This window comes from Candoia aspera, chromosome 1, assembly GCF_035149785.1.
Source record: "Candoia aspera isolate rCanAsp1 chromosome 1, rCanAsp1.hap2, whole genome shotgun sequence".
Taxonomy (NCBI): Eukaryota; Metazoa; Chordata; class Lepidosauria; order Squamata; family Boidae; genus Candoia; species Candoia aspera.
This window is the reverse complement of record NC_086153.1, coordinates 197,208,125-197,496,482: the sequence shown is the minus strand read 5'-3', so window position 1 is coordinate 197,496,482 and position 288,358 is coordinate 197,208,125. Positions and strand designations below refer to the sequence as shown.

The window sequence follows — 288,358 nt, the reverse complement described above, 5'->3', positions numbered from 1 at the left end:
ATCTCTGAAATAGATGTGTTTCCTGATGAAACCAAGCAAACTGAGATTCCAACAGAAGTGAAACTGTCTCAGAGCAGCCTGAATTTATCTATCTATATCTATCTATCTATCTATCTATCTATCTATCTATCTATCTATCTATCTATCTATCTATCTATCTTTCAAGTTTATATGGCCACTCATCTCAAAAGAAGTGACTCTGGGTGGTGTATACACACACACACACACACACGATTCGATCAGCAGCAGAACCACCTCAAGATCTCACTGGTCCCCTGAGAACCCCCAGGCCCGATTACAGTGCCAGGTCTTGAGGGACTTCTGGAAAATAAGGAGTGGGGGAGAATGTCCTATAAGGTGGGCATCCCAGCAAAGGGGGTATTCGATCTAGCCTTACCCTGGGATCATTAGTTGTTATGCCCAAGTGATACACATGAAACTGGAGGGTCCTTGCAATGACTTTGCAAGACCCCTATAATTAATGGCAAGCCAAAGAGGGAAGGAGGATGACTTGTGTCCTGGTGGAAACTTTTCCCCCAAGGCTGAAGTTATCATCTGGAGATGTTAGCCAATGTTAACTAGATGACCATTTCTGCAGGGCCCAGGAAAAAAGCCGCCCTGCTCAGGGGCCTCCTAATGCTGGGGATCTTAGGATATGAGATGTCCACCATTTACCTTTCATTGTAGCTAAGATTTGGAAAGTTTCAGACCAGAGAGGCACCTTAATTCTCTCTCATTCATTTGCTTCCCTGATTCTCTTGGCTGGGGATAACTCGTGAATGATACTGAACCAGGGAAGAGACAGTTTATTCCTTCACTTTTGAATGTGTTTGGCATGGATTGAAAGCTTTCTGTGAATCTTGTGAAAGGAAAAAATCCACATCTTATTAGTACTGATTGCATGAAGTTGCTAGAGTTGGAGTTATCAGGGGTCAACTCAGCATTGTCTCATAAGCATAAGGGGGTCTTTCTAGTAAACACATCTCTATTGTGCTTGTGGGATGTCACATGGGTCACCTGATTTCTACTTCCTCCTCCTTCTTGGGTTTCGGGATTAACAATCTCCATCTTACCTCTTGGGCACACCTGCAAGCAGGAGGTGCTGCAGAATGCAGCTCTCGTCCTCTCATCTCGCTTGCACACAGACTTTCTATTTCCATAGAAAGTGTCTACAAAGAACCAGTGATGAATAAGTGCTTTCTACTGTGAAGCTACTTGTATCCAGATCTACTGAATAAATGTAAGCTACCTTTTTTTTTTCTTCATCTAACTGTAAGGAATGCCTATTCTAAAACATTCTCAGACTCATAAGCAGGAATGCAAAGATATCTGATTTATTAAAGAATAGTATGCAGGATCACAAAGAAAGCTGAGAATGATAAAAGCGTGCCAAATGCAAACTAAAAACCCTCGGTACAAACGAGATCCCTCCCCCCGTAGAATCTTCCCAAGTTCACAATCCCAGGTGCTCCTAACGGCTTCTGATGGTCTGCGGGAAAAGGCCTTGAACAGAGCACATAACCCAAACACATTGAAATGAACATAGATACAGAGCTTGGTACAAGGTTTCACAGCAGCTCCCTCCCAAACAGAAATGCGCGTCAGCGCCATGGCATGTGAAACGTTACTATGTACCATGCACATTGAAACAGTGAACATGACATACTGCCCCCCCAAAAGAAAGAAAACACTAAGCAGCAGGCTTTAAAGGGTACACCAGGTGGAAACAGCAAATTAAATCAGGAGCATTAACATGGCGAGCAGACACCCATTCAGGATGAGGAAAGTGTTTCCATCGGACCAGATACTGGAGGGTGCCGCAAAGCTTGCGAGAATCAACGACCTCCTTGACCTCAAAGTGCTGTTGGCCGTCAATCATGATGGAGCAGGAGGAGGAGGTTGGGGATTCCAGCGGGAAGAGTGGTGGACAGGCTTGAGCAAGCTGCAATGGAAAACAGGGTGCAAGTGTTTCAAATTGTGAGGCAGATCCAGCTTAACAGTAACTGGATTGATAAGACCAACAATAGGGAAAGGACCAATGAACGCCATGGCATGTGAAATGTTAATGAGCGCCATGGCATGTAAAACGTTATGATGTACAGTGCACATTGAAACAGTGAACATGACACTAACTACCATGTGAAGACTGAATTTATTTTCTGAACGTAATCAAGCTTAATGTGCAAGTTTTGGTTCACGCTTCTACTTTGCAAGATTGTTGTTAGCTGCTTGGAGTTCTTTTATTAACCTTTAAAAACTCCATTACCTAGGAGAAGGAGAAGGAGAAGGAGAAGGAGAAATCCTCTTGTGTTTTTTAACTATTGCATACTATGAGATGCCTGCACCAACAAGAAAAGCTGGGCTCTGTGTGTACCATACACTGTGTGACCCAGAATGCTGGCCAGTTTTCAAGTTTGCAATTCAAGATAATCAAAACAGCATCTTTTGATTTATATCTATCATTAACGCTGGCAACAAAGACGTCATGTTGCCTTCTCCCCCCAGACGTGGTTGTTTTCTGCACTTTTATAACTTGCCAAGCCTTTATCCATCCCCACTCACCAGGTAACCACCCACTTAGCATAACTGCATGCCCTCTTGAATATAGGGTCTAATTTTATTTGGACCTCTTCATTAACCATTTAAGCCAAGTCCTACATGGAATAGGAAATGTGGAGCTGGGGCATATAAACCATGGCTTGTGAGCAGTTTTTATATCTCATGTTGCTGCAGGAGAACTTTCAGTACTGACAAAAATACCAATAGACAAATGGAGGAAAAAGTAGTCTGTCATAGAAAAAACCATAGGATGCTATTTACTGGTGTCTGTCTGAAAAGGGATTTGGGGATCCCAGATGGGTCTCCCTGTTGTGCTGACAAATTAATGCATTTCTTTGCAATGAACAAACAAAAAATACCCAATGTTCTTTTGTTTGTTTTCACCTGTTCAGTGCTTTGTTTTCCTCTTTATAAATCCATGTTAACAACAAAAATCACTAATATGGATTGTGGGAGATTAGCTGGCAGAAGCATAGACCCCAGTCAAGAGACTAAATGCACATGTTACAGACTAGTATTCATGATAAACTCAAATATCCCATTAGCTGAGGAAACCCTTAAGGCTCTTTCTTGCACTCCACAACAGCACACCGATGACAACAAGAGCAGAAGGCACTTCCACTGCCTAATTTTATAATCAATCCTCTTTCCCTACTCCATCCCAATATATATCACATTCCTAGCTGCTCTGGAGCACCTCTTAGTGAGTTCAAAGGCCATGAGTTCAAAGGCCACGGGCTGTGTGAAAGACAGCTACATGTTCTTCTTTGGACAAGGGTGGGAGAAATTTTACCTGGCCTCCTGGGGTACCTCTCCAATTTCTAAACTGAGCTGGTCTGTCACTAAAAATCAATCTGCTCCCCAAAATTCCTTGCTCCACGTGTATAGAAATACACAGCGATTGAGCCTGATTGCCCCATGTCTTGCAGTTCATGGGAACACCAAGTGAGAAGCCCATGAAGAGTCTCTGCTTGGACCTTGGTGAACTGGACAGGAAGGCATCCTGGTTTGCATCTGGCCCATGGTTCAGAGATTCGCCATCTTTTCCATAGGACAAGGGCTATAGCTTTATGGCAGCAAAGATGCTCTGAATGCAGAAGATTCCCAGTTCAGTCCCCATGTTAGTGAAATAAAGGAACTTCCTTCATCTTTCAAAGTCAGCACTAGTGACCTTGTTGATGTAGAGTCTTCTCTTCCCAATCATTCCCACTCTTGTTTTCCCCAGGCTAGAGCACTATATAGCTCTCAGTGTGGAGTTGCTCCTGAAAACTGGTTCTTTGCTCCAGTTGGCTTAGAGTACAACTGCAAAGGATTTCGATTTTATGGAGTAATGTGACACCAGTAGCAGTTTTCCAAGATGGTTCTAGGCTCCATTGAGTGGACTGTTGCATTCATACTTCAAATATCCTGAACATCACCTCCTACCATATAGATCTGCCCCCCAGCTGTCCTTCTGATTCTCTCCTTAAAGATCTAACAAGAGGACCTTTTCAACTATGGCAAAGAATATGGAATGGCCTAGATTTTTAGAGAGGTTTACTTGGCCACACTGCAAACAGTTTTGAGAGGAGCCATTTACCGAAGTAGGCTTGAACAGTGTCTACAGGATAGGGGCTGGGAGAGGAGCACAAATTGATGTTGTCTCTTCATTTGGCTGCTCTTTCAGGTCTGTTCTAGTTCTTTTCTGTTGTGAATGTTCCTTTTTTTTTCCTGTGGAATTTCTACCTCTCTGAAATTATTAAACTTATAGAGCTCGTTTTTAAAAAAAAAATAAAAAGGAGTGGCAACCCTTTGCTGCTGCCACTGCTTTGGATTATGGTTTCATAATGTGAATAGTTTATGTTAAAAGACCCATGGCTCCATGTGAGCCTCTCCAGCTAAAGAGTCCTTTTGTGGAATTAACAGCTGGAAACTGAGCACCAAACTGAGTTAAAAGAAGCCTTGGCTTTTATTTTACTTTTGTCCTTTTGAGGGTGAACGACTACCTTGCAGGCCCAGTCTGAATTGCTATTAAGCTCATGAAATGAAAGAAAGGAAGCTTCCAGTGCTCTCAAGTGCTTAGCTCTCATGTCTCCCCAAATTCTGGAGGGGACAGTTCGTTAGCCTCTTGCAGAAAACAGAGCAGGAGAGTCCAGTGTGTAGTTTAAAAACAAGTAAGTTTCCTTGCTTTGTGAATAGTTGGGCTCTGGAGTCTCTAGGCCAGGAGTGGGCAGCCTGGGGCCCAGCAGATATGTTGGACAGCAACATAATATCTCGCTATTAGCCAGGATGGCTGTGGCTTATGAGAGATGTAGTACAAGACATCTGGAAAGCGCAAAATTGTGTTTGCGGCTACTACCATAGCATATTATTCCTCAGTGTTCATTAGACCTTGCAAAGCAATGCTAAACAGTGAAGCCTTAATTTAATGAAGAAATGGAGGAAAGAGGTGTCCATTAAAGCTGAATGTCCATTAACTGTTGCATGGGATTTTTGAGCCCTCCCAGAATATCTTTTGAATATTTGCATTCAGTGGGGTAAAATTGGATTGAAGCCATAGTATTGAAGTAGAGACAATTAACCTTCCCCTTTTAGCATCACAACCTTAAGCTTTAAAGTGGAATGTGTAATTTCTGGTCTCCCAGAACATTGGGTTTGTCTTCTAGCATCCTTCCAGAAGTTGCCCCGTCTGCCTGTGTGTATGTCAAAAACATCAAAATGGTGGCCACAACCACATGACCAAAGCCCCATCCCTTATTTACATAGTGTTGTCCCACCCATCCTTTTACATAAAAGAGGCAGAGCTTTGGTTGTTGACTTTTTTGAACCCCTTGCAGACATCTCTGCCCTGAGATATATATTTTTAATTGTGAGAAAAATCATTAAATAAGTGGAAAAAATTGTATTAACTGTACTTCACTCGTTTAATTGAGATGTAATTATATTTAAAAATTAAAATAGCATGAGTTTTTAATCATATCTCTGCTTGCTTCTTTGTCCTGCCATGGCCTTGTACACCAAAAGCCAAAGATAGCCCTCAATCTGAACAACATTGAACACCATCTGTGTTTTGAAGTTTTAACCCAGGACTGGTAACCTGTGCCACTCCAGGCTCTGTTGAAATGTTGCCTGTGTCTTTATGCAACCTACTGAGCACCTTTCTGCCCATATGACACTTCCAGAAAATACCCCCATTGGCCATGGTGGTTAGGACTGCCAGGAATTGGCAATGTTTGGAGAGCTACAGGCTCTTAAATGAGTTTTGGATGTGCAGGCATCTGCAAAGGGGTTGCAGGTGGGGCAACTGATGGCATGGCATCAGGATGCCTTAGTGCAAATTATATAGCTGATGTACTCGCCTCAGACATTACAACATGACTCTTGCACATTATGCACTCACACCCATTGCAAGATGACATCATGACATCATTTGGACATCATCATGGCTTGTAATGGATGCCTGTGCCAAATTACTTGGGCCACCACTTTCCCCATTCCAGTTTGCTCATACTTTAAGGCCTGCAACAAAGTCCCTTTCTTTGCCCACCTCTGAGGGAAATCAGGGTAAAGGACGTGAGGGAGAAGGCCTTTTCTGCACGGCCAGAGAAAGTCACCACAGTTTAATGGCCCTAGAACAGTTTCTGCTGTTCCACCTTCTATGAAGAGACATTAGTTTTATCATTACTCCTGTGTTTTATTATTTGTATCATCTTTACATTATTGAAAGGATTACAACTATAACAAAGAAATCAATAAATGTGCCTGTTACCTGTTTTTGGCAGGATTTGCACACCCTGAGGTAATAAGAAACATATAAAGACATGTGCTAAGGTGCCATAGGCTGAGGCAGGTTTCCACATACATAGCTATTTTCAAGTCTGTATTTCTAGCGCCTTAGAAAGACTCACATGTGTTCACTGTTCCATTCTTGTGCTGTTAAAAAAAAGGAGATTCCTTCTGATCGAGGTGCAATCCTTATTAGGTTGGGCCTCTCCAGTGGCATAGACTGAATTGTCCAGTGCCTCTTTATATGAACAGGGCTGATCAGTTTTGGCCTCCTTTTCATTTCAGGGCTCGTTCCCCTTCCACCACAATGCCACTTTCCTAGGATTTTCCTGGCATTTCCATCATTATCTAACTGCCAGCTGTTTTCAGCGCTTCGGCGGCTTTAAGCTCATTATTTTCTCTCTCTAGTCAATGGAAGAAGGATCCTTCGGCAACACGCAGTAAGTCAACGTGAAGGGTGTATGAGTGTGTGTGTGTGTGTGTGTTTTCTCCATCTTCCTTCTCCTGAAAGCAATGTTTCTGCCCCTACTGCAGCTTCTAATGAGCAGCAAATACATGTGGAGTTAAAAATAACAAGTTTTCTTAAAGTTAAAATAATAAGTAACTCCTGATGTAAACGTGTGCACACTTACTTTTCCCCTTGGTGGATCAGCAAGAGAATGGGTCTGGCGTCTCAAATATTTTTCTGTGAAGGTAGCTGGCGCCAGGCCTTTGATTGCAGAGCGAAGGCTGAGACACAAAAGGCTCGATTGGGGTGAAGCATTTCTTTTGTCTTCCCATTTATTTTTTCCATGTGCCGTTTAATCAACAGTGAAATGGGACCGAGGAAAGGAGAGTTCAAGAGACTGACTCCTGCAATCTCTACTCTTTTATTTCCGGTCTGTTGATTGAACTTCAGCACCCTGGAACAAGCCTCCTGGTTCTGAAAAATGGCAGATAGGGCGGACTTACAGAAAAATCTGCCTGGCTGGAAGGTTTACGCTTCCTCAGCAGTGGCTGAGTTTATGGCCAGAGATGAAAAGGATGGTTTTGCCTGCTCTGTATTAAGAATATGACCTGGACAGACCTTCTTGGCCTGGGTTTCAGCAAGATGGCTGCAACAAGTATAGGCATCATTTCTGATTTTAGGAGAAAGCAGGGAAATGAACTTGTGTCAAGAGGGCATTGTTCTCAGCAAGGTTTAAGTAGCTGCCTATGGTTCTACTGGAGTATATATTTCAAGAAGGTGAGAAGGAATGTGTTCCAACTCAGTGGATATGGTTATTTTTTAGTACTTCATACTATTTTTGTGCCAGAGTTATTGGCAAATATGAAACATATAATTGTTTATAATGCAGGCCACTCTGACCCTGTTCGGAGATCATATCAACCTGCTAGGAAACTACTTTGTTGGCTCCAGCAATCTAGTTTATCAGAGAGTTACCGGCGGGGCTTGAGAAGAGACTTCCTAGTTGGGTATATCATACTCTCCTTGGGTCAAACCAAGAAACATACCAACAGTAGCAATGTATAATTCCCAAAGGAGGATCAGACTTCAGGGCTTGAAACTGAAATTTCTGATGAAAGACTGTATGTACAACTGTGTCTAGTTTTGAGAATCACCTATGAGTAACTTGATTACCAAACAAACTCCATTTTGTCTGGTAGAATATAATTAATATGTCCTTAGAGAGCTTAGTGTTGCTTTCAACAGTCCTACTAAGAGACTGATGGAAGATGACAGAGTTATCTCAATTGCTTTTCCTCAGCTTTAAAGGTCCAAAGATAAAGCTGGAGAAGATAGGAGAGCAGCCAGAAGCATGGCTCCTGCACCTGGCAAGGCAGGTGCTTGCTCTGGAAAATGCTCTCAGTCAGGCTAATTGACACTGGCAGGAGAAGAGGGTCTGGAGCAATCTTGTGACTAAGGTGGCTAAGGCTGACAATGATTGGAAAGAATGGGCCACTTTCAAAACTAATAGTGAATCTATTGGCTCTTGGGATTTTATTTGTTGTGACTGTGCCAGTTAAACCAAATTAAGAAGACTGGGCTCCATCTTGAAGGTACCACTGAGACGATGCATGTGTTCAGAGGAATGCTTTACTGCAGTGGAAATCTTGGCAAGGCAGCTTCATGAAGTGCTTTCAAACCCAGGAGTGGAGTGGACTTCACTGGAGAAAATGGGCTTTTGCCAATTTGGAGGGCATGTGCAGAAGCCAATGCCCAAATAAAGGAAGCACTAGAAAAGCTGTTTTGTATTAACTGAAACACCTGAGCGGAGAAAAGTATGCCAGCTTTGAGCCTTGACAAGATGGAGCACGTCACCCCTTCAGCCCAAAGCACCTCACTGAGGTGACCTCCCCCTCCTTGCTGAGCTGTAGTCACCACTGTTGTTGTAGAACCAGAAAACTATTCTTTGACTCCATAGCAGTACAAATCCTTTTTACAGAAGTAGAGCAGGAGACCCACTGCTCCCTCCCATTCCATGGCCTTGCTACATCAGCAGGCCGTGTGACTGAAGATAAACATAGAAGTTTCACAGCTTGCTCCAGCACATTGCCCAGAATAAAGAAACGTCCTGTCATCTTGAGCAAGTCTCCTGTCCTGTCAGTGTAAATGTAATTGAAGCAACGACAGCATTTTTCGACATCAACCTTAATAGATAACAGCTCAGGCTTTTAATAAACGTGAACAAATGCTCTTTGGTTATTAAAGGCAGAGAAATGATTGAACTTATGACAACTATTTAAGCTTGATGATTAAACAAGGTGAATAAAAGACAAAAGTTTACATCCCATAAGTTGATCAGCCCCAGAGCTTCAGGGGGCATTAAATTGTTCCCTGTGGAAATTGAGAAGCAACATCTCCCCTTGGGGTTAAATGCTGCAAGTCTAGCCAGGAACATTTATGAATGATTTCCACTTATCTCCAATGCATCAAGAATAAAGATAGTTGCTGTATGGGAGAGGGGTCAGTTGCCCATCTGCCTACGTTAGCACATCTCCTCCCCTGCCCCCGCCCCCATTATCTTGCAGGAAGGGGGCAAAGGCCAGTTATTTCATTCAAAGGTAATGCTTAAAAAGATGCATCAGGAGCCTTTTAACATATGCTCTGATCTTCAACTCACACTCATTACTGGGGAGTTGGAAGAAAAGCACTACAGTAAGTCTTTCGAGAGAATGATGAGCTTTTCGCTTGCATTTCAACCCGCAGAAAATAGCACCAGAGATGGTGATAAAAAAGGAAGGCATGTATTAGAGTAATCATTAGTCAGAAATGAAAGAATTAAGGGCTTAAAATAGAAATGATTCCATTTACATATGTGATGGAATGTTCCCTTGGATCTAATGGACATCTATGCCTTTTTTAATAAACCACAAACAGCTGCTTTTGAAAAAAATAATAAAAAGGATTGTGTTTGGAAGTAGCAACATACACTCCAACACTTTTAAGTACTGCTGATTTTATTGCAGGATCGATCGTTAAAACCATGCTCTATAAGCTACTGTTCTGCAGATCGGTGGGAATAAGCTGACGGGGCCATCATCCTTCCAGCATGCATAAGATTGCATGAAGCCAACATGCGCCTAACAAAGGAGAGCTATAATTAGGTCTTGCAGTGTGTCTTTTCCTTCGGCCAAACGCAGCTACTGAAGCCTCATTTGGGATTAGGTTCACATTATGGGGAGAGAAATGGCCTTCTCCTCTAGGATTATCTTGACTCAGAATAGGCACAAGTAACTCTTGTCTTTCCTTCTCCACATGGCAAGGAGCCAGCTTGGCTTCCAGCAGCACAGATAATGACAACTGTATATGGACTGCTTTTATAGAATAATTCTTATTAGCAGGGAGACAGTGGGTAGTAGAAGCACATTTTAATACTGAGGGTAAGGAGTGGTGGCGAGAAATGAACGAGAATTTATAGACTCTCCTATTAGTTATGTCACTACATATAAGGCCGAAATCTTGCCAAGAAAACTGCAGGGACTTCTCCAGGCAGTCGTCAGGAGTCCAGGAGTCAACACTGACTTGAAGGCACCAAAAAAACGAAACAAAACATATAGGGTAGTAGAGATACTTCAAAATGCCCACACTTGTATGTATAAAGTAGAAAATAGGGCTTCAGGAAGTGTTCAGTGTCCCAAACAATGCCTCTTTTCCCTGGCAGCTTGGAAAAAGGAAAGGGAAAGGGAGAAAAAAATAAACAACCTGATGATAAATCTCTTTGGGCCTGAGTAATTTGACCAATCAGCATGCAACATAGAATTGGACTATTTAATTATCCCTTTCAGTACCTATTTTAACATGCTTCCAAGTAGTCCCATGGATATCAACAGCATTTCAGACAGCTGCACCGTCAACAGGTCTATTCTAACCATGACTAAGACTGGATCTGGACCTACCATCAGTACCCACTCCCTGCCCCCGGTCACATTTTTTTAATTTGAAAGGTTGTATCCCAGCAATCCAGCTAAATAGAGATGCTTTCAAAAGGCATGCGGAAATAGAGATGTGAAGTGGAGAGAAAAGCAGCTCATGCGGTTTCCACAGGGTCTTCTGTCCTCAAAAGCTTCCTGAATCTTTAAATCATGCACAAATCTACCCATCAGAGTGTGGTAGAGCCTCCAGAGGGATTATTGCAGAAACCCTGTAAATCAGAAGGAGCCCATTGCCTCCCCACAGTCCTGTTAGCATCTGTTATTTTCCATTATGGAAGTAGGCAAGTAGCCTCCTGTCAGACTCACAGCGAGGGCTGTCTGGAACATAAAATACGTAAAGGAAGGAGTCTATGCAGTGTGGGATGTTTGATGAGAGGCTGGTCAGAACCTGCTGGTGTGTATGCCCATGGTATGGACAGATAGATGGAGATGAGGGGCCTGGCCAAGATAGTGACTTGTTAATCAACAGTGTTGATTTAAGCAACTTCTTGTCCCCTGCCAAAGCTTTGGGCTATAAAAGTGCAGTCATCTGAAAGCTTGCTGGATCTGTTAATTTAACTTGACAAACTCTCATGAAAGATGCCAGAGTTGAAAAATTGGGGGAAGGATTTCCATTCCTATCCACTCTTCTCTTTTGCAAATGCCTCCCACCAAAATAACACAACTAGAGCTGGTTGGTCAACAAAAAACTGGATAAACACCAATGACAGCAAAGAGCTACAAAATAACCCTTTGCTTCCATTTAGTTGTCTGGATTTTTGTAGCCCAGTATATGGTGGGACTTCACCATTTAGTAGAATGTCACTCAGATCCAAGGGGTGGGTTCTTAGGATGCTGTTATCAGCAAACAGCATATTCCATAGTACACTAGGATTCTCAATCTAGACAACCATCCTAGAGAAACATAAACCAGCTATTGTGCTTTGCAACTAAAAGACTTCCATTCAGACTTGATCTCCCTCTCTGCTAGTGCTGCTTAGTATCTTCAGTATAGGTTCACATCACTACAGTAGTACCATTCACTGCTTTGAAGCAGTTTTGTGACAGCAGTTGCCCTTTCTAGGTTGGTTCATTGGAACCAAGTCAAACCAACATTCCGCCTGGTAGCAATGTGGAACCCTTCTTCCAAAGCTATGGAGGTAGGATGTACTCTTATCTGGCTGGATAACACTATGACCCATTTGGAAAGCTTATAGAACAGCATGCACTTACATAACCCCTTTCTTAAAAAAAAGAAAAGTCAACAAGCTCTCTGGTGATTTGGTTTGACTTTCTAAACCATGGTGCTGCCTTAGAAGCTCACCATCCAAACTTGTTTCCTTCTAAATCTCCTACTCTGCATCATGAGCTTTCAAATGGCTTACATTAGAGGCTGTGCTGAAGCATTTGATCCTAAAGATCAAGGATGAAATCAACCAGACCAAGAATAACAGCTGACTTGCTTTATTTTTTTTTTAATATAGACATTAACATATAAGATCAAGAAATACAACTGGTGAACAGTTTTTCCATTTATTGTTACTGACATCTTGAAGACCCAGTCAACAGAAATAGCTAGCCCACAAGCAGCCCACAAGTAGCCCACAAGCAGCTGAAGCAGCAAACCAAAGACTCCAGCTTCATAAAACTTTGTTGTTTATTCGTTTAGTCGCTTCCAACTCTTTGTGACTTCATGGACCAGCCCACGCCAGAACTTCCTGTCGGTCGTCAACACCCCCAGCTCCCCCAGGGACAAGTCCGTCACCTCTAGAATATCATCCATCCACCTTGCCCGTGGTGGGCCCCTCTTCCTTTTGCCTTCCACTCTCCCTAGCATCAGCATCTTCTCCAGTCCTGTCTTCTCATTATGTGGCCAAAGTATTTCAGTTTTGCCTTTAATATCATTCCCTCAAGTGAGCAATCTGGCTTTATTTCCTGGAGGATGGACTGGTTGGATCTTCTTGCAGTCCAAGGCACTCTCAGCATTTTCCTCCAACACCACAGGGCCAAAGCATCTATCTTCCTTCGCTCAGCCTTCCTTATGGTCCAGCTCTCGCAGCCATATGTTACTACTAGGAATACCATTGCTTTAACTATGCGGACCTTTGTTGTCAGTGTGATGTCTCTGCTCTTAACTATTTGATCGAGATTTGTCATTGCTCTTCTCCCAAGGATTAAGCGTCTTCTGATTTCCTGACTGCAGTCAGCATCTGCAGTAATCTTCGCACCTAGAAATACAAAGTCTTTCACTGCCTCTACATTTTCTCCCTCTATTTGCCAGTTATCAATCAAGCTGGTTGCCATAATCTTGGTTTTTTTGAGGTTTAGCTGCAAGCCAGCTTTTGCACTTTCTTCTTTCACCTTCATCATAAGGCTCCTCAGTTCCTCTTCGCTTTCAGCCATCAAAGTGGTATCATCTGCATATCTGAGATTGTTAATGTTTCTTCCAGCGATTTTAACTCCAGCCTTGGATTCCTCAAGCCCAGCATGTTGCATGATGTGTTCTGCATACAAGTTGAATAGGTAGGGTGAGAGTATACAGCCCTGCCGTACTCCTTTCCCAATCTTAAACCAGTCCGTTGTTCCATAGTCTGTTCTTACTGTTGCTACTTGGTCGTTATACAGATTCTTCAGGAGGCATACAAGATGACTTGGTATCCCCATACCACTAAGAACTTGCCACAATTTGTTATGGTCCACACAGTCAAAGGCTTTAGAATAGTCAATATTCATAAAACTAAGTGGATCCATACTGGTTACTCCTGTCATGCAATCCCTACTAATTTGTTAGCTAAGGCCACAGCAGGCAGGAGGCTAACAACTGCTTCCTACAGAAAATGGTCTAGGTGGCACACAGAGTAATGCAGCTGGACATCATTGATAAAGCTTCTGGTTCTGGACTTCTGACAGTTTATAAGGGGGCCATAGTTACCCTGTTTTACCCATAAGATTGCATCGTTTAGCAGCCTATGGGAAGACCGACGCAAATGTGAATCTTCTCAGATGCAAAGCACTGCTGTGTCTTAGAAGAATTCAGCCTAAGACTTGCCTTATCTTTCAAAGTGAACGAGCAAGCTGGAGGTTGGAAATGCACCCAGCGGAGCAGACAAACCATGGGGGGCAGTGTTCCATAGCATGTACACGTGGGGGGAAGAAGAATGTAGGAGCTGCTAAGAAGTGGGGACAGATAATGTCTGCTGTTGAAATCCGCTACAGAGGCTGCTGCCTCTCGGGAGACGCATCTCATCGCTGCCCATAGTGTTCCACAGCATCCAAGCGACTTGTTTTTCAATATGAAACCCAGTATACATTAGTGGGCAATATAAGAAAATCCTCTTAGTTGAAGGAAAAAAGCAAAAGGACGGGGGGAGAGAACACGTAAATGAAATGTTGCGCCCATAAGGTTCAACAGATAGAACACCTCCAGAGATAAAAACAAGGCTCCTCTAATGAATCATAGCAGCAGCTTAGTAGTAATAATACACACCTTCATTTAATTTGTTGCTTTGTGTTATGGAAAGCACTACTTTTTTACAGTGAAGTTCTCTCCCTTGATTTTTATTGCCATGGACAGATGGCTTCTCTCCGTCGATGGGGAGGCAATATTGTTTGGTGGCTCTGGATTTGTTTTTATTGTTAGATTACTAGCTTGTAGGATTTGTCCAGGATTTTGCTGTACTTAAGCTTTAATAGACTGGGATTTGGTTTATTGCTAGATTACTTTATTAGTTATTAGTCGACAGGCCTGAGACGACATTTGTGGTTTGTCTCGAAACAGCATCACAAAGAGCCATTGCAGCAAGAAAACCAGCAGGGATCTTTTTATCAAAACAGGGTCACCAGAGACTATCTAGTACTTCCTGATATTTTAGCCCATTTCCCAGCTAATCATGCCCCCTGAAGCAAACTTACCAAATCCATAAAACACATCAATACACAATACAGTTTAAAGCAACAGGACGCAACAGGGGCACCCTGATACAGAAAATGATGAGGACAACTACACAATTTAAGCAATAAAGAAAGCACTTTATTACGTCATCCTGCCGGGGATGTGGGGGTTGCCTTTGTGTTCAAGTGAAGGGGCTGCACCCACCTCGGGTGAAATTTCAGTTTCAAGGACCATCCTTCTTAGGCAAGAGGCAAGAGTATTTGATGGTTGGGAGTCTCTCTGAAAATGTCGCTCCGGAAAGGCATGATGTAAAGAAGATAAAATCCCCCCTCCCTTTCAGCTATCAAAAAAATATGCCACAAGAAGGAAGCAAAGATGCTTCCTCTGTGGGGAGCCCAGGGAAAGAATTCCTGTATGTGCATCTTATTGGATACATCACCCCATCCACCAAATTGTTCTCTTTACGGTACAAAATAAAGGAGGGATCACCTGGTGTCCCACTTTCCATCTCTATCCTGCTGCTGTTATGTACATTAAAGGGTTAGTGCTGGAACAGCTAAAGGCCACTCCCTTTGGGACTGTCCCTGCTAATTACCCATCATATTGCTGGGCATTTCTGTGCCTTTTGATAGATACAGATAGATAGAGATAATGTAAATTCTTACCTGATGTTCATGTCTCTCTCCCTGTTTTTGCCTGCCTTTTGTCCCATTTTTGCCAGTTAGCTATTTCTGATGTTTGCCAATGCTTAATAAATAAACATCAAACTATATATTTTTTTGTTAGCTGATCTGAGTGGCATGTGTGGATATAGGGACTATATCTGGATATAGGGGCTGACTGGGTGCAAACTAAATTGGAAATTATCCACAGCCAAGAAAACTGCAGGGATTTGTCTAGGCAGTCTCTAGGAGTCAACACTGACAAGAAGGCACAAATAAAATAAAATAAAATAATAAAATAATCCAAAACTTCTTAGTTCCAACAAAGCTCTGAATTAGAAAACCTACATCCACTTTTTCAGGAAGTAGGAATATAAAAGAAGTAACTTATCTCTGCTGGCAAATCAGACTTTTTGTTTCCTTTAATTGTTGATACTGTAAATCAGTCTTCCCCCAGTTTACTATAACTCCCAGAATCCTCAGCTTTTTGCCTGTATTTGCAGGGCATTCTGGGAGGTGTAGTAGTTCCAAATTGGAGAAGGCTGCAAAAGCACAGCTCATGCTATTTTCCTTCCATCTTAAACCTTTCCTGCCAATTGGTCACTGTGCTGGACACGGATAGCCCATCTTTTAAGAAGCCATCAGCAGCACTGCTGACTCTGATCGGAATGTTTCATATTCCATGAATTGTTCCTACACAACAAAGGAACTAAATTATGGAGGCTTTATAAAAGACTTGGTTCCCTTTTGTGTCTTTCCTATATCCTCCTCCTCCTCCTCCTCCTCCTCATTATTATTATTATTAGGACAAAAGAATGGTTGAACAGGTCCATCCAGGGCTGAACATCAAGGCTCAGCAGAGTAATTCAACATCCCAAAATGCAAAGAAGAATGAAAGGCAGCCTTTCTTGGGGCAGTGGCCCGTTTTGTGTTGAGAGCTTTCACAAAATGTTTGCCCTGCTTGCGGCTGCCCATTTGCCAAATATGTGCCCTGGTGGACAGGATCAGTAACATCAGTTCTGGTCCAACAGTTACCAGGAAAGAAAGTGATGAAGATTTTCATTACCTGTCGCTGTATCCCAGTAGGTATTCTCTAGCCTCTCACCTTCCCTTTGTCTTTCAGGAGGAGGGCATAGGGGCAGACATCCAGACCAAGCACTGGGCTGCAACCCCCCCCTTTTTTTTTTTGCTTTTCTAAGAAGGGCTTTGGGGTTATGTGGGGTCAAAAATGATGCTATAGCCTGGAGCTTTGTTTTGGTGGCATGCCACTTTTTAGAGGTTTAATAATTAATTAAATTAATCAATCAATCAACCATTTATCATTAATCAATTAATTAAAAACAAAGGAGGGGCAGGGACCTTGGCAGCCATCAAGAGAGTGTACCAATTGGCATCTCATGGCACTGATCTCCTGGAGAAGCACTCCCCAGTTCCCCAGTCTATTGGGGTTCCCACTCTCAAAATGGCCAGCTGGTCTAATGGAAGCATTGGCTGACTGTGGATTTTCAGTTATGTAAGGAGGGAGTCTTTCTAGCAGGGGAGTAGAAAAATGATGTGAGCAGATTGCTTGGGGTTACCATGACTGTAAAGCCAACAGAATGATCATAAAAGAGAATGTTGAGCCTGGGGTAGGAGGAGGACCAAAGGAAGGGAAGTGGAACAAACAGACGCCAAGGCTATTGAAAGAGAAGCTAATCCAGAAGTGGGTGAGAGAATCTTGTCTATCAGCACTGGGGAACCTGTGAATGTCACTGCTGAACTACAGCACTCATTTGCTTAACCTCTGGCCATGCTGGCTTGGGCTGCTGGGAGTTGTAGTTCATCTATTGGTATGTGGTCCCCCCACGCACCATTTGAGTCTTTAGTGGGCGTACCTAGTTGTACTGTTAAGCCCCTTGTGTTGCATTTCACTGATGTGACATTTGCACGTATCTGTATTATTTATATTTCTCTTACCTCAGAGGGAAGGTTAGAATCTTATGTGGCCTGAGTGGGTTTACAAGGTCATTTATTCCCCCTCCCCGGTACCACCCACTTCAGTAGCATCTGCCTTAATTGCTCAGAACATCCCCCTCCCTTGATTTTCCCCCTTCTCTGCTCAATATGCATTTCACAATCTCAATAGCTCAGTAGTTGCATTTGCACTCTTATGTGGCAGGACGGGATTGCTTGGAAAACTAAGACTGCTGCTCAAAAATCTAACTGTGCCTTTATCTATATTTTAACTGTCACCAGTGAGGAGGACAAAACCCCCTACCTGTGTCGTTTCTAGCCCATTTATTGGTTTACAGCTCAGAAGTCCTAACAAGGAGTGTCGCAAATCCCCATGGTGTCACTGAATGCCTTTTACATTAGGATTTCCGATTTAGCTGAAAGATACATAAAAATCACATTCAGCCAGACGGCTCCCTACTGGCGATACATCTGAGAAGGCTCGGGAGCAGAAGGTTGGCGCTCAGCAACTTATGTTCACAAAAGGAACGGGAGAACCACCTGTTTCTGATGTCAGGATGCAAACGATTTTCCAGAGCTTGGAGCTCTGGCCCTCGCCACATCACTCAGAGGGATCCATCCTCTCCCTTTCCAATGCCCTTCTTTTTCAAACTGCATGCACACATTCTGCTCAGAGAGATTTCTCTGCCAGAGACAAGAAGGGTATTTGGAGAGACACAATATTGCTTGGACTGCCATTATTCAAAAGCCTTATTTATCCCAGGAGCCCTGCAGGAATTTGCAAGGAAGGGGAAAAAATGCACCAACCCTATGCAGTAAAAAGCAAAGTAACAGCAGAACGCACATTTAATTTTCCAATTATTAAGTGCCATCGCATCCAGGTACACACCTCTTTTGGGGATGAGGCATCTCCCTAGGCCTGCTGGAAGCTATACTCCCAAAAGGGGAAGGGGGCCAGGACAAAACCTAGATTTGATTTGATTTAATTTTAAATGACACATTATTAAACAAATACAGTAAATTTGATTCCTTCCCATATATATAATTATTTCCTTTTCTTATTCCATTCAAAGTACTGAGGGGAGCTTGACTTAAAAAACTTAGGCAGAGTCAGTTTTGGAAGGTTATGAGAAAATAGCAGGGCTACAAGCTAGGACTAAGACTTCGAAGTTGAAAAGCATCCTAGAAGTAGGCAGTGACAAGCTATTTCCATGTATTGCTGACAAGAAAAAAAAAGGGCATATCCTTGAAGTTGGCAGTTTTTTGGAAGGGGGTGGGACTGGAAGGTTAGTCAAGGTTTTAGGGGCTGCATGTCATCCTGGGGTCTCAGGATGGAAAGCTCTGCATCACACCATTAAATAATAATCCAGTTCTACCACACCCTTCTATTTGATTCACCTCCACTGGGTGAAAAAAAGATCTGTAACCAGCTGGGTGACCTTGGGCCAGTCACTCTCTCTCAGCCCTAGGAAGGAGGCAAGGGCAAACCACTTCCGAAAAACTTGCCAAGAACACTGCAGGGACCTGTCCATGCAGTCTCCAAGGATTAGACATGATTGAACGGATTAAAAAAAAAAGATTTAAATCAATGATCTTAGCTTTTTTTTTTTAAGTGCCTCCCATAGTCTGAGATGAAAGAAGACAGTGATACCAAGTCATGGGACTTTATAATGTAATGGGACAGGATCTCAATAGGGATTATTAGGGATGGCAGTGTCCCGAAAGAATAAAGAAAACAAAATCAAGAAAATACATTCTCCCCCCCTCCATCTCTTTTTGCTATTGAAAGCATTCAAGCTTTGAGGAAGATCAGAATAACAAGTCTTATGTTTTCCTTTTTCAATAAAATAAGTGGGCTTTCCCACCCAAATTGTGTTTTAAAACAATATTGATTAAATGCTAGACCAAAATTCAAAGGTAGTAACTGAGGTCTAGCAGGTGGCCCTGAAACTGAAGGTTGCTTCATTATTTTAAATGGTAAATTATTCTGAGAACCATTTCTGGGCTGAAATAATTTATTAAATGAATTAATAAACAAGACAGATGCTTAGACCCCTTCTGTCAACAATGGGGTGACAGGATAGATCCAGAGGGAGAGAAGAGACACTGACCTTTGGATGACTAAGCAATAATAAAATGGCAGATGAGATTCAAGTGCAAAGTGACAACTGCAGAGATTTGAAGGGTACAATTCAACCAAGGTAAATTCTACCACATTCAAAGAGGCACATTCCAAGCCTGGAAATGCTGGGTTCATACATATATGAGGTCCAGTTGGATTGCAGCAAGTCAGGAGAGAAATACTACTACTATTACTACTACTACTACTAATAATAATAATAATTGGAAAAAGAAATCTGCTGTTACACCAATCGTGATTGGAGCCCTTGGAGCAATACCTAAAGGATTCCCTTGATATTTGGAAATTTTGAATTTATTGGGCCTAAACACCCTACTATTACAAAAAACTTCTAGGAACTGCCTATATTCTCAGATGCTACCTTAATAATTCTTAGGTCCTTGGTTAGGACTTGAACTATTAGGCTTTCACCAGTCTCAGACTGTGAATTTAATTGTAGATTTATTATTATTATTATTATTATTATTATTATTATTATTATTATTATTATTTAAACTTGTATACCACCCAACCCTCAATGACTCTGGATCTTGGAGTGACAGAAGAAATTCACTGAAAGCAGCATTCCCCAGCATACTGCAGCAATGCCTAAGTCAGACTTAGTTATAGGAATTATTAGAACATAGGCTGAAAATAAAACAGGAAGTATCCTGTAGTGAAAATTACTACAGTCACATTGAGAAGGACATACAACTGTTTTGTCACATGAAGTCACTTTTCTGCAATTGTGTTTCAAGAGATCTCCTGTTAAGGGAGTTAACTGAGTGATTATTAGACATTTATCATAAAATAATTATTTAAGTACCAATCTTTATATAGCTCCAAATACCACCAAACCAACCCAAATTAGAAGTAGCAACAGACTGTAGAAAAACTCTCAGTTTTTAGAGGTACAAAAATTATATTAAAGGGGGGGTGGGGAGCTTATAGCAAAAATCAGTGCCATGACTATCTCCTCACTTCCATAAAATGCTTGGGAAATTTATTTTATTTATCTTAAACAAATTAAGGAGAAATTAAAACTGGTGGCCAGGTGAACATCAAAGAGAAGAACTTAACAGAGTTAAGACACACAGAGGGTGTCTTGTGTGTTTAGCGCAGGGTGTTTACCAATGAGAACCAACTGCATTCAGCGACTACAGTATTCAGATTTAAAAAGAAAATACTTTTACCTGGTTCAGCATCATTACATAGGATACATAGAAGATTATTTCAATTTATATCCTCAGTGGAGCTGGATTGTAGAGAACTGTGAGGGGGAATCTTCCATTGTGTTGGAATCCACCTGTATATCTGAGAGTAGCCTACACTTTTCCTGGTGTGCCTGTCACCAATTAGACTGGCTAGTTTTCCTGGTGTGCCCTTTCAGAAGACTAAAAGGTGACGGATGTGGGGGTGAAGGATCATGCTCAATCTCTGTTTACAAACATCCTGACAGGCTTATGAGGGACTTGGGCAGGATGGTGGGAGGGAGCATGGCTACTTGATCTCCCCTTGGCAGCCCTTTTCGTGAAGAAGCCTATGACACAGTCTCCAAAACCAAATCTGCCTACTGTCATGAGTTGGGTAGAGATCCCAAGTCTATGGTAGCCCACGAAATGCTGCCTGACTGTGAGGTCAGGGGGAATGTAATGGAGTATGGTGGGCCAGCAGGCTGAAACTTCAGTTGGAGTATTCCAAGCTGCAACGTTTTGGTGCAGGCTAATTATTTTTCATCATTTCTCAGAACAATGAAACAGGAGCTGGAGAATGGAAGATGATTTAGGAAGGCATTAGCTGGTAGAAGATCCGTATGCAGTGCCATGTTCAAGGCACGTACAAAATTCTCCCACTTGTATTTCTTCCCAGATATTGAGTTCCTGAGGTATCTCATCTTATTTGCAGAGCAGCACCAAAAGGTTAGCAAGCTGACCCTCTTTTGCTATGTGATGTCTGATTTGGTTCAGAGAGTGATGCCATCATTTTCTACAAATTTCAGTATGCATCTTTTTTTCCCTCTCTCTCTCTCTCTCTCCCTTTATGGGCTACTACTGCATCAAGGAATGGTTGTGGCCCAAAACTGCATCAACTTTCCATTTATGAGGCATATCTATCAATGTATATATAAAGACGCAAGTGACTGTAGCTGAAATGGATGGCTACTGGTGCACTGGCCCATTGCAAGTTAGTTTCAAAAGTGATCCACCAAAAAGAAAACGCAGTGGAGTATAGCCAAAGGTCTGCAAATGTTCTTGGGGCTGGGAGCTTCTGTGTGCTAGCAGAAGGGGCTTCTCTAGTTGTAGGGAAACTGGCCACCAACATTTAACTCGGAGGCTGAACATAAGCTTATAATAAAGATAAAGGCATGCATAGAACTCTTATATCCATTAAGAAAATTATGAAGATCCCTATGTATCCCCAAATCTCTTTTTTCTTGGCCACAATGACTGCATTATCGCAGGTTACTCTTGTGAATGATAATAGCACTTACTCTGGTACATTGTCAGTACTGAGTTGTCACAATTTTTCATTTCATTGCCAGCTATTCCCTCCCTTAACATTTTTTTCTTCCTATGCATATACTGATATATAGATATAAATATCAATGTATTGTATAAATATCCATCTGTCTATCAATTAAGGATGCACATTACTGTCAATTGAGACAAAATAATGATGCCGCAGGATCCAGTCTAGACAAACGTATGTGTGCATCGGTGAAGAAACAGCGATAGCTAATTATCATACAATCAGATGTCACCCAGTTAGATAAGAACTAGAATCCATATGTTTAAATGAGACCGCAGCATAAAATAGAATTATTTTATGAATCCAATAAGCCTGGATATTTTAGTTAGGTTACTTTGCCTTGCAAATTTAGATGCCATCCATTCTGAACAGCTCTTGGCCAGTAACGTCTAAGAGGAGAGAGATTGATGAAATGGTGTGCGTTTGCCATGACATTACATATACATACATACTTACAGGGCGGAGCTTGCAGCGTGGCACTGCAACGTTGCTTTCGTCATTCCAAGGAAAGCCACACGCTCCTGCGGGCACCTATTATCTGGGTGACTTACAAATATATAATGCATAAATATATGTACAGGGGCCTCTGGAGGAAAGACCAAAGGTATCAAATGGCAGGTGCAACTGGGCACTCACAGCTGTGCCCCTTTTTATATGTTTGCATATTAAAAAGAGATGGGGTTTGGATTGCCCAGTTTTGCTTGCCATTTTGATGCTGCTGTCCCTCCCCTGTGGATGCTCTGAAACGGTCAATCCTACACTGTAAAAGGTCTTGGTGAAAAAAATATGATTTGAGCTCCATCCTATGTTATAAAAAGGTGGGGGGTTGCTTCAACACTCAGGGCAATTTGCTGCTAACTCTAGGACCTGCCGCAGAAAAGGCAGCGTTAATTTTGTGTTCGTGTGTCTGTGTGTGTGTGTGTGTGTAAGGTGCTTTAGGTGCTTTTTAAAACACATCTTCTAGTTAGGGAAATGCAGAGTGTAACATTAAAGATAAAGAGAAAAGTGTCACCCTTTGCATCATGTTAAAGTATTTTTTATCTACGAATAATAAACATTTTGAGCTCAAATTAATGCCAACATCTTTCCCAGGCGTTGCCCCAGTAAAATAATAGATTTTTCTTTTTTTAAAAAATAAAAGCTCTCTTCCTTTCCCCATTAATGTTGTGTGTGTATAAATAAGCCAGGTTATCTTCTCCTTGTGCAAAATGCTTTATCTAACAGCTGCTCCCTGGTAGTTCACTACTCCACTTCTCTAAATTAGGACACTTTATCTTAAGGCTTCATAATCTTACGAGACTATAATTGGAAAGTTTATAAAAAAGAGGGGGGAAGGACAGGGGGAAAAAAGCCCACCCTGCTTTGTAAAGCTTGGCAGCTGAGATAGGAAGAGGGAATGAGAAGGGCTCCAGCAGAATTACCCCATCGCTGCGAGGCTGACTCCGCTTGACAGAGCCGTTTAATATTTTGACAAGACAAAATATAAAGCAGCATTTTATTCTGTAGAGACTTCACTAGACACAAGCATGGAAGTGCTTGTGATCAATAAAGTTTGCGGTAGAGAGTGATTTATTTACAGCAGGGTATTATGTAGAGAAAGAAGTGTGATATTTCCACCCGCTTTGACGGCATAATGGGCCCCTCTCAATCCTTACATGGAAGGGTTAGATTGTCATGGCTGCTCAGGCAGTATTCAAAACGTTATCTGATCAGCCTTAAAGACTTCAGAACGAGACAGATGATTAGTTACCCTAAACGATCCTCATCATGCAGAAATTGATGATTTAATATAGTCAATGACAGATGATTCCATTTGTACTAGATAAAGTGTCTGCGGTTTGTATCAATCATAATAGAGTTATTATTGAGCATAAAAGAAAAGCATGTTTAATATCATTAATTCCAGATATGTCGCTTTGCACATCTGGCATTCATCCATAGAGCAGAAGCACTCCAGGCGATTATTCCTGCTGGTACGTTAGTGACTCCAGTGTTTTTTTGTAATTTCAAAATGTTTTTCAGCACCTCCAGCTAGGTGCAATAACAGTTTACAGATTACCTATGTCATCACATTTTGACAAACTTCTCAATCTGGTGTGACCTTCATCTTTAGCCATCTGCTTGCCTTTGTTTCTGCATCATCATCTTCTCTCTCTCTCTCTCTCTCTCTCTCTCTCTCCCTTTGCTTTTTAAAATAAACCTCCACAGTTTAAAGCTATAGTAATTCATTCTGTATTCTTTTAGGTCAGCCCTTCCTAACCTGACACCCTCCAAGTGTGTCAGGATAGCAACTCCTGATTTCCCTGCCAAGGGGTAGCTGGGAATTCTTGGGATTGTAGTCTCCACACATCTGGAGAGCATCTGGTTAAGCAAGCTACAGTTTGGGACAAAGATTAACACCTCCTAAACCAGTGTTTTCGCTTTTGTAAAAACTAAGCTGCAGTTAAAAAGCAGGAGCCTGGCTGAAGTTCCAACATGATTGGTACTTGGTGACCTCTTGGCTATATGATTTTCAGCCCTCTTGCCAAATACACCTTAACTGGGGCCTGGGAAAGGGTGGGATGGCCATAGGATGACTTCCTCTGAAAATGAACCCCCTCATTTTGATGGTTCACTTACAAAACCCACCAGACATCTGGGACTTCTGATAAACAGATACAGACTTGAACAGTGCAAGGATGCTGAAAAAGACAATCAGGTTTCAATAGCCTTAATGATTTCTAAATCAATGAATTTCTCTTTAGCATTTGCTATCCCCCTCAAGAAATACAGACCTGAAATCAAATGACAATGTAAAAAATCTCAGACAAACCATCTGCAGACATCCATGTATTTGCTATTGGTGAAAGGGAGGCCAAATTTGGTCACCACATATGGTGCCAAAGTCCTCCTCAAACAAAAAGGATTTATCCAGTTTGGTTGCAACTATACCGGTCTGGATTTAACTTTAGTTGCTCTCCTTCATCTATTATCAAGTTCAGGCAATATTGAAGGGTAACTCCACTTCCTTGGAGTTAGATGGTACAGAGTAGTAGAACAGGGTGTCATCAGGAGACATGACATGGGAGTCTATTGTTATCTCAGTACTCAACCAAGTAGAAGGAAGGGAGAACTATCCTACTCACTGTTCATTTCCTCTCTGATAGAAATGGGTATCTTCCACTGAAACCAATTGATGGACATTTATCTAGATCACAGACCAGTTGGCAGTAATATTGGAAACTCAGGAGGACTTTGGACCCAAGGGCTGATTATTTGTTTATGTAGGTAGGTAGGCCAGTAGGTCAGTCCTTTGGATCATGGGACTTCTAGCATTGGAAAAAACCAGCTTGGAAAGCTCTGATGGTAGAGGTTTATGAAGATGGTTCTGATGGAAGATTTTTCTCTTCAGGGTCAGAGTGTTATTCAGTGTTATTTTTATATATTTATTCATTTACTATCCAATTTCAAGGCCACACAAATCCTTAACAACTCTGGATAGCTGACAAATAAAAGGAAAACAGTACACATAAAAAGAAATCATAGCTGACTGGAAACCTAATACAACCAACTATAAAACCAAACTTAACTCCACAGTCATCCTGTCTCAAGACTTGGGAGAAGTTATGTAATGATTGCCCTAGCCCCAAATACTCAGACTCACAAGAGGATGCTAAATGAAATCTGATTTATTAGAGGACTAAAGACAAATACAGAGAAAGCTGAGAATGAGCAAAAGCGCGCCAAATACAAACTTAAACCCTTGCTTCAAACGTATCCCGCCTCCCTCGTAACAGCCCCGCCCGGCACAGGTGCTAGCAATCGTCAGAGTTGCTAGCCTGGGAAAGTAACCTTGAGCGCAGTAGATAACACAAATACATTCCAAAGCGAAGCCAAAAGATAATTGTTCCCATCCTCCCTAGACAAATGAAACACGCATCCAATTAATGACATGCGAAACGTTACGATGCATCAAATACATTGAAACGGCGCACATGACATACCGCCCCCCTAAAATACCCCTAGGGACCTGGTTTCGAGGGATAAGCAGAGTGGAAACGGGCCACCAGCACCGGGGAAGCCACATCTGGTGCAGCGACCCACTCAGGATGAGGGAAATGCTTCCAACGAACTAAATATTGCAAAGTATTGCGAAGGCGTCTAGAGTCCAAAATTTCTTTAACTTCAAAGTGTTGCTGACCATCAATCATGATGGGGGTGGGAGGTGGAGGTTGCCGATGCCAGCGATCAGAAGGAATAGTCGGTTTGAGTAAGCTGCAATGAAAAACAGGGTGTAAGCGTTTAAGGTTATGAGGCAAGTCCAGTTTAAAAGTCACAGGGTTAATTTGAGCGACAATTGGGAAAGGACCCACAAATTTAGGCGCTAGTTTCTTTGAAGGTTGTGGAGACTTGATAAACTTGGTAGAAAGGTATACCGAGTCCCCAACTTGGAATGCAGGTTGTGGGGCTCGCTTCCGATCAGCATACAATTTATAATCTGCTTGAGCATCAGCCAATGCCTTTTGAATCATTGGCCAAGAGTCAGCCAGTTGTGTTGACCAATCATCTGTAGTGACTGCACCTGCAGGAGGTTGAGGCAGATCAGTGATAGGTACAAAGTCTTTACCCTGAGCTACCCGAAACGGGGTTTGCCCAGTGCTTTGATGCACTGCATTGTTGTAAGCTACTTCAGCAAATGGTAGGAGGTCTACCCAATTGTCCTGCTGATAATTCACAAAAGCGCGAAGGTACTGCTCTAGAGTAGAGTTAACCGCCTCAGTGGCCCCGTCCGTCTGAGGATGCCAAGCCGTGGATAGGGCTTGCTTCGTGCCTAACAGCTTGAGAAACGCCCGCCAAAACTGCGAGGTAAATTGTGTACCTCTGTCCGAAATCAAGCGGGAGGGACATCCGTGTAGCCTGTACACGTGTACAAGGAACAGGCGGGCCAATTGACGTGCTGACGGAATAGACACGCAAGGGATAAAGTGAGCTTGTTTGGAAAAATAATCTTTGACCACCCAAATGACCGTTTTGCGTTGGCTGGGTGGTAGCTCTACAATAAAATCCATGGAGATTTCTTCCCAAGGGGAAGAGGGGGCTGCTACCGGCTGCAGCAGCCCTTGAGGCTTGCCCACCTTGCGCTTGGACATTGCACAGACAGTGCAGGAAGCAATGTAGTCTTTGACATCTTTACGTAATGTGGGCCACCAGAATTGCCTCCGCACGAGGTGCAAGGTTTTTACAAACCCGAAGTGACCTGCGAGTTTGTCATCGTGTGAACGTGTTAACACATCTTTCCTGAGGTTTTCAGGAACGTAGAGGCGGTCGGATTTCCAAGCGAAGCCTCTGTCAAAAGTAACATTGTCTTTATTCGCAAGCAACCAAGTATCCGTTTTTAGTTCTTTTAGAAACTTTTGTTGCAACTGGGAGGGAATTGACAAAGTGCTTGGCTGAACCGCGCTTGTGGTGGGCGGTTGCTGCGCGCGCGTTTGACTTCGCGTCACAGCCTGCATGCCCAATTGGGGCGCCGTCCATAGGGTGCTTACCACATCTGGCGCCGCCCCAGAGTCTTGAGGTTGCCTTGATAAGGCATCAGCCAAGAAGTTCTTTTTCCCTGGAATGAATTTGAACTGAAAATTGAATCGATTGAAAAATTGAGCCCAACGAACCTGTTTAGGGCTCAGTTTTCGAGGGGTACTAAGCGCCTCCAAGTGTTTATGATCAGTCCATACCTCAAAGGGATGATTTGCCCCTTCCAACAGATGCCGCCAAGCTTCTAATGCAGCTTTTACTGCAAATGCCTCCTTTTCCCAAACATGCCAACGCCTCTCAGTCTCAGAGAATTTGCGGGATAGATAGGCACAGGGCTTGAGGCATCCTGCCTCGTCTTTTTGCATCAACAATGCGCCAATAGAATAATCGGAGGCATCTGCCTGTACAACGAAAGGCTTTGAGGGATCAGGGTGTTGTAAAATGGGCTCTTTGACGAAAGCTGCTTTCAGCCGCTCAACCGCCGTTTGACAAGCAGGCGTCCACCTCAACAGCGCTCCGGGATTCTTGACTCTCCTAGTATCCCCCACCCCTTTTGTTCGAAGCAGTTCCGTTAGGGGCAAGGCAATCTCAGCGAACCCCCTTATGAACAATCTGTAGTAGTTGCTGAACCCCAGGAAACTTTGAAGTTGCCTGCGGGTGCGGGGACTCTCCCAGTCCATGATAGCCTGCACCTTGGCAGGGTCCATTTCTATACCTTTATCAGAAATCCTATACCCCAAGTAGTCAATTTGGGTCTGATGAAAGGCACATTTCGATAGCTTTGCATACAATTCAGCCGATCTGAGTTTACACAAGACTTTCTTTACCAGAGCTACATGCTCTTTCATGGTTTCCGTATAAATCAACACATCATCCAAATACACCAGTACACCTTTAAACAGATGTTCATGCAAAACTTCATTGATCAATTGCATAAATACCCCAGGGGCCCCAGCCAACCCAAACGGCAACACCTTATACTGGAAGGCTCCCAACGGGCAATTGAATGCAGTTTTCCACTCATCACCCTCCTTGATTCGTACACGATAGTAGGCTTCTCTTAAATCCAGTTTAGAGAAGATCTTGCCTTTGGCCAGATGTGATAACATGTCTTTTATCAATGGCAAGGGATATTTGTTGGAAATTGAGACGGCATTTAATCCGCGGAAATCCGTACAAAGTCTCAATGTCCCGTCCTTTTTTGGGCGGAAAAGGACCGGCGCCCCCACGGGTGAATTCGCCGGCTCAATGAATCCGCGCGCCAAATTTTTGTCCACAAATTCCCTCAACAGAGTCAGTTCCTTTTGCGTCATGGAATAAATTTTTGGTTTAGGCAATTGAGTGTTGGGCAGCAGTTCTATGGCACAGTCCGTTTTTCGATGGGGGGGCAACTGGTCAGCTTCCTTTTCACCGAATACATCAGCGAACATCCTGTACTCGGCCGGCAAGCCTTCCAGAGGAGAGGCCGGGTAAGGCGGAGTCGCAGCTGCCGCAACCCCCACCATCTCCTCTGGGGCACCCTTCCCCTCTGCCGCTTGATAAAACCCATCCCTAAATGTGATGGTCCGGTAAACCCAGTTTATTTGGGGGTTTTGCTGCACCAACCATGGTACCCCCAACACCACCAATGGCCCCCCTACGGGAGCCACGACAAAAGACAACCCCTCTTGGTGACTGCCCAGTTGCAAGGCTACCCGCCCTGTAAAATGGGTGACCGGTTTGCCCCCTGCCATGGACCCATCCAATTGAGTAAATGCGATGGGTCGTTGTAAAGGGAAAGTAGGGAGCTCCAAAGCTGCCACCACGTCGGGGTGCATCAAACACCGGGAACACCCCGAATCAATCATGGCCCATACTTCCACCGTCTTGGATTGGGAACCCAATTTCAATTTCACCATGAGTATGCGGTAAGTGCCACTCACCGATGGAGGCTCGCGCCCGTCCTCTACCACCTGCCCAGCGGCGCCCTTTAGAGCAGGTGGCTGGCGTTTCCCGCCGGCTGCGGGATTTCGGTCTCCCCTTCAATTTCGTAGAACATCACATCGTCTCCCTCGGTCTCGGCCACCGCAGCTTTCTGTTTCCTCGGCAACGCAGGGGACTTCGCCGGCGGTTTTCCGGGCCGTTCCTCTACCTTTGCCTTCGGGCATGCTGCCACTCGATGCCCCTCCTTTCCACATCTCAGACACAAGCCTTTTGCGTACCGCTTCTCCCGCTCCTCGTCCCAGGGTCGTTGTCCCGGTTTCCCCCCGGTGGGCGATGGGCGGCTGGGCTTCACCTCCCGCCCCGACTTGGCGGTCTTCCGCTGGGCAAAGATCTCCTGGGCATGTTCAGCCCTTCCTGCCAGCAGGATCCACTCATACAGCGTGTATGGGTCGTCCCTCCCCAGGGACCAGCGCAGCACCTCTGTATTCAAGCCATCCTTGAAGAGCTCGATAATGGTTGCTTGGGACCAGTCATCCACCTTCCCAGCTAGCGCTTTAAATTCCAAAGCATAATCAGCCACTGATCTGGACCCCTGCTTGAGTTCCTTCAGGGCTCGCTTTGCTCTCTCCTTTGCTAAGGGGTCCTCGAAGTGTTGCTTCAACGCCCAGAGGAACTCCTCGAGATTTTCCAGTTCAGGCGCTTCCGACTGGCACATCTGGACATACCAGTCTGCCGCCCTCCCCTTCAGTTTAGTGGCAATGGTGATGATTCTTGCCTTCTCCGATTGGAAAACCGCCCCCCATTCCTCCATATAGGCTTTCGCATTCGTCAGGAAGAACGAGAGTTTGGTCGGGTCCCCATCAAACTTGACAGGGAAGTCTCGCATGCCGCCTCCCGCCGGGCTGCGCCCCACCACCGGGGCTGCGGCGGCTTGTGCTTCCCTGGCTCGGGGCGGCACGGGGCCCCGGGGCGATCTCCCGGGCGATGCTGCGATTTCCATCTGGACCGACTGGTCCCCTTCGCGCCTCCGCACCACCCGTCGCCGTTCCGGGGTCAGCCCCTGGGAAGAAGGGGTTGAATGCCTCTGGCTTGATTCTTCCCGGACCTCTCGCAACGAGGTTACATCCAAGCTCAGCTGTTTCAGGATAGCCTCCAACGAGTCCATTTTAGACTCCAGCACTCGGATCCGATCCGGAGTGGGTGAGCCCTCCATTGGCTGCACCTGCACCACGTTGGGGGATAAGGGGTATCTCTGCCTCCAGGATGGGCCCCCCGCCGCTGTGGCATCTCCTCGGGTCTCATCCCAGGTGAGCAGCTCGCCCGGAGAATTCACGGTGGTCTCCGGGGCCGTTTTCAGCCCCCCGGCTTCGCTCTCCGACTCGGAGCTCGCCTCCTCTCTGATGGCGGACAGCTCCCCACCTTGGGACGGTCGGCCGGACGGCCTCACGGTCGAGTCCGGTTCCCCTTCCTCCATCATCACGATGTCGGGTTCGGTCATCGCGGGCTCTCTCCCTCACAGGCTAGACGCGTGTCTTTCCTGGACAGGGGCCAGCGGAGTTAGGAACTGAGATTCTCAGCTTTATGTAATGATTGCCCTAGCCCCAAATACTCAGACTCACAAGAGGATGCTAAATGAAATCTGATTTATTAGAGGACTAAAGACAAATACAGAGAAAGCTGAGAATGAGCAAAAGCGCGCCAAATACAAACTTAAACCCTTGCTTCAAACGTATCCCGCCTCCCTCGTAACAGCCCCGCCCGGCACAGGTGCTAGCAATCGTCAGAGTTGCTAGCCTGGGAAAGTAACCTTGAGCGCAGTAGATAACACAAATACATTCCAAAGCGAAGCCAAAAGATAATTGTTCCCATCCTCCCTAGACAAATGAAACACGCATCCAATTAATGACATGCGAAACGTTACGATGCATCAAATACATTGAAACGGCGCACATGACAAGTTCTTTCTCTAATATTGGAATTCCAAAGAAAACCCAATGTTCCTCTGGGTGCCTGTGATTTCAACCTTAGATAAAGATTGTCAAGTGACTGTCATATCCATTAGGCTGGAGGAAGGCTACTTTTATGGTCTTACTGGATCAATCAGTGTGGTGTAGTGATTAAGCTGTTAAGTAGAACTGGGAGCTTCAGGTTCAAGTCATCTCCTGCCATGGAAGCTTTCAGAGATTTGGGGCCAGTTGTTATCTCTTAGCCAACCAACTTCACAGGACAGCTACTGCAGGGAAAAATGGAGGAGTGAATGGAAGAAACTCCTGGAAGAAAGGCAAGATATAAATCTAGCAAATAAATACTAACCAATAGGCTGCTTGTCCTGGCTATTCTGTATCAAGGGCAGGCAAGTTAGATGGGGATATGCTGAGATTTCCAGAAGCTGGCAGAAGATCACCAATGTTTTTCAGCTCCCAAATGTTCAATAATAAGGACAGCAAAACTCTTTTTTTCCCTTCCTTTTACGGTAAGACTGTTAAAATGTGTAATAATCTTTAAAAATTGAGAAGTGAAATAGGAACTTATGTACCTAGAAGGATTTATGTTTGAATGTTAATTGCAGTACTGAAAACAAATGTCAGTTTGTCAATTCAGTGAGTGTTCTTCTAATCCATGGGTTGCATTTGAAGTAGAGACTGGTGGAACTCAAGGTTCTAGCAGAAGACAAAGTATATCCCATGAGCCATCTCAGTTCTAGAGAGGATCAATGAGTGACCAACCAATTCCCCTAAGAGAATTCCAAACACTGCATCTTATTAAATGTTCTAGTTGATATTCTCTCCCAATTTTCAATAGTAGGCTTGGTGGGTACAAGATATTGTTCCACATAAGTTGACTACTAGCTCAAATGAAAGACAATTTAGTGATGATTTTATTTACTGAGTTTACTAATCATGCTTGAAAAAAGAACAAAAGCAAAATAACACTTCAGAGACAAAACTGTTAAAATAGGACAGGGTTTCTCAACCAGGGTTCCATGGAAACCTAGGGTTCCATAAGAGGTCACTAAGGGTTCCTGGGAGATCATGATTTATTTAAAAAATTATTTCAAATTCAGGCAACTTCACATTAAAGAGGTTTCATTCTTTATTTTTAGTTTAAGAACACTATTAAGGCATATATACAGGCCTACACATAAAATGAATATAATAATTTTGTAACTTCTGGCCTATATCTGAACCCGAATGTGCAGGGGTTCCCTGAGGCCTGAAACATATTTCAAGGGTTCCTCCCGGGTCAAAAAGTTGAGAAAGGCTGTGGTAGGATATCAACTGAGCATTGCAACATCTCATGTATTGTGAAGCTTATTTTAAAGTCCATTCCCACAGTTTCTCTCTCATTGGAAAGGGAGCCCAACTAAAATAATGAATGTTACTCGCCCTAAAATCAGGCAATGTTATTAGAGAGCTTTCATTTAATGTTTTCAGTCACCTGATGCACGGGACTCAAGAAATTGGACTTTTAATTTTTTTTTACCTCATGTCCCTAGTTTTTATTTATTTAGTTAGTTTTTATTTGAAGCCCCTAAAAAAGTTAGTTATTTTTTAAAAATGGATAATGATTTGAATAATATAACATTTCATAGACAGCTTAAAGTCCCTTTTAAGAGCAAAGTAACATTACTCAACTGCAAATGGTTCAGCAGTGGAACAAAATGCATGAGTTAAAACGTTAACCCCAAAGCCATTTGTTTACTGTTGTTGCCACTACTATCATTAGCATCTTCTGTCTTTTATCTTTTCCTTCAAGGAACTCAGGATTGCATAGATACTCCCAGCCCATTTTGTCCTCACAACAATGTCTTAAGATAGGTTAACCTGACAAAAATGAAGGGCCTAAGGTTACCCATTGAGTTTCATGGATTTGAATCAGGGCATCTGGGCCTTGTCTTACATTTCAACTACTTCACCACATTGGCTGGTACACACATGTCTTTTAATGACTTGTTATTGTTGTTTATTCGTTCAGTCGCTTCCGACTCTTTGGGACTTCATGGACCAGCCCATGCCAGAACTTCCTGTCGGTCGTCAACACCCCCAGCTCCCCCAGGGACGAGTCCGTCACCTCTAGAATATCATCCATCCACCTTGCCCTTGGTTGGCCCCTCTTCCTTTTGCCCTCCACTATCCCTAGCATCAGCATCTTCTCCAGGGTGTCCTGTCTTCTCATTGTGTGGCCAAAGTATTTCAGTTTTGCCTTTAATAACATTCCCTCAAGTGAGCAGTCTGGCTTGATTTCCTGGAGGATGGACTGGTTTGATCTTCTTGCAGTCCAAGGCACTCTCAGAATTTTCCTCCAACACCACAGTTCCAAAGCACCTATCTTCCTTCTCTCAGCCTTCCTTATGGTCCAGCTCTTGCAGCTATTCATTACTACTGGGAATACCATTGCTTTAACTATGTGGACCTTTGTTGTCAGTGTGATGTCTCTGCTCTTAACTATTTTATCAAGATTTGTCATTGCTCTTTTCGCAAGGATTAAACATCTTCTGATTTCCTGACTGCAGTCAGCATCTGCAGTAATCTTTGCACCTAGAAATACAAAGTCTTTCACTGCTTCTACATTTTCTCCCTCTATTTGCCAGTCATCAATCAAGCTGGTTGCCATAATCTTGGGGTTTTTTTGAGGTTTAGCTGCAAGCCAGCTTTTGCACTTTCTTTTTTCACCTTCATCATAAGGCTCCTCAGTTCCTCTTCACTTTCAGCCATCAAAGTGGTATCATCTGCATATCTGAGATTATTAATGTTTCTTCCAGCGATTTTAACTCCAGCCTTGGATTCCTCAAGCCCAGCATGTTGCATGATGTGTTCTGTGTACAAGTTGAATAGGTAGGGTGAGAGTATACAGCCCTGCCGTACTCCTTTCCCAATCTTAAACCAGTCCGTTGTTCCGTGGTCTGTTCTTACTGTTGCTATTTGGTCGTTATACAGATTCTACAGGAGGCAGACAAGATGACTTGGTATCCCCATACCGCTAAGAACTTGCCACAATTTGTTATGGTCCACAGAGTCAAAGGCTTTAGAATAGTCAATAAAACAGAAATAGATGTTTTTTCTGAAACTCCCTGGCTTTTCCATTATCCAGCGGATATTGGCAATTTGGTCCCTAGTTCCTCTGCCTTTTCTAAACCCAGCTTGTACATCTGGCAATTCTCGCTCCATGAACTGCTGAAGTCTACCTTGCAGGATCTTGAGCATTACCTTACTGGCATGTGAAATGAGTGCCACTGTTCGATAGTTTGAACATTCTTTCGTGTTTCCCTTTTTCGGTATGGGGATATAAGTTGATTTTTTCCAGTCTGATGGCCATTCTTGTGTTTTCCAAATTTGCTAGCATATAGCATGCATTACCTTGACAGCATCATCTTGCAAGATTCTGAACAGTTCAGCTGGGATGCCGTCGTCTCCTGCTGCCTTGTTATTAGCAATGCTTCTTAAGGCCTGTTCAACCTCACTCTTCAGGATGTCTGGCTCTAGCTCACTGACCACACCGTCAAATCTATCCCCAATATTGTTATCCTTCCTATACACGTCTTCCATATATTCTTGCCACCTTTTCTTGATCTCTTCTTCTTCTGTTAGGTCCTTGCCATCTTTGTTTTTGATCATACCCATTTTGGCCTGGAATTTACCTCCGATGTTTCTAATTTTCTGGAAGAGGTCTCTTGTCCTTCCTATTCTATTGTCTTCTTCCACTTCCACACATTGCTAGTTTAAAAATAATTCCTTATCTCTTCTGGCTAGCCTCTGGAATTTTGCATTTAATTGGGCATATCTCCCCCTATCACTGTTCCCTTTTGCTTTCCTTCTTTCTTGGGCTACTTCTAGTGTCTCAGCAGACAGCCATTTTGCCTTCTTGGTTTTCTCTTTCTTTGGGATGTATTTTGTTGCCGCCTCCTGAACAATGTTGCGAACTTCTGTCCAGAGTTCTTCCGGGATCCTATCTACTAAGTCCAGTCCCTTAAATCTATTCTTCACCTCCACTGCATATTCCTTAGGAATATTGGTGAGCTCATATCTAGCTGATCTGTGGGTCTTCCCTAATCTCTTTAGTCTGATCCTAAATTGTGCAAGAAGAAGTTCGTGATCTGAACTACAGTCAGCTCCAGGTCTTGTTTTTACCCACTGTATAGATGTCCGCCACCTTTGGCTGCAAAGGATGTAGTCAATCTGATTTCGGTGTTGTCCATCTGGGGAAGTCCATGTATAAAGCCTTCTCTTAGGTTGTTGGAAGGGAGTGTTTGTTATGCAGAGTGAGTTGTCTTGGCAAAATTCTATCAGCCTATGTCCTGCTTTGTTTTGTTCTCCCAGGCCATGCTTACCTGTAATTCCAGGTGTCATCTGACTGCCCACCTTAGCATTCCAGTCTCCCATGATGAAAATAACATCTCTTTTAGGTGTGTTGTCCAGTAGGTGCTGCAGATCCTCATAGTACTTCAGCTTCTTCAGCATTTGTGGTTGGGGCGTATATTTGGATCACTGTGATGTTAGATGGCTTGCCCTGTATTCGAATTGAGATCATTCTGTCGTTTTTTGGATTGTATCCAAGCACTGCTTTAGCCACTTGACTATTCATTATGAAGGCTACTCCATTTCTTCTGTGGTCCTCTTGTCCACAGAAGTAGATCTGGTGGTCATTTGATGTGAAGTGGCCCATTCCGGTCCATTTCAGTTCACTGACACCCAAAATGTCTATCTTTAATCTTGACATCTCACCAATAACCACATCCAATTTGCCCTGGCTCATAGATCTTACATTCCAGGTTCCAATGGCGTGTTGATCCTTAGAACATCGGATTCGCCGTTCACCACCAGCACCGTCGGCCACTAGCCGTCCTTTCGGCTTTGAGCTAGCTGCGTCATCACATCTGGGGCTAGTTGAGCTCATCCTCTGTTCCTCCCCAGTAGCATTTTGACCATCTTCCGACCTGGGAGTCTCATCTTCCGATGGTATACTGACATATCTCTGGTTGTACTGATCCATTTAGTTTTCACGGCAAGAATACTGGGGTGGGTTGCCATTACCTTCCCCAGGGATCGCATTTAGTCTGACCTCTCTGTCATGACCTTCCCGTCTTGGGTGGCCCTTCACGGTTTAGTTCATGGCATCATTGAGGTGCTCAAGCTCCAGCACCACGACAAGGTAATGATCCTTTGCTGAAGCTTTTAATGACTACGATGCCTAATAATGTCTTGCAGCTATCTTCCTCAACCTCATGCCCAGCAGTTGGGTTGGGATTAAGACTTCCAGAAGCCCCAGCCAGATATTCAGATGGCATGAACAGGTTGGAGAGTGAAACGTTACCAGTAGAACATTCATAATTATGATTTCAAGTCCTGGGTTCTTCTGTGGAGTTTCTTGACAGATTCTATTGCCAGATATCAAGTACTATTTAAAAATCCATTGGTTTCTGTGCACTTGTGGCTGAGTACCCAGGCCACAACTTGTTCTTTATCATTCCAGATGAAGACATGGAAGAAGCTTCCAAAGGCAGATTCTGTCTGAATGTTAGGAAAGGCCTTCTGACAGTAAGAGATCTTTAAAGGATGTATTCAAGCAGAGGATAGCTAGCTATCTGGCCCTGCTGCTGTAATTTAGATTCTGCTTGGAGAAAAAGGCCTAAATGGCCCCTTCCAGCTTGTGATTTTTTAAGTCTTGTCCAATGATTCACTGTAGAGATATAACATCCAATGTATACATTTTAAAGCTGATCTTGCTCACCGTGGCAATCACCTCAACCTATTTGTTTATTCATTTATACAAGGCATAATCCCACTGATATTATCCAAGCACTTCTGAATCTAGTCAAGTCGCCCTATTGATCAAAACAAGGTTTCAGCATCCCCTCTGATCATAAAAAACTGAGTGACGATGTCATACCTTTCTGTATGTGAATTGTCCCACCTCTATGCTCAGTTTCCAACGTTTACAGCAGGTCTGTGATGCATTTGGTGTTCCTACTTAAAAGAAAAAGTCCATATTGTAAACCTTGAGTGCACAATGCTCATGCTAGCACAGTCTGTGCATAAAACCTGAAATAACGGCTATCTTTTGTGCATAGTGCACAAGACAAGTAAGCAGACAACCCTCCTCTGACTAATACCATTTAACATGTGGTGTGCAGCAAAGTGATCAATCATTCTGATAACCAAAGTCCTCCAGGCAGCTGAAACTGCCAGAGCAAAGAAGCAGATGACTGCTTCCTAGGTATCATTAAACTTTTTAAGAGAGGTCATTTCTTCCTCTATATAAGTGCGTATATGTGTCCGAGTGTATACTCCCCACTCCCACCCCCACCAACAAGAAATAATACCAAGGAAATCAACAGTTTAAGCACGGCAAACATTTCTATCCATCAGGATAACCTTAGGAGCCAATTATATCAAATAAGCAGTTTTAAATAGTTATTGGCGCTTTTGATATTCCTCAGTATTCCCAACTTTGGGAGTCTGATTCTAGCATAAAAACATGGTTTTGAGGCACCCTGTGACATGTTTACCGGACATTTTGAGAGTTCATTTATTCACTCCTGCCACTGTTTAGATCCCACGGTTAATGCAGATCTATCTGTAGAGATGTCCTCAGCACTGTCTGGACAAATTTGTTGGATGTGTTGCAATCATTGTGGCTTGGAGATGTGTGCGTGTTCTCATTTGATCCCTGCCCAGCTTGACTGACTGTGTTAAATAGGAGGATGACAGCTGTTTGGTTCCAGGAAGTATCTCTTAAAGATATTTAAGAGAGGGAGTGATTTCAAACTCAGAATAAGTATGGGCCATGGTAGATGTTCCTTTGATAGGTAATGTATTTGAATTGATGATCAATCAGGACCATGCAATCTTGGATTATTCAGACCTGATTTTGGTCCTGGAACTGCATTGAGTTCTCTGTGGGAATTTTGACAGAAAAGATACAGAGTACAACCCTGTTGGTACCTCTTGATTTTTTTTATCATAATAATGGTATCCTACCGAACAGGTTTTGGTATGAATATTACAGCGTTGCAGTAGGAAGAGTTGGATACAAATGTTTTAAATAAAGGGATAAAGTAGGATGTTGACTTCCTGGCTCCCTGGTTACAATTGGATTTTGCATGACTTCGCAGCTAGCATTTTTCTTTTCTTTTAACCATAAAGTGACAATTATCAGATATTTTACCATTGGGAGCTCCTTGCTGCCAAAGACATGTGCTGACTTTGGCATAAACTGGTTTTCCTACCTGATTGTTTCACACCTAACTGAAATTAAAAATAACTTTGGTGAACTGTGAATCAAATGCAACCACAGAGGTTCTCTTAAAGCAGACTGTAAAATTAAATGTACAATTAAACCCATCATTTTAAAATTCACGTTCAGCATGACTGAAAAACATATTGGTGACCTGTTTAGCTTCTTTTCAAGTTGTTCAGAAAAGTTAATTAGACCAAAAACCAACATTGAAATTTCAGGTTCCTGTAAGTGTTATATCTGTAAATCGTAACTGGTCGCTATCTGGTAACGTCTGGGTCAGTCAAGTTGGGATGGTATCGTCAAAATTAGTCACTATGCCAGTGTGGAGGACTCTGGTCAAAATCCAGCCTTAGCCATGGAAGTTCATGGACTGACTTGGGGCCAATAACTCTCTCTCAGACCTATATATCTCACAGGGTTGCTGTTGTAGGTATAAATCAAAGGGAAATGTACAGTAAGCATGTTAAGTGGCCTTGAGCTTCTGGAAAAGAGGTGAGATATAAATCCAACCAACAAAATCCACAGGAATAAGATTGTATTTATGAGATATAGCCTTGGGCAAAGAATTTGCAGCAGAGTCAGCCAAAGAATGTATCTTCACATTCTCAGTGAAAACTACAGCAGATCTGGCTGCAGCTTCACTGTTTGGGCCACTTCTAGAGTCTACTCTTCCATTTCCCTTCTAATTTTATTTTGCTTGCTCTTCATTTAGTGAATATTGGCAAGCTAGAAGCAGCTCCAGATGGACTTGGATGGTGTACACGTGACTGGGGATTAAACCTGTGAGAGAAAGTTCCCATTTGCCCATATACCTAACCTCATAAAAGTGCCCTTGGTTGAATCAGGGGCGCAATAAAATTGGGGAAACTAGAAGACGTTTCCTTGAGCAGCTGCAAAGCATGACCCTCCAAGAGAAGATGTCTTAATGATGCATCTTCATGCTGTGAAGAAAGCATATCAAATGTGTGAATCAACGGAAAGTAAAAGCTAAGTGCTGATACTTGCAAGTGCTATAATATTTTATTTCAACATCGAAGACAATTATTTTATTAAGAATGTGATATGATATGATAATTAATATCCTTGATTTACTTCTTATCTGGGCATACAAATTACAATATAATGTAGATGTCACGCTTCTAGAAATTCTGACATTGTAACCAAGGTTTTTTGCTCTTTGTTAATCCATGTATGTTCTGAGTATGTGTCAGTACACTGCATAGTGGGATGCAGGCAACAATATTTTTGCTTGCAAGATAATCTGTGGCTTAGAGTCCCTAGCCTGCATAAAATGGCATGAGCATGTTTGGAGTTCTGTTTGTGGCATACTAGCTACAATGTGCCAAAGCTGACCAGTATTATCCTTAGTTTAGCAGGAATGGTACACATGGTACAAATAAAGCTGGTAACCACACCTCTTGTATATTACTTTAAAGTATGTGAAAGCTTTGTTTGACCAAAATCATGATGGGCAGCAGAGGTCATCATCTAAGGGCCCATTTGGGGACAACCATGGTATTTAGAAGATTGCAACACAGAATGTAAGAAGAATAAATGCTAAAAAGCATGATGAATGAAATGAATGGAAAAAAAATAGATATTTGTGCTTCTGTGATACTAAGCAAAAGGGGGAGGCCTTGGCAAATCTGAATGAAGGTAGTGGATTTCATAAATACATGCAAGGGAATAAAGATGTAGGTTTAATTATGAATGAAAGGGCTATGAATTGTTATTACAGGTAGTCCTTGACTTACGACCACAACTGGGACCAGACTTTTGATAGCTAAGCAGTGCGATTGTTAACTAAGATATCACATGACCATGCCCAATTTTACAACCTTTTTTGCCATGGTTGTTAAGCAAATCATGTGGTTGGTAAGTGGATCACATGGTCATTAAGCGAATCCGGCTTCCCTCATTGATTTTGCTTGTTGGAAGCTGGCTGGGAAACTTGAAAATGGTGATCACATGACCCTGAGATGCTGCAACCACCATAAATACATGCCAGTTGCCAAGCACCCGAATTTGGATCACAGGACCATGGGGATGCTGTGATGATCATAAGTGTGAGGACCAGAAAAAAGTCATCACTTTTTTCAGTGCCATCATAACTTTGAATGGTTGCTAAACGAACGGTTGTAAGTCAAGGACTACCTGTATATAGATAGTTATGGGTGTGTGTCAGACTAAGAACCCAAAAGTTGGTGACAGTTGCCTGTTAGCCTCTAGTGTATTGGGAAAGCGGAAGAACCAAAGATGAATTTTTGGAAACACTATGCAGCTTTCTGAATGAATGTGTTCCAGGGGAGAAAATGATTCTGCTGGTGCCATAACTGAATGAGTTGGAGCAAGACAAGATAAGGCAAGACAAGAGACATCTAGGAACAGTGATGACTGGGGAGTATGAAACCCCTTTGTTTCAAAGATGTGATTTAGGCATTAGCCTGTTCGTATGTACACAGAGCAAAGGCATTAATGCAAACTGAAAATAATAATTGAGCTGGTTGTTTATGATGAAGCACTGAGAATTAATGACGGATACTGTACAATGATGATGAGAGATTACTTGGTAGTATGAAAAGTGGGTCTTAGGAAAAAATAGAAATGGGGAAAAAAGAAGCAGGAGTGAATGTAGCATGACTACCAGAAGAGGCAAGTATAAGTCAGAAGGCAGATTAATCTCCCAGCATATTATGGCAAGAGGACATAAAGAAAGAGAACGTGGGAGCTGCTTGGAACAGAGTGAAAAGAGTGCTGCAGAATTATTCCCTACTTATGCTAATAGGTAGTATAGAAAGAATGTTTGGTAAAATGAGGACATGAAAGAAACTACAAATTAGGGGAAAATGTAAAGAATGATTACTGAAAAAATGATGAGAGAAAAGTATTGTATAATATAATATGTAAATGGAGCGAAATATAGTGGCAAAGACATAATTAAAGAGAGCAACGAACACTTAGGATTAAGAAGCAAAGAAAATACAGAGCGGTTTTAATGGGAATAAAAAATTGCTTTGGAAATGTGAAAAGAGCCTCTAATACAGTGAATGGAATTAAAAATAAAAGTGATGAAATTATTTGAGATTAAACTGAACTGAGGGAATGCTGACTCTAGGATCTTAGAAATTTGTATTGGAGAGAGAGTGATATGTAAAAGAGTAGAATTGAAACAAATGCTATAAATGTTAGTATGCAAGAAGAATGATGAAAAAGAAGTCATAAATACTGTGAACGTTGAAAAAGGATAAGGCTGCAGGTATAGAGAGAGTGACTGGAAAAATTTTAAAATATGAAAATGGCTTGCTGTGTGATTGTGTACCTGACTGAAAGAACACAGTTGTTGTTCCTCTATACAACGGAAAAAGTAGTATGGGTGGATGAAAAAACTATAGGAGGATTAAGTGTGCCTGGGAAGATGTTTTGCAGAATTCTGATCAAAAAAGTGACAATGAGCACATTCATGGCAGGCAGGGAATATGGTGACCAGATGCTTACTCTTCAGCAGCTCCAGATGTATCAATACATGAAATAAAGTTTATTTTACAATTATCAAGAAAAAACATATGATAAAACAAACAAGCTTAAATTATGGAATGCGTTTTTTTAAAAAATAGTGAAGTAGGACAAACAGAAAAAGAAAATAGTGATAGTTCAATAAAAGTGATTAGAATAAACTATTATTTAAGAAAAATTAAGAAAAATAGCTCAACATAATATTAATATAAAATTAATTCAAATCTTAAGCTTATTATTAAATGTAGAACATTTAGAAACATATTATAAAAGTTTTTGTTAGAATAAGGAGTTGAACATTGGTTAATAAATGCTATAAGAGTGGTATGTGATGGAAACGTCTACCTGAGAATTGTCTGTATCTAGACAATGCCATATTGCTAGCTGAGAACTGTTCTGGTTAGACTATGAGGGGACCAGAGGAAAGTAAAATGGAATTCTTTATTTATAATACAACTATATACAATTGGTAAATGTCCTAACAGCCAGGAACCACGCTAAGACAAGGAATAGGTCTCTAGTGTTTATTTACTGCTACATAACAGAGAATCCTAACAAACTGAAGAAGCGTGGGAAAACCCAGACATATAAACCCCAAAGACTAAGGCGGGCCCGATCTGTGTCTCTTTGAATGGTCACCTAATTCCTCAGTACTACGCATGCGCTTTACAGCCTGGATGGGAGCCTCCTGCTCGCCATCCTCACTCATGACAGTAAATGTCCTTTGAATAATAGTTCAGTTCAATTCAAGCCCAACCGGGCAATGGCAGAGTGCTTGGCAAGACAGCAACGCCAGGTTCAGCTGGAGAACACAACAACATGGATGAACTGGAACCTACTGGGAATTGTGGCAAGGCCGTAAAGCAAGACTCGACTGAGGACTGTGGCAAGGAGGCAAGACCGGACTCGGCAGGAACTGGCAGCAAGGCGACTGGACTGGACTCAACCGAAGATGATGGGAAGGTGACTGAACCAGCTCAGCTGGAGAACAAGGTAAGATGGCAAGGCAGAACTCGGCTAGGGATCTCAACGAGGCAACAAGGCTAGGCTTGACTGGACTGCATGGCAAGGCGGCAAGACTCGATTTGACTGAGCTTTGGAGCAAGGCGGCAGGACTTGGCTGGGCTTCATGGCAAGGAGGCAAAGCAAGACTCAACTGGATCTCTTGGTGAGGTGACAAGGCAAGGCTCAGCTGGGGCTCGCTGCAAGGTAGCAAGACAAGGTTCAGGAGGCTGGGAAGGGTCTGGTCCCGTAGCAGCTACAGGGCAGGGCTCTGAGAACGGTTCCGGCTTTTCTTCTCCGTTGGAAGCTGTTAGCACAGTGGAACATTTGTCTCCAGCAGCCTGGTCCTTGCTCTTTTTTATTTTCTTCCCTTCATGCTGTTTTTCCTCCGGAGCCAACTGAGCTTCCTTTTGCTTGGTGCGCTTTTTGGCTTGCCTTTCCCTTGCGCTGATTGGTGGCTTTGAATCCGGCTCTTGGTTTTGCCCAATCGGCTGCTCAGGACTTTCCCGCTCTGCTGAGTCCCTCCGAGTTTCGATTTCCCCCATTTGCCTAGTATAGGTTTCAATTTCCCCTTCCTCAGCCTCAGAGTCAGACTCAACCCTTAGAAGAACCTGAATGATTTCTGGCAAATGTTGTATAGATTGTAACATGCAACAAGAACTATCTGAAGTCTATCAAAGACCAAGGTAGTTATATATGACACAGAAAATGAAGTTAGGCAAGTTATACATACATAATAAAAAACTAGGCCAAGTAGATGTGCACTTTATTTTGTGTATTTTGTTAGAACATAAACTGAAGGTGAATGTCAAAGGAAGCAAAACTATATATATATATGAGCATCCTTCTGTCTTCTTTAATATGGGAGTGAGTAGGAGAAATATGAAATAACTTGAATTCAGTGGGAATGGGATACTTAAGGAGTTGTAGGTGGTCAAATAAGAGGGTCAAGAATTAGTGCGTACTGAATGCATCTGGACTGAATACCTAAGTGAATGACCAGTGAGAAAGAAATATTTTGAGGTGCTTCTTGATCCCACACTAGCACTGGACTTTTACATTATACTGGAGGCCAGGGGATCTTCATCATCTTCAGGTGATCAAGCAGATGCACCCCTTTTGGGCATCATTAAGGAATAGTTTGGTAACTTCTGGGTTGAACAACTGCAATGCAATCTTTAGGAGGTAGCCCTTGATGATGAATGCAGCAGTGTGGGTAGTAAGTGGTGTTTTTTCCCACTGGTTACTGATTGCTTTGGAGGCCTATTGTCCAGCTTCCTAGATTTATACAGACTGCCACCCCCTCCCCATATTTAAATCTTCAAGGGCACATAGTAGCAAGTCCCCATCTAACATTGACAGTAAGCTCTGGCATAGCCTATACCAGTGTTTCTCAACCTTGGCAACTTGAAGATGTGTGGCCTTCAACTCCCAGAATTCCCCAGCCAGCATGACTGGCTGGGGAATTCTGGGAGTTGAAGGCCACACATCTTCAAGCTGCCAAAGTTGAGAAACACTGGCCTATACTATGGAACAAAATGTAATTAGACTTAAGGGGAAATTTATCCTTGTTACAGTTTAAAAGGGGCTTAAAACTTATCTTTTGTTTTAGTTTCATGTTTTTCGTGATGATGATTTTAACTGTTACACTGTTGAATATTAGATATTGTAGAAGCAGAAAATGGAGACCATAGCTTGTCAAGCTTTAAAGGATGAAATAAACAAAGTGGGGCATTTTTTGTTTGTTTGTGGGGGGTGATTATTTTGGGGGCAAAGTTGCAAGACTGAACTGTCCTGCCACACTGAGAGCCTCCCCTGTTTGTGGGATGCTCCAGGGAAACAGAGTTGGAGGCACCACTGCTATTATGTTTTTGGCAACCAAAAAGTCTGTTTTTATTTCCTCCCTTTTAATCTGGATGAAATGCAGCTGAAGCTGCTGCTTTTTTTGGTGTTATCTTGTTGTTTTATTAATTTGTCCATTTCAGATTTGTATTGTAAGCATTTATGGGAATCTATTTATACTGAAGCCTGGAAAGTTAACAGCTCAAATTAAATTAGATTAAATTACATGAAATTGAAAGATACAGGCTGTCATCTGGGCAAACTACAATTGGCCTGAAACTGTTCCATGTTTGGGCCTAATGCTGAAGAAGAAATATTATTGACATTAATTGGAATTTGACTTCATTCAAATGTAAGATTTGTTTTCTTTGAGTATTTCCCTTATGGATGATCACTGGTAACTGAGCTCTACAATTATTACAATGTAATTGCCCATTAAGGCTGCTTGAATGCCTTCTCACTCTGAGCCCCGATTACCGTCACTGGCTGAATTCGTACATTGCACTCAGCCATAACAGGGTTTGTTTTGCCTGAGTGAATCCAGCCATTATAGTTTTTCAGCCATGGTGTCATGATGCATGAACCAGGACACTATGGCTTGTTCAACAAGCCATGCTTGAAGCAAACCAGAGTTTAGTGCAATGTCTTAAGATAGGTTCTGAGTAGCTCTCTGCAAAATTTAGGATATAACCCTAAAACCAGACATTTCTGACCTCAATGGGAGGGGAGAAAACAAGCACACAAGGTCATGAGGAAAAGGTCCTTGACAACAATAGATGAGATTTTGGGGTGAGAAACCTATAGGCCTCCAGATGTTGCTGCATCACAATTCCCAGTTGCCTCAGCCAGATTGGCCAATGGTGAGGAATACTAGGAGTTGCAGCTAATCAATATCTGGAGTCTACAGGTTCTTAGCCTTTTCCTTCTGGGAGATTTTGCCATAGACCTAGAACCAGCAACATAACAAATGCAGACAAGTCCAAGGGCATGTGCTGACACCTTTTCTACTGGCAGTTTTGACTGTTTCCAAGATTAGTATTCATAAAGCTGCTCAACCCTCTTTCCGGGACTGTTTAAAAAGTTATGGTTGGAGTTGAAATGAATGTTCCTCTGAGGTCAAGCCCACATTCTAACCTGCTTATTTTACTTAGAGACTGCAGCTTGTGCCAGGTTCAACAGCTTTCATCCCATTTATTTAATATTCTTGAAGTGTGAAATTTAAACACAAAAATAAATATTATGCTTCTGGAAATGTGTGCCGTGCTTTGCTCTGTACAATGTAAGAAGCATACAGTTTGGTGTTTATTTTCACAGCAGCATACTGAGAGTTTCACAGAGGGTCTGCTTATTAATTCCCAGAGGTTGTAGACATCCACTTTGCAATATCTTCTCTTCAAGGTGCGCTCTTTCTCTTTCTCTCTCTCTCTCTCACACACACATGCACACACACTTTTTTTCTTTCTTTTAAAAATGCTAGGTTGAAATTGCTTTAGAGAGAAGCCTCTTCTCTTGTTTCAATCTAGGTGCCAAGTATTAGTAACTCCCATGAAATGTCAAATCCAAATAAAAAAGGTATTATGCAGGAGAGGTTGGTGACTACATAATTGACCTAATCCTTCTACCAGATAGGAAAGTCTGCATTTATTAATTGGCATTCAGTCTGGGGATAGTTTATCGATGTGCATTGAGTAAGTTAGGTGGAGACATGATTCAAAACAGAATAAGCTCAGAGCCTGCTGCCATATCCGGGGTTTTCACAGACTTATCAGGATTAGAAAACCAAATCTGGTCATAGTCCTCCATAAGGTTTTGGGAAGTTTGTGGAAGTTGAAGAAATGGCTTTGGCTTGTAGATCAGTTTCCAGAGCAACACAGGAAGCAAAGTGAATTCCTCTATCCATAGCTCAGCACCACCAGATTCTGGAAAAGCTGCCCTTGACTTTATTTACTTATTTATTTATTCATTTATTTTTAGAACTTACATGGCTGCTCATCTTATATAATGATTCTAGGCAGCTCACAACAATCAGTAAAAACAGAGATAAAAACAAAACCATCCTTCCTCTCCCCCAGCCGAAAGAGTGCACAGCTCTGGTGGATAACACTTCATAGTAGATTTAAAAAACAGTCTGGCACTGGGACCTCTGTCTTACAGCTACTGATGAGTACACCAATTTAAACCTGCCCATCTGGAGGGCACATTTTCAACCTGGTAAATTCAATTATAAAGAGTGTTCAGGTGGTAGAAGAGGCTGTACTAATGTTTTAAACAGACGGGGTGAGTGAGGGCCTTCCATTTGTTGTCATGAAACTGTCAAATTTTTCTTTCTTTTTCATTCAGACTGTGAGGCCCTTTGTTGAATGGCTCCGCCTTCTCAATCATTTCCTGAAATGAGCAGGTAATCATAGGAATTCCACAATCATTCCAGGAAGTACTGGAAAAGAGAAGCATGTTGGTGAAGAATCCTTTGACACTGTGAGTACTTATTGAATATGTACAGGTAAATAACATGATGTAAAAGATCCTCAGCCTCTTTAGGGATCCCTCTGATCTTAGGTGGGAGGCTATTCCAAAGGGCTGGGCCGGCCACTGAGAAGGTGTGCCTCCGAGGTCCCAACAGATGACAACTTTTAAGAGAGTGGACCTGGAGCACACCCACTCTATCTAATCTAATAGAATGGGTAGTTACCCTCAGGGAGGGAATGGTCCTACAGATAACTGGCCTCTGCCATGTAGGGCTTTAAAGGTGATAACCAGCATCTTGAATTGCACCTGGAAAGCAAGTGGGAGCCAATGCAGCTCACACAGCTGTGACGTAACTTGGGTGAACCATGGGGCACCCAAAACTGCATGTGTCACTGCATTCTGGATGAGTTGCAGATTCTAGATGGTCCTCAAGGGCAGCCCTATTTAGAGTGCATTGCAGTAATCTGAATGGGAGGTGACTAAGGCATGAGTGACTGTGAGCAAGGCTTCCCGGTCCAGGAATGGGTGCATACAAGATGGATTTGTGCAAAGGCACCCATGGCCACAGCTGCCAGGTGCTTTTCCAGCAGGAGCTGCAAGTCCAGGAGGACCCCAAATTGCATACCAGATCTGTCCAAGAGTGTTACCCCATCCAGAGTCAGAGATGTCATCTCTCCTGACCCCAGAGGACCAAAGGCCCACAACCACTCCATCTTGCTAGGATTGAGTTGCAGCCAGTTTCTCCCCATCCAGGCCCTTATAGCCTCTAGGTACTGAGAAAGCACCTAACTGCATCACAAGCCCAGCACAGAGTAAAGATGTATAACAGTATCTTCATACTGAACCCCATGCCATTGGATGACCTCTCCCAGCAGCTTCATATAGATTTTATATAGGAGGAGAGAGAGCCCTGACCCCTGAGGTACCCCACATAATAGAGGCCTAGGGCTGGACTTCTCTTCCCCCACCATAACTGACTATACTAGCCATGGTGAAAGGAAGAGAACCACCGCAAAATGGTGTTTCCCACTCCCAGTGTCCAGAGCTTGATTCACTGAGAGATCCAGGAGGGCCAGGATGGACACACCACCCCCATCCTGAACCCCCCAAATGTCATCCACAAGTGTAACCCATGATGTCTTGGTACTATAGCTCAGCCTGAATCTTGACTGAAAAGGGTCTAGATAATCTGCCTCATCCAGGGCCCTCTGCAGCTGGGAGGCCACCACCCTCTCATCAACCTTCCCTAAAATGGGAAGGTTGGAGACTGGACAGAAATCATCAAAAACTACAGGGTCCAAGGATGGCATCTTGAGGAGGGGATGAACCACCCCCTCCTGCAAAGGCCAGCAGAACCACCTCCTCCTGCGAAGAGGCAATTACCACAACTTGGACGTAACCACATGCCACCTCCTGGGAGGCCTTCATGACCCAGAAGGGGCATGGGTCCAAACTACAGGTGGCAGAGCTCACTGATGCAAGGATCCTGTCCACTTCCTCAGGATTCTGGACTTCTGAAAACAAAGAGTTTAGCAATCTCTTCTGAGAATGACTTGTGTGAGAGTTTTTCTTTTGGCATTCAGGCCAATGTGCAAAACCCTACAAGGTGTCCTGGGAAATGGAATATGTTGCCAACGTGCCGTACTCTAGTTCATTACTTCCTACTCTGATTGACAGTGTCTTTACAGAATTTCAGCAAGGAGTGTCTTTCCCAGACTTTTCTGGAGGTGCCTGGAAAGCATGCACTTTACCACTAAGGCACTTGTGGTAAAGGAAAGAGAAAGGGTGGCTCTCTGGCAAAAGGTTAACTTTATACAAAATCCAAGTACAACTATATTTGGGATCTATGAAAATTAAATAGAAAAGAAGGATAGAAGCAACTTAAACCCATGTCTGTCAGACCTTCACAAAGAAAAAAAAGACTGCTTAAATTCCTTTTGCCTTAAGATAGTCTTACTACCTTTGATTTCCACTGTTCTTTAAGAGGCATGACAAAGTGTCTACTGCATTACCAGCAATCTGTATTCAAGGGTATCAAATTTGTGTAAATTTCATAGCACTGTACTGTGCTCCATTTAACCTGTGAGAAATTCAAGTGCAAATGAGGCAATTCATGAACAGAACCCTTGATGCAGAGACGGGGCTTTGGGGGTGAATTTAATGGTTGGCCAAAGGTACAACACTGATGACCCTGGAATTGAAGGATCTGGTTAATGGAATGAGCTGTTCCTGCTCTCATACAAAGCTATGGCCATGCACGTCAATTCAGACAGTGAAGGTGGTATCGAGGATGTCTTATAGCAGGGATGGGCAATCTTTGGTAGACAAGAACCACCCTTAACATTGGGAGGAGGGCCCAAGGCTGCAAAGCACATGGGGCTACAACACACAAAATGCTAGGGCTACCTTCTGTGAAAGTTTTGAGGATTTGCCTGTCTCAGTGCTTATACTACAAAACTCCTTTGTTTTCTACTGCTGTCAGCTTTCAGAAATCACAGTCTTCCAATCCTAGGGCTCTGTGTTGTTGGTCCTGGATCAATAGCAACAGTTATATACCCGTGACGTAGCCATAAAAAATGGCAGAGGAAGTGGAAATATTTTACACAACCTATTAGGAAGTGTGGAGGCCAGTAGATCTGGCTAATGTATAGTGCCAGGATTGTACCCCAGTTTGCTTCTGTTTTTTTCTTGAAATTTTCTCTTTGGCTCATGAGGCAAAACTGCAGATAAGCATAGAAAAAAGATGTCACACATACTGGACCCAATTTGGAACTGACTGTGACATATTTTCCCCCAATTATTCTAAGTTATAGACCTCTACATGGGGGACAAAGGGGCCGTGCATATAAAATGCATGCCATGATACTAACACTGTAACTTAGGTACATGTGTTCACCGCTGAAACACCCAATGCAAAGGTGAGGTTTACATTGTGACACCTCTGCATATGTTGTTATTTGTTGTCATGATGGTTATTTGTGGGTGTCGATGTTCTAGGTTGATGTTCTATGGGAGAGGGGTATGTGTATATCCAGTATCTCTCTGCATGCAATCCTCAATAAATGGATTACTTTCTTTTATTTGAAATAGGGATGTTCTTTGATTAATATAACCTCTTGTAAACATCAAGAGACTTCAGTTACCAGGCAGACAGACAGACAGACAGACAATGGAACCTGCAACAAACTATATAGAATGATCCCACTGTGGGGCTCTAATCATTTAGCCAGACATACCCTCTTCCAGGATACTTCATCCATCACCATCATTCCATGCACATACTATACACTTTCCCAAACACCATTCTATGATTACGTAACATGCTTAGCTCTCATTTGGTTATTTTTGGACTTTTCTTTCCCCTCTGGTTTATTACCCTTTTTTTCTGTTTTTGCAAGAATCATGGATAAGGTCATTTGTGCTATTGAAGAAGAACTAAGTTCATTTTTAATATATAAAGGAAAGATCAGTGACATCATGTCTGAAGGCCTCTGGATGCCCATGGTTTCCCTAAATGGCTCACCAAAATAAATTATAATATTTTTTAAAAAAAATTAGAAATTAAATCTCGTCAGAGATTTGAAAGCCTTTGTGATTTTAGCTTTTCCACCCAAGATCTTGTGATGTCACTGAAACCACACAAGATTGGGCATGGCCATGAGATTTAGGATGATTGTGTGTGGAGGATGCTGCTGCACACTGGGTGAGAATAGAAAAGACGTCCTGTTATGTAGGTTTGAAGACTAATCAATAGCCATTTGGAGGTAATGGAGCTAAGACACTATAACGCTAAGCGATTCTGCTCAGTTTGTGTTGCAGGAACCTCAGCAGTTACCTGAGAATGCCTCTCGGTAATGTCACATTGGTTGCTCTTCTGCCACCATGGCTGAACTACCATACTGAAGTTCCCCCTCCGAAGTATCACCACCTCATTCATCTGAACCATTTATGCTTTAGCTCTGTCTTTGTTTTGTTTTTTAAATCTGTGTAGATAGAATCTTCATTTCTCTCTCTTTGAGATCTTAACACATTGCTCTATGACTGTTTCTGGAAGGAGAGAGGGAATGAGTTAACAGAGAGAAAGAGAGAGAGAGTGCTCAATATCATATCTGCCTGTTAGATGATACCAGCTTCAGTTGCCAGCTGCAAGGGCCAACTCAGGCTGCATCCAGTCCACAGCTAACCTGTTCTTCAGTATGTGCCATTTCCAAGCTGTGAAATAATCCTTGCCTTGCGTTTCATCCTTCCCTTTGGGTGTACCTGCTCCAGTGAATGACCCCCATCTTGCTTTGTGCATCTGAGATTTGAAACTGGCTGCTAACTACGGTGCTTGCATTTCTGACCCTGACTGGTGGGAATTGAACCAAAGTCTCTCAAGTGCTGTAGGATCTAATTAAAATGCATCTTATTCCAGGAAAGACTCATTACCTTTTTTGATATTTATATAAGGGAATGTCCACCATAATGGTTAGTAACTATTAATAAAAGTTTCCTTTCAGGAGGAAAAAATAATCTGATAGGGCTCTTATTTAGATATGGATTTTTAGCCTTATGAAAGTGTGCAACAGATGATCATATTAATGAGCTTCATCTGGCTTTGTGCAGTTTGTTTCTTTTAGTTAGCTGAACTCTCCTTCCCCTGTCCCCATCTTCTCTACTTAGAGAAATTTGAAAGCTTGTTCCCATAGGTGCAGTCTTCTGAGGGAGATGGGCAGTGATGAAATTTGAAATATAAATAAATAAATAAATCCATATCTTGCCTAAGTATGTGGAGAAGCATGCTCAACTTTCCACAGGAGCAGATGAGCTCTTTGGTGGTGATCATCATACCTGTTGAAGAGGCAATGTTTCTATAGGGCTGGCCATTGATCCTTGCCTCCACTCCTTGCTCATCACTCCTTACTCTTCCTGAAGTAAAAGGCTATTTCCTTTTGTGAATCATGAGCTTCTCAGAGCAACTATACCATCACCCTACAGTAATACAGATTGGCCATTGCTGGGAATGACAGGGACTGAAGTCCACAGCTCTGGAAGATCACCAGCATAGGAAAGGTTGCTCTAGAAAAAGCAGAAGCAGAGAAAAATTCCACTTCCAACTTGCTGGAAAACTGGAGGAGATATGATTTTTGTGACCAACTCTGCTGCATCAGGCAATTAACGTTTCTGATCAGCTTGGCTGGACTGATTCCATCATCTTTCCAGTATTCAAATGGGACAGGTTTAATTTGAATTTGAAGAAAAGGAGTAAGGAAATTTAATGTGAGTTGGAAGGAGGGGACCCTAAGTGAAGTGCTGCACTGACAAAGGATGGGGTATGTTAATTAACCAATCTCTCTTAAGGCCAACTAATTCATCGAGGATCTAAGGTTACAGAGCCAACCCTTGGGTACTGATGGTTTGGTTGACCTCAGTACTAAAAGATGCCCTACTTCATCCAGCGTTCAGAGCTAGAATAGTCTGTTGAAGGTAAGCTTTGGAATACTGCATATAGTTATTAAGGTGAAGAGGAAATGTGATCCTCCCTGAACCTAGCACCACTATTTTTCTCCTTGTCCTTCAGGAGAAGCCACAATGAAAATATGGCAAAGTTATACAGGTACACAATTCACGTCATTTGCCATCCTGTGCACACTCTATGGATGTCCATCTCCTTCAGTACCTTTTAGGAATGGGATGCAAAGAGTTTTCCATAGTTACCAGTGGAAAAGGGGATGCCCACAGGACAACATTCTGTGCTTCAAAGCAGGGCGCCCAGCCTAGTTCCGGTACTCTTTTTCACAAGATGTAGCACAACACACAGTGCAATGACTTCCATGGCAAGTTAATATTGGAATGATTTCAATGAGTTCAAGATACAGTTCTAACAAATGATCTGTTTTATGGTGATTAACCTCCGTTAATCAAGCCAGGTTTAAGAGTGAGCAAGGGTTCTCAGACACTGCTTTGCTGTTGCATATGTCCATATAAAAGATAACTTCTCTTCCTAAATATATCTACCTTTCAATAAAAATGAAAGACCATCCCTTCCCTAATCTAATAATTATTGATTGGAGTTCTAGTCTCAGGTGGAAAGTCACAAGGAAGATTTCCAATGTCCAGCAGCAGTTGTGACATTTCTAAAATTCTGTTTAGGCCTCTATAGATTAGGGAAGATATTTTTTAACATACTTTCTCTAGTTTCCTACCGTATCTTTTAAAATGTCATGGCTACGTGTTGCAGAATTGTCCAACTCAATAATAAAAGCCATGGCTACCACAATGGAAAGGACTTATATGGTTCATTTCAATGTAATTTTTCCTACTTTCTTTTCCAATCTCATATTCTGCTATCACTCAGGAAAGGAACACATGCATGGAGTGACATTATATGAGGTATGACTGGCTTCTGGAAGAAAGGAGAATGGAAACACAAATGTCCAAGTCAGATACTTTAAAGCAAAGAAAATGTGGGTTGAACTAGACATCAGAAGAGGGTTGAACTAAACAATGTTTGTGAGGACCCTTCTGGGTCTATCAGTCACCAATATCCAGCATCTTTGGAGGTTAGCATGTGTGCACACGTATAGATACATATAGAGACTATTTACTGTAGATCAGATATAGTCTTAAGCATCCTGAAGTACTCTCAAGTTACAACTATATCCCAATCAACTAATCTTTCAAGGCTGGCTGACTTACATCACTGGGCCAATAAACAGTTCAGCTGAGCTCAATGTCAACTGGTGGAAGACGTCAGGAAAGGTATATCTCCTTATCAACTTTGACTGTAGGCCATAAATAGGAAGTAATTTAAGATGGATATAGAATGTTTCACTATTTAAGTGTGAAAACGCCCTAAATTCCGATCCCAAATGCCATCAAAAACATCAGGGATGTTGGGCATCTTCCAGAATGCCTGTTTGGAAAAAAATATTCTTTGTAAACTGCTTTCAGATGTTTTAAAATGGAAAGTAGTATACAAATGCTAGAAATAAATGTTTCCAATCTGCGCTGACAGCTTAATCATACGTCCTACAACAGCCCATTGTTTAACCACTCCTAAAAAAGTAGAACTATCCTCTAAGTAATTTTTTCATTGGCTGATCCTCCCCACTTATAAAATAACTTATAAGATAGATCTTATTTTAGCATTGGTTGATATCATATTCCATCATAGACAGGGACCCAGGTTTACCCTTATTAAAATGTTAACAATACATAGACTAAGTACCCTTTGCACAACTTTCCTTAGAAATCATTGTATACTGGGGAGACAATGCTCTCAGTCTGACGGAGACTTAACTCAAGGCTTAAGCCAATTCCAAACATACGTCCTAGATGCTGGACTGGTCCTGGGTTATGACCTAAGTCTTACGTTTAGATTTGTAAGGGAAGCAATCTATTGTGCTCAAGCGGAGGAGGAATACTAACATCAGTTAGGGCTGTGCAAGGCTTTGGATTAAATTCTGAAAAGATACTTCCGTGTGTGCACAGGTATGAAAGTAATAGAGGAGCTGTGTCTTTTCCAGGGATCACATAGCAGCTGCAGAGAATATGGGAAGTTGTACGAGGAATAGTCTTCTGCAAAAATAGGAAGGAGAAACCAAGTTAATGCTTTTCTGAGCCCAGGAATGTGAAGGCAGAGTGAGGCGGGAGTTGCCCCCCAAAAGAATACAAGCCATCCACAGCCTCTCTTTAGCCCCAGTTTTGCACTACAAACTCAACTTTACTTTGGTGGTAAATAAATGTATGCAGATCCATAAATAGGCCAGTTCTGTTTTCCAAATGGGCCAGTGTTATGCACACAGATCAGTCCACAGTCAGCTCCAGACTGACTTGAAGTAATCACAGGAAGGTGTCCTTACTGCTAGTCAGCACTTTGCCTGCTTCTGCAGGCACTTGTATACATATTATATTTCATCACCCCATTTACCCTCTCTGGCTCGCACACCTCTAGGAGAAGATCTGGAGCAGTTGGTGGAATCGCTCCATCTTTGGCCTGTGTTTCAAAACACTATCAGAGACACAGAATTGCTTGCAAATTCACTGCCTGAGCTGGCTTGCAACTTACTTAACTTTCAAACTACATTATTTTGAAGGTCAGAAGCATCTAACAGGTAGCCAATCAGCAGGGCAGGGAACAAAAAGTAGCTAAATAAAAAAAATCTTAGAGGAAAGAAAATCCAAGCAAAGAGAAAATCTTGGCAAACAACTGCACATAATACTGGGGCTACACCCTTACAACATAATAACAAAATAATCATAAATAAAATAAGAACATGAAACAAGAGCAGCACAAACAACATTGAAGCTGGAAACTAAACAAGCTGGAGATGAAATCATATATGTTGTCGAACACATTTTTATATCTAATATTCAAGTTTTTTAAATGCAAGTTACTTCAGCTTGAATGGGTATTTATAGTAAAGGAAATCATAGAGGAGGCATGGAAAGAGAATGTAGTGTTTTCCTCCTCTTTCCAGAAGTGATATTTGCTGTGAGGGAAAATCCCACAAGGAATTTCTTCCCAAACTGCAAATACTACATACTCAGAAAATGACCAAAGGAGGAAAGTGTTCCATCCACTCTGCAGCTAGAGGCCTCCTCCATTTCTGGCACATATAATTGCATTTAAAGAAATGTTTACTAAACATAAAGACATGCTTAACCTCTTAGGTAAATAGGTAAATAAAAAAAGACCTCACATAGTGCCAACTATCTCTTCAGGTAAATTACTTGGCTTGTCAAAAAGAACAGGCAAATGCAGCAATGGAGGAACTACTGGTCGTCCTTGCTTAATGACAGCCCTGTTTAGTGACTTTTTGAAGTTACAATGGCACTGAAAAAGGAACTTTACGACCAGCTCTTGCACTTACAACCATCGCAGCATCCCTGTGGTCATGTGATCACCATTTGCATGCTTCACAGCGAGCTTCTGACATTCTGACAAGCAGAGTCATGGAGAAGCTGGCAGTAAAATCGCAAGTCACGGTCACGTGATGTCTCGCTTGACTGCATCACTTAGCGATGGAGTTGCCGGTCCCAATTGTGGTCATTAAGTGAGGACTTCCTGTAACAGCATTTATACATAACAGAAGTTTAACTAAATTTAAGCAAGAATGGCTTCCGTATATATTTTATATTATGTATTATGCAGCAAGATGAATACAAACCCTTAGGGTATGGTTTCTAAAGTTTATACCAAGAGGTACTGCAAATTGGTTGGAGCACAAATAAGGGGGAAGTCAGAAATTAAATACTTATCTATATTATTTTAGGGATATTGTTCTTTTCTTTTTTCTTTTTCTCTTTCTTTTAACATTTATATATATTTATAAATAATAATATAGTGGAGATTTTGGCATGAAGCTCAAAAAATCCATATTCTTTCTCATACCGTAAAAACCACTGTGTATTTTGCCTGGCATCGGTTTATCTTTTATTAATTCTACACTGAGCATTAATTATATAACTTCAGTAATTCTCGGCAAACCACTTATTGATATTATCTTTTCTGAAAATATCTTTTTTTTTAAATAAACAAAACAAAACAATAATAATAATAATAAACAGGCAAACCACTGTTTTATGCCACAGATTCCTCCTTAACTTCAGCAAAGGATCGTTACCTTGTCGTGGTGCTGCTGCTTGAGCACCTCAGTGATGCCATGAGCTAAACCGTGAAGGGCCACCCAAGACGGGAAGGTCATGACAGAGAGGTCAGACTAAATGCAATCCCTGGGGAAGGTAATGGCAACCCACCCCAGTATTCTTGCTGTGAAAACTAAATGGATCAGTACAACCAGAGATATGTCGGTATACCATCGGAAGATGAGACCCCCAGGTCGGAAGGTGGTCAAAATGCTACTGAGGAGAAACAGAGGATGAGTTCAACTAGCCCCAGACGTGATGACGCAGCTAGCTCAAAGCCGAAAGGACGGCTAGCGGCCGACGGTGCTGATGGTGAAAGGCAAATCCGATGTTCTAAGGATCAACACACCATTGGAACCTGGAATGTAAGATCTATGAGCCAGGGCAAATTGGATGTGGTTATTGGTGAGATATCAAGATTAAAGATAGACATTTTGGGCATCAGTGAACTGAAATGGACTGGAATGGGCCACTTCACATCAGATGACCACCAGATCTACTACTGTGGACAAGAGGACCACAGAAGAAATGGAGTAGCCTTCATAATTAATAGTCAAGTGGCTAAAGCAGTGCTTAGATACAATCCAAAAAATGACAGAATGATCTCAATTTGAATTCAGGGCAAGCCATCTAACATCACAATGATCCAAATATACGCCCCAACCACAAATGCTGAAGAAGCTGAAGTACTATGAGGATCTGCAGCACCTACTGGACAACACACCTAAAAGAGATGTTATTTTCATCACGGGAGACTGGAATGCTAAGGTGGGCAGTCAAATGACACCTGGAATTACAGGTAAGCATGGCCTGGGAGAACAAAACAAAGCAGGACATAGGCTGATAGAATTTTGCCAAGACAACTCACTCTGCATAACAAACACTCTCTTCCAACAACCTAAGAGACAGCTTTATACATGGACTTCACCAGATGGACAACGTCGAAATCAGATTGACTACATCCTTTGCAGCCAAAGGTGGCAGACATCTATACAGTGGGTAAAAACAAGACCTGGAGCTGACTGTAGTTCAGATCATGAACTTCTTCTTGCACAATTTAGGATCAGACTAAAGAGATTAGGGAAGACCCACAGATCAGCTAGATATGAGCTCACTAATATTCCTAAGGAATATGCAGTGGAGGTGAAGAATCGATTTAAGGGACTGGACTTAGTAGATAGGGCCCCGGAATAACTATGGACAGAAGTTCGCAACATTGTTCAGGAGGCGGCAACAATATACATCCCAAAGAAAGAGAAAACCAAGAAGGCAAAATGGCTGTCTGCTGAGACACTAGAAGTAGCCCAAGAAAGAAGGAAAGCAAAAGGCAACAGTGATAGGGGGAGATATGCCCAATTAAATGCAAAATTCCAGAGGTTAGCCAGAAGAGATAAGGAATTATTTTTAAACAAGCAATGCGCGGAAGTGGAAGAAGACAATAGAATAGGAAGGACAAGAGACCTATTCCAGAAACTTAGAAACATCGGAGGTAAATTCCAGGCCAAAATGGGCATGATCAAAAACAAAGATGGCAAGGACCTAACAGAAGAAGAAGAGATCAAGAAAAGGTAGCAAGAATATACAGAAGACCTGTAGAGAAAGGATAACAATATCGGGGATAGCTTTGACGGTGTGGTCAGGGAGCTAGAGCCAGACATCCTGAAGAGTGAGGTTGAATGGGCCTTAAGAAGCATTGCTAATAACAAGGCAGCAGGAGACGACGGCATCCCAGCTGAACTGTTCAAAATCCTGCAAGATGATGCTGTCAAGGTAATGCATGCTATATGCCAGCAAATTTGGAAAACACAGGATGGCCATCAGATTGGAAAAAATCAACTTATATCCCCATACCAAAAAAGGGAAACACTAAAGAATGTTCAAACTATCGAACAGTGGCACTCATTTCACATGCCAGTAAGGTAATGCTCAAGATTCTGCAAGGTAGACTTCAGCAATTCATGGAGTGAGAATTGCCAGATGTACAAGCTGGGTTTAGAAAAGGCAGAGGAACTAGGGACCAAATTGCCAATATCCGCTGGATAATGGAAAAGCCAGGGAGTTTCAGAAAAAACATCTATTTCTGTTTTATTGACTATTCTAAAGCCTTTGACTCTGTGGACCATAACAAATTGTGGCAAGCTCTTAGTGATATGGGGATACCAAGTCATCTTGTCTGCCTCCTGAAGAATCTGTATAACGACCAAGTAGCAACAGTAAGAACAGACCACGGAACAATGGACTGGTTTAAGATTGGGAAAGGAGTATGGCAGGGCTGTATACTCTCACCCTACCTATTCAACTTGTATGCAGAACACATCATGCAACATGCTGGGCTTGAGGAATCCAAGGCTGGAGTTAAAATCGCTGGAAGAAACATTAACAATCTCAGATATGCAGATGATACCACTTTGATGGCTGAAAGCGAAGAGGAACTGAGGAGCCTTATGATGAAGGTGAAAGAAGAAAGTGCAAAAGCTGGCTTGCAGCTAAACCTCAAAAAAACCAAGATTATGGCAACCAGCTTGATTGATAACTGGCAAATAGAGGGAGAAAATGTAGAAGCAGTGAAAGACTTTGTATTCCTAGGTGCAAAGATTACTGCAGATGCTGACTGCAGTCAGGAAATCAGAAGACGCTTAATCCTTGGGAGAAGAGCAATGACAAATCTCGATAAAATAGTTAAGAGCAGAGACATCACACTGACAACAAAGGCCCGCATAGTTAAAGCAATTGTGTTCCCTGTAGTAACATATGGCTGCGAGAGCTGGACCATAAGGAAGGCTGAGAGAAGGAAGATAGATGCTTTGGCCCTGTGGTGTTGGAGGAAAATCCTGAGAGTGCCTTGGACTGCAAGAAGATCAAACCAGTCCATCCTCCAGGAAATCAAGCCAGACTGCTCACTTGATGGAATGATATTAAAGGCAAAACTGAAATACTTTGGCCACATAATGAGAAGACAGGACAGCCTGGAGAAGATGCTGATGCTAGGGAGAGTGGAGGGCAAAAGGAAGAGGGGCCGACCAAGGGCAAGGTGGATGGATGATATTCTAGAGGTGATGGACTCGTCCCTGGGGGAGCTGGGGGTGTTGACTGACAGGAAGCTCTGGCGTGGGCTGGTCCATGAAGTCACGAAGAGTAGGAAGCGACTAAACAAATAAACAACAACATTCCTCCTTAAGGAGACTGCTCCAGATTTGGGATACCAGAGCTAAAAGGGAAAAAACAGCCCCCTCACACTGGCAAGGAGATCTCAACTCTACCCTCTGCTGAAGATCTTAAAAATCTACCAGGTTCATACAGGAAGATGCAACCCGTAAGATTGTTTGCTTCCAAACCTTTAGGATGTTAGAAATCAGAATCAGAAAAGAGCTCTTAATTTATCCCATGTTTATATCTATTTCCTCGCTCCACACTCCATATCACTGACTGGGTAAAAGTGGATTAGAGCAGCTTGTTTTCTCCTCTGATGTTCCTTTTTCTCCTCTTCTCACAACCTGTATCTGTTTCTTTCCCTCTCTCTCTCTCAAGCAGCAGGCTTCAGGGAGCAGTACCCCTATCTGAACTCTTATGTCTGAATGGATCCCTTGCATACAGCTTTTAAAATTAGGACGTAAGCAGTATGAAATTAGGCTGAGTGCCAGCTGTGGTTGCTCTAGCTGTCAGTAGAAACCCATTCAAAAAGCGTGCAGGGAGCATTTAGCAGACATTTCTAAATCGGTGAGAAGGCCATGTAGTTTGGCAGTGAAAGTGTTGAACTAAGACTATTGAGATCCAGGTTGAAATGCAAGTCTACTGTTGACCATGGAGGCTCACGGGTGACTTTTGGCTAATCAGTATGTCTCAGTCCAGCCTGCCCCACAGGGTTGTTGTTGGAGGAGAGAGTTGTGTTTTCACAACCTTGAGGACCTGGAGGAAAGATGGGATCTAAATCTAAATCGTTGCTGATATTGCTAGCCACTTTTGAAGGAGGATGGTACTCATATGCTTGTACAAATACTACATATATGATTCTGCAAACCATATATTTGTATTGGTAAGCTTGTGTCAAAAGTATTCATCTAAATAGATTTAGCTGAGAACACAAGGAAACATGCTTGGATATAAGTCAAACTGTATAATTTTAGGATTCTGCTTACAGGTCTCAAGTTTCCACTACTGGTTTTGGCTCAGTGAAAACAGCTGCTGATAGAAATAAGTGCCTTAAAATGTTGGTTGGAAGAGAAAATAAAGCAATTCTTCATGCATCCCCAGTTTCAACACCAAATAAAGCACTCAGGTTTATACTACTAAATTAAATCCAAGTTTGTACATTATTACTTGGAAACAGGGAACTATGCCTCAGCAATTGTGCTAACTAACAATGTCAACTCTGTAGGAGATCAGATTATCTGTTAGTGAAATAAAAGGGAAAGTTTCCTTGGAAAGAGGCCAGCTTCAGATGGGTGTGTGTGTGTGTTTAAAGCCTTGGAAGTTACTGTAGCAATAGAAAAGATTAATAATTTGCACATGTGAGACTTTTGGCAAGCAGGATGCAGCTGTAAAGAATTAGCCCCTCTTGAGAGATGTAAAAACAGAGAGCAGCTGAGAAAAAAGAGGGTAAGTTAGTAGAAAGTGAGACAGTGCTAGTACAGATGTCCTAGAAGAGAAAATATGTAAAGTGGGTTTGGGGATTAGAATGCAACTGAAGCATGAGCTGGCCTCAGTAATATTTTGAATGTGGATAAAAAGAACAACAAAAGATGAAATAAACTGACCCACTGTGATTCAGCGCTCAGAACTGTAATGGTAAACATGTTACATCTCAGCACTTCCTTGAGAAAGAGAGGCTCAGGCAACGTGGCCTACACTTAACATTAAACGGCACAGGCTTTACTTTGGAGTGGCTACAAAGTTGCGTCCTGTCCTCCTTCAATACTTACAGGATAGTATTCACACTTTGTGCTTACTGGACTTTTCACTGGGGGGGGGGGAAGCCCCTTGATATACTTATGATTCAGATTCCTGGCAATGATTAAAGAGCAAGTCTTCAACAATTTGTTTGGGGTGTCATCATAGCAGAATCTGTTGTATTTTGCTAAGCTAACCCTGAATGTACAACTAAATCCATTTCAGGAATGTCCTTTGTACACTGGGACTGATTTCTGTTTTCTTCTCTTTAGAGATAGCCCTATTCCCAAACAGATCCTCGTAGCACTCTATGACCAAAGAGTTCCTGATCTGATTGTGCAAAAGGTTCTGCTCACACTCATGCACAAGTCAACATCTTTGCAGATCTCAGAGGGTAGGAATAGAGAGAGGTCCTATCTAATATACTTGTGTGCAGTGTCATCATGAACATACAGAACGGTGGTGCTTGAATACCAGCATCAAACATTTTGGCATCATTATAGCTATGTCTCATAGGTGTCCTCTTAACTTATTCAAGGCTTATGTCTGACCAGAGTTTAGTCTGAATTCTCACTGTGCTGCTTGGGGCTCCTGGTTACACCTGACTCTTCTGCTCTGCACCCTCCCCTGCAGCAGTCATAACACCCAGGATGTGCCCTCAACTTTCCAATCATGCCCACTAGTCAGAAGATTGGGAGACTCTAATTTATGTTCAGGAGCCAACTGGATGAAAGATCACGCACACACCCCTCCCGGCTCTTGCAAATGTGTATCTCAGTCTTAAACGGCCTCTCTTGGCATATATACTTTCCTCTACTTGACATGACCCTGAGGTGTGGCCAGAAAGTCCTCTCTGATTCCAGTGTGGCTCTAGAAGGGCCTAACAGAGGTGTAATAGATTTTCCTTTAATTAGAAATGAAAGGAATTTAGACACATTGTTGAAGAGTCAGCATACCCAATTAAAGTGGAAGGAAACATTTGGTGTTCCCTTGAGATGGAAGTGCAGGGAAGATCATTTGTGATTATGTCAGTTTCCTCATCTGATTAAGAACTGTTGGCAAACATATTCCAGAGAGACGTCTTTCAGGAACATGCATAACTCCAGCCCTAGAGAGTAAATCATCTCTTGAAGACATACAAGATAAAGTCTCATTTGAGTTAAATTTGATTTCTGGTGACTTTGTGGACACATCTATTTAGGTTTTGTTGGGGGCCTTTTTTTTAATTTGCAACAATATAGCAGTGGTTTGCTTTCGCCTTATTCTAGGAACTCAGCCTCCAAATCCAGGATTTCTTGCTAATCTTCTGCTTACTCACTAGCCAGGTCTGACCCTCTTTTGAGGTCTGTTAGCTGGGGATTCAAGACACAGATTAATCAATTGAAAAGTCTGAGGCAGCAATTCTTTGCCAGTGTTTTATCCTTCTCCATCCAGCTTCCATTCTGAGTGTGACATCTGCCTTTTTCTCCCCCATATATCCTGCACTTAACATTATTTCTTTGACCTATCTTAACTATCCTCAAATATGCCTCCTTTGTGCCATTTCAGCCAAGTCATGATTGACCTGGAATTTTTTGCTGTACTTCCCCAGAGAGACAAGAGAAAGAAACCTCAGAATGTATTTGCCACAGAACAACTGTGAGGCCTCCAATTTACTGCTGGAGACATCCCTGGCAAGTTCATATCAGGGTCTCCAATCTGGTGGTGGCATGATGCAAACTGGCAAAAACAACTGGTTGGGTTGCAGCTGCTGGAAATCAGCTTTCACTCACCTGCCTTCCAACTTCATTTCATGATGCACCAGCATTTTTGTAGAATCATAAGATTGCTATAATATCTCCCCTCTCTTTTTTTCTTTAGGTTAAACATACCCAGATTATACTGACCCAGAACATACTTTTCCTCATAGAGCTGAGTTTCCTGACCCTTCACCATCTTTGTAGCCCTTCTCTGAACTGCTTCAATTTGTCATGGTCCTTTTGAACTCTTGGGCCCAGAGCTGGACACCAGATAAATGAGTACTAACCAAGGCATAGAATCACTTTCTACGATCTGAACTCTATGCTCTACTCCCTCATTTAAGTCATTTAAATGTTCAATATTTAAAAATGTTGAACAACACAGGGCCCAAGACAGAGCTCTCCAGCACTCTGCTTGATCCTTCCTTCCAAGCTGAACCATTAATGGACACATCTGGGGAGTGGTCATTCAGCCAACTGTGAATTCATCTAGCTCATATTCTACCATTTTGTGAAGAAGACTATAATAAGCCACTCTGACAAAGTTTTTCCTAATATCAAGGTACCCTATGCCTATGGCTGTCAGCCTTCCCAGGTAGACCAGACAGGAAACACGACCAGATGAGCTAATTCTACGTTGCAGTAAGGCTACATTAACAGAATCTTGCAAGTCTGAAAGTACAAATCTCCCGCTGTCTCTTTTACAGCCTGAAAAGTTAGGGAGGTTCCTTTCTGAGTTTCTTTCTCTGCCCGTTATGCAGCTGCAGGCTATGTCCTCTCTTATCTGATCGTTCCCAATGCAGCATCTCTTCCCTGTGTCTCCCAAGGTCATTCCCACATACTATTACAATGGCATTCCTCTAATCTACTAAGTCAGTAATTCTATTAAAGAGGGTGGTAGGGTTAGTCTGATACAATGTCTTTGTGACAAACCTATGCTGATTCCTATTAATTCCAACATGCCTATTTAAGTGCTTACAAACTGCTGTGTGATAAACTGTGTGAAGATTTTGCTCAGTATAGACAATAAGCTGCAGGTCTGTAAATTCCTGGATTCTCCTGGATTCTCCTTCTTCTCCTTTTTGAAGGTGGAAATGATATTTACTCTTCTTCAGATTTCATCAGTCTTCAGGCATTCTCAAAGATGATCAAGGATGGCTCTACAATCACCTCTGCTAGTTCTTTCAGTACCCCAGGATATAACCCATCTGGCCCTGGAGATTTGAATTAATTTGCATTAGTTAAATTCTTGCTTCTCCTTGGCTATCCAAAATTGCAGTTCTTTCATTCCTCTTGTGGCATCATTGCAATCAGCTAGGCCTCCATTTTCCTTCTAGGGGAGGACAGACACAAAACAGGAGTTAAGAAGTTTTCCATTCTCATTATCACCTTTTACTGCTTCACCAGTTTCTCCCTGCCAAAAGAACACCAAAAGAACCCCCTGTTCTGTTATTTTTGATATCTCTCACAAGCCCCAGCTTATTTTGAGCTTCAGCTTTTCGGACCCAATTCCTCCAGTTTTGAAGACTATCTTGTATTCTTCTTTGGCTATGTTTTCTTTTTTCCATTTTCTGAATGTCTCTTCTTCTGTTCGGTGTTTTAGAAAACTCTGCATGTATCCCTGCTGATTTTTTTAGATTCCTCCCATTTTTCCATCTTGTGGGGATTCTTAGCAATTGCACCTTCAGTATCTCATTTCATAGACGTTCCCATCCTTCCTGGACACTTCACGTAGCAGTTTTATAGGACACACTATACTATTCTACAGGACTCTTTCCCAATGCATTGTAGCTATTGTTGTGAGAAAACATATACAGAATCCTATAAATCTCGTTACCTGAGTTTTTAACAGCATGCATAATATTATGATCTTGTTGCTTGTTCTCATCTTATACTAACCCATGTTCTCCTTTTGTCAATCCATCTAGTACTACACTAATCCAAGGGGCTTTGGACATTTTATAGAAGATGAAGTGCCAGTGACCCATTCATTTTTCATGTTCCTGGTGAAATTTTAAAAAAACAACTCTCAAATACCTCCTTGTGAAGAGAGGCATGAGCTGCAGATGATATTCCTCAGGGCTAGGTCACATAGCCAGGTACCCCATTTGCTTTCTCCTCAGTTAATGAATGGCAGCTGTTACCAGCAGAATGTGGGAATTTATTCACTGAGTAGGACTGTGTTTAGGGTGATAGTCTCATCTATGATGTGCAATTAGGATGTGTCTTTTGACACTGTCATGATGAATATTCAAATGTGAACCAGTAACCACTGTGGAAAAGATGGGCAAATTCCTCCTTATTCCACCAGAACAGTACAAAAAGTAGTTGTATCTCCTTTGCGTAGCTGAGCAAAGAAAAAAACAATGTTGGCAATGCTCGTATGCAATTCAACTCTTTATTTCTGCTTTGATACATCCATTCTATACCATTCAGAATGAGGCTCTCCTAGATTTGTGATCATGAGTTGTTTCCTTAAGGAGAAAAATGAAGGGGGTTGGAATAGATTGGAAGTGCTGTCAGTTTGATTGGCAGTTTTTTTTAAGGTGCAGATATTTGTAAATGGTATGCAAACATAAAATGCCCGACACTTTCAATCAAAGCAACATGTTGTCTTAAAAAGCAATGTTCCAGTTCAAAACAAGGATTCCCCCTCCCCCGATACCTAGACCACAGAAGACATTGGCCTTAAGTGATTAGGATCTAATGGGCTAGTAGATTAGATAAATAAACAGATTTATATTGTGCTTCACTAAGATTTGGACACGGAGATCAGTTGTCAGCACCATGCAGAACCTTTTTTTTCCTCCCTCCTGCTCAGTTGCTCTTCTTAAGACCCAAGACAGGAAGATAGTTTTGTAAAAGCCCTCTCATGTCCTTGCAGCTCTTGAGACAGATAATCATCATACAGTCACTTTCTTCAGCAGACAAAAACTGTCACAAAAAGTGACCGAGTCACTTGCATCTTTAAATGTATCATATTTACTTATAAAGAAGAGGGTTGGAAAAAAAAACACACCTCTTACCAGGGTAAGAAATGAAACAGGAAGATACAAGGGTGATTGTTTCATTCAGATACTTGAATTTTCCCTGGAGTTTTCTTATAAACTAAGCAGCTGTAAAATATACCCATATAGTTTATAATGCTATAAAATCAAGCTAACCCAATGCATTCAGTTCTCAAAATGGTAGTCTATACCATTCAGAGGTCCTGAGATGGAAACTTGAATATGGAGATTTCATTGTTTACTTAGGTTCTACGTTTCTTATATACTTATTTTCCATTTGCTAATATTTCCATGGGAGATTATTTAAGGGATACAGGTAGTCCTCGCTTACCAATGGTAATTGGGACCGGGAACTCTATCACATGACCGAACCAACTTACAATGGCAGTTCCGGCAGTCCCAGTTGCCACTGTTAGGTGAATCCCACGTGGCTGCAGCATCCCATGGTCATGTAATTGCCATTTGCGACCTCCTGCTGCCTTCCCTATTGACTTTGCTTGTCAGAAGCCAGCTATGAAGGTCACAAATGGCAATCACATGACAGTGGGATGCTGCAATGTTGTAACTGCCAACCAGTTGCCATGCACCCGAATCGTGATCATGTGACCATGGGGAAGCTATAACGGCCACAACTATGAGGACCCATCATAATTCCCCGTTGTAACTTTAAATGATTGCTGAATGAGTGGACATTAAGTGAGGACTACCTGTAACTGCTAGTTCTTTAATATTATAAAATAATAATATTAAAGCCAATAATTTTATTTGGGTTCTCAGAAATCAAGGAATTGAGCCAAGATCTACATATACTTGTTTAACAAAATTGGTTGATATTTAGAAATAGATTATTTCTAAGATAATTCTGTGATTTGCTTCCAAAGCTTGCCACAAATCTGTAAATATTTCCTTTTCCTTGACATATATATTGGAATGCATTCATTCCATGTAAAGGCACCATGTAAAGGCACCAAAGTAACTACAGAACTAGAAGGAAAGATGGAAGGGAGGAAGGAAGGAAATTGCAAAATAAATATATTTAAAAGAACCTGTCAGGTAATGAAAGTGCTGGACTTGCAAAGTTACCAGAGTGACATTTTAATTTCATTAAGTTGTGACAAAGAAATGATTCTGGATTTGCAGCAAATACATTATGTAAATATCAACCACTTAAGCAGAAATTATCCAAATTTTGTGAGCACACTAATGACTTCTCCCATGTAAGGCCTTTTAAATATGTTTCTAAAATGCTAAGCAGAAATGGTAACAAAATTAAGCCATTACAGCCTGAGTAGAACAGAGCACAGGAAACAGCTGAGCACAAAGTAGAGAAAGAACTTTGATGCAGAAACATTCCTTCTTAAAAACAATCTAATCCACTGTTTCTCAACCTCAGCCACTTTAAAATGGGTGGACTTCTACTCCCAGAATTCCCCAGCATATCATTAGATTAGATGCTGGCTGGGGAATTCTGGGAGTTGAAGTCCACCCATCTTTAAGTGGCTGAGGTTGAGAATCACTGACCTATTCAGTTCAGTGATCTAATCACGGACCTATTCAGTTCAGTGATTAGATCACTCCTGGTAATTAGGTCACTCCTAGTCCGTCAGCTAGGAGGACAACCTTTTCTCCAGCAAGAGCCTCTGAGAGTAGTGAGAAGAGAAAGAGAAGGCAAGAGGTGTAGCAGCCACTGAGATGATGTCTGTACATGTGATAAGGTGAACTTGGATTTAGTGGGCCCAGAGCTGATTTGCTCTCCAAAGGATCTTGAGTGAGTGCTACATCAGTGCTGACCTGGAGCAGCCATTGTTGTTTTTATCTAGCCCTTAATTCAAAATCCCTGTTTAAAAACAGAGCCCTAGAAGAAAATGGGAAGGATACAAAAAACCTTCCCTTTCACACCCATTGTGGTTGCTGTGAGTTGGCAAGAATAGTAATAGCATCACCGGTGGATTTCCCACTGATGCACAGAAAATGCTCTCCCTGAATGACTCACACATGCACGTTTCCTCCAAGCAAGACCTATTTATTCTGATGGTTAAATTGATAGGGGGTTAGAGGTTCATGGACAAGAAGGCAGACCTTTTGGGCTGTGGCCCCATGTTGTGGAGCCTTCTACTCTAGAGGGTCATGCGGCATTTCAGAAGGCCATTAAGAAAACATTGTTCTTCCATGCTTCAATCTGAGCTGATTGTTTTGTGGTTCACATTTTATAGGGACAGTTTGTCTCACTATGGCTTTCTTTCTTTTTTCTTCTATATTAGTATTGTTACTACTTTTTTGTATGCTGTCCAAAATCTACAGATTGGGGTGGGTTACAAAAACTGTAAATCAATAAAAACTAAATAAATTGTGATATTTTTATTTCTATGTACCTCCTCCTGAAAGCTTGGTTACAGAGTAGCTCACAAGCTATAAAGAACAATAAATGAATACATACATATCTAGGCTTATAGCCTGGAGCACAGATATAGATGAGTCCACTAGAACCGATTTAAGTCGTACATGAGGTTATGATGGAACAGCCTTCGGTGCAAAAATAATGAAGGAATGCATTAAGCATTTGAACTCACTACATGCTGCACAAAGTATTTTTATATATTTCACAGATACCTGTTTTCACAACAACTCAGACATCAAGGCAAATAAACAGTGAACTTCCAACTCAGAAGACTAGACTCCAGAAAGAAAGTTAAGAAGAAGCAGGTCTACAGGACAAAGAAGCCAGCTGAGGTGACTTGCAAAAGAAGGAAGAAGCCATGGCTACCTCCCAGCCCTCGGCGATGCCTCTGGAGCACCTATCAGAGACCAGCTATTTGAATTGAGCCCTGAAGATAGAGATGTATCTTCGCAGAGAGAATCTTTGGCTGCCAATTGGTGAGCAAACCCCCCAAAATCCCAGTGCTGAATGGCTGAGACAGGATGAGTGGGCTAGAGCCACCATTATCCTGGGAGTTGAGGACAATCAGCTAGTCCACGTGTGAGGTATGCAGTCTGCAAAGCAACTTTGGGATGCTTTGAGAGACTTGTATGTAAAGGCAACAGCAGGGAGTAAAGTTACCCTGACAAAAATGCTGTACAAAGCCTACCTTGCAGAAGGAGATAGCCTTCCTGAGCACCTGCATCATATTCAGCAGCTGTTTATTGAGTTGCAGGAGAGAGGAATGGAATTTACACCTCTCACAAAATCCTATATCCTCCTGTCCTCACTGAATGAAACGTGGGACACGCTGACTTGTACCCTGGAGGCTATGCCTGAAACAGACCTCACCCCATCGTATGTTACACAGAGCTTACTCGCTGAATGGGAAAAGAGAGAGGAAAGATCCCCCCCCCCATCTCTTCTGGAAAGCTGCAGTACCAGAAAACAAGGGAAAGGAAGCTGAGGCCACAGCGCTAGCCAGCCAGAGATGCTTCACTTGTGGTTCAGCTGGACATTTGCAGAAAGACTGTGCCTTGAGACCCAAGAGTAGAAAGACAGAGAAGAAGAACACAAGGGCAACACAGAAGAAGGCTCTTCAGACAACCCAAATTGCACAGGTTGCTGAGAAGGGTAATTCTGATGTATGGGTGTTAGATTCTGGGGCCAATTGCCATTTATGTAATTGTAAAAGCTCTTTTGTGTCACTGTCTAAAACTGAAAGACAAAGTGTATCTTTGGCTGATGGGTCTGTGACCAAAATTATGGGACAAGGTGACTTGTATTTATCCTGCTTGGGAGAAACTGTAAAAGGTGTGTTGTATGTGCCAAATTTACAATCAAACCTTTTATCTGTGGCACAATTGGCTGCAACAGGGTATGTCATAACATTTAAGAAAAATGGTTGTGAGATACATAAAAATGGAAAATTGTGTGCTACTGGTATATTAAAAGACTCCTTGTACATAGTGCAAAATGCAAGGAAGCCAAGCTGCAAGGCTGCAGTTGGCAATACGCCATATCATGACCAATGTGTACACCTGATGCACAGGAGATTTGGTCATGCTAATTTCAAGTATATAGCACAAATGCCACAGCTGTGTGCTGACCTAAAGATAAAACCCTGTGACAAATACTTTGTGTAGTTTGCAAAGAATGCAAAACACTAAAAGCTCCTGTGAGTAAGCACAGTGACAGAGTTACAACTAGACCTTTGGAAATTGTACACTCTGACATTATTGGTCCTTTTGCTCCAAGTCTTGGACAAGCAAGGTATGCAATGACCATCACTGATGATTTCTCAAGATACGCATTTATCTACATCTTAAAACATAAAAATGAGGCATTTGAGAAATTTAAAAGTTTTGTGACATGGGCAAATAGAAAATTCCCTAGGCCTGTATCTGCACTCCAATGTGACAGAGGAGGAGAGTACCTTTCTCACAAATTCAAAAGGTTCCTAGTGGAAAAGGGGATAGAACAAATTCTTTCTAACCCTTACACCCCTCAGCAAAATGGTGTTGCTGAAAGAAAGAGCAGAACCTTGCAAAATGCGATGGAATGCATGCTTAAAGATTCACATTTATCTTTTAAGTATTGGGGAGAGGCAATATCTACTGCCTGTTATGTACAAAACAGGTTGTATAACTCTGTGATTCAGGACACTCCATTCCATTTGTTTTAGGGTGTGAAACCAAAGATAAACCATCTTAGAGTGTTTGGTAGCACTGCTTGGGTTCATATTCCAAAACAACAGAGAAGGAAAGGAGGCCCCACAACAAAGAAAGCCATCTTTGTTGGCTATGAACAAAGCCAAAGGAGCTACAGGTTCATAATGGGAGAGAAATTAATTAGCAAAAGCGCTTCTTTTGCTGACCAAACTGGAGGAGATTAAACTCTAGCTCTCCAGTTGATCTGACCACCACAAGAGAACAGCAAGGACTTGCTGATGGTGATTTTTTGCCTGATGAGGACATTAAACCAGAAAAGCAAACTGAAGATCTGTCTGATGAGACAGATGCTTCTCAGGAAAGTGATAGGAGTCAAAATTTAAGCCCTGTATTACCTCGCAGATCTCAGAGGAGTAATAAAGGCGTTCCTCCATCACGTTTTCAGGCTGAAACAGTAAAGGCATTTCACATATTCACAGAACCTGAGTCTTTAGAACAAGTGAATGCTTTACCACCTGAGACTGCACAAAATTGGCATTCTGCCATGTAACAGGAGTTAGCATCCTTGAAAGAAAATAAAACATGGAAACTGGTAAATCTACCTCCCAATGAATGCTGTCTAGATTGCAGGTGGGTTTTCAAACTGAAAAGGGATGCTGATGGCAAAATCCAAAAATATAAAGCAAGGTTAGTTGCAAAAGGGTTCACTCAAAGGAAAGATTTAGACTTTGATAAGACTTTTGCACCAGTTACTAAAGGTGAATCAATTAGATTACTGTTAAAAATTGCTGCACTCAAAGGAATGTCAGTTCACCACTATGACATTCAAACTGCATTTCTCTATGGTGATTTAGACCACAAATTATACATGCAGCAACCCCTTGGCTATGAAAAAGGGGAGAATCTAGTCTGTGAACTGCAGAAGTCAATCTATGGGTTAAAACAAGCTGCTAGATCCTGGAACCAAAAATTAGATGAAAAACTGCAGAATTTTGGTTTTGAAAAAGGAAAAGCAGATCCATGTGTATATATGAAGAAAGACAAACAAGGCTGTATGTATCTGTGCATTTATGTTGATGATCTGCTGCTGTTCACACCAACAGAAAAACAAAGGCTTGATTTTGAAGCCTGCATGAAAAGCCATTTCACATTAAAAAGCCTTGGAACTGTAACAAATTACCTAGGTTTGGAAATACACAGGAAGAAGGATGGTAGCTTTCTGTTAAACCAAAGGGGAAATAATGTTCAAATATTGTGAATGGAAAGACAGAGTTGTCAAAGAAAATTGGTTTGCATCTTATTCTGTAGTATAAAAAGGGGAGTGTTAATATGTTTTCTACTACAGATTAAGGTTACTATGGTAACTACTCATTTTGGCCAGGTGAAGAGGTTGAATTTAACTGTCCTCTTTTCGGATGTTAATTTTTGCACCTGAGAAGAAGAACTTGCCTGGACTTGTTTTAGTTTCAGTTTCCCTTCTGTGTAGGCATGTAGAGAGTTAAGCAGCTCTCACTGAGAGCCTGTAAATATGTTTGCTTTCTGTAAATAAAATTATTTTTATAGAAATGCCTGGTGTGTGACTTTTCTGATCTCTCCTGGGCCAAAGGCTTTCCTAGCAATCTGCTAACAGGCATTATGCATTGTATCTCCCTCAGACAAGGGATCCTGGAAGGCTGCTACAGCAAGAGGCCATTTGGTGCTTTAAGGATTCAGCCTTAAAAAACTGAGGCTCATAACCCAGAAATAGAACTAGAGCATTTCATACAGGAACAGAGTTATGAGCTGAAGCAAATTGTAATTCATGGCCAATCTGGTTGGAGTGAAGGGAAACAAGGTTCAAATGCATGCAAAGATCTGTACATTCAGTTTAGAGAAGGAGATTTGGGCAATGTGTTTACTAGCGTATATAGTATCCTCAATATATGTGCAGGTACAGGTAGTCCTCATTTAGCAACCACAATTGGGACCAGCACCCTGGTCCTTAAGCAAAGTAGTCACTAAGTGAAATCATGACTGTGCTTATGACCTTACTTCAGCTTTCCTTTGCTTTATAGACCTGCAAAGGTCGTAAATGCGGGCATTGGTTGCAAAGTTACTTTTTCATCACCGACGTAACTGTGAATGCTCGCTGAATGAGGCAGTTGCTAAACAAGGATTACCTGTAGCAGCAGCAACCTAATGTATTGCTTAGAAGTCTATTCCACCCTATGCTAATGGCATCGTGCACAGTAGGCCGGTAATTTTCCATAGCAGGAAGCACCATGGATCTGGCAGTACAATACAATTAATTACCTCCTTTGGTTATTTCAAACTTATATATCAAGAGCCAGACAAAATATGTGCATCTGTACCCCCACATTTGAAAAATGCTGAAACATTCTTGCAGTATTATAGCTTTCGTTGGAGTCACATTGCAGAGTAGAGCACTAGACAGTTTTTCACTTCTTATTTTAAACTAGATTAAACGTTTTAAAATTATATACTCAGAGGGGCTCTCCAGTAGCATTTTGGTATTATTTAATTTTTGTGCATGGAAATCCAAACTTGGCATTTCACGTTCATGTTTCATGTCTACCAAATACAGGCAATGTGCTTTCTCAAGTTTCTAAATAGTTTTTATTAAGTTTCATATGGAGTGGTTTTCTCCTGGCCTCTTCAATCCTGTCTTCATCCTCACTTCCTATTTGTCCTTTAATCCCACTTCTCTTCTGCTGTTGATCTTATTTCTGCGTTCCATGAGCTTGTGTCAGTCATAGAAGCATAGCTACAAATAAGCAAGTGGAATTCCACACTATTATTGCCTTCTTGATTTGAGTTCTGAAGCCAAAGTTCGTGCACATGAATGTGGCCAAGGTTCAAACACAAAACTGCCAGTGCCACATCTTACACTTGTAACATGTTAATTATTCACAGTATTTGTCTTGCAGCTAAATCACTATAGCATCCCCCCCAGTGTATGTTAAGACACCTGATTTTTTAAAAAAATCTCAAAGTACTTGGTCTCTTCCCTCTGCGCTGGAAATTGTCCACATTTGAAGAGCTTTGTGCCCTATTGTGAAGCCTTGAGCGCAATACCCTATAGTGGCAAGCAAATGTTTCAATCCACTCTTCTCCATCCAACATTTGTGGTTGGTGATCTCCTCTAAAACCTGACTGAGTTTTATGTGGCCCACAACTAACTCTTCAGTCCCTCTCCACTCCCAGACTGTAGAGTTTCTATGTCAAGGAACCTATTGCTTGGACATGGGAACATTTAAGAGAACACATTCATTCGAAAGCATTGCTTCTGCAAGCCAAGACAGGAAATCATTATACAGCATGAATTACATTAAAATGAATCTTTCTTTACTGGGACAATTTGCTTGCTTAATATGTTGATTTCCATGGGTGAACACAAATGGATGAATTTTCTCATTTTCTAATAGCTGCTCCCTCCATAAACTATTGCCAGGGATATTCTTTAGGAAATGTATTCTTCTTTTATGGCCTTCATAGCCACACAATACATTTTTGCTATTTCTTGGAGGTTTTAAATGAGCAGAGTGAAATATATTTATTTGCATTTAACCATACCAATATCTTCAGTGCCATTTCTCCATTGCTATGGTTTCTTCATGGCCCAGAGATATGCTTTTTAATACATCTTAAGAGGCTATAAACCTCAGGGGTGTCTGTCTCCTGCAATGTAATTAATTTTTATTGTATTGCAGACGTTTTCAGATTTGCTAACTTCTGTCTTCTGAAGAGAGAGAAACAGAGAAAACATAATGTGCCTACTAATTAAGCAACTAAAATGGAAATATAGTTCAAAATAGTTTAGTGTTGGAAGGAAAATACCTATTTTACCTTTCACCAGATCATCTTTAACAATGAAGGTTTTTTCTTAAAAAAGAAAAAAAGGGAAGGAGGAAAGCAACATTTAAGATGGTGAATGTTTAAAGATCACTTGAAATGTAAAGTTGCCTTCACTGTTAAATGCTTTTATATGTCTAGTCCATCTCCAGCAAGAGAAACAGACCAAATTTTACATTGTAATAGAAAAGTAGGCCCTTTCTGTGATCACAATGTCTTTTTAGTATTCAGCCCAAAGGATTCAGAAAAAGATTACATTTACTATAATTAACATATATGTAAATGGAGATCATGGCTATGAATGATAAATTTTCATAGCAATTTAAACCTTGTTCAAATTAATCAACCATACAGACACTTGATTAATGAAAGGCAGCATCACTTTAAAATGCAACATGTTAATATATATTTCTGTTATCACTGATCAAAGAATCTTTAAACATAAACCAATTAAGCCAAGGTTCAATCTACATTTTTACTGGTTTAATTCCTACATAATTATAACAGAATCTGGGGGTGGAGGGAGCATTTTACCCTATTTCATATTTATTCACTAAATTGACTTGTAAAGCAGAGACATGTTGACTTGTTAAGCAGAGCCTTAATAAATTTATTCCAAAAGTGTAGAATTGATACTGCTTCCACCAAACTAACAGCTGAGACTTAACAGCAGCCTACAGTTTTTGCATTTTCAAATGAACTTTTTTTGAGGGGGGGGGGCTATACTTGCCACAAACTTGTTTACTATTTCTGAACCTTTAACAAGAACCCTGCATGAATAAATTAAGCTGAAGAAGCTCTTCCTGTTTAATTTCCATGCAAAAGGTTACAAGAATATATTCACTGCGGGGTCAGCAGATAATAAAAATATAGAATAAATACAGATTTAGTTATCTTATATCTAATAAGTCAGCAAAGTAGAATACCACTGTGACAAAAAAGAAAAAAAAAGAGAACGAAGAACTTCCTGTCTGCCAATAGTAAAAAGAAACGACAGTTTTGCTCTAAGTTCATTCCCTAAGGGATTCTCACTGGAATCCAGGGAACTTCTTTTGGTCTTCTAAGAGTCAACAGTGTGGAAGGTGTATTATGTTACGTCTTTCTTAAAGTTACTGGTGGATTCTCCTCATTTTATATGGTAGGGAAAATCACATCTGAGAGACAAGCTTCCCAAGAGTCAAGGAATAAACAACTTGTAGGCTTTGCAGGGCGGGGGGCGGGGGGACAATTCCATGCATTTAGTGTAGTCCACATTCTAAAATGTACACCATTATTAATTACCAAAGACCTGCAAAGTGCTACTTCTAAACCTATTTTGGCTTTGTTTATTCTTCACAGCTGTGTGGAAATGAAATGGATTCTGGAATAAGAATTCTGTGCAGGTGACATTCCTGCTGACAGGTCTAGGGTAAAAAGGGAATCGGCAGAAATTGTCCCATGCCTTCCATCAGCAGGAGCACCTATTAGATTAAACATCCACAGTGAGTAGAAGCTAAGTCCAAATTGCCATACTGGATCACTGGTTTAGGCCCCTATCCAAGAATTACATAGTGTCCCTTAAGCAAAAATATCATGTTTTACATCTATTACTGCTGTTAAAACTTCAAATTAATATCAACTGGATTCCACTTACAGCTGGAAATGGAAATATTCATTCAAAAATCATCGCATGGTGGCAAGATTCACAGAGCAGCCTATAAACAAAAGTTTATGTGCAGTTACTCTTCAGTTACAAGCAATAGCTACTGGTTGCATTAGGAGACCGTGTGAAATCAGAACTACTTCTGTAGCCATACTGATCCTACATATGATCAGTGACACTATTATAGGAAGGAACAAAGATTGCTGAACTGGAATGTCATATGCTACCAAGCTGACATAGGACCAATACAAGGAGAAGCTATTTTTCAGCTCTGATTAAACTATATTGATATTAGCAATATCATAAATGGCACTGAAGTATGTTAGTGGGGAGGAATTGATGACCAGATTGCAGCCAGGCAGTTTGTACGTGAATAGAAATCCATCAAGCTGTACTTGTAGACCATTGTTCTGTATCAAGGTAAATATGCTCTAAATCAAGAGTGTACAACTTTTATCAGCTAATGGCCACTCTTAGCCAATACAATTATCCTCCAGTCATGAATAATTTTCTCCTTATAGCCACATTACAGAAAATCACACTTTGGTAACAACATATCTGGAGGCCCTTGGGACACACTCAAAGAGTTAGAAGACCATCTCCTGTGACTCAGGAGATCCAGGTTATCTAGGATCTAAACTGAACACTATTGATTAGCCATAGACAAAGGGTGGGTTAACAGCCCAATATTATTTCTGTCTCTTCCAATCCTAGCATAGAAGCCAGAAGAGTATGAAATCTATGTAGTCTACTCCCTTACATGGACCAAAATGGTTAGAGATGGAAATAAGCAACTTCTGGCATTCAGAAGTCTCTGTTGGGGTTCAGATGAAGAAGATTCTTAGTTTACCTCTTGGAGCAAATAGGAGCAAATCAGGAGTTGTCAATGTTCTTTGTTCTCACTTGCTTAAAATATAAGCCCCAAACGCATTTTTATTGTTGAACTCCTTGGAGATTGTCTTAACACTAGACAAAACATTTAATTACTGCAATATCATGACTTAAAAAAATAAGTGTCACGTATTCTCCGTATCTTACTATACTTTTAAAAAGAAAGAGTTTTACAGCATCTTTCCTAATATTTGCAACCTTCACTGCCATACTTGCCAGTGTCTATGTGTTAGAGGCAACACCTTTAAATGGAGAACCTGCTGAATACATTACTATGAATGAATTCCTACCTGTATCTCATCTTTCTTCCTGTAGCTCAAGGTGAACAGCCTAACATACCTTTCTCCAGTTTCCCCATGACAAAAACCCTTTGTAGAAGGTTTGGCAGAAAGACAGTGATTGGCCTCAAATCACCCACTTCAACGGCTGAGGGTGAACTTGAATCTGGGTCTCCCTAGACCTAGTCCAACAACTTAACCACTACATCATACTGGGTTTCTTTTAATAATTGTCATGAGTAAGGATGGCGAGCAGGGGGCTCCCATCCAGATTGTTAAGTGCATGCATAGCACTGAGGAATTGGGCAGCCATTCAAAGAGACACAGATCGGGACCGCCTTAACCTTTGGGGTTTATATGGCTGGGTTTTCCCCACGCTTCTTCAGTTTGTTAGGATTCCTGTTATGTACAAGCAATAAAACATTAGAGACCAGTTCCTTGTCTCAGCGTGGTTCCTGGCTGTTAGGACAATAATTGTAAGCTTCCCCCATAATTTGGAACTCTTATTATGTATACAGGTAGACCTCATTTAGCTACTGCCTTGGGCAGTGACTGTTTGAGGTTATGATGGTGATAAAAAAGTAACTTTGCGACCAATGCCCACATTTACAACCTTTGCAATGTCTCTCTCTCAGTCATGTGTTCACCATTACAGTCAGTCAGTATGCATTGTCCTGTGCCTGACCTGTTATTTTTCCTTTCCCCCTCACAAGAGAGGAGATATTGCCTAAACAAGCTATCTTTTCCTGAGCTGCTTTTCTCCGCAGCACAGTGCATCCCTAAAAAGTGCTAACTGCAAGTTAACAAGCTCAGTTCTGGGACCTTAATTAGCCAGCTGACAGCTTCTGCCTCTAACTGACAAGACTTTAATCACTTTCAGACCTTCAACTTTTGTTTGCCTCCTAAATGGTTCTGAGCTGCAAGCACACTAGGCAAACAGCCAGCACTAGCACATTCCTTCCGATATGTATTCCCCATTGTGTGCCTCCTCACTCTCTTGCAATTCCTAAATTAATTAATTATCCCAGTGCTGGGTGAGCATTCCAAAGGGCGGGGGAGTAGGGGAAAAGGAAAGCTGAAGTAAAATCATAAGCACAGTTGTGGTCACGTGATTTTCCACTTAGCAACAGTGTCACTTAGTGACCAAGTTGCTGGTGCCAATTGTGGTCACTAAACGAGGTCTACCTGTAATTCTGTATCATGAGGACAGCTAAAGTACACTGAAATTGCTTTGCCCTTTGCAGAAAATTTCTATTTCAGATGGTGGATTAGTGGACCTAGGAGCACAAGCTCCCTCCTCCTTTCTTCCACATAATGTCAAATGGAATTAACTGGAAAACACCAACATGCATCACATCGTTGCCACTCTGTGCTAACACTGTAATGCAGACCAGCCCATTACAGTGGAAGTGCTAGGATAAGAAGGAAGGTTGCTTATAGTTCTGCCATGACTTCATTGAAGCTGAGATTTGAATTGGGTTTCTCAGTCTTTGGGGGGCTTGGGGGAACACTTGAAATGTTATTTTGTGCATTCTCACAAAGTGAGTGCCTGGGAAGGGCCTTACCCAGTTGTAAAATGGCTACTGTAGTGAATCTACTCTGGAAGATCGCAAATTTCCTAATGCATTAAACCAGGAACAATTATCAGTCAGTGCAATATGTGTAAGGAATATAAGCTTATTATACACCTTGGAATAATTTTAATACCTTCTACTGAGGGAGCAGATGAATGCTTAGCTTTCCACACAGCCGGTGAAAAAGTTATCCAGTAACTGGAAGTTCACTAAAATCTCTGGAAAATAACAACCGAGGTTTGGAAAATCCTTGCCTTAACATTATTAAAAAAAAAAATTGAATGCTTTTACAGATACAAGTTTTCTAGGACCTTCGGATGTTTCTTGTATGTGAACTTTCTCATCCAAATTGAACTTCAATTGCTCAGTAGTACAACACTAATCAAGAAGGTGACTTCACACTCACACCAGTTTTGCAAACATACTCTGTAATTTTAAAATTGCATCAGTGCTCAAGGTAGTTTTCTGAATAAACCCTCTCATGTGCAGGATTATTTCTTCCCTGATGAATAACAAAGATTAGCAAACTCTGTTAGTGGCAAGAATGCTAATTGTGGATTGGGAACCTTCTCTTTATATATAGAAAATAAATAATATTGTAGTAACAATTAGGGGATAATATCTTTTCTTTTCTTTTCTTTTCTTTTCTTCTCTCTCTCTCTCTCTCTCTCTCTCTCCACTGATTTTTATTTATTCATGTCAGAAGCATCACAATTAAAATAAGGCATACTGTAAAACATAGAATTTAAAATATAAAAGTTAAAATATATAATATATATATATATATATATATATAAAAGTTAAACACTGATATATTGCTATAATCACATAATAGACTCCTGGTAAATAACAATACAAAACATAAAAGCATAATAAAGCACAAGAGTAAATAGTATAAAGTCACAATACTGAAATAATCTAACCCACAGAGCCAGCGGCACACACTTTCCTCATTTCCTGAAACCTCTCCAGAACAATTCTGTTTTTATCAGTTTCTGGAAAACCAATAGGTACCTTAGTATATCAGGTAGTATTCATTAGTATGCATCCCACCCCTGAAAAAAAATGGTTCATAAAACACCCATTTCATGGGAGGAAATTACTCAGATGCTCCTCATTTTCTCCTCCAATCATCCAGGCTGATTCATATTTCCCTAATCTGTGTCAGTGTTAGGAGGGACACTTCCAAAGAAAGCACCAGGCTTCCATTTTCCAGGAATACCTGTGGGGCCCGTGTTCAGCCCGAAGGTGTATTTAGTAATAAAGACGATGTTTGAGATTGGTGCTTTGCCTTATAGTATCTAATTTTGTTGAAAATCAAAACCAGCTTTTATTATTATTATTATTATTATTATTATTATTATTATTATTATTATTATTAAAACATCAGATCAAGCAAAGAGCCTGGCAGGTGCCAAGGTTCATGGTCCATGGGCACACTGATGCTATAGAATTCACACTGGGAATCACAGCATGAATTGCCACATTACACCAATTGGCCATGTGTAAAAATAATCATTCCCGTTCTTTTTTTTCTGACCGATACTCCTCAGCAGACTTGGAGCTATGATGATGAGGCAGCAACTCCTAAAGCAATTGAAAGGCAGAAGACAAAAACCCACAAACAGATGCCCACTCTTGACAAACTAAACTTTTCTCCTAAAGAAAAAGCTGTGATCTGTTGCAGGATCTGATAATCCTTCTTCAATCCATCTTCAATCCATCATTTAAGAATCTAATAAATAAGGCACCACAACTTTTAAGATTTATGGCTACTTTGAAGCATCTATTCTGTTTGTAAGCAACTTGGTTCCCTTCTAGGGACTTTTTTGATTCTTGGTTGCCTGCCAGCCAGGACTGTATTAGCAGCGAGTCCTAGTAACCCTTGTAGTATCTGCAACTGAATGTATTTGTAATGAAGGTTTGAAACAGAAATATTGACAACTGTTTATACATGAATGGTCTAGACAATGATTTTTATGGCATTGGCAAAAACTTGGCTTAGCATGCCAGATGCAAAAAAACCATACATTTTTAATGATTCTCTCTGTATAAAAGACAGCCTCCCAAAATTGTTTTTGACAAATTTGGGGATATATGTCAATTTTGAAGGCTCATAGCTTAGTAAACACAAGCATGAAAGGTCACTGGTCAAGCAGATCTTACTTTATTTTATTTTCACGTGGTGACTTGAAAAATTCTGGCAGCTTGCAACATCAGCCTTTTATTATAGTTATTTATTTATTTATTTGGTGCCTTCAAGTCAGTTTTTTACTCCTGGCGACTGCCTGGACAAGTCCCTGCAGTTTTCTTGGCAAGATTTCAGAAGAGAGTGACTGGCCCACAGTCACCCAGCTGGCTTTGTGCCCAAGGTGAGACTAGAACTCACTGTCTCCCGGTTTCTAGCCTGGTGCCTTAACTGTTACACCAAACTGGTTCATTATATACTGTAACTGCCTTATTATGGTTAATGGGCAGTCTAAAAATATAAGAAATAAACACATTCTGCTTTAGCTGAGCAGCCCTGATGAAGTTTTGTTCTTTACTAGCTCTATGATTGACTTGAAAAAGCATTGGAGATTCTCCAGTAATTTTCAAGTCCAATATAGCTCTTTGCCCTGTTTTGACTGCTCACTGAAACATAGGAGTATCATTTCAGGAGAGCAGCAAAAAGAAGGAAAAAAAGTGAGATGTAAATGTCCTGTGTGAGTGACCTTGCTATAATCAGCATGGGTTTAAAAACCAAACATAACACATACTTTTAAAAGCCCTAACGTTTTTGTGGGAAGGGTGGTAGTGTGATTTAATCTTGAATATATCAAAGAATGGCTTTTGAACCTTTTGTAAATTTTACCACTTTTGTCCCCTAAAATTATCTTTCCTTTCAAAAAAGCAGACTTGCTGACATGTGATCATATTGCTAGCAGTTTACTCCAAACTGGTAAACTTTTAGCTACTTTACCTTACTTTAGTCCTTAGCTTTATTAAGTCCAGATTGAGAGTACATGTTTTGTACTCCTCCTGTAAGTTTATTACAAAATGCTTTTTCAGTAAAGGACTTTGTCCAAAGCAGCAGAATAAATTTTTTTAAAAAATGAAAGAAGAAAAAGGGTTGGGTGGTGTACTCAGGTCTTTGATGAGGGGGAATAACTAATAATTCTTGACAATAATATGCTGACTCTCCCTTGATAGCAATACAGTTCCTTGGCAATCAACTCTTTTTTCATTACGGGCTTTGTAGTGCCCTATTCTAACATTCTTTGCACACTGTTAACTTCATATGTGAGAGGGAGCCTGGAACCATGTCCATTGGTTCAATAACACTGTTGGGCTGGCTGACAGACCAAGTAACTGGCTTAGATTAAGCAGAAATTGAAGCAACTCTGGCTGTTTTTAATACCTTCTTGTTCAGATGTGATGAACTCAGTCACTGTTACATTTGGAAGAGTGCTTCCACTGTCTACCATCAAAAGATCAACAGAAATTACTGAAGTTTAAATACCTGGAAAAATTGCAGTGTGACTAAGGTTACTTCCTCTAGATCAGGGGTTCCTAATAATTTTGCCATCACATCTCCCTTTAGTGTAATCTTAATGTACATACAGTATCTCCCCTAAAAATACAAACACCAAAATGAGCACAAATAAACAATGAAAACAATACAGGGAAACTTTGGGAAAGGTAGATTTCTTATAACTATAAATCTACAACTAAAAGGTTATTCACATCTCCCCTGGACTCTCCCTGCCACTTCCCAGGGGAGGTACACCTCACACTTTGGGAAACCCTGCTGTAGATGGAAACCAACTTGTAATCTACTGAGCCAAGCAGCTCTCAGGCATTCAAAGCTTTATTTTTTTGAGGGTGGCATAAGAATGCAAAGGCCTGTTGCTGGGGAGGAGATATCTATGAGACCTAATTTACAGGATATGCCCCCACTGAAGAAACTTGAGACTCTGGAAACATGAACAGAAGCTGGGTGTGTGAAGAAGCCACCATCAGTCCTCCTGAAGTGGAGGACACAACACTGACAGAGCTGGGCCAGCCAGAGTGGCTGTGGAAGGAATTCTTCAATGGAAAAAAGGTGGTGAGGAAAATATCTGCGGAGCAGCCCCATTCACAGCAAACCACAAGGATGCCAGAGGAGGACTTGGGAGATCAGCCAAGTTTATACCGTGAGCTTTGGTAGAAGCTTGAAGCAGCACTAAGGCAACACAACTCAGCTAGAAGTGAAGGGCCACAAACAACCAATTAGTGGGGTGCTCACCGTTTGGATTGTCTGCCATGGGCACCAGACACTTCTTGTTCTCCCTGTTCTGGTTGGTCTACCTTGGGCACTCAGTGAGCAGAAGCCACACGTCCTTCATTGTCCTAGCACTTGGTGGGGAAGGGAGCTTGTTTCTGAAGAATCACTCTCAGAGTGTCAGAGCAAGAGCAGTTGGCATCATCAGCAAGTTGACCAGGAGAGCAGATGCTGACAAAACTGACAAACCTAAGCAGCCAACATCAATAGGAGGTTGGAATTTCGCTGCCTTGCTGAACACAAAGTTTGTGGCTACATGTAAAATGGATCAGGGGAAGAATCCGCCCACTCCTGCTAGACCATGCATGTTTTCCCATATTCATTTGATTAGTGTGTTCTTTTTTCAAATGCTAGGGATGTATTAAAGGAACTCCAGTCCCCAGCAGTCTTTAATATAAAAGGCAAGTCTTCCCACTAATGAACAGTTTGTCTAGTGTTCTTAACCTTATCAGCAGCTCCTGAAGTGATAAAGGCTTAACTATTATGCACTGAAAGGTGTTGTTAATTCTCAATCTTCATGCAGGAGAAAGACAGAGAGGCCCTTTTTGTCACATTGGACTCTACTGTTAAACTTCGCTGGCTGCTTACAAATTATCTTGCCTGTGCCATGGAGCAGACAGTGGAACCTGCTGGTGGATAAGCAGCAGGTGAAGCTTTCTCTAGTCAGGACAAAAAGATGCCGACTGCTTCGTAGAAAAGGAATCATTTGAAAATTAATGAGATAGAACCGTTTCAGGACATTGGCTGGTTCAAATGTGGGTGATGACGGAGCAGAGGGATGGATGGATGGCTGGGGGGGCGGGAGGGTAGAAAAAAACAGAAATGGTAAAGACAAGCCAGTATGACACAGTGAAGGGCTTCAGCCACAGCTCCCCCACCCTGTATCCCTCCCAAAGTTGCTGAGTTTAGGCTGAGTCTTTTTCAGTCTTTCTGAATGAAGAATGTAGAGCTTGGCAGAGCTGTAAGAGAGACAATAAAAAGCTTGATCAGCTAATGCTTAAATATGGCTGAATGTTTGATGAGATGAAGATGTAATTTTGTCTGCATTCCCCAAGGATCTGGATTAAATATGACTACAGGGCCTAATCAAATAGCAAGCCACTGGACAACAGCCCCAACTGCATTTTTCATTCCAGGCATGCCGTTTGCCTTCTCTCTTCACCCGCCCCCCCCAACTTCTGTCCATTACTTATTCACTGGTTTGTCAGCACTGTGCATTATTAGCGCTTGAGAGATAAAACTTTAAGTGTTGCTCCCAATTAGCACAACAGTGACCATGCACCATGCTCTGTGCTTAATGCCTGCTCTCAGAGAGGAGCTGGTTGGAAGGTCTGAGGTGGAGGAGGAAAAAAAAAACGAAACAGCTTAAGCATTCATTTTGAGTGGAGAGACAGCTCCTATTAACATTTAACAGCATTTGTGCAACTTGGTGCGGAGGTTATGATGCAAATGAGGAGGAATTAAAAGTGGCCAGGGGTTTGTCATTGATGGATTGCAGTCTGGCGGTGTTCACACTTCTGCCGTGTCCATCAGAAGCGATTACTGTGTAATTAAACCTTATTTCTTGACTCTTCAGTGCATAATTACTTTGTGAATGTAACCATCATCGAAAAAAGCTACCAAACCGCTTTAGCATTTAGTCTAGCAGTCATTTCCCCTTGCTTGTGTCAGATATAACCATCAGACAGTGCAAAAAGAACTGTCACTTTTAATAAGAGGCAAAAAATTAAATGAAACAGTATGCTTATTACAGGAAAATTAGGCGTTCAAGTGGTAGAGTCCTTTTCCTGCTATTTGCATAATTTATTCTCTTTTTGTCCCTCGCACCAGAAGCTTCAGGCAATTTTCCCTCCCATTTAAATAGATCGCACATTTAAGGCTACTTAAGGAAAATTATCACTTTGCATATTTTAATTGTTGTGAAGAAAGTGAATAGAAGAGGTCTGCAGCTTGGACTCTGGAGTGGGTCAGATGCTCAACCGTCTGATCCTGCAGCTCCCCACTGTTCCACTAGAGATAACCTGACGGTTCACAGCCATCCACTCGCATTTCATCAGCATGCAAATGGAGCTCCAAGCACTGTAAGAAGTGGGTCTTTGATATTTACAAACTAGCCGCTAATAACCAAAATGTAATTTGTTTGACATAACTTTAGATTCCCTTATCTGTCTGCTTTAAGAAAAAAAAGAAACCTTGATAAGTCCTTTAGCATTACAAAATCTGAAGATATCATCCATTCAAACCACAGTTTGCCCTATTAGGTCTGGCAGCATTGTGCTTAGGAAAATTGTATCAGCTACTGTCTTCACTTTCCTTGCAGCGAGCCATCCCTTCCCTTCCATTTCAAATTCTTTTGTTTAATTTTCCCCTCCCACTTCCCCACTTTAATCAAATGAAATGAAATTCAAATACGATTAAAGCGAGAAATTCTTTCCATTTACCTGCAGAAATATATCTACTAGTCTGACGGCAGACAAAAATGGGTATTTCAGGCACTAAAGAAGGATATAATACTGCAATTTGTCCCTTCATGTTTCTGGAAAGTAATTGGGTGGGGGCTGGTGGGAGGGAGAGAGAGCCTTATATTACAGAACATTTCAAAGCTGTAAACAGTCCAAGGATGGCACATGTTTGGTTAATTATCAAGCTAATGAAAAATTTAAAAGGAGATCTGATGAAAAATGTGATCAAATGTTGCACAAATTGCCATTACATTCAATTAGGTAGTATGGGAAAAAAAGTGCTCCCCAAGGTATCAATTTTAGCCATACATTATTTTTTTCATTTTACCAAATCTGGTCAAGTTAACAATAATAACAGCAACTACACTCCACCAAAACCCAACCAACAGAACACTTTGTTTCTTGCAGCCCGGTGCCTTCAAGCATGTCAACAGGCGAATTTGATTAGCTCGGCATCACTTGGGCTAAATTACAAATAATTATGTGCTGCCTTTGGCTGGTCTACCTTTGTCTGCAGTTTCTAAACACTAGACTGATTGGACTCTTGATGTACATACAGTACCCACAATATGAGAAATTCAGTGCGACAGACATGCCTTTACTAACCAAAATGCATCATCCCTCAGTTAACTGAAAAGTCACATTGAAAAGAATTATTTAAATACCTGCCAACACTTAAGTAGGGGAAGCTGCATTCCTTTCTTCACGTAATATATTTAAATCTATTTGTCACAGTAGTCTTTAGCAGCAGATAACACACATGGCTTACAAACATCCCTACCAGGAGCTCCATCACCTTCTCCTACCAAATGCATATCTCATTCTCTCTGCTACTTGTCTTATTTGGTCTTTAAGTTCACAATACATCCGCCAGATAGACTGAGAGCTAGAGACTTGTTTGAGGTCACAAACTGAGATTCATGAAGGAACAGCCATTCAGACTGGAGTTTCTCATGCCTTGACTCAGGTAGCAGCCAGCAGTTGGCTTGGAGGGAGCTGCATGCAGCTTCCAAAGGTTTGGATGCTGTTCCCAGAGACCTCCAACTGCTGTTACCAAAATGTAATATTTAACGTGGCAGGAGAAATGATTAAATTCATAACTGGAGAGTCATACATTATTTACACTGTTAGTTATACTTAATTTGCTTTTAGCCAGACCATTGCAATGGAGTAATCACATTAACTATATTTAATTTTAATTAAATGAAATCAAATTTAGTTTCCATTCTAGCTCCACCTACTGTTTTTTCAAATGCAGTTCCTGGAACACCAGCCAAAGGCCAAGGATGGCCTTGCAGCCCAGAAAAAGCTGTGCATCCCTGGTGTGATCACGCTACTTTGAAGCCCTGTGTTTCCCTTTACCAGGAGAAGTTCCAGTTTTCATGGGTCACTTGAGAAGAGAGCAGAAGGGTTCAGCCCCCAGAGAAGAGTCATGACCTTATATTAAGTCTGATTCATTATTTCAAACTTGCCTTTCTGACAATGAAATTGAAACTCAGGCAGAAATGGTGATCAGAATTTGTGATTCTTTCTGTCTGAGGATGATGGACCTGTCAACGTCCACAGGCTCCAGGAAGAACACCCACATCTTCAGCCTTTAGCTGCAAATCCTTATATTTCTCTGGCCTGGGGTTTCTTATTGTTATGACCTGAAAGATAGTATCATAAGCATTCCCTAACCTCTGTTCTAGATTGGCACCTTTCTGCTGTCTTTGGAATCCTTCTCAATTCCCCACCCATGGGAAGCATGATACATTTTTCTGTCCTCAGCAAAAGAGCAGAGCAATAGCAGATCAGTAGCAAGTTGATGAGGAGATGCACAGTCTGAAGCTGGCAGAGTGCAGTGTGCAAAGGAAGCTGGGATGCCCTTGTCTGACCTACTTTTTAGCCTATAGCATGGACAATCAAATAGCAGAACAGGATGCAGGGCACCAATTTATCTTATACAGACTGCTTACACATGCAAGATTTAAAGGAGATTGCTGATATGCATGGGAAGAAAAACAGGTCTGGGATTGTATCACCATTGCTACCACAACTGTCCACATTTTCATGAAATTTAATTGCTTGCCACTGTCCTCCTGCCAGTACTGATATTCAGAGATATAGGAGTTGATCCAACATAAATATGGCTCTAAGACATCATAATATTATGTTGTTGTTGTTGATTCGTTTAGTCGCTTCCAACTCTTCGTGACTTCATGGACCAGCCCACGCCAGAGCTTCCTGTCGGTCGTCAACACCCCCAGCTCCCTCAGGGATGAGCCCGTCACCTCTAGAATATCATCTATCCATCTTGCCCATGGTGGGCCCCTCTTCCTTTTGCCTTCCACTCTCCCTAGCATCAGCATCTTCTCCAGGGTGTCCTGTCTTCTCATTATGTGGCCAAAGTACTTCAGTTTGGCCTTTAATATCATTCCCTCAAGTGAGCAGTCTGGCTTTATTTCCTGGAGGATGGACTGGTTTGATCTTCTTGCAGTCCAAGGCACTCTCAGCATTTTCCTCCAACACCACAGTTCCAAAGCATCGATCTTCCTTCTCTCAGCCTTCCTTATGGTCCAGCTCTCGCAGCCATATGTTACTACAGGGAACACCATTGCTTTAACTATGCGGACCTTTGTTGTCAGTGTAAGGTCTCTGCTCTTAACTATTTTATCGAGATTGGTCATTGCTCTTCTCCCAAGGATTAAGCGTCTTCTGATTTCCTGACTGCAGTCAGCATCTGCAGTAATCTTTGCACCTAGAAATACAAAGTCTTTCACTGCTTCTACATTTTCTCCCTCTATTTGCCAGTTATCAATCAAGCTGGTTGCCATAATCTTGGTTTTTTTAGGTTTAGCTGCAAGCCAGCTTTTGCACTTTCTTCTTTCACCTTCATCATAAGGCTCCTCAGTTCCTCTTCACTTTCAGCCATCAAAGTGGTATCATCTGCATATCTGTCATAATATTATAGCTGTGCTCATATTCATAAAAGAATATAAAGAGTACTGATGCTAGCTTTTCCATTAAGGAACATTACACAATCTACTGCCCAAATGTTTCATAAATGCTACCTCTTCCAATGACAGATAAATCCTGGATTGGGAAAATTCACAGACATTGAAAGATTTCTATAAAAAGATTTCAGGTAAATGTATCCCAAATCAATACCAGACATCTATATACTTATAAAGACCCATTTTTCTGTATAAATACTAATTGCACATGTCTGGCTGAAACTCTAGAGTTCTTGACCATTATACTACCTCATTCTCCTCCAAAAAAAGACCAAAGCCATGGCTTAGGGCTCCTCCTCATGACCTTTTAACCATTGCACAAAGATTCCCATGAACCATTTTCAGTTGGCAAATTCTTGTGATACTGCCTTTTTATGTCCCCAACCCACAGCAGAGGAAGCTTGAAGTTGTTTTCCAGTTATCTTCCCTCTTCTCTCAATCCAATTTTAGCTACGGCCATATCTACATTTCTTTGACAGTGTGGCTGATGGTCAGGGCTTGGGATTGGTGGCTGGTGCTTTGGAACATGCAGGTCAAGCATTACCCAGAATCTTTTGTGCACTTTTGAAAGAACACTAAGCTTGCCTTTAAACATGAGTTCACTTTAGACCTATAGTTAAGTATTACGGCTAGAGTCCTCTGGAGAGAGTACCAGTCCTGTGCTGCATAAAACTGGGAAAGAGAGCCTAGTTCTGCCAGCAGTGTGCTGCTGGTGTGCCGAATGAGGGGTTTTGCAGCTTCTGCTGACATAGGATTTCAGATCCCCATACTTTGGAGGGGGCAGCAGGGCCTGTTCTTTGTGTTCTCCCTGAGCTACTCCGGGATGCTGCCAGCCATGAGGTCATAACTGGTCACTCACTGCAGTACTGCTACTCAGCAAGCCATATGGTAGAGTCATTTACCTGTACATTCCATCACATGCCACATTCCTGTCATGCCAATAACGACTAAATCCTAGTCAAGAAATAACTTGCCTGCAGGTCACAAACAAAGAGCAGAGACGCTGGGTGAAGAAGGAAGGAGGGCTGCTGACCCCTCTCACAACTCCTCTGCTGTGCCTGTGACCTGTCAGTTGGTCTGTTTTGGGGGCATGGGTCTAGCAGTTTTTCAGAAGAGCACTGGAACCTCAAAAGACCATCTCCAGTGTTTTGGTCCGACACTCAGGGACCTGAAGAGACAGCTAAAGGTTCTGTCTCAGGCAACCACCTACACTTGTCCAACCTTGCTCCACCAGAGAGCTACTGCTGGTGGCTTTGAGTGCTGACAGATGATGGCTGATAGAAGAGGAAATCAAACCGGGGGAATCCATCCTTCACTTTCCTGAAATGAATTTGTCCTACATCAATTCTATAAGAACAACATCCAGTCGCCAGCCTCAGCAGTCAGGATAGAGCAATTTATTTTGGCATCCTTTTCTGATGACTCAAGGATGGAAGGAATGCATATTAATGCAGCTGTGAGGACAAGAGTATGAATAATTTAAAATGTACAAAAGCAAATTTCTTCTGATTTTTAAATATAAGAAATTGTATAGGACACATTTTGTTCAGAGCTGGTATGTTCCCCTGTCAAATATTTGCATTTTATATAAAATGCACAACTTTATTCCTTATTTCATAGTTCTTAATATGCCATGGAATTTCTAATATTCTAATATTGGCAAATCCATTATCAATTTGAGATTGCTCACCGTAATCCCCACTTTGCTGACTCAAATTTGGTAGTAACTTTTCTAGATATTTATATCCCACTTGTATCACCCATATACATTACCACGTCCCTCATACTTTCTGTAGAATTTTTCTTGTATAATAGCTTGTCTTCTTTCATAATTTACTACTGCTTACATGAGGAATATCACAGTACATCTTTCATAGCTGTGAACATAACAGTGTATTACAGATCAGAGCCATGGCAAGGTGGGGTGGAAAAAGACTAAATCTCCTAAGGAAACCCCTGAGAAATTGTCACTCATGGGTTGTTGTCCTTCTAAAGTAGGAGTTAGTTCTAAAGCAGACAAGTTCATCCTATAACAAATCATCTCTTTGGTAAAGTGAGGCCAAGGATGTGATATTTTCTAGGCACTCTCCGTCTGATGTTTTGAAACTGCGCGGGCAATGCTTCCTCGACTGTGGTGAACCATCTGGCTTGCCACATTTCAATCCAGACAGCATCCCAACTGCACTTACCAGCACGTTATATCTAGCAGAAATTTAATCAGTGCTCCAGCCCTGGGCTTGCCTTCCCTTTTCTCATTCTCCTGCCTTGCAATCTCATTCAGTCTTCATTGGTGGTTAACTGCAAATGGATTCATTACTGGAGATGAAAAAGCAACAGCAGAGCTATAGGATCGAGTACAAATTCTCCTAGCTTGCTCTATAGGAGGAAAGAGAAAACACGTAAGAATAATGATGCAGTGCCAACCTCCTTTGCAAACAATAGAAATTAACTTGCACGTTTTATTAAGACAAATATTAATTTTGATGGCCCTGTTCTTCTCTGATCTAAAGTAGGCTTCAGAACCTGAGGCACTATATAGCCACCGTGCTAGAGACAGCATCTTTCCACCCTCTATTGATAATGGGCCCACATCAGTGGCAAAGAGGTGACATGATGTGTTTGCTAAACAAAGTTGCTGCTTTGAAGCAACACTCCATGGCAATCAAGCTGACTTCTGTTAATGCAACAGGATTTTCATCTGCTCTCTCTCCTCTGCATCCTCACAGGTTCCCCAAATCTATCACAGTAGAGGTAGGAGGGCAGAGACTGGCAAAGGAGGAATATATTCTACCAGCAAATGACATTCTGGCAGCTGATGGATCCTGGTGCATGCAAACTTTTGTTTCCATCACCTAATCTTGTCAGTCAGGTACGGGAAATAATTATATAGAATTAGTATGACTTCATATTCCATCTATAGATCTTTCACCAAAATTGCTAGCAAAGGGTCTGTTTTAAAGGCTTAACATTTAAGTGTCAAGGTTTTGATTTCTGATGGGGAGATTGGCTTTGAATTTTGTTTTGTCTTTACATTTCCCTTACTCCCTTTGTTTTTTAAAGTTATTTCTATTATTATTACACAAAGGAATAAAAGAAAAAAATACAAAAAACAAGTACAAGTTTAAAAGAATATAAAAGATAGATAATACTTTTTTAAAAAAAAAACACACCCAAATACAGTAAAATATGGGCAGATAGCCAACAAATCTAAAATAACATGACTAAAATTCTCCAGTACATCGTTGAGAGCTTATAATACTATAAGTCATTGTACATCCATTTTTTAATTAAAACATGTTTCTTCTAAACTTCAAAGGTACTTGGTCAAGTCATTAAAGAAAAGAGGGAGAAAGAGAAAATATCATTGATAAACTCTTACTACAGTTGACTTACCTGCTGCCACTTTATTTTGCCAGCATACCATGCAAAGCCATATATATCGTATATCGTTTTTTACGATCACCAGAACCCATTCTAACCCCTTCTAAGCATTCTAAGCACATTCACATATAGTGAAGGAAAGGTGAGATGGGGTGTGTGTGTCAAAATTAGATCAAACAGAGAAATAGTGATCTATTTTTAATGTTACTTCCATGGCACCAGAACATCTGGAACTGTAGGATGCTGAATGTTCTTCCCATGACAATTCCCAGAAACATTTATGCCTGTATGAGCATCCTCCATGTAGTCTTTCAACCTTACTGAAGAACACAGAGGGAAATATATTGTCACTTTTAAGTATAATGTGGAAGGAGCTCTATGCTAGATGATCCATAAACAGAAACAGGGAAGTGCCAAGGGCAGCGTGCTTTAAGCCATGCCCTCTTGCTTCTCCCCTGTCTTTTGGACAAAGCTGGCAGACTTTGAACTCTGTGGACAAGTACCAGAAAGCTATATTGATTTATCTTATTTATCTTGTCCACTGAACTCAAGGTGGCAAATATACTTACAGGGTTCCAACCAGACACCTGCCCAGGCACTGATCAAACTGAAAGTGACTTAGCTTCATCAAAGTTGCTACTGTGCCTTCAAACAATTGCTAAACAAGGATAGTTCCTCAGTAAGAATGGCAGTTTCTTCTTACTTGTTTTGTTTTTAAATTATTGCTTCTGGCAGATGCATGGAAAAAGAAAGTTGCAGCTATTTTGCACCCTGTTTTCCCCAGGGTATGAATGACCCATAATGAATAAAGAGTTGATTGCCTTCCATTCTTCTCATTACAACTAATCACAGAGCAATTGTAGAGGGCAATATTTCAACCAAATTTCTCCTTCCAGAAATTGTACAGCACATAGCAAAAGAGTAGTAATCCTCCAACTATCCAATTCACATTAAAAAAAAAATAGACTTCCCTCCCTCCCTTGAAATTTATACTTGTGGAGACTCAAAATAACTTGTATATATGGAAAAGATCTTGATAAATAGCTGTTCTATCAGAGGAGGAAGACAGGCAATAATGTTGAAATAGTTTCTCAGAAAGCATATCATACAATACAGAAAATTATACAGGGTATAACAAAGCCTGTTTTTAAAGATATGTAGGAGAGTTCTTATATGGCATTAGATATTAAATAGTCTATTTTTGAAGGCTTATTATTTAACAGAATGAATTTTACACCAAGGCAAATTGTATATCAGGAAGTGTATCTCAGAGTTGCATCAAAGTCACAAACCTTTTCAAAAATATATTCAGCAATATGAACCCAGGTGGCAAGCATGGGTGATACATAACAACAATACTTTTTTTTCCTGGTTTATAATACAAACATCATTTTTACCATGGAAAATATAAAGAAAAATGGTTTATGTAATAACACAAATGAGTCACTTCTCAAAGCAGGTATTTCTTCTTAGTTACCAGTCTTCTAGTTCCTCCAAAAACCTAAATGAAGAAGGAATTCACATTAGTTTAATTGAGTCAGGCTAGCTAGTTATAACCTTGTTTATGATACATAGATGATACTGCAATGAAGGGATGACAATTCTGGTGTCAGCATGTGACATATGTAGGCAAGTATCACCCAACAGGATCAATGGTCACTACTGGGCTATTGTGCCTACTGCAGCCAATGTGAGTGGTATATAGTGAAGTGATGGTGATATGCCTTAATTCACATTGTCCTTATGCATCATCCCTCATATATGTACTTCAGGGATAGTGTAATTAATAGGGCAGCATACAGGACTTAAGGTGTAGTGCTAGGGGCTTACAATAACATTCACCAATGTTGCAGAAGCTGGGGGCAACCGCATCGATTATAGCTTTGGAGCTGGCCTACAGTTGTCCTATTTTGATTGGAGGGGTAATTTCCCCTGAAGAAACAGACCAATGAAGTCCCATACATCTGAACAGAAAGCAATCTGTTCTTCTGTTCTGTTGCAACAGTAAGTTGGAGGTGAGATGCTAAGTCCTTGGAGTTTCTTGAATGCCAATATTTCCTATAGAACCAATATAGATTTCTTGGATATCTTCATATAAGAATTGCCCATAACTTGTGTATATGGAAAAGTAAAATGGCCTTTGGGAAGTAAAATCTGGGCACCTTTAAATTAGCAATTGAATGAATGAATTTCACTCACACATTCATTCAACATTGCAGATAGGTTCTGCCTCAGGCTGAAATTGTCTTGGGAAGTTGTAACTATTGCCATATTTAGACTAGGAGGCATCATAGTTGAGACCAGGTTCATTTCAAGAAGGAAGACTAAAATTGATGTGGCTGTCAGAGAAGAAACCAGTAATTTTAGAGGACATCTGGGCCAAACTGTTAAGTACTGGGCAAAAGGAAAAGTTTGCAAGGAATTCAGTGCATCATTTTAACTGCAGACTTGATATTGGGGAGTTCTGCATTACTTTAAGCAGCTACAAACTCTGTAGGACTGTAAATGTGCTGGGTTTAAAACTTGAGCATGAACAAAACTATTTTGAAAGCATCTTAGTTTTGTTCTCGAGTTTGATTTAAATTTACTTCCTGAGATACGTAAAGAAGAAATAGATTCTCCTTTGTGAGTTAAAATTGCAAATAATCTGGGGCTAGCAAATTGGAATCGCAATTCTAAGTTAAAATAGCCAGAACTTTCCAGAATAAGACCAGAAGTGTCCCACCAGTCTGAGACTTGCTTCCTGATAGATTTGCTAATCTGCCCTTCCCTTCTCAGAAATGAATCCATTGTTTTTAGTTTATCTTCTAAAGTTACACAGCAAGAGTTTTATGCTTCTGAGAAAGGAATTATTTGAATTTGCCTGTTGATTAACTTTGCAAGAAATATGTCTTCTCTCATAATACAATGAAAGCCAGAGTCCAGATTCTCAGCAAGCAAGCTTCTCAGCACTAGCAGTTATAATTGGAATTTCAGACTGTATTTCAGAATGCGAGTTGAAGGGTAGCTTTTTATTTTATTGTGAGATATGCAGCCCACTCATTGCAGTCTTCAGATGCTCCTCCACAAAACCAAAGCTAAGACAACATATTAGGAAACAGTTAACTGAGTTCTTTCCTTTGTAAACATTTGAGAGCAGTATTTCTGTGCCACTAATTTTAGATGAAAAATAGCCATGCTTGCCACAAAACATACACAGAAGGCCCTTGCTTCTCCAGTTTAGGTGCATTCCTCAACACAAACAAGCAGAACACCTAGCATGTGGGTCCTACAAATTCCAAGCAGAGGCAATTTCTGGTAGCTAAGTTCATTCCTGGATACAAAAGAAAGAACAGAAAGCTTCGATAACAGGACTCTTTTTTTTCCCCCTTTTGTGGCAAAAGCATAAGGGTCTTTAGGTTATCCTATTTTTATTGGGCTTGCAAGAATAAGATTCAGCCTTCCAATGTAATGGCAAATTAAGCTTTAGTTATTAGTAATTTATGTACTTGCACTAATGGATTTGCTGCCTTGTATCTGTATTTACGAACTCTCCGACGACAGCAGCTCTCTCTCACCAAAGACACAGAAAGATTCTCTTTCCCAATCACAAAGTGCAGATTTCTAGAGGGTAGCGGTGAGGGAGAGAATTGCTCACTGATAGGTGCTACAGTCTGCAAATAGTTCTTGTGTCGGCACGGTAACGGAGACTCCTGCTGTCAGACAAGTGAAAAGAAAACCGCAGTCAGCAGCTATTCAGCAGCAAATCATTAATTAATTACATTTTAATGAACCTTAAGCAGCGGCTGCGGGAGCCTTCAGAAGTTTATCAAAAATGAAGAATTGCCTCGTGTAAATCTTAAGTTGACTGGAAAAAAACTAAGAAGACCTCAGGGTACGAGCAAATCTAGTGTCATTTCCAGACGTTCACTACAACCTAAAATTTCAGCGATGCTTATTTGTTTTCATTGCAAAACCTATGAAGATTGGAGCTTTCAACATGTTTGATTTTTTTCTTGGGAAAGCCAATATTTTTCCTGTGCTAATCTGCTAGGTATGTAGATGAAAAGTATGTGGAGGTGCGAAGAAAGACTCCAGATGTTTAATGGTCTCTGAACAGTGCAATTATTTACACCTCATCCAAGAAGTTAGAATAGATTTTTAAAAACCATGTTCCCCCCCATTTTGACTTTAAGAAATTACTGGAAAGGGTTGTTTGGAATATATATTATCGTAGGGAGAAAAGTAAGCCTCAAAACAGATCCCACCTGGAACAAGTCTGAACCCAATGAACATGACCAGGCCATGTTTGGAATCTTCTTTTTTCCCTTGAACCCGCGTGGTCTATGAGTGGGAGGTCTCTACCAGCTTCCCCTACCCTCAGCCCACCTTATGCTGAATCACTCAAGCTCTACATGAGAGGAGGGGTAAAAGCTGAACTGAGAAAAAGCTTTCCTGAATCCTCTGAAGATTCCTTTGTTTGTCTTTGCGGAGAGAAAGATCATAAGTTTAACCCTCAGGAATTGGGATCAGGGTGTTTATTATCTTTGCTGTACAGTTCACAATATTCAGTTTGCAAAATACTTAACAGTACTGGGAAAAAACACCTTTAAATATTTGCACTGAGATGGATTTAAAATGTATGCTGATTCAAAAGGTAGCTTGGAAAATAAAAGCTAGGGAAGGTAAATAAAAAAAAAACCCTTAACGCTGCGTATTTTTTAACTCAGAATTCTTTTATTTGAGGTATGCTTGTTCTTTTTCGTATTCCATGATAGTAGCATAGCCATATACAACAAATTTTACAATAGAGAAAACTTTTCATAAAAATATCTGCCTTGAACCACAACTTTTATTTTAATTCTTCAATGATTACTACTGAAACTAGTTATTCTATATGAAAACTTAATTTCCCTGTGGTAGCAAGTATTTATGAAAAGGAATATTCAGTAGGGACAGTTAGTTACAATACTGAGCACTGATTTTTTTTTTTTAATATTACAGTGCTAACACCCAAGAAAATGAGATGCATGGATTACAATTGAAACTGTAACAATGAGGACAAAAAAGCATTTTCAGATCTCCAGGTTAATTGTACAGCAGCTTCCTACACACATATGATCAACCATATAATGATCCCATCAAAATAATAAAAAAAATTCCAAGCAGAAATGTCTCATTTACATTAATAATGTTCACAAATTATATGAATTCAGTTTGCAAGTGATGGATAATTTAAGCTTTCATCATCTAAAGCTTGTCATTTTTTTTCCAAGAGAAATGGATCATTTCACTTTTTTTAATGAGTGCAGTAATATCACATTTCGTTTCAGAAGATGCAAAATAATGCACAACAAAAATGATTTCAAATTTGGTGAATAAAGAAGCAAAACAGTACCAGAAGAATTCAAAGAAATATGTACTATAGAAGCCTTTCTCTCCTTGCGAGAGGTCAAAAACTGGTCAAACCCAACACATTGTTTCAATTTAAGCAAATAAAATCAATATGGCCAGGAAAGCAAAGTGCACCAAAATTTTAATTTAGTTGGGCTTTAACTAAAAGGGGAGGGGGGAGGGACTGTCCCCAGGCAAGGAGTATTATTTGATGAGAAATATGGCATCCCGCACAGAAAACCAACAGAAATAATTCCCCCTACCTCTTAATCATTCCACTAGACATCCTCAAGACAATGATACTTCTTCAAGGAACTGCAAAATAAAAGATCTGATGCTACTTTATTAATGGAACTTAAAGAACAGATTGTCAGGCATACCAAAAATTTTCAAATGCATTTCTGCATTAACATCTGTGAATGTTGTGGATTGTCACAGTTCATTTGCTTTTGTAAAAAGATCCACAATTTGCTGACAAGCAACTAGAAAAGTCCATGCATCGATTGGGGTATTTTACCCATTCAGTATTTTCTTACAAAAGAAAAGCAAAATGAAAAGAGAGAGAGAGAGAGAGAGGGAGAGAGAGAGAAATGTATTCTTCTCCTACTGTAATGCAAAGCTAGTGGAGACAAAGGGGAGGGGGAAAATGATGCAAAAATAAATAATAAAATATAAAATACTTCATACAAAGTACTTCAAATGTGCCATCTGTGTACAATTACTTCCAAAAAACAAACATGTCTATAAAGCAGAATCAGCAATAAAACTATTTGATTACAGAACACATGAGCACCTTGACTCCATGGTTCCAATCCTGTGCACATTTTTGCGCATATGTCAGTAAACGGTAATGAATTTCAGACATGCGTAATAGTGTGCATGAGGTTTGAAGCCCATATTTAAAAGTCCTTTGGGAAGTGCCTCTTTTTTATTTTTATTTTTGGTTTATGTTTAAACCTTGCACAGACTCTTACAAAATGCATTGTGTTTCATTTTAATACGCAGGAAGTGAGAAACTTACAGTCTTACAGTGTGTGACACATTTCTTTTACATCACTGAAGATAAAAAATAATCCTTAAGTACTATCATTTGTTTTGAGTTTAAGAGCCAAGTTGGACTGCATGTCAGTTAACAGTAATAGATTGTAGCCAGATTGCCAATGCAAAGAATTCTTGAGACTAACAATGATGTTTTTTTCTTTCCCCCAAATCAGGGTTCATCATACTAAAGTGGGATGTTCCTAGAGCATGCCCCAAAGTGGGACACTGATCAAGATCTGCCCAGTGCATTATTTCCTTTACGTTCCCTTAAGCAATCTTGTGTTACAAGAATACAATTAAAAGTCCATCAGTATGCCAAGTCCCCATGCATTATCTGCCCTGCCACACTCTGCTAATGCATCCTATCGTCCTGGTGGGTTAATACTATTCAGTGTAGTGACAGTCTTTCTGAGGTAGACTGTTCAAGTTCAAGGACACGTCTTTCTTACAAAATGCATGACATTCAAAAAAAGACAACAAATAAATACTACATGTACAATATGTAGTAATGAGGTAGAAATGGTTTCAAAGAACAATGTTTGAACACACACCCAATGTGGTGGTGGAATCTATGGAAACAAACAAAACTACTTGTGACTGCATGTAAACCACAAGAACCCTTTGGGTGGGGCGAGGGGAGATGTATACAAGCAAAGTTTCGGTTGGGAAATATTTTCTCCTCTTTGTATACCATGAGACAACAAGAAGGAATGACTGCATCCCCAACCTTAGTGGAGAACAGAACCGTCTTATAAATATTTAACATTCTATAGGACTGATTCATATATTCTCACAAAATTCGGTTGCAAGGCTGACTCACACTGCCGACATTTTATCTATCACTGAGACAGGGAGGTGAAAATTTTCTGCTTTCAGTCTAATTGTCTTTGACAATTGCGGTGCCTGGTGCTATACTTCTTGTGTTGTCTTTAAAAATAGGGGAAAGACTAGAAGCTTGTTCATTAAAGATGCAGTATCCCTGGTTCACAAAAACGTATCTGGCAGGTTCAAAATCGAATGTCAACCAAAGATCTTTGCAAAGGGGAAGGGTCAGTTCATGGATTGACTAGTCCCCAGGGCAGCAGCTTCTTTGGGTCTAGGAATATTACTAGCTCCATGTTTACCAATGTGCTCTGAGTATAAATCTGCAAATGATTAAGGAAGAGAAAGCTTTCATCTTTTCCTTGAACGAGAGAAGAAAAACAGCCTCATATCATGAGCATATGTCCAGATAAAGATTATATAAACACATACATGCATAACAAGATGAAAGGGCGTTAATGCTGTGGGAGGCCACATGTTGATCTTTATGGCCTTCTATTCCCAGTTACACGCTCAGAATATCTAGTGAAATGAATGGGAGATGCACAAGAGACTTTCAGGCAATCACTTCAGTAGAACTTGTGCACATGGCCTGCCTAGCAAAGGAAGCATATCCATTTAGAGATTAGGAAAGTCAGGATAGTGATTAGGTATGTGGGGATAGTTCCACAAAAACAAATAGACTTGCACAAATTCATTTATGCAAAATTTAGTCAACCATAGTGTGTGTGCACATGTGTGTTTCTGAGATCTCACTTTTTAAAAGATGATTTATATTCATAGATTAGAATGAAACATATCATGGAACTTATAAATGTTCCTCTACTCAAAGTTGCACACATTTTCAGGCAGTAGAAACCTTTATTTGCAGCTTTTGACATGTAAACACATTACCATCTACCAACATCTGTTGGAATTAATTGGGGTTTTTACACTAGATTATCTCCTTTTGAAAATTGCCTAGCAAAGTATTATGCTAACCCATATAAAATGACCTTGTACTATTTTGCAGAGCATAGCCCCTGGACAGATGAGCTAGCTTTCCCAGATGGTGCTTTGCCTATGTGTTTTACTGGGAGGTTTTATTTTCTCCTTGATGGGTTTGAAATGCACAAGGAAAACCATTTTGCCCATCTATCTACATTTGAATAGAATACAAATTGACTAATAGAGAAATATTTTGTGCAAAAGTAAATAGCCCCAAACTGCCTTCACATTCCATTGATCAGCTCAGTCAGCAAACTTTTCACTACTATCTTTAATGGCCTAAATGTTTTGGAGAGAAGCATGCTAGAAGTGAGGATTTCTTTATACATGTATAGACAGTTATCATGCCATGATTTCAGTTGGCAGTGATAATTTGGTTGGCAGAAACTAGTCCCATGCTTTTTCTTTTGCTATTGCAATTATTCTTGTCACCAGAGAAGAAAACTGCTGGGAAAAAAATGATGAAGTTTCACCTAATGCAAAATTGTCTCAAGTAGAAGGGGAAGCATTTGATGCATGTTTATCTCCAATTATTGAAAGAATTTTCCCACAAACGATGAAGCCAAGCTTTATGCCTTTAATTATTACCATTTGCAGCAAAGGGAGAATTCAGCTGATGGAATTTTAGCCATCATAAAGCTGTAATGGTGGAGAAGGTATAACTATTAATATTCTCCCTTTTATTAAAGGTGTAGAGATCTGCTTAATGTGGAATCTGGCAGTCCAACCTCATCGTTCTATGCTCTGCTGACTCAGAATCCAGAGTTCCAATCAAATGAAACAGATAGCAGGGCCATTTTACATCCTCTGAATGCTCATATGCTTTGGCCATATCAACTCCCTATCAAAACATAGTCTTCTCATTTGTGGAACACCCAAATAGCCCGGAGGGAAAATCTTGGAAGCAGTTTTTTTTGCAATGAAACATGTATGGTTGCAATTCTATACTGACCTGAATGTAGCAGCAGAAGGAAAAAAATGGCCTCATTTGTGTCAAAAGTGCAAAAGTGTTGCCTCCTCCCTAGTACAAAAAGGAACAAATGGGTTCTGGGTGAACCAGGCAAAGGCTGAGGGATTCTATTTGCCAGGGGACTGCCATTGGCAGAGAGCTGTTATATAGCTTGCCTTGATCTGTACAAGGACAGTACAGTAAACAAAACTATTTTCATGTTAGGTAAAACATTACACCTCACTAGCTGTAGCTAATTACCATCTGGGAGGAAAACTTAATTGCCTGATACTTTCAGCAGTGAATCCACAATATAACATTCAAAGGATTCTGGAGGTGGGATGTGATAAACTTTTTGAATTCTTTTAACCAGACAGTTATGTCTTTTATTTATGAAGCTCACTGAAAGAATAATTTGCTTTCCCCAAATACATAGTGTAAAATGTGAGTTAAAATGAGCACCTGCAGATTTCAAAGCTAACTTAACTGAAGTAAGTGCTACTGGGATTATATATATACACACGTACTGCATACATTTGGTGTCACCTTAAAATTAGATAACATTGATTTTAAAGGAAGTATAGAGAGAGGTGATACAATTGTGAATTTAGTTTTTCAAGACATGTTCGAGCCTTTATGCAGCACAAGAGCATAATGTGATATCCAACAGTCAGAAGCTTGGTCAGCAATACGCATCAGAAAGCCATCTGCAAGATCAATATGAATCTGGCAAAGGGGATCGTTGCTCTTCCCAAACGGAAAAGATACAATGGAACAAATGGATGGGAAATAAAGAGAGAGAAAGAAAGGCCTTTGTAACTGAAAATGCGAAGCACTTATTAAGACTTACTTCACTATATCCTTAGTGAAAGGCACTGTTTTACTTTTTAATGAACCACTTTGCCTTTGAGAAGCAACCCATAAGTTTAGAATGAACAAAAAGGACTTCTAGAACATGCATTTTGGTTTATTTGCTTGGTTTTTAGCAACGAAAATTAACATTTTAGCTGAGAAAATGCCAAGTGTAATAATTGGGCAGTAGCTTTAAAGACAAAATAAGTAGGTGACTAATTGTCTTTTTCTCATTAGAGCTCTTCAGTGCATTTATTTCATGGATTTGAAGGTACATTACTTAAAAGTAACATTAAATGCCAATAATTCGTAACTGTTCGGCTACTGTTTCTTTAAAGTAAACAAAAGATTACATAAAAAAACAGAGAGAGAAAGAGAAAGGGAGAGAGAGAAAGAGGTTGCTCTCTGCTCGTGTGGCTGCGAAGGTCTGAATTGCTCTACTGTTCAGCGACATTACAGCATCAGTCAGCTGTCATGAAAAGAATTGTCCATAAAAGCATTAAAGAATCAAAAAGGAAGACAATGTAGAAAAGGGGCACAAATAGAATAAAACGCCACATATCCTATCTAGCTTCTCTTTCCCGAAGGAAGACAGTCACCATTTGCCCTGGCTGGGCAAGAGGAGAAGAGGCAGAAGTATTCCCTTCTGGACCCCTTTTCTTTTTGACTGCAATTCTACACACGCTTACTTGGATAAAAACCTCACTGAAGACAAAGCAGGCTCTTTTAGAAGAAGCATATTTAGGGTTATGCGCGAATAGGTCCTTCAACAGCTTTGCATGCTAGTGGTAATCCGGCTTGTTCTGTTCTTTACGTTGCTTTCTAAGAGAAATAAAACAAAATCTGAGGTAGAAATAAAATAGTGGGCATTTTCCAGCTGGGTGAATTTCTAATGACCGTGGAATGATCACATTAAAAACAAAACAAACAAAGCAATCAAGGAAACCGAAGAGGCAACAGCACACAAAATGAACGGACAACTTTTCATTTGGTGGTGAAAATGCAAGGCGAGGAAGAGAGATGCCATTTGAGGGTTCAATTTTGTGTTGTTTTTTTTTGTTTTGTCGCTGCATTGCTGTAAACAGCTCTGCAGCCCCTAAGCGCTCCGTGACCTACAAGGATCCTGTTCTACTGATGCAATGGGGGAATCAAGATGCTACAACCTAACCAAGATGCCGAAGGTGTATCTTGTGGTCTGTGGTAATTTGCCTCTCAGAGTCCTAATCAGATCTCATCTCTGACTGTCCCGGATGATTCGATAATTTGACAGGGGGACTTTTTTATTGTCTGTGCACTCTCTACCGACTTGTCACAAAATTGTCAGGGACTAAGGACTTCCACACATGACTGCCATGAAAATTGCCTTGCTCCAATTTGATCCCCAATATTGGTTAAAAAGAAAGAAAGAAACCTTCCTTAAACACTGGGATACTCCTGTTGTATTTTCAAAGTTTTAAAGATGAACTTTTTAGCACGCTTCAGCTTGCTCCTTAATACATTCAAAATATTTCTCCTTGTCATTTTTTTTCCCAACCATTGAGGTAAACATACATATTTAAGATAAAGTAACATTGAAGCCTAGCCTATTAAATCTCAGCAGTACATAGTGCTTTCAACACATTCCTTTGAGGTACTGTACAAATCACAATCACTTTCCTGAGTTTTTTTTCTTTTTTTCTTTTTTTGCAGACAGAACAATAAACGAAACAAACTGCGGAAATTAAGGTCCAGATTACCATTACCCTGTTTTACCTGTTCTTAGTTTAATACTGCAGAACAGACAGGATTGAGGAATACTGTTGCTTTTAGACTAGCCAAAAGAGAAAACCAAAACCAAAATTAAACCAAAGTCACACCTGGTTCTCTGTCACAACACAACTGTTCATGTCTTTTAGTCCCATAACATTTTGAAGTTAAAGCTCTTTATATTAGCACATGCCACCAATGTAATTGTGAGGCAAATAAAAAAAAAAAAGGAAAGGAAAAAATAAAGCACCACTTTAGGCACTTGACAGCAACTAAATCTCAAGAACAGCAGAATGAATCAACACACAGGGTTCATGTCCTTCTAAAAATCAACCCTCGACGGTGAGAGAGTGTTGTCTAGTCTGAACAGAATGGAACGGAACATCAACAGACTATTCCTATCATCTGTGGCTTTGCAGATCAACAGCTCTCCTCTGATGAACTCTTCCTTCAGGCCTAAACCTGGCTCTTTAGATGCAAAGTGATCATCTTTCCCCCCACCCCCAAACACCCTTCCACAATTTTAACACGACTGAAAAGGGGTACCGTGCCCTATGTAACAGGTTTGTGTGTACATGTGTGTGTGCGCGCGCACCAACATTCATCACATTTTTTTGTTTTGGGTTTTTTTTTTTTTAAAAAGACGGCTTGTCACTGACTGCAACCAAACATTTTGTTCCATTCAACATATGTATCGAGCTCCTTTGGAGAGATGCTAGGCTGTATTTTGCAGAAAGCCTTGTCAAAGTCTTGGTACGTAACAGGCCTCAACTGACTGGGCATAAGGGCTGAAAGGTCTGTGGCTGGCATGGCATGAAGAGGGCCCACTACAGCTTCCTGACACAAATGAGCCACATCGAGTCCAGAAAAGCCTTCTGTACGCTGGACTAGCAGTGCAACCTCCTTATCGCTGAGGCAGTAATTGTGCTGTGAAAGCAGCTGTACTATTATCTGGTGCCTGGCTGTGCTGTCAGGGAGTGGGATTAAAAGTCGTTTCATGAAGTACCTTCGAAGAGATTCATCTATTTCTTCCGGTTTACTGGTGGCACAGATTACTACTATTTGGTCCTCGGCAGAAGTTAGCACGGTGTCCAGCTGCATAAGGAACTCGGTTCTCATCCGACATACTGGACTGTGCTCTTCAGTCACTTGGGATGAGAGGAGCATATCAATGTCACTAACAAAAATCACCGAGGGTTGTCGGCACCTTGCCACCAGGAAGGAAGCGTGAACAATTTTTTCTCCTTCTCCTAACCACTTTGTGGCAAGACCAGAACCTGTGAGTTTGAAAAATGTGGCACCCAATTGGGTAGCTATACATCTGCCCAGTAATGTTTTGCCTGTTCCCCGAGGTCCAAACAAAAGAATGCTCCGAGGTAGAGCAGTCAGCCCATTAAATGCATCTGACCTCAAGACTGGCCATAAAACCTCCTCTTTAATGACAGCCTTCACCAAATCTAGTCCAGCAATGTCATTCCAGTCCACAGGGGGTCCTTGGTTGATAATCTCATTGGTCACAAGGTCCATGAGGTGCGCATCAGTGTTCTTCAATTGCTCGTCCACAGAGTGGTTGGATGAGGTAGCTGCACGAAGTCCCGGGCCTTGCATTGGATGAGGAAGAAGCTGCCTATGTTCTTCGCTGTGTTCATTCATGACGGGAGAGCTATACTTCCCAAAGGGCTCGCTTGCTCTGGAGCCAAGGGAATTTTTAGCAGAACTGTAGGAAGGGGGCGTCAGAGCCCGACTGGACTGGTTAAATTTCCTTTGCTGCTCGGGAGCCATGATCTGTTTGGTTGGCTTAAATGCCAAGGAGGAGGATTCAGCGCTTCGGTCAAAGCCATTCCCTCTGCTGGCACTGGAAATGCTGTTGTCAGGCATCCTGTACATGGGACTTTGTGTAGATCTCTGTTGGCCATAGTTGTAATTTCCGTAGCTGGAGTCCATTTCTCCTTGTCCTGCCATATAGAAAGCTTTTCTCTTGAGAGACGTTGCTGAGCTGTTGGTCAGGGCAGGCGGCGCAATGGGTGTTAACCCATGACTCTGGTAGGTGTACCCAGGTACTGTGGTGGGGGGGAGAGGAGTTGGTGCAGGGATACCTGAAGGCAGATATGCTGAAGGAGGCGGTGCACCACCAGGGCTATAGCCAGGCCCCACAGCACTTTGAGGGGGATAACTTGCCGGCGGATAGCTGTAACTGGAAAGGTTAGATGTCCCATTGTAGCCTGGCACTAGGGCTGGTGGAGGCGGTGGCGGAGGGGGTGGCTGTAAAAGCCCAGAGCTATGCAAAGGAGAGGGATGAGGTGAAGGAAGTGCAGGTGCTGGCTGGCCACTGTAACTTGTATGCAGGTAAGATCCGTTATATCCTGCGGCATATTCCTGAGATGGGAGCCCTGAATGCAGACTAGGTACTGTATGACTTCCACATGTACTACTTGAATAACTAGGTTCTGTCAGGTTACCAGCCACCCCAGGTGAACTCCCTATACTGGCAGAGACATCTGCCGGAGGGAGGGCAGCACTTACTCCAGCTTTGCTGGCAGTAATAACATCCGGGACACAGTTCATAGGATAAACACTCTCAGAGTTCAGAGAAGGCTGCCATGGCTCACTTTCACTTTTGCGACCATTCACCAGCCCTGACGGAGGCTCCACATAGTTACCCAGGATGGGCCGTTCAGCTGGCCCTTCCAAAATGCCGGAATACTTTTCCGCATATTTCTTCAGCAGATTTGAGGCCGTGAGAGCAGAGATGTCATCGTTAGCCCATGCATACTGATAGGTGCGCTGCAGATGTCCGCGGTAAGCTTCTACCTTGTGGGCGGGAGAGCGGGTGGTTGAAGTGATGTCAAAGTGCTGCTCTGGCCACTGGGCATGTTCTGGCGTCCACTGCATCTTCAAGCCTGAGGGTTTGGGAGGAAGGAAAAGAAAAATTAGCAATTAGATTAAAAAAGACAAGTGCAATGATATCTGAGTATATCAACTTGATTTCTTCATTTATATGCAGAATTACTAGGTTGAAATCAACAGATTACATGCAAATTATCTGTAAAAGAAGAAAAAAGTACTGCTGGTGATTCATTTTCTTGAAAAAAGCATACACCCACCCACATGCACCTCTAATGTGTCTTGCTAACTTGGAAGGGGGAGAGTCAAAGAAATGATTTTATCCAGCTGGATTTGTTTTAAAGGGTTGCACATGGACATTCTTAATATCGCAAGCATGGATTTGCTGTTAGATAACCTGTTCTTAGATATCTAAAGCATACCATTTCCCCTCATTGCACTTTTCAATTTTAATGGAGGGGGAAAAAACAACCCTCCGTAAGCTACAGCTGACAAATCACATCTAGGATACCTTTCTTATTTGGTACTGAACACCTAGTTAGCACAATATAATGCACCCTGTGCAGAACAATATGACACAGACATAGCAGGTCATTCCATAATCCAACTCTCATCTAAAGTGGTCCACGACAGTTTCAAATCTGCTTCGTGGAGTGCAGCAAAGCAATCTCCCAGGCAGCGCTCCGTTGCTTTCATCGCACAAAGCCTACAACTCGGTATGAATTACAACGGGCTGCTCTCTGCGTCAGAGTCCTGTTGTTGAGGCTCTGGGAGGAAGCAGGGGCGGGGGGGGGGCACGGAAAGAGCAAAGCCCAGCATCACTTGTCTATCAGCCTGCTCTTTCTCCTCCCTTCCTCTTCCAATTCCACCCCCACCCCACCAGTAAAGAACAAAAAGGGGTGGGCAGGGGAAGAGAGAAGTAAACGCAAGTCAGTTACTAAAAGTTTGTGGGGTGGGGTGGCAGGAAGAATGCTGGCTGCCAGAACAGGATCAACACTATTTGAGCAAAATGAACACGCCCAAAAGAGAAGAGATTATCTTAATTTAGATGTAGTTTGGCCCTGTACCACACAAGACAGGCAGAGTTCATCAGCATTAAAAGAAAAATTCATTTAACACTTACTTCTGCCTAATAAAATAAATTATTTCCCTACCTACCTACCTACCGACCAGATGCTCAGTTATAAAGGCTTGGTATACATCAAACATGGATGGCCTGGCTTCTCTGATAAATTACTACTATCTTTCACTTAACAGCCTGTGCTCTTCCTAGCTTGCATTTCTTTGCCTGACTCCAGCATCTTGGCATGACTCTCTTAGCCCTGCTGAGCTAGACTGAATACAACATACAGTTTGGCAACAGAGTGGCATGTTTATTCCCTGCTGAATCCCTATTCCTTGTTTGCACATCCGCTGTACCAGACACAGGAAGTTAATTAGCAGTATGATGCTGTGCTAATTGTGTTAATTTACAAGGTTTTAGTCAAAAAGAATCATGCCAGGGCTGGCACTGCTGCCAGGCTTCCAGTTTAATGATTAAGAAATACTGAAAACAAGGTGGGAAGAATTGCAGTAATTACCCAAATAATTAATAGAGCAACAGGATTAATTTGTAAATATATTTTATTGCAATAGCTCTGATATGAATTGGGATTACTTAAGGTAGTGGTTGTGGACAAAATTCACATAGGTATCCTTTCTCATTTAGTCCAAGAATTTAATAACATAACTTAGCGCCAATACTAAAAGTTTTACATTGCATGAGAATATGATGCATGGATCCTCAGCTTAGTCAAAATCTTGATGAAGATGTGACTCAATGCAATATGTTCATTGGCTTCATGAAAGCTGTATTTTCACAATTTTAATTAAACATAATTTATAGAAGCATTGCGTTTTATTTTATTAAGAAATTATCAGCAGTTTCTTCACATTATCTCATGTTAAGCTGGAAACAGCAGGAGAATACCACAAGCAGGGTATTTATTAAATAGGAAAAAAAAGGAGGGAAATGAATGCATTAACCACATAGCTCTTTTTAACAAAACCGTTCCTTTACAATTACACTCAGGGAGTTTAAGTTTTCAGAAATTATAAAACACAAAGGGCAGGAAATTCAAGCCCCTAGCATAGATTAAAGCATCTCTTGACTGATAAAAATAAGCACCATATACAAAATTTGGAGTTTATTCAACTGCAACCTTGCTCTGCAAACCATGGGCATGTATATTTCTGTGAAAAAGTATTCTCCCCCTTTTGAATTTTCATATGGGCCTTACTGATAGATAAAAGGAATCTGAGTGAATAAATAACACCGAAGTTGGTACTTGTTTCATTTATTTCAGAAACAAATTCATCCTGCATGTGATGTGCCAGAGTGAAAAAGTAATCCCCTGCTTAGATTCAGTAATGGGTTACACCTCTTTTAACCATGACCAACTCAGTAATCCTTGAGGATTTTCCAGCAGGAATTGCTCATTTCAGGTCCTCCCATAGGGATTTGGGTCTGACTCTCACTTGCCCATTCCAACATACTGAATTTGTTCATCATGCATTCTCCTGTAGACTGGCTTCCAGGTTTGGGATCACTGTCTTGCTACATGATGTGCGCTTCAGCTGATGGATAGGTGGTCTGATACTCTTCTGGAGAATTTCCTGATACAAAGCAGATTTCATGGTTCTGTCATGTTGTACATCATCCGGGTCCTAAATCAGCAGAGCATGCCCAAACCATGGAACTACCATCTGCCTACCTGAAAGTTGGCATGAGATTCTTATTGCCTACTTTCCATGAAACATAATGACACCCATCTAGCCCACAAAGTACTACTCTGTGTTCATTAGTCTATAGACATTGCTCCAGGAGCTTTTGGACAAACTTGAGATGACCAATAATGTCTTAATGAGCAGTGGTTTGGGCCTTTTTGTTTTCTCTGGAATCCCATTTTTACCGAGCATTTTCTGATGGTGGGGACTTAAACACAGACTTAAGCTACAGCAAAAGTGATGCAGAACCCTGACTGTTATTCTGAGGTTCCTTGTATTTCCTAGACTATTTTATTCTGTGCAGTTGGAGTGACTTTGACAGGACAGCCACTCTTGGGAAAGTTCTCCATTGTGCCAAGACTTCTCCAACTGTGAATTGGTGAAGCCTCACAACTTTAGAAATGTTTTTGTAACTTTTTTTCCCAGACTAAGAGGCATTAAAAAAAATCTCCCTTTAGATGTCTCTTTAGAATCTGTGTGGTGAGAACTTCACCATCATGAGGAAAGCCACATTTTGTGAGATTTATACAGGTTTATAAATTCTTTGATTGAATTTGGGGAATTATTACTTTTTTACACTGACATATTGCAAGTTGATTTTTTATGAAATAAATGAAACAAGCAGCAAGCCTTCATGCTATTTGTCTAGTCAGATTCTGTTATCAGTCGGACCTACATAAAGCTCTGATTACATTCAGTGGCAAAGATATGCAAAACTTCAGAAAATGTGGAAGAGGTCAAATACTTTTTCACCAAACTTTAGTAATTTGCCACTGCACAGCTCATTTGAAATAACAACACAGGAGCTAATGAATACACTGCACCACAATGACTGCTGTCCTGCAACATTTACGGTTTGTTGCAATGTACCAAAGATCTGAATGCAGAGAAAAAATTATGGAGAGAGGCTTTAAAATGTTATACCACTTATGTAGCACTTTAGAATTTTCAAACCGTTCCACATTCATCACCTTGGAGTGATTTATGAGACAGTTTTTCCTATATATTGCAGGTAAATCTGAATTCACAACTTAGTCCCTAGATAATATGTCTGGGTTAATGTAGCATCTTTGAGGGGTGTCACTGTGTTTGTGGACACTTATCTTGAAGTTTACCTGTCATCTGTTCCCCACCTGACCATCTTTACATTAAAACATTATTTAGAAAGACCTAATTTTGAAGAATGCCTCTTAGGATGGACCTTACAAACTTCATGGGTGGCTGAAGTTGTGCTTTGTGCCTGCTTACCCACCAAAACAGACGAAGATAAGCAGCATTCTGATATGTTGATGCTTTGTAACTAGCCACATTCCCCCTAAGGCCTGTTCCGTGAATAGGCAAGGCCCGCAGCAGCCATTTTGCACTAGTATCCATAACATACTTTTGACATTACCAACGTGACCACCGGGGGCAAAAAGGTTGGGGATCCCCAGAACATCTTATAACAAAAACGCTATAAGCCCAAAAAGCTGGGTGCTTGTGTGTGTGTGCAGGCGCATGTGATATCCACATCTATAGCTAACTTGTATGGATGATGTTCTTGCACAATGGACAAGACCCAGCCGCCGTGCTCTTTGTACCCGCCATATAAATGGTACTATTGACTTCAGCCTGGAGTCTCTGACCGTTCTGCTTCCTCTTATGCAGGGCAGAAGATACTCTCCCCTCTTCTGTCTTAGGCTGTGTGAATGACATGGTGAATGCCCCGTCTTCTACTGCTGTTTTCCCAGCACAAACGGTAGGGTAATTCAGTAGGCTTTTTTTGAATATTTTAATAGTGTAAGAATTAGAGGCACTTACTGGCATAACTCCATAGCAGTCTGTGGCAACAATTTTAGTGATTTTAATGGAGCTTGATTGTATCTGATATTCTTTTACACACAGGAAAATGCAAAATGAACAGAGAAAAGATCAGAGGGTGTAAATGAGTCAGAAAAAGTGACATTCAGATATTAATTTACTGGCTAAAGTTATACTCAGTGTAAAACATTTTATTTATTTATTATTCACATTTCTATCACCGCCCATCTCCCACATTCTCTCACTCACTCACTCACACATACAGACCCAATTTATTATGCTAAACTATGTATTAAAAAGTATCTATTTTCATAAAACTGATCCTGAAAAACAAGGTTTTCATTGTATTCATCCTCGGGTATAAATGCACACATGCATTAAAACTATTTATTTGGCATAATTACTAGTTAGCCCATTGGTGTCAGACTGCTATTCCTAGCTGCGGATCTGCTCTCCGCACAATAATTTAAAGTTTATTTATTGATGCATGCTAAGTACTAGTGCATTTGACAAAGGCTGTAAAAGGCAGCATTTCAGAATTATAATGTGAATTTAAGGAAAAGGGGCTGTTCTCCTAAACTAAAATGTAAGCTTTTACTCTACTATTGGTACTAATTAGTTGTATTTGAAAGTTAATGTTTAATTATAAAATTATTCTCTATTTTTAAGTGGTTTTATTCCAGCATACCCAGTGCACCAAGGCTGGCAGATCAAAGATTAAAAAGGAGGAATATTGTGGGGTAAAGCTGTCATGGTCTGAAAAAAATTGGCAAGCTGCATAATTATTTTAAAATAAGTGGTAGTAGTAACTGTGCTCTGCTCTCAAGTAATGTGTACTAAAACAGAGATCAGTGTCACTAAATTTATATCAGTAAATTAATATTTGACAACTTACATGGATTGGTTTATTGGTATGATTTCTCTATTTGTGATAGGAGATAAAAACAAAAAGTATACTAAAGATATAAACCCAGGAAATATCCTCTCCAAGAATGAAGACATGCAAGAGTTCAGTTCTGAACACAGAAAGCACTAAATTCCTTTACAGATGGTATCATTAGCATACGTAAAAGGTTCTAGAAAATGCTTTCTTGTACAGATGAGGCTCCATTTTTATACTTTTGGTGTTGTGTAAATTAAAATAATCGGAATTGCTCCAAAGCAGGGTTTTTCTTTCCTTTCAGTTTTTTTCCAATTTCACTATCTATAATTTAAAAGGAAAAAAAGATGCCATTTCAGAATATTTTAAGGAATTTGCCCAAATACCATATGCAGAGATATGCCAGAAACTTCATAAATGTGCCCTGTCCCTTGCTTTAAATTACATGTCAAGGCTAAAGAAGATATGTTTTAGAATTACAGCACACGTGGGCCCCTATTCTGCAAATACAGATGGACAGTATCTAGCATGAAAATGATCTAAACTGTTAAAAATTTAATGAATGTCTAAAGAGTAAAGCAATCTGGAAACCTGTCCTTTTAATCAGAGAGAGCACGAGATATATATATTTTTAAATGGTTTAGTAGAAATGAGTATAATCATTGAGCTACTTCTATAACAATCTGTGTTATTTCTCAGTGCTTTTATTCCAACTCGCTTGATCAAGGGGATTAATTACTTTTCAGATTAACAGTTAAGTAAAATATAATAAGATTGGCCACTCCAGTACCAAAACAAAACAGAAAGAATTGTTGTATTGTAGAGAGAAGGAAGAAGAAAATGGAGGACATACAAAACCCCAGAAAAGGGTTGAAAAATCTTGAACCCTTTCATGTTGAAGGCTTACTGTTTTTTTCCCTTCTTCTCATGAATGTAAGTTCAGTATAAATCAAGGCAAGAAGAAACAATTGCCTCCCCATCTGTGTTAATTTTATGTCCTTGCCATTGTACCATCAAAGAATTCAACATAATGTTCTGTTCATTTTAGGCTGTAAATAAGTGCTGTGCTAAATAGGGCTGGTCTACTGAATTAAAGGGCAAAGAGCTAAAGCTGTAAGTGAGACATGCATCCGATTATCCATTAGAAGCAGACTGATGGCAGCTCTGCATGTGCACATTCCTTGCCAAAGCCACTGGCCTTGGCCCTGGCTCCCCACCATACGTACAAGTGCTCATTTCCAGTAATGCCCTTAAACAAAAATCAGTAATTGGAAATTTCACATCTACTCACTTATCTGTAGCATGCAACACCAATATCTTAGTGGTATCAAAAACTGTTCAGTTTGTGCCTTCTTCCTTTCTGAGATTTAAAAATTACCTACTTTTTTTCCCCCAAAAGTTACACTCATACTTCATTTATTTGGATTTTATTTATTTTTCATATTTCAAATGTGAAAGAAGCAGAGAAATAGAAGCAATCCCTTAGCAAGGACTCTACTGACCCAAAGACACTTGCTGCAGTGGGGACCTTCACTCCCCACAAATGACCACATTACCTTCTTTCTGTGAAGTTAATCAAGCCATTGGAAATAGGTAACAGACAGCAATGCAAGCCATTAGATTTAAGTAAAATAATTATACATAAAAGAAAGAAGATTTCAGTGACATATATAATAGGAATTAGTTAATTCACATTCATTTTAATTTGCATGTATTAAATCCACATGAAATATGAATGGAGATTTTTTATACTCCCCCCCCGATTAAAAGGAAAAGGAAGTATGATAAGAAAATGTACAAAAGAATATAAAACAAAGGGCCATGTTAAGCTGTAACAGCCAACTGTGGATCCAGAGCCTTTCAAAAATATCTTAAATCAACCTCAGCCTCAACCTTAAATTCATATTTACCAAAACAGTATACTACATTGATTATTCCAATAGCATAGCTTTTGTTCTACTAGGCAGTTCCATTCTCCCAGTTTTTCAAGTGTTAGAAGCCATCCAAGACCAAACATTTAGAATATGGACTATAATAATTCGTTTGAAGTGATTGAATACAGACACCTGATACCACATCAGAGGCAAAACATCCATCAACTCGGATGAGATCCCAGTGCTCAAAGATGTCAAGTGCTCTCAAGTGTTTGGCTTCATTGAGCTGAAGATGCTCAATATCTTTAAGAATCAGATCCTTAATAGATACCATTTTGATTTACAGTTCTGCACTTTTAAAAAGACAGTCTTACATAAGCCATTTCTGCGCATATCTATATCTATAGATATAGATATATTTTGTAGCTATATAGATATATATGAGAAATTGAAAATACATGTTCCCATAATTTGAAAGCTTCATTTTAAGAATAAGGATGGATTAGATTTTATTATTTCAAACAGCTAAAGTTTGATACCCATACTGCCTGCTAGAATAGCACGGTATGTAACAAAGGACTTTTGAGCATTACTGGGACCATACACACCTCTTTTGGCACCTGCCAGGCTGCTTTCTACACCTGACTTTTAAAATAGATTTTTTAAGATAATATCAAGTGCTCTCAAATGTTGGCTTGAGCTGAAGATGCTCAAAGACCAAGCTGTAGCATTATTTTTATGTACATAAATGTACCTCAATCTAGATAGTTTCAAACTCATTCTAAGGAGATAAGTATTTTGGTTAGATGCAGAATAGTACTTTATTTAGTACTATGCTTACAAACTCAGTAAAAGGTTGAGTTTGCAAGGCAGAAAGCATCCCAAGATGACAGGGGTGGGCCTAAGGGGAGTAGGAGAGAGAAATGCATTAGTTTGCCTTCTAATAAAGAGGAATTTCATGGCTGGCCATGCCTATTACAGTGGCTCTTTTGTAGATGGACAAGCTGTCCCCTAAAAGCCATTTTCTACTCTCCAAAATCCTTGTGGTCATTGGCTTAAAAGAAACAAGACATAAAAGTCAACTTTGCATTCAGGTTGGTCTTTGGTCAGCATCTTTATGTGGTCAGAAATAATAATGGTTTAAAACTATCAGTTAAAATGTGAAATGTCAACATACAGGAAGAATAATATATACATATGCTATGTTTAAATGGTTAATAAGAACAAAATTAACAATGATGATGATGCAACTATTCTGCTAATGCAACTATTCTGCTCACAGAAGAAATGAAAGGAGGATCCATAGTAGACAACATAGTTGTTTAGAAGCCAAATTGCTGCTTGAGCTACTGGATCGCTTTGTCTCTCCATTTTCTTACAAGTACCTAATTGCAGAGAGGATCTTTGTATCATGGATAGCAAAGAAATACCAAAATCTTACCTCCTCCTTTACTAAATAGTTTAACTCATATATCGTAACAACATACTAAGCCTCTGGAAACGTATTAGTTTCAGGAACATTTCTAAACCTATAGATTCCCAATTATCTAATTTTAATATTGCTATGTGATTATTCTTTTTCAGTCACTCTTTCATACCTCATAACTGTCAATTACAGTTCCAGCAAATTACTCTTACCTCCATTCCTTCCCCAGCAATATTCTCCTCATTTAGATGGTTTAACTTCTAACAATTATGAAGGCATTTTTGTTTTAACTTATTTCAGCAAGAACTGCTGAAATCTCATACTATCAAAACTTGATACCAAAGAGAATGTTTAACATATCAACAACGGAACAAGGCAACTAATTAGAAAATGCATCAATCATGCTACTGTTTTCCTTTATTATAAGGAAAAAATCATTTATTAAAATCAACTTTTTCTATTGAAGATGATTACAAAAGGGCAACTCAATAGAGTTCTCAGTAGTGATATCTCAAGTTTGCAATATACAGTTCCCACCCAGATCTTTTCCACTCTGAATTATATAGTGGTTTGTTTTCAGTGTTTGCTGCATATAACATTAGGACTATTTCCTACTCTTTTTACTAATAAGTTTAATTTCCTGTGAAAAGAAATCAAATAACACAATCCAGTCATATTTAAGCATTTTTGTTCCTGCTGATTTTTTGGGGTACATTAAACATATCCTTAGCAATGTCACACTGAAATCAACAGGGCTCAGAAGAGCTTACTTTTGATCAAACATATTCAGAACTCAGAGCAACAGTAAGGGGAAATAAGTAGATTTTTTAAAATCCCCCCTCCTCCCCATGACTTGGATGAGGCCAAAAAGGCAATTAAAATATGTAACATCATATGCATTACAGACAATTATTTCAGTATTTGTTAAATAAATCACACTGCATATAAGAAACAATATGAAAAATGATTTATGGTATTCCATAGATAGTTCTGTTACATGCCTGTGATTTCAGCCAAAATGGAAATCAGATTGAAATTCAATCATTTCCAGAAACTATTTCATTAATCTTGAGTTTTACTACTAATTCTTATTAATGACATTTGACTTCTGCCATGGTAAAGGTCAGTGTTTACTAGTCAATTATGTAAATAGGGATGAAATTTGGTAATGTGCCAGAGACACTTATAGTGCAATTTTGTATATGTCTGCTCAGATATAAGTCCTCACTGAATTCCAAAGCTTTCCCATTGATATGTGACTATGTAATTGCATATTTAGTTGGTTTTGCAGAATTATGTTCACAGATAAAAATGCTTGAGCATTTTCACTTGCCTAGAAGAAAAAGAACAGTATTCAAGCAAAAAAAAAAAAAAAGGGAAGTCATATTGGTCCATAAAAAAATCTAAATCTACTTTCTAGTTTTATTTAACAAATAGTGAATATTGAACATTCAAGGAATTTCAATAATTTAAGGTAACTTGCACACCCTGTATATGTCTATAATTGGAACATATGGTTAACAGAAATGAGGAAAAAGTGTGACTTCTAAAGTGAGACTTGGCCTAGAGTATGCAAGCTCTTAAATCCATCATCTGTTCTAGGTATCATTTAGCCTGCACTTACAAATGAGCAAAAGAGAGAACTACAGGATAATTACAGCAAGCTGATCATTCACTGTTTTTTCATTGACTTTTAAAAACCTTTCTATAACTCTGTGTTTACAGAGAAAACCTACAGCTTTCCGTAAGTGTTTGTCCTACCCGTACAAAGATTTAAGCGGTGGTCTCTGCCGTTCCTTCTGCCTTGTGTGCTGTAAGAGGGGTAGCCTTTGTTGATAAAGATCTGAACAATCTGTTCAGCTTCAAGTGAGTGTCAATTTTAGTACCTGCTATCAGGGAGGATGCACTTGTACATGCCCTTCACAAATGCAAGAAATTGCTGTATGGTGATCCCATTACTATCCTCCAGCCATCTATTTTTTAGGAAGCCAAGCTACTCTCTTTTATTACCATCCCACCAAAGCCTTCTATCTAATGAGGGAGAGAGAAAAAACAGACATTTCCTGGTCTTTTACGGGCAAGCAGATCTACTGGTGGCAGACTGCTGAATAAGGCTATGTTTTTTCTTAAGACCTAGGAACCATTAACACTAGGTTAATCAGCAACATTTTCATTTTTCTTTTCGAACTGTGCTGTTTCAAGAATGGCCCCCTTCTTCGAAAATTTAAAAACACTGCAACAGGCGGAGGAATACCAATTGCCTGCTTTTAATCCTTAAGATTCAGCACTCAGGAACAGACAAACATGTCTGTTTTATAGGTTCAGTAGGGTTAACTCTAGAGGCCCCTTGGTACTGGCTTGTTCTCTTGAAGCATATGAAGGCAAAGATCAATCTGGAAAGTCTAAAATAAACAGTAGTCAATCACTGAGTAATACTTATATATTACTGTGCAGATTTAGAGGCCAATTTACTATGCTCATTTGTAATAAAACCTGTACATTTTCCTTTCACTTACCCACTTCTAATGCGGCTAGTTGTTCCTATCTAGTCGATCAAGTTATGTATAGTAGCTACTTTATTCAGACTAAAGGATGTCATTACTAATAAACTAAAGGAGAGTACATACTGATTATAATCTAATACTTTCAGGGGAAAAAGTTCTTTTCAGGCTTGCTACAAAATGCAGAAGTGCTTTGCAAAAATGGTTGGGTTATTTATGCATTTTGATATAATTTGGTAATTCATACATTAATTTTTAATGCAATTGTACAAAGCTGTTGTGTTTCATGTTTGGAGAAAAATATTCTATAGCCATGCCTAGGTGACATGGTGCATTAATTCAGTGTCCTTCACTCCTAGGACCTGCGTATAATTTAGTTCAGCCTGAAGAAAATAACTTTGATCTGAGAGCTGTGGGGGGAAAGAAAACTACATATGAAATGAGTTTTTCTGGGCTTAGGGTTGTTTCTTATATACAAGGTGATGTATGAAGATAAACTGCTTTAGCATGCTACTGATGTAGTACAGGATTAAGAGCAGAACCGTTTTAACAGACTAAATAAACACATACATGCAGTTTATTTCCTGGCTACTGTCTCTTTCCCACTATCCTTCATATTGTACATAACACACCTCTTCAGAGTTCAGTGAAGTAGAGAGCCTGTTTTATCTATATATCTCTCTATATCTATAATATGTGTGTCCGTGTGTGTATGTATCAGCATCCATATATATACATACACACATACACATACATCTCATGAAGAGAAAATATATTTTTTGCAGTATTGTATAAAAATGCATGGATTATGAAATGTAGCTGTCAGAGTAAGAAATAAGTAGAGTTAATCATGAGGTACTCCCGAAGACAATGTTGCCAAAATTAATCTGCTGATAGGTAAAGGTAAAGGTTTCCCTTGACATTAAGTCCAGTAGTGTCCGACTCTAGGGGGCGGTGCTCATCTCCGTTTCAAAGCCGAAGAGCCGGCATTTGTCCGTAGACACTTCCGTGGTCATGTGGCCAGCATGACAGTCACAGAACGCCGTTACCTGCCCACCGAAGCGGTACCTATTAATCTATTCACATTTGCATGTTTTCGAACTGCTAGGTTGGCAGGAGCTGGGACTAGCAACGGGAGCTCACCCCGTCATGCGGATTCGAACCGCCAACCTTCCGATCGGCAAGCTCAGCAGCTCAGCGGTTTAACCTGCAGCGCCACCGCATCCCTAACATAGTATGTGATAGTATGTGCCAAATTTTTGTGAAATTAAAAGGGGAAGGGGAATCTTGAATTAGTTGTTTACAGATCCAGCCATTTTTTCTTTCTACAATATATTGTCTTCACATGATGACAGAGATGAGTAAACAAATTGACACACAAGAACATCAGGGTCAAATTAGCATTCCTTTTGCTGGTATCTCTCAATTATGCAGTTCATCAACATGCTTCCTTGCCTGTCCTTCCAATTAAAGGTTTTGAAACAAAATAGTTTGAGGAAGGAATTTTGAAACTGGTACTACAGTTTATATATATCTATATATTTTTCTACCCATAAAACACACAAGACAAACAATTACAAACTGGTAAACTATTAATGAAACTGAAAAAGCCTGGAGGAAGGTAAGCCCTTTTTGAAACTTTCTGAAACTTCTTTCTAGGGTATATGCAAATGTATGCAGACTGCATTCAGACATCACACTTCATTGCCTTCATAATCTATTATTTACCATGAAATCCAAACTCATCCATTATATTGGCATATTAAAAATAGATCCACCTTAGCACAAATATTTACCCTAGTGATATCTTCCAACCACCACTATTCAGTGTATTCCCCATGTCCCAGTTCACAAGAACAACACACATTTTACAGTAACCCTGGAGGCTTACTTGAAGGAAGGAACGGAGTAGGTGACTGATGTTAATGTGCAAGCTTTTTGAAAGGGTGCTGACCTGAGACACTGAGCACCCAATAACTCTACCTGCTCTCAATAAAAATTATTTCCCAAAACTTTGTATTTATTTTTTCCTTCACCCATTCTGCTTTCAGATCAACTAATCAAGATAATATTCACAATTATAGGTGCTTACCATAAAGTTGGACTTCTGCCAATGCAAACAGTAAAATGATGCTGTTTAAATAATACACTTCAGTGAGTTCGGGAATCTCTTGAATATAGCAGATAAAAAATAGCAGCTGGTTTGTGTATCTATAATTGAACAGATCCAGTTTTACTATCAATCTGCATTATCTTAATAGATTTGGGCTTCTGAAAATTATCAAGGTATATACATATAACTTCATATCATGTAATTTATCTATCTAAATTATTCACCAATTATTTTTAATACATGGTCTGAATATTGATTTACCATATAATAAATTTTATTTATTTTCTATCCCACCTTTATTATTTTTATAAATAACTCAAGGCAGTGAACATACCTAATACTCCGTCCTCCTCCTCTTTTCCCCACAACAGCAACCCTGTGAGGTGAGTTGGGCTGAGAGAGAGGGACTGGCCCAAGGCCACCCAGCCGGCCCAATGCCTAAGATGGGACTAGCCTTAGCATTCTTTGGTAATACTACTATCTCCATATTATCATGGTTCAGATTCCCCTCTCACTAAGGGTAAGCAGTAGTTAACTAGGGTCAGCCAAACAGAATTGTTTGAAGCCTTCATCAAAAAGGACATTGTAACGTTTGCTGTTTTAAGCTAAATGGGCTTTCAAGTCTTGAATACATTTGATGAACTAGTAGTTGGTCTTTTGTGTACTTCCTATCTTGTATCCGAGCAAACTCCAGAACATTACATCCTCATTGTTTGCAATAGTCCTCTAATCTTTAATAATGCTATTTTCCATATTCATAGTACCATATTTGACCAGCTTTCCTTCCACAAAGCAGCAGTATAAAAAAAAGCATCCAGGGATCTCAGACAGCCTAAAAACAAGAACTTCTATCACTTCACATAGATTAAAATCTTGCCAGCGGAACTAAACAGCAACAGTGACAGCTAAACACTTATGGACTTGTACATTAACCACATTTCCCTCACCCACCCTGCCTCTCCACCCGATTTTCTGTAATAACATTCAAGGCATGATTTAATAGAGAGACAGTCATTAAATACAGTTAACACATTTTACACCCAAGTTAAGCTCAGAAATGAATGAATATTTACTTAAGCATCCTAACACAATCAGCTTGGGCATTTTAAAACAATTTGCAAGAGTGCTGGTTTTAAAAGTTGAATGGTTCCATTTACCTTGATAAATCAGAAAACCTCAATAGCTGGATAAAACTACTGAGATGCTAAGTAAGCTAATTAACAAATGTATAAATCTTGAAATGCCACTTTATAAAGAAAAACCCTTTCAATTATAGCTCTGCCTTAAAACAAAAGGCAGAGAGTACATCAACATACATGTGTGTGTATCTAATACTGTATAATCATATCATGTCTTATATGGAAATCCTTAGCAGGTTTAAAGCCCACAGAATTATCCCTCTGTCCCTTTTGTTTTCTGTGTCAACCGGGCAGCTTCTCTCCATTCATTACTGAACTGTGGAAAGGAAACACAGAGGTAGTGTTTTCCATTTAAACCATGTAATGTCTTATACCCAGATTCTAAAGCCTGGGGGGGTGGGAGGTGGCGGGGAGAAGACAGGTCGCCTTTTTTTTTTTTGCCTGGTAGACAAGCTGTCGTAATTGAAACGAAGTCTAATCAGACTCATTACTGTTTTCAGCAATTTGCACCACCAAAGATGCTTATTAGGTAACAGTGTTTAATAAACCGCTCTTTAGAAAACTACCAATAATGAGCTCTTAACAGCCAATCTTTAGCAGGAATGTAATGTGAAAAGTGTTCCTAGCACTGAATAGATTTTCACATTTAGTAGTGTCATAATTAAGCTCGAGGAATTGGTGACTGCAATGTTAGATTTATTGCAATCTAATCTATAGTCCTATTGCCTCCAACACTACATTTGAGAATGCGATCTTTATATTTAACCAAAATTATAGTTAATATTTCCACAGCAGTTTTTAAGAAGCATCTCAACCTTTCCTAATGCTCAAAACATGATTTAGGAAAGAAGCTGAAATTCTAGACGAGATTCAGAAGGCATGTTTTACATGTTAGGCACTCATGGAATTTTAAAAAAAAATTATTTTAACATTTATTCAACTCTGCTTAGCCTTGTTGGCTTGCATCCTACATTCCAAAGAAAATCTAGATAATTTAAAAATAATTATCATAGATCGTTACTTATATTTTTGCAAGTTTTTGTGAGAAATCCCTTAAATGTTATTAATTCTAATAGTAATAACTAAAAATAAGTACCCAATAGCCACATTTGTAATACTTCGTAAGTAACGTGTCAGAGTATATTAACTCATAAAAATACAGCAATTAGTCAGGCAGGTTTTTTAAGCATCAGAAACACAACAAAGATTCAGCAAGTAGTGCATACAAATGCACATAAATCAACTTTTTTTAAAAAAAAAAGGTCAAAATGTAATCTGACAAATTAAAAAAAAAGTGAAAGCAATCAAGAGTAACAATCCATGCTTTCATTCTCTCACTGGATTTATTTATTCTTAACATAGTAAGTCTTTCTAAATTATAAACTAGAAATCAATTGTTCACAATCGGCATTCCCAGTCTGAAGAACAATTTTTAAAAGATATGAATATTGTTGGTTAATCTCAAATTATTTCAAACTAACAAAAATACTTGAAAAATACGTAAAGCTCCTGTCAAAGATATGTACTATATCCCATAAAGAACCTACATGTGAACTGCAGAAAATCAGCTGATCTTTAAGCATAGTAAAGACATCCATAATTATCATCAAAAACAATGAGAATAAAGCCAAGAATATATTGTCCATTCATTATTTCAAACAATAGAAATTATTGGAAGGTAGATTTTTACTAATCTGAATGGGAAGATGACAGGATAGTTAAAATATATTTAATAACCTTTGGGACCCTTTCGGTATGGGCCACCAAGGCAACCAATTTCTAAAACATCCCGTTTCATCAGTCTAAAGCAGCAGTTCTTAAAGTGTGTTCTGGGGACCCCTGAGGCCCTTTCAGGGGGTTCTTGAAGTCAATTAAATAAATTTTAAAATTTCTCAGTTTTAATTTCTAATACAGTAATATCAATAGATATAATCCACATAAACCAAAGCTCTTTGGGGTCCTCAGTCATTTTTAAGAATGTAAAGGGGTCCTGAGACTAAACTGTTTGAAAACCACTGATCTAAAGGAAAGAGGGAACTTGAGAAAGATAGCCTCCTGTTCTAGCCAGCCTCTAAGCAGGTGATAGATTCCTCTACCAGTTGGATCTGCAATGAATTGTAGTCCATTGAGGCCACTTGGGTGGGGATGTAATTTTTAATTTATTTATTTTTCTCCTCTTATATGTTTAATACAATAAATAGCAATTAAAAACAGGAAAAGTTATTCCTAGTAATGATTAACATTGGTGAATAAAGTAAAAGTAGAATCTCCCTCAAATGGACCTTGAGTCCTGGTGACTACATAGACACATTCTTGGAATGCCAATGCAGTGGTGTGTTATTACCTTCTCCTGGGATATCTAGCCTACTAACCTGGAATTTCTGGTGGTCTCACACCAAAAACTAATCAGGTCTGACTCCATTTGACCAAGTTTGGCTACATGTTGCCATCAGCTGTATTTAGTAATGGTACATCCTAAGGAGTGAATAAAGCTTAATATTGGCAATTTATATAATTACTGGAGGATCTGTATTAATATTGGGAGGAGAAATGGGAGCCAGTGCCTCAATCCATGGTGTGGTTTCAATTATAAACATATTCAAGAAAATAGGGTTAATTGGAACATGTGTACATGTGTCAATTAGCCTCTGCCCTGATATTGCAGGAAGGAAGAATTAAATAATGCTCTACTGGTCAGGATATCCAAAGTAAAATCAATGAAATAATTACAGTAGTAAGGTAAGCCTACATGTTTGATAGTTACATGTATGATTATAAACATTTAACACACTTAATATTAACAAATAATATGAATACTAGATTTTTAAATATATTTTAGCAAATATATAACCATAAAAGGCCATCCTTTAGAAAAATGCTAGGAAATGTTTATCACAGTAGATGCAGATTGAAACATTTTTTAAAATTTTGCATACATTTTTTTGTTAAGCAATGATAAAACCACAGAAAGGCATAAGGGTGAGCTCTCCCCAATATGAAACCTACCATCTAATCCACTGAAGGAATTGGAGTAGGCTATGGGATTCCCTCAAACAGCACCACATAATCTACTTGATGCAGCTGTCCTCTATATCTGTATTATAGAATCTTTTTCCTTTTCTTTCTATTTTATCACCTTGATTGCCCTCTATCTCAAACTTGCACCAAAGCAAAGAAAGTGAGATTGGAGAGAGAGAAAAAAGGAATGGCTACAAAATTGAATGGGAAAGGACTTGAAAAAGAGAAAAAACACAGAAGAATAATTTTGTATTATAATACAGTACAATACAATGCAATACAATACAATACAATACAATACAATACAATACAATACATAAGGATTACAGTATCTGACTTACAATAAACATTCATACATATCACATATCTATATTCTGAGTCAGATTGTATTGTACTTTGGAGTGCTGTATAAAAATTGTATAAACGAACTTGGAAGAGATTTGGAATAGTAGCTGCAAGACCTGGGAAAATGAAGACCAAGGGGGCCTTATATTTAATGTATTACATCACAACTTTATCTCAAAATAGATAATTCCCACTGTCACACAATTAATTTTCAAAAAATGCTAATCAGCTTCAGATATATATTGAAGAGCATCATTACAAGTGCGATTAAATGTTTAATGCTTAATTGGCAAAACACCAAATTGTTCAGGTATCAGATTTCATGACATTACTAATATTTATTGACGTTTATTGACATTATTAAATTCTTATTGTGTTGCATTATTTGCTCTTTATGAGAATGTAGGTACCCAGTAAAAACCAAAATGATACCCAATAATGTAGCATGCATCAAGGTGTCATTGCACTAATTACATACTTCCATCACACTAATTACATACTTGCTTATATAATTCATGTCACCTGCATGTTGTCCTCATAAAGCACATGATGTCATTTACATTCTTGCAGATGCTCCTGTATGAGAAGAACCACACCCAGAACCTGACAGAAGATCTCAGCTAACAAATATTAAAAGTCATCGGTCCCAACAGTTAATACTCTCTTGTCCAGAGAAATTCATGGAAAGGAAGAAGACCTAGCATGTCTCAGCTTAATAAACTGAATCAACACCCAGCTTTGGCAAACCTAGATGACTGCTCACAGATAGCTGTGCTTTGACTGAACATTCTAGCTTTGGAACCAGGGTGAGAAATCCATGATGCACTATGAACTGTACTTCTGAATAGCTCAATAGTGGTAGGCTACTTGACCAATGATGCTCTGATTAACATCAACAAGATTTCTGTTAGCCTCTTTTTTTGTTCCATCCCAATTTCACTGAATACATGTGAGTTTCCTTTATAATATTTCATTTCAATTAAAGGGATTATTGCCAGTTATCTGCTTTGGTTATATCTAAGATGACTCATTATAGTATAATTTGGAAATAATTTGGATAGTTGATAAAAAATTATAAAGCACATAAGGGGGCAATGTTTTGCCTCCCTCTATCTCTTTGTTGCTAACATTTTTATGATGCAAATCCTAGGAATTCATCATAAACAAAGACTTTGTTGTTTTAATAAACATTTATGCATGTTTAAGGTTATTATTTGTACAGAACAAAAATATCCTTAAAAAGGATTGAAACAGGAAGCATATCTTGACTGAACAGAGATGTATGTGATATAACAAATAGTTGGAGGGCATGGGCTGATATTTAAAGAGATAAGGTTGCAGCTAGGTAGCTTTGATGAGCTACTTTATGTTGAGGATAACAAGTTATGACATTTCTTTAAAAAGGTCTGGATTGCTGAGGAGAGGAATGCCCTAACACATGATTAAGAACTGCTGCTCAACATGACTGCCTTAAAAAAGACTATTTTTAAGAGAAGGTAGTCATGCTAGAATGTTTAAAAATGATTATTTAACAAGTAGTGGGTGTTTCTTAGACCACAAGGCATCCTCTTAAAAGACCCCTAAACTATATCTTGCTATGCTTGCAGTGATATAATAGTTAACACGGTTCTACTGCCCTACAAACTAAGCATTCTAAACTATAGGTAACAGAACAGATTTAATTTACAAATTACAACTATAATTTCATTAAAATTTGGCCTTTATCTGGTACCCTATTCAACAGATCGGGGGAGGAGTTGTCCAAAACTCTAGCAGTGAAATAGGACATAAATCTGTGTAACATGTACTAAGCTCTTTCAAAGGATGTCTCACAAAGTCTCCCAAATGGTAGAATGCTGGGTCCTCTTGAAAGTTCAACAGTTGCTTCACTTTGGTCACAATCATACTCAGATGTCATGTGGAGGCCCTTGAGTGTTCAAAAGGACATATTACTTCAGGGCTTTGAGCAATGGGCTTGGTGGGGTGTTCCATTCAACCCTCCCTTCCTAGTAGTTTTACATAGCCCTAGTATGTTTTACATAGCCCTAGTATGCTCCTGCTCACCTAGCAGTTCGAAAACATGCCAATGTGAGTAGATCAATAGGTACCGCTTCGGCAGGAAGGTAACGGCATTCCGAGTCGTCATGCTGGCCACATGACCCGGAAGTGTCTATGACAACGCTGGCTCCAAGGCTTAGAAATGGAGATGAGCACCGCCCCCTAGAGTCGGATTCGACTGGACTTTACGTCAAGGGAAACCTTTACCTTTAGTATGTGTACAGAGCCAGTTTGGTGTAGTGCTTAAGGCACTGGGCTAGAAACTGAGAGACCTTGAGTTCTAGTCCCACTTTAGGCACGAAGGCAGCTGGGTGACCTTGGCCCAGTCCCTCTCTCTCAGGCCTGGGAAGAAGGCAAGGGAAAACCACTTCCAGTAATGCTGCCAAGAAAACTGCAGGGACTTGTCCAGGCAGTCTCCCAGAATTGGACACAACTGAACAGATTTTTTTTTTAAAAGAAAAGTATGTATATACACAATTTGCAAATATATACCAAAGCTCTGTGGAGACCAATATGAGTCCTTTTCAATGGAGTTCTGGTTGTTCTGCTCCATCTCCATCCAAATCCAAAACATTTACTTGGCATTACACACATAGTAGGGCACCTACATCCCTACATTTCTATTTTGCAATAGAATTCCATTAACATCTGTGGGATGCTCTTCTCAAGTGAGTGTTTTTGTCAGGGACAAGAGCATCTTTACTTTTTATGCAATCGTAACAGTTTGGGCTGAAAAGATTGGACTGAGCCTTAGAGTCAGAGAACCACCTTTGTACCCAGAAATTTATGCTTTCTTTTCCATGTTCTTTACAAAAAGGCCCTGTGACAATTTTAAAACTTCTCACAACAGATCTGCCTAGATAGTTATCTTTAACAAAGGAAATGAAAATGAAATAAAGAATAATTCTCTGTATTGACTCCATGCATTTAAGATTTAATGGCAGCCTACGCCTTCTCAGTGCCTCTCCTGGAAAAGAGATAATGTGTGTGAAGAGGCACAAAATTGTAGGTTTAGTCATGTCAAAACTTGATATGTGCCAAAATAGAGATCTGAAGTATCAGCAACTGCAAAGTAAGTGACAAGTGTTAAACTACTCAACAGAAGTAAATTTTGTAATTATTTACCTTTCAGTAGCTATATCAGTGTGTGCTAATTTGTTGCACATACCCATAGTTAAGAGCATGCCAGACACCAAAATCAAATCTCTTTGCTCTCTGTAATTCAGGCACATGCTAATAGTGTCTTGTCATTCACTGAGAGATCATGTTGAGCTGGGTGGTTGTATGTGGGGGATGGATAATAAAACCGAAGGGCCACAAAGTGCTATGTAAGTAAACAAAGCCCTGGTAGTGATGGCACTGGCTTAATACGCAGGGAGCTCCAATGCATAACTTCAGCAAATGGACAACATTAATTCGAATACTGGCACCGCTGGCCATGCTGAGAATTCTCTCTTCTCAACAGGGGTTTGCTCTTTAAAGTATCGCTCCCTGAAGGGAAGGAAAAACCAGAGAAAGGCTTTCCAACAGCCCAGCACAGATGAATGGCTGTGTCAATGGCGAATATTGGTTAAGCTTTGAAATAGGGAATCCTGCAGTGGTCTCTCAGCTTCATACCCCCACCAGTGATTGCCACTGTGGACTTCAAATGTTGCAGCAGCCTTTAGGGGACAGGCCATAAATGAAAAACATCAATAAACGGGTTTCATTAAAAAAAGAAGAAATAATAATAATAAGGGCATTCTTCTGACTCAGTACTTGGAGCATTTCCCTGGATAATTTGATAAGAGATGTTCATCTTAAGGGATGTCTAGGTATTCGTACATTTTACATGAGACTCAGTGGTTCTTACCTAGCCTCTGTACTAATTAGTAATGAAACAATTTAATGTACACCCCCTTCTGGGGTGGTAACCATGCAATCATTTTAGTCATATGGTTGTTTTTGCTACATTATCTCCAGTGACTTATTCATTTATTTTCTTATTAGCGTGTCTGAAATATAAAAAATAAAGCAAGCAGGCAAGCAGTGGCAATTTTCCTTCACAGTAGATCGCTTAACCCAGTTGCAAGATGATGCAAACAAAATATGCTTCCTTTTTGGCATATTTCATGGTTAGCTTTCTTCCAGTTATCAATCAATCACTTGGTGGCATGATATAATTTCCTAATCATACTAATATTCATGCTTTTATCACTGTTAAACTAGGTGCAGATACAATTCAGTAAGACAGAAGTCTAATTATTTAAATATAATGTAGCACAGCACTTCTCTAAGGCCATTTATTTCATGAGCTTTTCTCTGTTTTAAAACATTGATTCTACTGTACAAAACTGAAAATAAATATATCAACATTCTCATAAACCTTCCAAGTAAATAGAGCTTGCTCTCTCCATTTTCAATAATGACAGCATTTTGCCTGTTTTCATATCAAATTAGAATTCTTCCAATTTGCACTCAGATAGTTCCATTATGTAGAAAGTCAGAACGGGAATTTTAAGGGTAACTAAAATAGAATCTGCTGAAGCTCTAATGTGATGGAAAACTAGGAGCTGGCTAATTTGTTACAAGGAAGACGATTAATCAAGGAAGTCATTGGGAAGATTGGTGGATTGGCTGGCACACTGGCCACGCGGAAGATGGGAGAAAGGGGTGAAGGGGCATCGATCTTGTCCTATTTGTCTAGCAAGACCACTCTGGAAAGTGTCTTGGCTGAAACAGAGAACCAAGATGCTCCTGCTTTTCATTTGGCTGAACTGTTATCTGCCCAGAACAGTCCAGTGAACATCTGAGCCATGGTGTTTGTTCTCTGCATTGAACAAAACACATTTTCTGTTTTAAGCACACCTCTACTTGTAAACTAATTTACTTTTAGAATAGAAAAAAAATGCATCCTGAAAATCTATTTAAGCTGCCATTTTTGAAATCTCTGGGCTGCAAAATATGGGTCTATACTCTCCATGGGACCTGAAAGTTGTCCACACTCATTTAAATAGTTTAATGCCACCTTCTCCTAATTATTTCCTTTTTCCACTCTGACTAGAAATTATGGGATTAATTGTACAATGTATCTACAGGGCACATTGTTGGGAAGGGTAGGGTTTGAAGTTAGTTACAACTTTACTTTCTTGGCAAATGTATTTATTCTGATACCTTATATATACTCAAAATTGTCTCAGTGTGATTTTATAACTTAAACCCAGAGAGTATCTGGGACAGAAAGTTATGGAACAGCATATCCAAACTATCATCTTATATTATTGTTGTTTATTCGTTCAGTCGCTTCTGACTCTTCGTGACTTCATGGACCAGCCCACGCCAGAGCTTCCTGTTGGTCGTCAACACCCCCAGCTCCCCCAGGGACGAGTCCGTCACCTCTAGAATATCATCCATCCACCTTGCCCTTGGTCGGCCCCTCTTCCTTTTGCCCTCCACTCTCCCTAGCATCAGCATCTTCTCCAGGGTGTCCTGTCTTCTCATTATGTGGCCAAAGTATTTCAGTTTTGCCTTTAATATCATTCCCTCAAGTGAGCAGTCTGGCTTTATTTCCTGGAGGATGGACTGGTTTGATCTTCTTGCAGTCCAAGGCCCTCTCAGAATTTTCCTCCAACACCACAGTTCAAAAGCATCAATCTTCCTTCGCTCAGCCTTTCTTATGGTCCAGCTCTTGCAGCCATATGTTACTACGGGGAACACCATTGCTTTAACTATGCGGGCCTTTGTTGTCAGTGTGATGTCTCTGCTCTTGACTATTTTATCGAGATTTGTCATTGCTCTTCTCCCAAGGATTAAGCGTCTTCTGATTTCCTGACTGCAGTCAGCATCTGCAGTAATATCTTATAATATATATATATATATACACACACACACACACACACACACACATACACACACACATACATACATACAGTACACACACACACAGTATATAGTTCATGTAATTTTGAGATTAAACTGAACATCTATATGTTTTTTTCTCAGAAACCACGCTGGAAAGAAAGCATGAAAAATCAAATGCTTACCAAAATGTAGCAGTTTGTTTTTAATTATATTTGTGAAAATATGTGATTATCTTCTTCATTACAGAAGGAATTCCAAATCAGTAGGGGGTGTTTCATATAGCTTCACTCTGCAAAAAGTTTAAGCCCTACATAAAAGGATTCTGCTGTACTAACTCTAAACTTTCAGCACTTTATTGCCTAATACTGGGCCACATTGAATTCTGACAGAAAAAACGCAATACTAAACAGTTACATTCTTAATTCACCTGTGTGTCACCTGGGAAGCACAGCCCTCTTCTTCTGGCTGACTCCAAGATCTTCTAGCAGAAACAGTTTCGGACAGATTAACGTCACCTTAGCCTGGCATTTAGTGACTGAGCTTCATAACTGCCCCCCGTCTCTAAAAGATAGCTGCTACGTGTCTGTAAAACAAATGCAACTCAGTACAAACCACTGTGCCTGCAGATAGTTTCTGCTGGGTTTAAGTACTTGAAGGGTAAGGAAAGGGGGCAGGGAGCACATAGAAGTGGCAATGCCAATTTATAGCATCAATCTTAGAGAAGGGCTCACACAGAGAAATATGTCCCCTTTTCAGAAAACACACATGGCTCAGGCTCGTTCAGCACTTTACTGGCTACTACTGGGCCATACTGAATTTTGACAGAAAAAAATTAATACTAAACTGTTGTATTTAAAATTCATGTGTGTGTCAGCTGGAATGCATAGCCATCTTCTTCATAGCTATTTTCACAAATTTCTCCATATATGTCACAATTACAGTTCCATGATTGTAAATTCAACCCATCAGGAGATGCCAGACTGGAGAAGCCTAACACAAGCATGTTAGAACTCAAGGAACCGCTTTAGATATGTCCAAGTATGAGTCTTGGAAGATCTCTCCTTCTCTCCCTCTCACCGTGGATAGAATATAACAATGAACCAAAGCACCTGCATTTATTTGGATGCAGAAGGACTTTCTTGCCTCTTTAGCTGTGTGTTTTAAAACTGGACCAGGAAGATTCAGGCAGCAGCCAGGGTATTTGACAAGTTGATGTCCCCAATTCTTGAAGCTGCCCAGGTTGGGAAAGACTGGTGTGAGATGTTCTCCTCTCCCGGTCTTCCTTGCTTAGAGAATAATTCAGGAAAATTCAAATGAGTTGCTTACATGTGTTTACCACTTCCTCTTCAAACTGCCTGACGGTCTCTGCTTAAGTGTCACAAACCCTCAGTCATTAGCTGTAGCGGTGCACAGATGGAACGGTATTTGCTCTGCCATTGGCATTCAATTAGGATGATGCCAGCTCTAAACATTAAGCCAGTTAAACTATGCTTTAGGCAAAGCAAAGCCCATAATTAGAGCTTGTAAATTATCACTTGGAATCCTAATTTATCTGGGTGTAATATAAGGTACTTATTAGGCATCTGTGTGTGGGTCTGTGCATCCATATATGCACTTATAGACACACGTTCGTGTATACAAGGAACAGCAATGGGAACTTATTTCGTGAGTGGCAGAAAGAAACCCAAAATGGATATGCAAATTCAAACCAGGGCTCCTTTACTAGGGTTCAGCTTAGAATTCAAAGGCCTAGAAAAACAACAGGCTAAAAGTTCTGTACCAAAAAGTTGCTTTTAGAAAAGTGAATAAAGCAAATGAGCGTGGGGGTCTGGGTGAGGGCTGAAGCTTACTTCTCAAGCAGCAACACTGGGGATAGTTAAAGAGTATAGCAAATATTATCAGCACCAGTGTCTACACGGAAGACCAAATTCTATGTTTGCTGCCAAACAGTGGCCATCCATATTTTTCCAAGCCGTAGCCTCTAGCATAAGTTCCACTGGTCTCAGTGCCTCTATTAGGGTCCAGGCTACTGTCAGCGAATAACTGCATCAGGGTCTGATTGAAGGGAGGGACAGGAAAAGGGCAAACACACAGATTCAATCCTGGGAGGATGGAGGGCAATCTCTAATACACGCAGCATTCAGTCTATTCTGGCATAAAAAAACGAAAGAGCAATAGCAGTTGAGTCCCCTAAAAAGTCTCACAACAGCAACGATAGACCTGCACCCACATCAGAGCTCCATTAGCACCCTGGCCCCGGTGCCTGGGGGAATAGCTAGGTGTTTACAGCTGGGCAAAGGCCAGCAGGGTTGGGGCTGTCTGTATCTCAGAAAGGAGGCTGTTCCAAAAGACAGGTGCCATGACAGAGAAGGCATGCTTCTAAGGACCCATCATGTGACACTGCTTCACTGATGGGACTCAGTGGTGAGGTGGGCAGAAATCATCAGGGACAGGCAGTCTCAGAAGTAATATTGTCTCATGCCATGTAAGATTTTAAAGGTAGCAACCAGCACCTTGAATTGCACCCAGAGCCAGTGCAGCAAGCAGTGGTGTTATATGGGTGTACTATGGGATGCCCATTACTGCCCATGCCACTGCATTCTGGACTAACTGAAGCTTCCAAATACTCTTCAAGGGTAGCCCCAGGTAGAGCATGTTGCAATAGTGCAGCTGAGAAGTGATTAAAGTATGAGTGACTGTGAGCAGTGTCTCCATGCTCTAGGAATGCATGTAAACAACACACAAAATGTAATTGTGCAAAGACTTTCCTAGCCACAGCTGCCACCTGGTCTTTGAGGAGAACCCCCCAGATTGTGCACCAACTCTGCCTGGGGGAATGTTACTCTATTCACAGTCAATGTTGGAAAATAACTAGATATGGAGGATGCTAAAACCCACAGCCTCTCAGTCTTGTCTGGGTTGAGCTGAAGTCAGTTCCTCCCCATATAGACATGCACAGCCTCCAGGCATTGGGAAAACACCTCAGTGACATTCCTTGGGTGGCCTTGGGCAGAGATATACAGCTGAGTACCATCAGCATACTGATGGCACTTATCTCTGGGCCAATGGATGACTTTGCCCAGCAGTTTCATGCAGATGTTAAATAGGAGCGGAGAGAGAGTTGAGCCCTGTGACACCCTGCAAAGAAGAGGCAAGGACTGGAACTCTCCCCTCCTACCAAAAGCAACTGGAGCTGACCTTGGAGGAAGAACAAAACCACTGAAGAACCATGCCTCCCGCTCTCAACCCCCTCAGTCAGTCTAGAAGAATGCTATGATCAATGGTATTAAAAGCTGCTGAGAGATCAAGGAGGGCCCAGATGGATATATCGCTCCCATCCCAAGCCCACCAGAAGTCATCCACAAGGGTGATCGATGCCATCTTGATACTATATCCCAGTCTGAAACCTGACTGCAATGGGTCTGGATAATCTGCTTCCTTCACAGCCCTTTGGAGCTGTAAGCCTTCTCAACCACCTTCCCTAAACAGGGAATGCTGGAGACTGGACAGAAATTATCCAGTACTGCTATGTCCAAAGACGGCCTCTTGAGGAGGGGGAGACCACTCCATCCAACAAAGAGGCATTCACAACTGCAAGGACCCAGAAGGACAAACATAGATATGACATACAGCTGGCAGAACTCGCAGACCAAAGGACCCTGTCCACTTCCTCAGGTGTCACTAGATCAAACCCATATGGCACTGCTTTTACAAGATGCCCTAAGGTATTGGGCTAGGTGCAGGGAGTTTCTTGGACAAATTTGGGCCCCAATCTATCTCCCAGAGCTGTTGGGCTATGGAAATGTTATATATGCCACTTTGAGCTCCTGCGGGAAAGACAAGATGTATCTACAAACAAACAAAATGGAGCTGCTAGTGGTACTGTATTGTTTGAGCATTTTAGATCTGGTTTCTTAGGTGCAGAGTCTCTCAGGTTGTTTCCAGACTCAGTTTAGATTGCCAGCTTTAATTAGGATAGTCCTAGACAGTTTGGGATACAGGTGCCTGAAAGATTGCCTTTTCTATCTAAACCTTGATATCCTCTTCTCAGCACAGTACGATATCCTTCTGAATGAAGTGAGGCAGCCAAGTTTTCATGAGTGCCTCCACCCACTCCTCAGCTGTGGAACAGTCTTACTAAAGAGGTTTGTCTGATGCCAGTCTCGTAGTCTTCAACAGCGAGTGAAATCTTTCCTGTCCATCTAAGCCTTTTAAAATATCTTGTCTGGAATTTTTAATTTCAGTCTCTCATTTGGGATGCGCATTGGTACAGGTGGTCCTTGCTTAATGACCACTTAAACTTACAACATTGCTGAACGAGTGGTACTTAAGACCGGTCCTCAAAGTTCTGGCCATTGCAGTGTCCCCACCGTCATGTGATTGTGATCTGGGGGCTCAGTGACCGGCTTGCAATTACAATGTTGCAGTGCCTTGTGGTCACATGATTGCCATTTGAGACCTTCACAGCCGGCTTCTGACAAGCAAAGCCAACGGGGAAGCCGGCAGGAGGTCATAAATGTCGACCACTTGATGTCACACTTAACAGTGCGGGATTCGCTTAACAACGGCAACTGGGAGTGCTGGATCTGCCATCACTAAGCGGTGCAGTCACGTGACATCATGCTTTACAACCATGTTGCTTAGCGATGGAAATTCTGGTCGAAATTACCATCGTTAACTGCGGAATACCTATTTTGTCACATTTTATGTTGCTTTTAACTGACTGGCTTTGTGTTCTATTTTGTATATACGTGTACATATGTGCATTTGCTTATTTAAAGCAACCCAAATAATGTTATTATGGGGCAGCATGCAAATGTCACGGTAAGGCAAAGAAAACACAGCTTAATTTATTTTCCCCCATATTTAAACACACCATGAATATATGCATTAATGTCACTATTCTGTAAAAATATTTTCTGTTTGAAAACCATTCCATAAACCATTCAAACTGCTGACTGACCAAACCAGTAACACTTCTTTATGGCACTTGGCCAGTCTATGTGGAACACAATGAGCCTGACTTCATTCAAAAAATTCAGTTTGAAAAAGACCCTGTTCCCTAAAGTAATCCTCAATACTCCTTAAGTAGCTATGGGGGAAAAATCAGATTACAGTTAACTAGGTTATATAGATGTTATGAGACCGTGACTTCTAAAAATAACGTTATTAAGTCAATTCAAGTAAACTTCCAATCAAGATCTCACCTTCAATATAGCACTCATGTGTTACGTAATTCAGCTCTCAAATGATCAGACTGACATTGTTGTGTAAAAAAAAAAAAGGATTACACACAAAGACTCATGTACTTTGAATGGATTTCTGTCTTGCAAGTTTATCCCATCCCATTATGTATAGCATTTGTTAGAGCTATTACATTATGCTGCATTTTAGAGTGCCTCAGGCTGGATAAAATAATAATAAATCATATGAATAAATATGTTCACCAACTACATTAATAAGAGCCGCAGTGGGAAGGTAGATTTTGGTATTATTCTTCCACTCTTAATGCAACATTCAGGAAGCAAAAGTACAGTAGCTAGTTAGATATATTTGTAAATGAAAGGGAAAAGGACAAAGGAAAAGGCACGTTATAATTTCTAGAATATTTCTGCCTCTGAGTTGTTTTTAAAAATAGTCACTTCCTGCCACAATACTCATTTATTCTAACAGAACTGAGAATTAGTTTGGAGTGATACATAATAATTTGCCTGAGGCTGCCCAGTCAGCATGCTCATGGATATATAGGGATTAGAACCAATATCCAACATTCTTTTCCTCAACCATCAAACTGGGTCCTTGCTGACATATAACTACTGAAAGCCAGACATAATAACCAAAATAGCACTAAAACAGTGCCCCAGGGAAAGCCCCTATTAAGTAGCGGTTATGACACATAATCAGTTGTGTTCCAGGTAAAACAGTATTCACAACAATCTTGATTATTTAAAATAATACGTAATTTACACAAATGCACACAACATTCCATCTATGTTATTTAAAAATTTTTTTATCTTAGACACCTATGGGGAACAAAAAGGGGATCCTTATGCATAGAGGAAAGAAACCGAGTTTTATGTTATTGCTCCTAACACTGATAGCAACTGAAAACGCACACGGATACACATTGAACGCATCTCCTCCGCATCATGTTGATTAAATGTTCCTGCAGAATTGCTTCCATAGCATTATGACTTACTGGTCTGTATATCTATAGACAGTTCAGATTTCTTTTCTGCTGAAATACCATTGGTAATAAAAACTAAGTTACATGGGGTCCAGCTGAATCCCAAAGCTTCAGTGGATATGAAGTCTTGTAGAGAACCTTCCAGTGCTGAAGAATTTGAGATGTATCTCTTCACAGTCAAAAGAAATCAGTTACAGAAAAGTTTTTAAGCTTTGCCAAGGGTAAAAGAAAAATCCACGTATTGAGAAGAAAGGACTTGTTCTGATCGTAATTTTCAGGTGTGCGTCTGGATTTTTCCAGGTTCCTTACCAGAGTTTCTCTCACCAGCAAGTCTTGAAGTCGAGTCTTTTTCTTAAAGAAACAAACACAATATATTGCTACCTAATACTAGGTTACTGTTACAATGTAGCACCTGCCAATGTATGTAATAGAATTTGCAAGCCTTTTACTTGTGACCCTCATTCTGACATATATCCACACAGGAGGCACTGAAAGTCCACAATCGTGTATCCCAAATCTAGAAACTGAGAGAAGTTCTAACAGCTGGTAAGGAGGAAAGATAAACAAGATTACTATAGTCACTTTCCCATATCAGATTTGATTTTGGAATGACCGTTACTAATAACGCTTGAGATTTATTTATAACACAGGAAGGGAAACTAGAAAATGGCTTCTTTATTTCTTCTATATTTTTGTCTTGCACCAAACTCCAGGACTGTCTTCAAGATGCAACTGCAGAAAACTACGTCCAATGCTACAACACGAGGCTTTCAAGATGCCACGTTTTTCACAATCAAAGGTAAGTTGTTAATGGTATTTCTGTTGCAGATGATCAAAATTTGGGATATGAATCTGGTATCAGAAGGGAGAAATAACAGAGATAGTGCAGAAGGTACAAGGGAAAGGGGAGAATGAATGGCAGAGCATGCTTAACTAGACTGGACAGAGCTGAGATATCTATCTATCTATCTATCTACCTACCTACCTACCTACCTACCTACCTACCTACCTACCTACCTATCTATCTATCTAATTTATCCCCACCCATCTCCTCCCGTCGGAGGCCTCTGGGCGGTTTACAACAATCGATTAAAACCATCATAATAATACAAAAAGTAAAATACAGTAAAAAATACTATAAATAGAAATAAATAAAGAATAAAAAATCCAAGCGATGAAACATCTAAAACAGTCCAAGTGTGGGAGGAGTGGTCTATAACAACCATCCCCATGTAGCTCTATTCTCCTCTCCACCCCAAGCGAGGTGGCAGAACCAGGTCTTCGGACTCCGCCGAAAGGCCAGGAGTGATGGGGCCAATCTCACCTCCGGGGGCAGCATGTTCCACAGGGCAGGAGCTACTGCGGAGAAAGCCCGCTTCCTGGACCCCGCCAGATGAAATTCTCTTACAGATGGGATCTGTAGCATGCCCTCTCTGCATGATCGTGTGGGACGGGTTGATGTAATGGGGAAGGGGCGGTCCCTCAGGTAACCTGGCCCCATGCCATGTAGGGCTTTAAAGGTGATAACCAACACCTTGAATTGGACCCAGAAGCAAACTGGTACCCAGTGCAGCTCGCACAGCAGTGGTGTTACATGTGCCCTTCTGGGGGCACCAAAAACAGCTCGCGCAGCTGCATTCTGGACCAGCTGAAGCTTCCGGATACTTTTCAAGGGTAGCCCCCATGTAGAGTGCATTGCAATAGTCTATCTGAGAGATAACAAGGGCATGAGTGACTGAAGGGCCTCCTGGTCCAGGAAGGGGCGTAACTGGTGCACAGCACGTAGCTGCACACAGGCTCTCCTGGCCATGGCTGCCACCTGCTCTTAGAGCAGGAGCCGTGAGTCCAGGAGGACCCCCAAGTTACGCACCGGGTCTGTCTGGGGCAGTGCAACCCCATCCAGAACCAGAGATGTTAATGTCCTGGATACAGAAGAACCATTAACCCACAGCCACTCGGTCTTACCAGGGTTCAGTTGAAGCCTGTTGTTCCCCATCCAGGCCCCCACAGCCTCATCCCATGGTGACGGATGATCTCACCCAGCGGTTTCATGTAGCTGTTAAAAAGGAGAGGGGAGAGTACTGATCCCTGTGGCACGCACAAAGAAGGGGCCGCGGGGCCGATCTCTCCTCCCCTATCAACACCGACTGGGATCGGCCCTGGAGGAAGGAGGTGAACCAGCGTAAAACTACGCCGCCCACCCCCAACTCCCTGAGCCACCCCAAAAGGATACCATGGTTGATGGTATCAAAGGCCGCTGAGAGATCAAGGAGAGCGAGGATGGATGTACTGCCTCCATCCCGCTCCCGCCAGAGATCATCCATAAGTGCGACCAATGCCGTTTCCGTTCCATAACCAGGACGGAAACCTGACTGAAAGGGGTCTAGATAATCCGTTTCCTCCAGGACCCCCTGGAACTGCAAAGCCACCACTTTCTCAACCACCTTCCCCAGAAAGGGGAGATGGGAGACTGGATGAAAATTGCCCAGGACAGTAGGGTCCAGCAATGGCTTCTTGAGGAGGGGGTGTACCAATGCCTCTTTAAAGGCTGCCAGAAACACCCCCTCTCCCAAGGATGTATTAACCATTGCATGGACCCAACCACATGTGACCTGCCGGCCTGCTTTTACTAGCCAGGAGGGACATGGGTCTAGATGGCATGTGGTGCCATTTACTGTCCGTAGGATCCTGTCCACTTCCTCAGGTCCAACAGGATCAAACTGCTCCCAGATAACTGGGTAAGCCTGTTCCCCTGGTATCTCTCCAGACCACGCCTCACGCCTGGAGTCCAACTTGGAGCAGATCCAAGCGATTTTGTCCTGCAGATGCTCAGCAAATTCCTCTGCACAGCCCTGTAGGTGGGTCGCTGAACCCACCTTCCTCAAAAGGGATCGAGTGATCTTAAACAGGGCCGTCGGGCGGCATTCTGCAGACGAATAAGAGCAGAGAAATATTGATGTTTCGCCGCTTTTATCGCCACAAGGCGATATAGCAATCCATATGGAGTTCAACTATCAGGATTGGCCCAGGCATCCCTTTCTGCTTTTAAATAGAAATTCTCAGGCCAAATACATGAGACATGTTTCACTTCCCTGGATCCATCTCAGAAATACAAGCTCACAATGCAGTGGCTAATTTCTGAACCTGAGGGTTCCTGTTCCAAACTCAGAGTTTGCTGAGAGGTGCTTAGATTCCCCACCCCCCTCAAGTCTGAGTGGCAAGGTAACAGTGAAGCTAACAGGGGATTATGCTACTGTGCATAACAGCAGCCATGAAAAGTGAGACTTGGGGAAAGCCCTGGGGAAAGCAAAGTTTGAGAGGGAAACAAAGGGTTTTTTGAGGAATGTGACTTGCATTTGCACTGGTACCTGCAGGTATTGAAAGGGATACCAAGATGCCTTGGGATCAGACTTACTGTACATTTCTAGGTGGTTAGAGGGTGCCACGTTTGTTTTCAGGGAGTTAACTTCTAGGCAGAAATTGGCATCTGGGAACTCCTAATGTGTTTTCAGCTCAGATGGTATCTGGATTCTGGTCCTGTTGATCATGTTAACTGCATTAAATGGGCTGTGCTGGAATATATTGGCTGGATAGGGTGCAAGATATTCTGGTTGGTGGGCACTGTAGACTTAAGCCACATGATATGGGATTTTGTTCATGCCATGTATGTGGTCCTCATGTGCAACCAAGCTGACATATAAAAACTGTATTCTCTGGTTCAAAGAAAATAGAAGTCTAGCTTAAAACACTGACAGCCAGTTTGGTGTAGTGGTTAAGGCACTGGGCTAGGAACCAGGAGAGAGAATTCTAGTCCTGCCTTAGACATGAAGCCAGCTGGGTAATTTTGGGCCAGTCAACTCTCTCTCAGCCCCAGGAAGGAGGCAAGGGCAAACAACTCTCAAAAATCTTGCCAAGAAAATTGCAGTCCAGGCAGCTGCCAGGGGTCAACACTGACTTGAAGGCTAATAACAACAACATTGTTCCTTATTAGCAATGGATATGGCTCACATTTTTATATATGAAAAGGAATTGTGATTGTGCAAATATAGAAAAATAGTTTTGTCAGCGTAAAGCATGGCAGCACCATACTGTAAGCAACAAATAGATTGTAATGGACATTCCTATTCTACATGTATGAGAAACACCAGCTGAAGGCTCAGCTCAATCCGTTTTCCGACAGTCACATGTCTGAAAGTATGTTTAAATACTGTATCATTCATCAAGGTACTGCATCCTTTTGTTTACACAGGTTGTTTCTTTATTACAATCACAGTAAGATTATACGTCCACAAAACCTCACAAACATATTTTATTCTTTATTTGGATGAAAAGAAACCTAGAAACACAAGCAAAATAAACCTCCTGCAAAATGGTTTATAAAAAAAGGAAAAGGAAAAACTTAAGGAGATGCAGCAACACCACAGATATACATAAATAAAAACACAAACTCAAACAAGCCACATAACTAGTAAAAAGGGTAAAACTCAGCATGGGAGCTAAGAGAGACCAAAACAAACAACATCTTTTACAAGCTTCACTGAAAGTTAACAGAATTACCATGTAATATGGGGGAAGGGAAGCCCCTATTCCACATACTGCTGTATCCAGCCACTGTCATACCTATTCTATAGTAAAAGACAGTTCTGGCTATCAAAGCTATCTCTGTTCTACAGATCATAATGCTGTGTTTCCTAAATGGAAAATAACCTTTTCTAGGATTGAATGAGTGAGCTTTCAGCCCTGCCGGGATTAAGTTTCTGACTACTCATCTTCTTCTACCTCCAAACTTCCCCTGGGTACTTGTTAAGAGAGCCCTAATGAATGGGGAAAAGGTGTTGAAAACTGATTCTCATAAAGGATATTTCTGACCAGAGGTAACGTTCTGAAGAAATGTGAAGAAGCATTTGGAAAAGAGTTTGCAAGATTATGTACATGAAAGAAGGCCCCTTCACTGTTGCAGTCCACTAATGTCAGTGAGAGATGGAGTTTATCACTGTTCTGCTGACACTTTAGCCCAAATCTCTGAATTACTCCCCCGCCCCCAGTTTCTTGTACATGTTATTAAAATATTGGGAACAGATTTGGATACTGGGTACTAACAAAGTAGAACCATAGGGTGAAACTAAAGTCCACCCCCCACAACTAAACACTGAATATGTCCTCCCAGAAGTTAGTTAGTTAGTTTGTGTATTTATTCAATTTGTACTGCCGCCCATCTCAAACTAGTGACTCTGGGCGGCTAACAACAAAAACAGTCATAATATAAAACAATAAAAACAATTAACAAAGATTAAAAATATAAATACAGCCAAGCAATCTAAAAGCCATGGTGTTAACATAACCGTGAACGGGGCCCTTCCCAGACTTGGGGCCCCAGGCCTGGGCACAAAGCCAGGTCTTTGAGGCCTTCTGGAAAGCCAACAGGGTCGGGGCCATCCTAATCTCAGGAGGGAGGATGTTCCAGAGGACAGGCGCCACAGCAGAAAAGGCACGCTTCCTGGTCCCTGCCAGCCGACATTCCTTGGCTGATGGGGACCCGGAGCATGCCCATCCTGCTGGACCGGATTGGACGGGCAGAACTAACTGGGAAAAGACGGTCCCTCAGGTAACCCGGTCCCCAGCCATGAAGGGCTTTAAAGGTGACAACCAGCACCTTGAACTGCACCCAGAAGCACACCGGCAACCAATGCAGCTCCCGAAGCAGAGACGTTACATGTGCCGAGTAGCCGACACTATTTACAACCCAGGCAGCTGCATTTTGCACCAGCTGAAGCAATTTTATAATTGCTTGATTGTAAATTAAAATTATAATTTTATAATTGTTCATGGGTTTTGCATAATAAAATTATGAAGTTATAGCAGTTGGCTTAATTCCTACTGGTTTAGTGAGTTGTTCTAGAAGCATACTATAGGAAGGGTACCGAAGAAGCTGAGAAGTGACAAAAACCAATCAATCCTCGTTACCCACACCGCCATCTAGTTTGCAGTGTAAGTTATACATTATAACAGTGCAACAGCATTCTCATATGATGATCACACACAACTTCATCTGAGAATGAATTTTTAAAAAATCACTGCCATTCAGATGCCTACCGTCTCTCCAGGATCATGTTGGAAAGTTTGCTGGCCAGGAAGGGCAGCATTCCAAAGAGATGTTAGCAGTCCTCAGTTCCTCAAATAACTTGTTCAAATTCTCAGGTTTCCCAAGTTAAAAAATATCCAACACATGACAAGCCATAATTTTGGCCTTATCCATCTTAGCCTCTGACAAAATTACTGTGTCTAAGTTGGAACTAATGCAAGTGATTTTATCTACAAAATGAAGTGCAAATTGGTCAAAGTGACCTTTCTAGGTCCATTAATTGATTCTGTAAACCAATATGCAGAGGATTCTTCACATGAAAAAAGTCCACTGGCTGGCACTCCTCTGATGCAGTAGGGTAGAGATGATTTCTTCACCATTACTGTCACTAATGCTGCGTCCTAAAGTCTGTTTGTTTTTTAACCTGGAGTGAATAAGCACTCATCATGAATCTTCTACCAGCCGAATACTAGATTTTGACCAACCCATTCCACTGCATGCAATCCTGGAAAACCAGGGATGTGATACTGCATTTATCTGGTAGAGTTCATGGGTTTTGCATATTAAAACAGGGCAACTCCTTGAAGTTATAGAAAAATGGGCCTGCACCAAAAGACTGCAAATTACGTATATCAAGCACTTTTTGCTTTTAGCTACAAGAATGTCTTGTCCATGCAGCTGCTTTTGAATCAGCAATATATAATAGTAGTATGCTACAGTATACTATGCTATAGGAGCATAGTAGACAATATAGGTAGTTCTCGACTTACGACCATTTGTTTAGCGGCAGTTTGAAGTTACGATGGCACTGAAAAAAGTTACTTATGACCAGCCTTTGCATTTATAACTGTTGCAGTGACCCTGCAATCAGATGACCAAAATTTTATATTTATTTTATATTTATATACATTGTATTTTATATTGGTAAACTGTTTATTTATTGGATTTTAATGTTATTGTTTGGTTTAAATTTTATTGTAAACCACCTAGAGTCCCTCTTGGGGGAGATGGGCGGTAACAAAATTTGAATAATAAATAAATAATAAATAAATAATAATGTTCAGGGGCTTGGCAACCAGTTCACATTTATGGTTGCAGCGTTCTAGGGTCACATGATTGCCATTTGCAACCTTCCCAGCCAGCTTCTGACAGGCAAAGTCAATGGAAGAAGCCAGATTCGCTTAATGACTGCAGTGATTCACTTAACGACCATGGCAAAAACATTGTAAAATTGGGCATCACTCACTAACAACTGCCTCGCTTAGCAACAGAAGTTCCAGTCCCAACTGTGATTGTAAGTCAAGGACTACCTGTAGGCTTAGAGTGATAGATTCTCAAGAATGTGAAATATAGACTAGATGTATATAAAGTCACCCCAACCAAACTTTTCAGCAATAAACAGAAAACAATGGCAGCTGGTTTGTGAGAACCTAATATTGATAGTATATGGAATTCCACCACAAGCACCATTATATTTGTAACTCAGTTGGATATACTTATTTCCCACTTGATTGAATGGTGACTAAATTCATACTTTAGTGTTTCATAAACTTAAACATTTTAAAATTTTGAATTTCACTTTTGAAAAGAATTCTTTAGAATTGTGCTTATACCCAATTCTCTGTGTATAAGCAGAGAATTCTTTCTCTGCTTATACACAGAGAAAGCAGCTTTTCTCTGTATGAACTTTAAGACTGTGATAATGATCCAAATGGTTGCCTCTGTCCTTTAAGGACACCGGCAATTATTGTCATCATTCTTCCTGTTTGGCAGTCAAGTTGCTTAAAACTTTGATAATGATTACTTGACTGCATTTAAATGAAGGTCATTTATCCTTCCATTTCCTACTCATATAGTGTCTTTCCATGCAATGTACCTCAAGGCCCTTTTCAAAATACACTAATCAGTATACAAAATTGTACTGAAGCACATAACATTGTCTCAAAAGCCATTACACATTAAAAGCTAAATAAAAAAATAATAGCTTTCCTCTCTATATTTAAAATATATATCTCCAGTTAGTGTCAAGCATTTCAAGAATGGAGGAATGCAGGAGATGGAGATTTCACAATGTATTTTAGGAGAAAAAAATATTAGCAGATCAGAATGTTCATTTGGCCAAAAAATACTGGAGGCACTTGAAAAAATGTATTTGGTGGTGACACAATGCCAAAAATATAATAATTGCAAATGGCTTCTAATGGCTTACATCCTATCAGACTGACCAGCCAACTAGACAGTCTAGCCTGATAATAAAAACTTGGTTGACTATTTTGAAGTTGGATTGTGGCAGTGATGGAATCAAAATGAGAGCATGACTTATTGAAAACTGTAACCATTTCGTTCAGTTTGCTCATCCAAAAAGTATGGCATTTCTTGCCACAAATAAGTGTAATGCCCTATCAGTGCACATATATACTAGCCCCTTGCCCAAACTCTAGACTGGCTCAGACAAATGAATTTACTTCTACTTCCAGGTTATGAAGATTTCTTTCAGACAAAAGATGCCTGATAATGTCATTCCTATTGTATGAGGGATGGCTGGGTACTTACAGTAGCCATATCAATGAACTGTCCCTATTCCTACAAAAAGAAAGAGGCAATCAAGTGTTATCTCTTGGCAATTTACAAGAACATAGATAGTAGATGATAAATAGGTTGGAAAACAACTTTCTTTGACAAACCCTTGCAGGAGTGACACAAGTACATTTTCACTATGTTTGATTACAGATTCTTTGATTTAGTAGAGGTATCAGCTCTATTCTTCCCAATAAAGAATTATTGATTATAATAACTAATCAATGGACCCAATGAGTCTAGACAATTTCTGTCCAGTCTCCAACCTTCTCTTTTTAAGGAAGGTGGTTGAGAAGGTGGCTGGGCTACAGCTCCAAAGAGTCTTGGAAGATGTGGATTATCTGGACTCATTTCAATTGGGTTTCAGGCCAGGTCACAATATGGAGACAGCATGGGTCGCAATTGTCAATTACCTGTGGTAGACCCGGGACAGGAATAGTATGTCCATCCTTGTGCTCCTTGATGTCTCAGCGACTTTCAATACCATCAATTATGGTATCCTTCTGGACCGCCTGCAAGATTTGGGAGTGAGGGAGGACACCATTTTGCAGCTGGTGTTAATCAAGTCCATGGTCCCTCATGTGTGGGTTACTATAGGAGTTACTTCTAAGAGCTACACTGGTTACCAGCTGGCTTCCAGGTGCAATTCAAAATGCTGGTTATCATCTTTAAAGCCCTTCACGGTATTGAGAGACCTCTTATTTGAGAGACTGCTTATCTCCAGTTGTTTCTGCCCATCCAGTGTGATCAGGCAGAGTGGGCACACTTCAATGCCATCTTGTGGGATGCAGGAAGCATGCCTTCACTGTTACAGTGCCTGCCCTCTGGAATATTCCCCCAGATAGCCAGTTAGCCCCCACCCTGATGATGTTCAGGAACTTATTAAAGACTTGGTTATTCTCTTAGGCTCTTGGGCACAGCAAAGGTTGAGCCCTGTTGGATGGATTTTCTTTCGTTATATGTTGTTTCTGGGGCTATTCATGATTCTTTTTTGTCTTTTTTAACTTTTTAATTGTATGCCACTCAGAGTCAGGCAGCTTATAAGTTGCATAAACATTAAAATATTATATGTTAGACTAATATATTTTCAAATAATAAAAGTCAGACTAAGCAGGCAGAGGGACCTCCCATTTAGATTGGGAAGTTGAAGATGGTGGCATTTTGGACTCTCTGGAGGCCAATGATGTATTATTTTTTTTAAGAAATAGTCTTTATTATAGCTAATTCGGGCCAGCCATGAACTCACAGGATGACACAAAAATATCAGCCTTAGAACCTATCTGTAATCAGGCATTAAGTTTTTTGTATGCTTTACAGTATTTTAAGCATTATGGGGTATATGTACATGTGGTTCTGTGTATGTATATGTGTATGTGCACATTCCCACTGCAACAGGCACGGAATTAGGGCTTTTCAAATATAAGGGAATTCATATTACTCCTTAGAAATGCCATGATTAAGCTTGTATTTAACATGTCATTATGCAAGGAATAGATTAAAAGTGAATTAAGACATTATGAAAAAGGAACCTGAAAGTTAGCTGAGAACTCTAGTCACATAATTATTGTATATCCAGGTCTGACCACATCAGCTTCTCTGCAATTGTTAGGAGGATTTCTCCACGTTTACAGCCATGTGTCATAATGAATATCATCAGTAACTTCTTACATAATACTAAATAATCCATGAATTAATTTCAGCCACTTGCTCATATGGAAACCAAAAGTTTAAAGAAAAATAACATGGGGCCATGGAAGGCAAATATCGAAAGCCAGGGTACCTTGAATGATCTGATCCGTGATTTGGGAAGGCCTGGGTATTCTAGGGGTAAAATAGGCTTAAGGCAGCCAAGCAAAAAAGGGCCAAAATATTTGCCCCACCCACTCTGAGGGGCTGCAAAACAGATATTAGTGGGTCATCTGCGGTCCCTGGACAGGTAGCTCCCCTCTCTTGACTTTTTCTACTCTACTTATTTTAAAGCAAAATGCAACATTTTGGCTTTACCTGCCACCAACTTCTTCATATAGTAATATCTCTGGACTGCAGAGAAGAACCAAAGCTTAAGAGAAAAAAAATCCCAAAGGACGGTAGTTGGTTGCAAACTAGGTTTGCTGTACAGCGTGTCCAGTCACCCAAATAAATAAAATGGGGTGGGGGTGGAGAGAATTAGTCTTCTAAGTGGCTGGCCATGATCCCTCCTGTGATAATTAGCAATAGCATAAAAAACAAACTCACCCGTAGACTAAAACGTTTTCAAACCCCCTGTCTACAGCATTCTATCTGACTGTTTTTACTCCTACTTTATACTTAATGTAAATATGTTTTCTAGCATAGTGACATAATTAAGAGAACAGAAATGTAAGTCTCTGCATATGTATAGTGCAGGTGGGATTAAAACAGGTGTGGGGAGGAATGGAAGAAATTTAAAACCAGTTCAAATATTTCTGCTAAAAATGCCTTGGGGTTTGGGTCCAGGGTTATAAACTGTATTAAGGGAAACATTTATATGAAGTGTACCTTTCAGTGATGGGATTGAAATAACTCATTCAGCAGGTGAGACAAAGTCACTCTTAGCCAACTTGATGCCCTCCAAATATTCTTGAATGATTACTTGCATTCTCCTTGGCCATTGGCCAGGCTGGCTGAATCCAAGGGTATTTCTGGATGATACCAGGTTGGGGATCCTAAACCCTCTCTCTTGACAGAATAGACTATGCAGTTCTGCTTGTGCATGGTCTCTGACAATCTTTCCTCACTTGGTAGCCAGAGCATTCATACCCCAAAATACTTCTGAGGGCCCCCGGACCTTCAGGGTCTCCCTTGCTCTCTCTAGAGAGAGAATGTTGGGTGAAAAAGACCTGTTCTGCTCAGAGTCCTCTCGTGCTGAAACAGATCCCAGTATCAGAAAGTTGTAGCTGTTTCTCCTATGAGTCTGATTTGTTGTCAATTAAGCCAGAGGCACTCCTGTGGAGTAAAAAGGCAGATAATACCTAGTTAGTCTCCTCCTTCTTGAACAAAGTGTTAGGGCAAACTTACAATTCCTACTTAGAATTCCAGAGACATTATTTGAGGGTACCTGCTTTGGGGCAAAGGCCCTCTGCCATCATGCAGTTTGTGAAGTGTTGGTCTGCAGATAAATCTATGAGGATGAGCAGCAAAAAACTGAGAACTTGCTTCCTCCCACCTTCTCTTCTCCAGAATAACTCTGAGATCACTATCTTTTGCTTTTGTTTTAAATTAACCAGAACTCACTGACCAAGTTTACTGGAGTTGTTTTCTCTGTCCAAAGTTAGTTAAGATGTGAGTGTTGTAACAGCTGCAGTGGCTCTAACTCTTTTGGACCAACAGATACATTTGAAAAAGTGATGGCTTCTAATGGGCATTCTCAGAAAAGAGAGGGAAGGAGGGAGGGAGGCAGGGAGGCAGGAAGGAAGCCGGAAGGAACTGAAGAAGCAGTTAACTCATGTCCATATACAGTAGAATTAAAGTACCGTGACTATGGACAGGACAGAACAGAAAACAAGTGATCAAGCTGTTGAGATACATGCCAACATTTCAAACATCTGTTTCAGTTTAATTCTTCAGGGAACTTTCTTTACAAGAAATTTGTTACCACTTAAAAAATACTGTGAAGCTGAAAAAGATGCAAAGTAGGAAATCAAAATTATTGAGACCTAGAACAGCTCCTCTGGGAGGAAAGACTGCACTGAGTGGGCCTTTTTCGCTTAGAGTAAAGGTGACTACAAGTAGATGTGATAGTCATTTATAAAAAGGCATGGGAAATGTGGAAAGATTACTTTTTATTTTTGTCTCACAGTCTCAGAACTCAGGGTTATCCACTGAAACCAAACCAAACCAAACCCACTGAGATTCATGACCACTAAAAAGAAGTATTTCCTGATCAAACATGTACAGGTAGACCTTGCTTACCAACTGCCTTGTGCAGCCACCGCTTGAAATTACAACGGTGCTAAAAAAAAATACCTTTGCGACCAGTCCTCACATTTACAAACATCACATTGTCCTGTGATCATCATTCACATGCTTTGCAACCAGTGCACATTGTTACTTGTGACAAGCAGAATTAATACTGTACAGTATGGAAGGTGAAAGTAAAATCCTAAGTTGTGGTCACATGATTTTTCATTTAGTGACTGCGTTGCTTCGCTTGATGACTAAAGGGGAAGTAAGATCATAAGCCCAGTCGCTGTCATGTGATTTTTGCTTAGTGGCTGCATTGCTTAGCAACCAAGTTGCTGGTTCCAACTGAGGTCGCTAAGCAAGGATTACCTGTAGTTAAATTATGGAATTAGTCATTGTTAGAAGTTAAAATGGCTACCCATGTAGAGAATTTAAGATGGACAAAAAGATTTATGGTGAATTGAGCTATCAATGATTAGTCTTGATGGCTGTTTACTATTTCCTGAATCACAAGTTGTATTTTAAAATGGTGATGATGATGATACTATCCGTTCAATTGTGTCATTTTAAAATACCAGCTGCTAAAAAGGAGAAAGAAGACAGAAAGAGCTGAGAAGGCTGAAAGACTGAGTAGGTGCAGGGGGAAAACAGGCTATATAATAAGGAAAATACAAATTTGTCTAACAAACAAGGCTGGAACCTCAGAACGAACTGGGAAGCTTTTATTTGAAAACGATTTTCCAGTAAAAAGGATTCTGCTTACAGGAATTCTGTAACTTCCTGCCCAAGTCTGTCACATTCCTAAAACGAAAACTACAACATATACACAAATAAAAACTCCATGTTGCTAATAAATTCAGTCACAGGACTAAAAGTGTTGTATAAATAATGATTATTTTCTTGATGTATACCCTTTTCAGAAAATGGGCATTTTCACTTCATATTTTTAAATAAGTTTTAGCAATCAATTAAAGATGATGCACTTTACAAACTGATGCTGAAAACAGAAACACCCATATCTTGATCAACGGGGGGGCTCTCATCAAATCATCAAATACAAACGCTGTATTCAATTTCCCCTTGGAAGCAATGAAATACAAGCAATGGTATTTTCTCTGCAATTTCAGAACAGATGCGGAGAATTCTGGCAAGGAGAAAAGCTGACATGAGCTGAGACCCCTCTCACTGAGAGGAAAAATGCTATGAAGTCATTTGGAATATGAGCCACAGGAAGTAGTATTCCAGGAAGAGAGTGACCACTAACATTAACTGGTTCAAACTGTTTCAGTAATATGTCAAGTGTCTGGCCTGCTCCCCTGTCAAGATTTAGTCACCATTAACTCAGAATTAATTAGTTCCACTTTAACATGGAAGCTGAGATTTTAGCTGGCCAAAAGCCAAGTCCAGAACCAGGCTACCAGCAATCTAAAGACTGGAGACATTACCCCTGTCTGAAAAATTGCCTAAGCAGCACTAGGCCAGGGGAAGAGTGATGCGCCCCCTGCTACTTTTTGTCCTTGGTTAATAAGGCTACAGCTTAACAAGAAAAGTGTGTTTGTGCATGTGTGTTTGTGCATGCACTGCAGGGGAGAAGATGAGCAGAATAAATATATTAATGATTACCATGCTAGTAAATTAAAGATGTCTCTCTGAAACAGAATCTTATTCCAATAGTCATCATGACTCCTGTTGATTTTCCTGCCTTTGTTTTTACTGAAAGGGAAGGACTTCACTAATGTCTAAATTACTTCTGCTTAAAAAAAGCAGGAGTGAAAACACACTGGCACGCTTTTTAACTTGATTATTATGCATTATATCTAAAACTGTACCTAAAACCTATACCATAGTTAAGGTTGCAAATTGGTTTGAAGTGGTTTTGCAAACTAGGATTTGCTCCCTAAGCAAGCGAAGAGAGATGGCAAGAGACAGAAAAAGAAAGAAAAGGCTTTTCCTGGTCATACCTTAGGAATTAAAAGTAAAAATGAAAAAAGACAGGAGGTTGCACTCATGACCAGCAATGCTTGTGGCATGTTGTGTTCCGGTATGAAAACAAACTGATACTTTCTTGCAGCAAATACAAGCTTGTAGCAATGCTTGAAGAAAAATAAAAGTAACTAGAACAGCACGTGGCCATACTTCAGCTCATAAGAGAGTAGAAACATACTAAATCAAACACCAGAGAGCAACAGGAGCTGATCAAGAAAGTATGTTTCCAAAAGGAAGATAAAAAGGAAAGAGAACAGGAGTGACAAACATTTCTGAAACTCAGAAACAGCTTTCAGGCCCACATAGAAGTAACTGGCTTTGAGCCTTCAAGGGAAGAAAAAGAGACATTGTGGAACACAAAACAGGATGGAAATTCACTGAAAAGCAGAGGTGATGCAGTTTTGCCTGGAAGAAGATAAAGAGAAAAGTTGTGAGATCTGGTGACTAACTAGGATAAGAAACTAAAGCAAAAATACGATGACAATGTTCATTGATTTGTGAAGCATTCTTATGAAGGCTTGAGGATGTGACAAAATCATTTCCAAGGCTTAGCAAGTCCACTGACAATTATCTTTCCTACTAGGCCATGCAGAAACAAATTATACAGCTACAACATACAATTGTGAACTTTAAAGATTTAGGAAGGAAGCTAAAGTAGGTACGGGTTCAAAGTAATCTTCTCATTCTTTCTTCCAGTACATAGAAGAGGACTGCAAACAGAAGGAATACTGCAAGTGGATTGACTACACAAATGGTGTTGATGGGAGTAATTTGGTTTTTGAGGCCATGGACTAAATTATCTACATAATGAACATGAACTACTGGCATGAAGTGGGGTGTATCTTACAAGAAATGGTAAAAATGTGTTCAACCAAAGCTTAGCAAGTTTTGAACCGAATTCTGCAAGGAGAAAAAAATCCTGAAGTACGGACCTCCAAAATATGCTTCTGTGCTCTGGAGGAGGTTGGAGTGTTGCCTATTTAAACCAGTTTAAACAAAAATCAGGAAGAGCATTGTCTCATAAAGTTCACTACCTTCATTGTTTGTACACTAATACACAGGGTATGAGAAATAAAAAAGGATGAGCTTGAACTCTTAGAACAGGAGGGCAGTTATGATTTAACAGGAATAAAGGAGGCCTGGTGGGATGATGCCCATGTTTGGAATGTAGCTACCAACAGACAGAATTTTTCTACAAGGAAGACAGTAATATAAAAAGAGGGAGAACTTGCAGCATATATTAAAATTTGTCCACCTGCTCAGAAATTAATGAAATTGGTGATATTGTTGAGAACATCTTGGGTAATTAAGTGGAGGAACACTAAAAGCAATACTATTGTTTCTGTTACTGTCCCCTGCCAAACCAAGGAAAAGGTGTGGTGATACTTTCCAAAAGCAAACTGCAGACATATAGTAGCAACAGAGAACTTTAATTGCCCCATTATCTGCTGGGTGACAAACTTTACTCAACACGATCATCAGGAAACAGAACAAACAGATTGCACAAAACAGTAGAGATGGCATCAGGAAAACTATTGCTCAGAATGAGTTGAAGCTGGAAACAAATGTTAACAACAACAACAACAACACAGAACTTCTTTAAGAATGTTCAAAATATAATGAAAAGAAAAGAACAAGTGTGCAATCTACTTAGTGAAGATAGCAACGTGCTAACAGTTAATGAAGAAAAGGCAAAGCTACTCAATCCCTCCTTTGGTACACTCTCCAAAATTATATCAGTTCCACCAGGAACTTATCAAGAGCAAAATGAAGGGGTAGAATTGAAGCAAGACTGATGTGTGGTGAGCACAGGAAAAAGAGGAAATACAGCTTATGAATCATAAAAGACCTGCTGGAAGTAAGTCACTGGTGAAAGGCAATTCTGAGAAAAGAAAAATGGTTGAGAAGGTGACTGGGCTTTAGCTCCAGAGGATCCTGGAGGAGACACATTGTCTGGACCTGTTTCAGTTGGGTTTCAGGCTAGGTTACATTACAGAGACAGCACTGGTTGCACTTGATGACGACCTATGGTGGAGCCAGGATAGGGGTAGTGTGTCCATCTTAGTGGTCCTTGATCTCTCAGCAGCTTTCAGTACTGAACACATCCTTTTGGACCAGCTGTGAGGCACCATTTTGTGGCAGTTCTCCTTTATTTGTGGCTGCTTTCAGTCAGTGTTAATATGGGGCAGAAATCAAGTCCATGGCCCATCACCTGTGGGGAGTTACAGGGCTCACCCCTTTTGTTTTAACATCTACATGATACTGCTAGGTGAAGTTATCCATCAGTTCAGGGTCTGGTATCATCAGTACGTTGATGGCAGCCAACCCAATCGTATTACCTTAGAGATGTTATGTGACCTTCCCCCCTTACCACCTGACTTCTATCAGACTGTCTCTGAGAAAAAGTGTCACTTGGCAGAAAAGAGGTTGACTTGTTCTTTCTTTGTATAATTGTCTATGAGGATAACCTTGGGAGACAGGAGGAAGAGACGCAGGAGAAGGAAAAGTGCTTTCAAACTTGCAAGATTGATGTCAGCCCTTTGAGGTAGTCCAGACAAGCACAAACCATGAGTACCTTTATTGTAAGGTTACAGTAATAGAACCTTGCAAGTCTGAAAGCCCCTTCTCTCCTCCCTTGCCTTTACTTTCCAGAATACTAGGAAGGGTCCCTTCTGAGACCCTTTCCACACACACCACTTTCCTTCTGTGGGCTGAGATACCTTTTGCATGATGGTTGTCTAGGCTGTGTCGCTTCCTCCTGTCTCCCAAGGTTATTCTCGCAGACCACTACACCTTGCTTCAAGGAAATTTGTAGATTCCTGTTGGCATGTTTGACCCATAAATGCGGATACTTCTTACCATATAAATAAATGTAGATGAATCTGTCCTTTTTAACTACTTCATGTGTGTGTCTGCATTTCTGTTCATGCACATACGAACTAATTAACTATCCTTTCAGTTCAGTAAGATTCAGAGAATTCCATGGTAAGTGCAACACTGGATTCTATCATTGGAACAAGCAGGAGATCAAAACCCTAGCTCTGCCCAACAGCCTTAAAGGTCAAGGATGCTGCAGAGCAGTATTCTGATGATGCATGTATTCTTAACTAACAGCCAAAAATAGTTAAAGGAACATCTACATTCAGAGGCAATACTTTGCTAAAGGCAAACAAGTCTACACTGTGATAAACTAACTTAGATAAAATATGTGAGATCTGTGATTTGATTTCTCAGTATTTCTTTTTGTTTTGTTAGGGCATCCACAAAAGAAAGGTCACTCATTTCACCTTCTCAGCCCACGCCATCCTCCTGATCTGAACCATACATACATGAAGAAATACATCCAGGTTCTTGTTGGGGCCATCTATCTTGGAAGATCTGTTGATTATTGTTAGAGGCTGGGAGAAAAAGAAGTCTACTGGGTTTTTTGTTGCTATCATTATTAATTGTGCAAAAAGGCACAGAAATCTGTAATTCCAAAAACATGCAATTTGAAAAGCGTATGCACAATATAAAATGTTAGCTGAAGAAAAAAGTAGTCAATCTACATCAGGGCTTCTCACAAACTGTGAGATGTACCTCCCTTACGGAGGTGTACACAGAGTCCAAAGGAGGTGTGAAGATTTTTATTTTTTATGTCTTTATTAAAAATAAAGTTCCATTTTCGTTGTTTTCATTGTTCATTTGGGCTCATTTTGATGTTTGGATTTTTAGGATGTACATTAAGATTACACTAAAGGGAGATGTGATGGCAAAAAGTTTAGGAACCCCTACATTATTAAAATACAGTGAGCCCCAAACCTTGGCCAAGTATATCAATTTCCTCTGATCCCTATTGCAAAAGTCATTTGCCACAGTTTTCAGCATTCCTCTTTAAAGGTATGCTCAACAACGTTCTCGAGATGTTAAGGGGAGAACTGTAGCACATAGCAAAGTACCTGCTTTAAATGCATGAATTTCATATTTAACTCTTGACCATTCCAGGAAGGGCTAGAAAAAACTTGGTCTTAAACTCTGGCAAACAGTTGCAAGTGAACGTGGAGAATACTGAACTAAATGGACAAAGATATGGAACCCTTTTCTTTACAAATCTCAGGAAGTTCTCAAAAATATAAAAAATTAGTGTTGCAATCAATCAATCAATCAATCAATCAATCAAATCCAATACATTCTTCAGTCTGTTGCATTGTGTCTCTGTTACAGGATATGATATCAGACAACACAGCTGTCTTGCAAGAAAAATGTGTTCTGCAGATGCTCACACAAGTGGTTGATTCTAGTAGAGTCTTTCCTGATAGAGACATGTTAAAGGAAATACAGCCTAAGGATCATAAGGAGGACCAAAGATTGTGTGTTCACATCTGGTTTAGACAGATATTCTGGTAGCTGAGGCAATTTCTTCCAGATTAGATTCTACCCGATCTGAAGATTTAGCAATTGCTTGATATAGCTAAACATATCTAATTATATCATCAAGGTTTTTTTTAAAAAAAATTATTATTAATTTAAAAAAAAACTTTGGATACTTTAACAAAGCAAATGTCAATCAGCTTTGTGAAAACACAATATATGGAAGAGATAACAAAAGGTATTGCCCATAATTGGTAGCAGTCATTCTTCTACCGTAAAGCATTGTTAAGCTTTTACAATATAGATCTAGCAGAAAAATGAAGGCAGGTTTGAAAGTAGAAAGAGCAAAAGCAATCCTGCAGAGTTATTATTTTAAATTGCAAGGCCAAAGGCTCGAAGGGTAAAGGTTTTTGTAATCTGAACTCCTAATTTCAAGTTGGGAAGGTGCAGCAACAGGTAAAAAAATAAAATAAAAAGAAGTATTTTGTGCTATGTGGAATTCTGAATCGAGGCTATAAGAAACTTTTTTTTACAATGGTTCTCCAAAGTGAAAACACTGTTCAAGCTCATACTATAGAAAAAGACAATCTGGAAAGGATAAGAAGATGACATTATAAACTATTTATCAGGATTTTCTTCACACAGGCACTTGAGGAAAAATCCACCATGTATAGGTAGCATACTTGACTGAAGACCTGGAAGACAGGCAATCAGAATTGGGATCTTGCACTCTTTCCTTTGAAAATGAAAACAATTCTTGTGCAAAAGGAAGTGGCATTGAATTTAGGCACATTTAGCTTAGCAAAGGAGAATCTGATCTAAACGTCTAAATGTAACTTACTACCCTTTATTTAGGAAATGAAAAGGGAGTGAAGATCTACTACCAACTTAGCTTTGGTTATTTGAGATTCATGGTATCACATTAGAACAGTAAATTTTTAAATGGAGAACATTCTAGATTTTTTAAAATGTGGTTGTACCTTTTTAATAACGTAAACTATTTTGGGGAAGCTTTGCCTTGAAAAAGCTGCATAAAATATTTTAAATATGTAAAAGTAAGCATATGTTCATACCTCGTTCTTACGAGAAAATTTGCCCCTCCACACCATATGCATACGCATAGACCTCAAGAGAATACCCAAGTAAGTGTGCATGTGATAGCAGTCTTGGCCAATCACTATTCCGGTGCTTGGTCAGATCCCTTGTCTAATCCAGGATAGCTTTTAGGGACTGCCAATCAGTGATAAAATATCTACTTTGGATGCAAAAGTCCAAAATTCAATCCCTGACATCTTCTATTAGAAGAATGAGGTAATGGGGCAAGAGTTTTGTTGAGAGATAAAGGGTTAATGACAGACAAAGTCTGACCTAACAGAAGATGTAGTCTTGGATTTCTACAAAATATGGAATATGATTGTCTCCATGCTACTTACTGAAAAATTTAAGCTGCACCTTCATCCAGAATTGATTCCAATAATCAAAACGTACATAAAACATTCAAACATAAGGTGCACAATATCACAGGACTGAGGAGAACAGCCAGTGTTCAAAACAGCTAAATTGCAAATAATGTTAAATGCCTATGTGAACAGAAAACTGTAACCTGTTAACAAAAAGAATAGAGTGTGGCAGATCGGTAGGCAAGAAAGAATACAGTGCTAGGCATACTTTCACCAACAGAATTATTCAAAACCAGTAGACTAGAACACAGAGGGACCTAACTTTTATCATAACATCCTTCTTGTGTAGATAACAGCCAGATGATCTGAATGCATGGACAGGTTGATATGAAGGGCCCATATCATATCTCTTTAGATCCTCTGGTCTGCAGTCATTTAGATGGAGACATATAGAGCAACAACAGAAGTTTAGTAGTAGAAAATCTTATTACCCTCATCAAATGTGAACTGCTACTCTCATCAGACCCTGAGAATGTGCTGGCAGGGAATGATGGCATAGTAGCATAGATGGATCAGTGATGTGACTCTGTTGAAGGCAACCTATTGTGTTCCTGTTGCATTCCAATTATTGATCCACTTACTCTTTTTATATTCCTCACATAAATGTTCTTCCAGGAAGACTGAGATAACTGGCTCATCTGGGTTGCAAGCAACTTTACTGAACTTCCCCTCCCAATAATAAGGGCTATCTATCTATCTATCTATCTATCTATCTATCTATCTATCTATCAATTAAATTTCTCCACCACCCATCACGTGCAATGACGACTCTGGGTGGTTTACAATAAATAAAAGAATAAGAGTTCATTATAAAATATAAATATGAATAAATATAAAATATATTAAAAACAACTTTTGACAATTATTACAAGGGATTGGAGATTTAATTCAGACATGTAAACAACAACTGCTTGATATGAAATTATGCACAGTTTTATCTAGATCAAGTTAAACCTAGGCAGCCTATGCATTCTGGTCTTTTCCAAACCAGCAGCAAACCTCTGTGAGAACAGAACTATGGAAAGAAAGTGCTTGTACCACATAGGAAGTGACTTTGCACAAGTATGTTTAATTCCACTTCAAGACACTCCACACCACAAAGGGATGTATGAACCAGGTCTAAAAAAATGCAATTGTTGCCAAGGCAATGCTTTTAATTACTAGTGAAGACACATAGCCAGAGTTTTGCAAGCCTTGTTTAAAGCATGGAAAATGGGCAAACAAATCATTATGGAGTAACAGAGGAGCTAAAAATATTGGCTTGCAAACAGATTTCATTTCACTTTGTCCAAAAATAGCACCCACTTTTTTCAACAGCACAGGAATCTGTGCTCCATAAAGAAATAGCACTGATAGTATTAGCTTTTTCCTCTAGGCATGCTGCAATGCTCCCTTTTTCCCAGAGGTCCTAAGAATATGAACTGTAGCTCACATATAGCAGTCCAGGAAATAATTGATCATTTGCCAGTGTCCTGTTGGTGAGTTACTTACTCCTGGGACCCACTTTCAATTTCACACCATTTTGACTTTCTGGACAGTGTGGGTTAATTTCTAAGAGAAAAGACATTATATACTTCAGCTGTTGCAACAACAGTAGTTTTATGTACCTTGTACACATGGCTTTTGTCTATGGAAAATACAAGAACAAAAACCAAAGAAGTGGATTTGGGTTTTACTATAACAGGAAAAGACTAACAACTCTAAATTATACAATTTCTTTACGGAGGAAAGTCATCCTTTCATCCACCAGATGGGAATCACAACTTTTTCTGAACAGATCATTGTTGATTAAAAATATGGAAAGGGTGGAAGAATGAAAGACAAAAACATTTTAGAATAGTGCGCCCCAATATGAAGCCTTCCAGATGTGTTCAGGAAAGGTGTGGCTGTGACTTCTGCGCCTTACTGATCAAACACATTTTCAGAGCATGTTAGAGAAGGAGGTTCTAGATTTATTCTCATCTAGAGCCTTCTTCTAATTTCAGTGTGCATTTGAAATTCAAGGATGATCAGTGTATTTATGTTAACACTTCATGGACAAAAAGTAATACAGTAGAACAAAGAATTTCAGCTTCACTCTACAAATGTCCTTAAGAAGATGTTTTGTATCTCTGCATCAATGTGACCTCAAGCGGTTAAATACAAATCTTTATTCCTAACTGGAATTTTTTCTATTTTTTGCTGTAGGTGTTTCATAATTCTATGGAAGGCAGTATTTACTTCCCTAATTCTATGGAAGGCAGTATTTACTATATGCCTCAAATGGGGAGGAGAGTTAGAGAGAATACATATGACCACAGATAATTTGGAAAACCCATAGGCACTGTCACAGTGTGAAGGAAGGGCAGGCAAGAATGGAAGGAGTCTTCAAACGATCTATATGCACACAATATGAGGCTTTCATTAACAAGCATATAGATTCAATAGACAACAAGCTGAATAATCACAAAGAGGGAAGGAAAAAACCTTATCCAAGCATTAATAATACCATTAGTATTCATTGGAATAACATTGATTTTAATGAATTTATTTCACAGCATTGTTGCTGTCCTATGTACTTTTTAAGCTTTTCCATTATAGGTTTAACAGTCATTAAGACACAGGCTTTAACTTTTTTTTTTTTGAAAGAAAAAAAAGTAGAGGGAAAAGATCACTATGGGGAAAAAGATTAAGCATTTTATAATTATTCCAATTACAATCAAATCTGTTCTAGTAAAATTAACATAGAACTGTAGTTTAACAAACAAGAGGAAAGTATATATCTTTTAAAAATGCTTACTCTAAAAAATATTTCCATCCTTTTTCAGCAAAATCTATGAAAACATTATTTCCCTTAAAACTAAATTTTCTCTCTTATTTTACCTGTGATGATGTTTTAAAAATAACAAATAGAAATGCCTATTAACAATAACAAGAGCAACAAAAATAAAATCATCTGCTAGAAAATTGCCAGTATTATAATATAACCTAACATACAAAATAACAGCAATTTATACAAATAAATGCAATGTTATTGTACTTAAAAGTGTTCATATACTCTTTTTTCAAAGTGCAAATAATCTGTGAATTATATTTTTCCTTAAAATAAAAATAACTCCACTTGAGACTAGGATGGGAATTATTCTAGCTTCCCACATGCTTAAGAAATCTCAAAAGTGTCCAGGGCCTGTCATTAGAGGGAACCAGATACTTAATATCACATGGTGCCTAAGGGAAGGTAACAAAGAAAGAAGCAGGGGTTCTCAAGCCCCCTTTGCAATTAAAAAGAACAAAAGGAAGAGAGAAAATGGCAAAATAAAAGTTTTTTCTTTCTTTCAGCAGAGCTGAAAGTAAGTATTTGAGAATGAACACAGCATGTTGATACCTCTTAAGAAAGTGGAAGGGTCACAGTAGCATCAACTTTCAACAGCATCATCATCCCCCAGTGATTCCAAATTCGGTGGTTTTTACAGATGGCTGAAACCATACTTGAAAAATGGAGATGGTCTCTCCTCCCTCCCTCCCTAGACATGTAGTATGTCGCTGAAAACCGTTTCCTTCTCCTGGCCATGAAATCGTTGGCCGGAAACCTCCGTGGCCTATTGCTAACAACTTCTTGCGCGAAATAGGATTTTCTGGTTCTGTGTAAACTGGTTGTGAGAGATGGGGAACACTTCTTAAAAGCTAATTTAGACTTAAAACTGGAATATTCATTATGTAAGCAACAAAGAATCAGTAGCGTCTCTCCAGACCAGAGGACCTGCTCAAGAACCTGTCTGCCAAACCACCCACGGAGAGTCTACAGATGCTGCAGTCCTCTGAACCTGGGTTGCATCACTTCTGTCTCTCCTAGAAATTCAGATATTGGCCCCTGATGCTTTGTCCTTTTCTGTAAGAGGGAACATTCACAATGAGTCAAGAGAGAACATTCACAATGATGATCCTTTAGGGGATATTTGTGACAATGCTGTCTTGATGGGCACACTTTGGCACTGGTAAGATCATTGAACAAACCTGGGGACACCGCAGTGCTGTTATACTGTCCTAAACATAAACGTGATTCTGTCTTACATTTCATCATTTGGTTTTGTGTCGTGTCAGATACGATAATGATTGAAACGTATCCAGCAGTTTACACTGCATATCTTTAAAAAAAAAAAAAAGAGAGAAGTTGGGATTCCAATAGTCTATCACAACCTTTTCTTATGAAAAGTGGTAAGAGAGTTTTTCTCTGCATTTCAGAACAAATTATTCTCCAGTTTTTCCCACAGCAGGTGGCAGCAACAAGCCAACCTCGACTGATCTGAAAGGTAGGTAGGATCAGTTCAGATGGGAGAGAAGACACCACCAGGAAATCCCAAGGCTATAGGCTAGAGGGGGAAGTCAGAACCATTTTGGAAGGCAGACTGCTGCTAAGATTACGTGGAACGGTCCACATCATCACCAGGAGTCAAACTCTGAGGAAGTCTATCTTTTATTTCCAAGTTTCTTATTCTCATTAATTTATTAGCATCTTCAGATTCAAATTTATGTTCAGAAATAGTAAACTTCTTTCTTTCTTTCTCTTTTAAAGAAACACTTTGTGCCTCTTCTGAACTGAGGTCAGCTTCAGAAACAGTATACTCAGCTCTTACTTTGTTAAAAGCAGCTTTGCTTTTCTGGTCTTACATTCAGATAAACAAAGGATGCACTATTTTCCAGCTATGCAGAGTAAGGAAGCAGCCTTCAGGCCTCATGTTAAATGACAGTTTAGTGTTATGTTCAGGAGCAGAGATGAGTATCTTTCTTTCTCCCCTTTCAACATGCAGTGGGAAATAGGTTTGTTTACAAATTAGCCTCACCCAATACACACACACACACATATTTATACACACACACACACATGCAAACTATAGTTTGTTGGGCTGGGACAAACTGGTGAAATATTATTTATTCAATTCTGTTTATACTTGGTCACTAACAAGTACTGGAGCAGGCAATATACCAAGCTGAACCTTTAGCAGCAAGCTAGTGTTAGTGTTATGTCTGATTTAACCATATGTTTATGTAGCAAGGGGTGCTCAAAATACCTCTCTCATCTTATAGCTCCATACGGTATTAACTACCAATGTGCATGTATCATATATACATAACTGTAAGTGTTTAAGAGTCTGAAGAATGCTTGACCCTACATGCTACATAAACATGTAAAACATTCAAAATCCATTTTAAATGTATAAACTGTTAAGTGCAGGGGCCAGGCTACAGTATGGGCCTAGAAAGACGGAATTCCTTTGCAGAGAAGACCTTCCCCAGCTGTAACTGCCTAAACTCAGATGGGAGAGAGATCTGTGGAAGATACACAGGTTTGCATAAGGACAGATAACATTGTTTTATAAGAACAAAACTGATTTCAGTTTTACAGCTCTCCAATAAAGTCCAGTACACAAGAAAGGCAACACCAGAGGCATATGCAGCAAACGAATCAGCCTGCCTGGCCTTTGCGGAGCTGCCACAAAGTCACAGAAGCATGCACGTTGAAGAAATTAACATAGACAGTGGCTACCTTGCTAGCAAATGTTCGTGAATGCCTGCCAAGTAGGCTGAAGTCCCACCATATCAAGCCAAGTAATTCTGGGGAAGTCCCTGTTGTCCAGCTATTTCCTGGATGACTCTCCAAGCCTGTTGTTACAGCAGAAGCTGCTTCCCTCTGTACCAGTTAGACAGTGTAAGAGCTGTATAAATAGTAAGAACTGAATGTGCCTGAATGTTCTTATTTACTCTTTTCCTCCCCATGTTTGTCCTTTTGTGCTGGGCCTTTTTCATTGTTATTAAAGTTCTCTTTCTGGCTAGAGTAGCATTTAAATGCTTTTCATAAAGACAGATTCTAAACTGTAAATGAATGCATTGTATGGACAGCAAAAGGGGCATTAGGACAGATGGAGCTTGTGCTGTTAGGGGAATAGGAATAGAAAAACGAGAGAACCATTGGGCAGATGATGTCAAGGGATGCAAAATGAGAGATAAATGGTGCAGATAAAGACACGATGGCACCTGTTATTGTTGGTCTCCACTTGTATGCTCTCTAATTACAACTTCTAGTTTTGCAGTTTGGCAACTAACATGTTTAGAGTGCCACCGTGGTACCTGCTGGTCTTTAAACAAAGAGGGCACGTCATGCTAGTAATACTTGAGTACTATTATGAGATACTGAGGAGGAACAACTTCCTAAAGGTTGAATATATTAGCTCAGTAAAATACAACAGCAGTTTACAGTCTTTCCTAAAAACACTGTAATTGGCTTATCAAAGATCCTGGGAAAGTCCAGATAAAAAAGGTCAGCAGCAAAATATATTTGTACAATACTAAGGATGCATTATCTTCTCAGCTGGCATGGCATGGCATATAATTTTACACAACATGCTGTACCAGCAGGTGGTAACTAAGAAAGACAGTGATCACAGCTCTCTAAAATCTCCAGATCTATCACTTGCCATCACTGTAAATGGCCTGTGGATGCACATCAGTACACATTCATGCGAGTTAGTTAAACTTCCCAGCAACATACAGCAGCATACACCCACAAATAATAAAGGTACCTCCGAAGACTGAAGATAAATAATAGTGCTGCATACACTTCAAAAATGATTGGGAGTACTGCTTCTGGCTTCAAACAAGAGCTTCTTACAAGAAATAGTGCTTCTGGCTTCATATCACCTCTCTGCTATTCCTTAAAGCAGCTTTTCTTTTTTCAGTTGGCAACATAGTCGGAAAAGTCACTGATTTAAGAGGCAGATTAAAATTGATCCCTTAAAGCAGCTGCAACTTTTTTTTTATTGCCTGCAACCTTGAAAAAAGAAGAGCTGCTTTAAGAAATTGTATAGATTCTTCCTATTCTTTCCAACCCAACAGAATGTTAGCTCAGGATTCTATGAACTTGTCTGTCCATCAATAGTACAACTCTCCAATGATGGAACAGAATAGGGTTAAATTTGGCATGGTGGGAGAATATCTTAATGGCCACTCTGCTCTGGGTTGTGCGACCAGAAAAGAGGATGGAGAAGGTTAAGAATGGAGCAGATGGCAGCCCTCCAAGTTGCTGCCCAACTTTCTGTCCCATACTGAAGCACTGGGAGACTTTTTCAAGATTTTTTTTCTCCTCATCCCACAGCTAGATCCAGCTCATTTTCCAACTCAGTCTTTCTTTTGTTGGCTTTTTCCACCATACCAAATTTGGTCCCATTCTATTCAGATACCCATATACAACAGTTCAAGGAAGCATGGGGTGGCCTGGGCAATGAACACTAGTGCTTGAGGAAGGCAAAAGCCCAATTTCATATGCCCAGCTTATATAGGAAATGACTGCTGGTTCAAAGTCATACTTTTATATGGTAGCAGGCTAAGTCCTTTTTATTATCATTTTCTGGATGAATGCTCAGACAGACAGATATCTCACAGATACAAAGTTAAAATAACTGGGATTTGACTGTATCTCCTATGTCTCACCTACCCCACTGAAGAATTTCTAAAGCACATCTTTTTCAGCAACAGAGAGCTAGCTGTCTTTTATCTAGCTAAGTGGTTTGGCTATCTATACCAGTATGACTGACAATGGCGGGCAGCAGCTCTCCAAACATACCTTGAAATGGCAAGGATTGAATCTGGAAGCTGTTCCATGCATAGCATATGTTTATTTTAACTCATTCCTGAGACCTCATAAATTCTGCCACCTTTCTATATATTTTTAAATAGTGCACACACATGCAGGCATGTGCCCCTCCTTAGTTTTAGAGAAACTGCCTCAAATTAATGGAGTCCTAGAGTGAAGCTGGACTCTGTAGCTAGCAGACCGTTTCAGTCTACTGGAGCTTTTTACCCACAGAGCAACAGTTCATGGTTTGCCTCATCCATTTGGCCTTGTAGAGCCAGCTCATCTGCAGCATTCCCGCTTCTCCGGTTCCTACACACATAGGTTAGAGGAAATGTTGCTGATCATCAGCAAAACAGGGAAACTGCCTATACATAAAATGTTAAGGTAGAGTAATTTCTCATAGCTGTCGTACGTACAAACTGACAGGATCTTTCCAAAAACAGTCTGTACGAGGATTTTGGTGGAGAGAACGTTCAATTTTTAAAACAGGATCTCCAGATAGGTTAGCTGTTATACTTGAATGGATGTGTGTGTTTTGATAAAGACTACATAGCCTATCTCTGCATAAGCATGTGAGTCATCAATTACATAAAAAGAAAGGCCATAAAATGAAAGCCAGACTTTCTAAAAACAGAGCAGTTGTATATTAATGTGGCATCCATACATAGTGCAGTACTGTTCCATCATCACCAATTACTATACTGACTGGCCAAATGCAGCTTTGTTCAGGTTTTGTGCAGAGGCTATCCAGTGGGATTGAGCAGCATTACCTAGAACTCTAGACATGGCCCATTTGCTCTCTGACTCAGTGTTCAAATCTGGAAAAAATAAGTACTATTCCCCCAAGGAAAAAGGAGGGAAGAACCACATTGGATTCCAGAGAAAGTAATGCAGCAGTATTTGAGTCATTCCTCTTATATCCAGATTTGCTTTTTTAAGTACCGGTAGCTTCATTATTTTGTGACAAAATATGCTAAAATTTGCTGCAGCAAATAATCCTACAATGGAGAGCATCCTTGCAAATTTCATCCAGATGTACCTAAAGAATGTGAGTAAAAGGAAAGGTGGTGTGTAAGAAATTACTATGCCTCTTTTTGAATGCAATTTATTCGGTAGTCTTTTGTGTAAAAAGATTGGCCAGATCAAATGGCTAATACAGTCACTCAATTGCTCAGGAGAAGAGATCAGACAAAATGCGAGAACGGTAAAACTAAAACACACTCAAGTTTTTCAAAATACTCCAAAACGTGTTGAAGATTTGCTACAATTTAAGGGCAAAACGTGTTGATCACTGAATCTAATGGCACTCTCTCCATTATGACATTTTATTTTAACAATAAAGGTTTATTTTTGTTGTTGTTTGCTTTTTGCTTCTGATACAGAGGCCACGTGTCCTTCATAGCACACAGGAGCACCACAGAAACGCACTGGGGCCTGAACTGTTGGGGACGCCCAAAAATGGAATGGAACATTGAACCCACTTAAATGAAACTCTTTCCCAATAACCTGATTCTTCCTCACGATCTGGGGTTTGGATAATCATTCTGATATTGTTTCTAAATGAACAGTATATGGTTTCAAATAAATTGAAAAGAACAGTTATGATGCTCTGAGGGGAGACAGTTTATTTTGGGGCTCCTCTTTTCTCTCCCTTTTTAAAATCATCAGATCCTGCTGCCTCTGCCTTTGTTCACTATCAAGGCTGTGCACTAAGATAAAATACAGTTCGTTTATTTTCAGTTCAATGCCCAAAGTATCCTAATACAAAGAGAACTGCGACAATAATAAAAAACATCTGTACATCTTTATTAGTTGTTTCTCTGATCAGCTGGAAGGCATCAACTCCACAGCTTGGTGTCAGAAACAGACGGGGGAGGATTGCATGCAAAACCACCAGTCATTCACCTTTCCCTTCCCTTCCCTTCGTTTTGTTTTTTGTCTTCCTGGATTCTGTTGGAGTAAGAAAGGCAATCTGATGATGCATTAGGATGCTCCCCACCCCCCCGCGCCATCCTTTCTACATCCAGAAACTTGGCCAACTGTACTGTTTGGAACTCTTTGTTGTCTTTGGCTGGGCAGACAACCGTGGGTGCAAAATAGGGTTTTTGTGTAGTGCTCAGCACTCTTTCCTCTACTCTGCACTCAGTAATTAGCCTCTTTTCCTCATTTTGTCTTTGGGGGAAAAGAGTTTCTACTGATACACACAGAAAAAATTGGGTTAAAAACATGCTTATATTGTTGTGAACATCAGATCCTTCAGCTCTCTGGCAATAGGGATGGTTACTATATTTGTCTTTATGCAATTGCAATTGGAGCCCTTTTTAAAACAAAACAAAACAAAACAAACAAAAAAAACCCTTGGACATATATGCTCTGCTGGGACCGTGTCCCATTGTATTGTTCTGCCAATTCTCCATGATCCGTTGTCTCTTTCTATCTACCCAGGGTTCCACCTGCAGTTATATATTCATGTCTGGGGTGTCACAGGGGAGTAAAAAAAGACAAGGGGGCAGCCTGCCCCCTTCTTACAGGAGCACAACACACACAAAAAAGGATGGGGTTTGATCACATGGTTGCAGCCATCTTGACTTTTTTGAACCCCTTCCTGTCACCCCAATTCATGTCCTCCATTTAATAATTACAATTCTTGCTAGTTAGGGTTAATACTACAGTTCAGACTGTGGCAGATAATCATTTTTTTCTGAATCAAGATCAAAATAAACAAAGTAATGAAAACTGCAGTGTTGCTTCCCAAATTAATACACTTTATTAGCTTTTGCTTTTCTTGATGTGCATCTGGATTATTTGGGTCACATATTCATTTAAAAAAGATGCCTACCCAGTTAGAGCATGTCCTTATACTGATTTACGGATTAAAGGGATCAATTTTATTTAGTGAGAATGTATTTTCTCATTCCAAATTTGAAACCAGAACATGATCCTCTTGATGTAAAGAAATATATAATGTTCCAAGGGCACATCAGAAATTATGATTATTTTCTAATTTGGGACTGACCCACAATATTTTGCATCATCGGGCAAGTGGCCACTAGTGCTTTTCTTCCGGGTATTGGGTTGTTTTGGCACCTGAGGGAGAAAATGCAGAAGAATGTCCTCTCCTTAGCAATAAAAATGCAACTGTTAAATATTAAATAATTAACTCTGTGTTGTGACATTTCAGCAATATGCTGTGGCCCCATTATAGTTTAATAAGAAAGGTGACTCTTTTTATTAAACTAAAAAAATAATAAAATATCTGAAAATATGAAATTTCAATTTTTTTTATATTAATATAGTAAGCCTCAAATTTACTCAATAAATCGGCAACCTTAATTCATCCTTCAAAAACATTTTTGACAGTAAGCATCCTAAGAAAAATGTGCTTGTTTTGCTATCTTCCCTCACCTTCAACAAAACTTTTCACTGACTGCCATTCTAAGAGTAAGTTTATTAAAATCACTCATGACACCTGAAGGCAACAGGTTTTAGACTCTACCAACTTTCCCTCGCATAATGCTGTAATTGCTACAGTTCCAGAATTCACAGTATTCATGTATTCAGTATTCAACATTTATTTAACAGAACGTAGACCTCCCTGACCTCAACTGGAGTACTCAGATTCAAGAGATGTTAGAACGTATATAAACTGCAGGATAGAGTGTTTAACGTAATGGTAGTCAGGATGGACTTTAGCATCCACAGTATCACCCACCGAGTGCAATTAATTTGGGAAGTGGAGAACGATCACCTGTGCCATTCCAATCCCTATCACCGGACAAAGTATGGCCTTAAACAGTTCTTCTGCTGATTTTTTCAACCAAGTAAGGCTGGTGAGATTGTAACTAACCCACATGAATGGACCCTGAGATTCATGCAGACAAATTTGTACCATGGTACCGTCACCAGAGTCCAGCTCCAGATTAAGTTTTGCTTGGCACTGAATTTCTAGCCTTCAGAGCTGCTACTTGCCTACTGCCTAGTGCAGAAGGAGAAAGAGGGCACCCTTGCATCCCAGGGAAATGCATAAGCCTGCCAAAGGGTCACACTTCTCTTGGAAATTATTGCAGTGCACTGGTGCAGTTTTTCTGCAGTGTGGGAGGAGCTCAGTGTACAGCACATGCCCCTTATCCCTGGGGGAGCCATTACCCATCAACACAGACAGAACAAGTCGGACGGATCAAGACAGCTGCCTATGATACTAAGCATCCTAAATGTAATCATTACTACAGTTGAATACAGACTGTTACCTCTAGGAAGCAATGGAAACAATTTAGCTCTTCTTGGTAGGGTCCATATTCACAGATCACATTAAGCCAGAGTGTGTTTTCTGGCATACTATGAAACCACAGCTATTGTGGCATTACTTTAATAAGCTATTAGAAACACAGGAAAACCCTGTTGTGTCTGTTTTCCTAAGAACAAATCCACAGTTGCCCTTGTTCATGAAGTAATCAATTTCAATCTTCTATACACACTTCACAAAAACATGTCAGGCTTATGCTGGGAGGCGATATGATTGTTTTCAAATGCAAAGAAGCTTGAAAATACTCAATACTACTGACACACCTAAGTCTTCCTATTCATCAATGGAAAGAACTGCCATCAAGGGATGTTCTACAGCAGAAGCAAAACCAATGAGCCATTCCATTAAGAGACATTCACAGACAAGTACTGCACTGCTAGGGCAAGCTTGATCATAGGCTTGCCCAACTTGGCACCCTCCAGATGTGTGGCATTACCACTTCCATTATTCCTAACAAGCACACTTGTTGAAACTGCTGACTGAACTGATAGGAGTTGTAGTTAAATATCTGGAGTATGAAGAACTGCGGAAGATGGCACTATCACCAGTTTAAGTTTAGGGAAGATTTATTCACTGGGAATGTATATGCCAAGATTGTGTCCAAATTTAGAACAGCAGATAAAAGCAACCAAACAAAGCAGACATTTTGGTAGGCACTGCTCAAGGGGGTTTCACTTGTTGGCTTTAGCAAACAATAACTTGCATGCATTAGACATCACATATTAATTATCCCACACTGGCCTTTCATGCATCCCAGCAGCAGTGGAAATACAACACAACCAAAAATAATTCATGTATGGAAAAAAAAAATACTGGAAGACATATTTCAGAAAAAAGATGAATTTGGAAATTTGCTCATAGATGATAGTCAGCCACCACCTAATAAAAGTATTGTATCCCTGCCCCTTTGGGGTTTTATCTATTGGATTAACATGGCTTCAATGATTTTTATATAATAAAATACATATTGCTATATTAAAGGAACACTATCCTTCTAGCAATATTTTTCCCCCAAGTACTTAATGTTTATACAATATTGTTCTGGGTAGGTTATGGGATTAGTAAAATGACTATTATAAATAATAATCCCTTCCAAGGAGAAGCTAATACTCTAATGTCAACTTAACATTCCCACTGTGACTCATACTCTAATTGTTCCATCAGCTCTAAACCTAACCCAAACTCATTGCCCTGCTTCTCAGACAGAAGAGGTATTCCCCAAATTCTTAGAAGGGAAGCAAATGTCCTCCTCCCATTCATACAAGTGACACAATTCATTAGTCTTCTCTGATATTTATATTAGACCAAATCGGTCAATTCCATACATCTTAGGTATAATTCCTCTGCAAGATTTCCTTCCCCACTCTTTTCTGAAGTGACTTCCTACTGTCTTTTCCCTTCCTGTAATATCCATGCCATATTTACCCAAAAGACCTTTTCATATTACATGAAACTGAGCAAATATAAAAAATGATATCATGAGAAATGCATAGAAGCTCTGCATAATAACCACAATCCTAGGAATAGTGACAGTGATTGCAATGGGAGAGATATAAGTATGTACCTCTTTCGTTGCCCCATAACCCGCTCTGTAAGAGATAGATTTCTTCCAGAGTTGCTGAAAGGATAAGAGCACTGGTCAAGTTTACAGAAAATTGATTTCCAGCTTGCAAATAACAATGACAAGTTCATTCAAAAATTGCAGAGCTCATACTGGCTTTGGCTAACGCTATACACATACATATGGATTTTCATATCTTTTTGCTGTAGTACGTTTAATATTTGTCCTGGCCAAAATACCTGGGAAAGAGTTTACAGATGATCATTCTTACCATCTTTTGCTTTCTTGTTTCCAATTATATTGCTTTTATTTAATCCATGGAGCTGGCACTATGTCTTTATAAGATTTAATAGCAAGCCCAATTGCCCTTTTGCTTAACATACAGTCTCCCGAAAGCCCATAAGTTAACCTGTTTTTAATGGTTCAAGGAAAAAAACCCAACCATCGTTGCTATTAACTTTTCAGTTGAAATCATTGAATAATAGAAGTTAATCAGTGCTTAACTCTGGTAATTTATGCCCAATATGCATCACTGGTAATCTAAATACATGCAACACAGATGGAAAGCCAATATATTAAATAAATACTGAAAAATAATCTGGGTAACAGCAACATGTGATAGTAAGCTAAAAAGAAAAATCACTGCAGAAAACAACTGCATTATTAAAAGGAAGCCAAATCTACCATCAAGCTGTGTAACTTGCATTCAGAGAACTTCATATACTTTTTAAGACTCTTTATTCTTATTTATTGTGAATATCTCTCTTTCTGAAGAGGGCGTCTTTTCCATAGAAGTTTTTAAATAGTATTTCAGTGAAGCTCTATAGTGATACAGGCAGTCCTTGCTTACCGACCATTCAGCAACCATTCAAAGTTATGACGGTGCTGAATAATGAGACTTAACAACCAGTCCTCGAAGTTGCAGCCATCGCAGAGTCCCATGGTCACGTGATTGCCATTTGCAAGCTTCATGGCTGGCTTCCGACAAGCAAAGTCAGTGGGGAAACCGGCAGGAAGTCACAAGTCGTGGACACATGGTGTTGCGCTTAACAACTGCAGGTGATTTGCTTAATGACCGCAACCAGAACTGACGAAATGCCATCGTAAGTCAGGCACAGTCACATGATTTTTCACTTTACGACCACGTTGCTTAGTGATGGTGTTGCCAGTCCCAATTGCGATCAGTAAGTGAGGACTACCTGTACTTAGAATAGGGTGGAAACACCTTCCAAGAGAGATGCTATGAAATGGTCTTTGATATATACTATGTACCTGCAGCTTCAGTGTAACACTTACTACTGTAAGAACACAAGTAAAGTGGAGAGGAAAGAGAGAGAAGTAAGACCATCAGTAAGTACTGAAGTAAGAATGCCCATTCTTTTACTAGAATCTTAACCCAAATAGTTTTTGGCAAGGAAGCAAGGGAAGACTTCTTTTACAGCAAAGCAGTCATTGAAATAGAGTATGAAAGGAAATTAAAATTCATACTTAATCCACAAGAAAAAGAAGCAATGCTTTCTCGGCATATCTAAATCCAATAGCAAATGGGAGAAGGACAGCACGAAAGCCAAATTCTTTTGCAAGATGCTTTCCGCTAAACTTCTCACTTCCAAGAGCCTGACTTTCGTTGTATTTGATGCCATTTAACAGGTAACATGACATCACATAAACAATAACCAGCAGATTTCCAATCCAAAGATGAAGATTTTACTTTGCAGGGTGAATTCACTGTCCATAAAAAAGAAAGAAGGCACTTCGTTGGAAAACACTGGCAAACCTCTAGGGCAGCTTTTCTTGACCTTGGCAACTTTAAGCTATGTGGATGTCAACTCCCAGAACTCCCCAGCCAGCAATGCTCTAGGGAGCAACAGGACACATTATTAATTTCTATGGCAGCGTTTCTCAACCTCAGCAACTTTAAGCTGTGTGGACTTCCTCTCCTAGAACTCCCCAGCCAACACGGTTCTATGGCATGCAGCTCTGCTTTTCCTCTACAGGCCCACAGGAGCAGTGTACTACCTTAAGCCTTTAGTTAAGTCCCTCAATGAAAATAAAAATGTTTAAGCCCACTTCTATGTATTGTTCCTTGTATTACATTTCGGCACTTGAAAAAAAAAAAGTCCAATTTCTTAGCTTTTTACAAAAGGTGTGGTCTATACAGTGGCAGATTGCAGTTTTTTTTTAAAAAGAGAAAGACAAATATTGGTATATAAGTGACTAACATGATCTGAAATATATTGTGGCTGAAACAACAAAAATGAGATGATTAATCCAAGGAAGTTGAGGTAAGATGTTATTTTACCATGGAATTGTGATGTACTTCCTAAAGCACTCAGGTACCTCATCACATTAATAACCTACTACTCTTGCAACAGCAAATGTGAGAGCATGGGGAGTCTATGTGATGTTGCGAGGTGTGGTGCTGTTGTGGGGTTGGTTTGTTTTATTTATTCTGTTCTTGTTGATTATTGTGAGCTACCTAGGATTATGCTGTATAAGATAAGCAACCATATAACTTCATAAATACATACATTTTATGCAAGCCATTTTATTTTGATGCATTTTATACACAAATGTTTTGCTGAACCAAATTTCCAGCATTATAAACTCACAGTGGAGTGGTGGGGAAATAGTACAGGTAGTCCTTGCTTACCAACTGTTTGTTCAGCCACTGTTTGAAGTTATGATGGCACTGAAAAAGGAGATTTATGACCGGTCCTCGAAGTTGCGGCTGTTGCAGTGTCCTGCAGTCACGTGATCGCCCTTTGTGACTTTCACAGCCGGCTTTCTGTCAAGCAAAGTCAATGGGGAAGCTGGTAGAAGGTCGCAAGTTGCAGTCACATGACATCGCACTTAACAACTGCAGGTGATTCGCTTAACAACCACAGCCAGAACTGATGTCAGAAGTTGGCGTGGTCACGTGACATTTCACTTTATGATGTCACTTAGTGTCGCTTAGTGAGGTCTACCTGTAGGTACCTTAAAGAAATGTCACCCTACTAAATTTTTGCAGGATTGTCTGCCATGTTGATTAGAAAGCCTTATTTTCTAGGCCAGTGTTTCTCAACCTTAGCAACTTTAAGATGTGTGGACTTCAACTCCCAAAATTCTGGGAGCTGAAATCCACACATCTTAAAGTTGCCAAGGTTGAGAAACACTGTTCTAGGCAATCAAATCAGGAATCACAAAGGTCAAGTGAAAGCTCTAATTCTGGATACGGTTTGAATTCCGAGGTGCAAGCAGGAGTCCAGATCTAGAATACTTCTACTGGCAGTCACATTCCACTGGTGTCTGCATCCTACTGTTGTCCACTCTCCAACTTAGCTCACTGCAAAGAGCTTCACTCTTTCGCTGAGCACTCCTACACACTGGCCAGGTTAGCCCTGCATTTGAAGTTGCCCTGATCTCAGAGTGCCCAAGTGCCTCCCCCTTCCAACTCAGACCTGGAGGTAGGACATGTATCAGTTTACACTGAGTCTGACTAGCAAGGATCTTGTTATGGTTGTACGCTTGCACCCTGAAAGCAAAGGTAAAAGAAATCCCACAGGTACAAATGTTGTAGATGGACAGAAGGCAACATTCTTCCCCCACTTCTCTGATCAGAGTCTGGCATCCTAACTCCCCTCCCCTTAACAAAATGGATTAGCCCTCTGATAAGCTAAAAAATATTTTATTTTGTGGATCATTACGTATAAAATTATGTAAACCAGTAACAATTTATGGATCTAGTGTCATCCAGGCACTGCCACTTATTCCATGTATGCACTGCAGAATGGTCAATTTTTCACTTAGCTATTTGGATCAATGGTAAGAAAGTGCTCATTAGAATGTAAACCCCACTGAATCAGATACCAAGAACAAGATATAAACAAGATATAAACTGTGTCTTGGTTGCACACAGACCAGGCAGCAGAACAGCATGAATTTATGCCAAAAAAGGCCAGCTGTCAAAAAATTGGCTAAATGTCCTTCTGTTTCAGACAATAGCTTATGAAGAAATTAAGGATTCAGTTAAACTAATTCACTTTTAGACGAGCTGGCCATCATAAGGCTGACAGTATTCCAGTAGCTCAATAGTCAGACACAGAGACTGTCAATGGTCCCGCAAGCAATTAACTTTCTTCCAGCTCCTCAAAACTGCATTATGTAGAAGGGTAGATGGGATCTTACTCTGGCTTTTCAGGAAATGCCAAAACACAATGATGCCACATGTCACAAGCTTTATCCAGTTGCCAAAACTGATAATGGGGATGGATGGATGGATGGATGTGTGGGTAGGTAGGTGGAACAGGGCAGGGCATGACCTACCAAATAATTTTGCATTTTGTGGCAACTGCAACAAAATATCCAACAGAGAATCACTAAGCTCAATTACACAAGACCTAATGCAGACTGAGATGTGCGGAATAAGCTAATACTTCATTTACTGTGGGTAATATGTATTAAGAATAGCTACTGTTTACATTAGGCAAAAGCCTGTTAATAGACTATAAATAATTCATACTTAAAAAAATAAAATTGAACATATTCAAAACATTCAGCTTATGGGAGACTGGTATTTGTTTTTTAATGGAGAGATGCCAGTGAGAGACGCTCCTGTGTCTGACGCAAGTTCACCACTCTGATATGCAGAGGTTCTGTTGCGTTCTCCTAGCCTGAGTCCAACTATCTGAACAGGAGAACATGGAACCATTTAATACTATGTCTATAGAGTAGTCCAACTTCTTCAGAAATATATTATTAAGCTGAAAAAACTGCAGGAAAGGGCAACCAAGATGTAATTAAGTGCTCTAAAAAGATACAGTAATAAGGATTTTAAAGCATGTTGAAATGAAAAAGTTTTTAAAACTTCAGAAAGTGAAGTGGTATGCATTCATTTCTTGCTTATGGGCTTTCCCAGGGACTATTCCTGAGGCTCTGAAGCATGACTTGACTGAGGCGTTTGGATCAGATCACACTTATTTGGTCTCTCTCTCTGTCCAAGAACCCCAGAGAGCTCCCTGATTTTCGGAGGAACTCCATGAGATGAAGTGGCAGAAGAGATACCTAGAGTATCTTGTAAAGAGTAACCTGGTTTCCCCTGGGAAGGAAGGGATTGAAACAACATCCATAAAGGTACTATGAAGGGTACTATGAAAACTACTCTGCACCTCTACTGGATAAACTTGGTTGGATTTGCAGTTAGACTCTATCTGTGCTGATCCTTTGGAGTTTACTAAGGCATGGTTTGGTGTGGTTACCTGAGAAGATTTTGAACCTGTTGGTCCTGAGAAAGTGGACAGGGTCATCAGTGCAGTGACTACAGCCACCTGTATGTTAGATCCATGTTCATCCTAGTTGGTTAAGGAGATGACATGACATGGGGTTGGATCTAACTGGTAGTAAATGATTCCTTGGGAGAAGCAGTGGTAACCTACATTTCTTAAAAAGGCTGTAGTTCATTCCCTCCTCAGGAAGCCATCCTTGGTTCCAACGGCACTGGACAATTTTCACTTGGTCTCCAACCTTCCCTTTTTTTAGGGGACTTTATTGAAAAAGTGGACAGTTTACAGTTGCAGAAGGCCCTGAAGGAAACAGACTATCTAGGTCCCTTTCAATCAGGTTTCAGGCGAGGATATAGAAATGACATTGACTGTACTTGTAGATTGCCATTGGTAGGACAAAGATGGAGCTAGTATAGCCTTCCTTCAGTGGCTTTCATACCCCCAATCATGGTATCCTTCTGAACTGGCTACAAGGTTTAAGGACGGGAGGCATGGTGTTGCAAGCGTTTTCCTCCTCCCTCCAAGGCCAATTCTAATTGATGTGACAGGAGAGGAGAGATCTAGCCCAGGGTTCTACCCTCACTCTGCTCCTATTTAACATCTACATGGAACAGCTGAGTGAGCTCATATTTCAGTATCAGGTCAGGTATAATGAATATACTGATGATACCTAGTTAATGCATCTCAGCTTTTAGCTGAAGCAGTGATTCTATCAATGTTTTTTTCCAATATCTGGGGGCTGTAGGTTTTTGGGTCACTTGGCTATAGAGGCTCTCCATCTTTGATCTTGGATGGGTTTACATTCCCTCAGACAAAACTAGTGCACAATCTGGGGATCCTCTTGGACTTTCGGCTCCTGACACAATCCATATTGTATCAACTGCACCTTTCCTGGATCTGGAGGCCCTGCTCATGGTTACTTTTCCTTAATAATCTCTTGTCTGAACTATTGCGACATGCTCTCCACAGGACCAGCCTTGAAGACCATCCAGAAGCTACACTAGGTTCAGAATGCAGTGTTGCCAGCAGTTATGGATGCACATTGTTATACCCATGTAACACTACTACTTTGTGAGGTAGTCATGGATAGAAAAACTCCAAGCATGAACAGAAACTCTTATGTCAATGAAACAAATATTGAATCAGAACATTTCAGTGTTTGGCCTCAAGTGCTTTAATTTACTGATACTTATTTTGGTGTGAGGGAAGGGAGATAAGTAATTGATGGCCTAGTCCAGATGATATTTGCAGGAGATAAGTAATTGATGGCCTAGTCCAGATGATATTTGCATTGCATGAAGCTAATATTGTTTATACAAAATAAGAATTATCTGACCAGATTACTATTACCTTGTAGATTTTACGTTCTTTGGGGGACCGTAAGTATGTTTTTATAAAGATCATTCATGAAACTATATTAGAAGTGCCTGATGTCTATTAATATTACATCCTCTGACATCCAGTCAATGAAAGATAAAAGATAGCATTAACTTTTCACAGGGGAGCAAAATGAACATGTTAAAAGAAATGAGCAGATGATGTGCAGTGCAAGGTGACCCAGTCGACTTTAACAGAGTACCAAAATATAATCAAATAAAACCTATGATCTTTAGACTAGAAAAATGGTGAGCCAGGAAGGCAAACACAATTTTTAAATCTGCAAAGACCCACTGAAATAAATCATGCATACATTGAACATGCTGCTGAGTCTGCTACAACCACTTGATCCTTGCAAGGGCATCAATACTGAAAGGGTGAGCTTGAGTCAGGGTGAGCTCAGCTTTCCTTGGAACTCCAGCTCTCTCCAGACTACACAAAACACAGAAGCATCAATGCAAACAATATATTACCCACAAAGTCAGACTGCATTCATCCACCCTCTTCCAACTGTTACATCCCTGATAAGCCAAATAGCTAAACTGATTAACTACCACCATGGAGCTGGGAATGGTCTTCCTATTGTTCAGATTGATTGACCATTCTTGAGTCCATTTGGCCCTTAGCTTAGTTTAACATTGATTCTGATTTTTTTTCTGCTACTACAACCACAGTGTATTGCAATGTTTAAAACACAGTAAAATTATAAAGGGGAAAAAAAATGGCCTAAACTACTAAGGCATCAGCAGAAGCATCATAACATGGTAGGGTTGAGAATGAATTGAGTGCCTCCAGGAAGAAGATAAAGGGGAACTTAGGGGAAGGGATATGTATATGTCAGGCAAGGCATGTCTGTACTGCCTTATGCTGTATAATGGACTATAGCTCTCAGATACACAGAAAATGAAATCCCGATGCCAGTACTGAAATATGTTAAACCTCAGTTTGGCTGCTTTCTGAAGTTAGCATGTTCTGCTAAGTTACTGCTTAGTCCAGGTAGCAAACTGGCTTGGGCGAGACCTGCAAGTCACCAGTTGAAATCAAAGAACTGGAAGAGACCTCAAGCAACAACTAATCCTCAGTGCCCCAACCCATCACCAATGCAGGAAATTCACTACTAACTGCATTCCCACACAGCTTCAGTTTTAGAACCTCAGAGACAATGGATTGCTCTGTTAAAGCATTAGGACTCTGTCAAAGCATCAGGACTGCTAGTCCTGTGGCTGCTGATCCAGCATTGCAAGCAGGCTAAAACAGGAAGGAACAGGCAGAGGGCATGGGGACTGGAAGTGGGGATCCATGTATTTTGAAGCCAGCTGCCTGCCTGTGGGGCCTGGACTTCCATCATGCCCTCTATGGCTTCACTGTAAACTACTAACACTGCTATTGCAGACAATTCTGGATTGCTCCAGTTACCCCTCTCAGTAACTCCTAGCAGTGCCAAAGATCTGGAGTGGCAGAATGAGGCGCAGAGAGTAGCATCCACAAGTGGGAAAGGAGGAATAGATGGCTCTTTCTTTTTTTCCCTCTTTCCAGGAGTTACTGCTTTAGCCTTTAACAGGGCAGGGAAACTTTACCAATGTTTGACTTATTACACAGAACACCAAACAAAAAGGGACTGCAAGTAACTGCCACCCCTGCCTCATGGCAACAACTCTACCCAACTTGTTTCTAGTTGTGGTAAAAGGGATATTGTGGAGACATCAGTTTTTAAACGATGACATGCTTTCCTCCCAGCTTGAGGACAAGAGGAAAGTACATCACTGTGGCTGTGTGGATGAGACCACAGACCCCCGTCCTTGGAGTGCTGGCAATAATAGAAGCAAGCGATGAGCAAAGTTCATTTGAAATGATAGAACTCTCCATATGGGTAAAAAACAATTGCCATACAGAAGCCAGGTTCTCAAAAGGTATCCAAAGCTGGTATTTAAAATGGCTGTGTGGGAAGCAGAGAAGACTGCATCCAGGGATGGGATGATTGCTTCCATCAATTAGACTTAAAGCATGTTTCTTTCCAATTTCTAGATTCAGACAATCCAGACTATATAGTACAACAACAGTTATTTACAAGAATGATCTGAGAATAATATCTAAACAATACACACTCTGTAAACAACTAGAGGCATACAAATGTATATTAAAATTGCTGATGGGGCATTCTCCACCCAATATACCACTTACGTAAGGATGATCCTTTCCACAATCACAACACGGCTCACCTTCTTTTGAGTCAGCTAACAGTTGATAACAGTCAAACAATTCCAGAATACTTATAATACTTGTCGTTGCAATTCAGTTCCCCAATATCACTGAGTCTAGTTGCTAGAATGTACTCATTTTTCACCTATCTGATTTCCACACCATTCTGTTTTGAGAATAATTTGCTTTGGAGGCAGTGATGCACAAACTATCAGCATGACAATAGCCATAATAAAATGAACGGGGATGTATATTCCTACCTACGCTACTAAACAAATGAAGTAATTCTATCTGTGCCATGCTGTGTTGTCCACCTTTTTAAAATCGTATCTGTATGCTACATTTGCACCCAAACAGTTTCGCCTAACCTAGCCCTCTTCATCAGTTGTAGCACTAATTACAAATTTCTAGAATTTCAGTATATAAAATCCTTGGTGCTGCTGACTGGGAATTCAGAGCACTGTAACCCAAATTCAAGCGGTGTCATGGTTCCTGTTCCAATGTTCCTGTGAACATCGTAACCAGTTCCCATGCCATGCTGGTGCTGACACGTGTTACTGTTCGGGAGGCGCTGCTCTTGTTCTTTTGTACTGACATAGAGACTTTGGAATGTCTATCTGGGTCATCTCGCCTGTTCAAGGACACTTTCCCGAAGACCGGCAGGAACCGTTAGGAACACCTGCAGGCTGCGGGGAGTGGACTCTTACTGATTCTGGGGGGAGGGACTGGAACTGCCTAAGCTTTAATTGTTTGAAAGACCCGCACTTCTGCCATTCTCTGCTTTGCTCTTGAACTTGCATACTATCCAGTAACAAATCAGATATCCAGAAGCTTCTTGTGTGAGTCTGGTTGGAAACTTGGGTAGGCGTTCATCACAAGCGGACAGCAGCAGGTTAGGAAGACCAAGTAGATCATACAACAGATTACATGCATAGTGTTCTCTTTTCCTTAACACAGATTTCCATAAAGAACTTCTCAAGGATGTTTAGAGGGAGGGGCCACATCCAGAGTTATGGCACATGTTTGCTGTACAAAATATTCAGAATCTGACAACTCCAGTTAAAATGATCAAGAAGCAGGTGATGCCTGAAAACTCTGAGATCCAGAAATCTATAGGTAGTCCTTAACTTATGACCAGTCCTCGCATTTATGACTGTTGCAGTGTCCCCGCGGTCATGTGATCAAAATTTGGGTGCTTGGCAACCAGCATGTATTTATGCAGCTTGAAGCTTCCTGGGGTCACATGATTGCCACTTGCAACCTTCCCAGGGGGCTTCCAACAAGCAAAGTCAATGGGGGAAGCCAGATTCACTTAATGACCACATCATTCCCTTAATGACAGCGATGATTCACTTAACTGGTAAAAAGGCCGTAAAATCAGGCATGACTCACTTAATGACCGCATCGCTTAGTGACAGAAGTTCCGGTCCCAATTGTGGCTGTAAGTCGAGGACTATCTGTACTGCCAATCGCAGAGGAAATAGTCTAACTGATAAAGCACGCTTTAATTCAGCTTTCCAAATTCCTCAACGCTACTGCATAAGCAGAAAGCCATCAAGATTCGAATCAATCCGCTGCTCTGAAAGGAAAAAAAAAAACAGGACTACTTGAAGGTAACGCAGCTAGTTAAGCAAAGAAGGTTTGTGTGTAAAAGGATCTGAAGCTACAGAGTGACTAAAGAGCTCCGCGAAGCAGAATAAAATACAGCGTAGAAATCGCATACCAAAGATGTCTAAAGACGTGTCAAAGCTTCAAATACTTAACCGCTCCAACCAAACTCATGCTACCAAGAATATAAGTTAATAGACTGAAAAAGTTATATCTGAACGGAAAACCTGCATCTTTATATTACAGAATGGTAATAAAATCCCATACCAATTATCCAGTTCTTATGCTCAGAGTAGACATATTCTTTCACGCCTTAATTTTATGTTTTTTCTCTGCTGTGCACTAAAAGCACCAACATAATTATGCCTTCCAAGGTTGAATAAGGCCCCTGAAAAATCCACTCAGCTATTATTTGACTCTGTTTTTATTTCTAGAATTTAGGTTATACAGTTTCAAGCTTTTCTCTTTTTTAGCAAAATAAATGCATGACGAGCTTGAACATTCTTTTATAATTGTGTATAAAACAAGTCTGCTAATAAATGGAACACGGAAAACAAGTTTAAATATGTTAATTTCTACCTGGCACATGCATGCAATGCAAGAATTTCTCATTTTGCTTAGTTTAAGCACATAAAAAAAAAAAAACTTGGCTGGTACCGTAACTTCAAAATAAGCCATAAAAACTGGGCATATTTTTTGTGACGATGATTATTTAAAGTATTCCAAGTCTCCTTTAGAAGAAAACTTTTCCAAGGCAGATTACATACAATAAAGGAATAAAACATTATTAAAACCAATATTAAAATGATCAGAGTAGAAAAGTTAAACACACCTTTTAATTCCGAAACCCCAGTTCTAACTGTATCACTGGACAGAAGAATAACTCATTCAGCAAAAAGCTCAGGTAGATACATTGATGTTTAGAACTTCCTTAAAAAGATGACAATAATGTTTAAAATGACTTGCTTATTCCTTGTGCACTGGACCTTTGCTAATGCTCATGAATATTTTTGGCTTCCCAATTTCAAATATATGCTAAACTATCCTTTAGTTGTTTTAAGGCATTGAATGATTTGGGGGATCTTTTAAAAATCAATAATTATACCCATACCATGATACAATGTGAAACAACTTTGCAATCTACGGCTCATTCTTATTTCAACTTTCAAAATACGTCTTTAAACCACTTTAATTCCCACTTCACAGTTCTGGAAATGTAGCCCACAAATAAAATGTGTGTGTCGACTTGGATGAATCCAAATTAAGAACTCATTCCTGTCTCTTTACTGTCATACAACTTTTTGCCTAAGGTCTGTTGTCTCATGAATGTTCATTAAGACAGACACATTGGGGTCCTCCCAGGCAATCTCTTCCTTGCCTTTCAAACCCTTCTTTAAGTTTTGCTGGACCAACAAACTAACTGGATACAGCAGCAGTGGCAGAAGAATGAGTGAGACCAATATCCCATTGTGGAGTCTCCGCTTCCTGTCTGTGGACCTCAGAAATCTGCCTTCCCTTTAATAATTATGATCCAACTAAACATGATCCACAGATCATGATTTTGGGTACCACAGCCCACTGATTTCAATTAGTGCATCATTTAAGAAGTTACATACATATTGCTTCTACAGATAAAAGTGACAGAATATTAATGCCTTTTGGAAAAATTACAATGGAAATGTGTTATAACAGTAAATTGAGAAGTTATGTCCCCAATTTCATTTGCTAGGCTGCATCTGCCTTTTAAAGTGATTGAGACAGATGTCAGCTGGCACTGCCAGATGTCTATTTTCTTTACCTCTCCAAGCAACCTAACATACACCCTCTGATTAGTCAATGATAGGATAGAAACATTTGTATGAATTTATGCCAGCTATAGAAGAGAGAGAACTACCATATAAGGGTATAAAACTCAGACTGAAAAAACGAATTAATCCTGAGCTAAAATTCATACTTACCTGGATTGGAGTAAAACTTTCTCCAGCATGCAATACTTAGCTGCTTTACAAATGATCTCCTTAAGATATTGTTTGGTGGCTTCAAATACTAACTACATTTCTAAGCAGGTGTAGGTCAGCAGGAACCCCTTCAAACAATAGTTATTCCAAGAATTCTCAAGTGTACAACAGTATCCCAGGTGCTAGATGTAACCTAAGCATCTGAAAATCTTTGCTGAGTATTCTGATGCCTGGAGAATTACATTTCCCTCTCGCAATGCATTTAGTATGGAAATGTAGTGTTCTAACAGCCAGACACGTTTGAGGCAAATGAATTTTCAAACATTAATCAGGGTGAATAAAAATACCCAGCAGGCCAATAATCAAATAGCACTTCCAGGTCTTGACCAGAACCTTAAATATGCAGCATTTAGTCATAGGATTGTATCCAGACTTAGTTATGCACACCAACTGAAGCTCAGTAAGACTACCTTTAGTCAAATTGAATTTAAGGGGTCTACTCTAAAAACAAGTATGAATCTGCACTGCTGGTGGGCCACCATTTTATCAGCAGAGCACAGACACAGAGTGCAAAAATACCCAGATTCAACCCCACATTCCCAATATGACAAGAAAGAATCCTGTCTGAAACCCTGGCATCTTAGTAATTCCTAGTAATAAATCCCAGCAGCCCTTTTAGGCAGAACATCTGAACAAGAAGCCAACAACAACACGTTCCTACTGAGGAAGGATGATCTAGTGTCTCTGCACCATCTGGCACCCTCTTTTGTCAGGGTTTTTGACCAGTGATGATTTTACCAATGTTTAAGCAAATGTGGATGGACAGACATCTGCTACTGCCAACAGACTCTCCTGTTCAACGTAGGATGGTAAGAAGCACAGCAAATGGGGAAGTTGGGAGCAGAGAGGTTGTCCTAACCTTCTTCACAGTACTGACTGAGGCAATTTTATCCATGGGCTGCCTTTCCTATATGTGGGATGCAGTGGCACTGCGGGTTAAACCGCTGAGCTGCTGAGCTTGCCGATCGGAAGGTTGGAGGTTCAAATCCGAGTGAGGGGTGAGCTCCTGTTGCCAGTCCCAGCTCCTGCCAACCTAGCAGTTTGAAAACATGCAAAATGTGAGGAGATTAATAGGTGCCGCTTCGGTGGGCAGGTAACGGCGTTCCATTTAGTCATGCCGGCCACATGACCACGGAAGTGTCTACGGACAAACGCCGGCTCTTCGGCTTTGAAACGGAGATGAGCACCGCCCCCTAGAGTCGGACACAACTGGACTTAACGTCAAGGGAAACCTTTACCTTTACCGCCTTTCCTAACTTGGCATTAAAAAAAAAAGTACATTCTAGGAATGCAGCAAAAGCCTATTTCGGGGAAATTCTAAATTAACATGAATTTCTGGTAGTGAAAATGTTAAAGGGAAAAATAAATGCCCAACCTGTCTGCTATTAGGGACAGTACAGTCCTTAATAATGTATGATCTACCAAAGTGCCCAATATGTATTATTTAATAAACGTATTGGGCAACTGGGCAATACACAATCACCCAGTTGGGCAATGTTAAGACCTATCTGGGTCTGTAGTTACAAGCAGACTAAGAAGATTCAAGATACAGATGAGATACCCTCCTCTTCCAGCCACATGAATTAGATGGCTCTAATGTAGAGCTGCATTAAAACAGCTGCATCCAAAAAGGCCAAATTGGATGGATGGATGGATGGATGGATGGATGGATGGACGGATGGACTATCTATCTATCTATCTAAAATTTCTATCACCGCCCATTTCCCCCAAAAAGTGGGACCCTGGGCAGTTTACAATAAAAGTTTTCTTGGGAATACAGTCACATGGACAATTCAATGAGATGTAAGACCATCATATTCTGAAAACTTGCTTCTTTCTTCAGATATATGTAGGTTAGAGAACAAGAGTACAAGCTTGAATTTGAAATGCTTTTAATATACATCATTCAAACTCAGCGACGGTTCTACAAAATTTTCTTGAATTCAGTAGCCCTGCTTAAGGAAATCAGCAGATCACAGTTAAAGGCCACAGACACTACAAACGAATGATAACCCATTTCGTCTGTTTTATATTCACGTTTTTACATATAAGCCACTCTAAATTCAGCGCTCTTGTAAGGAAAGATAAATACGACAAAAACTTCGATGCAGCAAAAGACCGTAACTCTTAATGCACCCAATTTTTGTACTTGGTGATTGTTCAGATGGTATTACATCTTAATGGATTCCTTTTTAAAGAACTAGATTGTGATTAATTGCAGTGCATGATTATGTACATGAAAAGGATTGGCTTGAACCTTTGCCCTAACCATACACCAGGGTAAAAGGAAGTTATAAAAAGTTGATGATTTAATAGTTTTACTGAAATAAAACTGTGACATCTTAGTAGACACAAACAATCCTATTTGTGTGCTAAATGAGCAGCACTTTACTGCCTAACGCAAATGCAAGTCATGTACAACAAAGCAAACAAGTTTCTGAAGGGAAAAATTCTTTTGAATATTAACCCTTGGCAATATTTTCTCCTTCTCAATTCGGCTGAAAAGAGTAATCTGGAAAGATCTAGAACATTATTTGCAAATCCATCCCTCGCCACCCATCTCATTTGGTAGTTCTAAGCAAGTCAGGGACTCTCCACTAACCTATCTCACAAGATGATTAGCAGCATTTATGTGGAGGCAAGGGAGAGATGGATACACTTTGCCAGAGCCTAAAAACCCAGGAAGGCATAGCCAAGGCTGCGGTCCTATTACAATTAGGGCAAAGAACTGAGATTAAAATCATGCTTGAGGAAATTCAGAAAATTACCAGGAGATAACAGTAAAGCAGAACATGCAGCATTTTGAACAGAGAGTTGCTGGTCAAGTTCTCCTTTAAACAAAGAGAATGTGTCCGTGTAGCTTCAGCAATACAAATAATGACATGCTCTCTCAAGGAGTATCAGCTCCACAGAGGGAGGGAGAGAGAGTTGCTGGAAGGGATATATGAGATAATAATCAGGGACATGGATCCCAGAGAGAACGAGAGCCAATTGTGTTTGTGAAATCTGCAAGCTCAAAAGATGCGGGTAAGTGTCAGATAGATGCGGCCAAACACTAAACGTATCATTTAGCTACCTCTCATATGGCATCATTTGCTAATTTAAAATAGGTTGTTAAACAGTGTCCGCAACTAGTTGGAAGGAAGGGAGGGAGGGACGGAGGGAGGGAGGAAGGTTATACTGTTGAAATGAAGAAAGTGGAAGGTAACTAGAAGTGGACCTTTCCATAGAACTACTGTGAATTGCACTGATAAATTGACTGATTGATTGATTTGAATCCTACTTTTCATACAGGACCTTAAGAGGTATACAAAGCACTCCTTCCTCCTATTTTTCCCTACAGCAACTACCCTGTGAAGTCGGTTGGGCTGAGAAAGAGTGACTGGCACAAAATCACCCAGTGAGTTTCCATGGCTGAAGGTGGACCAAAACCTGGGTGACTTAACTCCCAGTATACCATCTTATTCACTACACCACTCTGGCTCTCAAAATAAATTCCTACGTTTTATTGCAGGGAGCACATATGTTGCACTTGCCTTTAGTTGGTGGATTTCAGGACTGTACTAAAAAACAGACTAGGCTAAGTAAGTCTGAACTGCCTGTCCTGATCTGGCATCCATGCACAAAACCCATGTTTGTCTATAAATCATAACAGTGTTTTGCATAACATTCTTTATTCTGAAAGGGTAGAGCATGATGGGTGTGTGTGTGTATGCATACACACACACACACACACACACATCCATGTAACAGTATGGGTTATGTTGCATGTATGGGAAAGTGGGCTGATTTTTTGGCTGTGGGGCAAAAGCAGTTCTGAGTGTGGAAGTAAAATAGAAGAACTACCTTAGAAGAAAGGTGTAATACTGGAAGTTAAAAAGTCTACAAGTGGTCAATGGATTTAATCCAAAGTTTCCATGTATATGAACTGGTTTCTAAGAATTAGTGTTAAAATGTGAACTCCTTGCGTAGAAGGGACGAAGAGTCTGCAGCACCTGCTGAACTGCAGCTCTCTGCATCTCTCACTGTAGGCCCTGCTGACTGGCCTTGCTGAGAGTTCTACCTCTACACGTGCAGAGCGCTGCCGACCTCTCCCATCCCTGCTGCGCAGAAAACCTGGAGGCAGATGAGAAATAGGTCTATTTAGGAAGGTCCTTATTTATTTTTTAAAATACGCCAGCATTTGTTCAAAATATTTTAGCCCTAGATTTGATTGTGAATCAAATGGAAAATGCAGCACACATTACAACTAAGTCTACTGCATTTATTGAGACCATTTGTACTGCTTCTCAAAGGACACCTAGTGCAAACTTTTTATGAGAGGCATCTGAACTACATAATTTTACTGAGGCAAAATACTTGGTGATCTTTATTGGAGAGGAAGTTTTCCTTCCTTGATTTTGGGAATCCAGTGCACAGAATTGGCATGAACCTGATGAGCAGATATTGTAATAGGGTAACATATATGTTATTCTTGCGGTAGGTGCCCCAAGTGCAGAGCACATTTGCATGTCACTCAGTCCCAGCCAATTTATGTACAAAAACCAGGTATCTGTTTCTACAAGTTGATCTTTTATAGGACTGACACAGAAAAGAACTGTATTTATTTAAACATGTGTGGAACTGGAAAGCTGATTATTGCATCTTTTTGGAAAATCACTTAGATATTTACCACACACAAGTCTATAGTACAACACATGAACATTCAGGATTGCATGCTGAAAAGGGAAAGCATCATTAGATTCTGTTCCACAGTTAAATTTCAGACCTAGGCAAAACTGTATTGCTCCCCATGGCCCAATCTGGAGCTAACAGAAATGAGTACAGATGCAACTCTCTGGCAGCATTCTTTCTAGTTTTAAGATTTGAAGGTCTATGTAATTTGTTTGGGAGGTGCTTCCATTAATGTTTAACACATTTATGCAATACATTCAAGCAAGTATATCCTTTATTCTGTAAAATAGGGTGCAGAATACTGAAATCATTTGGATAATCAGTTTGACCAACTGGAATATTCTTTACCTGCCTGCCTCATTCCTCAATATAAAGGTATGGAATGGGCTTATGATTATATACACCCCAAATAATTTAGCTTCCAAAAGTGTAGCTCGTTCCTGTGCAAAGCAAAGAGCAAGAGGAAGGATGTGGCATTTGGAGGATCTGCCTTCAAAAAAACTGAAAGTAAGCGAAATCTCACTGTTTTGCTGGCAGTAATAAGAAAACCAAACCATCAACCCAACATCATCAGAATAATTCACCTGACATCATGGGTGGCAAAGCCAGCTATGACCATCTCACAAATTATTATTTTGATCCAGTTGTTAAGAGAGAATTACAGCAAAACCTGCACTTTCCACAGCTATTAAAGCACTGACCCTAGAAGAGCACTCTTTTGTGCTGAACTATTTTATATCACGGAGACTATTAATCAGGTGCCAGTTCTACTGATGTGCTTTATATAGTTGACTCCTACCAGTACCTTAATTACCAGGTATTAAATGCTAATTAGGATCCTCTGCATTAAGGTTTAATTTCTAAAAACAAATAATAATGTAAAATCTAAAAAGTATTGCATTCCTTTGTTGTTGCTACCGCATGGATGCAAGAGGATGCAGCAATTTGCCATTGACAAGCAGGAGAGGAGCAGGTCATTTCACAAGGATAGTGTGGACAAAGGTGAACTGGGCAACTGATGAAAATCGGTGGTCAAGACGAAATAGCAATCTCTGAGCGAAAGAGTAATAAAGTTCCTGAAATGAAGCAATGCAGGTTTTAAAGTGAACTGTCATAAGTAGGAAATGGATTTCAGAGTAATTAAAACCGGAACTGAACCAACCCTTGGTCTAAATATGCTATGGTGCAGGGCTTCCGGTGAAGCTAGGGTAGGTTTCATATACTAGTACAAAAGCCAGCAAGTGACCTTTCTATCAAGAGCCAACTATAGGATAGAGTTAGCAACAAAAGGAGACTGCACAGATGCATCTGCACACACGCACCCATATATTACAGCTTAGCATCTACCTGCAAATTAATACATTAAAGACTGCATCCTGAAGAACATTCCTAGCATTACTGAATTCTGCAGCCAAGGAGAAGAAAACATGAAAGGGTCTGGAAAGCCATACTTCAAATGGGCTTGCCAAACTTGAGATTTTTACTTTGGATTAAAGGCCAGGGAAGCAAGAGGCTGGAAGTAATTATCACCTGCCCCCAGTGGGTCGTAAGACAGGGAGAACGCACATCTATATCGAAGCAGCCCACCAAGATAGGGAACAGTCCTCAACGCAGTTGTGCGGGTCACCTGCAGGAAGGATATGGAAACCTCCTCCCCCTTTATCCCCTCTTAGCAATGACTGCATGGGGGAAGAGAAAGGTAGGTTTAAAAAAAATAACGCTCCAAATGGAATATATTTGCACAGGGTAGAAACTCTGCAGTCCAAGAAGAAGAAATACAATTTCGGTCCTTTTTATTCCACATTAAAACAACAGTTACGAGGAACCAAGCCGTATTTATTATATAGTCTCTCTTGCCTGAGAAGAAAAAAGAATCAGCTAAGGCAAGCCATTTCAAAATGGGACGAGCAGCCGCTGAAAAGATTGTAACAGCCTCGGAGAACAGCGAACAGAACTATGAATCAGCAGCGAAAAAGCCGAATGCAGCAGCTAACATTACCCAACCCCCAACCATCTCACACGTTCTGCACAAATTATGTTAATTATATTAACTAAAATATGCAAATTAGCTGTGGCCCTTTACATTTCCCAAGGTGACTCTCCATGCTGAATATGTTGCATATTTGATGCACTAAAAGATGTTGGTTGGATAGGCAACTATTTTTTATCTGCTGGAACATGCATAATTTTAACGTTATTCCAAATATATTGTTTCCCCAAATAAACTGTGTGCAAAAAAAAAACAAAACTCTTCAACATTTTAGTTTTAAAAACAAAGAAACCTACAGTTAATTCCTCATGTGTGGCATAAACAACAACGTGTCTAAATATAGGAGATATACTCTGCGTGTGTTTGTGTGTGCACGAGTGAAGAAAATGAATGATTATATCCTATTTGAATTCTGTTTCAAATATCTGAGGAGCTGGTATTTTCACACTGTCTGAATTAAACCAAAGAAAGCAGATATGATATTAAAAAATCACCAATTATATCTATCGCCCATGTAAAAACCATCATCTGAAAAGCACACTGCTGATTAATTAAGACTGCAGTCCTGTACAGACATAGGATCAATGAAAGAAATAGCAGTGAATTATATTCAGAATGTTAGCAAACATATACAATATTCTCAGCAATAGATAAATATTTGGAGATAGATTTTTAAAAGCCAGATATAATCTGAATCCATTGCCTCACTATCCCAGAAGCAAATATTTCAGCAGTTAAATATACCCAGTTAAAATTACTGGGAAATATTTTATAAATGGACAGTTTTGCTCACTTTAATATTAAGTAATAATGTATTTGTGAATGTATGAAGTATACATTCAGCCAGGGGAATAAAATAAAACTTAAGGAGCAGCCAAAATGACTACAACAACATAAAATGGCCTATAGTTTGATCCTTTCCAAAGATCAAATGAACACAGAAATAGCAATGGACTCACCTAGGGAGGACTATCTGTAGAACATTTCCTCCATGCAAACAGTGAATGGGAGGAAGGTCTGAAACCTCCATAAGATGGGAGCTAGAGTACATAATATCAAGTGCAATTTTTTTTTTCAGGTGAGTTAAAATAGTACATCTCTCCATAATTCCTAAAATTTCAAGGTTTAACAGACTACTTTTGCAAAAGGAGGATTTAAAGTAGTTACAGGTTATTTTATAAATTCAACAAGATTCTGCCCAAATCTCTCTTCTACAGCACGATTAGAATAGAGATCTGTTGTATACAGAATAAAGGAGTTTTAACATCTTCTTTATTATGTCATAGATAATTCTAAATTGTGTATGTTCAGGTACAGTGTACTCTCCTCATGCACTAATATACCAGCAGATGATGCTGAAAGCAAGGCCAAACATTTGTAGATTGTTTAACTGTGAAAACACTCACAGAGGTGACTAAACCTCAAAGTGCAAAAAAAAAAAAAAAGTGGGGGGGGAGGAAGAGATGGAAACACAAAGCTCAGAAGTAGGTGAATTTGAGTTGCATCTCATAGCATAGGCTACTATGTTTGATGGCAGGACAATATTCTTATGGTCAACCTTCATCCCTTTGATCAAGTCTAAAAGCTTGAGACAAGGCAGGAGTGAGCCAGCTCCCATATGTTTTTTAACAGGCGGATGTCAAGGTTGATGTGCAATGTCAATTTTATTTTTCTCAAATGAAATGTTGTACTTGACAATACTAGCCGTAGAAAAGCCATATCTACAACAGCCACATGGAGTCCAAGCACATATTTGGATTCTAGGTGACCCATTAGTATCTGAATTTAGATTTCATGAGCCTGATTGGTTTTTTACAGAAATTGGCCATGTTCATTAGAATTATTACATTGTATTTTTTAAACAAAATATCCCATCCATACAGCCCCCCCCCTTTCTCTTTCATAGCACACACACAATAAAATAAGCTTTATAAATATTTTTTCTCTCCCCAGGATGTAAGATTTCATTCTTATCTGTCTTCAGAGCAGGAAGGGAGTTGCCATCTTTCCTCGAAGAAAATTCAATTACCATGACTAGCGTACATTAGTCGTTTTAGAATTCTGATTGAGTTTAATACTGTTTCATGTTGCATCAAAGTACAAAATCAATACCATTTGTCCAACATACAGGAAAAATGCAATCTATAAACTGCTCTTATTGAGTAATTAAACACCTATTATTGTCATGAGAAGGGAAAAAATGAATTTGGTAAGATAAATTCTCGCAAGAAAACACTGCAGTGATTAATACCTCCCCACGTATTAAATAAAAATGACTGTCTTTTGTACAGGACTGCTAGCAGAAGAACAGAAATGAGAGAAGTAGTTGCCAATACCACAATAACAGGCTAACCTTGAACTGAACTCCTTTCCTCAAGAAATTAAATGCTATAGCAGGACGTTAAATCCCTCCACTTAGAGCTCATTTGTGTTCCTTGTAACCTGCAGTTCCTGAAGGGGGGAAAAACTCATTATCTTCAAAAGGAGAATCCTTGTATAATTTCTTTACAAAATGTGCATATTGTTTCTCCCAAAAAAGTATTTCACATTAGAAGGATAAGAGTATTAACAGCATAAGCAAGGAGAAAGCATAAAAGAGAGAAAGACTTGTATCTCACAGATACCTTTTCTGCTTTCTGGACATTCATATCCTGTCTGTACACCATTTAGAAGGAAATGGGATGTGAATAGGGGTTAAAGAAAATGTACCTTTATGGCAAAAATTTAATCGGTCAGATTGATGTTAAGTGCTGAGATCTCTTTGTTGTTATATGCTTATATTCTACACACATACAGCTCCTCCCCCAATATTTATCCCAATGCCTGGCTTTCCATCCCTATTTTTCTTTTCCCTTGCACTGATGCACTAGGAACAACTATCAAGTGCAAAAGATGAATGTAAGGATGTGACACTTGTAAAGGGTAACCCTATTTCACAAGTGCGATGGGACAAAAAAAAGGGAAGGAGGGAGGGCGAAAGGCCACTGAAGCAATAACTGCTCACTGAATTACCATTAAATGGTAAGATTTATAATCCAATGTACAGTAAGTGCATATCTAATGGCGTTTGTCCTCTAAAGGAATATAAAGTAGATCTTCAAGCATGTGGATGTATACAGGCTAATAGTCATTCCTTGCTTCATTTTATTTAAAACCATTGAAGAAAAAGAAGGTCACTATAACCAACAAAGATGTATAAATGTAAAGTTTAAACTCCAGAGTTGTAAATATGCTTATGTCCCAGTGGAAGAAAAAAAAAATAAATGGAACTCATAGGCAGGACTTAAAGCCTAAATTAAGCGAATGATAAATATATTCTACATGCTTGGACTTGTGTTTCACTTTCACAGTCCTAACTGATCCATTCTTCATGCAGGGTGAAAAGGCAGCTTTATTTTGTAAAGTTAAAATTTCTCATTCAGAGGAATCATTAACAAAATGAGATATGATAGCATCCAGTATCTTGTATATATCAATATATATTCAAAAAGACTCCTCTGATCCACCCCAACCTGAAAACTGTGTTGTTTTGACAGAACAGAGTTAATTTTCATGATCAGAACCTTAGTTTTTATTAATGTTTACATTCAAGAAATAATAGCAATGTGAAGTGGTGTTCACACTCATGTATTTGGGCCACTTTCTGGTAACAAATAGCCTTTGCTATCATTCATATGGGTGAGATAATATTAAAGAAGTCCATTTTAGAGACAACTGGCTGAGCATTAATGCTGTACAACCACCATTGATTTTAACATGGTGTGGTTTTTATGCACAAATCCAACTGAAATTAACTAAACTTTGATGACAGAAGAATCTCCTCCAAAAAAAACAAAACACTGTACTTTGAGTAATCCCATTTGGGGTCCTTCAGATTCATTTAAGTCATTCTTTTTCCCTTCATCAGGTAAACCTAAATAAAAATGTGCTCCTAAAATTAAATGAAGAAAGTTGTTGTTGTTTTAAGGAGACATTGGGTCTTACACAAACTAATCAAAAGTCAGATCACCATTTCTACTGAGTTGTCAATTCAAAATGGTCTGGGCATAATTGTTCACTTTTTCTGAGGTATCTGGCTTCCTTAAACTCATTCACAGAGTACAACTGAGGGTACTCCCAAGCAGATGAGTGTGAAATGAAGCTGCTGAATCTTCATCTTCTGTTTTGTTCTTCAAGAAGTATGTTGAGGCGAGCAATTAAGAAAACTTGCTCATGAGCAGAATTATATGTTAGAAAGATTCAAAAATAGTGCCTGCTTTGTACTTTGCTGAGCAAACTTCAGTAAAAAGTGAAATACTGGCATTAGAAGGGTAAGTGCTTATGTTAACTAAGCCTTCTGGACTGACAGCATATAGAAATGTCTAAACAAACAGGAGTATCTCTCCATTCTGACCAAGATGTTATCCCCTCATTCACTGTGTTTACTGTTATGATGATTAGTTCAATTCTTACACAAATGTATTCTTAAACTGTGTGTGCAACACAGAAAAGCCAGGATTTGTAGAATTAAAGGTTTAAAAAGACTCCCTCTCTTTCTCTCCATGACACAAGTGAGTACTGCAGCAGTGCAGGAAGGCCACTTCTCCGCTATCTGATTAGTTTGTTTCAGAGAGGTGATAAAATTAATGGATTGGTTCAATTCATGGACGATGCCTTATTGTGAGAAGCAGGCAACGAGATTAAAGGAGGAAGAGGGTCCTAAAGAAGAAAGCAACTTCACTGCAACAGGAGCTAATTGTCAGGTGATAGGTTTAGCAAAACAAGAGGTGTTTCTGGCATTACATACCATCACAAGGATGAGGTTTTTCACCCTGCTGCTTCCTCAAGACAAGCTGATTTGCTAACAAAGTGGTCAGTTCAGCACTCCCTCAGCATCCCAGTAGGTTCACTGCCAGCTGCTTTCCCAAGCAGAGAAGCTCAAGCACCATTTTCCAATCTGATTACACGGCTTCTTATTCCAGCAACCTTAAACCTTCATGGCAGTCATCATTCCCCCCCCCTTTTTTTTTAAACAAAGCAAAAGAGTTGATAAGCTTACAGGATTTCATAATCGATGGTTGGCAATCAGCCAACCAGCCAGCTTCATTCACAACATAAAACACTTATAGTACAACAGTGCAATAAAGTAAAGAAAAAAGGCATCTTATTGCTCCATGCTTCAGCATGTTTATCCGAAAGTCAGTCCCTGTCAACAATACATTTACAGTCAAAGTATCATATTTTCCAGACCCCCAAAATAAAGGGGAAGATGGAAGTCTTGATGGGAGAGATGGTTGGGTGGGGGGTGGGGATATTGCGTAATTTTAATATAGAGAAATCAGCTAGGCTTTTCTGTTGTTAAATATGTATATTAATTTCTCTGCTACAGCTACAACAGCAACAGACAGGAAATATTTATTCAAATACAGTACATGCTTCAAGACTAGGTTATACCCTTTAAAACAATACCCTTTAAAACAATAGCCTCAAGAGTTGGCCTGCATTGCTGTAAATGAAATTAAAGTTACATTAAACTAAACGTCTTAAATTAAAACTATTTGGGGGGATAAGTAACTTAAAATAGATGCATTCCTAGAAAGTGATTTGAATAGAGTTTAAAAATGATTCCATTTTTATTCTGGTATCTAGTTACCTTAAAAAAATACAGGAATTAAAATATTGAAAGGTGCCTAATATGAAGCATTCTCCCTTCCCCAGTCCAAATGGAAAGACAATGTTGATGAGAAATTTCTTAAAGAGAGTATAAAATGTCATTAAGATAAATCATAAATCTACATGATTTCTGCCAGTCATTGCAACTGATCTTTTGTATGTAAAGGAGCAAGGCAAAAAGTCAACCAAGGCCAAGTAAGGGCATTGTGGTAAGCAAAAAGTCAACCAGTTTCAACATTATCTCAAAGATCAACTCCAGTGAAATGGGAAAAGGGAGCAATACTTTTATTTAGCTTCTCCTAATACAGATTTACTAGAAAGCATCTGCGAGGGGGAGGAATACAGAATTGGTGGGGTCATGGACCGACAGGAAGCTCTGGCGTGGGCTGGTCCATGAAGTCACGAAGAGTCGGAAGCGACTAAACGAATAAACAACAAACCATTAAGATGGTGAAATGGGTCAGCACTCTGGATCACAAGCACATTGACCCTCTATATCTCAGAATCATTAGTGAGAATCCCAGTTCTGCATTCAAGAGTTGGGATTTGAACGTGCACAGAGTTGTGGGGACATTCAGGTTTTTGGGAAGGGCTATCCTCTAAAATGGAGAGGATGGTTGCATCCAGGGGAGGAGAAAGCTGGATAAGTGACAGTCATACATTTCCAGCAGCGGGCATGATGCTGACTCAGGAATGGACACTGACAGGCACCAATGTCTCAGGCCAGCTTGTTCCTAGTGGGAGTTGTTTAGGGCCCTGGTGCTGACAAGTGCATGCAAAAGTCATGGGGAAATATACATATATACATGGTGTACATTTTACATTTCTCTGTATATGTAACAGCAAAGAAGGTAACTTATATCAGGCATATGTGAATGAATAGGGAAGTGGAACTGGGCACCTTTTAATACCTGCAGAGTTGGTGCTAAGTGTTCACTTGTAATGTGCGCTTGCAGCCTTTTGCCTTAGACATTTAAGTCTGACATCCTGGGATACGTGCATATATTATGCACACATGTAATTTGCATATATGTAGTATCATGCATAAAATGATGGCCAATTTAAAATGCCATTCTCTAATTTATATGCAAATTTTACCCCTAGTAAAATAAAAACATATTTTAAAAGCAGCTTATAATGCTAACACATTATTCCCATGAATGATTCTCAGTAAACTACATATGCTGACTCCAGGGCTCTTTTTTATTATTAAATGATTTATTGGTCGGAGAACAAACCCACTTAAACTACAGTGGTCCACATGAATCAGTAAATTTTCATGTTTCTAATTAAAATGTAAACAGTGTAATGAAGACATCAAGTTTTTAGGCAAATGTCTCTGCTGGTGCCACTTGGGGTATGGTAATTACTGGAGCAGATCTATGGATGCTCCTGAATCCTCTACAAGTCCAGATTAAAACCATTACTGCTAAACCTTTCTTTTGCACCAGGGAATTGTGGGCTCCAGCCTATTCCCAGTTTGCTTACAGAGGCAAATATGCACTCCTCACTTTTAACTGGTACAGTAGAGTGATAGTTTACCATACAAATGACATCTGCCATGTTAAAACATGATTGCTGATTTTGACATGAAATTCATGTATAGATTTCAATTGATATAAAATACGGGATACATTCAATTCATGTTTCCATTATGAAAGAAATCCAGTTAAGAGGATTCTTTCCTAAACACATAAAAGGAATGGATAAGATTTCAAGAAACCTGGTTTTTTAAAGTTTGTTTTAATCACATTCTTTGATATGTACTCAGAGCATGATTCTGTGTGACACACTAAAATGTGTCACACACTAAAATGAGCAGAGATATGCACAGATACTTAGCTTCCACCTAGCCCCTTTTCTATTAAATAGGTGTTTTTAAAAGACTAAATGTGAACTGCATAGTCTGCCCTTCCTCCACATAGCCCCCTTCAGATGCTATGGACTAAAACTCGTATAGTTTTCAGCCTGGCCTGCCTAGATGATGGGTGTTGTAGTCTAATACATCTGGACAATGCCAGGCTGAGGAAGGCTGACACAGGCACTCTGGTTTTAAACAGGGCACCTATTTGGAATGCAACTAAAACCCCTTCTGTGTTTCTATTTAACGCTGTATTGGATATTTGTCAGAATTTATCTTAAGGCAAGGGCCCTCTCCTGTGTATACCAAGGAATGTGAGCCTCATCTGCTCACAATTAGCAGATCTTGTCTGCTGCAGCCGCTCTCCCCCCAGCCCCCACGTACAGTACTGAACAAACAGAGCTTTATTTTTAAAAAAAGATTAAAAATAACCTCCTATGCATATACGGTGTTTGCTGATTTGCTGTTAAGCACTTAAATAGATGTCATGCCTATTTTGTTTATTCTATTCATGAAGCCATCTTTTTCTTCCCCATGGCACTGAATCAACCTAAAACTGCAGCCACTAAAACCAAATACTGCACAAAGGTTTTAGCACACAGACAATTCAGACCCCGATTAGTATACCTATTTTTTAGATTGTCAGTACATTAGTGCTAAACAAGAATGTCTGCTTTACTAAGCTGGGTTGTGAAAATAAATGTCATAACAAATGCATGTGTGTGAGGAGAAAGATTTTACAGAGGGATGCCTTGTTAAAGCAATGTACATTCTCCATCAATATCATCTGAATATAGAATTCACTAAAGCACACATTGTAGAGTTCTCACAATGAGGAAAAAAAAACCTTAAATGTTCTGTACAAGGATTTTTGCATGAAACATTTTTCTAACAATGAAAGATTCAGTTAGACAAACAGAATCCTGAATGGTGGTTTTTCACAGCACTGAGAGAAGTGAATAATGGTTTAAAACAAATTATGTTTTATTTAGCTGAATGTTAAAAATAATTTTTAAAAATCCTGGTATTCTATTCTCCAGCATGTAGCCTAAGACAATATGAGAACTCTATACTTTCCATCCACCTCCAAAGCCCAGATTAATCAGGTCTTATTTTGTTTTTTGTTGGTCTTTTTGTTTGTTTTTTTGTAATGCAGGCAATAAGTGTTTGGAGTTCATTCAAGGTATTTCATTAGGAGCTTATTCATTTAACATAAACGTTCCAGCCATCTCAAAGCTTTAACCTTTCTTGAAATGTGAATGAATAGTTTAAACAAGAAGATTAATAAAAAAAGGGATGTTCCAATTCCAAGCATGGCATGCTATGTATTTCGAAATTTGTCTATGCCAGATGCTGTCAGTCAGAACAAAAAACTGTCCAAGCAGACAATCTGTGTGTCTGAATGTTGATCATGTTGGAAAGTAAAAAAAAAGAAAAGAAAAGAAAAAAGGAAAGGGGGGGGGGAATGTTTGTGTCAAGGATTCATGGTCCTTCATCTTTGCAGTAGAGCAAACACATCTCTCAGTACAGCGACAGACAGCTGCTTCCACTTTCTAATGTGCCCTAACTTAGATCACTGAAAGAATTGTCAGCACTCAGAGAAACACACAAAGATAACACAGCCAGCTGCCATGAAGGGGGGGGGGGGAGAGAAAACCAGAACAGCTCAGAAGAAATGGGATTTGTTCCATTTGCATGATGCTGGCTCCCTTGGGCCCCTTTCTTTCAAATCCACAGCACAAAAGACAACACTTAACATATTTGCTTAAAGATGACAACCTCACGTTGATTTCATTTGGATGTAACAGTGTCAGGATTACAGATATGAGAATATATTATACCTGTAACGGAGACTGACAAAGGTATCCATCAGTAGAACTGTCGGATTCATCTGCTTATACAGCCATTTTGCCATCCCAAGGGGTCTATCTAAGTACTAACTTTGGAAGACTGAAGGTCTAATTTTATTACACCACATTTCAACCCACTAAACAATATTATTTCTAAAATAGATCATTTTTATTGGAAGTCTCCCTGATGAAACATCTAGTAGACACCAGAGAATTTATGGACTAGCAGAATCCTCTGAACTCAATACACAGCCAATTTTAAGCAACTTACTTTCTATGTTAACAAAACGTAAGATCAAAAATGATCAGAATCACCTTTTGAGGGAAAAAAAGTTGAACTAAAAAGAAGCTACCCATTTTAATACTGAATGCTCTAGTCCATTCACAACACTGCACTGAATTATTACAATGATAGTCCATTCACAAGCACATCAAGAACAGCATCTTTGGCTCTTTAACTGAATAAGTACCACTTTATTCCTGTATTTATCTCGCTAGTACCTAAACACTTCAGTGGTTTGTGGTGGCGGCATGAGGAGCGATAACTAATTACTGCGCTCACATATATTTGGGGCTGCCAATGGTTGCCTGATTTTTTCTGTTAAGGAATTTCTTCATTCATATCTGAACGCCCAGTTAACAGAGTTAAAACCAAAACAGACCATTCATGAAATATATGGCTATGAAAATGCTGATGTCAACAGACATACACATATTTCTGCAGTTCGTCTCTCTGTACCATTTTAAAGATCGACCCATGCACACGGCCCAGGCAGTTTTTGATCAAATTAAACAATAAGGCCAAGGTTTCACCCCATTTCCAAATGCATTACTTTAAATAGGGTATGCAGGCCCATTCTCTCCCCCCCCCCTCCTTTCTTTCTCTTCCTTCTTTCTCTTCAACCCCTCCCACTACACAAAGTGACTAGGCATAATGAAATGCTGGCTGCAGGCCTTTGTCCAGTCCAGAGGAACTCTAAACTGCTTGTTGCTATTTGCTAGCAGAGAAGAACAACTGCATCATAATTCACTAGATTGAAGACGTTTTGTAAAATGGAGTTAACTGCTGTACGTGGAATTTCAGCCTTGCAGTTGGTTACTAATCATTATCTTCAATTTGTTTAGTTTCATGAAAGAAAGGGAGAGAAAGCAGAGCAAAATATATGACAAGGTGGGGGGAAAGGGTGAGTCTGCTGGTTTGTAAGAAAGCAGCCCTGGAAATAGCCTCATACAGCAAAGCTCTCTTAAGATTGCAACACACACACGGATCCCCTTATTCCACCTCTCAGATTCCTAAAGAACTCTTGGTTGGAATCTTCAGCCCTAAAATCTGGGCGACACGATACTCTAAAAAAATGCACTGTGCTTTATTTTGGAAAAGGTATGGCAAGGGCTCCAAAAACAAAACCATCCCTCTTCACATCTGCCATTGCTCAGGCCCAACCCATTCTTTCTTCCTAAGTGGTGCAATTGTCTGAGTGGAAAAGGAAAATAAAGCATTTAGAGACAAGTGCATATAGACAGAAACTGAGCTGAGAATCTGGGGAGGACAAATATTGGAGCCTACGATCACCTAGAGCTTTAAAAACGCAAGGCTCAACTTACTCCAGTGGTGACCACTTAATTATACAATTAATACATACACCTCCTACTTCAATTAAAAATATATAAAATGTTATTTTAAAAGAAATTCAGACAGCAAATGTCAGGAAGTGTGACTGTGTTTCAATCTCACCGCAGTACACTAAAGTGGGGTGGGGTGGGGGAGAAACACCATCTTCTCTAACACTTCTTTAGAAAACAATGGAAGGATCTTTACTTCAAGGACAAACACTTAGCTTTTAAATTCGAACCAAAAGCACTATGTTACAAAAGGTGTGGCCATCGAACTATAATGTTTGAGAGCATCCTTAAAGCATTCTTTGAACAGTAAAGTGATTAAATTGCTTCACTTTTTTTTTTACAATAAAGAAACACATTTAATTATGTTGTTCAAAAGTCATCAACAGAATTAATGCCCTTATAAGCATACTTACTAGTATTTCATTCTGGAGAGCCGATTCATTTGATTCTGGTGCCACATTATCATAGCTGCTATCAGAAGTATTCAGACATGCCTTCCTTCTAAGCAGTATTAAGGAGGCTGTGAAGACCCTCTTGGTTTAAAAGCGCCTGCCCTTCTTCACAGCAAAAAAAGTCTAAACGGAAAAGCTGTAAAAGCCATCTATTCAACAGGGTGGCTTAGAAAGATTAAGGGTTTGGACTTTTAGACAAGGGTAGCGTACACTGTCAATCATCTAGTGGGTAGAAGCTTAATTCTCTCACTGGATTATATTTCTGGATTTATTTAGCAATTAAAATATTGCCAAGGTAGTATACAATCACATGAACTGACTGGTAGACCAAAAGAAAGTCCTTTATAGAAGCTTGTCTCTGACCATGACCAGCCAGGTCACCCAAAGATTCTCACGAGGGCATGATTGTGATAAACATTCCGTGATATTTTCCACCCAACAAACACTGTATCTGTTGATAGAGGCTAAATTCCTGAGCAGCCTGGCTATTGGCAGGGCTGTCTCTTCTAAAGCAATTGAAACCAGCAGCAAGCACTCCTCATGGCAATGAATTTCACAAATTAATTGAAAACAATCCGTTTTGTTTCTCCTAAATCTATTGCTGAATCAAGAAAGATTATGAGGAGAGAGACAAAAATGACATTTCCAAACAAGCACGCACGTGGTAAACTGATTCTTATGTCTGACACTCAGTTCATACGTTTTTAATGTAACATCTTCCAAACCAAAAAAAAAGGGGGGGGGACAGAAAGGAGGGGAAAAAGTGAATTTCATAAACAACAAATCTCAAGCATTATTTAGTCTAACTGAGACCCCAAAACTATGAGGAAAAAATACATACCAAGGGAAACCATCTGTATCTGCAGCACTAGAGCAATGGACCATTATTCTGTGTTAACTTTGCCTCCTCTGTCCCATAATATCATTGCAATATTTATCATTTGTATTCAGAATTTCAGATAATAGTTTCATTCTTTCCAAGTCAGAAAATCCCAAGAGAACAGCGCGCAAGATAATTATTTTAATTACATATACGGAATTATGTATATATTGAGTCTGGATGGAAAAAACAATCTTAATCTCTGTTCTCCATTTTTTTTAAAAAAAAAATCACTCTCCTACACTCTAAAACTTATACTTTCTTCTGGCTCTCAGATTCAACACTCGTCATTTCTACTTGGGTAAACACCCAGGGATTTTCACATACAGCAATTTCTACAGGGGTATTACTTTTTTGCAGCCAAAAAAAAAAAAAAAAAAATCTTGTCGTATCGTAAGGCTAACAAAGTTCTATGGACTGAAGTAGTAAATCCACTCTAGCTTTTCAAGAAGAATAAAGCACACTATATCTGACCCCACCCTCCCAAAGCCAAATACAGAGAAACAGCAGAAAAAGCCTCTGCTTGTAGTTTAACTCCTCCTGTTCCAAATCCTATTTGGGGGAAGAGAGGCTTGAGGCTCAACTGTGAAACTTGAACACATTTCCTTTGGTCCAAACCAAACCATCATTAGTCTGCTCTGTAATTTCTAACCAAGCTTTTCACCATGTAAAAAATAGTCATCTTTGGAATACATTTTTCTCTCTGGCACTTCTGTTCCAGAGGAGTGGAACTTCATTCAGCAACCATTCAAAGTTTCAATGGTGCTGCAAAAGGAATTTTACAACCAGTCCTAAAAGTTACAGCTGTTGCAGCATCCCTGTGGTCACGTGATCGTGATTCAGGCATTTGGCAACCGGTGCACATTTACAATAGTCACAGCATCCCGCAGTCATGTGATCACCATTTGCTTCACAGCTGGCTTCTGACAAGCAAAATCAATGGGGAAGCTGGCAGGAAGTCACAAGTCCCAGTCACATGATATTATGCTTAATGACTGTGAGTGATTCGCTTAATGTCCGCTGCCAGAACTGTTGGGCACAGTCACATGATGTTTCACTTTACAACCTTGTCAACAGAGTTGCTAGTCCCAATTGTGGTTGGTAAGTGAGGGCTACCAGTCCTGGAAAGTATCTGCAATGTACCCTCTCCAACCAAATGTATCACCTGCTTGGACAGACATCCAAGCTGACAAAAGTGATTTGCTATATCATCCAAACAGTGACCTCTGGCCAATGTTTCTTTTCTCTCCAATTCCTTGCAAGCCCCACCACAAGAAAACTATATTCTCTGCCACACCTTTCCTGAGAGGGCAGAGAAAATTATACTCTTATGCATCTACCTCCAGGAAAGTAACATGCCTTAGTCTATCTTCTTATCTTCCTTGTCTATCTTTTTCTAGACCTTCATTAATAGATTCACAGTTCCCAGTAATTCATAAGTGAGAAAGCATACAACGACTTGGAAAGAAATAGATGCGCTTTCTGAAAAAGCATATCCATGGGTTTTGATGCAAATAGAAATAAAAATTATGTCTATTGTCAGAGAAAGCACACTCTGGGATGCTATACTAAAAATGCACACTCATGTACTATCAGATTAAATTACAGTATCATTAAAAGGAGAATGTATCTTCAACATTTAACTGAAGTTTGCAAAGAAAGGCTGCATATCTCAGCACTGAGTAGTTTCATGTTATTAAACTGACAAAGAAGTTGCCTAGAAAGGACTTGACAACATCAATTATATTATTTATAAACTGGTTGCAATTAGGAACCTCTCAATCTCAATCATAAACTAGCTGCAGGAAGGCAATTTTCTCTAACCTTCCACTGCCAGACTGATCCATCCATCCGTCCACTCTCACTTGGACAATTGTTTACACAGACAAGATGAGAGGCCTTCTCAGTGACAGCCCCCACACTCTTGAACTTTTTATCCCCAGAAGATTGCAAAGCTCCCTCTCTCATGGTTTTTAGAACAGAACCCAAAGCTGTTTTATTCCACCAAGCCCATTAGGATGTTGCTGGTGTCCACTGGGAATTATTGGTTTTTGTATCCTTACTCTCTGTAACTTGTTCAGACAATGCATTAGAGGGGGGTGGCGTGGGGTGTCAGACTGACCAAAACATCACTGTGGGGCAAGCCCTGTCCCTCTTCTATGTGCATGCACAAAGGGGTGAGAAATTGCAGCAATTCATACAAACAGTTTGGCTACTCCCCCGCCCCAAAAACAGGCAGAGTAAAGGATAAGAATTTAAGTCTGATGTAGTCATGTCCAAAAACAGTTTCCATGGTTTTGTATGCAGAATTTACAACCTACAGGCCTCATTTGAAACCTGCTGCTTCATCAGTATTTTTAGGATGGACCAAATGAAAGCAAACAAACCAGTTTTCTAAGATAACAATTACTAAATGGCCATTTGGAAGCCATTTTAATGGCCTCAACAAAGTGGCATTGTTAAAGCCTCTTGTGATAAAACCTACAAACACTTCTAATATGAACTGTTTTGTTGTGTATTACTATATTGATATAGTTAAGGCACCAGGCTAGAAACCAGGAGACTGAGAGTTCTAGTCCGCCTGAGGCCTGAAAGCCAGCTGGGTGACCTTGGGCAGTCCCCCTCTCTCAGCCCAGCCCACCTCACAGGGTGGTTGTTGCAGGGAAAAGAGGAGGAGGAAAGAGTATTAGGTATGTTCACCGTCTTGAGTTATTTATAAAAATAATAAAGGCGGGATAAAAAATTTTATCTACCTATCGTATGTATAAACCACAATTTTTTAAAAACCCGGAATTTTAAACCAAGGGGCTCAGGTGAAAGAATATAAGGCGTTTACAAGAGTTGGATGAGCCAGGCAATTTTTTCAGCCCCAGGGTCATATGCGATGCTCACTAATGAATTGGCAGCTGAACACTTGCACAGATGGGAACAGAAACAAAAGCCTTACTCCTAACCAACAATCTCAGGGCATCTAGGATTGTGAGGAAAGGAAAAATGAAAACCTCTCGTTTTCTCTCTGACTTGTGTTGGAGCTGATTTTCCGAAAGGTCCTATTCCTAGATGGACTCGTGACCACAACATCCACTCAACCTTGAAGCTACGACTTTCCAGCTTTGATTCTAAGAGGGTTCTGCGCTTTGCAGGAAGAGGTCACTTTTCTGTGTAGCCAGCAGGGACTCCCACCTCCATTTGTTCAAAGGAGCAGGATGTCCTGGGTATCCACAAAGGGTCCCAGGTTTCCTGTCCCAGGCTTAGGTGGGTCTCTCGAAAGGTCTTCATGTCGCCATGCAGATGGTGCCAGGCAAACTTATTACGGGATTATTATATTGTTGTTCCATGACAAAGTGCTACAACTAAAAAAACCCCTAATATTCACCCATCTTATCTCATTTGGCAGTGGAACTCAGAGCATCGTTCCAGGTCACTTTGCCACACCTGGAGAAGGCCATCTTTCTATTACATGGCCCCTAAGCCTTTTAGAGGTTTAAAAGTGAAAAACAACTCTTTAAATGGAAGGACAGCATGGTCTAATGGTTAAGGCAGACTGCAGGCTGTTCTCAGCCACAGAAGCCCACTGGGTGACAGGTTCAGTCATTCTCTCTCAGCCCAGCCTACCTCATACGATTGTTGTGGGGAAAAACAGGAGGAAAGAACCCAATGTATGCCATTGTGAGCTGCTGAGAGGCAGGATATACATCTAAAAAATAAATATATGGGGTTTTGAAACAGAAGTTTGTTCAGCTGCTAAAGTACAGGTAAATGTGATCAAAATATCCAGCACTAGTTAATAATCTTGTGTTCCTCTTTTGGACAAATGGCCGGTTTTGAACTGTTTTCAAGGCACTGCCATAATAGCCCATCATAGTCACCTAAATCACCAGAACACCACAGATACGCTTCTCATCCTATTTATATGTAACAGTTGGTCATACCTCCTTCTCTTGCCAGCATTCTTTCAATTATTAGATAACCTCTACCGTAACTCTATGTTCCAGCTTAAGCAATACTCCTACCCACATTGTTCTTCTAAACCCTTTTTTATTCTACGGTGTTCCTTGTTGTTTTGCTGTTTTGGGGTGTCGGGAACCTCCCTAGAATATTTTCAGCAATCTTTTACTGACTTTTCAGGCTGAGGCCTATAAAAGCAAGGGGAACCCTATCATATTTATATGCAGGGCCAGGAAGGGAAAAAAAGTCCTTTAAAAATCCCCCCAAACCCTTACAAATCAAAGTGCAACCTGTTTAAACAAACATCAAAGTAAGCAGTTCCCTTCTAAATGGCAAAGTGCCTGAACTGAAATTACCAAGTCCATTTGGATAGGATGGAGAGCAAGTGGGCCAATGTTGACTTTCTTTTTCTACATTGCACTGATTATGGGTAGCAAAAATTATGATCCAAGATATCTAGAGTGTAAGCAGATTAGGTTAATAAAGTTTTAGCCAATGTTCATCTGATTTACAAATGTGATTCAAGGGATGATAGGGTAGCGATGGGCCATCTAATGCCCTTTTGACATTTCATTTTGTTATCCATCTCAACCAGTGTGCACAACGGCAAAGGACTGTGGGAGCTGTAGTCCCAGAGCCTTGTCCTTGCAAGAGAGGCAGATCAACTATAAGTCAATCATTCAGTTGTCCTCTCTAAGTTGGTCTGATAAGTCCTCATCTTCCTTCTCTGTACTTCTACCTCCATTCCTTCCTTCTCTCAAGCACCAGTACTTGCCTATTCTGCCACTGGGGATCTCTCTATCAAGCAGCTGGTTTTTTTTTCTTTCTATTAGGGTATTTTCACACTTATGACCTCTAGCCATCCTGTTCACCATACACAGGCATTCTCTCAGGTTTCTGTATCATGGAAACACACAGCCATTCAAAGCTACTTTGCAGAAAGGAGCAGTAAAAACAACATAGAGCCTGGATGGAGGGTTTCCCCACAAGTCTATCCATGGACTCGGGAGATGAATTGGTCTCTCTGGTCTCTCTTTGGAAGTGTCTCTTCTTCAGCTGAGCACTGATTCATGACCCATAGTGTGTCTATCAGTTGGGAAGCAGGGGAGGGAAATTAGTTGGTGGCATGAGCTGGCTCTTTGCCTGGAGCTGCAGTTTGACACATTAATCAGATTTTGTTTTAATTTTTGCACCTGGAATTTAATACTGTATCAGGAAATCTGTATGGCTTGGAAGATAAGGTGATTTTGTTCTGCTATTGATTGTTAACCATTTCAGATAGAGATGCACACACATCCTCTTGCAAGGACTCTTAGTAAGACTCAGCTCTTTTTATGGCATTACTGAAAGACAAAGGGTTAGTTGGCCAAAGGAAACTACAAGCAAGTGGTCTACAAACTGAACCAAGATATTCTCCAAAGTATGTATTTTTACATGCTGATAAAATAAATAGAACTGTGTTTTCCTCCTTTGCTGAAAACCTTTCTCTCCTGCAAAGCCAAACTATACACGGGCTACATATCCACCCCATTTAGTCCTGTGTACATTTATGTAATCACCAAAGCCTGACCTTATAGTGATCATACTTACTGCTAGGTATGACCATTAAATTCAGTGGGATCTACTCATAAGCACAGATACACAGAATTACCATTTTTAGTTTATCCTGTCCCATTTCAAACACAATGTTGAAGAAGAAAGCCTGGAACACACATATCTGGTTACAGAGCTGTCAAAGTACAATAATGAATATAATGCCACCCAATGTGGATGAAGGGTGGTCACATTTAACAATATCATGGAAGCTAGGCCCACTGATTATAAATGAAAACTTTAGGCTTGGAGGTAACATACTGTTTAAAATTACTTGCTACAGAAGCAAACAGCAGGGCAAGCCCCAATTATGTGCATCCCAGGTTTGCTCTTCTACTAGGCTAGATGAACATCAGTTATCAGGTTAGAACGTTTGTGTATGGTGCAGCGAATCACATGACAGGTCTACCTTAAAACAATGTTGTAAGATTAAAATTAAAAATCCACTGAATTCTTTGGAAAACATTTAAACCAAGGTTCAAAGAGGAAAAAGGAACCCTAATGTATTTATACTCCATTTTAATAGCAATGGAGCTAAGTTACGTTCATATTTCAAATGATTTTTTAAAAGAATTGTCCACATAAATAAAGTGAAATGTGGAGTTCCACATTTCACTTGCTATCCCGTCTCTATAAATACGTATCTTTGCAGATTTTTCAAATATATGCTTTGAGAGAGAGACACACACACACACCAAATGTGATTATTCAATTAATACTCCAAAATTTTGTGGAAAAGCTAGCTAAAGCATGTACATGCACACAAACATCCTTCCAAAAAATGAGTTCTGCAATTTATACCGTGGAAGCTGCAGAGTTTAGTCTGTCAGCCCAAAATTGGGTTAATGTTGGAATAGGACTTTGTTATCATTACAATGGCATTTCTCCACTTACTCTGAATTATTCAAAATGCAGCCTTAGTACTTTCTATCAAATTAAATGACTGGCTAGAAATGCCTGCTATATAAAACGCTGATTGACCATCTACAAAACGCCATTCTAGCTTCTGAGATCCCGTATCCTTTCTTTCAATGGCTTGCAACAAAATATTAACTAATGTGGCTGTACACATTTCAAAGATAATTTGAAAAAAAATAAGTGTTTGGGCCCTCTGCCAGCTCAGCACTTCTCTGCTACTTATTAATGCAGGGTTTTTCAGACAGTATTCCTTGGAACCATGGGTTCTGTGAGAACCTGATGGGGTTCCATGATAGACTTAAGGAAAAAAAAAAGGTTCACTCAAATCCAGTCAATTTTCTGTCACTAGAGCTTTGACTTTTGATCAGAGGTTCCAGGATTAAAACAAAACAAAACAAAACCTAAACTAACAGATTCTGTTGCCTGAAAAGTTTTAAAACCCCTTCATAAAAGAAGCACTTTTTCCCCCGGGCTTCTAAGTAAACCTAAAAATGTGGCTACGTTAAGATTCCCGAGAACTTTAATGTGTGAATTTTTTTAAAGCAGCCACAATAAAGAGCCAGTTTGGTCTAGTGGTTAAGGTGCTGGGCTAGAAACCAGGAAACTGGGAGTTCTAATCCCGCCTGAGGCCTGAAAGCCGGCTGGGTGACCTTTCTCTCAGCCCAACTCACCTCACAGGGTTGCTGTTGTGGGGAAAAGAGGAGGAGGAAGGAGTATGAGGTATGTTCATCGCCTTGAGTTATTTATAAAAATAATAAAGGTGAGGAAATAAATAAATAAATATTCATTCATTCATTCATTCCCCAGGGAGATAGGCAGCCTGAAAAATAATGGGCTTCTTTAATGAATAGCAGAGAGGTACTGGACTTCTGCTAAGTCTAAAGCACGTTTTTCAAACTTTCTGAAGCATGAACAGCCCTATCAACAACCCCTTTTGAATCTCCTTAAAACAACGTAAACTTACAAACAACGTAAACTACACTGTGCCATTTACAGTGTAGATGGCACAGGAAACTGCAGCCCTAAAGGCACATGGGGTGCCTCAATTTGATTTCATGGGATCCACTGCAAGCAATTTTAGATCTCTGGCCAAAGCAAGCGCTCCTCTCTTGGAAGAGTGCTGAGAGGGTGGGAGAAAAACAAAACCTCCCTCAAATCAAGCCTAGTGTCCAGTGGCTACATGGACATGCCCATGTTGTTTTTTAAAGGAAAAGAAGGAAACATCAGAAAGGTAAAGAGAAAGTGGACTAGAAAACTAGAAAAATGGTCTACGGGCAGCCCTCACCAGTGTTTGGTTTATGTACCATAGATTGAGGTCTTTGAGTCTGACCACAGAACCACACTGCACGCAACAGAGTACCTCTAAAAACATGGCCCAGGACAGAATTAGGAGAAGCCTCACCCGGACCTAAGATGGAGCTGCTCTTCCCCAAATAAGTCTTACAGATGACCCCAGAATTTCTCAGCCTTTTATTTATAGCATATTGTTGGATTTTTTTTAATATAGCCACCATTAATTTAAACAAGTTCTTCACAATTGGGCCTTTTCGTCTTCTAGTTTTATTGTGTGAAGCATACCAAAGTGCAAGGAATATAGCGAAATTAAAATGGGAATCAACAGAAACAATGTTATGGGTATGTGACATTTAATGAGAACTTCTGAAAGCCAAAGTCCCACCTCTCAGTATACTACATCCTGTGCACAAGCACTTTTCAAAAGAAACACCTGAAGAATTAGAAGATGGCCAAGCAACAATTTATGCAGCTATCACATGTTGGATGAACATGTGTATGTGTGTGAAATAATACACAAACAATTCATGTCATTTATTAAATCCAGAAGCATGTAGGGGAAACATAGAAAGATGAAGGCAGGGTTGGATACTGCATGCTGTATCTTTCAGGACAGCTTCAGAAAAGATGAGTAACTTGAGTAATTTCATGTTAACATAAACAACAGGAATGAATTATAAGGATGGATATGAATAACTAACCCCAGCAATTAACAAAAATATAATTTCTTCCAGAGTCATTTTTTAAAAAATCAAGATATACTGTATTTTAAACTCAGCTCCATTATTTACCAGGACGGTATATAATTTATATAATACTCCAGGATTTGGTAAGGCCTAGACTGATTCTGTAGAAATCTTAAAACCCCATTTTCTTTAAAAGGAGTATGTTTTAGTCCTTTTGGTTACATTAATGTACAATAACCTCCCCCCCAAATTAAATTTAAAAAGAAGCAACTGGCCCGCAGTTATATGTTTTTGTTGCTTGTGATTTCCATGCTTCTTATTTCAAATGTGCTACACTTTAGTGCAAATGTCAGTAAGACAATAAAACAAAACAGATTTAAAATGGCCATTCATTATGTGGCAGTAACTTAAAAACTGCTTGAAAACCTGGGTGTGTTGCCTCCCTGTATCCTGAAAGACATAATTTGGCACACAGCTAGTATACAGAAGCCCTAATCCTAGCATATTACTACACATAGTATTCCATCTTCTAATATGTGCCTGAAGTTGAACAGCATTTACACCACAGGCTGCACGTGTCTGCCAAAGGGAGTTCACATGCTGAAGCTTCTCACATAACCAACCTGCTCTCCAAGGACTCAGCAAATCAGCCTTAAAATCAACAGCCAGCACATGAAAACTCTAACCTCTGCATATAAACTTACAATTGCATACAAATTATAATAATCAAGTCACAAAAGTTACTAAACCACATGAACCAGCTACGGCTATATTCCCAATGGCATACTCGTATTTGGAGCAATATAAAGGCATAGGAAAATTACAGAACAAGATGATGCCCCTTTTAAATCTCTCATGCTAGAAAATAAAAAGGGTGGGAGACTTAGGTTTTGTAGCACCATTGGCAAACAAATAAATAAAAGGTATGCTCATTTTATAGTGAGCATACCAAACTATATAATGCTGGATATACCCAAGCAAAACCCTATTACAGGTAGTCCTCGCTTACCTACTGCCTTGTTTAGCAACCGTTAGAAGTTATGACGGTTAAGAAAAAAAACAGCTTTGCAACCAGTCTTCACATTCATGGCCGTCACAGTGTCCTGCGGTCATGTGATTGCCATTTGCGAGCTTCACAGCACAAACAGAATTAATGGAGAATGGGGAAGTGAAATCGCAAGTTGTGGTCATGTGATGTCTCACTTAACAACCATGGTGACAGAAGTGGTCACCATGGTGACAGATGTGTAACAAGAGAAGTGGAAGTGACGTCATAAGTCCAGCATGGTCACGTGAGCACGGTGCTTAGCGATGGAATTGCTTGTCCCAATTGTGGTCAGTAAGTGAGGACTACCTATACCCTATTTACAAAAGGGATGTAACTAGCTTTTGCCACCAAAAAGCTTCATGGGAGAGACAATGGAGACAGGGGAAAAAATTACTTCAGCACCTCAAAGGGGCTGCACAGCTAATACCCAACATAGATTATGTACGCTTGGCAATCATAAGCGCCATGTGTTTCTTTATTGCATTGGTATCCTGTCTTTCTTCCAAGGAATTCATCATCTCATCCTGTCTTCACAACAACACTCTAAAGTAGGTTAGTCAGAGAGACAGTGACTGGGCCAGAATCACTCAATGAAATAAGCTGAGCAATAGTTCAACCTGGAGTTCCATCGTCTTAGCCTGACTTGTTAATCACTCACATACCAGTACTGTAGAATGAGAAGATGGCACTGTTAAAAAAACACATGTTTTTGCTTAAATCAGCTTTCCTACTAGGCACTCTCCAGATTTGAGGTACTGTACTGTAAACACCACCATCCATGTGCTGCCTGAGGAACTGTAGTCTAACACATCCTGATGGGGAAAATCTGGCACAAATAAAATTGAGAAGGAAAGGGATTCATTTCAGGTTATTATTTATAATTCTCCCTTACAGCCAAACAAGTTCTACTTTCCTCAAGGAAGAAACATCCCCAAACCCCTAATGTCCATTTAACCCTTGAGACATGGCAAAATGATTACTGCATTAATAACAATCAAGTAATATTTGTACAACTGTAAAACATTTTCTCTGTTCAAATGTTTATAAAGATGATTATTAAACAGAAAACCAGAAACTAGACTCAGCTCCCATATGGCTACCCTTTTGTATAGTTTTGCCCTCCACAAATCTGACCACTTAACATAGCATGATTACATGCATGCACTCATATGTATTATCCCAAATAGGGGTATGACTTCATTCTTCCGCACAGGGTGCTGGACATTTGAAACCATTATATATAAAACTCATTGTTTCTATTTTAAACAAAAAACGGGGAGAAACTTAACAATTACACCTCGTCTCATGTTAACGATGCTTGACTTGGTTAAAAATAATTGCTGTATTTGTTTCTCTAGATAAGTTATTTTTCCCCAGTTTGATTTGTCCTGAGATGCACATTCAGCAAGACTTAGTATAAAGCCCATTTGAAAAAGGAAGTTTCAGAGAGCAAAGTAACATTACAAGAAGCAGCCCGATTGTCAGAACACACTTTGCTTCTGAGATTCAAGAGGAAATCACTTCTGCCTTAAATTTACCCAGGCTTAATTTTTCCCCCTCATCCTGGAGCTACAGTAGTAAAGAAGAAAAAAGTCACCTGCTGAAATATATCCTCCTCAGCTAATAGAGGCAAATGAGGCCCCACCCTATTTGGAATCTGGGCTGTTTTGTTTTCTTGCCAATCCAGCTGCACATCGCAACACACACTTTTTATGCACTTTAAGTCAGCAAACAAAAGAACGTCCAGCTTTGCCATCTGAGGCTGCAGTTGTAGGAGTGCTTCTTTAAAATACGGTAAGTCCCAGTGAATTCCGGCAAATGTTACTAAGAGGATACATAGAGAGGACATTAAATGATACTGCAAAATGCAAAAGATGTGGGGAGAAAGGGACCCTTGGAAAAGACACCTTCTGCACAGTGCAGTCCTAGGCTGGGCTGATCAGACGCCAGTCCCACTGGAGTTCAGCGGGGCCAATCCCAGGAAACTGGAGATAAGACAGCAGCCTTAGCTCATAGTATCACTGCTTGCAAAACAGTATAGCTGGAAGACAAGCAGTGTGCAATCACTAAGGTTTCTTATTTGTAAGTTTAATAGATGAATTAAGGAATCACTAAAGTATTTAGAACTGGAGAAAATATGACATATAAACACTTGCATATGCATATAATTTACCATTAAATACTTGTAAACTACAAGGCATTTCCAGCACAGAAGAGAATAATTCTACTGTTCCTGTTTACCTTTATATACTGTAAAAGATACCAGCACAGGTTATTTAGTTCACTAGCATTATTTCTTCGCTGTTGGTTGTATGGTTATATTATTACTAATGTTATTTAAAATATTAAGATGCCAAACCTGCAAATAATTGGAAATCAGGCCCATATTTATCCAAATAAACTAACAAAAAAGACAGAAGCCATAATTGTTCCAGTCTGAGTAGCATCTACATTGTTGATTCGGAGGGTCTTCATTATTTAACTATTTTTTTTTAATTAATTCCATTTATATACTAGATACTCCTGGCAAAGCCAGCTCACCAACAATTAAATTAGATCCCTAATTTTGCTTGGGAGGCGGGCAGGGGAGGCACGGAGGACAGGAAAATTTGCAAAAAATGCAAACATGCACGTGCTGGCCTCTCACTGGATTTCAATTTGCACAAATCTAGGCATATGGACCCCTTATTGTGTCTCATAAATGCAGAACCCAAATGTCCTTATAATGATGGCTCTATCCACTGTACATACTCCTTAAAAATAGGCAGAAAAGGGCATTGGCAACCCATGATGGTTTCAATTTATGGTACGCTTATGTACTGTAGCTGAGCATGGCAAAGGGATGCACAGAAATAGACTAGCCCAAGGCTTACAGAAGAAATGGAGATACAAAGCATTTTCAAAGATAAACCAATCCCTCTTTTCTTCTAGCCCATCCACTGCACAGACATAGGCCCGAACCTGTGCAGACTAAAGTTCTTTAAACATCTGTGTAAATAGTGACTCCACACAGTGCATTTCTTCCTTCCACAATAAAGGCATGCAGTAAGTATCCCCACTGAAGCATTCACACCCACAGCACCCTATACAACCCCTTTCCTATGAATAGGGGAGCATGCTCTCCATGCACAGAGCTGCTGCTAGATGGGAGGGGCAGCCAGTCTGGTCTAGTGGTTAGGGCAAGGGGCTAGAAACCAGGAGACTGAGAGTTTCAGTCCCGCCTTAGGCATGAAAGCTGGCTGGGTGACCTTGAGCCAGTCCCTCTCTCTCAGCCCAACCCAACTCACAGGGTGGTCGTTGTGGGGAAAATAGGAGGAGGAAGGATTATGAGGTATGTTGGCCGCCTTGAGTTATTCATAAAAATAATAAAGGCGGGATAGAAAATAAATAAAATAAAATAAATAAAAATAAATGAATGAATAAACAAGGAAGGGGGAAAGTTACTACTCCAGTCTAGTGTCCCTCTGTGAGTCAGTATAGTATGGACTAAGACTGTGGGGACTTCCACTGAAATCCTCATTCGGCAAGAATAGGCCAGTCCCCACCTGGATTCTTTGGAAAAATTGTAGCATTTTTTTAAAAAAGAAGCAACAGCTTTAATATCCATGTTAATGTTATTTGAACAAGTAACGTCATTTGAAGAAAAATAATTATTTCAACAGGGGTGTATGTCATAAAAGAAACAAATGCGTAGCTCTAGAAAGAGTTCTAGAAATAGAACTCTATCCCGCTATGTCTGTCACTGATGGAAAAGCATGTGCTACCAAGCAGATCGCTTAGAATTGGAAAAACCCAGGGAAATAAGGGGTTGAATGAAAGCAAGTCCACTCATTCAATGCTGGAGGTAGCTGGCTGTCATTTGTTCTACTAGGATCCATTCAAGAAAATTAGCTGAAGTGATGCAAAGCTCCCTTTCGCCACTGAAAATAGCCTGGCCTCTAGAAGTGTTGCATTGCACAAGACCTTCTTAATGCTTCTGGTATTACAGACTTGTCTCCAAGCCAAACTTGACCAACAAAGTCAGCTGATCCTCTAAGAAAATGTGGCCAACACAAACAGCACACACAACCCGCCCCACCCCCACCCATCCAAACAGCTCCAGCTGCAAGCAGCATCACTGACAAGTACTCTCCTTTCTATGGCTTCCTTTATACGTATGAGATAACGAGCCAGTTAAATCTAAGCCATATGACAGCAAGGAATTTAGGAGAAGTGAGGAAAGAGTAACCCCCCCAAAAAAGCAGAGGAAGCTTACTTAGCATCATACCTTGCTCATACCACAGCCTGGCATATCATTAACAAGAATTCAAAATAACGGAGTTAATGAAACAAAGACTACATGATGTTTCTTGTTGTTTCATTTCTTCATCTGTGGTTTCCGATATAGATTTCCTTCAATAAACCTCTATGTTCAGTTCATTTACACCAGAGTAATTCCAGTGGTGTCAATAAATTATCATCTGTGCTAAAGCGAAGAGGATATTATGTTGGTTGCAAGGCAGGTTTAAATCTTCACTCTTCTGAAGAAAATTACCCACAAATCCTTTGATGGGAAAATAAATAATATTTCCAATGTAATGTCCATATTTATGTGCTGCCTTGTTAAACGCCTCACCCTTTATGATTGATTTCCTTACCCAAAGAATTTCTAGCTTGCTGTTATCTGAACTACAGCACTGTGTCACTGAGTGCCTTTCCCCCCCATAACAGGAATGCTTTCAAAGTCGCCATATGGTTTCCATGTTTTCTTCTGGCTCTGCTCCTGTACCTTTAAAGCTCTCTTGCCTGAGAAAGTAAGCAAGTTTCCATGAGGTAGGAAGCCTGTCTGAAAAATTAATCTGAAAAGCTTTTCTGCTGGATTTCTGTAGTGTTCTTGCTGCTCAAGGAGAGGGGGAGGGCAAGGAATTAGGTGAAAATTATAACAGTCACTCATATGCATGCTTACTCAGAAGCCGCTCCTACTGAATTCAGTAGGATTTCCTGAGGACTAACCAGACCCAGGACAGCAACTTTCGCGAGCTAAGGGTGCAATCCTCTATTACTATAGTCCAACCAAAAGCAATAGGACTTGCTGCTGAATAACACAGGACAATAAAAAAAATGCATTTCTTTCTTGAGACAGATATAATAATGCCTGCAGTCAAATAGTGGAATATAAAAACTCCCCGCAGGCACCCCTCTCTGCTATTATGGGTAACTGGTTTATTTCTTTCAGCTACTTGCTCAGTACGTCACTTAAGCTTATGCAGGTGCATATGCTAGAAGTATATTCACACATTAAGCCCAATGTCTAGGAAAGTTAGTTTCTAAAGCTCTTTATGCAGAATGGGGCTTGCAAATGCCAACAACAAGACATTCAAAATAGGATCATTTCTTCTCCCTTCTTGGAAATAACCATGTAAGTGTCTGAGTGCTCAAGCACATGAAAGAACGTGGTTGCCTCTTTTGATCTCTCTCCCCCCCCCCCCACCGTGGAGCCCTTCCTCTTGGAAGGCAGAAATTTATTCTGAAAATAAATGGCATCCCTTCCAACGTGTTCAGATATTTTCTGGGTGCCTCAATTATCCCTCAAAAAGGATGCTTGATACTTAATTCACTTCGGGTATCACAATAATATTTTAGAGGGCAAACCTTATTTCTGCAGCACTGACTTTATTTTCTCTGTGGCAGAGCGCAATCCCATTGATGAGAACAGGAATGGGGAAGAGAGGAACCAAATATTGGCCAGAAAAGGGGAATGGCACTTTTTCACATCAATAACCACACCTGTGGTCGCATGCTAGAGTATACAGCAGGACTCACAGGGGTCAGTGCTGGTAGAGAAAAAAAAGGTCTACAGCACTCTGCTCCTATACTGAATTTTCCAGAAATGCAACCACTAAGCTCAACAGCCTGCACGCTCAAGTAAGCGAATATTCAGACAACCGGAGCCTCGCACCTGTACTTCCAGCCTGCCTTGAAAGATTCGTTAAAGTTGTTCCAGAACAACTCTAGCTAAGGAAAGCAACTCGCAGAAATGTGAAATACTGATTTGAATCATTACTGAACTGTATCTATCTTAGTTTCCTTAAAGCAAAACAAAAAGATGCTTAGGCACAACATTAGCATGCTGTTGTCATGAGCCTGTACGGGTTGCAATCTTGCACAAGGTTAGGTGCTTTAAAGATAATTAAGTTATTTAGATTTAACATATAGAGAAATGCAGGCTTCCTCTTTTCCCACTGCTTAAATTAAATACTAAAAAAAAAAGGCCATCATACACAAAAATACAGAGACAGGAAAAATGTAGGCATACTGCTTAATGTTTAATAGAAAAATAATCCTAATCTAGCATCTTTGCAAACAGTTGCAGCAAACATGCTACTATAATCAGTTAACATGCACAAATGATCAAATACGAGAAGCTAAATTATATTGTTCAAACAAGCCATTACTCAATGTGCAATTTGGACCACCGGTAGACAAATCACAGATAGACCATTTCAGATAAATCACTGAAGGAAGCCATGTCATGGGTACATTTATGCACATGAACTCACTGAAGTAATATACCTTCCTAAAACCACATAAGAGATTCTGTATGACCAATAAGTTATGGCTCTGCTGAGGGAAATGTATTGTGTCTTTTTGTAAGAACACTTTTACAATACTGGATTCACATCATATGAACCTCTCTACCATGGCACCTGAATGGGCTGTATTAAAGAATATGCTCCAGTAAAGTTACACATATGACCTGATTATTTAATAAAAAGAATCAATGATAAATGGCAGTGACCAATTATTTGGAAAGTCCTGTATTAAAACTACTTTCAGCAAAAGATATAAAACACTATTTTTACTCCTGCGTTTCAAAGTTTTCACTTTAAATACAATTTATCCTCAAAAGAAAACGGCAAGCCATGAAGCGTATGGCTGGAACCATGATTGATATTGCGGGAGCACACTGTGGCCTGAAATACCTTGTTCTCAAATGCCCTGCAAAAACGGGTCATTATGGTGAGGCAGAGAAATTTGGCTCGCATTATAACAAGAGCAACTGTTATGCCAGTGCTGCTTTCGTAGTTGTATTGGTTTATTTTTCTACAAATATCTAATAATATTTTATTGAAGAAGCCATTCTCAGTCTGTTTGGGGGGAAATTTTTACTCTCCCTGGTTAAATCAACAGGTATTTAGACTTTTGCCATCGCAACTCTAGAATCCTCCAATTCTTCTACAGGACTGATAGCCCTGGGTTTTTAATTTTCCCTTCCTGGAAGTTTAGGCTTCATGACCATGAAATATTACAATATTCCCTGCAGAAAATAACTCATCTATTTGCACTTGCCTCATGTAATAGAGTCAAGTTTTATCCTTTTTCTTTCCCCCCCTCTTCATTTGTGAGAAACAAATGAGGCTGTTTATATTTAGTAGTAGAATTAATGCCCGTAATTCAGTTTCTATGCAAAAATAGTGATCTGGGCATTTGCCATCATATACACATATTTTTTTATGTCCCCCCACACACCCACACACCTTTAACGTATAGTCTAATGATATATAGAAATCTATAGAGTAGTAGGGAGTTCACATGCATTTTCGATGCCAGTGTCTCTGTCTTTAGGACTTTTATTTCTAATGATGCAACCCAGTGTTTTAGGAGTAAACCCCATTTAACTAAAATAAACTTATTTCTGAATAGACAGACAGAACATTGCACTCTTAATTAAATAATATGGTTCCCCTGTCTCCTTAGATCTAAAAGTTCCAAGAAACTATACTCCATGTAAGATTTAAGAGAAATACAGGATAGCACTTCACCACAGAAAGAATGTAAAACTTAACGATAGTTATTGTACAAAGTGTTTTATAGCTCAAAGAAAAAAAGATCTAGTATCAAAAAAAGAAGAAAAATGGTTAAACATACAATCCTATATATACAATAAGAAGTTAAACTTCACTGAATCCAGGCAGGTTTACTTTCAGGGATGACGCCACCATCATGGTTAAAAGACTGGATTATCAGAGCATAATTATTAATTGGTAAGGGGAAAAAAAAACCTTTGATAAACCTACTTTAGGCCTTTAAAAAGCCATTGGTCTTAATACCTAAATGCAAATTACTGCTCTGCTTTCTTCCAGAATAAAGGAAATATTAACTGAAGAGCAATCAATAGATGCAAAGTTACTCTGCTATCACTAACTTCCCCTGGTTTGTTCAGCTTCTGGTTCATAAAAGAAGAGGAAGAAAAAGAAAAGAGAATGCTGGCTACTTCCAGTTAAATGTTATTATTTGTTCCTATTGCTTTGCTCATTAATTTATACGCTGATGCCCTGATGAAATGGTTCATTGTGCCTCTTGACAGCAAAAATGCTCCATTACTTCACAAAATGCCCAGATACACATTTTCTCCCATTAATAAATCATTATGAAATTCCAGTTAATTAAAAAAGCATGTCAAGATACCTACCACTTTTTTGAAGTTAAATACAAAGAAAATGTTTTCTTTTGTTTGTTTTTAGTTGTCGTTGTTTTGTAATAAGCATGCATTTTAATTGCATATTAATTGAAGGCAAAGCAACAGATTTTCCTTTTTATCTGATCTAGTAACACTAGATTAGACAAGTGGATTAAAAACAACTTGCAAAAGAGTTTCCTACGTACAGCTATCATGCTGGTTTTGTATCATTAAAATGGCTCCTAAACAAGCAGATTAGCTGATTAATTGATGATTAAGACTGCAGGAAGATCAGTCATTGCATGGAGAAACTCCTTGCATGCACACACAGAGCTAACTAATTGACAGCTACACATGAATTGGAACAACCAGCCTCCAAAAGCATTACTGTAAAAGCAGATATAAACACTTGCCGCAGCCTCTCTGTCCCCCCCAATCCCACACTCCCTCCGCAGCATGTTTCAGATAACAAGCATTAACTGCTTCTTTAAGTTCAAGTTGGGCCATCCAGAATTCTAGACGGTTACACTTGCTTGCGGATGGGTGGAAGGGAGATACTTCCAAACAGTAAGTATGACTGTGAAAGTCAGCATCTGAAAATAAAGATGATCTCGCTGTTTCTGCACAAAGTTCATAGAATATATTCTGTCATCCATGTACCCTGGAAAATATTGGTAAATTGAGCTTTCATACCAAATGTCTGCTCTTTGAAAGGACTTGGAGAAAAGTTCCTTGGTTGTATTGATCTGGTGACTGAGGGACCACAGCTACCGTTTTATGTCCTGCTAGGTCTGCATGAGCAGTCCTGAAGCCATGGCTTATTATCCAGAAGTAAACACCAATTTGTCTACTATAAAACTGATAGAAATCCCACTCTTAGCCCAATGCAGCTCTATTGTAATATAATCGCTTTGGTGGAGGGTGGAGAAGGGGGAGGAGTGATGACCGTCCACATAAGATTACAGAGCAGTCACTTCTTGTCACGAAGGATCATACAGTAAGTTATCCTACCGCACTGCTTATGAAGCAGGCATGGTTCACTAATAAATATAAATATCAAGAACTTCCTATTAGACTTTTGACCAACTCAACGACTGAGATTACAACGCCCCTTATTTCCCAGTTACCATAAAGGAATACATCTATTTCAAGGAACTTTTCAACAGATTTTTTTTTTTTTTAAATCTGTCTAGCAAAGAAAGCTGAGAACTTCCCTGGAAGTTCATGTCCAGTATAGTTTTAACAATAATTTTATGTCCGGAGTTATAGCAACAACAGAGGTATTCCTGATCTGAATGATGCTTCCTACCTAAAAAAAAGAATTCCCTTGTGCCTTTCTCAGTGAGAAACTATACAAAGGTGTCTTAGCAGGCCGTCTGATATGGTACAAAGCAGTGACAACATTCTCTGGCAAGCTCAACTGACTAGAGAAGATTTACCAGGGGTCAGAAATCTACTATCTAGACCTTGCAATCCCCACCTGGAAAGCAACTTAAAGATGATTTCTGATTTCATTAAAAACAATACAGACACCCAGAAGAAGAAATCTGAGCCGTTAACACTAAAATAACAGATGTAATGAAGTTTTACTCTGAAAATATAATGGGGGGGGGCGGGTAGCAGATGCATCTTTATCTTAAGAAGCTCAAAATCACAACTGTAAAAAGGGGATGTGCTGGCTGTGTTTTAAGGAAAAAATAGAAATCCTATTTCCCACACCTTTCCCCGTGCTTGGATGCATTTTTTTTTTTTAGCCAAGAGGAGGGGGAACATTTTAAGGCAGCTTTCCTAACTTTTTTTCCACAATATATTGTGACAAGTGGCTGCTTGATAGATGTTCTCCTTGATAAACGACTTGTTCAAAAGAGACACAGTAGCTTTCATTTCCTGACCAGAACACACTTTTAATTTGCACCAGCAGAATTGCTGGAGTGTGACTGGCTCCCAAGTCTGGGTGTTTTGCCTCTGACAGGCCCCCGCCCTCCACGGAACAAAAATAATCATGAGGCACATCTGCAGACAATGATCACTGCAACACATTTGGTTGGGTTGTTATAATCGAGGCGCAGAAGTGATTACATTTGTTAGCTCTCATGGACTCCCTTCTTCCCAGCCCCAGACGGGCGCAATTTCTAAACCACTCTGCAAGTTAAGATATTCTGCTAGGAAACTGAGAAGTAGGGATGTGGATGGGTGAAGAGCACGCGTACACGGGTGGGGAAGAAGTACACATGTGCCGTACAATATACAAAACTGGGGAGCCCAGCAGTGATTACTATCTATTACTACTATTAGAATCATCTTCCTCATCCTCCTTCTCCAGGAACTGCATTTAAACAGTGGCAACACTTCACCCCATCCAATTTCAGCTCTGAGCATACTATCCAATTCCCGATTTAAAATTTATAAATGTAATACCCTCATCACAAGCAGCAGGTCCAATCTGCTGTGAATATATATTACAGCTTTAACATCACAGAGGGAAATCTCCCATCTGGCAATCACATTCTCTCCAACAGCTCTAGGAAAGGGGATGGGGAGAGAGAGAGAGAGAGAGAGAAAGCTGTGTCTTTCTGTTCTCCCCTCACTCGCCCCCCCCCTTTTAAAATCTCTCAGGGCTGAATATTTGCATCTAAAATAAACACTGCTGTATTGATCACCTCAAAGTCAACAAGTTCCAAACAACAGACAGACAGACAGACAGATAGATCATATCATACACACACATTCATTTTCATTGTGATAGCAGTTCTGTTTTACCCTCTTAGAAATATACAGAAACCTTCAGCATCAGCTTATGGGCATGGCCCACTGGCCAACTATTCCTAAGCTGAATGTAGGGTTCAGGGTTGTGCTGTTATGAACAATCAATGGCCAACCCCGTTCCTGCTCTAACCAACAGCCCTACCATTGCCCATGAGTTTCTACCCTACTCCTTATTTGTTTCTGCTATGGGCTATTAAAAAGCAGATATATTCTTGGCCTTTCCCCCTTCACACAAATTCCCAAACTTATATACAAAATACTAATCTGCTGGTATGGTTCCCTGGGCTTCTGCCCATGGCCTTATATATGTTGCATCGGACAGGTACATTCAAATCCTCCGTTTCATCAGGCATGCCTACCATCATTCTTAAAACAACAACAACAACAACAAAACATAGACCATCTCCTCTTAGAATAATTGTTCAAGTCTCCTATAACATCTGATGGTTGTTCCATTGCACAGCACAGCAATGACAAGCCACCAGATGGAAAACAGGATAGAAAATATACAGGCCGTTATTAAACTGGAAGATGGGGGGAGGTTTGCAGGAAAGAGAGAGCATTTATTAGAGGATCCCTAGAAAGCATTTTATTATCCTCATTTAAAATCCATTGAAAAAATTGAAAAGGGAGAGACCCCTATTGAAAAATAATCAATAACTATACTTGAAAAATAAACAGGAAACCATAGCGGTGTGGGAAGGCTTAGCTGTGTGCCTGGTTCCCCCCCCCCCCTTCTTTTACAGTGAGCAAGTTGACTAATTTACATCCTATTTGAGTGTACATAGTGCACTGCTAGTAACATGCAACTTTAGGTTTATGACAGAACAAAAGTAACAGCACATTCAAAGCAGAAAATTAGAAACAAAACAATAAGACAGTGCACACCCACATATCCACACACATCTTATTTATATACCTAAAGCTTTATCATTAACCTTGTTATAGTGATCTTCAGCCACATGCAAAGTCCTCTGAGATGTTCATCATGCTCTTTTAAAAACAAAAGAAACATTGTCCATAGTACAACAACAACAACAAAAGTAAACGAGATTCCCAAACAGACCTACCATAAACACTGGTGCTGCTGATCATTTCTTGCTGGCAGCACAAAAAAGCTGAATTGGAATTTTTTCCCCCCTTCTTCTCACAAGCAGGAATTCCAAAGGTTGCTTTTCATGAATGCCACTTTTCCTCTCAGCTATCAAATGTCACTGCTGTGAAACGTGGGCCTTTTCGTCAGGTATTCATTTAACCTACATGCATATAATTAAGAAGGAAAGCAACATCAACAAAAAGGGAATCTCAAATCAGAGGAGAAGAAAGAAAGGGGGGGGGGGAGAGCACATGACCAGCAATACAAGTCCATGTCAATTTCACTCACTCCCATTGAAACTAACAAGAGCTCCAGGGAAGATAGTAATAGGATCAGTGGGTTGTATATACCAGTAAATTACACATCTTCCCCTCAGTTCAAAGCCAACAATACGCCCACCGTGCCACCCCCCCATGATGAGGTGCTCAAATTTTTCTGCATCAGCTTCTCAGATATATTCACACACCCCTAACCCTCAACTTTCCCCTCCTTATTTGCACGGATTTGCTTAAAAGTTAGTTCCCCCAATTGCACTTAAAGCCGCACACGTTACTGCTTCGCCTAGAACTTGAGAAATAAATAGAGCCCCTTCAGTGAAAGTGGATTAATAGGGGGGAGTGTAATCAATCTCTCGATCCCGAATTCTTACTCTCCGCACTATTGTTAGCAACGATCGGGGAAAGAAAAGCCATCGCTGCGATTGTATCTCTTTACTTTCCACATTGCGCTTAAAACAAGAGGGAAGAGAACTCGGGGGCAGGAGAGAGAATAAACCCAGACTTGGCGATTTCCTATAACGAAGCATCCATTTCATTATAAAGCTCGGGGAATTTAGAGCGTACGCGCCCGCTCGGGATATATTTAAAATTGTATAAAATTTTAAAGAGAGCAGGCGGAGAAAGAGAAGGGGGGAAGAGAAAGAGAAAACGAGTCACCGAAGAGCTTACCTGGAGGTTCGGGCACAATCGATTCTTTCAGCGCGCTGATGAATTGGGGCTCGGGTTAAGCGAAGGTGCCTATGATTTGAAATCATTCCAAGTTTTTGAAGGGAAGACTGACTGCAGCCTCTGCCATGTTGGAATTTCAAACCCAAAACAGCTGCTTTGCAAAGAGCCACCATGCCAGCAGCTGAACGCCTGCGCAGAGCGCCGCCGAGCCAAATTCAAATCACTTTCACACTAAGAGCCAAAGATCAGTTTGCAAAAAAAAAAAAAAGGAGGGGGAGAAAAAGAGAGAGAGAGAGGGACGCACCAGATTCAGGAGCAAGAGGCTCTCAATGGCCGCGCTGCCGCTGTTGCCTCCGCCACCGCCGCCGCCGCACAAGGCCCCTGGCTGCACAGGTCAGGTTACATAGTAGGGGCTGTCGCTTGCAACGAAACATGCAAACACCGCCTGGAGGTGGCCGGGAGGTCATGGTAGAGCAGCCAGGAAGCTGGCCCTCCCCTTCTGCGGCTCCAGGAGGGCAACCGGGAACTGAAGGAGTCGGGATCCCCGCTCCCAGCTTCGCCTCCGGCTCCCGCAGCAACGGAGAGACTTCTCGGAGCTCTGGCAGCTTCCCTGCCGCGGGGGAAGCTCCATATCCCCAGCCCCATCCCCCCTCCCGCGCCAGAGAAGCACGAGCGGCGGCGAGCGAGCCAGCGAGCGCCTCCGGCTTCCCCTCCCCCTTTGCAAGAAGCGGGAGCGGCAGCGGCGCCTCTGCTCCAGCCCCTACCGCGTCTCGGAGGCACGGACGTCTCTGCACATCCCGCTCTCTTGTAGACTCACTTCAAGAGACTTTGGGAGGCCGGGATGAGCTGCACCGGGATTACAAGGAAAAGAGCGAGCGCGAACTTGAGAGGCGGCGTGCAGCCCGATCCTGGCAGTTGCACGCCGGTGTGCGCGGAAGAAGAGTCACACGGTCTCGACTCCTTCCCGGCGGGGGTGGGGGGAGCTTTCGGCCCAGGTAAGGGAGCGTGTGGCGAAGGGGATTGCAGCCTGGACGAGGGCTACTGAGCAGTAGAGAGGACGAGGCGAAATCTATTCGAACTGCTTGCTTTCTCGACTACGTTTCATTTGCGCGCGCCATATAGATTAGGTAGGTAGGTAGGTAGATATTCTTGTCCCGGCGCTCAGTTTCTGAACACGGATTGACTTCTGACGGCGCCATCCTAAACTCATTACCCCACTCCCCCTTCCTTTTAAGAAAAAAGCCTATTCTTTTTTTCATTCTTCCTTAGAACCAAGCCTTAGGAATTAACTACCGCTTTATTTCTATGCAAGCGTGCCTATATCCCTCCCATCAAATTCTGAGGGCCTCTCTCTTAAACGATCCTCTTTAGAACTTGCTACAGGTTTCCTTGCCAATTCCAAGGAAAACCCCTTGTGGCATCTAAAGATTAGCATTAATTATGGCATGTGCTTTCAAGGAACTTCACCGGATCCACAAATTATCCTAAGTTGCAGGTGTATATAGTAGTTAGAGTGTTAATTGCTACTGTCTGTATTTCAATTTCCTTCTGATCTCACTATTTGCACTTCCCATCCCAAGCCATATATGTATATCTTGACTTGTAACTCAGGATGACATTTCAGGCATGTGAGGAACTCTGAAACACAAAAGCTTATGCCATAATAAATTGTTTAGTCTTCCAGATATCTTCAAGATAAACCTCCCTGAAACATGAACCTTGATGGGTGTTGTAGATCTTCTCCAGGACATGAAACTACTTGAAATAATTCAGTATGTGAGAAGGTGAAGCCCAAACCCATTTACCAAACAGTAGGTCCCATTCTGTGTTTTGTACATCTTAGTAAATATTTGTGGGATTATGGTGTGATTCTGCCTTCTTAAATAGAATTATTTGAAAGTAAATCCAAGTCATTTTAGTAAGACTTGCGTCACAGTAGACACCCAAAGCTTTGGGGCTGTACCTCATGTTACCTGTTGGCTGAGTCTTCACATCACAAAAGCCATAGATTGTTTTAACCACAACATGCTCATCCATTATCTGTGGTTTGCAAACACAGTGGCTGGTTCCTCACAAAGCTAAACAAGTCATATTGAGGCACAAAGTACGAACCTGGCAATTGTGCCCTTAGCATCTCTATTTCTATCTGTAAAATGGAATCTATCTTCGAATCAAATTAAATAGTAGTCTCTCATTTTGTGTAAGTGAATATTAATCTATAGATTGAGCAATGACATGAATATTAATTAGCATGGCTCTAACCATTAGAATGGCTTCCTTCACATTGCTCACTGATTGTAGAACTGGGGACATTCCCAGCAGTTTTAAGGGTTAAGTGTTTGGGAACAACTAACTATTCTGCCTCAACTTTGCTGGAGTAATGTGATATGATGCCATATCCTTTGCAATGCAGGCAGTGATTCATAGCCTCATGAATAGCTGCCACTGTAATTTTACTATATTTAAGATGTAAAGATACATAAATTAATGCCATTGACAGATTTAAAAAACTGAGCAATTATCATGCAGAAGATAAATAACCGTGTGCTTTCCAAATGTTGAAATGCTAATTCCCATCAGCCCTTCCATCCAGTATGGCTGACAACAAAGGATCTTGGGAATTGTAGTTATTTCCAGAGTCATTGGATTGCCTACCTCAGTTTCTCCAAGCTAGGCAATTCCAGACACATGGAGCAGTATGACTGTTGGTGAGATCAGGTAGTTGAAATCTACTCACCTAGGAGTTGCCTTGCTTGGAAGGCACTGGTCTCGACTCCTCGTGCTGAAATAAGCTTGCAGCCAAATTCAGTCAATAGTTGTTGAACAGAAGAAGCCTTTCTCTGAGTTCAGTGAAATTTTATCCCAGATGTACAGCCTGGGACTCATCACACACACTTACTGGATAAGCCCATTGATGCATGTAATACTCAGAGGGATCTGGATATTTACCTCTCTATCAATAAACTTGATCCTTTCCAGAAGTTTCTCTTTCATTACAATCTCTGAATGTAATATCCAGTTCATTGTAGTCTTTAGCATAAAGTATAAAATTTTATTGAATGGTTCTGTTTGAATGACACTGAACCACAAGCTAGTCAATCACATTTTAGTTTGAGTTTCTGTTTAGTTTGTAGAGGCAACCAGATCTGAGCTGCAAAAATATGCAAGGCCAATAGATGGCAGTAATTCATTTTTTAGAATTTTCTGAATCTCTGTGTGGCCTTCTAGTGGGTGTGCAGAGCTTCGCAGCCTGGATCACTCCGCCTGATGCCCTCCATCTAAAAATGACTACATTCCAGCACTCGGTCATTAAAGCAGGTGTAGATGGTACAGCATCAATGGAAAATACTGTAAAACCTTGTTAGCCATGCGCATGTATGCATATGGAGCATGTAAAACAGAGAAACTCCAGGGAACTGCATCAGAAGCTGCAGGCCCCAAATGGGGTAGTTTTACTTGCTTACACTAATGCCCCAGCAACTGCCAGCATTCAGATCCCCACACACCTTCCCACAGTTACTTTAGTGCTTGGGCCCAAAGTGGTTACCACATCTGCTATACAGAGCATTGATTTCCCCAGATATAAATTGTAATATCTTGGGTTGGAAAAAAAAAAGGGTGGGGGAGAATTAGTACAATGACTCTATAAAAAGAGTTTTTAATCATGGAGTAGGTGCATTTAAATTGCACACACAATCCATATTCAGTTCTAGCTGTGTAATCATCTTTAAGACTTTGCTTTTCCAAATTAAACTTGAAAAGACTATGCTGCCTGAAAATACACTTCTGGAAAGTGACTTTTATCAGCTATAGTCAGGTTTCCAAGCTTTGCTACTAATATATGATTTTATTTTAAATACTTCTGGTGCCTTTTAGAGAGTTCTGTTGTCCCTCTGTGGCAGTCATTCCCAACCTGGCACCTTCCTGAAATGTTGGGAATACAATTCCCCTGCTTTCTGGGAATTCTGGAAGATACATCTTGAAAGTGTTAGGTTGGGAAGGCTGTTCTAGAAGGATAACGATCCTAGCCCAGGAGTTTTAAGGCCTTGTTATGCCTCAGAACACTAAATACATGCTGCTTTTTTGAACACTTCCTCTATGAGAAAGTCACTGTTATAACTTCTGAAGTATTGATCGTGTTCTGGGAGGAGCCAAAGGTGGGAAGATAGAATTTAGCAGCTGGAATTAATGTTTCATGGCCTGGAGTCTACAGACTTCACAGATCATCAGCTCCTTCTTCACTGGAGCCTACTTTAGGAAGGAGGATGGCCTTTATTACTATGGTTTCACGGTTCTATAATGATATCCCACAATATTTGCTCATACCGCCAAGTGATTGGGGAAGATGACTGGAGAGAGTCCCATTCAGTCATGGCATTTCATTTATGAAATGCCCTCAATACGGTTTGCCTGATGTCAACTTGGAAATCAGTTGGCACCCCACACAGATCTTTTCATTCACTCAGCTATTTCAGTGTAGAACCCTGAATATAGCATAGCATTGTTCAACCTGTGGGTTTTGTTGTTTTAACCCTGTGGGAATTTATATGTTATTAATTTATTGCATGCCAAATTGAGGAATCTTCAACTGCTGGAAGAGACTTCTGTGTAGAAGAATTGCTTCTTCTAACAATTACCCATGCCAAGTGAAGCTGTAAGGTATTTCACGGAGGCAAATCAGAGTCACTTTGCACAGGCCTTTTATGTCTGTAGCTTCTGGATGCTTTAGAGCATCTTTGCATGTACTGGGACTATAGCTTTCAAAATTCCTCTCTTGGCTGGGGTATTCTGGGAACTGTAGCCTAAAGCCATCAAGAGATCAGCAGGTTGGGAGAAAGGGCTGTAGAGAGCTGGGTGATCCTGGGATCCATCAAGTCTCTGAAGCAGGCACAGCCTCTTACTAACTGAGCACCTTTGCCACATCCAATTCTGCTGGGCAGTTATCCAGGGCTGTGCCACTGGATATGGTGTACCAATATACTATACTTGCAATTTTAATGCTCTTATTTTTGTATATGGATGCCATTTTAGTTTATTATAAACTAACGTCTGAGTTGTTAGCACCAGTAGACTAGGGATAAAATGCATCCATTTCTTATTTTCCCATCCTCCGCCGGGTCCACCTTATTGGTCTTGGCAGTACTTTCATTCTGCTAGACGATCCACATGAAGAGCAGAAGATGTAGAGAAGTACTAGAGGTTATTAATCCCCATGTGCTCTTCTGTGCAGGAAGAGCAGAAGGAGAGATCTACAAACCAGAAGCTATTTCCATATTAAATTGATCCATACTGAACCTTAAACATCTCTAAAGATCATTCTGATATTCTACAATATATAAGCTATATTCTGGTCGTAGTAATAGCAGCAGTAGTAGCATTCAAAGCTGCTCGCTTCGGTGCCACCTGCTCTTGGTGTGCATGCTGTTTGTCAAAATTAAATTCTGCCCATGCAGCAACATTTTTTTTTCATTAATTGAAGGCATGTGGTCATAGCAAAATAAACGTTGTTACAACCAGAAGTTAATGCAAGGCAATGGCTTTGAATTAGTCCAGGACAGGTCTTACTTCAACTTACCAAATGAATGGTTAGATTTAAGCTGTCACTCCTCAGTCCCAGGCCTCCTTAACTTGAGCAACTTGAGGAAATCAATATTGGCTATCTTAAAGTTTCATATAGTATAAAGTTCACAGTTTAATTGTATGCATATTTACTTAGAAGTAAGTCAAGTAAATATATCTAGAGTTAAAGCCTACTAGTATTATATAATGGGGCCCATTATAGAATTGCATAATAATTTATTTTCCACTTTAAGTTCATATGTAAGGTATAAACACCTCTCTTCCTGATTTATAGTAAAATATAAGAAATGAGGGTAAAGCAAGAACGACATAGAGGAAAAATAATTGTTCAACACAATTCTTTTCTGCTGTTACTCCCTAAATGGGAGGTATCACTTAGCAATCTTGCACATTGCCAATACAATACATTCTATAATAAATTTCATAAATTTATTTTAAAGCTCATCATTTGTAATTCTATTTTCATAAGATCATTTGATGCATGAGTCTCTTTCACTTCAAAGACCTGTTAATTGTCTTCACAAAAGAATTTATTCAGGTCCTTGACCTTCACCTGATATAACTGCATCATATTAGCAGAATTAAAGATGATTTAAGTGATATTCAGTCTTATCAAGGTGAGGGGGAGAGAGTCAAAGTGGTCCCTTCACAAACCATGAGCTCCAAATTTAGTGACAATTTCAGCCTCATTGCAATAAGCTTTGATAGGACATAATAGGAATGTGCAAAGTTTGAAGGGGATCTTTTGATTTGAAGGAGATTCAGTCAAACTGCACATTCAAATTGATTTGAGATGTTGGATGACGTAAAGTGCTTTCAAGTTATTTCAGACGTATCTGAAGACTGTTTGGAGATTTGATGGACTTCCTGGTGTTCTCTGACTTGGCAGAGTCTTAGACGTTGTAGCTTTCCTTTAGTATATAGACAAAATTGAACAAGGTTGACTAGTATGATGAACTCCATGACACTGATAGTTTTATTTATTTATTTATTCGATTTCTATAGCCACCCATCTCAACCAGTGTCTCTGGGCGGCTCACAACAATAAAAACAATAAAACAATAAAACAATTACAATAAAAACAATTACAATAAAAATAAATACACATGGCCGCCAAGTAAACAATGTAAGATGTCAATACAACCAAGAAACGGGACCATTACCACACTCGGGGGCCCAGGCCTGGAGACATAACCAGGTCTTCACGGCCTTACGAAAGGCCAACAGGATTGGGGACATCCTGATCTCTGAGGAGAATATTCCAGAAGGCAGGTGCTACAGCTGAAAAGGCATGCCTTCTAGTCCCCATCAGCCGACATTCTTGGCCAATAGGATCCATAGCCTGCCCAATCTACCAGATCAAATTGGATGGGTAGAAACAACTGGGAGAAGGCGATCCCTTAGGTAACCCGGTCCCAAGCCATGAAGGGCTTTAAAGGTGACAACCAGCACCTTGAATTGCACCCGGAAGCACACCAGCAACCAATGCAGCTCCCGTAGCAGCGGTGTTACATGTGTCAAATATCTGACTCCACTTAATATCCGTGCAGCTGCATTCTGCACCAGCTGAAGCTTCCAAATGCTCTTCAAGGGCAGCCCCATGTACAGCGTGTTGCAGTAATCCAGGTGGGAGGTCACGAGGGCATGAGTGACAGTGAGTAGAGCCTCCTGGTCCAGGAATGGGCGCAACTGGCGCACAACCTGAAGGTGTGCAAAGGGCCTCCTAGCCACGGCTGCCACCTGTTCTACAAGCAGGAGCCATGAGTCTATGAGGACCCCCAGATTGCGTACCGGGTCCGTCTGGGGTAGTGCAACCCGATCCAAGACCAATGATGGAAAAACCTTGTCACCGGAAGGCCCACAAACCCAAAGCCACTCAGTCTTGCTTGGTTGAGCTGAAGCCCATTGCACCCATCCAGGCCCTTACAGCCTCCAGGCACTGGATCAGGACATCCACGGTATCACTCAGGCGGCCAGGGGTGGAGATATAAAGCTGGGTATCGTCAGCATATTGATGATACCTCACCCCAAACCATTGGATCACCTCTCCCGATGGCTTCATGTAGATGTTAAATAGGAGAGGGGAGAGAACCGAGCCCTGAGGCACCCCACAAAGTAGGGGATGTGGGCTGGACCTCTCCCCCCCTGTCAACACTGACTGGAACCGACCCCGGAGGAAGGAGGAGAACCAGCACAATACTGTGCCACCCACCCCCAACTCCTGAAGCCTGTCCAGAAGGATACCATGATCGATGGTATTGAAGGCCGCTGAGAGGTCAAGAAGAGCAAATATGGTCGCACTGCCCCCTTCCCGCTCCCTCCAGAGGTCATCTAAGAGTGCAATCAATGCCGTCTCACTCCCATAACCCGGCCTGAACCCTGACTGAAAAGGGTCCAGATAATCCACTTCATCCAGGGTCCTCTGCAGCTGCCACGCAACCACTCTCTCCACAACCTTCCCCAGAAAGGGGAGATTGGACGAAAATTATCCAAGTTGGTGGGGTTGAGCGATGGCCTCTTGAGGAGAGGATGCACCACTGCCTCCCTAAGAGCCGGCGGGAGCACCGCCTCTCTCAAAGAGGAATTAACCACCTCCCAGAGCCAATCACATGCCTCCTCCCGGGCAGCCTTGACCAACCAGGAGGGGCACGGATCCAGTGCAGAAGTGGCCAAACTAGCAGCTGCGAGGGCCCTGTCCACTTCCTCAGGTGCAACCAGATCAAACTCCCCCCAGATAACCATGCCAGACTTAGCCCCTGCAGCCTCCACTGGCCCTGCCTTAAGGCTGGAGTCCAATGAGGAGCGGATGCAAGAAACTTTACCTGCCAGATGCTCAGCATATTCCTCACAACGGCCCTGGAGGTAGACCCCCGAATCACTCCCTCCAAGGAGTGTCCGGGTCACCCGAAACAGGGCCGCTGGGCGGCTATCTGCAGATGCAATAAGGGCAGAGAAATAAATCACGTTTCGCCGCCCTTACCACCACGAGGTAGGCTCTTTATCACCTCTGGAAACCTTGCCTATTGGAACAGCTGTTTGTATGGCATCCTTCTGCAAGAATTTGTTTAGGCAGGTTCACATTGGAGAGAGAAAAAACTATTCCATTGCTCTTTTTCATCTGATTTGCTCTTTCTTGTGAGATCCTTTACCTTTCTTCAAATCCATCGTGATATTTGTCTAATCTATAGTATAGTTCCTATTAGTCTAGGTGTCCTGCCTGTCCTGGGTCTTCAGCAATTTCACTCCTCCTCTTCATGCCACCACCCCCCACCCATTTTTTTTAGTATTGTTTGTCTGGTCTGTCTTGTACTGAGCATGTCTTCTTCACTGCATGCATGAGTCTGAGAGCTAAAGTTATAACAGGCTGTTTCTTTATATGGTATTATATATGCAATGATAACCCATATACTCCTGCTTTTTAAAAAAATGCTCAAGCAGCACATAAAACATCATTCTAAAAAAGGCTAAGTTTATCTATAAATTATGCCAACAAGTCTGCAAATCAAGTTTTTTATTTTTAAAATTGGAGTAGGGCAGTTTCTGCTTTGGTTCAGCACAACTTCTCCATAGGCTTTTTGTTGGACAAGATGGATGTTGCTGTGCTTTCTGTTCTTCATCCCTGCTATCTCTGCTTTCAAGAGAAGTGCAAGAGGAATATTTCAAATAAAGTATATTGCAGTGAAGCTCTTGAAGCTATCTGAAGCTATGCCCTTTATAAGGGTAATGTCCTTTGTAAGGTCTACAATCTCTGCTATTTTGTAACTAGTCACCGAAAAAAATACAGTGTACTATTTAATATATTGCCAGCAAGAACAATAATTGAAAATCAGAGCTTTGTTAATTCTGTGGAGCAGATTTACAGGAAAAGATTATAAGACCTTGTGATGAATATTTTTAACTGGGGACATTTTTGGTAGTGACGTTCAAGTTCTATAATATCTTTTCTCTAGAGGTCAGAGAAAAAAGACTGGAAAGGTAAAGAATCATTTATTTATTAAAAGTTTAATAAATAGTTTAATAAATATTTATTTATAACTATTTTAAACCATTCTGTGCTTGAGGTGGAGGAAAGGTATATAACCAATGGTTACCAGCTAAAAGAATGCCTCTCCTTATTGCACATTTGCCATGAATTTACATTGGTTCAGATTCTGAAAGGATGTAGTATTTCGCTAATAAATCCAAAAGTTACAATCCATCACTGGTGCACTAAAATTCAGTGGCCGGCAGCTGATGGCAGCTTTGCCTTATTGGAAAATCCTTCCACTTGTCTAAGTTAAGACGGTGTTGTTGTTTTTTCTCCTGTCTCTGCCTTCTGAGGATCTGCTTCTAAGGGTAGAGGTTTCTTCAGAACAGAATGGAATATGGATAAAATTCTATCATAGTGATATAGATAACTATGGTAGGATACAACCCATTAATTTCACTGAGTTTAAGCATATTTAACTCTTTGCTGTGCATTGGGCAGAGAGTGCTTTAAACAAAAGTAAAGGGTCATCTCATCAGAACTTCTAGATCTCCCTGTTCCACCTAAAATATCCTAGCAAAAATATATCAGCTGGTTAGAATTCTGAGTATGAAAAGGGTTTTCAGAGCGTACTCTTTAATTCCATTAAATCTGGATTATATTATGGAGTCTGTTGATGTTTGGAATTAATGTGGAAGCTATTAATCTCTCTAGCCTTGGATTTAAAATTAGACAAAGCAATAATTAGTTTGGCACCATCATTTTGCTATCCAGAGAGAAATATAGGTCATAAAACACAAGTATCCATTACAACTTTCTTTCTTTCTTTCTTTCTTTCTTTCTTTCTTTCTTTCTTTCTTTCTTTCTTTCTTTCTTCATTGTTACTAGGAAGAGATACATCAGTGCAGAACTGCAAAAATGAGTGATAGCTAGGCAGAATAAACAGTGTTGGGAACTCTATGCAGACATGGCTCACTCAGTCCAGTTTTTTTACAGCTGTTTGTTTTTGTTATTAACAGTTTGTTCTTTTCCAGCATAAACCTTAAAACAATCTAAATCCCATCCCCATCAATCAGTCCCCATCAATGTTACATGTTTGGAGATTTAAGAAGGTAAAAAAATCAAAATACTTTCTCAGCAATTTATAGCTTATTCTTACATGTACAGCCAATAAACATAATAATAATTGGGAAAATTCAAAGTAGAAAGCACCATATGTGCATGCTCACTCTGAAAACATTCTGGACCTTCAGTCTATGACTTTGGGGTATGAGTCCAGAGCTCTATTCCACAGATGGAGGCCCTCCTTTTATCACATTTGAGAAGAAGTAATACATATTGTCACCACAAAAGTCCTGTCCTTACTGTAAGTCAAGAATCTAAACTTATTGAATAGGATTGCTCCCCCTGACTTTTTTTTTATGACTCAATTTTGCTTCTCATTCAACCAAAGTACAAGTCAGTTACTTCAAAAGTCTGGTCATATTGCTACAGATAGGCTTTCTGGTATATATGTATGTACTGTATGTATGTATGTATGTATGTATGTATAAGCATAATGTGCTCTATGAAGCCTCCTTGGAAGGATACTGATGATCAACCCCTGGAGTTGCTCTTACAACAAGGATTTCTTGTTGTAACTTTTTTAAAGTTTCTTGATCAGCTTTGACATTTGCCCATTCATACATCTTTTTCTGTTGTTTCCAGAACATTTCAGGGCACAACAGTCCCACTAAGTTACACAAGTTAGGAAAAGGGCCTTCTCTGTGGTGGCTCCCTCCCTGTGGAATGTCGTCCCTGCAGAGATAAGGTGGCCTCCACCTTGATGCTCTTCCGAAAGGCCCTGAAGACATGGTTTTGCCAGCGGGCCTGGGGATCACAGATTAATATGGAGTCCATCAGGTGGTTTGTTTGATGTATTGTCACCAGGGGGGTGGGAATATAGTGGGTTTCATATTTGGGGTTTTATTTCTGTAAGCCACCCAGAGTCACCATGAGTGAGTTGGGCGGCCATATACTGTACATTTATTTAATAAGTAAATAAATAGGATCCATGAGATTCCCCCCCCCCTTCCACCCTACTGCCAAGTTGCTGAGTGATACAGAATTCAGTACCTGAAGGTATTCAAAACCATATTAGAATGTCTTAGCACTGATCAATTCACTGTTTATATCTCACTTCACTGAGAGCTAAAAATCTTAACAAGAAACCTAGGGAATTCAAAAGAAAGGGAAGACAACAAATAAGGTGGGTGGACAAGATCAGGGAGATCACTGTTGTGACCTTGGAATAGTTACAGATTACTACTGGGGAAAGGTCGAGACAGTGGGCCATTTGCTCATATAGTCCTCAGTGGCTGGACCTGACTTAACACCTATCTAACAAGAACACAGTTAAAAAACAGAATGTATTGTTCCTGAGTGCAGCTGGAACTGAATGGTGAAACAGATTCGTTGGTAAATGTGTATGAAATTTGTTCCTATCTTACAGGCTTTGAGGGTGTGGAGAACCAGGATTGGAGACTGAGGCAAGCACAGAAAGATGCTTAATGTCCCCTTGTGTTGAAATCCCAATAGAATACTGCCCCCCACCCCACTGTTCTTAGTGCCAGGGAAAATCTTCCACTGGGACCAATATTGATATCATATATTACAGCCCTTATTATGATTCAAATACAGGAGTAGCTTCTGAATCCTGACCTCCCTCTTCCCCCCCCCAAAAAAGTAGGTTGTATTCTGATAATGCAATCTTGAAAGCGCAGTGGGGAGTTTAGAAGCACATTGAAAGCCTAGGATTTTGGTATCTAAAGCTGCTACCCAGCTAGATGATTGCTGGCAGTTTTAATAATTCAAGCAGAGAAACTGGCCTTGTCAATCCCCTGTGCCTGATTTCCAGGTAAACTGGTGAGATTAGGTATTCATCAGTTATCAAAACCAGCCATATTTTCTTACGAAGTATAGCACTGCACACCAACTCCAATGGGCAAAATGTATCTGCTGTCTAATTGTCTCACATAAACAAAGAACACTGCATAATGATGCAAGGTATGTGTAGCTACTACACTATATACCACTACTCAAATATATTTACAAGGAGGAAGAAGAGGAGGTAGAGAAGATAGATTCATTGCTACTGGAGGTGTATGTGTGTGTGTGTGTGTTTATATGTGTGTGTGTATATATAATTTCATAATGCCTTTAAAGCTGGGCTTTTTTTTGTAATAAACGCCACTGATACAAAGTTGCTAATGATAATTATAGAAGTGATGCTGATTTAGTCATTTCAAGAAAGCCATAGAGGCATAATTAGTGTCTGAATGGCCTCAATATTGCATTATTAGGAGGCGAGGGTGAAACTTGAAATGGGAACATCAAGGCTGAGAGAAGAGAAAACATGAAGTACATACATAATTCATTCCAAGATATTATGATAAAGGTTTATAACCAGAAACAATAATTTGCAGAAAGCATCTCTTGTATTGAGCTGACGGCTGCAGTCAATTGGTTAACCTGTTTAAGATCAAACGGCCTTCTCCACTATTCTCAGTAGTATCTTTGTAATAAAGTAACAGCAAACAGACAATGTTTGCTTCTGGTCAGTTTTAAGGAATGCTCAGTTTATCAGTCAAGACTTTAATCTCAAGCTTCATAGAGTACAAAAAGAACATTGATCCTACTGTGTTGTCCTCTAGGCCACAAGGCATGAGCATTTTTACATTCACTTGGTGCAAGGAAAAAAGAAGAGGATTTAATACTCTTGAGTACAACAAATGTCAAAATAATTCACCATGTCTCTCCCCATCTCTTCAGCACCCCCTTGATTCCTTCCTTCCTTCCTTCCTTCCTTCCTTCCTTCCTTCCTTCCTTCCTTCCTTCCTTCCTTCCTTCCTTCCTTCCTTCTGCTGATTCTGCTTCTGTTTCACCATCTCTCAGCTAGGAGTAGCACAAAACAGCCATAAGGCAGGATGTTGTAATTGTGGACGCCTGTTATACCATCTCCCCCATTATTCTACTGTTACTGTCATATTCCTGTTGAATGGGGCAAGATCCATATAGATCCAGTCTGGGAGCCAAGAATTCTCTCTTTGGTTGAGATGCAGCCTAACCAAAAGATGACACTTTCCTCAGGAAGATCAAAAAACGTTACCTGAGGCCCTTTGGTTCTGCGGTAACCGCACCTATGGCTGACCAGTGCCTGGAAGGGGAGGCCTGCTTGCTGCCGCCCCTCTTTCACTATAAACGGGTTTCTCCCTCCAGCCCAGCCCTCTGGGGGGCCAGGAGAGGACGGAAGGGGAGACCCTTGCGCCCCCCCCACCCGCGGTCCGGCTGAATACAGAAAGGAAGCAGGCAGAAACGTTGGGGGTCAGTAGCTCAGCCCAGCTGAGGGGGGTGGTGGACGGTCAGCTGAAACAAAAATCAACCTTATGAAAGGCACCAAAAGAAAACTAGTTTCCACTCACACAACCCACAGTTTACATATAAAAAGCCCGAATGCAATTCTAACTATAGTTAAGTAACTTTCCACCTTGCCTGAGGTCACCCCGCCCCCCGCCCAGCGCTCTGGCCAACTCCCTCACCAAAGACGCACCCCGAACTCTTCCTGCCCCAAACTTGACAGAGCCCCCTTCCGTTCCTCTGTTGGCGCTCGCGGGTCAGGTGACTCCCTTTGGGCACACCAGGCTGGCTTGCTCTTCCAAGGGCCAGCTGCTGCCCACACCACAGTGCCACATAGCCAAAGTTATTATTTCTGGTGAGACAAATTAAAATAAAGAGGACCTGATAAAACCACCCTTTTTTATCTCCAGTAATTGACATTTATTTTGATTTCCTCATTTAACCAAACATAACACAAACATAACCAGCATAACTTTACATAACAATTTAACCAAACATAACCAACTGAATATTCTTAACTGTATAGAGCATGGTGGGTGAAATTGATCCACTCTTTTCCCCTCCCTTCCAAGGTGTCAGAAACATCTCTACTATATGTACCTGAAAAATAAATAGGAAAAATAGTAACCCATGCCGTTCCCATTGTGAATACAATCCAAATATGTTCCTTCTTCAGTTTCTTCTGCATAGCATTACTACTGCAATGCCACCAAAGGAGCTCTCCTCATGGTTTTGGCAACAGCCACTGTGGTATAGCTTATGGAAGCCTTGAGCCTGGCATATTTTCAATAGTATCTAGAGGTCAACAAACCACGTATGACCTGCCTCGGTGTGCTTAGAAATTAGCCAAGATGTTTTTCCTCCCTCCTTCAAAAACATCAGGAGGTAGCGCAGTTGACTTCTGATCCAAACCTTTGTAAGCCATAAGCCCTAAAAATAGAGTCTTAAAAAATGAGAATCCTGACTTATGCTGTATGCATGATGCAATCCTTTATTACCTTGGCAATAGACTGTCTCATTTTGCTGCAGCATATATCGAAATACGGACTAATTTGAATTGCTTCTGGACAAAATCATCCCTTAAATAAAGCAGCAGTCAGGGACCAAGTTAGATATGTAGTATCTTATTTTGAGAACCAGTTTGGTGTAGAGGCTAAAGGGTTGGACTAGAAACCAGAAGACCATGAGTTTTGGTCTTCCCTTATGCATAGACACTGGTTGGGTAAATTTGGGCAGGCACTCTCTCCTAGCCCAACCCATCTCACAGGGTTGTTGTGGGGAAAATAGGGGTGGGAGCATTAGGTATGCCACTTGTAAAAAAATTAAGGTGGGATATAAATCTAATAATAATTTTGGAAACAAGTAAATTATCTATTGTCAAATGAATACACTGAAGTAATTTCTTGACTTCTGTGGAACACATGATTTGCCACTTCTAGTTCTGCTTTGGAAAAATGTAAAAAGTTGCTAGACTTGAAAATGTGGAATTTTCCCTCATTAAAAAGTTGCTCAGCACAAAGGATTCTAAAGATCTCCTATAGGTGTAATTCTATGCATGTCTACTCAGTAGCAAGGGTCATTAAGTGTAATAGGCTTTGCTCCCAAGTTAAGTGACTACAATTTAAAAAAAATAATCTACATTTCATATTAACTGAAGCAGAGATGGGTAATGTATGGGCTATCAACTCTCAGTTATCAGTATAGTGAGAGGTGCTCATATCTGAACAATATCCTGATCACCACTCCAGAGGTAGTGATAGACTCCATTACAGCTTTATGTTTGCATTCCTCTGTATTAATAGAACTCTTTATAGGTTCATATCAAGGAATCTGGTAGTTTACATCCAGTATAAAAACTATGACTTTGTTAATCCCTCCAAATAATTGCAAGGATTACGTCATACCAGTGAATGATATCATCCTTCTTGAGGATATTTTAAAGAGATTTTTGGGAAACCAATGACAAGTTTTTAGTAATAACTATAAGCAACTCTATCTTCCTTAATCCATCCAGAGAATTTTGGTTTTGGGAAGGGATTTAAAATAAATATCCATTATCAAATTTGATGAAGATGCCTGAGAACGAACTGTAATAAATTCAGGGAGGTTAAATTATGATTTTTTACTACAAATACTACTTTACTATATGGGAAAAGTGTCCAAGGGATTCCAGGAGGGGGCCAATGACCATATAAGTCACAGCCTGGCATTCAAGTGCCTGTGAAGATTGGTGTTTACTAAAAGCATGTCTACTTAATTATACATCTCAGAAGGTACAGATCAAAAGAGGTTGCTATTACAGGCATTGGAAAAAGGACAGCCACTACCGTTCAACATCAGAAAGCCAACTGGACACTCAGGGAAGCTTCAATCCTTTTATTTTCCCTTTGGTCCATCTGTATATTATAACCAAAATGTTAAGCCCACTTTATCATACATTCTTTCACTTCTTGTTCTTCTTTTTCAAATTTCAATACAAGTTTATACATTTTAGCAATCACTTGTTCATCATTTGTACACAATTCCATTTCAAGGTCAGTCTTAGAATATTCAATGCCATAAATTCTTTTGTCTACTTTGAATCTTTCTTATAACTGTAAATAGGAAAACCATTGAAAACTATGTCCTTCTGACATCAGTTCTCCTGATTTTATTTTGTATTCCCCTTGACTGAATTCTAGTATCTCACAGTATGTTAATCATTTGTGTTTGCCTATTATTTCTTGTCTATAAAATGCTTCTTGTGCATAGAGCCACAAAGCTATTTTCGGGCACAACCTGGATTTGTATCTATTCCATATTCTCAATATGGCATGTCTAACATAGTGATTTTTAAAATCCACATTAACCTTGACTTTATTGTACCACAAATATCCATGCTACCCAAATCTCAGGTTGTGTCCTTCTAACTCCAAGAGCCTTCTATTTCTCAGCAGCACCCACTCATTCATCCAAACCAAACAGCAAGCTGCAAAATACAATTTCAAATCAGGTAAACCCAATCCTCCTCTTTCCTTTGCGTCTCATAACACCTTATATTTAACTTGTGTTTTTTTCCCTTGCCATACAAACTTAGGTATATCCTTTTGCCACTGTTGTCAAAACCTGTATTGTCTGAAACAAAAATCCCAGGGAAAGCTTTCTCCAGCATCAGCAATATATAGGTTTTTTCACCTCACTAAAGGTACACAACAGATTTTAGGGCACACATACTATTGGTCATTGAAGTAAACAGCTTTACGTCGTTGACAATGTGTTCGCTCGCCCTGCTGTCTACGAGCCAAACAGCATCATCGTCTGTGTGGCTAGCCTTTACTACCGATATCTTACTGCCATCCATCCACCACCTTGGACCCGCCCTAGGCCGTCTGGCTCTGTCCTGGCACTTCCTCGGACACTCCCACTGCAAATGCTGTGCCGATCCGCAAATATAGCAGCGCTTTACGGTGTTCACACTGTCTGTCGCCAGCCGCTGACACTGCTGCGCCGCCTCTCTCTGGCCCGTCTGCACAAGGATATGCTGCTGCTCACGCGCTCTGTCTGCCCGTTTCTGCTCCGCCTCGAATAAGCGGCCAGCCAAATATGAAACGGTAAGCCTCGAGACTCGCCACAAATATGTCCCAGGATTCATCCAACAAGGACAATATTATGTAGACCTTATGTGCTTCGGGAAACCGCATGCCTCTTTCCTCCAAGGCGACAAATAGCTTGCCCATCGCCTGGAGGTGCTCCTCCATGGACTTGCCTGCCTGGAGCCGTGCACGATATAGTTGCTGCATCAGCATAACTTTGCTGCCTGCTGTATCCCGAACATACACTCAGCATAAAGCGTCCCAGCATTCCGCCGATGTCTGTAACCCCCGGACGTGCATTAACTGATCATCTTCCAGCGCGAGTATGATGTTGGCAAGCGCCTTTTCGTCTGCCAGCATTGTTCATCATTCATGTCCTCGGGGAGCGTGCACTATTTGCCATAGATTTTCTTTGCGGAGAAACATCTCCATTTTAACACACCAGACAAGATAATTGGTGCGATTCAAACGGGTGAGCGGGAAAGAACTGGACGTGGTAGAAAAAGACTGCATGTTGACAGTGGCCACACAACTCCATGCAATGTGCTCAAAAAAGAAAAACAAATTGTGCACCACAAGAAAATATTCGCCATGCAATAAGTTATATTAACCTAGACAAAATACACGTTCTGGGCCCATAACCTGTTGGGGAGAGAATTCCACTAAGCGTGTCCCTGGGGTTAAAAAATATCAGTGGTGCTCTATTTACACGCTTATTTACAGAAAAATGTGCAAAGAACAATAACACGCATAGCACTCTAGAAGTTGTTGGTATATAAAGGATACAAATTCCATAGAGAAACCAACGTCCATAATCCAATAAACATAGTCCAGTGTACAGTAAATCCAATATCCAAATACAGCAGTTAAAATTGTCAAACAAACCGGCAGAGTAACAGGAAGACTTTTCACAAATGAGAGACAGAATGCCTATGCTTTGCTTCCATATTTATGTGGCTGCTAGCCAATCAAATGTCACCTTGCATCAGCCTGCTCTGTCATTGTCTTGTGACTGTCTTGTGCTGGACATTGCATCAGACATTGCTGGACATTGCATCAGACCATTAGGCAGCACTTTTTCTCTGCCTCGCATTCTTACATTTCCCAGACTGCTTTGCCATGGAAATAACATCCCTGACAGCCCTCCAAGAAAGAGAGAAGGAAATGGGTGGGGAAGGGTTTCAGGAGGAATAGGTTGGGCTGCTACTAGGGCCTCTTCACCCTTGCAGCACATGGCTCGCCTTGCCCCAAACTGTCCCTTATCTTCCCTTCCCAGTTCTATCTCCAAGGTCTTTTATTCATGAATGCAGGTCCCTTTCTGATTGCATCATCACCATCTGGCACCATGAAGGTGGTTGCCAATGCTTATGCCTTTATGTTTCTTATATCAATCAAACAACTTCACTTTATGTGTTAGAACTTACCTAAATTCAAAGGAACAGTGACAAAATGTCTCTCAAACCCAGACAATTATCATTTATTTTTTGGTGGCAATGGATATTCTTCAAAATAAGATGAGCTCAAGGGTATTGGCATGATTATTTTTTATTTCTCCTGAGAAGCTATGATCTGCCTTGTTCTCAGAAGCAGCCTAAAAGAAATATGTCAAATTTGAGGATAACAGCCATTCCCTTATGCAAATTTTATACTAGGTATCAAGCAGATGTGATCTCTAGTAATGAAATATATGTGTATAAGGCTTAATTTGGTTGTACTTATCTCAGGAGGATCTTGAGATGAGGGAAAAATATCAAACTTGGAGCACATGCTGCATTTTGCAAACCATCCTTATAAACTTATATATGCTTGGCAACTGTCACCTATTTTAAACTGCAATATTGCCTGGTGCCTACGTGGGCATAATGCCACCATAACAGATGGGCATGAGTATAAGTGCGCCAGAGTACTGGGACACATTTTTAGGGGTCCAGAAACCCATTAATACCTGCAAGGAATACAGCATTTATGATTAAAGAGCTGTGATATTCCCTTCTAAAACATACCAAGTAGCATAATTGTGTTGGTGTTAGGATGCAAGAATTCTTTGAAATTCAAAGATAGAACTTGGGAAGGAGTTGTTGTTGTTGCTGTTGTTGTTGTCACCTTTTACTTCTCAACTCTCACTGGTCTCATTCATGTCTCTACAATCTGAGGTTTCAAGGCCACATCCAGGCCCGCAAAGCCTGGGCTGCAGCACCCAAGCCCTTTATACATGTTGCCATCAAAGAGATTAATTCTTTTAATGTGACAGAAGGGGATATTCATTAATGACAAGGGAAGTAATTAGGCTAAATATATTTAATTTTTAATTAACTCTTTCTTTTTCCTAGTTTTGCCTAGTTCTGGAAGCCAGCACATCACTCCATTCAAAAGCAAAGAATGAGTCCAGCCTCTGGTCTAATTAACGATCATTTTCAAGATACCACAAAGATGAGTAGAGTTCAAATTGTACTACATGCCCACTTACCTAGGAGTATATCCATTAAATTCAATGAATTTACCTTTGAGCACACATGCATAGGATCACACAGGGACATAGCATCCTCACAGGATTCCACCAAGCTTTTAGTTATATATCTGATTACATATCTAGTAATCTTCCATATTTAGAGTTTCTTCCATTCATGGAGGAGGCTCTGATCTAATAGGAGCTTCTGTTGAAGCAGCCTTCCCCAAGCTAGTGTGTCCTCCAGATCTGCTAGACTTCATGTTCACTAAGTGTCTGAGGGCATCAGATGTGATAGAGAATGAGAGGAGGTCATCTTATGGATTTTTTCTAAGGTCACCCTGTTTAAAATAGATTTTCAGGGATGCAAAGAGCAGCGGAAGGAAGAAATTGGCAAAAATTTCTTCCCTCTTGCCAGCAGGAGAGCAAATCTTTGCTGAGTTGCTACAGATGGAATGCTATTTAAGACCCAAGTCCAATGTAAGTTGATTCCTTTCTGTCCCAAGTTGAGATTAGGTAAACACTTGGCACCTGTCAACGCTGTAGCCTACTTGGGCCAAATTTACCAAATGCTGCTTGCAGTGTAATTGCTGCTATTTCACACTTCTGTTGTAATTCCGGTCTGTAGAATTTGCATATATGGCTCTTCAGTCATCAGTGCTGTATTTCCATTAGGCTGAGGCATTCTCAGGACTGAAGATTTTTGTCAAAATGTTGCAAGCAGCAATGCACTGTTGCAATGCAAACTCTGCTCCTTTTGTACATGCATGTGACATCACAACACAGATACAAAAGAGGTGGAGCCTGTGCCACAATGGCATGCTGCTGCTTTCCTCATATGCCCTCCCTCAACACCCCCCAGCAGATGCTTTTGTTGGCAGATATCCAGATCAGCAACATACGGTGTGGTTGGAAACTACTGGGCTATCCCAAAGGGAATGCCTTCATTCCTAGCATCGGGAAAATCTCATAGTCTTCAAATGGCAGGATTGTATGGTTGCATTCCAGACTCATCAGTTATTGTTTGGGGGGCAGAGCTTGAAGCAAGAAATAGCAGCACTCCTTGCTCTAAATAGATCAGGAAGAAAATGAATTATCCTAATACCTAATTGCATTTTGAGAATGAACAAAGACAGGAATGAGACAGATAAAAGGAGACAAGTCAGTCACGATGAAGGCTAAGTTTAATGTTAACTGACAGTGTGTATTTCTCTTCACATGTTTTCATGTGGATTGTTAGATTTTTAGCAAAAGTGTTTACCTTTCTTCCATACAATGCAAACAGAGCTGCAAAATTAAGCATCCAGGGCTGTCCATACCCATTTTTGGTTTTCAGTACTAAAATGGGGCAATCTCATAATGCAAGAAAGCCTTTTTGCAATTCCATGTCATTCTGCTGTTGTCACAAGAAGAGCCTCCATGCTACCCTTCAGTAGAAAAAGCAGTAGTTGTTATAGGTAGAAATTTGATTTTTTTTTCTGCTTATGGAGAAAGATCACATTCGTGATTCATGATCCAGTATGGTGATTGTAGATGTTCCCATCATATGGCAAAGTGAATGGGCACTTCCGATCATGGAAACTACCAGACAAGGAATGGAGACAAAATCTTGGAAGAAAGCTGGATATGCCACTTGACCTGCCCTTACCCTTTCAAAAATTGTTCTAGTGCCAGGGTCTCCATAAGATTCATGTAATTTGACTCTGCTAGTTGGAAAGGGTGGGAGGTTCATGTGTGATGTTTTGGCTTCCAGCTCCAGATTCCCCCATCCAACATGGGCAATGACAAACAACTGGAGGAACTGTAATCTGAAATATCCAGAACGTTGCATATCCCTTCCTTAGCATATACATACTGCTCATTGACATTTCCAATCTACATTAACTTATTAATATTTAACATGCTCACCGAGTGTTGCTTGGCTATCTCATTTGGCCAAACTGGATTGTTTTACCCCATTTTGAGACAGGCCATCTTACATTCTGGCATACCATTTGGGACAACAAATCCATGCCCTTCAATAAATGACTAGTGACATGCCCCATAAGCAAGGGAAACATGTGCCAAGTAGTTTCTTTCATTGTTCATCTCTGTATGCCACATTTAATATTGACTCTTCCAGATTTTATTAAGCATGATGGTTTTTGCTGGTTTCCACAATGTGAAATGTATCCATCATATTTGCAAATAAGCCAAAAATGAGGCTGAGTTCTAATGTAGTGGCTGCTGATACCATAAAGACACTGAAAGATTTCTTATTCCTCCATAATAGATGTGGTCATGCCATGACCTGCAAATCGTTATGTTCTGTACTTGCAAGTATCATGGACCCCCCTCTCCCCCACCAATCTTCAGAAAAGCTACTTCAGCGGTTCCTCCCTGCAAGAAAAAAGGAAGAGCTATCATTCCTCCATCCCATCACCACCACTTGCGCTTGATACTTTATTCAGGGAAGGGGCATTTTGGAGGCTAAACTAGATCTGACAAATTAGCCTTAGCTTGCTATTTTTTGTCAAATACTTCTTACTGGAGATCGTGTCTGGAATTATTCCTTTGCATTTGCTATGACCATTCACACACACATACCTTCCCCAGCCAACATCATGGACTTGATTTGGCTATTCATTAAACCAAATCAACTACACACCATTAACCTACTGCACGTGGCAAACTTGTGGTCTCATTTGACTCTCAGATAGTAATTCTATCCATGCAAGCAAATAACTTTTTAACTGACTACCTTTATCAGTTCTAAAATAGGATGAATATTGGGAATTTCCTGTGATTGAGAGATGGAGTCTTAAGAATGTTATTATATATGTCTATGTGCATGTTTGGGAAGGAAAAAAGGGAAATAGGTTTTCAGAGGCATGGGACATATATGATGCATAAGCCTGCACATACCATTCTGTACACTGCCTCTATTGTTTTAGAGGTTGATCTAGCCCTTCGCCACTCCCTTGCAGCTTTATTGACATACTCTCTTTCTATTTTGTGTAAGAGTTTAAATTCAGTGATAAGTCATTTAAGCTTCCTTTAGAGAGAATTCATAATGCTGCTTCAAGGCACGTGGCAATGATTGGTTTCATATATATATATATATATATATATATATAGCTTTCAGCTAGTACACTGCAGCTACTCATAAATGCATTTGCCTTGGAGGCATGAAATCAGAGTAGTTATTTGTATTATACAGAAATGGCCGTGGCTACAGAATAATTTACATAATAAATACACCTACCTTCCATACACCATATGCAACTCTTCAAATGTGTATGGGCTATGAAGGGCAGAAGGTACGAACATGCAGAAATAGATGTGGATTTCAAGCCAACCTGAACAATTTATTCAGATTATTCCACCCCGCTCCTCTATCCAGTTCTTGCAGTGTATTTTGAAACAATCCACAGCCTGTAATATTTGAATGATACCCTAAATTTATGAATGAGAGCAAAACAACATAACAGACAAAAATAAAATCCACGCCGCCAAGCCCCATGTTCACATTCCAGGCTATGATTCAGTCACTGATTTCAAAGAGGCTGAAATCTGGCAGCTGCTCATCCCTTCGGTGCATATGCTAAACTGTCCATTTCAGTATTTTTTTTAAAGCTATAAAAACAAAGCCATAAAGTACCACAACAGCACAAGATAGTTTTTAAATGAACCTGACATCCCATATCCTTTTACTTTCTCCTTTGATATAACCACTCACCCTTTTAACAGTGAAAGTCCCCTCAGGATATCATAACATGAAAGCAAATGGAAAACAAAAAGGTGTTTAAATGTGCCCAGTTCATCTGGACATTAAGAGATTATGTGTCAGTCTATTCTGGTAACTCAGCCTTCTTTCTGACATTTAACTATATGAAGGCCACTGCAGGGAAGGTTCTCTTGCTTACTTCTACAGTTCCATTCTATGTCAGGGATACTTCACCCCCCTTCTGAAAGCTGAACAATGTGGATGCAGACCCTCTGTGCATGGACACTGCCCAGCGATTCTTAGTATGTATTGAGTGTGTACTGAGCAGAAGCACACATATACATGCACACTCATTCTCTTATTAATTTATAGCACGAGCATTTGTAGTTTGCACTAAGGCAACCCCTCCAACCCATAATTTCACAGAGCTCAGCAAAACAACCAAACACCCCAAGTAGAGCTAAATAAGGGCTAAGGTGACTGTCTGCTCAGCTTCCAACTTTGCTTTGTCCTTAGTCTCACGCACTAGGTTTAAGGGAAGGAAACCATTTAAGACACTCCCTGGAAGATGGGTGGTGGCAGCAGAAGATACCAAGCAGCTACCCCAAAGCAGGAAGGGGGGAGATGGGGAGATCCAGAGAACATCTGGCAGAGGGGTTTATGATCTCATCTTTCCTCCTAGGACCTCAGCCAAGCGTGCTACAGGCTGCAATAATACAATCCTAGAACTGAAAGGGGCTATTTAAGCTACTGAGTCCAACTCCTGCTCAGTGCAGGAGTCAGTGATGGCCACCCGCTTACCTGACCACATTAGATGAAACTTGGCTGAATAGATTATTTTTTAAAGGCTAACGTGCTTGGCACAGCCATTGTCATGATTATTAAATATCTGACCCAAGCTTGTTTCTGAATAATCTTTTCAATCCTAGCCACCAAAAAGATTTGCTAAACAAAATGAGTGACAATAGCATAAAATGAGGAAAAAAGACCCTCATATCTACTTTTTAAATCCAATTATCCCTTTCTATTGTCCCCACAATGCTGTCCCTCTCATTTGGGAAACCATTCTTTTTGAATTCCAACAATCTAGCATCAATGACATGAAGCAGTGGTCACAGTTCCAGAAGAACAGACATTTTTCTTTGCAATAGAGTCCTAAGAACCAAAGAAACTGTTTTGCTGGAAGATTTTAAAGAGGTTATATTCTGGAACTGGATCTTCCAGTTGATAGAATTTTAAAAAAAAATCAACTTCATTGCTTATATTGACCAGGGAGCTTTCATACTGTCAGTTAGATCTCTTTATGTCAGTTTAAAGGCCTCTTGTGCTGAAAGAAAGCTTCTCCATATTTCTGATTTATCACAAGCCTCTTTCAACTAACACACTTGAACCGAAAGCATCAATCTCAGGAGCAAGTTTCTGTTAATTAACATTCCCCAGAAGATACATTGAAACTCAGTCTGTCTGATGGGAATTGAATTAAGTCCACAAGTTGGGTAAAAAAAGGTATACTGTCTTCACACATTGTACTAAGCTAGGGTTAGTTTAACCTTAGTTTATTGACCAAACCATCTCTGCTCAGGTCACACACAGCATCTAAAACCATAAACCATGGTTTGCAAACCAGTATGGCTAAGCCAAAACAAAATGTGCCACACTAAAACTTAGCAGGATGTGTAAACCAAGGAAGTGATTTGTATTCTGACTGATAGTTTCATCCCATGGTACAGAGGGGCAAGCTGTGACCTGCAAGTGCTCTTCCCACCCATGACCCATTTATGCACTGCAAAACCCTGAAATCTGGTCTGTTCCAGTTACGATTTATTTTCTTTCTTAGCAGAAGGCCTCTCACTTCTATTCCTACCTTTCTTCAGCCCCCATCCCAAATAGCCATTTTGTGGACCAAGTTCAGCCTCTATTTTGAGGGGAGTTGAAATTTTATAGTGAGACCAGGAGTGGGAGGTTGTTCATAGGCAAACACCCTCTCCCAACCTTTGTAAAAGGCTCTAATGAGCTTGAAAAACTCTGTCTACACACTTGCCCTTGGAGAAAGCATCTTCGTCCCACATTCCTGAGATCAGATGGCTCCAACCCTGCTGGCTACTGCTATCATCATCATCTTCTTCCCCAGCATCATCATCATCATCATCATCTCCTGCCTTTGTTTGTACAAGGCAGCATAGATAATGCTCCCACCTCCTATTTCCTCCCCAACAACTACCCTGCAAGCTGTGTTGGGCTGAGAGAGAGTAACTGGCCCAAAGTCACCCAGCTGGCTTCCATGCCTCAGGGCCTTAAAGACATGGTTCTTTCCTCAGGCTCTCAGCCAGGATGTTGTGAGAACTTGTTTAATAGTGTGTATCTGGAGTCTGTCTGCACCCAGCATGGCATTTGTTGTATTGCCCTTTTGGGCTCTTGGATTTTGCTGTTTCTAATAGTCTGTCAGCTGCTCTGGGTCGCTTGGCAAGTAGGTACTTAGAGATCAAAGAGAGAGACAGGGACCAGGCAGGCCGATGGAAAAAAACAGCCCTTTGGGGCCACTTCCCAGGGTTTGGTGGGGTTTAAGGATGAGGATGGGAAACCATTACTTCCCTGAAATTGCTTGCTTTTCTAAGCAAAAAGGCAAAAAGTGGGGTTAAAATTGTCAGTCCTGCCCCAGTGCCATTGGGACCCTTCTGGTGCTGATATCATAATCAGATAGTTTCTCCTGTTTCCCACCCCCACCCAAAAAAAAGATTGGGAAGCAGAGCTGCACCACCCACCCACCCACCCACCCCAGTTACTCAGACCCAACCCTTTCCTGTGTCTGGCAGGTTTCATCAACATCTTGCTTCAAATGTTGTCTCCTTTGAGGCTTTGGAATGGAATCATTTAGCATTGGGAATAATCCACTGCCACTTATGTGCTGGGTTTGTCACACTGAGCAGGAGCTCTGAAACAGCCATGCAGTCCCCAGCCAGCTTATGTTGTTATTGCTGCTCTTGCGCATTACATCTGCATCATCTATGGACTATAAACAAGAGAAAGACAAAACAATAAACAAGACAGAAGACAAAGACAACACAATAAACAAGACGAAAGAAGACTCCCACCCCACCCCACCCCACCCCATCCCCACCGATTCATTACCTCAGATGACAAGCTTGTGGCGGGCCTGAGTAGAAAGTTCTACCCTCCAGCTGTGCCAGTACCAGGGTTTTATATTCCGTGCCACTTCCCCCTCTCCTCAGTTGTAAACTGGTTAAAAAACCTGTAAAATCAGCCAGTAGGATGCAGCCCTTGAGCAAAGTCTGGGTCTGCCATCCCACTGGGTAGGGCAGGGCCTTTGTGCTTTCTCACTGAACTTCATTAACAAGACTCACTCAACTATGGTAGAATGGGGAAACAAATCCCAAAGGAAGATTTGGGGGATGAAAGCTGAATATTTCAATTTTCGGAGGCTGACTAAAGGCAGGAATGCATGCCAAAGACAATACACCATAGAGCGTAGTTGGAGAAAATTTGGAAAAAGGATGGGTAAGCTTCCTAAAACATGTGTGGTCAACTATTGGTTGCTAAGGCATTCACCTACTCTTTTCTTCATCATATTGTCAGATTTCAGCACAGCCATCTCATATAATCAAGGTTTGAAGGAATCCTGACTCAGGTTACCATGTTGTAATCACTATGGTGGTGGTGGTTTTTAAATATTTTCTTAAACAAAAGTTAACCTTGATTAACTCTCAACTACAGGGGAAGACTTTTTAATGTCCTTGGGCAATGACTTTTTTCTTCTGAGCTCAATAGGTTTGATAATTTTCAATGTAATACATTCTCTTGTTCTGTATAATAGTGGCCTTAGATATGTTTTCATCTTTCTCCAATCCAAGCTGTTAAAATTATTATTGTTTCTGATTTTTTCCCAGGATACAAGTCAAAGCATGTACATGACTTATGTTTTCCAGGTATTTCCTACAGCCAAATTAAAAAGCACCTTCAGAGAGGTAAATTGAAATGGCCAGAAACATCTATTTTTGAGAAGAGGGATATCTGCGTGTGCATAGAATTGGATTGGACCCCTCCTCCCAAAAGCATATATTTTATTATTTATTTATGTATCCAATTTATATGGCCACCCATCTCAACAAGTGACTCTGAGTGGCGAACAGAATTAAAATAGAATGAAAACAATATTTTATTAGCTCATGTAATCCTGTAGAATAGTGGTATGTCTCAGACTGCCCTAAGAACTTGAATAAAACTATAACCAGGAAATAATCAAGCTGCAGTGCTTGATGTGTCATTTTTGTCTTACCTGAGATGTCTTAAGTCAACAAGAGAAAGCAGCATTCCTTTGGGAAGATGTGGTGCCATGTTACCTTTGCGTCTGAAAGTGACTGACTGCAAAAGTTCAAGTCATGTGTAATACACACACTATTGTGAGAATATGGCAAGGATTTCTGATTTTTTAAAAATAAATTAGAAAACAGAACCGTGGGAATGATCTTGCCACAGGAAGGGAAAGAAAACAAAAAGCTGGGCCTGGAGAATACAAGCAGTGCTGGTCAAAAGTGCTGTAAGGAATTCAGCCAAACCAGAAAGACTGAATGACCAGATAAAAAGATTGCACTATCTCATATCAATCTGTGGAGACTTCTCATAAATCAGTCAAAACCTCCCCGCTGCCCATTATTTAGTTTTGGATTAGGCAGCTGGGGCTCTAACAGTTGTAGACTGTATACCATGCAAAATAGCACATTAAAAATTTATTGGATCACTTGTTGGAGCAAGAATGTGTATATTTTTGAATGGCACAAAACTTTCTGATCATTTGATGGAAGATTCTGATTTATTTAAAAGTTGACATACTGAAACATTAATAATATCTCCTGAACCATTTTACAGTCATTATTTAAACTGCCAGTTGGTTAGGCGATGCACGAGGACTGCACCAAAGTAAAATTACCACTCAACATTGCCAGATCACCAAATTGGACTGAATCTGGGTGACCTCTGTTGGTGCAGCAAGACTATTTCTTTAAGCATCTCTCTAATATGGAGTAATTTTGACATATGCAGATCAGACAAGCTGCTTCAGGATACTCCAACATGGATTTAAAATTCACTTTCACAACAGGTTTTAAGCTGAAACATATCTGTTCTGAATTTGACCCGGTTCACAGGTTGCACTGTCAGTATGTTATAGGTTATGAACCTTGATTTATGAATTATGAATGATACGTGAATCCAGCCACTGTCTCTTAAAAATGAATTCCACTAGCCCATACTTACTTAGGAAACTACTGTGAAAACAAATCTGGTCTGGACATATAAGGACTGCATTTCCCAGGATCCAATTCCAGAACTGAACTTTCGGCATATCTGAAGGACACCAGGTTGGAAAAAGCTGAAATAAAAGAATTACGTGGAGGGCTTTTAGTAAAAACTCAGGCGTATTTTTTGGCAACCGAGAAAACAGAGAATAAGATCCTGTAATGCAGAGTGCTCTGTGAGTGGGGCCCTCCCATGGAGGAATGGAAGATGATGGCCTATTTTTCTAAGAGTGGATCACTCAAATTTGTGTATATCTTTTGGAGCGTAAATGTACCTCTCATTTCAAACCAAGGGAGAGGAATCTGTGCCCTTTATATAAAACATCAGGAGAATAATGACTTAAGAGAATTAAGTGCTGCTGCAAGGTGCCTGGTTCAGTTTTCCCTTAGTCTCAAATAAAGAACCAAACGATGCATTAAGACACTGGATGATGAGTGAGGCAAAAAACCTCCTTGCTGTGAAGACGTTTGTTAGGATCTGTCAAGGCAGGAAAGGAATTCCTTACAGTTTTACATTGTCAGTGGCATGCAGAGTAACAAGACCAGCCTTACAGCATGAATAAGTTGCTAGCTATGATGGGTCATTTGAAATACTGGAGTGCCAAGTCCTTTGTTCAGCTCCAGACCATGTTTTCTTTCTTACTTCTTCAGCATGTAGTATGGCCCACTGGCACTGCTTCTATGTGAATATCTTTTCCACGTTCCTAATTTTATGATGTTTTCCCCTAAGATTTCCTGAGAAGGAAAAGAACACTGAAAACCATCCCTCTCGCCAGGCACACTAGATGTTAACTATATTATTATGCTCAGCTCCTATTCTTCAACTATCAAAGTTTTAGGGATGCCTCACTCACTCAGGTTTGGTAAGTTAACTGGAAACTTACTGGCTTTGTGTAATATCTGAGTCTATGTACAAGTATGTACCTAGCTAGGTGGCAGCTTCTAGCCAATCTTGGATGATCTCCAAAAGTAAATGGGGTCAGACCTGGCTAGTACTTGGATGAGGGATCACCAAGAAATCCCAGGATTGTAGAATAAACCAGGAGGTTGAAAATGTTGGAAGTTTTGGCAAATCCAGCATGCCTCATTAACATGTAAATTAAGTTGCCCACAATGCAACTCTGAGGAAGCTGTTTGTTGCCACTCCCACTTCCTCTTTCTCCCTTCTCCACCCAGGGAGAGGCAGGTGGATGCTGCACTCTTCATCAGGGCCATGTGCTTGGGCCTTGATGAGGGATTCTGCCCCTTTCTTTCACACACCTCTTGGCAGTTGTAGGGCTGAGAGTTGAGGGCAAACTATGTATTTAGAAAGGAAAGAGGAAAGAACAAAGGAACTTCATCTTTTCCACCAAGATGGATGGAACAGAAGCAGCAAAGAATAAAGTCAGTAAGATTCTTTTACTTATCTTAACCTAATATGTCTAAGCATGTGATTCTTTATGCTTGGGAGGGCTGAACGTGTAAGATCCATAATCTGTGTTTCTCTGGCATGCTCACTGAAGCTATCTAAGATAATTTTCTGTGCCAGCTTCTAAGTTGTGTTAAGCTCTGCTCCATTTTATTGGTTCTAGCAGGCCACTGAATTGGCTTCAGAAAAAACACATCCAATGAGAAGGCAATAGAAAACCACAGAGGCATCCTTAGGATCCAGCATTTTCATCAAAATAACAAAAGCAGCATCATGCCATTTCAACAAAAGCTCTGCCCCTATTGTAGTTTGCCCCCTTTAAGCCCCCCTGTGGATGCCTCTAGAAAACCACTTCTGTATTGTTGACAAGAAAACTACCTGAACATTTCCAAGAAGCTACCCCAAGTCAAGGTCCCTGAATATATTTGGAGATTCACAATTTAAGCACTCCAGCAAATGTCCCTAAGTGAATTGTACCCCTGTTGGGTTTTAGAGGGGCACCCAATACTCTACAGTGGTTGCAGGGCCACTTTGCACTTTGACCACCCCGAAGATCTTGTGTGCTTGGAATACCTATATTTAGCAAGGGGAGAGAATAAAGACAGGCTCTTTTCCTGAACTCTCTCTGACTATTTCCCTTAGTTGTTCAAAAGCTGGCCATTCATGTTTTTTTCCCAAAGGGGAATCTGCTGAGCTAAACTTGTGCAATGAGTTTAACCCACTTCAGCAGTTCTCCTTGTTAGACTACTCCCAGGGTTGGAAGGGACCCTCGGAGGATGCTCAGCATCCTTTCCAATCCTATAACAATGCTGTTTACTGGCATTATGCCATCCGTGTTTATCAGAGATGTTACAAATTCCTGACCTCCTTAAAAGAAAAACTGACAGTAAGGCATTCCTTCCACAGCAACTATATTCATAGCTGCCATCTACTGCAGTCAGTCAAACTAAATAAACCACCAAGAACTCCAGGCTAGAAATGAGCTATTTGTGGATTTCATTACTATGCTCCCTTTGAGATCAGATATTGGAAAGTGAGATATCTTTGCCACTAGTAGGTTTCCAACTGGTGTTGATGATGGGCAAAAAGTATTTCCATCATTTTTTGGTGGTGGTGAGATTAGGGGGAGAGGTTCTATGCATTAAAACAGTTTGCTGTTTTGGTTTTCCAGAAAAGAGTAATGAGCAGGATATTTCTCTCTAGATAGTTTTCTGATATGGTCATTTGACTAATCAATAGAGTTATTCATTCATTCCTTAGATAGTTATATACTTTATTTCACATCTTATAATTTGCCCTTATGGTGCAGAATTATCTATTTGCATTGGTATCCCTCCACAGCAGCCCTATCTGCAGCCCTTCAAAGCCTTTAATGTGGATTCTTGATGTCCCCACTACCCTAAGTTGCCCCTAAATGGCAATTTTTAATATGACAGAAAAGGGAACTGGTTAAATAGAATAGGAGCAATCATGTGTATTGTGATTAATTATTAATTTTATTTCATTTCATTAAATGATTTTTTTTTCCCCTTGGCCCGCTCACTTTTTAGAGTTTAGCCTTCAAGAGGCCGCTCAAGGGATGCCACTCAAGGGACAGGTGTGTCACTTGGGCAAAAAAGTTTTGTGTTTTCACTATTAAAAGTGTGTGTGTGTTTGCGTGTATGTATATATCAGTATGGATCAAAAAAACTGCTCAAAGACTGCTGGATTTTCATTCATTCACTGAAAGCAACAGTGATTTGCCCCTCCTAATTGGGAGCAAAAGTAAAACCTTAGAAGTTTCCTCACAAATAGTGTTTGCTTCAGAAAATTACTTTAAGTATAAAATGCATCATTTTTGGAAGAGAGAGAGAAAGCCATTCATTTCTATATCCACCCAGCGCACCAGGCTTGGCATTTCCTGTTCATGTTCAGCCAGCAGCCATACCAGCCTCTATCAACAATATTGAGCTAGATGGACCAAGGGCCTGACTCAGGATAAGGCCATGTCCAAGGTTCCTATTTTGTGTCCCAGAGAAAGATGGTGTCACTCGTGAAAGCAGCCCAGGTCTGAGGTCTTAGGCAACCTCATCTGGAATTATGTGCCTTACAAACCGAGAGGACTGTCAGATAAAGACGATATTGACTGAGCCTCAGTAACCATGAAGTTGACCCTTTATTTTAGATGTTCGATTTATGGTGAGTGGCTTTAAAAGATCATCCTTTAGATCTGTTTTTTCAAAAGTAAGTCCCAATGAATTCAATAAACTTTACTCCCTGGTAAAGCATGCAGTTATAGATATAGAAAGCAGCTTTCAAAACACTTTAAGCCGTGCTTACTTATTTGAGCCCAGTGGGATTTAGTATCAAAGAAATAGGTATGGCTGGTCCTAAGTGTATTTTTCTTGGAAATAAGTCCCACCGTATTCAATGAGGCACATGGCCGGCTATATTTATGCAGGACTGCATCTTCAAAAACCACTCTGTTATTCCAATTTGCAATAGGAGAGACTTCATCCCCTGTTCAACACTGCTTTCGCTGCTTTTTAAAAAGAAATATTTTGCAGCCGGCTAGAGGGAGGCATTCCTCATGCTGCGAATGTCCCCAGGAAGCATGTGAGCTGAGTAACAATACAGGCACAATGCATTGTGTCACCTAGCAATATATCATGGTGCAAAACAAGATTAATGACATCAGCCATGTATAGGGAACAGGATTTGCACTAATATGAGAAATGTAATCATTGGAAGGCATGGGAAGGAAAAGGCTAGAGCAAAATCCAGGGTCATAAGCCCGTGAGAGGAAAAGAGACAACTTCAAAAGTACATGCAGATTCTCCGCCTTTGTATTTATGATCCAAGATTTTCAGCACTTTGTGAAGTAGCAGGAAGGTAGAAAACCTGCTATGTACTTTTATAGAGTTCAGAGATACTTTTTCCCAAGTTAGACCAGCTAGCATTGCAGCCTTAGATTTATTTTCTTTCCTTCTCTTTAAACCCCAAATTTGTTAAGCGCTATCTATTTCTGAGTTGATGCTGTTTACAAAGGCTGTTGTGTTGCCAAATGACAATCTGTCACAACAGGACAACAGGATGTGTGGACCATGCTAATGCCACGAGTTGGAACACAGGGTGATGTCAATCCCGCATCATAAGGTGCCATTAAGAACATTGTTTGCCAGATGCAGCATACAAGGCCACCATGCATGTGTAATGGTTGCCTATTCTGACACACTCAGCCTCACAAGTGGGTTCTTAATGAAAACTGATTTATTGAAAGAATAGTGTGCAAATACAAAGGAAGCTGAGAATGAGCAAAAGCGCGCCAAATACAAACTAAAAACCCTCGCCTCAAACCCGGTTCCGCCCTCGCTCCCACTTAGCAACCACCCCCTCCCAGGTGTTAGCAACGGTTGCCCACATCGGCCTGAGAAAGTAACCTTGAAGACATTCCATAACCCAAATATACATTCCACAGTTACAGTAAGGAGATTACAGCCTGGCACGGCTGGAAATCCCCACTCTGCAAACACATATCAGGAAAGTGACATGCGAAACGTTACGATGTATTCAGAACATTGGAACGATGAACATGACACACCGCCCCCCTTGAAAAAAATGCGAAATTAAGGAGCAGGCTTAGCAGGATAGGCAGAATGGAAACGGGTAACTAGAAGAGGGGAGTGAACATCGCGGGCAGCAACCCACTCAGGATGAGGGAAATGTTTCCACCGGACCAGGTATTGCAAAGTAGAACGAAAGCATCGAGAATCCAGAATCTCCTGGACTTCAAAGTGTTGCTGACCATCCATCATAATGGGAGGAGGTGGTGAGGGTTGCGGGTGCCAGTGATCCGATTGGTGGAAGGGTTTGAGCAAGCTGCAATGAAAAACGGGATGCAAACGTTTAAGATTATGAGGCAAATCTAACTTAAAAGTAACAGGATTAATTTGAGCCACAATAGGGAAGGGGCCCACGAATCTTGGTGCCAACTTCTTAGATGGTTGGGGTGATTTAATAAACCTTGTGGAGAGGTAAACTTTATCCCCAACTTTGAAGAGTGGCTGAGGCGCCCGTTTGGTGTCAGCATGGCGTTTGTAAGCAGCCTGGGCATCGGCGAGAGCTTGTTTGATTTTAGGCCAGGAGTCTCCCAGATGTGCTGCCCAGTCTGCAGGGGAAGAAGGAGGTGATGTTGGTTGTGGCAGCTCTGGGATGGGCAGAAAATCTCAACCAAAGACAGTGCGAAATGGCACCTGACCAGTGCTCTGATGCACTACATTGTTGTAGGCGACCTCAGCAAACGGCAGGAGATCGACCCAATTATCTTGCTGATAGTTCACAAAAGCACGCAGATATTGCTCCAGTGTGGAATTAAGTGCCTCTGTAGATCCGTCAGTCTCAGGATGCGACGCAGTGGAGAGCGCTTGCTTGGTGCCCACCAATTTCATAAAAGCCCGCCAAAACTGGGAAGTAAATTGTGTGCCTCTGTCAGTCACCAAACAGGAGGGGCTCCCGTGGAGCCTGTACACGTGTACAAAGAAGAGGCGGGCAAGTTGTTGGGCTGAGGGAATGGAAGCGCATGGAATGAAATGGGCTTGTTTCGAGAAAAAGTCCTTCACAACCCAAATCACAGTCTTCCTCTGGCTTGGAGGTAAATCCATGATAAAATCCATAGAGATCTCCTCCCAGGGGTGAGAGGGACTGGCTACTGGTTGGAGCAACCCTTGGGGCTTGCCAACCTTTCGTTTGGAGCCAGCACATACAGGGCAGGAAGCAATATACTCCTTAACATCCCGCCTTAGTGTTGGCCACCAGAATTGGCGTCTAACCAAGTGGAGTGTCCAGTGAGTTTGTCATCATGGCAACGGAGTAAAATGTCTTTGCGCAAAGCATCAGGCACATAGAGACGATCGTTTTTCCAAGCAAAATCACGGTCAAAAGTAACAGTGTGTAAATTTGCTTGCAACCAAGTGTCAGATTTCAATTGGGAAAGAAACTGTTGTTGCAAGTCTGAGGGAACTGGCAAACGTCCCGGACGGGGTGAAATTGAAGCGTCTGGCTGTTGCGCGCAAGTCTGGCTGCGGATCACCACTGCCAGACTCAACTGTGGGTCCGTCCACAGTGTACCTACTATATCAGGTACAGTGCTGGAATCTTGGGGTCTGCGGGAAAGTGCATCAGCCAGAAAGTTTCTTCTCCCCGGGATAAATTTTAACTTGAAATCAAAACGGCTGAAGAATTGAGCCCATCTGATTTGTTTTGGGTTGAGCTTACGAGGTGCGCTGAGTGCTTCGAGGTTTTTGTGGTCAGTTCAAACCTCGAAAGGGTGAGTAGCCCCCTCCAACAAATGGCGCCAAGTGTCTAAAGCAGCTTTAACAGCAAAAGCCTCTTTCTCCCAAATGTGCCACCGCCTTTCAGTCTCAGAGAATTTACGGGAGAGATAAGCACAAGGCTTCAAACACCCCGAGTCATCTGCCTGTAGCAGGAGTGCTCCAATGGAGAAATCAGAGGCATCCACTTGCACCACAAATGGTTTGTTAGGGTCTGGATGCTGCAAAATGTGTTCTGCTGTGAATAGTTTCTTAAGCTTGTCAAAAGCCACCTGGCATGTTGGCACCCATTTCAGTAATGCCCCCGGATTTTTTGATCTCCGTGTGTCCCCTTGCCCCTTAGTTTTCAGCAAATCAGTGAGGGGCAACGCTATCTCCGTGAACCCCTCGATAAATGACCGATAATAGTTCGCAAAGCCGAGGAAACTTTGGAGCTTCCTCTGTGTGCGTGGTGCCTCCCATGCCAGAATGGCTTCAATCTTGGCTGGATCCATTTCAATACCCTTGTCAGAAATTCTATAGCCCAAATAGTCAATTTGAGATTTATGAAAAGCACATTTGAACAATTTAGCATACAGTTCAGCCTTCCTAAGCTTGCTGAGCACCTGTCTGACCAGTTCTATATGTTCCTCTATTGTTTCAGTATAGATTAACACATCATCCAAATACACCAAGACCCCTTTGAATAAATGGTCATGCAAGACCTCATTGATCAGTTGCATAAAAACTCCCGGCGCTCCCGCCAGCCCAAAAGGTAACACTTTATATTGGAAAGAGCCCAGAGGACAATTGAAAGCAGTTTTCCATTCATCCCCCTCCCGTATATGAATGCGGAAATATGCCTCCCTCAGGTCCAACTTGGAGAATATTTTCCCCTTCGCCAGATGTGATAACATGTCTTTGAACAACGGGACGGGATATTTATTTAATATTGAGACTGCATTCAATCCACGGAAATCCGTACATAACCTCAAAGTCCCATCTTTCTTTGGTCTGAATAGAACAGGAGCACCCACTGGGGAACTGGCTGGTTCGATAAAACCCCTGGCTAGATTTTTATTGATAAACTCTCTTAGCATTGCCAGTTCCTTCTGGGTCATAGCATAAATTTTTGGCTTAGGCAACTTTGCATTAGGGATAAAGTCTATGGCACAGTCAGTTTTGCGGTGCGGTGGTAGCTGATCCGCCTCCTTTTCGCCAAACACATCTGAAAAGTCTTGGTATTGTTCCGGCAGTCCATCTAGCGGACCAGTAAGGAGATGCGGAGTTGTTGCTGCCGCCCTCCCCACCTCACTGTTGTCCAATTCATCCCCCTCAGGGGCTTCGTAGAATCCATCTGCAAAAGTCACAGTCCTGTGCACCCAATTTATGTGTGGGTTTTGCTGAACAAACCAAGGCATCCCCAAAATGACAAATGGACCCCCCACAGGCGCTACCACAAAAGGCAGTTTCTCCCAGTGGCTACCCATTTGCAATGCCACCATCCCTGTGGAGTGAGTCACCGGTTTCCCCCCCGCCGTAGATCCATCTAATTGGATGAAGATCATGGGCCGTTTCAAAGGGAACGTGGGTAACTCTAATGCAGCTACCACGTCAGGATGCATTAAACACCGTGAGCACCCCGAATCCACCATTGCCCACAATTCCACAGTCCGTGTCCGTGACCCCAATTTTACCTTCACGGTCAGGGTAGGGAAGTTTCCAGTCACCGAAGCGTGGTCACGCCCCTCCTCTACCACCTGCCCAGCGGCGCTTAGGGCAGGTGGCTGGTGTTTCCTGCCGGCTGAGACGGCTCAAGTTCCCCCTCATCCCCATAGAAAGGAACGCTCTCAGCCTCGGTTTCAGCCATCGCTGCCTTCATCTTCCTGGGCACAGAGAGGGATTTCCCTGACGGCTTTGCCAGACGCTCCTCGGTCTTCCTCTGTGGGCACGCCGCTGCTCGATGCCCCTCCTTCTCACATCTCAGGCATTGCCCTTTCGCAAAACGGCTCTCCCTCTCCTCCTGCCAAGCCGTACGTCCCGCTCTGCCAGTGGTGGCCGGTGGCTTTGCCGTCCTCGTCATGGCCATTTGCTTGGGACCCCTCTTGGTTTGTGCGAACCTAGCCTGGGCTTGCTCGACATTCGCCGCTAGTTGAATCCAGTCATATAGGGTGAGCGGATCTGCCCTTCCCAACGCCCATCTCAGTAAGTCGGGTCTCATTCCGTCTTTGAACATTTCTATTAGAGTGGTTGGCGACCAATCATCCACCTTGGCCGCTAGGGCTTGGAATTCTAGGGCATAATCTGCCATGGACTTTGACCCTTGGATCAGTTCCCTCAGAGCCACTTTAGCTTTTTCTTTTGCTAACGGGTCAGCAAAATGCATTTTTAGCGCCCACAGAAAGTCTCTGAAATCATCCAACTCCAGGGCGTCCATTTCGGTTAATTGGACAAACCAGTCAGCTGCCCTCCCCTCCAGTTGGGTAGCTACAGCGTTTATCTTTGCCCTTTCCGAAGGAAACAGCCTGCCAAACTCCTCCATATAGCTTTTCGCATTAGTCAGGAAGGATGACAGTTTTGTGGGATCCCCATCAAATTTGACATTGAAATCCCTATACCTGGCTCTTTGTGGGCTGCTCTTCCTCTCTTTCCCCCCGGCCCTCCTCCTGGGTTCTGGAGACCTCTTCTCCCAAGGGGGGGGGGGGACTCGCAACTCCGACTTTGGGACTTTTCTTCCGATCCCTGCTTCGTCCCCTCCCTGCATCCTCAGCCCGCCACGTAGGCGATGGGGACGCCCGCCGGGGACTGCGCGGTGGCGATCCCCCCCAGTACCTCCTCCGGTCTTTCCTCCTCACACTTGGGGGGGAGGAGGGAGAAACAGATGGAGACGACCGTCTGTAGCGATATTCCCTTCTTCCTCTATCCTGGCTGCCCCTCGCAAATGACATCCTTGCCATCATGTCTTCTAGAGACTTTACCTGGGCTTCCAATCTCTGATTTCTCACTGGCCTCGGAGATGTCCGACCCACTCCTCACCCTTATGGCCACATCTGGGGACAGCGGATACCTTGGCTTCCCAGGTGCCTGGGGCGTCCCAGACCGGGCTCCCTCATCCTTTCTGACCACCTTGGACTTTACCGCTTTCGCAGTAGCTGAGCTGGCATCCGAGGACTCCAACAGCTCCTCCGACTCCGGCGTGAGGGTCCTTTCCCTTCTTTGCCTCATGGAATCCGTTTCCCCCACGCTGGAATCCTCACTCTCTCCCGAGCGGGAAGTAGGTTCAGTCATCACTAACTTTATTTCCTCACAGTAACACTGGAAGGAGGTTAGTGGTAAGAGTTTTAGATTCTCAGCTTTATGTAATGGTTGCCTATTCTGACACACTCAGCCTCACAAGTGGGTTCTTAATGAAAACTGATTTATTGAAAGAATAGTGTGCAAATACAAAGGAAGCTGAGAATGAGCAAAAGCGCGCCAAATACAAACTAAAAACCCTCGCCTCAAACCTGGTTCCGCCCTCGCTCCCGCTTAGCAACCACCCCCTCCCAGGTGTTAGCAACGGTTGCCCACATTGGCCTGAGAAAGTAACCTTGAAGACATTCCATAACCCAAACATACATTCCACAGTTACAGTAAGGAGATTACAGCCTGGCACGGCTGGAAATCCCCACTCTGCAAACACGTATCAGGAAAGTGACATGCGAAACGTTACGATGTATTCAGAACATTGGAACGATGAACATGACAATGGGGTCTCCCAAAGTTGAGTGTGGTAGTGGTGGTGGTCAGCAAGACCAGGCTGATTTTGAAAGCTGCCTTTGCAGAAATATCACAGTCTACACAACTGGATGTTGACTCCATTAATGTGGGTCCTAGCCAAGGACTTAAGAATCATGGAGGTATCATCATAAAATGTATGCCGATCCAAGTAGGGTAATCTTTTGCAAAATTAGTGGTAAATCCAATAAGTTTAAAATTTCTAGATATCTGGTGAATCCATTTGGCAATTATAACTGACATGCCAATTGATTTTTTCCTCCATAATCTTTCAACCCCAATTTGTGCATTATAATATTTTGTTATTTTCCCCCATTGTTTTTTTTTTAATCATTTAACTGTCTCCAGGTACTGCCACACCAATAGACCACATTTTTGCAACTCGGTCACAGCATTGTTTATACACTGTTCGAATATTTTACTACAGCCATTAATGAGAGGATCTACAGTTTTGTCCTTAATTAGTATGATGATGGTGATAATGATGATAATGTTTGAATCACGTAGCTGAATATTGTTACATGTATGTTCCTCACAACAATTCTTTAAAGAGAGAAAGGAAAAAAGAAGCAGTCATACATACCACATTGTACATAATCTCTCAAATTTCTAAGCTTTATCTTTCTAATCCTCAAATTAATTATCTTACATGAAATAAAAACAGTGTTGCAAACCTGGAATTAATGATCCTGAGTAACAAATTCTGTATATGATTCCTATTTATGAGGATCAAATTTAACTCCTGATATTTTTTCTTGCTTCTTATTCCATTTATCCTTGTTACCATTACTGTATAATCTTTTATTTTCATACAGCCATAGAATATTTTTGTTATTTCCATTTGGTGAGCTCCATGTGTCAATAGGATTTGGGTACCAGCCACTGAAAAAATCCATAGATGTTATTTGGAAAAACAAATTGAGTGTGTATTCTTCATGCAGGTGTGATATGGAAATTGTTGACTGCAAAATACTCAACCCTGATAGATAAGATGACTGTCTGACACAAAATTAGTGTGCGTAAGGGTTCGACATGTACAGCAACTGTGTTTTTGAGCTCTGCCATACCACAACCTGTTCAGTTTGAGAAGCAGGTGTTGACCAATGGCACTTTCAAATACATTTCATGTGCTGCTAGCATTTTTCTCCAATCTGGAGCTCCAGGAAAAATCAGTGCGTTGGAGGATGAGAGGGGGGAACTTTTGCAAATTAGAGGCTTTGCAGAACCTCTGGGGAAGAGGGCAGATCTATGGCAGTACTAGCTTGCCTGTGTTTCCACCAATTTCTCCTCCGTGAGAAGAACACAAGCTGGGAGGACAGAGTTCATAGCAATAAACCTATGGGAGTGTGCATATCAATCATGTCTGGAGCACGGGGAGGTGAGGAACACCTCACTTTTTCTCCAAGAGCATCAAAGAACCAGACTGTTGGGAAGTTTGATATACACTAACACAGACACATTGTCACCACCAGCCCAATCTCTACCTGAAGAAACCAATCCAAAGTTCTCACCTGAGTGAGAAATGACTAGGCTCAAATTGTCATATTTTAGATACATTATGCAAAGATCTATCCCCCTTGAGAAGTTGGTAATGCTACAAAAGCTGAAAGGAAAGAGAATAAGAAGATGGCCAGCAGCAGGGTGAATGGACTCAAGTAACAGCAGTGATGAGTGCCCCACGGGGAGACCTGAAGGGCCAGGCTGGGGACAGATCAGCCTGGGAAAGGTCTAAGTGTCAACACCAACCTGATGGCATATAATCAATCAGTCAGTCAATCAATCAAATTGAGCCTGAAGAAAATACCTGATGAGCCTGCAGTAGAGCTGTTCTGTCCCATGACACTCAGTTCCATCTGCCTACAGTTGCTCAAAGCAACAATGCTCAATTGCTAACATGCACATACATGCACCACCCTTTTCACTCTAATCAGAGTCAAAGGGATTTAAAATTGCAATACTGGTCAAGGGCAAGTTGTCTTCAATGTCCATTCAGGGACTAGATGCTTTAAGGCCCTGAGACCAGTGAGGGCACCACCAACTGACAGCGTGGCACAGTAAGCACATCACAGCAGCAATTTAAATAGTTTTATATTTATATTCAGCAATAGCTACATCAAGATTCAACTCACTCCATCCCCTAGCAAAGGAGGTGAGAAGAAAGAAAAATCACATTCACCTAGATAGAATATTTAACAGTTATGAAATTGGGAATAATGCCATTGTGTGAAATAGGTACACAATTTTGCCCCTGCTGGATTTGGTCTTGGAAGTTTAGCCACATTATAGATAAACTGTCATATAAAAACCAATCTGTAAATTAGATAATGACCATATAAATAATAATATAATGAAGCAATCCTGGATGTTTGACATGTTGCTTTCTTTGGGCTATGAATATATTCCACCATTTGTACACAACCTTGTTGATTCTTTTTGTGAACTCTATGAATCCAAGTGTGACTCCTAAAAGGGAGGCATTTCAATTGGACAGAGGAGTTTCATCTAATAAAAAACCTCAGGGGAAGGAAACCCTTTGATTCCAAACCAGTCAATGCTTATTATTTTCTCATTTTCATTTAATAAACAAGGGCCCAATTACCAGGAAAGGTAATCACTTGCAAGTCCCATTGAAATTAATGGGATGTCAATAAATCATAACTAACTTGAACACTGATTTCACAGTGAGTTCCACATTAAGAAGGATCTCAGGAGCCTCAGAGAAGCAAGTAAACACCACTTCAATGCTTGTTCCAGCTGAAAGTTCTTAAATAAGCTGGACAAAGTAAGTCAAGATGGATGGAGAGAGGAATCCATGTGCAATGAACTACTAAATTCATTAGGTTTTTAATCTTTTCTCTTCCTAATGACTATATTATTTGTGTGCATTTAAGGAAAGCTCATGTTTCAATGTGTTTTTATCACTATGTATGCATATGCTTATCTATCTATCTATCTATCTATCTATCTATCTATCTATCTATCTATCTATCTCAATAGTTAAACCATATATGCTAACAGAACAATTCTGTATTTCTACTCAAATGTGTATTACACTTACAGAAACAGTACCAGTGTTGCATTTATAGTATGGTTTCTAATCACCAAATATGTTTTCTCTTCTTTCCATTAAATACAACAAAAGAGAATATTTACTTTCATCCTTTGGAGCCAAAAGTAATGTCTAGAACTGGGAAGAGAGCTATGGCTCTCCAGATGTTGTTAGATTCCAACTCCTATCAGCTTCAGTATTAAGACCAATGTAAAAATGATAGGTTTGGGAACTAGAGATGTTGATGTCCATAGCAACCCATAGATATGTATAGGAGAACCACTGAATGCAGCCTGAAGGAATAATGTCATTGTACATGCTATTCACTAGGTGGCTTTGAACTTTGTTTTATCTAGGTGGGGTCAGGCATTTCCTATTATTCTAGTCTTATTTGGGAAAAAATGAAGAACTTGACTTGCCTCCAGACCAGGGTCAACTCTAAGAGTTCCATGATGACAAAGGATAGACTGCTATCTATCATGGGCCACTCAGGGGCTTCTTCCAGGCTTCTGGAATTTTAGGTATTGAATGCAGTTAGTAGTTGGTAGGTCTACCATCTATTATGGACAGTCTGCTCAAAGTGAAAATCATGCTATGGAGTAGTTGCCTTAGAGAATTCTGGGTTATGCATACCCTCTCTGGCACAGACAGGCAGACACACATATTCATAGATTTGGTTCAATTGCAGGTGTACCTATCTGGATATGGTTCCTAATTTGGGTCAAGACCAAGACAATATATCCACATTAAAAGTGTGCTGCTTTTCTTTAGGTTTTGGAGAAAGTGGCTCTTTAGAGCTTTAGAATGGAGTAGGGAAAGAAAATATATTTGAAGCTTCTGTAGACAAGAGAGTTTTCTCTTTGACCCTTGACATCAATTGCCATTCTCTTCTGTAGCCTTTATGTAACAGTGTGTTGTTGAATTGAGCTCTCACCAACACAAGCCATTTTTGATAGCAAAATGTTGGTATCTGGCAGCTCTTTACTTTCCCACATTACTGGGGTTCCTCAAATTTGTAAATTGTGTGATCACCTTACCTGTTTTTCTGAGAATTTCATCTAGAATTGATGAATTTATTATCTTATTCAACCCTAGTAAAAATAGAGATGCATTGGAGTTTCATCTCCTCTCCTCCTCCCCCCACCCCTCTCCTTCTCTTCTATTGTCAAGACAGATTGATTTGCTTGTTGCTCCAGGCTGTCTGTTAATTTGTTCATTCTTTCAGTCTCTGCATGCCATTGCATCTACTTACCCATGGGCATAAGGCATGAAGTGTTCCAGGCTACTAAGAACTTCTTAAATTAAGCAGCTGAGATTTGGAAGCAAGTAACATGCTGTGGTTTCACAAAACAGAAATGTAAAAGGAAAAAAAAAAATCCCAGGAGTAATATAGAGTGATGTTAGTATGATCACCAATTGCTTCATAGTTTATGGGGTCCACATCTGAAAGAAATGTGCCATAGGTAAGTTCAAAGTAGGAATAAATGGAATGCTAACACATTATAGTTCATGCAGGTGTGATGTGATATACTGTAGCTTCCATTTTTTGAAGCTAGACAACAGGTCTATTTCTATTTCATCGCCAGGTTGTCCTCTCTGGCCAGCCTGTGAACAGCTGCTGTTCTGTCCATGCTGCAGATGTTTAATAATGTGTATCATGCTTACTTTTAAAACCTTGAATGGTTTGGGATCCAGATACTGAAAGGACAACCTACTCCTGTACAAGGATGTCCTGTTCAGGGGTCTTCCCCATGTGCGTGCATGGTCTGAGATGTACTGAGTGGCAAGCAGAGAAAAGGCCTTCTTAGGAATGGTGTCACACTTGTGGAATCCTAGTCACCAAGAAAACTCATCTATTGTCAAAGCAGTTACCTTTTTCATAGACATTAAATATCTCCAAACCTTGTTATTGTTTTAGCTGCTGCTTATTATTGCATATTTTTATAAATTGAACTTCATTCTGATTTTATTACTGTGTCAAATGCCCGAAAGCACTGCTGAAGGGTGGTCTATAAACTCCTGAAATGAAACGAATTGCTTTGTCTTCTCATTTTACTGAACATCACAGTTGTGTTTGAATGTTGAATGTTCATTTTTTATCAATTTTATTAATCTGTCTTTTTCAAGGGTGCTAGAAAATAACCCAATTTAACAAGGGAGTCCAAAAAAGCTGAAACATAATCAGGGAAAATTTAGGTCACGTTACTGGAGCCTTCCCTAACCACATTGCCTTCTGAGATTACACTGGGATTACAGCTACTAGTATTTCCAGTCATGTTGACAGAGAAATGATGGGAGTTGTAGCTGTAGCTGGAGGGCTGCATACTGGAGAAAGAAGCACTACTGAGGTAGACTATCAGGGAAACTAGACATTCTAGAAAATCAATTTAAATAAGTAGGGCTCAAATAAAAAATATGACGAATTAGATGATTAAAAAAAAATGTGAAATGGTACTGTCCTTCAAAGCAAAAAAGAAGATCTCTCTTTATATATGTATATGATGACTATTTTTTCCTGCATATATCAGTATTCCTGTATATATTGCTTTCATCTTGATTAGCTGATCACTATGTAAAACAGGAGCCGAAAGCATCTTGTTTCCCACTGCAAAAGACTTTTCACTAACCCCACTAACTTCACTATAAAGCCAGTCTTACACCATGGTTTTTGGAATATCTGTATCATCTTTATGTCTGTCTATCTTTCTGAAATGACATTCTCCTCAAATCAATGGAAATTGCACATAGGTGCTTAATAAGTTCATTGTACTTTTGCAGTCACCAAAAAGCCAATTATATTGTAACCCTCAACATATTTAAGAAAGTGCTGTCTGTAAATCCCACTGAAAACAGTAGTACTTCCTCCCCATTAACTGAATAAAAAGTGCCCACTTAATTGTCAAAAAGGCAACTGTGTGGATGGAAAAGACCAGAAAACTATCATGACTCCCATGTTCACAACTAGGAATGCTGAAATTGCTTGGTTCTTAGAGATAGGCATTTTAGTAAAAGCACAGGTAGCTTGGGGATGTCTTTACTTGACTGAATACATAAAACACAGGAGACAGGGCATTGCGAGCTAATCCTTTTCATTGCATTTCAATCCATATCAGCCAGTCCCTTCATCTCTCTGACCTTGCCAGTCTGAATGAATTCCATATGTACTCATGCAGATGGGTCTTGAGCATCCCTTGTGATTGTAGGTCTGCTTTATCAGACTCTGCACTCCTGAAGAAAGCTCTTCCCGTGTTCAAGTGAACATGCTTCTAAGTCTCCTTCTGATATTACTTGTTGATTGGGGACTGAGGCTGAGAGAGTGTGTAAACCTCACTCAGAGCTCTCACATCATCCAACATTCCTAGGGGGGAGAGAGAGAGAGTACATGCATTTATATAAATATGTATATGTCATATACTTCTCCATCAAAAACAAGAAAATCAAATTATATCCCCAAGTGATATAATTATTTTTAGATCTCACAACTGAAATTGTGTCTCTTAGTAGTGAAAGAGATGGTAATTGCCAGAAAAAAGCTGAGAAAGAACTTGTCAGTGCTTTCCCCTCCCTTCCTCTGTCCGTTTCCTAGCTGAGTGCCAAAGTTTACGGGACCACAATGTAAATCTGAATGTCCCTAATTCCTTAAAACATTCCAGTGAGTTTACTGCTCTTAAATAACAATTTGCTGCCAAATGGAGGCTGAAAAATGGATATTCTAACTTTAATAGGCAACGGGGAAACTCCAAAAGGGGTTTCACACTGAGGAACCAAAGAGACGGGTGGTGGATAGCAGAAAGTGTTATTTCAGAGATGTTGATGATGGTGACAACAATGGGTCTTATGTGAATTTTTTGATAATTACGTGAATTTGTTTTGATATTTTTTGTTGGGCTGTGACTTTTTGTCTGTCTGTTTTGTGAGGCAATTTTGACATGGGGTGGAAAGAATGTCAGGTTGCAAGTTCTGTTTTCTCTTCAAGGTACATTTTGGAGAAAATCAATAATATCTCCAATGGCATCTGGGAAAAATAGATGCTTGTTAATTGCAAGCTTTGTTTTATCAGAATGATTTAAACTCACTGTGAGCCCCAGCACTGGGGTTAAGGCAATTACCCAAACAGAATCAACTATTTCTTCATTATTTTAGCTAAACTGGTGCCACGGCCACTACTCCTGTCACATTTAAGAGTCCTCCCACAGGAGACTTTGCTTGAAAGCCTTGAAACTCTTCCTTTGAAGGGACCTGGATGACTTAAAAAGGACCGCTCCAGTGAAAATATCATGAGGACTGCAGCCTTTGTAAACCCTGTAATCAGACTTGTCAATGCTATGGCAGTCAGCCTATGCTGAGGGAGTTTGTGTGGGCTCTGCCTTCTTCTGGTCCTTTGTTGATATCTTAGTAGTACCTTGCCAAGACATTTCCCAATTTGCTGGCAGATTTACATAACAGTGGAAAGCTTTGATGCTGTGCATAGAAGAGCAGGGAATATGGGACCCTTTAGTAAAAGGTAGTAAGTCGTATTCAAGTATTGCTTGACTTTTTATTTTTGTAGTGTAATAATTGGTTATAATCTTGGCATGAAATGCTATGTTCCTGAAAAAAATGGAGGGGCAATCCCTGTATTTTGCAAGTTGCTAGGGATTCAACAGACTAATGTTTCTTTGTTTTTGAATTAAGAATGTGTTGATAGATTCAATTTAGAGACATTTATTTTAGTTACAGAAATATAAATGAAGAGTCAGACTGAAAATCAGATGAAGGAAGGAAGGTCTCACTGACCCTAACAACATCTGAGACAGGCAGCCTTTGCCAATAACAGATCCTCCAATATTGCTAATTTATAATTCCCATCATCCCCAGCTATTGACCATGCTGGCTGGGAGGATGGAACCTGCATTTGAACAACATCTGGGAATCCAAAGCTTAGAAGGTCTGATCTAAGTGATTTAACTGATTTATAAAGAAACAAGGTTCAATTAACTTTTTTTATATCACCTCTATCAAACTACTGTTTAACTTACTATTTTACTAAAACTTAAAATAATATACATTTAAAAATTCAACTTAAACCCTCTCAAATGCGGGTGAGGAATCCCAGTGTCTCCTCTGTGGCACTATCACTGCTTCAGAGCTAGCCCCATCTTTAAAAAAGTCCTCCTTCCATCACAAAAGGTCATCCATTCCTTCTGAGAGGAAGCAGAGCAGCTGATTCCCAGGCAGCAAAGTGTATTGTGCATAGACTTTCTGTCCCTCTGTCAAAAGACAAGCGAAATAAAACTTTCATAAAGGGTTTTGAAATCTGCAGAATCAAATCAGTCTGCATTAGAAGATAAAATGTTGCTCGACTCACTTGTATGGCTGGGTCACACAATTCACTATCCACAAAGTATGGCTGATAATCAAGATGAAATCTTATTTAAAATTGGCTAATATAATGGACATCTCAAAGCCTGGGAAAGAGAATTGTGGTTTGCAAAGTATTACCAATGCAGAACATCTGCACATGCATTTTTTTATCAAGAAAATGGCTAGCTACCTCTCCAGAGCATCAGCAGGTGGTTAGCAAGATGATTAAGAAGGCTCTGCCCTAACAAAGGTAGAGATAAATTGTGTGATAAAGTAAACTCGGCAAGATTTCTGTAATCAAATTCCCTTTTCTCCTTCAATAAAGCTTGTTAAAGAAGACTGAAAATTTTACTTTTTGGTAGAAAGTGGCTGCTAAGGGTTTGACATCTGGAATGAATGCAGTTACAGGTAGTCCTCCTTTAGCGACCACAATTGGGACCAGCAACTTGGTCATTAAGTGAAGCAGTTGCTAAGTGAAACCACAACTGTGCTTATGTTTTTACTTGAGCTTTCCTTTGCTTTACAGACCTGCAAAGGTTCTAAATGCAAGGGTTGGTTGTAAAGTTACTTTTTCATCACTGTTGTAACTGGATGGTCACTAAACAAGGCAGTCACTAAACAAGGATACCTGTATATATGCAGTATATATCATCCCGATTTCATACAAAGTATTAATGATACTCCATTAACCATATTTATATCACATTTGATATAGACAAGAAAGGAAATGGAAGAAAGTTGCAACATCACTATTAGGAACTAGTCAGTTTGCATTATCTTCCCTCACTGTGACATCATTGTTATCAACCAATCAGTACTCTCTTTATGTGTTCTTACTTCAGCCATCACTTTGGGTGCACCCTCCATAGCCCGATGCTCTTCAGATGTGTTGGACTTACATATAGTTTCCAGCTTCATGTCCTTTAGCCCTGAGCCTGGGAGATAAGGCAATTGAAGTCCAGCACAACTAGAAGTCTCTTTGTCTTAAGTTCATTTTGCTGCTGTGACTGGGATATCTCAACTGGGAATCAGGAGACCAAATGAAATAAAACAGACAGAAAAAGAGGAAAATGATCTCCTTGAGCACAGCAGCCCGCTCCATTTTAGTATTATATAGCACAGCAGGATGGGATAGGAAAAGAAAGTGTCATCTATAAACTCTAAATATATTTGGAGGATTATTTTTATACTGTCTTGTCAGGAATCTCAGAGGATATGGATATACTCCACTGGTCTATTTATCATCAACATTTGTATATTGCTCCTCATCAGTTTAAGAGTTCAGGATGGTTGGTAATCTATGCCAAATCATAATTAAATCAAATTCAAAATGATAAAAAATACAATCATTTAAAATAGAACAAAACATCATAATCTATTCTATCATCTATCTCTCTGTTATAAATGACAGTATGTTAAGAGGGTGCCTGAAAGGCTATAAATTAGGTTCAAGTGGCATCCCTGGAGGAAGCACACTGAATAGTCAAAATGGATCTCTATCAAAATTTATAACCATGGGACTGCATCCTTTTCAACATGATCTTGCAGATAGGAAGTGAACCTCCATATAACTCAGTCTGGAGTTTTCCACAAGCAACCGAACTACCTCAGGTAGGGAAACTGATAGGCAGTTAGCCAGTCAATATCAGAGGAAACACTCTATGTTGATTCTGCACAACATATGCAGGTGGATGGACCTGAGAAAGAATTATTTCTCCCAACTCATCCACTCAGTTCTCTTTGTTACATTCCAGGATACATCTATAGCACAGATGATATATGACTGAGTCCTGAGTCATATATCTGAGTCCTAAGATATATGAAGCAGTAATATGACAACTCTTCAGCAAAGGATCGTTACCTTGTCGTGGTGCTGGAGCTTGAGCACCTCAGTGATGCCATGAGCTAAACCGTGAAGGGCCACCCAAGACGGGAAGGTCATGACAGACTAAATGCGATCCCTGGGGAAGGTAATGGCAACCCACCCCAGTATTCTTGCCGTGAAAACTAAATGGATCAGTACAACCAGAGGTACGTCGGTATACCATCGGAAGATGAGACCCCCAGGTCGGAAGATGGTCAAAATGCTACTGGGGAGGAACAGAGGATGAGCTCAACTAGCCCCAGACGTGATGACGCAGCTAGCTCAAAGCCGAAAGGACGGCTAGCGGCCGACGGTGCTGGTGGTGAACGGCGAATCCGATGTTCTAAGGATCAACACACCATTGGAACCTGGAATGTAAGATCTATGAGCCAGGGCAAATTGGATGTGGTTATTGGTGAGATGTCAAGATTAAAGATAGACATTCTGGGTGTCAGTGAACTGAAATGGACTGGAATGGGCCACTTCACATCAGATGACCACCAGATCTACTACTGTGGACAAGAGGACCACAGAAGAAATGGAGTAGCCTTCATAATTAATAGTAAAGTGGCTAAAGCAGTGCTTGGATACACTCCAAAAAACGACAGAATGATCTCAATTCGAATTCAGGGCAAGCCATCTAACATCACAGTGATCCAAATATACGCCCCAACCACAAATGCTGAAGAAGCTGAAGTAGAGCAGTTCTATGAGGATCTGCAGCAGCTACTGGACAACACGCCTAAAAGAGATGTTATTTTCATCACGGGAGACTGGAATGCTAAGGTGGGCAGTCAGATGACACCTGGAATTACAGGTAAGCATGGCCTGGGAGAACAAAACGAAGCAGGACATAGGCTGATAGAATTTTAACAAGACAACTCACTCTGCATCACAAACACTCTCTTCCAACAACCTAAGAGACGGCTTTATACATGGACTTCCCCAGATGGACAACACCAAAATCAGATGGACTACATCCTTTGCAGCCAAAGGTGGACATCTATACAGTCGGTAAAAACAAGACCTGGAGCTGACTGTAGTTCCGATCACGAACTTCTTATTGCACAATTTAGGATCAGACTAAAGAGATTAGGGAAGAGCCACAGATCAGCTAGATATGAGCTCACTAATGTTCCTAAGGAATATGCAGTGGAGGTGAAGAATAGATTTAAGGGACTGGACTTAGTAGATAGGGTCCTGGAAGAACTCTGGACAGAAGTTCGCAACATTGTTCAGGAGGCGGCAACAAAATACATCCCAAAGAAAGAGAAAACCAAGTGGCTGTCTGCTGAGACACTAGAAGTAGCCCAAGAAAGAAGGAAAGCAAAAGGCAACAGTGATAGGGGGAGATATGCCCAATTAAATGCAAAATTCCAGAGGTTAGCCAGAAGAGATACAGAATTATTTTTAAACTAGCAATGCACGGAAGTGGAAGAAGACAATAGAATAGGAAGAACAAGAGACCTCTTCCAGAAAATTAGAAACATCGGAGGTAAATTCCAGGCCAAAATGGGTATGATCAAAAACAAAGATGGCAAGGACCTAACAGAAGAAGAAGAGATCAAGAAAAGGTGGCAAGAATATACAGAAGACCTGTATAGGAAGGATAACAATATCGGGGATAGCTTTGACGGTGTGGTCAGTGAGCTAGAGCCAGACATCCTGAAGAGTGAGGTTGAGTGGGCCTTAAGAAGCATTGCTAATAACAAGGCAGCAGGAGACGACGGCATCCCAGCTGAACTGTTCAAAATCTTGCGAGATGATGCTGTCAAGGTAATGCATGCTATATGCCAGCAAATTTGGAAAACATAAGAATGGCCATCAGACTGGAAAAAATCAACTTATATCCCCATACCAAAAAAGGGAAACACTAAAGAATGTTCAAACTATCGAACAGTGGCACTCATTTCACATGCCAGTAAGGTAATGCTCAAGATCCTGCAAGGTAGACTTCAGCAGTTCATGGAGCGAGAATTGCCAGATGTACAAGCTGGGTTTAGAAAAGGCAGAGGAACTAGAGACCAAATTGCCAATATCCGCTGGATAATGGAAAAAGCCAGGGAGTTTCAGAAAAACATCTATTTCTGTTTTATTGACTATTCTAAAGCCTTTGACTGTGTGGACCATAACAAATTGTGGCAAGTTCTTAGTGGTATGGGGATACCAAGTCATCTTGTCTGCCTCCTGAAGAATCTGTATAACGACCAAGTAGCAACAGTAAGAGCAGACCACGGAACAATGGACTGGTTTAAGATTGGGAAAGGAGTACGGCAGGGCTGTATCCTCTCACCCTAGCTATTCAACTTGTACGCAGAACATATCATGCGACATGCTGGGCTTGAGGAATCCAAGGCTGGAGTTAAAATCTCTGGAAGAAATATTAACAATCTCAGATATGCAGATGATACCACTTTGATGGCTGAAAGCAAAGAGGAACCGAGGAGCCTTATGATGAAGGTGAAAGAAGAAAGTGCAAAAGCTGGCTTGCAGCTAAACCTCAAAAAAACCAAGATTATGGCAACCAGCTTGATTGATAACTGGCAAATAGAGGGAGAAAATGTAGAGGCAGTGAAAGACTTTGTATTTCTAGGTGCAAAGATTACTGCAGATGCTGACTGCAGTCAGGAAATCAGAAGACGCTTAATCCTTGGGAGAAGAGCAATGACAAATCTCGATAAAACAGTTAAGAGCAGAGACATCACACTGACAACAAAGGTCCACATAGTTAAAGCAATTGTGTTCCCCGTAGTAACATATGGCTGCGGGAGCTGGACCATAAGGAAGGCTGAGCGAAGGAAGATTGATGCTTTTGAACTGTGGTGTTGGAGGAAAATTCTGAGAGTGCCTTGGACTGCAAGAAGATCAAACCAGTCCATCCTCCAGGAAATCAAGCCAGACTGCTCACTTGAGGGAATGATATTAAAGGCAAAACTGAAATACTTTGGCCACATAATGAGAAGACAGGACACCCTGGAGAAGATGCTGATGCTAGGGAGAGTGGAAGGCAAAAGGAAGAGGGGCCGACCAAGGGCAAGGTGGATGGATGATATTCTAGAGGTGACGGATTTGTCCCTGGGGGAGCTGGGGGTGTTGACAACTGACAGGAAGCTCTGGCGTGGGCTGGTCCATGAAGTCACAAAGAGTCAGAAGCGACTAAACAAATAAACAACAATATGACAACTGCCTCTGAGTTTATGCGAAGTTGAGGATAGGTCACCACAATAGGATTAAGAAGTAAAATGTGCAGAACAGATGGCACAGGTTACTAGCTTTCTTTATGTTCTAGAATCTTTCTTTTAGCAATTCAGTGTTGAATACAGGCTAAGCAAATAATAGGCAAGACCTTAGGCATATGAAGGCGTATGAGCCTTTTCATCCAATATTTTGTCTCCAAGAATCACTGGTTAATTTCTTTGGATTGTCAGAAAGCACACATCTCTAGTTAGATATAGGAAGTTCCATTTACATTGGTGTCCATAACAAGTCACAATGATTTCAAAATGACAATAGGTATCTTGTGATGTAATTGCATAAATGATGCAATTATGTACTTGCATCATGACGTCTGATGGAAGTACATAAGCTCCTTCACTTATATTAGAATGTCATGACACACATGCCACCATTGCCCCTCTGTACCCCCTCCTACAAATTCCAATGCCCATTTAACTATAATGGCCAATAACTATTGACAAATAAATTCAATGTGTTTCATAATAATCATCAACTCAGTTTCATAAAATGTATACTGATTTCACATAGGTCTTCCCCACTTCGCTTTCAAAGTGTTTGCCCTATTAACAGAAGCAGTGAACTTCCTTTGGTCATCATTTTGCTTCTTTGCTAATAGCTCAGTCTGATTGAATCAAACTTTCCAAATAAATAAATAAATAAACAAACAAACAAACAAACAAACAAATAAAATGAATTCGAAGACCTTGTATATTTTGCCAATAGAAAAGCTTGGTAATACATTTGTTAGATGAATCTGTTTTTCAGAACTAGAGCTCACTCCATGCTGAACAAAAAATGGTAGAGAATTTGATTCCATAATGCCTAGTCTCATCTCCATGAACCAAGTCAATTTTTATATCATTCAGAATTTTCAAATGGTGTCAGTGGTGCCACAAGGACTTTGGGGCATAAATCCTTTCAACAGAATGAGCAGGCAGAGACCCAAATATATCAGGGCTGGCCTACTATCTTTTGATATCACCAAGTATCATCAATGGAATGTATCATCATTCATCAATGGAATGCTTTTTCCCAAATGACCATTAAGTTAGGTAACCCAATATTATCAGACCATGCCTTGCCAGAATGGAATCAGCCTGTTCAGTCTGAACATCTAGAGATGGTCTGTTGGGATCCTCACACGCACCCTGAAGAGCACAGGAGGTAGACTCAGTCCGAGCCTTTTCTGTGGTAGCTTTTATAATCTGGAACACTCTTGCCCCAGAAGTGTACATAGCTTCATCCCTTCTTACATTGTGCAATCAGGTTAAAAACTGTATTATTACAACATGTCTTTGGCTCTAGTTGATTGTGGGTGCCAATCAAAAGAAGCATTAAATTTTGTGCCCATTGTTTTTATTGTGTTTGTCTTTGACCTTTGTTGTTCTGCCCAGAGCCCATCAGGACTGAGGTGCTTAATGAATATTGTTAAATAAATAAATAATAAATCCAGAGTCTGAAATACTTAGGAGCACCATATTGCGTGCTGGCTGATGATGCACTAAACAATGTAGAAATTGAATGGATACGTTCTATTTAACCCAGCATTTTTCATTCGATTCCAGACTTTTTGCTTTTAGAATATCGTAGAATGCATTAACTGTAACTAGTATTCTATCTTTTATGTTTATTTCATATGGTCATATATGTATATAATCTCTTGTGATGAGTTGGGTGCCTTAATAATGGGTAATTGGCTTTGCTTACTGTAGCCTGCCCCCCCCCCACCTATGGGTGTGTTAAATCTATGACGCATAATAAATAATTTGTGGCCTTGAGAAAGGAGAGAAGCAGAGCAACAGAGCAGTGCTTCCTTCCCTTGAATCACTGTCAGTGGACAACACGGAATAACTCACGGATTCTCATTCCGTCTACTAGGAAGGTGCCAAAAAGCTGGCAAGAGCCTCAGAATGTAGGCCAAGCATGCAAGTTTTAGTTTTAGAGACAGCTCTGATAAAATGCTTGGACATTCAGCACGCATTCATTAATGTTTCATTCTTTTCATTATCAGCCAAACTTTGACACCACAACGTGAGAATTGTAATAGGCAAGCCTAAATCATGCATTTGGGATCCATTCCCTAGTCTGGTCTTTACATGGCCCTAGACAGTAAATATGTTCCTGAAGGAATTCTGTGGTTAGTGTGTTACATATGGACATGAAGGAGAAAACTAATAAGACTATAGCATCATGGCTTGACTGCATTGATTGTACGGCTATACAATGGCTTCCCTAGAAGCTGGACTTTTTAAATAAAAAGAAATCTTGCTTCCTTTATTACAGTTTTGCAGAAAGTGAATTCTCTTGGACAACTGATCACAAGGCTGCCACAGATGATATGTCCATTCACATCAAGATGTATAACCAACCTGGTCAATAGAGAGGAGAGGAGTATTATAATACAGAAGGGGTATACTTCCCAATGATTACCATATCCAAGTTGACCAATTATGTGTAATCCCTTGCCAGACTAGGGCAAAATATTTATTTCATTAAAGAATTTAGGATGGAGTTCTTAGATACACTGACAAAAAGAGATAGCTAAATCCGATCATTTTGAATGTCTTACGGTGTGTATTTCAAACTGAGGTCAGTGGATAATCATTGCCTTGTTATTTAGCTTGCCATCTTCCCTTATCTAAACCAGTGGCTGCTTCCCAGTTAAATAAATCCTGCAACTGTATACACTATGCAGGTACAGTAATGAAAATCAATGAAGGGAGATTTCAAAGAAACAAATGGAAGTGTTTCTACACATAAGTGCATTATTTAAAGTGTGGTGTTCTCTTCTGCTTAATATGGTGATGGTTGCTGACTCTGACTTCAAAAGTGGATTAGACAAATTCATGGTGAATAAGGATATAAATAGCTGTTGGCTATCCATCTGAATGCCAGTGAAAATGAACAGAAGGTGCTATTATACTTACATTGTCCTTATAATCTTCCCATAGGCATTTTGTTCACTGTGAAAACAGAAAATGGGATGCAGTAGCTGTGAGGTCTGATCCAGCATAGTCTTACTTTCCTTGAATCTCTCAATGAATATTCTAAGCATTGATATAGGCCACTGCCACTATTCTCATTTATTGTAGTAAGACCCCCTGATATCTAAGAATCCAATTCCCATTGATGAAAATTAGGAATGAGATATATAAGTTTACTACAGTTACAATCCCTAATTAACACATCAAAAAGAAACCAGGAGTGACATATGACGATCCAGAAGAAGCATATGATACAGACTAACATGAATTGTTTGCTTAAAAATCCTAACAGTAAACTTGTCTCTTCTCTTCTTCTTTAGTATCAGTCATTATTCAAAAAACAGTTCATTATGCTAAAAAAATTAAGGTGGGAACAATTTTCTGTTCTTTCCATATAAAGTATAATTTTTTATGTGGAGATTAGACATTTTGTCAAAACTTACTCATGCTTATTAAAATCCATGAGACTTGAGTCTATAGGAAGCATGATTACTAATATGCATGCCTGTATATATGTATAAAGAGTAAGGAGGATGACCTTGAGAGAGATAGGTCAAATGCATCACCAAAGCGACAAGGGGAAAAACATAGCTTAAGTCGAAAACAAGCAGCAAGTATGCAGAAGCAGCTCCGACAGACACCTCCTTAATTCACATGTTTATAAGAAGGGGAGGAGGTCCAGCACAATCAGACCTCCAAGGTTCTGTTATTACAGTCACTCTCAATAAAAGCAGTCTTAGCCTTCCTGTGGAGTTGATTCCTAGCATGGTCCACCCGGTGGGGCTGACATCAATCCTTTCTGCTTGTTTTGGACTTAAGCTGTGTGTTTCCACTTGTCGCTTTGGTAACGGACCTGGCATATCTCTGTCAAGGTCATCTATGTATGTTTGTATGTGTACATATAGAAAGAGATCTTTGTTGGTGTAAAATCCAGGAAATATTCTGTATTGACTATTGTTTGTACCTCACAAACAGGATGGCCTCCAATTCTTTTTTTTTTTCCCCCTGGTGGCAAAGAATAGTTTTTCAGTGCAAGGATGTGATCCATCCCAAATTAAGCATAAATATTATTAGTAGGTCCACACCACATATGTGGATGTGTCTACAGCCAGGTACGCAGATATCGTCATCTCAAGGCTTATCCAGTGTGATGTGTTATTCATTTCTAATATGTCTGTGGTTTAGAAATACCTATCTGAGCTATTAAAGAAGCTCAGTGTCTGTGGTTGGCATTCAAAGTAACAGGGTGATATAACTGATTGGCACTGCTGTAATTACACCCAGCTAAGTATTCATTTATTGGCAAAATAGTTCCTTACACGAACCTGACAGATTCCTTCCAAAATTACAGCCTTAGGTCTCTATTATCTTGCTGTGCTTTTCATTAACTTGTGTAAATCCATGCAAAATCCAGCTAAGCAATTGTCTCAATCACATCTTGTGACACTGAATCCCACAAATCAATGGTAGATTTTTAAGTTCTTTCAGTTTTACTCTTTTGATCCATTTTAATCCTTCTGGATTCTGTTCCATTCAACCTAACCCAGTCTATATTTATTGTTTCCAGTTCAATTCTTCCAGTTTTGTTTTGAGTTTTATTTGTCCAGACCAGCCCTTCTCTGTATAACAAGTAGTATATGCTTGGAAGGGCTACACTCATACTACCTGGCAGAATAGAATCCGTTGGAATATATATGATTTATTTTTATTTACACTAAAGACAAGAATGCAGTATTACATTAATTTTTAGGTAATACTTTGCCACCTCAGGGCAGCTACAAAACTTATATGCTATTCCATTTTACTTAACCAGTTTGACACCATTAGCCCTGGAAAATCTAATTAAATGCTCTTCTCATCTTTGGAGCAGCAAAGACAGCTCTACCATTACAGAGTTTAGCTTCCTTTGGGTAAAGAAGCATTAGAGATTTATTGTATCTTTTAAATATTTCTTTTATTTATAAGAGGGGTGGAAAACCTATTGTCCTCCAGATGATGCTGAAGTACAACTCCTAAAAGGCTCAGCCCACTGGCCAGTGATGAGAGTTTGGGAGCTAACTAGAACTTTTAGAGGATCAAGGGTTATTTTTTTTTTCATTCTGATTCACAATATCCTTCAGAATTATTAGAAGAAAGTTTTGATGACTTAGTCCTCAATCAGATTTCCTCAGAACAGCTCCTCACCCCCTCTGCCAAGTTCCCTCTCAGTTTTTAATTAACTTCAACTAGACTTTCAAGTCTGTGGTGCCTTCATTCAAAATCCAGCTCCTTTCCATTCCCAAATGCACACAGCTATGGAGAACACAAGCCCAAACTCTGTCTCCTACAAATTGATTTTTTTTCTTTAAACTGCCTCCAAACCCAGGCTTCCCTAATCTGGGGCCCTCTAAAGGCATTGGGACTACAATTACCAGAAGCCTGAATACACATAGAGAGCATTAGGTTGGGGAAGGCTGTACTAACTACCAGCTTCTGTTCATAACTGATCAGGATTTGGCTTAACAAATTTTGGACATTCGGCACCACTCTGCTTAAATTACAGATAAGCTAGGGGAATTGAACTAGGAAACACAGGGAATAATAGTAAGCTAAGACAAAAATGAATTTTAAGTGGCCAACATTATGTACATCAACACAATACATACGACATATCTATACAGAGGATAGAGGGAGTTGTCAAGACACAGTTAACTGTCCTAACTTAGAGTGAAGTACCATGCTGAGACAGTGAGTTGGTCTCTAGTGTTTACTGAATGCTCTAGTAGGTGGAAAATCCTGCCAAACTGAAAGACCGTGGGAAACCCACACAGATAAACCCAAAACTCAAGGCAGGTCTGCTCTAAGTTTCTTTGAAGGACAGTTCAAAGCCTCTAAACTACGCGTGCGTTTTCCTCCCTGGATAGGGGCCCCCTTCTGCTCACCATCCGTACCCATGACATTAACCATCCATATAACCTTTGTTGGAATCCTTTGCTCTTTGAATCTATTTTGGATAATCCTATTTTGGATAACTTATATTGAGGTAACTCGTATTGTGGGGGAAAAGGAAACTCTTTGTTCTGCTTCTCATAATTTCCCCAAACCCACTAATAAATAGCTGACAGGTGTGCATCTCCAAATTTGACTTCTGCATCTAAAGAAAGAAATTATTCATAGCACTATATATTTATCTATAGACCTTTGGAACAATAAGCAATGGAGACAATCTGTTAGGCTTCAATGAATCATGGACAATAAAAGCATTGCTGTACATGGCATGATCTCCCATGTTGTGGTGTTCCCTCACATTACTTTCTATCACAATGCTGTTCCACTGCAATATCCACTCCAATGCCAAGAACCAACATACAGCATAGTGTAGCTAAAGCCCACCTGAGTACTGAAAATGGCTAAAGTGGATCTGCAGCATTAGAGGAGCACTCAGAATTGTTTTGGATGTCATTCTCACAAGAACATAATAAAAGAAATCATTAATGCAACACTAATAATAAATCAGTGTGTCCTTTGTGCTCTTCATTCTGCAAAGCTCATACAATAGTTAGTCAGCTTTATTGGCTCAATAAGGCCCGCAGCTCTACAAAAAAAAGAGTCTGAGGAAGAAAATATTCCAGGCAACTCAAATACCAATATGGGGTAGAGAGATCCTGAAAAAGCTAACGATACAATCCTTTACTGGTCTACTCATATGTAGGAGTCTTCAGTCCTGGGGGAGTGAATTTCAAGAATGTGTATATAGGAGGGCATCCTTAAATACAGTCAATAGCCCCATTAGGATTCCAGTGTTGATCTTTCCTTCTCCTATTTAATTGTACCTCTCTTTGAAGCCTCTTCTTGAAACAGAGTTAAAGACCTAACCAAATGTGCAGAAAATAACCCAGAACAGAAATAGGAAGAATGGCCTTTTTCTCCCTACTTTATCTTGCTGATCAATAATAGTTATAAAAGTAAAATGGAGAAAGTTGTAACTCAGTATCGAGAACCCTAAAACCAGGGCAAGATAGGAAGTAAATTGTGATAATCTCTAGATGATTTCCTATTCATTAAAAACCCTTCAGCTGGATGTCTCTGAGGAGGGGAGAATAAGGTGGGATCCTTATCCCAGACAATATCATTTTGGAGCTTTTAGAGGTAGGAGCAGTATTTGCCATAAAAAATGAAGATTTCCAATGGGGATTGCTATTAGCTTCTACAACCACAAGTCCAGGGGGAAAGAGGGGCAAGTAGTATTATGTATGCCATGATGTCATTATGTAAATAATACAAATTGCCTACTTCTGAAGGAGGTATGGTGAACTGAAGACAGGTCTGCAAAAGCAGAGCCGATGACCACAGCAAAGACCAAAGAACCAGTGAGTAGACTGGTTCCTTGGAACCTCTCCAGATAAGGAGAGGATGGGAGATCACCCACATGTGCTCCAGACAGCTGCTCCTCACAAGGAGACTGCAGGACAGCAGTTTTCTGAGGGTTTGAGTGCTGGGAGATGACGGGATTAGCCATCTTTCTCCCAACCATGGTGGAGACTTTTAAAGGACACTAAATTCACAAACCTCACTTTCTAATTGCTTTTGGAAATTGCTCATTAACTCATTAACATTTTAAGCCATTAGAGACCTTCAGAATGACAAGTTTGAAAATGCTGGGAGAATCTGCCTTCAATCCTGAATGAAAGAAAATTTTAATTATAAGCTTAAGAATTTAAAGAATCTGAAATAAACAGCAAAAAGCTAAATAAGATTTTATCTTAAGTTATAAATGGACTAAGGGTCCAGATAAAATTGGAATATTGAAACTTTTACAATAAGATTTTGGAATTAATTATAAAGAACAAACAGCTTCTCGTGGGAAATAAATTCTGTTTTGGTTTTTACAAGACATAACAAAGATTAGCAATTTCATAATTTCAAAAACTGGACACTAGAGGGGAATAAAGTTTTTAGGTAAAGGAAAGATTTATAAGCCTGTAAAATGTTGCAAAACATTACAACAATAAAATTGAAGGAAACTTTTGAAGAATGGAATCAGAAAATAGTGCCCACAAATGATGTCTCCTTCTATGGATAGACTATGTCCAAAAGATATTATTGAAGAAATGACAGATGTAGAACAAATTCTATCTGACAAGATAAAGATGGTATCGAAAGTGGATTTACAACTGGCAGGCCTAGAGAATGACTTAGACAAGGATATTTCACTGGATCTACAAAAGAAACTGGCTGAGGTTTTAAAATTCAAAAGGGAAATACAATTGACAAAGCAAGAGAGTGAGCTGGATATTTTTTTTTCCTATTGGAATTACAGAAGAGGCTTGTTAAAACCTTGAAGAACTCTGTGTGATGGGACAAAGAAGAAATGAAGCAAAATCAAATCCTACAACATTTGAACGAACTAAAGAGTAAGACTGTTAGAAGTAAAAGGAAGGAACATAACATTGGTTTATTTGATCAAAGTTAAAATAAGATATGTTGTTACTTCTGGCAACCCTTCATAGACTTCCCGCTGATACCAGGACTGGAACGAGGATGTTTTATGGATTTGTTTATAGATAAGAGATGGGATATGGAATGAAGAGAAAAATGTTAGTAATCTTAGAGGGGTGAGGAGTCACTAAATTTGTTTATACTTGTTGTGATGAAGGTGTAAGTCACTTCTTTATATATTTCTTTTCTATTTCTTTATTCTATTCTTATTTTTCTATTCTCTGTTTTTTCTTTTTTCTTGCACTTTTTGCTCCTTTCTGTTCTCTTTTAAGTTTAGTTTGTATTAGATGTTACTATTACAATCAAAATTATATATATATATATATATATATATATATATATATATATATATATATGTATATATAGACATACACATAGATATATTCATGTAAATGATGCAAATTATACATTGTCATTGTGGCTTGTACCTGATGCTTATGTCCACAACAACCTAAAACAATAATGTATTTGGGACGTTCCAGGAAAATTGACAATTGTTCTCTGGCCCCATCAAGAAGAAAACCTAATTTCTGAAAACTAACAGACACACACACACCCACAACCCAAAATTAGCAATAACTGCCACACTCCCTTCTCAGCCTGAGAATGACAGCCACAAAATGGGATCAGGAGACATTTCTGCTCAGCACAAACAACCTAGCATTGTCTAATTTCCTAGAACCTCCTAAGGAGGTTCTTCTGTTACAATTTTTTATGGGATTGATCTAACTAGTGGTTGGAGCTTTACACACCTGTGAAAGACTAGGAAAGGAAGTGTTCCTAGGTCCTGAACAGAATAGAAAGTTCCATGTGATTAAGCCACAAAATTGCCCATAACAGTCACAAGAAACCTTTGGTACTCTTCATTCTGGATGAAGCTACCCAGCCAGCTTCACAAGATAATGTAAAGGCAAGCTTTTACAAAGCAGTCCCCTAAGTTAACGTACTGTATCTCCGAGGGGTACCTTTCTGACTGCTTGACTCCATTTGACATTAATAGAAGTTTCACAGCTAAATCCTGGTGCTCTAATCTGACAAATTTATCCAAATGGAAAATTGCACTCCACACGCCTTCATTCAGGAGGGGGACATGTTTTGCTGTGTAGCAGCACATGCGCCACTAATCAGCATTTAACACGGAGATCCTATTTCATGCTTTAAATCTCCAAAGTCAAGCAGAAAAAAAGTCTGCTCAGTCTGAACTATAGAGCTAGTTGAGCTATTCATTGTAAAGAAATTAGCCCCTTCCTATTCATAAGCCATTCAGAAAATGATCTTTGATTTCTGGGAATGTAATTGTTATTCATAAGATCCATCAAATGGTCTGAAAACGATTTCTAGGTTATGGGTTGTTCAAGGGCTTCTTTTCCACAATTTTCTACAGTGTTGCATACTATGAATCCCAAAGCACAGCTCCTATTATCTATTCGTTTAAAACTTGGAAGCTCTTAAAAAATGTAAAGTATAAAAGAATGTACCATGATTTGCTGTGAGATTCTAGTTTTTATGTGTAACCGAGAACTATTCTCCTGTGCATGGCTAGAGAGAGATGCTGTTGAGCCACACATCTGGAATCTTATGAATTGCTCATCCCTCATCGAAATCTCAGTTTCAAGGCTATCTAAAACCTTACTGATGTGTGCTGAACACAGTGTGCAATTCTGTGCTTATGGTGACTGATTCTGGCTATCAGCCTACACAGACACTAATAAGCAAACCCCAGCAAGTAATCGACTATAGGTTGATCCTATCAGATCATAA

The 288,358-nt window shown here is 40.4% G+C and overlaps 1 protein-coding gene across 1 annotated transcript; it reads right to left on the bottom strand.

Annotated features, from left to right (window-relative positions):
* Positions 1-97,294: 97,294 nt before the first annotated feature.
* On the bottom strand, positions 97,295-224,398 carry FIGN (fidgetin, microtubule severing factor). The gene is made up of 2 exons (XM_063318286.1): positions 224,219-224,398; positions 97,295-107,268 (listed from the first exon to the last, which is right to left on the bottom strand). Exons 1-2 carry the CDS (start codon positions 224,241-224,243, stop codon positions 105,020-105,022), a joined length of 2,274 nt encoding a protein of 757 aa, XP_063174356.1. The 5' UTR covers positions 224,244-224,398; the 3' UTR covers positions 97,295-105,019.
* Positions 224,399-288,358: the final 63,960 nt, after the last annotated feature.

What these genes read in the sequence shown, in the direction of transcription:
- FIGN (XM_063318286.1), bottom strand. Translation starts at nt 224,243, where the DNA reads ATGATCAGCAGCACCAGTGTTTATG. An exon ending in CAGCAGCACCAGTGTTTATG is followed by an intron (nt 107,269 to 224,218) that starts GTAGGTCTGTTT and finishes CCAAACCCTCAG; the next exon opens with GCTTGAAGATGCAGTGGACG.